This window comes from Apteryx mantelli, chromosome 19 (genome assembly GCF_036417845.1).
Source record: "Apteryx mantelli isolate bAptMan1 chromosome 19, bAptMan1.hap1, whole genome shotgun sequence".
NCBI lineage: Eukaryota > Metazoa > Chordata > Aves > Apterygiformes > Apterygidae > Apteryx > Apteryx mantelli.
In genome coordinates this window covers 11016853-11305210 of record NC_089996.1, presented here as the reverse complement: position 1 = coordinate 11305210, position 288358 = coordinate 11016853, and the positions used below count along the sequence as shown (strand labels likewise).

General features: G+C 39.3%; 1 protein-coding gene across 5 annotated transcripts; it reads left to right on the top strand.

Moving 5' to 3' along the window:
* Positions 1 to 67100: 67100 nt before the first annotated feature.
* On the top strand, positions 67101 to 279166 carry CA10 (carbonic anhydrase 10). Of its 5 annotated transcripts, XM_067308145.1 has the most exons (11): positions 67101 to 67267; positions 67922 to 68076; positions 68335 to 68422; positions 106574 to 106648; positions 152712 to 152854; positions 231594 to 231779; positions 264294 to 264389; positions 266636 to 266708; positions 274364 to 274518; positions 276921 to 277095; positions 277941 to 279166. In XM_067308145.1, exons 3-11 carry the CDS (start codon positions 68362 to 68364, stop codon positions 277961 to 277963), a joined length of 987 nt encoding a protein of 328 aa, XP_067164246.1. In that variant the 5' UTR covers positions 67101 to 67267; positions 67922 to 68076; positions 68335 to 68361; the 3' UTR covers positions 277964 to 279166. The 5 variants fall into 5 exon arrangements, with proteins under 5 accessions (XP_067164246.1, XP_067164248.1, XP_067164244.1 ...); XM_067308147.1 differs by lacking the exon at positions 152712 to 152854; XM_067308143.1 differs by having other exon boundaries at positions 67922 to 68422.
* The last annotated feature ends 9192 nt before the right edge of the window (positions 279167 to 288358 follow it).

The following is a 288358-nucleotide window of genomic DNA, read 5'->3' as shown; positions in this document are numbered from 1 at the left end:
AAAAGGAACAAAGGGTCCAGTTTTCAGAAGAAGCGAACACACAGGATTCCTCCTGGAGCCAAGTGTAGCTGTGGGCACTCCCTGTCTCTTGAAACAAAACATATCATGCTCAGCCATGGTCCACAGTGTTTTGCCTATTTATGCATGAACAACAAAGAAGAAGGGCTTTCCCATAGGATAGCCTAGTTGGTTTTTTTTAAATAAAGGAGAATGTTCAGTTTTTTAATTATTTTGTGTGAAAGATGGGTGCTTTGCCAAATTCCACAAAAAAGTCAAAATTCCCTTGAGTAATATTTAGCTGAAAGAAAGCTGGAAAAAAAAAAAAAAAAAAAAAACCACTTCATTCTCTGCCTCTGCCCTTAACACTGGGTAATAAAAATCACTCTGCAGAGCTCCGAGAAAGTCCTTGTTACAGCTATTGTCTCAGTCCACGCTTGGGATTGAGCTACGGACCTTCAAAGCTGCACTCCAGAGGCTGAGCTGAGCCGCCAGCCTTTGCAGCTAGCCCCAAAACACTTATCTTTCCTGTCAGTAAAGCACAGATGGACATACGTACTATTCACTATCTTACCAGATCAGACAGCAAATCATGAGTACTATTACTGCAATTTACCTCCTTTTTTTAAAGTATAGCTAAAGCCAAGTTAGTTTTCTGAGGTCCACATATTCTCCAAAAGAGTGTCTAAGCAAGGCAATGGTTTTTCTTAAGTATCCCTGCAGCATCAAGGATCATTTCAGGAATGACATTAGTAATTCCAGGTGTGTCACACATTAATTGGAAGAGGAGAATTAATGCAAGAGTGCTACATTTTTAGGGCTGTTAATCTTTATCAAGCAGTATATGTTCCTGCAGGGTTGAGTAAAACAGAAGATTTGGATCTTAGATTAAGTAGCCAGACAGAATCACTAATAACAGACTTAATATCCAGTTGGATCAGTGACTATTTCTTGAAAACACACCCAAAAAATACGAAAAAAAATCCGGTAGTTTAAAAAATAATAATCAACTGGAATAATTTATGAAATGTTTTAAAGATGAATTGGCAAACATGATCTGTATTCATGCTCAGCTATTTCAAAATGTGAAGATGCTGCTTTATTTTTCTAGAAGAATACAACATGATCTATTTGCTGTGGTGGGGGAGGAGGGAAATATGAAAACTCCCCTACTGCTAAAGGGTAGTGCCCTACCTAAGCATAAAGAAAGGAACCGAGCAAATGGTAACTAGGACCCGCACGTACAACTGGGAAAGCCAGCTCTCTATCATTAATTGGACCATGTTTCTCCAAGGCTGTGAACTAGCCAAAAGCAAAAACTCACTTCCAGGAACTCTGAAGGCAAACTGCTCACCAGCAAAATACCCAAGAAAAAAAGAATAGAAAGGAAGGGAGTTTTGACCAACTGTTTTGATAATCCCCAGCTTTGCATCTTTCTCTTTGCGCCAATCATTAGCTTAGGGTTTGAGGTTTTAGGTTTATTTTTAAAGGAAAACTGTTTCAGGACTGTCTAAGAGTTCCTCTGTCCCCCTATTCCTCCGAGCTAAAGACTGAGCTATGGATTCATTAGCATCTTTAGGTAGTCAAACTTCAGTAGCAAACACAGTTATCCTATTTATAGCACATACAACAAGACTTTATAGGTGATCAGAAAAGAAAAAAAAAATGTGCTGAACATGTTTTGAATTGTGCTGCAAAATGGATGTTTCAGTGACATCCTCTTATCTAAATGATAAGATTATCAGCTTTGAATAACTAATGCCCTGCCCCTGCCCCCTTCCCACTGAATAGGAGGTCTTCTGCAGCAGGGACTTTTAAGAGTATTGTCGAGGTGGGATAGGGGAAGGTATCATGAACCAAGGAAGAGATAAGGGGAGAGACTAGACAACTCGCAAAGAGGAGCAAGAGGAGTCTCTGCCCATGTTTCCTTTCCTTGCCCACCTTTCTTTGCTCACCAACTCACAGGAGTGCATACTTAGTGCCCAGCAAAACGTTGAGGCAATTCTTCAAATTGATTCTGGCATCACTCCAGATTGGCAGCAGGGAACAATGGACTCTTCCTGAAGATTTATTTGTTCAGTTGGCATAAAATGATGATATAAAGCTAAAAATAAATGAGTTGAGAGAGCTGGACATGAAGACCGCAGTTAGTGTTCTGCTGCAAGCCCCTCGGCTGGTTGAGGGTGCCTAGGGAACAGGTCCGATCGCTGCTTTCCTCTCAGCACCACGCTGCACAGTGTTACTCACCAGGAGAAGAAAACAGGGAGACGAGGAGTGAAAGCCCATCTTCCTCGCTGCCATGCCAAGACCGCACAAATTAGACAACACTTTTGCAGCATTACTGCCATGATCTTCGAGTAACAGTTTATACAATAAATAAACAAAACAGTCAGCAAAACAGAGGTGACAGTATAAGTTAAATGACACTTTTTATAGCTCTGTTTTTGATGGTGTGCACTGTTGTACATGATATTCAAATGTTGGGTGGATACCAAAATGGAGATGGAAGAGAAAAACACAGCTTCCAGTCTCCAGCTGCATTGTAAGCCCCTTAGTAAGTTATCATTAGCATCCAATCTAGGGAAAGTCAGCAATTTTTTTTTCATAGAACACTTAAAATAGGAAAAAAAACCCACCTTTCATATATGCTGGATCCATCACATTGCAACAGATAGTAAACAGTTTTAAACAGCAAACAATGTTGCAGTGAAAGGCTTAAAGGAAAACATTCCTTGCTTGAAGTGTGAATGGAAGATACTACAACATCATAATTTGTTATTGTCATAATTGCACTTCCTTTTAGGACCTCAAAATTTAAGTAATCTTGAGATCTAAAAGAAAGGATACACCAGTAAAAAAAAAAAGTTTGAAAAATACTGTTTTCATAAAAATTCTATAGATTCCTTCTTACTGAAAAATTATCTCCAAAATCTTCTAATGTTCCCTAAGCCAAATTGTTCAAAAATAGAAGCCCAAATCTAGGCCAAGGTTTTATTTCAACAGCTGTCTAATTTTCAAGAGCTTTTGCAAAGATTATTAGATTTTTCCACTTCCAGACACCTATTGCCACTTATCACTAACAGACTTGTTGCATTCCCACTCTGGATAAAGGAGTGCCTAAATCTAAGTATAGGAATATCTGATCACCCATTTTGGGGCAGAGATTTAACGTAGCAAGCCATTCACCTTAACTTATGGAGAACAACCAGTAAGCCCAACAGATTACTAAAAACAGAAAATGTTTTATCAGACATTTGTTACACATTTCCTGAAGGATCTGGGTCAGTAAGTATTAACCATTAACATGGAGGTGGGTGTGAAAGACAAGTTGGAAATCAAAATTTTATTAAAACTAGAGAGAAACATGCAACTCAGCCAGTACTTGTTTTGCATGGTATTCCTAGTGCATTATTAAATTAGTTTAGTTTATTTTCACTTTCCATCTTTACACAACATAAATATTAAGTCAGTTTTAAATCTTTTTTTTTCCGGAATCCCAAAGTCTGACTGATTGAAGCTTGTGAAACATGTTTTTTATTGTTATTAGTGTGGGTGAGGACTTTCTGTCCACCAAACTGGAAGGTGTCATCCTCTGCTGATCGCTTGGCTTCTGTAACCACTACAGTGTCCACTAGCCATCTTTCACACAGCTATCGGGTGAGAGAGGAGGCTACATTCAGAAAGCCTTAGGCCTTTGCAAGGCACGAGGAAACTAAGCAAAAGTGATACTTGCACAGAAGCCCTTGTAAAGGAAACCCTTGATTTCAGAGCCAGAGGTTAGTTCACATAATATGAAGCAATGTTAACTGTCACCTCAGTATATTTTCTCCCATTATTTGCTTTTCTTTTATAATGGAAAACTTTTTTTTGCAGTATCAGCATCAAGTATCTCTTCTTGAGAGTGATGGTGTCTCCTTTTGCATGCTAATGAACTTGATAAGCTAAGTCTAATAACTGCACTTATTCAGAAATGTGGAAAAGTAACAAGAAAGGTCAGATTCTACATAGGACGCTGGCAAAGCAAGCTCAAGCTGTAGGCGTGTTTGATAGGGGCGAGATGCAGTATACACTGCCCGTATGGGAACTTGGTGCGTGCCGACAGCAGCCGCCGCAGGGGCATGGACAGCTTCGCCACGCTGCCCCGGGAATCCCTTCTTCTCAAGCCAGACCCTGCCATCTAACAGCTTGCGCTATGTCTGTGTGCAAACAGCAATTTCAGGAGCTATTTACTGGAACTTTGAGAACACAGATGACAGGGTTTATATCTGGTAAACTGAGCTTTGCATTTTGTTAAACCCTTGCTTGGAGCACAGGTGATTTTCAATGATTAATAACTATTGCAATGATTTCTACAGTATGGCATTTGCTAAGAGACTAGGGAGTAAACACCTAGCGTGTGCTGCATAGGAACTGGAAAGAGGTGCTGGGAGTGACAAGTCATCACTTACACCTTGAGTGCTCCCTACGCAACAGGTACCAGTGCTTTCAGCAATGATGCAGGTAGTGGCCGTAATTTTGTCACGCTGTGACATTAGTGAAGCTGTAATTTTATCATGCCACATATGCAAAGACTTGCAGAATTTGATTTTCAAAGGAGCTGAGGTGGAAGTCAACTGACATTCACTTAAAAGGCCTGATTATGAACATTTCTGTTGTGTCTTATTGAGATAGATGCTAATTTAGTAGACTCAGGGATCAGTGGTTCAGAGGCCTGTTAGTACTTAAAACTACAGTTGTGCTGAACATTTCTGTTGTATCTGAAAAAGTCAGTGTGGTCTTGCTGGCAAGGGCCATGCTGGCTTTAAATTGATTTTTCAGATAGATGACCTTCTCAGCTAATTTATGTTTTCTGCTTGGTTTGCTTAGGGGCTTTCATTCCGTTACCGTGCCGCACGCTCCAGAAGCGTACTGTTTGAGGCTATACAACTGCATCATGTTGGGGAGATGATATTGTCTCCAGTTCCCTGCTCTGCTAGGAGCTGTTTTACACTGTAAGTACCACAAGCTCTCTCTGCTTTGCTCATGGGCTGTTTAGTACATTAAACCCACCTGCTAGGTACTGCGGAAGAGCCAAGGAGTCATAGGGATTAATTGGATAAGCTGTACGAAGTTAAACCTTGCTTAGTCAACTGCCAACTCCTGCCCTCAGACAGATTTCCCCCCTTCCATCCCATTTCTCCCTGAAGTCCTACAAATCCTGGTCATAAATTGTGATCATTACTTCAGCTGTTTGCTTCTGGGGAGGTTGGTTCACTCTGGCTTTCTAATCTAGTTGAAAGAGCCAAGCTAATCTCCTGGTCTGGCACAGGGAGATTCCCACAGACAGACAAGACTACCCAATTTTTTGGAGTTTCAGGTATTAGAGACTGAACAGCTTTTTCTTTTCAAGTTCAACCTGTAGGATAGAGAGATATGTATGGACACTTTCAGAAAAAAACATTGTACTATGTCTACCTGCTCACCTAAATTGTTTGCCATTAAAAAAAAAAAGAAAAAGACAGTCTTCTATGATGGTTGTGTTACAATCGCACAGCAGCTCCTGTAGGTAAATGTCAGTATTTCCATTAGCGACCCAGAGGAACTGCTGATGTGAAATTAGCCAACTTCTGCTCACGGAGCCAGCTGGTATCCCTCGCTCTCCAGCATCAGAGGTCTCAGCAAATGCACAGTGGACCAAATGGATTTAACGATTTGCCTTTAACTCCCAGCCTGAGAAGGGCTCAAAGCCCAGACAGCCTGCGGGAAGCACCCACTGCCTGCCCAACCGCCTGAGCACGGCTTGCTAGAGGGACTTCAGTATCCAGAAATAGCACACCAAGCTGTTTGACAAGTCCTGACTTTGCACTTCAAGTATTATCAATATTTGGCAGCAAACTTCACCATTTAATTAACAATCTCTTACTTTAAAAGCAGATATATTCTTTTAATGAAACAACAGTCCTGCTGCTTTGAAGAATTCAGAGCAAGATGAAGCTGGCACCTAATGATAATGCTAAGAAGCTTCATTGCACCTTCTTGGCAAAGCTGTTCAAAAGCCCTGTTTCATTCTACACTGATCACTGCATTGCATGCTGCTTTCAAGCTGTAATACACATTTTGCTTTTTGATGATGCAATGAAGAAGTTGATGTAAATAAACAAAAGGTGATGTCTTTAGAAACCAGACTTTTAGAAAAGGGGGGACTCTACGATCACTTTGTAGGAAACTGTTTGGAAAGTCTTTAAACTATATCACAGCACAGTTTCACAACAGAATCTAAGACATATAAAGTGTCAGAGATTAAGATTTTAAAGTTTTTAAAAAAATACTCAATTGGATTAGTAAAAAATGTTTGAGAGAGATTATGCAGCAATGTTGTTCTTTCCTTTTTTTTTTTTTTTTTTTTTAAACTCTCATTTAATTCGTCCTTAAAATGTAAAAAAATTCTTCCTTATTCTATTCATCAGCATCTCCAGTATGGCAGGAACCTTGAAAGAGAAAGCTCACAGGTTTTAGATGTAATGAAAAAAAATTATGAAATAAAAAGCCAAAACAGTAGCTACCATCAGAGAAATAAAACAAGTTTGTGCTTAAGAAATCCAACTCATGAAATGCTGGTAGCTGAGATGTGCTTACTGCTTTCTAACACTGGTCTACCAATATTGATGCAAATTCATTAAAGAGTCTAACCTTTTTAGCAAATCAAATTATCACAGGTTTCTCTCATAATCAGTGTAGCAGATGGCATGTCTTCCCAGCTAGATGACAGCATCAGAACATTGCAAGAGAGTCATACATTGAAGCACATAAGTCTCCAGCCCTCTTTATTCTAAAGGACTTGATTTCCTTTACTAGCTGCCAATAACTTCTTCACGAAATTACAGAAATTGGTTATTAGCTACCGTTCCCTAAAGGCAAGTTTCTGAAGCTAATTATCAACAGTTTGTAATTCCACTTTGACCAACGTTTAAAGTTCAAGCTTCATATTGACTTCTCTCAGGCTCCACATGCAGTATTCATGTTCAAAAAATTCAATTCATTAAGAAGTGTTTCTTTTGTAACGACATTAAAGTGGCTTAAGTCCACAACACCTCTCCACAAAACTTTGCCCATACCATAAATAGTTATAGTTTTTATAAAACAGTCATGCGAGGTATTTTCTCACCCTCCCTTTGGAATAAACAAATAACAGTTTGAAATCATGCTAAGTCAAACCCCATCCAAACTCCTCTGAATCCATCTGTAACAGTCCACTTCCCAACCAGTTATGGCAAATACGAGCAATTACATTCTGAAACGGTGCCTCTCCCCCACTGTAGCCTCAAGAGCTATAATAGATATTCAGTGTACACAAAGCTGATGTAGTTCTGGATTCATCCTACCACTAGAAGAGGACACAGACCATCAATCTGTGCTCAGAGAGGCAGATTCCCATTCACAAACAAGCTCATTTCAGTCCACTTCCATTAGCACAGACAGGATTATGGGTGGAGCTGCCTCTCCTTTTCAGTTATCTGATGTTGCACTAATACGTAAAGGCAAATGCCCCCTTATTCAGCCTCACAAGTTCAGAGGCGCAGCTCTGCCATGCAAAGGATTATGAAGGAAAGGGGTTGGGGAGAGGGAAGGAAAAGGGTGAACTAGCATCCTGTCAGTCCACCCGGGAATTTGAAACAAACTGATTTTCATTTCCACCAGTGAGAGATTCTCAGTTATAGCAGTACCAGGATTTGCCTAGAAGACAATTCTATGATAGGAGAGTTTAATTTTCAGCTTTTACTAACAAACCTGCTAATTCACCATATTTTCTTCTCATGGGTATTTACTTTATAGTTCAATAATGTCAGGTCACAGGTCAGTCACTAGTGCTCTGCAGAACATTTACCAAGAGACTACTAATTAAATTAAACAATTTAGGGAATCTCACTTCCCAGTTCTCTACCTGAGCACAAAGGCAAAACAAAGAGAAGGAAATTAACTTCAAAACAAATGCCTCATAATTAAAGTTTAATTTTCATAAACATGAAGAAAATTAACAGCATTCACTACCCCACATAAAGAAGTCAGCCTACGCCCTTCATGCACACCACCCCCAACCATTAAAGTTTAATGTTAATGCAATGCTAGCAGTTCTCATATGCAAGGACTCTACTCTTGACTCCAAGAATCATCTTTTCCAGCACGATCCCCTCTGTGGACATTCAGCAAGGCTTGTATGTGCTTTTACACTTGACCAGTTGAGGAGAGCAGGGAAGAAAGAAAAATCTAACAGGGTTCAGTTGAAGGGAGATAAAAGCACACCATTATTTTCAAACATTAACTCAAATTAAGAGCCAGCCTGCTTCAACAACATTGATTTACATTGCTTGCATACTGCAAACAGTTTTGTAAGCAGAGAGATTAAGCTACTTACAGAAAATTTACTGAGTGACAGAAACAGGAAAGCATCTCTCCAGCCCACAAGACTATAATGTAAAACGCAGGAAGGTTCCCATGGTCTTGGATGGCAAACACTGCCTATGTAAATATGGGGGCTGCCAGTGCGGGATGTCCTTGCGATCAAAACACAACCCTGAAAGGACTGCACAACTCCTTGGTTCAGGTAAAAGACTGGAGTATTACCCAATTAATCAACCAGGTCACGATAGGACAAAAGCCAGAGTAAATCCACCAAACGCCTTTTCCAGCAGGACACCTGGACTAATATGTTCACCCTCAGTAACTTTCCAAGTCAATACAGCAGCCAGACATAAAGCTTTTGTCGCAGCTAGAGACTCGCCTTCCAGGTCAGAGCCATGGGCATGGCAGAGAAGTGAACTACCAAGAAGTAAAGGAGAGATGAAGTTCTGCAGAAACATATACATTTCAGTACAAGCAGACAAGGCTATTTGAGTAAGGAAAGCCATATTTGATTGAGCCACAACTTTTCTCTCCCTCAGGTTCCAATTCTTTAAGAATGGACCAGCAATAAGCCCAACTCCTTCATGGGGCGGCAGCGTAATGACTACACAAGGGTTTCTTTGAAATCCTCGGTGGATTCCTACATCAATACCAAATTGGGTAATGGAATATAAAGGATGGTTAACAAAAACCAAAAAACCCCAACAACAACAAACCTTTAACTGTTTTACTTAGTTTTGGTTTTGAATGGAGCTAGGAGGCAAACTAAGAACTGCCTTATTTTTGTACATGGTCTGAGCCTCAGAATCATCGATCACTGCTGATGGCATGAACATCAGGCTGCCTAGAGACTCACCAGGAATCAAACCCCATACCCCTTTCTCTAAACTCTTTAATCTTCATGTCACGAACTGTTGAAGTCATCCATCTGTGTTATTTGAAAAGGAAAATCTTATTCTGCTGAAACAAAAAATTATTTTCTCCCCTCCCCCTGTGGAAGACAATAATATAATTTCAGATCAAAATGAGAGAATTTAGTGTTTTGGTTGTTATTTTTCTTTATAAAAGAGATTAGGAAAATGTCCCCCTACTAAAGAAAAAATTATTTCAAGCCAAAACACCGTAACACATTTCCATTAGAAAAAGTTGGAACAAACACTGAAACACTTTCAGTTTCAAATGGTTTGAGGTTTTTGTTCAAGAACAATAAACCAAGTAATTCAACAAAACTTGACATAAAATTTACTTATCTCAATGACTCATGGCTTCAGTTTTTCTTTCCTGTTCAATCCATTTACACCAGTGGAAAATGTAAGCCCATGTTCTGCCCTTTGGGTATGCAGTTATGTATGAGAAAATTATACTGTAATGGTCTCTACTGTAGGCTTTTGGTGCAGCAGTCAGCCTTTTTGTTGCACTTTATCTTTAGCATAACTACAGCTCCTAATAGAATTCTGCATAAGTCCCAGTTAAAAAATAGTGGTAATAAAGATTTTTTTTCCCCCCAAAACACAGGTAGGAATTCAGAGTCAGCTGTTTTAAAATTTATGAAAAGAAGTGGTAATTTAAACGTGAGTTGGGAGCAATTTTATTCCCATTTCAACTAACGCTAATGTTCAGATTTTAGTTATTAAAATTAATTTGCTTCAATTATATTAAAACCGGTGGAATTGTGTGCCACCGTATTGATGGATAATAACAGTAAGCTCTAAGTACGATGTCTAAGACTGGTACCCACTGTAAGCAGGAAGCATAAACACAGCCACAAAGGCAAAAATACAAAAAGAAAAGTTGTTGCTTTCATAAAAGAAAGTGGAAAGCCACACACACAAAACAGTGATCCAAAAAATAAACTTCTGTCCTCATTTCAGGTGGATCATGTCCTTTGAAACTGATCTCATATTCTGGGACTTACTGAAGCCTGGCCAGCTCTAAAACTTCATCTCCTGCTAAGTTCTCTGGTGTTCACCTTAAGACACAGAGTTTATCAAATTCTAGTTTGCACTTCTTTTACATAAGGTAAAGCCAAAAAGTCTGTATTTTCCACCTGTCACTCGAGGAGAAGCATCTACAGCCACTGCAAGACTGCAGAGACATAACTTCTCAGCAAAATATATGGGTAGGGCTACAGAGCAACAAAAGGCTCACGTGGATCTACTTTAGTTAAGGCTGGGAAGGATGCAACAGGAGACCATAAGGCTAATGAAGGTAAAATTCTTCAATATTGTGATCAATTACAAGCTACCTTACATTTATCACAAGTGACTGTTTCTCTTTGAGTTGATTCAAAGCCCTTTATCTTCCAGATTTTCCTTCTTCCCTTTTTTTTTTTTTTAATAGTTTATGAAATAATTAGAAAGCCTTCAACAGAACACAGAAAAGAAATGAGCTGATAAAGTACCTGTGCATTCAGGCAAACCTTTACTAGCATTTCCAACCTACAACCAAATCCTCCTCAGAGATGCAGAGATCCTTTTCAGTTATGATGTGCAAAAACCGAATACATAGGAAGGACCTACCACAGGCCTAATAGTCCTGAGAAGAAACCTCATTCAGTGAGCGCTAGAATACAACAACAGGCACAGACTGTGCAAGGAGGAGAATATTATGGGTCAAGTAGTCACTTCATCTGGATCGTTTCCTCTTGCTATCTTTCGAGCAGGCGCATCCAGAGAGATCACATTACTGTGGTATAGGAGCAGACCCCTAGCACTTTGCTGGAAAAATGCTCACAGACCTTATTAAAATACTTGCAATGTAGCTGTTGAACAGATTTTATATGACTTGGAAGATCTCAGCTCTAGAGTCTCAAGATGCTACACCAAAGGCAGGGCCATGGTTATATGCATCTCCATGGCCTCTCAGCCAGCCAGCCAGAGCAGTAATTTCTCGGCCTTCCAACACTCCAGGTCGCAGCAGTTCACTGAGCAATGTGGCCCTTCATAATTTACTTTGTGTAACATGAAGAATAAAACCCGGGATCTTTGGATTCAAAGGCAGGAACGTTTACTATCTACAGCTGAAGAGACTCCTGAGTTGGAGAGAGTCAGAACCAAACCATGACAGTTCAATTTACCCAATTACTTACGTAGCCTTGAAAGTATGCACAGTACTTAAAATAAATACACAAGGTATGACATGAATCAAACTTTTCACTGTAAGACAAACAAAACAGGAAACAACTTACTGAACAGTTGAGAACTTGCTCTTGTTTGCAAGCATATGAAACCATACAAGGACAGCCTTCGGACAAGGTAACAATCCAGAAAGGAAAGCGTCAGAGCTTAGCATTCATTAACTGAATTACAATGTTTTAATTTAGAACAGTGTTTAAATATGCAGGTTGTTCCTAAGCAACATTAGTCCCTTTAGTCCCCAAAGCTGAGAAAAGATCTGCCAGAATGTAAGTGTCCCCTTTGAAATGATTGGTTTTTTGCACTAGGGTTATCAGACATGATAAATTATTCCAGCCCTTAAGTCCACATTTACTTCTGCATTTTTTGCTGCCCTTTACTTATTCATGGTAGCCTTAGAAGAGTTCTATTTAGAGTTATGGTATTATATTATGAACTAATCTAGGCCTTTGCTAGTATTTTCATTTATTTCCAGTGTGAGTTATGGACCTCTTCAATGATATCTAATGGCCAAAAGATATGGGGTCAAAAGGAGTTTTCCAAAAAGCTAACACTTATCATATGCTAGACTGCATATGAAACTCAATTGCTATCATCCTTCCACCCTATTTTTTTTTTTTTATCTTCTACCTTTGGAGAGGACAAGACAGTCAATAATACTGTGGGGGATTCATCACACAATAGGCAGGCCTTTTTCAGGCAAGGAGCCTGCTAATGAAAGTATTGTAGAATGATCTGTACATTTTAATGGACCTTGAACAAAGATTTTAGCTTTTTTTTTTTTTTTTTTAAACACTACATGAATTTTTATTAGTATATTACTCCAGACTTGTTTTGAATACTTGGGGGTCACCTTCTTTATTGGAGCCAGCAGAATGGCAGAGAGGGCAAAGTGGAGTGGAATGAATAAATAAGGAAAAATTACATTGTAACTTTCAAGGACAGGAGCTACAAATACAGGTTTTTTTCCCTCGTTTTGAGCTTTTTAAAAACTTGTCAACACCTCATGCACTATTATTCATGGAAAACATCTGTCATACTTTGGGATTGGCATTTCATTTATCTTTTATACAAGATTACAGTTTGTTGTCAACCATAAACAGTCTTGGTAATTCAAGCTCTAAATTAAGTTTGCCTACGGGTACCAAATAAGAGCTAATGACAACTTAATTACAGATGTCATTAAACATTTAACCTTATTGCATAAAGTAAAGCCTATCCCAAGTTCTTCTGTTCAGCTGGTAGCAGTCAGCTAGGGCAAACTCCACTCCTTGAGCGTAAAATCTAATATATCCTATGAGAATAAGGGTTTTGTGCAAAAGAAATCAAGCTATATCATTGATACAGGCCACCAATGAGCATATAACCCTCTTTGCTCTGATTAGCTGATCTAAAACTCTCTAAAACTGAGGACCCCCAGCTATCACCGGGGGGTGTGTTGATTAAGATCCACATCAGCCTCCAAAATGAATTCTGGAGGCCACCGGCAGGTAAGATTTAGAGCTAAGGGATGATGTGTGCCGAGACTTAAAAATTCCTTCAATAGAAAGAAATATTAAAATAGGCAATTCAATTTCAAGAGCACATTGCACTTTCAGAGCCTGATGGGATCTCGGGATCAGGGGAGAAGGAGGAAGCCCACAAGGAAGTGGTTTGGCTTTTTAAATAATAAACCAGATCACTAACATCCCAGCTGTCTCCATGACAACTGAGCTGGATTGCTTTCGAATGCAATTGTGGATTGCCAGTTTTCAACCCTCATGAATAAAAGGGCATTGGAGGAACCTACTTACATAAGATTTCCAATTCGGTTTTCAGTGAGCAAGTGATTTAACATCTAGGTACGCTTTACAAAATAATATAAAAGTTAATTTATTTTTTTATTTTCTTATTTTTTAATTTATTTTTTTTTAAATTTTTTAGCACCAATAAGTGCAGAAGAGTTACTCCCCCAAAAGCCGAAACAGAGCATTTTTCTGCAGAACAACCAGTGTGAGAATGTAAAAATCCAAGACAGTAATGTGGGCTTAATTGTACCTTTTCTATCTGTTTTTAGGAAGTCATTTTGCAGCCACCTGCAAAACAACAATTGCCCAGGAATTAAATTCCATTATATAAAATTCACATAGTAGGCACAAACAACATAGAAGATACCAATTGCACAAGGGTTGAACTATACCACATTTGCTATATAGCCACGTACAGTTCCAAGCTAGCCACACCAGTTTGTGTCAGCAGGCTCATTACAACAATGTTGTGTCCTAGTGAGGACTGGAACTCAATAAAGAGTGGTCCATGTTTATGCAAATATCCACCTGTTTGCATCAGATTAAAGCATCAAAGTCACCCAGTCCACAGCACTGAGGGATCTTCTTCAGCCCTTAAGGTCCTAGTGAAGAATGGGAGAAAAAACAGCAAGGGACCCCCCCACCCCTCCGGAGCATTGCAGACAAGAGACAGCTTTGGCTAGGTGCCGTCTTGTCTTTGAAGCCTGAATCAAACTCAATATTTCTCCAAGTGCACATAGCCATCTCAGGAGGTGAAGGCAAACAGAGGTGTAACAAAAATGTAAAACGAATACAGAGAGGGCAAGGAGAAAGCGCTTGCCTGACATACAGCATCGGGTGAGCATGTTAGGCAAGTCGACATCACGAGAAGCAGCAGTGAACTCCAGGCACGGCTGCCTGCTTGCACTGCGAGAAGGACTTGCTTTCTCAAACAGCGCAATCCTTCATCACTCCTTGCGGCTGCCCAGTAAACCACCAGGCTAAACCTCACGGCTCATGGATTGACTAACACCGTATTGAGCAAAGATCCACAACATCACAGACCCATCCATAGAGCGCAGAAATAGAAAGCTGGTCCGGATGAAGCATCCCTTACTATAAAACACTGCTTAATAAAAATAATCTGCACAAATTACTGAGAATAGTGCTATTAGATCATGTCACAATAAAGAATCATTTCTATGTTTGTTTACTTGACAGCAATTTAAAAAATATATATATATTCTATTGATTCAATCTCCAGGACATTTCCTCAAGTCATCACTCATTTTAAATGTATGAATTTTAGTTTAGTTTTTCCATTATTTGTAAACACCAATAGGGAACCTGATTTCTGTCCTATGCCATTTTTATTCCAGTATTGCTCAACTGAGTTCAGGAGTTTTATCATTAATTTACATTAGTATAAATTGAAGGATAATCAAGCCTGGAAGACTGATATGAACAAATATGATGTGCAGCTGTGGTTCTTAAGATAATGTTTTCTGAATTACAAAAGACATTATGATGGTACAGGGTAAATGGGCTCTCTCACTCTGGCTATGTTAATACATTCCCTTGATTATACTATACATTTCAAAATGTGGAATACTGTAATAGAAGAGAATAAAATGCATAGTCATGAAAAGGCCCAGAAACTTCAAATAGTATAACTGTATTTTTAGATATAATATTTGTTTGGGGGGAGGGGAGTTAATAATCAGAGACATATTACTGATTTTAAGCTACAAATGATGGGCACCACAAATACCATTAAACAGAAAAAAAACCCTCCAAGACTGCATAATGCAGACTCTTGAAGCTGAAGAGCACATTTTACTGTTTGTTTTTTTTAAGTATGTTTTCAGAGATTTTAATAAATTCAGGTCAAACGCTGAAAATTTCTGAGCATATCTGATGAAATTTTCCTCAGTCATCAGAACATCTAACTGAAGAAGGTAGTAGATTCCTCATGAGTGGAAGACATTAAATAAGATTAGAGTTAGATTTGATGGAATTCCCTGGTGTTACATGCTGCCTACAGAGGTAGATGTAATCCTTCTTCTGTTCAGAGCCAGGATGGCAGAGGATAATATTTGACAGGGTTTTTGTTTGTTTTAAGTTTGTTTTACACATAACACTATTTCCTGATTGCATATATACACGTGCAAATATAGTCAGGCAGAGCAAAACAATCCACATTCCTTCATCTAAACCAAAATCTACCAACTCTGCCGTTACGTTTGCAGCTCTCACTTTAGTGGCTAATCTAATACATTTCTAAATATCTGGTGGCCAGAAGGGCGAGACTGCTAAAACCACGCTTCTTGTGGCAAGGAGAGAGCAGGCACGTGTGTGCGGCAGAACCCGCTCACAGGTCACAGTTGGGATTTTTCTGACGCAGGAACATAATCAACATTTACAGCTCTCCGTGGTCCTGACGTTGATGGGGATTGCCTGACTTTACTCCACTGAGTCAACATTTCCGCAGCTATGTAAAATCAGGTAAGGATCTGCCCTCCGCTTTTCCCCTAGAACGCTTCAGTAGCGTAGGCACTCTCAGCAAGGAGTTCATTATTTCACATCATAATGTATAAATTCATCAATATAAAAGGCCACAAAAAACCCATCGAACATGATGTGGGCTGTGGTACATGTCAATGCTGCAGTAATTCTGTCATAATTATTTATTTTAAGTGCATATTAGCATCAGCCAAGTTTGTCTCAGACAATCATTTGGGGCGATGGGGGTTTATGCAACAAAAACAAAAACATACCTAACACAGGCGTCTTGTCAACCCTAAGAAACTATGATTAGCCAAATTGCCTTTCTAGTCTCGGAGGTGTCAGAATTTATGCGTTGTCCAGACACACTGCTGTTAAAACACCACCATCGCCACATGGCAGCCTCTCATTTTAGACCACTTAGAAGCCAAACATCCTTTGGCCCACGCTCAGGGATGAGCGGCTGTCAGGGTTTGTGCTCCTCTTGCATCTCTCCAAAACTTCACAGAAAATCTCTCCCTATTAAAAGATTTTTAAAATTAAGCCCATTTTATTTTCCCAAATGAATTAGCCTGAAAAAAAACCCCTTCTATTAAAAATAATTGAAGATGCCACACAGAATTATTTAAAATTTCATCTCTCTTCTAATTACATTTGGTAGATTTGCCTTATATGACACCTACGGACAACACTAAAAGCCTTCATTTTCATCAAGTATCACCTGAACGTAGACAGAGCCTAACTGAAACCCGTGGCACTACAAATGACATAGTACTTATCCTAGGAGTAGGAAAGTATGAGCCTAAGCCTACGAAAGGGCTGTCCGTACAGAACTGCCAGAACAGCTCACGCTTCTTTTAGGCTGCAGCGACATGGCTGGCTCACAGCTGTTAGATTCATCTGTCTTAGTTCAGGCAATTTTGCATATTAATTTATAGTATCGACTGTACAGAGCACTGGGGTGTGTAAGGGTTAGTTCTGAAAGTGAAATCCATTGAAAATATTTTAGCAATACCTGTCACTTTTTAAACTTACATTGAACTGTCCAGGGTTCTTGCTTATAATATTGATTATTCTGTTAAGTTCTATTATGACTTACTCTTAGAGGTGTCTTAGCCATAAAATAGTTTAACATTTCATCTGTGCCTCACACAGCTGCTTCGTAAAGTCTGCCTTCTATTCCTGCTCAGCAGGAATTACAGAGCTCAGGTAAGCCCTCATGTAAAATGTCATCCCCCATTCTTTATTTGTTTTTAAGTGTGTTTTAATTAAACATTGAGGTGTGAAAAATGTCAAAACCACCTCTTCATAGATCCCTGTATGCAGTTGTGATTAAACTGACAACTATCTATTTATTTAAAATTTAATCAACAGCATAAACTCCTGAGAGCTGAAGCAGGAAGCAACGCACGAGGCACACACTGAAGCCAGCTGCATCCTTTGCAGGTGGCTCAAGGAGGCCACCGACGGTCCCTGCTGCTGCTGAAGAACAAACAGACCGAGCCATAGAGAACTGGAAGTCAGCAGCTGAAATGGGCCGAGGCTGCCGGCACTTTGTTCTCCAGAAACTCAGATTTAATATAAATTTCATGTAATAGCTAGCATCTGCAGAAACATGTCAAACAAAACATTGGCCCATCACTGCTCGAGTCTGCTAGCAGCCTGAAACAGCTGAGGTGCAAAGTCACCCATCCGTCATAATGGTATATTAAGTTTAATTGAACATGCACACAGGACAGCGTTACCTGATGTTTTGTCCTGTTATCGATGGGTTATCATTTGCAGTCCTGCACCCCAATAATCTAGACAATTCTTCAGACGCAGCTCCCCCCCCCCATTCCACTCACCGTACTATAAAAGACACTACACCAAAGAGCAATCAGTTCAGTCACTTTTGTTTCATCTATACAAAATATAATATTGCAGCTTGGGCACAGACATGCTCAAATTCTAGTTCTGTAACATTTTGCTTTAATCCTATGATCAGTTCTAAACCACTATGAAATTCTCGACAACATGAGCTCTACTCCAATAAATCTATTAATGCTACCTATATGAACGGCAGAGGTATTAATAGTGATTAGCTGCTGATTGTTTTGCCTATCATGTTCATTTTGTTAACAGGCAAAACAATAGGCCTTATTAAAGGATGTTTCTGAGTCTCCAACTTCAGTCAGTAAATCAATATATTGTATTTTCCTAGGATCAAGGGGCCTATGAATAGTACCACACCATTCTTGTGCAAGCAAACCAAGTGTAAATAAGCTACTAAAGCAGACTATCAATTAGAGATATGAAAAAAGTCCTATATTAGCCCCAGTTTTCATATTCTTTGCTTCACTAGAATCCTAATAAACAAGGCAGCTGATCAACAACTCCATTTAACTCACCCTAGTGCCATCCTCTTGCAATTATGCTCCCCCACAAATAAAGCAAACATACCTGGAGGTGGATCAGACAAAGGAAATGGTGTTCAAAAGCACAACTTTGATACTCAGAAATGAATTCATGTTCCCACAGTGCTTTAGAAAGCATCCCGCAAATACTCTTAAAATCAGTTGAGCTCTGTTTGTACACAACAAGCACAACACTGTGCATGTGGTAAAATCACCACTACCCATTCCAACTAGAACAACTGTAATTAAAAAAGTGTTAAAAGCAATCAACATCCAGTTCAGGATTAAATCCAACCTTACACCATCATTAAAGACTGTAAGTTAAATAGAAAACGGCTTCCCACCTGTAAGAATTACACTGCTACTTGTTCCCTGATTCATTTGAATAAAGGATCTCATTTAATACAAGTTGATTGCAAATACCCTGAAATCCCTTTCACCAGGTATTTTCTGTAGCCAGAGCATTGCTCTGTGCTAGAATAACAGATGCCAGCATATTCCAGCGTTACACACAGCCTCCCACATTCTCTAACCTATATCAAAATAGTCCAATAACTTGCACAAATAGCAGTTAGGGCAGTTAATAGCTATCCTGCACCCGAGGCAAAGGACAAAGACAGCTGTCATTTTTACTGGGAAAATAAGATAAGGTCAAAATAAACATGAGTAATTCAATTTACAGGAGGTCAGACTAGCCAATCTGAATGGTCCTTCTTGGCCTTATGATCTATAAATTTTCTAATGGCCGGATTCAGTTTCCTCTGGCCTGTATTCAAGCTTGCTTTGTAAGTGGGTTTTTATAGTGCCAGTGATAACACTGATAAATGGATATGGTGCACAGGATAAGGTCTGAAGCATCTTTATCTGCAAAAGTCAGTAAGATTTGAGTTTACAGCCCAAAGGGCCAGAACTGGTCCAAGATGCATAGTAATTCTCTACTCACTTTCTTCTTTTCTTCAAACACAAGGATAGTGTCAGAGATCCTTGTGCAGTCAAATAGAGCATAGGTGCCTTCAGGTGCCTAATCTTTGACTACCCCTCTTTGAGAGCCCAGCAACCCCGTTCTCCAGCTTGGCCCTCAATTCTTAAGATGATGTCATGAAATTTTAAGCCAAATAGAAGCAGCCAAAGAGAAAGAACAACAATCATTCTGAAGCCAGACCTTTGTGTCAACATTAGAGCTTTGTACTGAAAAAGCAAATGAGCTTAGGGTCTTTTACTGAAGTGCGTGCCTCCTCTGAAAGATCTGTCAGGCACTAGTTTATCCTACAGATCCATGATGGATGCAAGAGGGGGTGGAGGAGGAAGACATTTACTGAACCAAGGCAGCTGGCAAAATTATGATATCGTCCTTTCTTCTAACTCAGCTTTATAATTTTGTCTCTATGAGGAGTACCCTAATCTTCAGAGCACACTAGCCAGACCAATTAAAACTCCATAAACATCACTCTGAAAAGGAGATGGTCTCCCCAGTAAACATCTACTCTAATACGATCATATTTCAATGAAAAGACAGAGGGATGAAACAGGGGAATGCCTATGTTCAATACATTTATAATTTTAAGTTTTAAAGAACCCAGCATAAAAGGATGTAGCTCTACAAAGAACTTCAGCAGTAGGGAACAAGCTGATGTAGAAAACCTTTCATCACTGCATAGCTAGGGGTCATTAACACAGAGGCCTCAGGCTAGGGCATTAATTTCCCTAGCTGTCTAAAAGTGAGGATGTACAAAATAAGCTTTGCATTGCATGTTTGAACAATTTTAAAGTCTGCTCTGGGTGTATTTTTTTTTAAATAGTCTACTCGTTTTAAGCCGCTGGAACATGTCCTGCATTCCAAGAAGCTCTCTGGGTCTGACAAATGGCACAGCTGGATTTGTTGTTGCTGTTGACAATAATTGAGCTAGGAATTTACTCAACAGAAGTGCAAAATGTACTCCTTCTAGCTAGATATAAAGCTATAAAAGCATGCATGGTACTTCATAGCCATGGGACTTCAGGTTATCACTCTAACTCACGCCTCTGGCAAGCAGTGCCTACAGTTCTACACTCTTTATACAACTGTTGCTCATCACTATGATATATGCAAACTGCTACAGGAAGACACTTCTGCTTTCTTTCCATTTATACTATAGCAACAATCCTAACTCCAAAAAGTTAAGTTCATTGTTCTGCTAGGAGTGATCATTTTTAAAACTACCTTTCAAAGTTTATTTTCTTCCATAGTTCAATGTTCCTACTTCTTCCTACCTATATTCCACTGAGATTTTGGATAGGCAGGATTTAAAGCTGTCTGAGTGATAGCTTTAATGTCTGATATCTTGCAAATCCTAAGAGATAGACAAGGTTTCCAGATGCCACTGAAAAGGAAGGATTACCTTGCTTTTCAGCAGATTCACTCAGCATTGAACTTGATTCCTAGAAGGTTTAAAGGTATTAGATCTTAAAACTGTAACATCATTAGGTATAGAACAGCTAATTTTAAGGTTTACTAGCAGTTATTGATTACCTTCCCCTCCTTCTCAGGAATATAAAGTCGAGCTCATTACTCGTGCTGCTTAGACAAATTCATTTGAAGCATTAGAGGACAGGTCAACATGGAGTTTACTGTGGGCCCAACACTGATGTCAGAGAGGGTGTTGCCTCAGCAAGGACTGCCAGAAAGCCCACTTTATACACTGTAGTACAGCATGAAATGAATTAAATTCACTATTGATAGAAATAACCTAATTTACATTCTAAAGTGTAAATCTAAGCATTTAATGAGTGTAATTGAGCTAATGGGAGGTGGCTGGAAGGAAATGGGAATAATCACAGAGTCATTTAAAAATAGCTGCCAGCAGTACTGTGAAGAAAACAATAGTTTTCTACTAGGATACGTAACTGAGACAGCAGAACAAGAGACTATGAAAATTAATGATTAGTTGATGTGATTTCCAGCAATGCCACTTGAACAGTATTTTCTTCATATCCTAGTCTAACTTCCCTTAAAGTACTTCCTTCTGAAGATGTCAAATGAGGTCAACAAAATACAAAGGTTAGAGCTTTGTTTTTAGGAAACTGGAGTTGGAGCAGGAATAGTGCCCAGTAGGATTTGTCACATTGTCAGTGGGACCAAAGATGCTGTCCTCCTCCTTGATTCACTAGACTTCTGAGACTTCAAAGAAATCAGATAATCAGATAAACTTTGACGGGCTGCGATGTGAAAACCTAAATAGAAAGGGCAGCAAATAGAAAGAGCAACTTCAGCAAACTCTGGATTGGAAATCTGGGTAGAAACAAGTACTAGAGTCAGGCACCAGCTTTCCTAGGTTTGGCAAAGAAGGAATCATTTGGTTAAAAAGAAACACCCACTGCGGTCCTGGCACACGTGCAATCACACAGCCTTAGCAGGACATCCTATAGGGACAGCATAAAGAGCAGACTGGAAATGGACTTTGGAGAACTTCTACAACATTAGAGCTTAGAATTTTCTAGGACCTCAATCAGCAGAGATACTTTCATGGCCGCAAGAGTCTTTTCACAAGTTTCATCAGCTTCTATCTCATTCAAAAGCAATCACAGGAAAAGTAGTAGAAATAAGACACAAAGAACATTTTTTTTAAAATGCATTGGTGCATGGAGATGCAAAGAAGCCAGTCAAGCTGTAAGCAAGAACAGTGCTAAGCAAGAACAAGGGAAAGAAAGACATTTTTACATTGCTGGAATTGTACCAAACCAAACCTTCAAACCAACACTTCCAGGTTGCCTATCATTTAAGGAACTTTAAGGATGACATATGCTCCAATAGCTTATTCCTTTATCACCCTTGCCTTTGTTAATTCTTCAGAAATACTCTCTAAGAAAGGTGGTGGTCAGATGGGCCAAAAAATACTGGCAGTCAGACAGCTCTGTGCTGCAAGCAATTTGCATTTCCACTGCTGTCCATTCTGAATTTGCCCCACAAAAAGCACACAAACTGGGGGCACAGCCAGTCACATCATGTAAATGCAGACATTAGCATTTCTTGCATATTGTAGACAAGGGAAGGAACAAAATATCTGAGCACAAGCACTAGTACAGCTGCCTCTGCGTGCTAGACCACCCATACCCAAATAAATATGCCACAGTCTTGAGTCATTGCCTTTCAGACTACTTGGCTGAACTAATTCAATATCAGAGTATCATCATCTATTTGGGTACCTAATAAATTACAGATTTTATGAAAGTTACCATACATCTACACTTCCTACTGAAGTGCATTTTTGGTCCAAGAAAGTGAAATGTAGAGAAATCATTTACAGTCTGAATAGGAAACAATTTATGGGCAATTTTACCAAGCTTAAATCTCTCTCTCTCTCTTTTTTTTTTTAAAGATCCTCTGAGAAATAAGTTGCAGCGATATTTTGAATATGTTGGCCAACTGAGTGGGTTAGCAAAATACAGACAGATGGCAACGGATTACCCAAATGTTGCTTTGTGGGAAGTCAACCATTTGCTATGCCTCCAACATGGTTGTTTCAGAGATGGTACCTGCTCCATTCCCCTACAGCTCCCATGCCACCTGGTGCCCTATGAGGGTTTATCAGCAATGAAGAACAGTGGTCACCTGTGACACTTCTCTATCAGTTATGGGAACAGAAGGGGATTACATGGGAAATCCTATACCTATGGTCTTCAGGATGATGCATAATTAAAAGCTGTGAAGTCCCCTTTGCTTTGAAGTTACTGGAAGTTGATGTCTCCTTTGCTTTGAAATCACCAATTCAAAGAGATTCTCAGTTTCTCAGAGCCCTGGGTGATACCTGAACTTTTCTAAGCACAGGCAAATCAGGTAAATGGCTATTCAGAAATGTCGGCAGTCCCCAGTGTTACTGATTCTCCACTCACAGAGCAATGCCAGCCTGAAGCCACATTGAAAGGAGAGTGTAAAACTACAGCCCATGCCCAGCTAACACAGAGGAGTGTAAAATACAGCAGTAATGAAACTAGCTGTCCAGGAGGTCCACCACTCAACAGGCAGCTTATGCATCCACTGTCTGGGAGGAGAAACTCCCCTGGCAGTGCCATTTCAGGAACCAAAATTCTTGTTGTTGCTCTAAAGCAGCCTCTTTAAACAAAAGTATTTTCAAAAATAATAAATATTGGAACATCAGTTCACACACTTGGTTCACTTCCACTGCGGCACCAAAGACAGAGGTTCATGTCCATGACTGACTGATGATAACCTCACTCAGCTAAAGCTTTGAAGTGGACTTGTTCTTCCAATACCTCTTTCCTTTGAAGTAGACAGACCAAAAGGCAACAAAAGTTTCCAGTCTCTAAAGTCACTTTTCTTATAAAATATAAAAATAATCAAGTAGAAGGTAAGCTCTTAAATGTAAAGAAGTCTCAGATCTGCTGAGGGAGGCAAAGTAAATAAAAGGCTCAGAAACAAAAGCCTCTGAGTGCGCTGGCTAGGATGATAGGTCCTGCCAGTCTTGCTTTCCAGCACGACTTTCCTCCTCCAGGTATTGCTCCAGGTTGGCTTCTGATGCAAACTGATGCCCCTGCCCATCCCAGGAGCCGCAGTCTCCGCTGCACCCTCTTTAACAGGGCACATAGGGCATAGCAAGCAGTGAGGCAACAGCTGTACCACCAGTCCCAGACAGACTTATAAATGCTGCTGCAAGAAAACAACATAAACGGACTTCTTTCCCTTCTCTTCAAGGCTGCAACTCACACGCCCCCTTACATCTTTACCTGCTTGATTTCCCCCACTTTTCACACATAGCCTTATGTTACCAACTCACTGCAAGCCTGGCAGCCACCCTGTGCGCTGCCGATGCTGCTGCGGTCAGCATCAAGCTCTGTGCGCACCGCGTTTGTGCATAGCTCCTGCTGCAGAGTTCTGCCTCACATATGGCTCTTGACATGATCAGGACAGAGACAACACTTTAATTTTAGACTGCAAAGGTCATTCCTCATCCACTATCTATAACCATAGTAAGCAACACTGAGGCATGCTCATTTTTTGTCCTATAGCACTGAACAGTTCACTTATTACATGATGCACAATACCGGGCCTACGAAAAGGTTTTTTGTCTGAGCCGTTCACAAACTACACAGGACATCGACCTACATGTCCCTGTCCTTTGCCATCTCCAAGTTACAGCAATCAACTGTCAACGAGCGCAGGAGGAAGTTCAGGGAAGGAGGTGGTATTGCTCTACAAGTCAGGGTTGCATCATCCAACAGAGCTTCATGAAAAACGTCTTTATTCTAATTTTGTATCTGTTTGCACAGATAAGCTTGGTCATTCTGCATCTTCTTTACAGTACTGGCACTTCTACACTGAAAAATATGCAGTATCAGCTTGGCACAAAATTCACAGACTGGTACCTCATTTTCCTCCTTCTTTTTCTTCACATATAATAATTAAGATATTGTAGAGGGAGGAGAAAAGGAAGAAAAATCTCCTTCTCAAATGCAATAGGAAATCAGGGAAACAGCTTTACATTTCAATTACTTTATCATTAGGATGGCTTTGCAAACCTCTCCCTTGCAACTTCAGGAAACCATTTAAACCATCACCTTCCAAGAGCACTAACTCAGACACTCCTACAGCCAGGTATCCCCAGTGTGACTATCTTTGCATTAAACACCTGAAACCCTGAGTGATGAATTCAGAGCAGCCAAGCTATAAATCTGTTGTTGTGTTAAGGGATTTCCTATTAAAAATTAAGAGACTTGTTTATCTCTTTTGCAGTATGACTGAGCACTGGAATCCTTTAATCTAGATAATTAAAATACCAGTATAAATCTATTTTTTTGCCAGTTAGTTTCACTCATGAACCCTGTAACACACTATAATGATTAAGAAATCTCAGAATAAAACTATCAGTCAATTCAAGCAGAATTTTAGGGAGTTACAGAACAATAAGGGGATTATAAAATGTTTCTCTCTCTTTAAGTTCTGAATGTGCAAACATTATTAAAAAAACAGATGTGCAGCTATTTTATGCAACGTATAAAACATTTTGCCTTTGACAAGATTAGTGCAAGGGCTGAGACTTTCATACAAGCAAGACCAAAAAGCCTTGCTTATAAAAATGTCAGATCTGCTGCAATAACAACCTAACACCTGAAATGTCCTGTCTTCAGGAAGATGACCAGAACTAAGTCCAAGGTACTGAGTATTAGCCATTGCCACTTTTAACGAGATGGGGGAAATGGCACATCTCTCCTATGGTGCTTCAAATATCTCTGGATTGTGCCCGATACTCTTCAGTCATATAGGCAACCATCCACATTCAACTCCTTTGACTTTTTTCAATGGTATCAAAAGCCACATTACTATATTTTTACCCATTCTGCAGTTAATCAGATGAAATGAAGAGGCTCATTAGGTTAATTAGGAGAACAAGGCTCACTGATTGTAATAAGCAACAGATTGCACAGAGTAGACTACAGTGGATAAAATACAGCGGCATCTGTTGGCACTGAGGATGCATGGTTAATTCAGCCTCAGCTGAAGGAAGAAAGAATAAAGTCCAGTCCAGCAAAGCACATAGCCCAAAGACAGCCAGACAGCCATCCTGACCTCAATACTCACATGCTAAAGCCAAAACACTGGCCTAAAGGGAATTCTTGAAGAAGACCATGAATGACAACCTTGCTCTGCAAACATCTTCACAACTTGGAGATGCTTCCATTAAACCTCATATTCAAACTTCACAGTCTGAAGTTATCTCAAGGAGAAACTAAAAGTTGCTTAATTTACCACGTGCAGCTCAGCTTTGACTCAGACTCTATTCTTGATCATCACATTATGCAAACTACTTCATAAAGCTCCATAATCCCCTTAATGCAGCCCACACTGGTTTAAAAATTAAAAATCGCTATTGTTTCCATTATCCTTTTAATTGGACGTGGCATGACTAATATACAATATAAAAGTCAACTATTTAATCACACAATCATCCTGTTTCACATTTTATTCAGGCCAGGTATTTCTAAATTCAGATGTTATATTGTCAATTAACATACAACATACAGCTTACAGCTTTTCAGACACACATTACCTCTGAATCAATAAAATATTGAAGCATTATTGAAATGCACAGTAGAAATGTACTGTGTATAAATAAATAATTGCATGCCAGACACTGGATGCTCTAAATGTTTAGCATCAGATTGTTGTGATTTGCGCGTTTGTGCGAGACCGAACATGAGGAGCATTTGCCCTAATAACAAGGCTTGCTGCACTGGGGCCAGCTGCAACACAGCTGGGAAACCACGAAAATCCTTTCTGCTTCTCTGCAAAAGGATGAAGGAAAACAAGACCATCTATTCAGGAGCACATAAGCACCTGCCTACCTAAGCGATTTGACGAGCCGATTCCTGCACTAAATTGAGCGCTGTATACTGTTCTAGAAAAAAAAAAAAAGCATCAGAAATTCCTCTAGCGATGTTTTCTCTCTTCAAGAGAAATTCTTTATGGCTGAAGCAATTCCCCACGTAATATTACACTGCTTCTGTAAAGACATCGTCTAATATTTTGTTTTTTATAGTATTTAAGTCATTGACTACATAAATTATTTGGTTAGAGGAAGAACTGCACATGCATTATAGTAGATGATACCAAAAAATATCCAAGATTAAGATCTTTTTGTGTAAATGGTTTTGTGATTTTTGTTCTGATTAATTTTCTGTTCTTGAAAAACAAAACAAAAGAAAACCCGAACCCAAAAGCTTTAGGTTGCTGAAAAGTCATGTTTTGACATTTAATAACATGTATTTCTTCATTTAGACTTCAAAATTGTAGGGTATTTTTAATCTTGCTCTAAATGTAAAAGGTCATTATCTCAATAAAATATTTTGATTAACCTAGCGCATACTTTTCTGGATTCAGTTCACAAACCATTCAAAGGTTTGAACCTTACATCCCTGCTCTGAGAAGAGAAATTGTTCCAGAAAGCTTGGATGTTCATTAGACAGAAAAGCTTTTATTTCTCCTTCTAGTCCCAACCTATCTTCATATTTCCCCTTTAAAGATCAACTTGAATATTTTCTTCATGGTGAAATATTCATGGCTTGTAATTTATGCAGAGGTAGTTTAAACAGAATGCTTCAAAGTTATAAAATAGGGTAAAGTATTTGAGTGCCAGAAAGAACACTAAACCCACAGAGAACTCATTTCTTTGGGATCCCAACATATGAAACATCTGACACTCAAGTATTTAATAAGAGGATGTTGAGTTTCAGGTAATTGAATACAGCCGGTAGGGGGAAGGTAATATTTTTCATAATAAAGTAAAAATGCATTACATGCAATTTAAATTGTAAAGCTATTACATAAAGCAGTAGTTACTAATGCCTATATAATACAGTTATTAGAAATCACTAGTAATTGAGCTGTAAAATTCCAGAGTAGTCAGATGAAGTCAGTCTTCTCCTAAATTAAACAGCTGCCACCTAAAAAAACATAAGAAACCACCTCAGTTGTGTAGAATCGAAGTGTAATCTTAAGCAAAACAGGAGGAGGAAAACCAAAACACAGTCAAGAAAATGAGACTGCTGCAAGACCAGGGGAAATGCAATTTCTGGAGGAGTTAGAAGAGCCCCAAGAGGATCAGAACCACCATTTCACAGGAAACATACACAAAAACAAGCAAAGCTTAGACAGCACCAAAACTAAAAGAAAAGAATCAACTGCATAGACAGAGCTGCCGTTTAACAACATTTTAAAGCCTTGATTGGTTAAGGTTAAAAGCAAATAAATAAAATAAAAAACACACACACCCCACATGGGGAAAAAAACAAAAAAAACCACACCAAAACAAAGAAACCCCCCCAAACAACAACCCCCCTTATTTCTAAGGGAGGTGGTATGATTGTTGTTGCATGTGGCTCATTTCTGAAAGGTTTTGAACAGTTAGGACAGAACTGCCTTGTGAAGTAGCAGTTCATCCCTCATACGTAAGATGCTGTAGTTAAAATCCAGCAATAGCTCTTGCAGGAGTTATGAAGTTTGTTGTTCTTTTTATGCTCCAGTTCAGCTGGAAGTTATAGGCTTGTTCCAAGAATCACTACATGAAATCTATGGCCTGTGTTAGGCAGGAGGTCAGACAAGATGACTGTAGTGGTCCCTTTGGTCATTAAAGCCTATGAGTAGAGGGAAACGGCAAAAGCTAACGAGCTGCTAAAGTTCAGATTTTACTCCGACACAAATATGTAATGCAGTCTATTCTCATACCTCTGTATGGGTCCAACATATTGCAGCCCACATTCTGATAACAAAAAGGAGTGCTCATAGAAGGGAGCTGTATACCCGTACTACACCAGCGTGGCTTACGACAGACCCACATGCTGCGATTCTCCTTTCCGCCTTCGATCCCAGTGCAGAAGGCTTCAGTCATAAGTGGACACAGAAAAGCCCAGATCAGGCGCTCTGGCTATGAGGTCATGTCACAGCGCCCAAGCAGAGCTTCCCATCGCACAGAGGCTGCAAACGAGCAACTTTCCAACCTAATTCTGCCCTACCTTCAAGAGGCTGAAGCAAGAGAAGAAAAAAGAAGTTTTGTGGATGCTACTGTCAGGATTCACTTACTTTATCTTCAGCCTGGTGCAATCCCTGCTCCCCACGTTCCCTATCGGCTGCTTTCATCATCTCTCTTCAAAGGGAGGTGAAATAATTGAACTTTTGAGCTTCAGCACAGATCAACTGCTGAACAACCCCTGAGCAATGTCCTCATCAGCATAAAGGCAAAATAGCAGCCTCAAAGTAGAAAAAGCCCCTGCAGCAATGAGGGCCATATCTGACTGTCAGGGGTTCCCGTGCTGAAGGCAAGTGGCATAAGCTTGAGTGAATATTGTGACAGAGTTCAGCAAAGGAATAAAAACCCTCCAAAGTCTGAAACAAATTAATGTCAGCACCACCAAGGTATGAAAGAACACACAGTTCTTTCCTCTTTTTCCTGTTCTTTCAAGGGGGCAGGAGCTGGCCTTCGGCAACCTTAAGTGCCCTTGTACACAGCTTGCGTTTGCTCATTTGGTTTATGGGTATGGTGTTTTTTAAGGTTCTATTGTGTTTTGTAAATAAAATAAATCTAAATAAGTATTCATAAAGACTTCTGTTTCCCCAGGATTACTCTTTTACATGCCTGCATGATCTCTGCCACAATCATTTTACCTTAATTACTATCTTCTGTACAATGCTACCACATGGTGTTTTTTAAGAACTACATATATCATTGATTCTTCCCATCTAAAATAAGAGGAATAAAATCAGTATAGGATCACCCATTTCAGATCACAGCTGGCTAAAAGTGGTTGGCATTAAAAAGACAAAATTTTCCCCCACAAGTTTCAGAAATTTAGTATATTTTTTAATTTAACAATAGAAACAGATCAAGCTTCAAGTTTCAGACATTGTTTGCGTGTTTGGTAGGCATTGCTTTTGTTTTGTCAAGAGCAATTCAAAGGTTTTCTTTGTTGTTTTTGTTTTTGTTTTTTTACAGCTTACATAGAAGTTTGGGGTTTTGCCTTTTAATTTTGCAAAGTCTGTTGAAATGAATAATTGAACTGTTTCCAGTAAGATTTAATTCAGGGAAAAATAATGTAGAATAACACAAACAGTTACAGAAAAACAGACCCAAACACACTTTGAGTTTGGTAAACAAGCACTGATATCAAGTCTGGCTCAGCATGAAAAATACATGCAACTTTTTAAAACAGAAAAGAACTTAGATCTCCCTTTTTGTATAATATAAAGGTAGTGCCAAGCAGAAAAAGAAGTTGATACCATTTCAACAGGAATCAATGTCAGACGTGATACCAGCAAACAGGGACCTCTCTCCTGGTTCACATTTCAAGCGCTGTAGTGCCCCTGTAGGGTGCTGAACGGGTGTCGCTCGGAGAGCGATGCTGCATTAGCACTCCTGCTGGGAATAGCATCCACAGCCTACAGGAGACAGCTGAAAAGCCAGCTAGCAAGCACATCAGCAATAGGGATAAAAAAGGAATTTGGGCTTGTCTTTGCCCAGGGTGCTCCCTGTAATCTTGACAAGTTATTTTGGTTTGGTCTCAGGTTTTGCATAAAAGTGTTCTGCGTCCCACGCTTCTCTCCTCAGCCTGGAGCAGAGGCTTCTACACGCCGGTGCCCCAGCACCACCCTCTCTCTTGGATTATTCGAGGACCCTAACACACAGCAAATATTTGCACCTGTTTAAGACACAGTAATGCAGATTAACGCAATTGATTATCCTGTCCAGCATCAGTAAATACATTTGTCTGCTTTGTATCACTCTGCCTTGCTAGCTGCCTGGATGCTCTTGCATTCACAAAGATGCCATAGATGTTCACAAGTCTGTTTTAATTGCTACAGAGAAATCTCATCTCTTTATGCCTACTTCTAAAAATTTAATTTCACCAGCAACTTTTGGCAATCTTTCCCATAGTGCAACAGGAGCACATCAAAGCAAGTAAGTGTGAAATGAAGGTTTTTAGTACCGGCTTCTACGGATAATCTTTGTGAATGCCATTAAAACACAAACAGAAAAGGCAAAGTTTCCTAAGTAGGTACATGCCAAGGGAGTGCTTCTGTTTCTAGCAGACAGGAAGGAAGGGAGAAACAAAGCACCCACCTTTTTCAGACTGATATTTTCAGAGGTGCCTTTCTGCAACTGAAAGCAGATGTCTCCTTTGAAAAGGGCAGCTTTTGAAATTAATGTTTGAGCTTTCAGAGCAATAAGGGTTAATATTTTTATTGATTTTTCAAGTCAGACTGTGGGTGTTTCACGTATTCAGGATGAAGATAATGGTAGAAATAGATAATATTGTTAATCAAGCTTATTAGAGTCATATTTAAGGGCCAGACATGAATAGACACCACTGTGCTAGGCACACAGGTTAGTGAAGTATTCTTGCCCTGAAGAGCTTCTGTTCAGTAAAGAAAAAAAAATTACAAACATTGCAACACTGACAAGCATCAGGGCTTTTTTTTCTTGGGTGCAAAGAGGAGTTAGTAAAGATCAGCTAAAGGTCCCCCAGCTACGCTCTGGCTGGCTCTCCTCCAGACCACAAAAAAAAAGCAGTGAAAGAAGCAGAAAGCAGCTTCCTATCCTGGGCAGATATTACTCAGTTTAGCCTCAGGAATCATAAAATATATATACATGATGAAAACACCATTCATGGTCTTGTTTTGTTTTATAAACTATCTATACTTGTCAGGCACTCAGAGTAGCATGAGCAGGTTTCAAAGCAATGGCTTGGCTGGCTTCCCTACAGAACCACAGTTGCCCAAGTGTTCCTTCATCTAAATAGAGAAAGGAATCCTACCACCTTTCCAGTCACAGTTAGAAACAAATAATTGAAAAATATACATATTATATGAATTAAAACTATCCTTCTTTTGGTAGATCCCTCAAGCACCTGTACACCAAGTACACAAACCTCTCTATATTCCAAAGGTAAATGCATTTGCAGGCAGGTGAGTTTTCAGCAGCTTGCTAATGCAGTTAATCACGGAGTAGAAAAATGAGGGTGACAACATCCTACTGTAACAGCAGGCACACAAAATGTAGGTAAACAGTTTAATTACCCAAACGTTTTCAGCTCCACAGAGGAATTGATGAAAGATTTTAAATTCCCTTTTTAATCCCCTTGTATTTGCCTCATGCAAACATTTTCCTCCCCAAAGTACATCTCTATTACTAAGTTAGATAAACACAAATATGGCCTGACCCCTCAGCTCCACTGCTCTTGGAATCAACCTTGCAACATCTCTAGGTCTTTCCCTTATTCTTTCAGATGAGGAAATATGTTTGAAGTAATTATAATTTACTTTTTCCAGTACCAAGATAAGTTGGTGGGGGGGGGGGGGGGGAGGAAATCACTTTCTGTGCAAGCTCTTTGCACCTTGTAGATGCGAGTATGAGGTTTAAAGCTTAAAATAATTATACACTCCCCAACAATGCAAAAGAAGTGCCACACGACCTACAGCAGCCACCGGTTTGGTTTGGCTTCTGTTATAATGGTACCGGCAAGACCTCCAGTGACTTTGTCTTGAACACGATTAGCTCCAACATTCCCAGCCCCCCAGGTACCGCAGCCTCTGAGAGGCCTGTCCCGTGCACATCCTGCCATTCCCTATATTCATTTTCCAGTGGCTCCTATCAAACGGCAGCAGGTTGCGTGCTATAAGCAAGCTAAGCCAATTGTTCAGAAGAAGCAAGGCTTATGGCAAAGTTTCTACCAAGCTGCAGAAGGCTATTTTACTCTGCAAAAGGTAATTGTGGCAATCTTTAAAACAAGTTGTTGACAAGCTTTAGGCAAGGTAAAAAACAGACAGAGGAAAGCAATTAATTTGTTATTTTCCCTGTAAAGAACAGTGTATAGGTAATGGCCCATTGTAAGTGTGAATAATACTGAAGCTGCAAGCAACATGGTATAATTTTAACATTCTACAGCCTTTTTCAATCAATCTTATTGATGTTCCTCACAACCATAAAGTATGAAAGAATAGGTTTACTAAACTTAAGGAAAATATAAGATCTCATTTTGTGCCTTTCAGTTTCTTCATTATGTTGCCATAATGTCATCAGTGTAATATATTCCACTCTTTCACCTCTGTTTTAACATTCATTTTCTGATTCCACTATGATCATATCTGCTGCTTTGAAGCGGTGAGGGATGAATTATGAGTACTGCTTTAACTCCACTACCACATCTGGAAAAGGAACATGATGTGCTGTGAGGAAAAAAATATCTGCTATAAGACTGGGAAGTTAACACTAACAAGAGCAATATCTTATTAACTAAGAACCAGCCTAAAGTAGCCATGGAACATTAAAAGTGAGAGCAACAGCCAGGACTGGCAGAAATGGATCAGATCTATGCAGGTCTGCAAGAAGAGTTTAGCCGAATGTTTGTCAATTTAGCAAGAGGCTACACTCTACTAAAGTCTGCAGTATAAAATGAGATCCTAAGAACTGCGCTATCTTTAGGACAAAGAGGTCAAAGAACCCATTATATCTGCACAACAAAAACACCAAGGCCCAGCGGACAGAGCTATTAACAGCCACATACAGCTGGGCCCATAACAGTGTCACAAGCCTGCTGATTCTCTCTGGACAAAGACGACAAGACAAAGTTTAAGTCAGCTCCTCCACAGGGGATGTCCAGTGTTGTTGTCGGGAAGGATAGGGCAGGTCAACCAGCTGTGATGGTCCGGACCAGCACCAGACAGCTTCCTTCCATAGAGAGCTACCTGGTGCATTAAGTACTTCAGCCAAAGGTCCCTCTGATGAAGAAGAATGCGGTGGGGGGAAGAGGCATTTTTTCTGTGTATCTTTCTATAGCAGTCTCTCACAATTCGGGGGCATCTTTGGAAGCTCTCTGCTCTGACCACGGTTCCCCACAACTTACTGGTAAGTATGCCTCTACCAGTGAGGTCATGAGGTGCAATTGATTGTTTTTCTCTCCCAAACTGGACATTTAAGAGACAAGGACCAGATCCATTAAGGTCTTACCTAGTTCCAACTTCCAGGTTCTGAACTACTCCATCACTTTAACTCTGAGAGTCTTCTGCTTAATCTGCAAATACAAGGTCTCCATTGCGATACTCCAAAATACAGCCTGACACTCTAGCCAACTTGTAAAGCAATGACTAAGTGCCTTAAATCTCCAGCAACAACTGTGCTCCAGTGTGCGACACCGAGCAGGTGTCTTACTTTTAAGTAGTACAACCAGCATGTTACTCCTGGTAGGAAAGAGGCAACAGATCTTACTAACACTGAAGATGGCTGTACAGATTGCATCATCTCATTCTTAATATCCTGAGGCAAGTCAGACAGTCGTACATTAAATCAACCACTTATACCTTGCTAGGCATGTTCTGCCAGCAGAAGCCCTAGCAGGACCAACGGCTGTTTTCAGTCAATGCTTTGAGAAGGATCGCTGCAACGGAAATTGGTATTTAACAGGTACTCTTTTGAAAAGAGGACCAAAAGTTTTTTTTCTTTGAAGGAAACACATACTGAGTTTCCATTCCATTCAAGTCATTCTTTCGAATCCAAATTCCTACCCTGAACCAGATAAAGAAAATCTGAACCTGGGTCTCTCAAACCATTATATTTTAGGCAGGCTGCTCCTTACTGTCCTCTAGCCCAGTAGCATACGAGTCTCAACTTTAAATTCCTGTTCTGCCTGATTTGGGGCAGGGATTTGGCCTCAGAACATTTAAAAATATATAAATATCTAAATGCCTCCACTGATGCTGTTCTGCCTTGAATAATTTAGTTAACAATAATAAAATAGTCAACTACAGAGTGAGACGCTGGCTCAGATGACTGTGTAGCTATTTATGCATAAGGGGAAGCATGCTGAAGCACAGTGAGCCCACAGACACCAATGACCAACTACTCGGACTATCCTGCATCTTCTGCAAGTGCTCCAAGCCAAAGGGCTAGCTAGTGGAAGACAATAATTCTTCTTTATTAAGAATGAAGAACCTAGATGAGCAAAATGCTCTCCAAGGAGAAACTATGGGATCAACTTGAGTTTCAGAACAGGTGAAGCTCAGTGTGCAGTAGACATACTACTCAACAAGCAAGTTTGTGACCAATTCCATTCATGAATGATCCAGATACTTTTATTTAAAATTTTTTTATATATATATATATATATAAAAATATTAAAAAAAAATATATATATATATATATGGGACTATTTTGTTTACCATGAGGAATGTATTACCAATGTCATAGAAGAGCCTTTACTTAAGTCTTGAAAAGTCATTAAAAAAACCATCAAAACCCGCACACAGAAGTTACAGATGCGCTAAGAACTTTGGCAAAGTGTCTTTCAAAGCCAGGTAGAGCAACAATAATGAACACAAGAGGCTGCTTATCATTCTAGGGCTCTTCCCATGTTCTTAAGTTTTCTTTTCTGAGACCAGAGAGGAATATTCAAGTATTTGAATGCCACCTTCCCCTCCCAAAACCAAAAGAAATCATTGCACAAGATCTGAGAAGATTTAGTTACAAAAATAAACAATTTGATTTCAGAACAGAAATATATTGAATTTCAAAGTTTTCTGCATGAACAGAATATCAGAATCATTTTAGACTTTCCCTGCAATAGATAGAATAACAAGCGGAAAGAAACAAAATGAACATACACATAGGCACACAGGGAATTTTTGATGTGATTGTTTGTGTTTTACTTGAAAAGTTTGTGTTTTACCTGTAAAGTTTTCAAAGTCATCACTGAACAACTGAAATGAAATTATTCAGAAGTTGTTTGTTACCACATGCTTGCCTTCAACCTGCCTCATCTCAGTTTGTAATTCCTTGGGGAGAATGACACTTTTCAAAAAAGAGCAGAAAACAATGACTTGGAATCTTGCCATTTTCTTATTAAAAATGAGAATCTACGCCCAACCAGTTGGGCGCAGACAAAAAAAAAAAGTCTGAACACAATTTCAAGCACAACGGCATGCAAATGGTATTCAACAATTCATCTTTCTTAAGAAGGAAAACAAGCCTAAGGAAAAAGGCACACTAAACAAAAAGTGTGTGAAGCATTCCAAATGCATCCTGCTATGTTTGCAGTGATCACTTAGAAGAAAAACAGGGAAAAGGATGAAAATTAGATTACCCATTTCATAATTATGTTGCAAAACAGTGATGCATGGCAACAACGCCACAGTTAGATGTTCAGCAGCAACGCTGGAACAGCAGCTGCCCTACCCACCACTTGTTGCAGGGCCCCGTATTGCGCCAGCACATTAATTTGTGTGGGCCCATCATGAAAGGAAGGAACGAGCACCTTGGGGAAGGAAAGAAGAGGCAGGACTGTTTAGTCCAGCCAAAAAAGTCCACATGTAGCTATAGTCAAAGAAGATATAGTTATCTAACAAACTACAGATAAAATATCAAACTCCTAAATGCACATTTGGATACTTTAGGTGGTCCAGATCTTCAGGTTAACTTAAAGAAACACCATAAGTTTTGAATTTTTATTTTCTTTGCTAGATCAAGTACATAGTCAATTTTTGGATAGCCAATTTAGTGAAATCTATAGAATTACAAGCCTTCCATATTAGGCAATTAACAGTTTTATAAATTAGCCTTCTTTGTCACAGAAACTCACACGCATAGTTCAGTGCCTTTAGCATGACATATGTTTATTAAAAACAAAACAAAAAAACCACACAAACAAACAGAAAACCCCACACAACACAGACAATTCCGAATCGGTAAGTGCCAGCACCACTGCCTGTCAAAGCTCAATTAGAAAACCCCTGCCGATTTCAATAAGCTTTAGATCCAGCCTTAATAGGAGAGGTTGTTCTATGCACTGCTCAGGCTTATTACTTGCACTCAGGAATCCAATTGCTGCATAACCATAATTGCTGCTTACCTTTCCTAAGTAAGCAGGTAGGTCCTTGGAAGCCTAAGCACTAGTGTTTAAGTGTGTGCTGCATCCAGACTCGCATAACCGAGAAGGAAATCAGTAACCGAAGTCAGATAACTCCTACCACTTTCTACTGTAGCTGATATTATGGTATTGAAATGTTCCTGAAACTTCAAAGAAACTGTTCTCATTTAATCAAAATGCATTACAGCTCCCAAGGCTTAAGCATTCAACATTCGTTTTCAAGAAATCGTCCTTATTTAAGGCAGATGTTTGTAAGAAGGTTTTACATTTGGATAAAGGTCATTAGCTACAGCTGGACAGGTCATTCTGTGACACACAGCAAATTGTTTCTTTGACTCCAAAAGAGATTTAATATCCTGTGAATCAAAGCGGAACATGCTTTTTGTTTGCTTACAAAGAGCTTTATCACAAGCACACACCAGTGATTACTAGTAGAACAGACCATAACTACAGATGGACAGACAAACCTCTTTGTCCTAAGAGCTCAAGGCTGTGGGTCTGATAACAGGCAGCATCTGCTTAGTAGCCATAGCATAAGGGCTTGTTTCTTGCAGAGCAGTTTACAAAAGAAAAGGGGTAGGATTTTGGCTGTAGAGTAAGAATCCTCCTCTTTGGGGCTTATAACATCACTTCTGCTATGGCCCTGCAGGTCTTTTCCCACTTCCCAGTCTCAGTGACCAGAAGTACACAATTGCTGGGGTATAGGCTCATTTTAGCCACCACTTTCCCTTCATTCTCCAATGTTTTCACCATTCAGTGGCTCTAACCAAAAACAGTGCTCATAATCGCAATGGGATCGGGATAGCTGGGTCTGCCCGTGCCACAGGCAGGGTAGCTAGACATGAGATCCTCCTTGCTTGTGTTATGACCTCCATGTACCAGTTTAGTTGGCCCTAAGGGCCATAGAGGCATGATAAGTTAGTTCCATAAAATGAAAACAGGTTTCATGTGCACCTGGGAATTTTCCAGTCTGAAAATAGGATAAAATGTGCATTTAATCCTCCACAAGAAACACTGTTCTCTGATTTTTAGCCCTTGGACCACACTGGAAGACTGACTGCCCACACAGGAGAAACTGTGCTGCACATCACTGTAGTTGAATTGCCTCCCCTATGATGTTCCAATACTATCATCTGTTTCCATGAATCTATTTTGACAGTTCTTATCCTTATTAAATGATTGCACAGAGGGCAAGACATTTCCCTCCCACATCCTTACCCTATCAATTTCAAATGTATTAATCTGAACAGCATCAAGTGCATAAGTAAAGGCTGTGGCAGTGACATTTGCAGTGTCAGAGGAAGCACACAGGACATCAGAGCTTGATCTAACATCTTCCAACACTTGTGGCTGATTAAATGCTTAACCTCTGCATTTTAATTTCATTCACAGCTGATGCAAAAGAAACTTGAGAATCTTGCTAACAAAGCCAAAAGAGATAACTCATCTTCAGCTATTGCATATGAAGTACAAGGATTTAAGCTTCCATGAGAGTTTACCACCATTTCTCTCCTGCCTCAGTCTTCCACAGCCAGCAAGAACCTCTGTGCTGTCAGCGCAGCTTGTGAAAACTTCCAGGAAAACACTGCAGCAGAGGCAGCTGGCCCTGTCCATACAGAAAAGCCACGACCTCAGACATGGTCTTCGAGGTATTATCAAGCCCATTATCAAAATGTATTAACCTTCAGGTCAGTTTTCAGTAGGAAAAACTGAAATATAACAGAAAGCTTTCTAAGAATTGCCAGATAAATACAGCAGGCCCTTTTTATCAGCAGCTATGAACCCTGCACATGTAGCTGCATCTCCCACTACACTTCATTTTAAAGCCCAGAACTCTGAACACCAAATGCCTGTTGTAAAGTTGAAGACGCAGAGGTCTTCATGAGAAGAAAGCTGACAGACACCTCCTTTGAGTACTGCTAAGTGCAATAGAGCCGAAAACCCCTACAGAGCACAAACAAAGAAATGGTTTATAGCAGGATGGCACACAGAGGTTCAGGAGCTAATTGGCCATAAATCATTTAATCATAGGAAACACCAGGACAGTAGAATAGAGTCATAGTTTGGAACAATTTTGCGAAGGAGAATAATGGCTCTATTATTTCATTAGCAGTGTTCTTTAATGAACTTGTATTCAATTTCAAGGTCTTGCATTCACAAAGTAGTCTAGAAAACTCAGCTACACTCAGTCGTCAGACATTTTATCTCAGTCCTTGTATGAGCAAGGACTGATGTAAATTCCACCTGGGTTATTCTTCACAGCATAACCTGCTTACAAGGTATCAAAATATTAGATATAGTACAACAAATACTGGTATTTAATTCTGTTAGATAAAATATTTTCCTCTCCATTCAAAAGATAATGCAGATAGCAATTATGATAATATTGCAGATTATACACTACAACACCCATAATTTACCTGCTACAATTATACTTAGGCAAGCATTCTATAAGTCTCCATACTGCATGTCTAATTGCAAGTTCACTATTTGACCTGCTCTGTCTGGTGTTAAATGTATTCATACATATTCAAAAGAAAAAAGAGAAAAGTAAGTATCTGACCATAACTGTCTGTTAGAATGCATGTCTCACATTCAAGATATTAACAGTGGGCTTTTGGTTATTAATATTACTAGGGCACTACTGAAAAGAGCAGCGTTGCTAACCTCACTGTCCTGGCCAGGATCCAAAGCTGGTAATTAACTTTCTGCATACTAGAATCATCTCTGCATTTAGAGGCAAGACCTTGAGTTCCCAAACACCGTAAACTAAAGGTGGCTTCTCACCAGCTCACTGGAGGGACTACCATGTGTTAAATGACTTATTATATTCCAACAGAAAGTAGTGGCACAAGACACTGTAGCATATATTGCAGAGATCAGAAGCCTCTGAGCACAATTTAGAGGTGGCAGTTTGCAATAGATTTCTAGAAGGAAAAAAAGAAAGCACCTTCAGGTCTCAAAAACATCTGTCCTTAAAATTGGTGCTACTTACACTGTAGCTGCAGTGTTGAACCTACAATTAAAGCAGAAGGACACCCACAGAGGAAAACGGCTTGGAAAAAAAAAAAAAGCACACTATCCTTAATGCCTCACTGGACACTCACCATATCGGTTTGTTGATTTGTGCTCTTGATTAGCTTAGTCTTAGCATGGATGAAGTAGCCTAAAAGAAAAGAGAAAAACAAAGATTTCACACTTCTCTTTCAAGCTCTCCTTTTAATCTTGGGGCTTTTTTTTTTTTTTGCACCTCAATTTTAAGAAACTAAGAACAAAGAAAATATCCTTACTCCATGTAGCTGTGTAGGCACCAGATTCTGTCAAAGTAATGTGCCTCTAGGATTTGTTACAAAAGTTGGCATTTCAGCAGGTTTTTACATTTTAAATAAAATAAGCTGGAAGTGGATGAAGAGAACGTAAGGAACACCCCTCAGATAGATGAATGAGAGCAGCAACACTAAAGCTTCTAGAAGAACTTAGTTTCATTTGAGCTAAACATCCCACATATCATTTCTTCAAGACAAGGAAAATTTACTACTCTGAAAGGGAAAACTTCATTAGGTTCTTTACAGCAGACCATCCAACCCATCCATTTGTCAAGGTAGGATGGCTCTATATAGTACATCTTGTCCAGTCTTATCCTAAAAGTCTGGTCACTTTTTCCTTAGAAAGAGAAAATTTCACCATAGCTTAATATACCTAAAGAAGTCCCATCGTTAAGCCTCTCTTGGATTCATGTGTATTCTTAAATAATCTTTTTTTCTCTGGCATTTGCCAAAATATCTTTACTATTTTTACTTTTTCTTTTAAAATATCTTAGAGTTCACGAGTTCCCTTTCATTGACCCACTGGGTCAACATGAGACTCATCTTGCGTAGGTATGTGGCATTAGCCCAGCAGAGTACCATGCTGACCTCTCTGTTCAGCTTACTTCGCTGGCCTCAGAAGAAGTAAATCAAAAGAAGGGAACTCAGTGGAGGGGGAGGGGGGATTATCCATTTTGTTTCTGGGAGAAAAGGAATGATAGAGAAGATCAACATTTTCTGTCAATTTTTTCCTCAGAAAGAACCCCCCCCCCCCAAAGAAAGAAGTATCATGACCTTGTGAATGACAACTGTAAATGGAGGGGGGGGGAGAGGAGCCTCCAAGAATTTACTTCGGAATCAATGTAAAACTTGACAATCGGTTTTTAATGCCTAATATTTCCAAAATGAGTTTAGGGGTGTGCAGACTGCATTTTTGAGTAGCACCAGTGTCAGAAGGCAGGGGTGGCGGGGGGAAAATCAAGCCTCTTTCAGACTGTATATTCAAGTATTTGCAGCCACTTTGAAAAACTAGGCTTAGCAGTACCAATTTTGGGGAGGTGTGGTGCAGTAAGGGAAGTTCAGCTGTGTTCTCTAGCTAGACTCTTGGCTACCTGGAACTACTCCTATGAGTAAGGATGGAAGGAATTTACCTAATATTTGGTCATATATGACATGATTCAGTATATACACCTCCATAAACTAAGCTAAAAACACATCCCCTCTATTACAGTAAGAATTATTGATTTTTCCCTGCTTTGTTTCATTTTCTTCCAACTTTATCAAAGCAAGCTATTATCCAACCAAGACAGCTACTGCTCAGAGCGGTGACTGGAAAGAACTGTCTAATACGGTACTTGGGAGCAGAACAGTCACTGTACAGCCCATCGCGCAAAGGGCAAGGGTGGGCATGCTGCGGGAGGGCAGAAAATGCACATACTCACTGATGGCCAAAATGGAACATCAGAGCAGAAGCCTGCCATCACCAAAGCAGGAATGATGTAAGGCAGCAGTGCACAACTTTCATTAAGCTCTTAGCTTCATGAGATTGGAAGACACAAGAGCTTTTTGTAAATGTGTGTATACATAAATGTATATAAAAATATACATACATACACACACACACACAAATATTAAAGCTCACTTATTCACTCTTCTGAGCAAGTCTTTGCAGCTCTCTCAACCTTACCTCTCTCTCTACCTGCCTCAAAGTTTTCCTCCTTTTTTATTTTCCTAATTTCCTCATTCAGGTAGAACAAGCTCTCCACAGAGCAAGCAGAGCACTTACAATTTTTCAAATTGTAAACATATACAGAAGAGACCACATTTAATGGAACATTACAACCATTAAGACACTTTTCTTGTAAAATAGCATTGTCTCCAGCCCTGAATAGGAATTTCTGAAACATCTATAACAATAAAACATTAAGGAAACCATGCACTAGTGAACACCACTCCTCCCAGTAAAAAACCCTGCTTAACAGCTTGTGTTCTTTAACCATTAATTCACTTACCATTTTTGATTATCTATAAAGCAATTCAAAAGCAGAGTAGTAAGAATTCATTCCAGGACAACAACAGAAAGGAATTTAAAAAGAAATATAATACATACAGTACAAAAAGTTTTCAACAAAGATTTAAAGAAGCCATAAAGCCAAACTTTTCTCAGTATCTGCCATCTGCTCATCCACTGACTTCCTGCAGCACCCAGGACCCACCTGAATCCAGTCAAAGTTTTTACACAGCCACCCAATGCCTGGTCTCTGAGTAGTCTCTGCTAGGTTTCCACCTGGGGAAACACTGGCCCAGAAAATTACCTCTGTAACTGTCAAGCTACTTATAACTGATACTCCTGGATCTTGTTTTAGGAGAGTTTTACAGATCCCTGTGACAATAGCTATTACGTGTATTTTGTTTTAATAATGTTGCTAAGCAGAAAAAAAAGAACTCACTGCAATCGATACACTCTTCCACATATGAAGGTAATTGTCAAACTACTGCCTTACAAATTTTAAATATCTGAAGAAACCGAATTTTCTTCCACCCTTCCAAAAGAGACCTATTTCATAAAAGATAAATCAAAGATGGGTCTTTTAGTTTTCCTTCTGAAAATGCAGAGATTGGACTATTCTGATTCATTCTGGGAGCAGTTTTTACACTAGTGATAAGACAGTGACAAACCGTACAGTCAGGTCTCTGTTTTTATGCCTCATAAGACAGTCAAAAATGCAATTTTCCAAGAAAAAACATCAGTTGAGGGGTGCGTGGTGAGATGGATGATTACAGAGCTTACAATAGATCCACAAGGTACACAGAAAATCAAATCTGAATTTATAGCTATTGATTTGGGCCTCTTCTGCGGGACTTGTTATACATACACCAATAAAGTGTTGAGTAGCCAGGCGCTGTTTCAGCCACACATCAAAACTGAAACCTTTTCATAGCAGCATATGCTAAGCAAAGGCCCAACCTACCATCACTCAACTATTCCACTGTTGTTACAGTCATCCACAGAGTTGCTGCCATGGAGCAGCTCCCCTCCATCAGGAACAACAGCTTCCTCAACTTTCATGGTATCCGGGAGCCCGCCAACTTGCTCGGCATTCATGGTACTGAAAGAATCTCCATCTGAGGAACCAGTTAAGATGCTTTTCTTTAATAGCAACCTAATTCAGCAGTGAAATGGGACTAATATGCAGAAGCATATAGAGCAAGTCAACAATGAAATCCTTTTACCTCTGGAAGGAGTCCGGACTGGATGCTGGGTTACAAGAATGCTGGTAAATGGAGCTGGTGCTCTTATGAACTGGAAAGAAACGAGAGCAAAGCTTCAGTAACAGCTCACCCTCAAACTTCATATTGCAAAATGTTTGAAAAAAACTAATAAGGCAGGGAGGTCTATATTGTAGAATGGCTTTGCAGCATTTTTTAAAAAAATTGTTTTGTATCTTTAAGCATTGCAAATGGTGAACTTACAGCTTTGACTGCCAAAGAAAATTTCCCACCTAAGGATGTAGGTGGCATTCCCTTGGGAGTGATGAAAACACCCAAGCAGGCTAGATGCCTGACTCCAATGAGAGCAGATTCCCAGCATATTTATGCAAATTGCATAAGGTGCCTGTCTTCATCTTTTGGTGGTTTATAGATGCCTCAGTGTATTTAGCCTTGGGTACAGTGCAGAAAAAAAACCCCAACCCAAAACAAAAAACAAAGCCAATTAAAATAGTGCTTCCAAGTGGTGTTTTAATTTTCTTTCTTTTCACATAAAAGTGGAAGATATAATGCTTTACCCTCCTCAGATGAATGTATCGTGGAAGGGCGAAGCACTGTAGCCTATGCTTTTATTGCATTGGATCTCAGAACACTCTCCAACAATAATTAATGAACATCGCCTCACTGCTCCTCCTTAATCGAGATAAGCATCAGCAATATTTTACACAGCAGGGAACAGGGGAACACAGGTGTTAAGTGGCTTGCCCAAGGTCACACAGCAAGGCTGTACCACAGCTAGGAATGAAATCAGTTCTCCTTTACCAGACACCCGTGCATAGCCTTTACAAAATACTGCTGAGGTAATGCTGCTCCTCTTAAATTACAAAGCCTTGTAAGTGTCTACATGCAGTCTGTGAACATCTTTAAAATCATTCTGAAGAGAAGACCCTCCATTTACATGTCATGCTCACCTCAGGTGGGATGAAGAGCTAAGGAGAAGGGGGAGGGCTTAACACTTCCACCACAAGGCTGTACCATCCCGCTCCTGCATCTAACTGAGCATTTGCTCTGGCCCAGAAGCTGGGCATGCAAAGGAAGATAGACCAGAGGAAAATGAGTGTGCTAAAGTATGATATATCACACCATCCAGTAATCCTTCAAAAAATAAGAATTCAGGACTATATTCATTTTCTATCATACAGTCCTGTTAGTGAAACTCCTTTCTTAAATGTAATATTAATGGCCAAAGAGCAGTTAAGGGCCACTGGAAGCCCTGAGGAAATAATGGCAGGTTCGGGAGCTTCCTTCTTGTTTCTACTTCAGGCAAATGTGAGAACTACCTACACCAAAAAAAAAAAAAATACTCCCACAAAAATCCCCAGCTGTCTGTGATATTTCCTCTCTCCTAGACAGCTTCATGATCTATATTGCTAATATAATGACATGCTTGTTCCATCCTTCAATTGCTTGTCACCTGAACTTGGCAGGCTTCAGAGGGCCAACGACAGAGAGAAGGCAGCCAGCAATTATCAGACCCAACCCACTATCCTACTGGTAGGAGAGGTAGAAAACACAAATTATCAAATATCTATCTATCTCTGTATATTTAGCTAAAGAAAAGGGCTACAGACTAATGATAATATGCTTCTGCTATTATGTCACATCAAAAGTTACCATGGCCACCAGTGTTAATCAATTATTTTTCAGACAACAGGAAGGAAAATATGCATACTCCTCATGATCTTTCGGTCACATTTTTTGTTAGCTGTACTGTGTCTGTTACCCGAATAGTGCTATATTGATATTGGGTGTGTAGGGCAAATTGAATGAAAGCATTTCGTTTTACAAAGATAAAGCTTTTATCTGCTTCCCAGCTCCTGAATAGTTTCTGGTACCCACGTTTATCCTTCTTTAGCAGTTGTATGATATCTTTCCACAGTTCCTTAACAACTAGCAAGACTAATTAAGCATCACTTTTAAACTTATAATCTCCTAAGGTGAGAAATGTTTCTGAATATCATGGAATTATTTAGTTTTCCATGTTGGGCCAGATAGCGATGTCAGCTAATAGTGCTGGTAACTACTTTTTTCCTGACCACAGTCTGACAGGGGACTGAATTTTCAGCTCATTTGAGCTGCTGTAGCTCAAACCAGATTGTAGCTGTTGGTATTATTGACCACTATTTACCACAAGCTAAAACTTTACTCACAAGAATGTTTCTTTATAAATACAAGTAAAGATGTCAAAAAGTTAGATTAATACCCTATTGACTGTAAGTGGACTCTTTATGAATAAGGATTACTCGCAAGAGCAGAAGGTGCCCAAGGAGACCACTAAATCAAAACACAGATTCAAAAATAAAAAGGAACATATTACAACAAGAAAAGTAGGAGAAAAGTAAACAGGACAGACATTTGGAGCTGGAGAAGGGTGCTAACAGAGAGTAAACTGCATCTCTCACATTCTCAATTGTCTGCAAGGAAACAGCTTTACCTGTTGCTGGCAGAGAGCTGGGAAAACCAGATTTTTGCTCTATTAGGAGTATCCTGTGCCCTTCTGCCTTATCTCTTAAGTCCTCCACACACCAGCTATCTTCTTACCTCCATGTTAGAAGTAGCTGAAAGAGTGGGTGCAAACAGCAAAAGAGCTACTTTCAACAGCTTTCTGATGGCAAAAATTTTCTTTATATCAGGAGAATTCCCCAGTACACATCCTTGGTCTCTTTAAATGGACTTTACACTGTGACACACATGACATTAAATGTCACGAGACTTAAAATGTACCTAGTAAATTTAAGAATTTGTTGCTGTAGTATGAAAGGATGTGAATCATCAAAATGCAATGCTAAATAGCCCTATAGGTATAGAAGACAATAAAAATTTAGCTTGCCTAATCAAAAAGCTCCACAGATGTTGTATCAGTCTATGTGACTTGGCAAAATTCATAGAGGATAAGTCTAGCAGGTGCTGGAAATGTAGCTTGTAACAGGATGTTTTTTGACAAATTGTAAGGGGATTAGAATAAGAAAAGTGAGGTTAGGGGAGGTGCATTTTAGTCCTTTGTAGTTTTGTTGAAAGTAGAAGTGTGCAAACTGCAGCTGTAGTTCGATTACTGGGACACGTACTAAATCTATTTGTCACAGGAGGTGAAAATAATTACTGACAAAGTCATCAAATGAGATATAATGTTCTCAGAATGTTTTTTACAGAGGTTTTTACTCATTATCAAGATGGAAGATGGATTACACCTAAACTGAAGGACATGGAAGTTATAAGATGTTCCCAGGTCCTTCAGTTTAGGATAATATACTACAGCTAAGGATAATATACTATAGATCACAAGCATTAAAGAGTGCATGTATAACTTATGTCTGATAAAATATTTAATATGACTGTACTAGCAGCCCTAATTAGGTCTGGAGAGTTTAAAGCGAACAGTCCAGATTGGATAGTGACAATTAACCAGCTGTGACTAGGAACAAAGAGAAAATAGCCTCTACTGAGGAAGAAACAGCAATGGCATTTGCATAATTTACACACATTCTGATTATTTGTGAATCAGGAATTGGAAGTAACAGAGCTATTAGCTCCAAATAGCAACACTGGGCATTCGCATTTATAGCCAACACTTAATTCTAAAGCTATATACATTGGCATAGGTGGGAATGAAAGTCATTCAGAACTTAAGGAACTGGATATCATAAAAACTAAGGAAAAGAACCTTTTATTTACAAAATTAAAACTCCCTCTTCAAACTCTATCTACATAGACACAATCGCTTGTTTTGGCTATATGTGAAAGCATTGTATATTGATACTTAGCATTTCCTGAGCAGATTTTTAAATGAATAGTATCTCAACTTCTTGATTATTTCTCATTTGGATAGTTCAGAGAATCACTGTTAATAAGAGCATACTAACCTTTGTCTGAAAGGATAATCAGAGAGGAACCATTTACCCATGTTTTTTACCTATATTGACTGACCAATGTTTGATTTGAAGCAGATTTTTTTCTTCAAATTCATTTGCAAAATATAATTGGAAAGATCAATAGAAGCATTTTATTTTTTCTTATTCCTACGGAAAATTTCAGCCTTCACACCACCTTCAAATACAGCATCATATTCCTTTTATCAATTCATAATTCAAACAGGGCACCTGTTACTCTCTATAGACTTACACTGCGACAATAGACATTAGTTAGAGATGTCAATGTGTGTTTTATTACAAAAGGCAAACTAGGCTTTATCCATAAGTTTCTAAATCTCATTAAAGGTTCTTCATATTCCAGCTAGGAGAAAGTAGCACTTTTAACTTTGTAAATCTATTTCCGCCAGTACAGGGAATCTATTGCCATCTGTAGTTACAGTATATGACAAAGGAATGCCTTGGGGTGAGTCTGTTCAAATGCAGATAAGGTGGCCCGCAATGAATCACTGTCCTCTGTAAGTGATTAGCTTGTTAATAAAAGGTCAGAGATCATAGCATCACTATTTCTCCTATTTCTCCAGCAGAAATAGAAGCCGTGGCTGGATTTTCTGTCTCACTTTCTTTTTTACCTCCTCACTGAAGAACTCTCAAGTAGCTGTTCTTGTTCCTACTGTCTTTGTTTTGCAGATGAGCAATGCCTTTTGAGACACCACAACTGCATAGTATATTTCTAACTAGGTAGGACTACTATAGAACTGAACTGTATAGAGTTCAAGGTTCTCTGCAGGATATGATTCAATTTAACTTTTGTTATTAAGAACATTACATACATTCCTCAGTAGCACAAAACCTCCTTTTTTAAAATTAGGCTAATACCAAAAGATGTGCCTTGGAGGACATTTCTAATCAGGGATTATCCTCTAGGCCTCTCACTGATGGGAGGTTCATTCCTGCTAACTAATTCCACTGTATCTTCTGAATGAAAATATAATCATGAAAGTCCCTCTGTATAACTTAAAATTTATAAGTGGCAGTCAAGGTTATGTTTTCATTTAACTCTTGCTTAGTCTTGGTCCCGATTCAGCGAAGAACTTAAGATCATGACTAAGCCATGCAGAACTAGCATTTTGGCGGGCACATCTTGGCTCAGCAGTCATTTCACAAGCTAAATTTTCATAAGCACTTATCAGAAATAGCTAGCTCTTTTCGTATAAGTTTGTATTTGGTCAGAAGTCTGGGGATGCCCCAAATCCTCAGATGCATTTTTATCACGATAATTTATCTAGTGAAGTTTGCAGTTAAAGAATCTACAGTAGCCATTCATGCATTTAGTCTGATAGGAGACTAAGGCTTTAAGAGCTCTAGCTATCCAGGAAATATTTCCCAAGAATATAGTATATAACTGGCATAACACTGTTTAAATTCATCATATACACCCAAGGGAGACTATTCCCAGAATAAAACCATCCAAAACAGATTGACAATCAGTTCCCAGAAATATTCCTCATTATTGTATTTTAGAGCTTTTTTTTTTCTGAAGGGATTCAAAAGCAGCAGGTCTACAGAAGACAACCTGATAAATAGAAACCTCTCTCTTAGAAACCCTGTTACTGACAGATGGGAGAGAAGGGGAGATATAGCAGTTCTGGGATTTCAAATGAAGCAGCTAGTCACTGCTTAATGGATTTTATCAAGAGTGGAGGATTAGGTTTCATTAACCCATACAGGCACAGTAGAAACAAGTCACCTGAGCAGAGCAGTACATTTTATACTATAGCAGGCTTACAAGATTGTCAGACTGTTGTATGGGTCTTGTCCTGATATGAATTTCAGTGAAGAAAGGGAAATAATAAAGGAGAAGCTTGAAAGACAGTTTCTCCCACCTGTTTTCAATTTCCCTGTTGGAAACTTATATTACATCCCAGCTCCTCTGACCTCATCCTACCCCTAGAGAAATCTTATGATTTTAAAAGCATCTTTCTAGTCTGGCCATCTATTTATTATGTAAGTAGAGAACATAGTCCATGCAGTATTTGATGCTTCTGATACCTAAGAAGTGCTGCCACAGAAGGCCAGCTTTTCAGTCTTGGACGGAATAGTAGAAAGAGAGAATCTCTTAAGAAAGGATCCTTTGCTCACAGTATAACTGTTGGATGAATCAACTGGAATGGTAGCCATATACCCTTTGTAAGAAAAAAAGGGTTAACTTACTCTTTTGGGACTATTTTTCTCCTTTTTTTGCTCAGTTTCCTCTAGAGTCTTGGGACATTCCTCTGACTTGATTTACATCGTGTAAGGTATTACCGTTTGAGTATCTTTTCCAGTCGCAGCTTAAAAAAGCTGGTGCAAAATTCTAACACTCTGATTTTGGAGCTTTTTAATCACCTTTGCCTAGACTTCCATAACTGTATGAGGGGCAAAGACATACGGTGAGGTCCAATGAAATTCTCCTATGTACAACATAGTAACTCTGTAATACATGTATTTTCCATGGAGGGAAATATTCCTGCCCCTTTTCTATTTAAAATTTTAGAATGCATTTGGAATTGAGAGGAACATGCAATCTAATCCACACTGAACTCAATTCTCATTTATACAGTGCTCCATTTATACCAGTCTGTCAGCTCAAAGGACCTTTGGAGTAGGAGTAATTACAGTTATGCACACTTCATGGCCCCATTATTCTGACAAAGTGGCGTAAGGAAGCTCCAATGCAGAAGAAAATCAGGTCTACTTATTTTTAATACAGTGACTTTAATATGGTTGTGTTTTATATTCTGTTCTGCCTATATATCTCAGTCCTCTTCTGTGCTTTTGTGTGTTATTTCTATTGCTTGATACTATACTCAGTCTTCCTGTAGTATTGCCTCTTCAATAAAATATGAGAACATTAGGGGTGAAGAGTAAGCTGTTAATTCAAGTCACATACTAAGTGATAGGGGAATGAAGGCCTATGTGTTTTGAACTTATGCCTTTTTCATCCTTTCAGATCTGTTTGTGGTTCTGCTCTGACTACAGACCTGTTCTCTCCATACTCACTACATAGTGGTGATGTTATTAACACAGCTTCTGTGACATCTCATATTTTTGAACCTATTTGATGCTCTTTTCTGGCAGAATTCCCCCCTTTCTCTCTCCCCAGTTTTTGTAACTACTAAAGAAAAACATTCATTTTCATCTTTTAATATTCTGTCTCACGTAAACCAGTTACAAGGTTCATCCTTGTACTTTATGGGAAATCTTTGGAGTCTTTTTAAGCCTTTGGGGCCTTTTTAATTCCTCTGTACTGCATTTTTGGAAGGTCCCCTAAAACTGTAAGATGAGATGTTGGTGTCATGGGAATGATTGTAGTAATTGTACCAAGGGATCTAGATATCATGTGAGTGGTTCTAGGTAGCCATCTCTGCTCCTAGAAAGATTCTAGGTTAGTGAAATCCTAGAAAAGGTCTACAGCTAGGAATTAATAGAAAGTTCTGGGGAAATGCTAGAAAGGTTCTAGACTGAGGGATTCCAAGAAAACACTGGGGAATTGAAAGAAAGCAGGAGGAATTCCTAGAGGGGTCCTAGACTGAAGAACTCCTAGAATGCATCAGGGAGTATTGGAAAGCAGAGGGGAACTCCTGGAAAGGTTCTGGACCAAGGGATTCCAAAAAAGCAGTGGGAAATTCCCATAAAGGTTCTAGAAGAAGACATTTCTAAAAAGCAGCAAGGGGTTCCTAGAAAGCATAAGTATGAATTCCCAGAAATGTTCAAGATTAGAGAATTCCTAGAATGCAGCAGGGAATTCATTGAAAGATTCTAAATCAATGAATTCCTAGAAAACATAAGAGGCATTGCTAGCAAGCAAAAGTGTTAATTCCCAGAAAACATAAGGTTGAATGTCTGGAAAGCACAGGGATTGATTCCTAGAAAGTATAAAGGGGGAGGGGTGTCTCAGTGCTTTCATTTCATTTGGTATTTTTACATTGTTCTCCGTAGCTAAGAGAAAAGATGATACTTTTTGTGATCAATAAATGAAAACATTTGACATTCATCTAAAAACTCCACAGACTTTTTCTTTTCATTATTTTTACTAACTCTCTTTGATAAAATGTTTAATCACTAATAAATTGTCTGGAAAAAACATTCAGATATATCTGAATGCCTTTGATTCAGAATATTTCATCCACAAGGTAGGGTAGATGCACATTCCAATTCTGTTACGTGTTGTTCATTTCCTGTATTACTTGCAGACTTGGTGACAATATGTATACTCTTCAACACAATCATATCTATATATCTATATCCTTAGCTACAGTTTTATCTCTAACAGGCTGCACTTATATTCCACTACTATTCTCTGACCTACTACATGTTTTAAAACACATCCAATAGAAAAAAGCAAGATAAATGGAAGACCAAAGATTTACTGGAAAAATTGGAATATATATTTAAATTTTTCAGGGACCATTTCTCTCTCTAACTCTTCATTAGGTTAGGGGAAATATTTTAATAAGTACAGCAGCACATATTTCCATTATGCCTTCCACTGATAGATCTCAAAATGTTTTTGAAGAGTCTTTTGATGTTCAAACCATCCTTGACTTTTTTTATGTTTCAGGGGTTACTAAACTATGGCTGCCATTAAATGATTTCCTCTGGTTCATAGTATGACATTCTTAGATAGTAGATGAAAATACTAGAGTACTTGATACTTGGTGCTGTTCTGATCATGATACCTTTCACACTCATAGATTGCTGTCACCACTGCAGAGATGGTGAATCTGGATTACAGCTAAATACATTTTTGCCTTCTCAAGTAATGCTGTGTCATCTGAGTGTTTGTTATGATTAATCACTGTAAGTTAATGGCTTAAAGGTCTACATTGCACCATGCATATTTGAAACATCACCTTATTTAGATAAGAAGCATCCTGTCTCTAAGAGCTTAAGGTCACAGGCAGATCCTGCCTCAAGTCGTCCATCTTACCCCTCTGCCAAAGGTTACAGTCTGACTTACATATTAAAAACTGTCAATTTGCACTAATGTCTTGGGCTGTAAACTATGACAGCTCAGGAGCAGATATGCATCCTCTTCAACTGTCCCTTCTATGGGGGCAGCAGAGGTTAAGACAAGATGGAGAAGGGCAGGACTGCTTCAGGCCCAGCAAGATCCACACATTAATGTGATTCTGTGAATTTTCGCATTTGTATGTTGGGACTGAGCTATTCATTTTGCGAGTACAATTAATCAGCCTCACTATTCTTGAGTCATACTCCCTCCATAAATATCTCCAACGATCTCAGATGGACTGCTTGAGGTTGACAGAAACAACCCAATGAAATCATAAGTACAGTCTGATAGGCAGAAATAACTATAAAAGTCTTTTATAGCAATTCAGTGTCCCAGTATAATCTGTTTCATACAGGGCCTGTTGCTTATTGAGAATCTGTATAGACCTAGCATAACAGTATTCTGACTATATTGAGGGGTCTAGGCGGTACCAGAATGTAGTTAAGAAATATTACTATAATTCAAGTAGCTAGGCAGGTAAGTCCTCCAAACTGCACTTGCACATATTTTGAATACCTTACGGGAATCTCTTTTGTATCTTCTGGAACACCATACAAAGCCATATCTGGTAAGTCTAAAGGAAAGGGAAGAGTCATACAGCAATGAAACACAATGGGTAAAAGGGGGCAGATGGGTATAAAGAAATGAGAATAGTGACCAGATTAGCTGAAGCCTTCTTCACTTTCATAAGAGGACCACATTAGCTGCAATCATTTTATGGCCCCTTTCCAGGATGCTCATTTTTCCTCACCACAAAAATCCCCTTTCTGTGTTGCTGTATCTACTAATGCTGCTTTCCAGCCTCTTTGGTGGAAGCACATTGTGATGAGATGAGCTACTAAATCTGACAAAAGTGTGAAGGGCAGCTTGGAAGCACTCTAATTGCCAAGTCTTTCATTTGCATCATCACTGTGTCATGTCTAATTCTTGATGAATACTGGTGGAAGTGCTGTATAACTACTACACTTTATGCTTTATGAAGTATTGTAACAGCCTTGGCAATGCTGTGGCCAGTAAAAAATCTTTTTCAAGAACTGTGCAGATGAAAGAAACTTGGCTATTGTGAAATCAGAGGGAGAAAGACCCTGCTTGCTGAATCTGAGTTGGCAGCATAAACTATTTTAAAAATAAAAACATGTAAGTGAAAAGTGTCTTAGAGAAAGGATCAAGAGGGAGTTAAGCCAAGAGAAGCAGGTGTTTTGACTAGTCTTGAGTCGTAGCAGGCTATATCTCAATGCAGACTTTAAAGTTTCAGGAAGCTGACTGATATTGAGTCAGCCCCTCAGCATGACATGCCTCAAAGATTTAAGCAATGACAAGGAGTACATCTCCTGGTGTATGGCAAAGGACAATTTAAGGATAAGCATCTCTAGGAGAGAATAAATTTCCCCTAGCTGGGGTCCAGCACACCTCCACCAGGTAGTAGAAAGATGATTCACAAATTGCAGCGTGCCCTGTTATCACACTCTTCTGTGTACACACATTTCAGTGTATATCACATTCCTTCCTGGATATTCATATAAAGAAGTCCATACAAACAAAGCTTATGTCTATTTTCACAAGAAAAGTCCATGAGCAAGAGTTAATGCTGCCAGAAGACAGAACATAAACCAGGTATTTGTCAGGGACATACAGGTCAAAGGAATGGGACTTACAATTTCAGCAGTGGCAGCTGTATTTCTTAAAGCCGTGTCAGATGATAGCAACCATGTTGGTTTTGTACATCAGAGCCCATCACCCAGAGAGACTTTGATGTAAGCAGAAGAAACAAAGCATACTTTAATAAAGGACTGCTACACACAGACAGAGCAAAAAAGGCCATGATAGGAAAAATCAGGATGGTTCTGCAAAGCAGGGTTATTTGATAAAAAAAATTCAGAGTTCTTTCCCGTCCTATTTGCCTTTGCATTCTAAGGGAGAATAAGACCCTGTGCTAGAAGCCTATTAGTAGTAACTGTGTTTTAAATATCTATAGGCAACAGGATCCAGATTCAAGTGTGAAGAACATGAATTCTACAAGGCATAGTCATAGAAACATATTTTTGTGATGCAAATATAATACTTGTGAAAGCTTTGCTCCCTGAAGCATCTAAGGCCTCATATCTGACAATTCTGCTAAAGAACAAGGCAATTAATTATCGTGCTAGGAAATATTGTAAGGATGCTTCTCTTCTGCAGTTTCTGTACGTGGGCAGTTCCACACCCGTTGTTCCAGTTGTCCCTACGCAATATTTGGCCTTTTGAAAGTGGCCTCCCAAACATTAATGAATATTTGAGATTAAAATTAAAAGCTGAAGAGAAGTATATTGTTGAATGGCCACTGTTTAAAAGAGACTTCAGGATAAAATGGAGTATTAAGGTAAAGCTCATACCATACAAAGAGATAAAAATCTTTTTCCTGTCTCCCAGTTCACTGTGAGTTCCCTTTTCCAAAGCTTGCTTTCTACATTCTGGGAACAAATTTCCTCTGCACTTGGTAGTTGTTCTTTTGTTAGATGTAGCTGCCCACATAACTGAAGTTAAGAAGGCACAATATTTTTAGAGGGAGATTTCTGATAACGTGTATATATATTCCATTTTATGACTAAACAATCAGATCTGGGCTATTGCAGCTTCACCGAAATATCTCTCTTTTCCAGGTGTTGGTAGTTTTTTATTCTGACTGGCCATAGGTCTCACAGTGCATTAAAGTATGCATATGCCATATGCTTTGTATATACAGCTTTTATTACTACACCATCCATGAAGCATGTCCATGAAGTAATCTAGTGAGGAACAGCTAGCAATAAAAAAAAAAAATCTGAAAAAATAACAATTCTATTCAGATTTAACTCTGTTCAAATAACATATAATTTGTATTCATACTAAGGTGTATTTGAGAATTATGTTTTAGATGGGTAATGAAAAAACACCCTCTTTTGCATATCCATTTTGTGTGTCCAAGGCTGCATATACACAGGCAAAAAATAATGGACCCAGCTGCATACTTTGCACAAGGAGAATTTTGCTAATTTCACAGTTACTGGTATTTATAAAACCTGAAAGACACACGTTAAGATTCACAGACTAAAGTGCATTATAATGTGTATTAGACCATCTAGTCCAAGGTAGGACGATGATACATTTGATACAGGTTTGTATTTCTGAAAATCTGGGGTTTGATGATAAACAAAAAATGGGTGTGAGCTTTAGTAGTCACAGCCAGCCAGCTCCTTGACCCAGTAAGAATTAAGTGCCTAAAACGTCTACGTGGATCAGGTCTGTGGTGTGTGATGAACACTATCTTCACATCTAAACTGTTTCTCCGTACAGAAAAATCAACAACAACCACCTTGACTGTAGACATTTCAGTACGAGTTTGAACTCTCGGTCACTCTGTAGGCAAAATTCCTTCTGAGGCTAACAGGAATCTGCAAGTAGTACATTAACTGTGGAATTTCTTAGTCTTCTGTAGAGATCTGCCACCTTGAACAACTTTTCTAGAGTCAAAGGGTCTAGCACTCTACAGTGCTATACTATAGCAGACATTTATCAGCGTTAAGTCAGGACTTAGGTCCAAAGATTTGCTACATGGTTCAAGTCTTCACAACAAATTTAGTAACAAAAAAATATGTCACCAATTCTCTTTCAGAAGGCAGTCTGCAAGGATGACTTCGCGGTTTGCTGAATCACTCCATGCATGAAACATTTAATATACAGGACAAAATGAAAACAGGAGTGCTGAATCAGAAGCAAAAGATTTGGATGCATGACTCACTCAGAAATGTTCCCATTATGGTTACTAAATCCTCTGCTTCCTTTCTTTTTTTCCCTGTAACAGGCTAAATATAGAAATGTTTCATTTACTATACTATTAATACGTCTGGCTAGTAGAGGAACAAGTTACTTCCTCTTCTTGCTCTTCTGTTTGCCCCCTTCCTTACCAATTTTTGTCACTACAGCTCAGTTCAATTGTTACACAGCCTTCCCCATAATACTATGATTTCAAAGTAATGCCTTACTATATCCATAAACCACCAACCACTGCACATGCTCCCGGATCTCTGGGGAAAATTCACTTGCGAGATTATGTAATAAGGCTTTGCACAGAGGAAAATCACTGAAACAAATAGATGCAGCTTAAACTTGTTGGTCAATTCCTTTTTGTTTTATGTGTCTGAACTGTTCAGTTCAGACAGAACAGCAGTTTGCAGGCAGAATTTTCAAGGAGATCTCACTGCTGGACCTCTTAAAGATACCTCTCCTAACCTTGAAGTTTGCTTTTGGATGGGCATTTTTATTGACAAAGGGACTTGTCTAGTGATCAAGGTTCTAAAACAGATGATTTCTGCATAATATGCAAGTAATGCAAGATACATTATATATGGTATTTCATGTAACAATACTGCCATATAAACATAGTCTCTGTGCTGCATTGGCTTATTGAGCACCTTGAGAACAATATTCCTGTTAGTTTTATGGTGCATTAAGTTTCTTTTTGGAATAAACTGTTTCTATATAATTGGGATTGGTTATTTCCAAATAGAAGAGTAAACAAAACTTAATAGCTGAAAGCAGATAAAGGGGAGAGATGGGGGAGGAACTTAAATCTTTAGTCTAATGGAGATAAGGTGTCAGAACAAAAGGTGCATCAGTATCCCAGGGAAGGCGGTTGTAATAAATGTGGGAGCAGCACACAGAATATCAGGATAAAGAATGATGGCTTTAAAGGTGGAGAAAAGAAGAGAAAACAAGAGGTTGTATTTAGTCCTCCTTGTTCACAGTATTACATAAGCATGTACTTAAATTCCACTGAAATCAATGGGACACATATGCATGCTTAAACACGTACTCAAGCACCACCCTGAATAAGGTGGATATCTGTACATTATGAAGTGGCTTCCTTGACGGTGGCAAATGCTGTCTCAGGAAGAAAGAAATCCAAACAATGGCAAGATCATAATGCCAGGGAATTCCTAATGGGCGTACAGTAAGCAGAAGAAACAGAAGAGAAAATCCGGGAAATAAATACAAAGATAAAATTATTGCAATGATGACAGATTGAATGAAATGCGCTGGAAATTGCAACAAATTGGGAAATAAATATTGAACTTCCGTGCTGTTCAGATCAGGATGACTAATATTTATAAATTGGGAATGTCTGTAACTCAGGTTAGCTAGCATAAAATAAAATCCTAAGGAAGACAAGGCCGTTAGTAATCTCTTTACTAGTTATCACATCATTGTGACCCTTGAGATGTCTGCAAACCTTTTAACTTGATCCACTAACTCTTGGACTGCTTTGCCTTAGGATTTTACTTCATGTTACATTTTCCTGAAGAGGTAAAATAGGCAAAGGTAAGAACATAAACATTGAAGAAACAGAGTTTAATAAGCTTTCACTATATGAATACAGTAATTTTAATAAACTCATTTATAAATAATTGTCTGTAATGCTGCTGTACAATGCATAAAGAAATCTAATTAACCATAGTGAGTCTAGCAGCACTTCCACTGTCAGTCAACAGAGCTGCAATATATAATGAAATTATTATGTGTGCTATTTGCTCTATACACAAATTAATTGACATTTTGGACGGATGCTACCATGATCCTTTTACAGGCTGCACTTGAAATAAAGTAAAATACATACCAAATGGAATTAAATCTAATTGAATAATTTAATACTAGCCTCAGTCCATTTCCCTCCAATCAAAGATGTAATAGGTTTTGTAATACTAATTATTAATGACTTGCAATTTGTAGAACAGATTTTTAACAGTTGAGCTAGGCTACCCACCAGCCTGTAATTTTCAAATTATCTTTTAATTTATTGGGATTACAGATTTTAATAGGTGAAGTTTCTTTCCAAAAACCTAACGCACTTTATTAAATTTTGGCAATGCACAGTTCCTGTATTCTGCACCTGCAAATCTATTGAAAGATGATTATTTTGTTTCTATTCAGTAACAGGTCACTTAAATATTATAAACATCTCTAAACTCAAAGAAAAGTCCAATGGTTCTGCCAAAACCACAGGAACATACAAGTCTGAGCAAACTGCACAAGCAGGGGGGATTGGCAGCTCCTGTTTTTGGTAAAGATGGGTGTAGAAGAGATGGCTGAGATGAAGAAGACAGACAAAACCCTGAACTAGTGCAGATAGATAGATTTAAAAAATAACTTTATCATGCCCCCCATGGTCTAGGGAATGCATCTGACTTGCCTGATCAGGCAGAAAAGCAAGCAGCACGTTCTCCATGTCGCCTGGTGAGTGACTGCGTGTGGCAGCATGCTGCAGCCTGGGGCTGACCGCGGTTGGTTGTACCAGAAGATGGCAAACCTAAAGCAGTTAAACCTCTGAGCCCTCCAGCTCCCCACAAGGGCCTGACCCTGCAATCAAGAATGTCACAGGAATGTTAGAAATTGTTCCCAGTCAGATGGAAGACAGAAGCAGATCCAAAAGTGATCACAGGATCAGGGCCTAACAGGTCGAAATCCATCCTGACTTACCTGCTGCTCTTAAGAGTGTCACTTGCCTTTCATTCAGTAAAGTCTTCTATTGCATGCTGAGCTGAGCCAGGATGCTTTCAAACAAATGTTTAATTTTAACCATATGCTTAAGTGCTTTGCTGAATCATGGTCTATACTGGGGCACAAGTTAGTATCAGAGATCTAAGGACTAAGTTTAGCATGCCACTTATTACCACTTTTATTGTTTTAACGAAGAGGAAAGATTTCATACTATTGCTAATAAAGTGATCTATGATATTATGCCTGTTTTTTTCCAAATACTTTCCAAGTATTTTTTCTCTGTGCGGAGTAGAATGGGAATGCTAGGCTGTATCTGCAACTGAATCATGTTAAATGAGGTTTTTTGTTTTAGTGATGCTAAACACAAGGACAGAAAGCAACTTGTGGGACACAATAGCTAGTTCATGAAGGAGTTAAAGTATTCATCAACAGGAGTACCTGGAAGATACAGGAACTGTGATCCATCACTTAGCTGTAGGCTTATGTGACATTTACAACAAGCATGTATATTTTGAGATAGTTGACAATGACATCTTTATGTTTTTGTTATCAAAGCTTCCATCTTACAATCCCCTTTGGTCCTGAGTATTGTTAAAAATGTGCCAGGGTTATGGCTGTTCATACCTTTCCTCTTCTAAGTGGTACAATGATCAGAGAAGAGCAAAGTTTTATGATCCCTTCAAGGTATTTGAAAATGACACTAAATGACGTTTATAAAGATTTCTAAAAGTCAGAAGAGCTTTATTTTCTTTTTGAGGGCTTGTTCTCACCTTTTGAATTGTGTTTGATGCCAATTCCCCCACTCTCTTTCTAGAAAAACACAATGCATAAGTTTCACAGGTCCCATAACTCTACTGATAGCACTTGCAGATCAGCCAGCATGGACTTTTTTTGTGTAACAGCTATTCTTAGGACTTAGCAGGTACTTATCTTCAAAGCTTACTGCCAGCATTAACTGTTACATTTTTGCATCCTCACGAGGATTATCCCCATTTTACAGAGGAAACCTACAGGACACAAAACCAATTTAAAAAACAAGGAATTCAGCTCAAGTAATTCTTCCTGGAACTTGGGAGATTTCAGGGAAGGAGTTAGGAAGGGGATATTTTTGTCTGAACTGTTGAGTGGGAAGCACAGGTGCAAAGGAACACAAAAGCTTGGTTCATGCTGTAGCTGAGGAAGCATCATTCAGACTGCAGCTATTCCAGGCCATTGACTATAAACTGTCGTTGTGCTGTACGAGATGCTGTGCCTCAGGATGCCTCCTATAAAAAACTTGAGTGCATGGTCTGTTTTAAGCACATGAATAATTCCATTTGCTGAATTAATTTTGCGATGAAAGTTAACCAGCTGGCGAAAGCCTGAATTGGGGCTTAATTCCAAAGGAAATCTGTTAAAAATCAAAGGGTGAAACTTCCATTCACTTTAATGGGAACAAGCTCAGGCCCATAATGGATGCTTTACGGACATTCTCAACATGTGAAAAATAGCAGGAAACAACATACAATGAGAAGATGAGTGTATTAATCTCTGTTTTCAGAATACTCATATTAACTGATTTTGCCTAAAAAATACTGCAGAAGTGACGTATTTTCTTGCAGAACAAAGGTCTGTTTAAAGAAAACCTTGATTATGAAATGTAAAAAATCTAGAGAGAGACAAGAATGATGCTAACTACTAAATGTGTTTCCTCTTCCTTCTTAACTGCTATTAATAGTTTCAGAAATATATGGCAATGTATTCCCCAGAAAAAACAAAATGGTTCATACATTGATACAGAAAAATAGTGAATAGAAAAAGACAGCAATTTTAATAGGATTGTGTCTCATCGTTTGTGTGCACACAAACCGAAACAATATCCACGCACAAAGAAGTCAGGGAACATGACTTCTCTCCTCAACATACATCCATTAAGTTCAAGCACAAAGCTCAGGAGAGAACAACTCCTACTGAGCTCCAGCTCTTCTCGCTGGGCAGTCATGTGGGAAATGATGTACACTCAGAGTTGACCTCTTTCCTACCAAATGCAGTGGTGGAAAATATTAGCACAATGGGAAAAGTCCCCCATGAGTGGATACCTGTTACTTCTGAGTGGGAGCACGAGTTCTCACTCCAATCCACTCCAAGGGTAGCACAGCCTGAAAATTAAAAAGGTAGCTACCTTGGCTCACACGCATATATATTATCAATCTGATACTGCAATTACCATTACTCTATCTGGCATAAGAAATTACATTAAATAGGCACCAGGTGACAATTGACTGTCAAAATCTGTAATAAGCAACCAGTAAGACCCATATCAGAATCATTTTCAAGATGTGTTCTTTGCTTTTAGTTTGAGATGACTAAGAATCCTCAATATCAAAAAAATGTATATTGCTTTTGATCTTTTAATTAATTCAAACTTGCAAGAGAAAAGGATGGAGGCAGGAAAAGAGAAAGTGAGAATTTCTCTTTCTTGCTTTGCAGCTACGGCAGGTAGCTTTAGAAATAGTCAGAAACACCCGATGACATGCTGAGGTGCACGAGGGCAGCTTCACATTCCTTTTCCCAGACAAGGTTGCTTTGGATGTGGCAGAACCGGTCTTGTATGACTTCTGTGGCAACACATAACTACAAGCTGTGGTCTGAACCATCCCACCTGGGGCGGCTAGGCCAAGTGCGCAGCTAAACGAGAGGGGACACAGAAGAGGCATCGGTGTAGCCCGAACACCCCTGCTTGCCAGAACGACCCTGCTGGACCACTGGGAGGTGGCACAACTTACAGCAGCCCATAGTGCCTTTGCTTTTTCGCAAATCCAAGCGCTGCAGTAAAAGAATGTCCCTTGTCATCATCCACCACTCTTGGACTACCCTGCAGTCTGCTATTCCAGTAACACTGGAAATCCTGTTCGTTTATCTTTTTAATTATTGTTAACAGGCACGTTCAATGATACACTCCCCAGCTGTGGGAGATGTGAATATTACAAGGACTGTAATCGCTGCACCACCCAAAGTCAGTTTTATCTGGAGATGCTGACACTAGCAAAAACCCAGCTTGCCCACTCTGCGCGGCTACTCAGAAAAACCTGCTCCAGTGGGCGTGAAGCAGCCAAGGCTCCCGAAGAACCTGCCGAGGCTTAGTGAGGAACTGCAAGATAACACAGTGTTTTAAACACTTTTGTGACTAATTTCTCACTTCCAGAAAAATGAAATGACTGCAGTTTATATCTGTCTTTTGAATTAAAATAATGTTATTTCACAAATACTTGATGTCTGAATACTATCTGCTGGAGTTCAGACATGAAAAAGGGATTTCAACTGAAAATAAGTCTTTATGATAATTAATAGACTGACTCACAGAAAAAAAACCCACATTATTGACTTAATAGTTAACTGGCAATCATTTTCCTTGTTCCTTTGTTGGGGATGTTTTTAACTTTAAATACATTGCATCATTATCTTTAACAGTAAAATGTAAAATCCATCTCAGTTTTGATAAAGACTATCAATACAGGAAAAGAATTACCTTAACATCCTTAGCACTGATAGATTCTAAGAAGCTGCATTTTTATGATGATGATGGTATGTTAAATTTTTTATCAGTTTCCTTAGTGAGCTCAGCACTATTTATAAACACTAAAGATATTCTCAGAAAATATAAGAAAGCATGGAAGTAACAATATGTGAACCAGAATCACTAGAAATTAAACGGCAATATTATTTCTCAGTATTTGCAGTTACACTCTCAGCAACTCACCCGTTGCTAGTGGCTTTCCAACAATAACTTGCTTAGCCCCTGAATCAAGAAAGCACTTAAGCATATTTGTCATTTAAGTGGGGCTAGCTAAATGCTTAAAATGAGACACGTGTCTGTGAGGACTGAGCTCGGGCACAGACAGGTAGGGAATTGCCACGGGCAGCAGACTGCTGATGAGGATGAAACCCCGGCACTGCAAAAATGGCTCCTTTGGGCCCCATCCTCCGTGGCTGCCTCGGACCCCCACGGCAGCAGGCCGGGCCCCCGACACAGCGGAGAGGCTTGGGCAATTCTGAGCTGTTTTCTTCTTACTCTTGAGGTGGTAAAAGTCATTAGTGTGTTTCTTAGTGGCAGTAAGAAATTATTTAACCTCGTTTTACTGCGTTACTTGTGGAATTGAGGGCTATTCTAGAAATGCAAGAAAATGAGATACAGGGAGCTTGTTCAAAGCCATAGAGCTGGTATAATCAGGTCTATAAATTCTTTTCTAATCCAATACTTATTCCCTGAGATTAGAGTACTTCATACAGGTGATAAATAGTTACCAAAGACTTAAGTAGACAGATTTTGATTATCTAATTTTAAAAGAAATAGGTATGCATTTCTTTATCATAGCTTTCAAACGTTTGATAGAATGCACACAATATTTCTGGTAGGTTTTTGCAATTCATTATGATATTTTACTGCCTTGTTGGCAATTTACTTGGAACTTGCACTGCAAGACGTTCAAATATACAATCTAAACACAGAATTCCTTTTTGTCTTACTTCTAAAAACAATTCAGTTAATTGTAATAAAAAACTACTAGTGCAAGTTCAACCTTGAACATAAGCTTGATTATAGAATAAACTTTAGACAAGAAGTGGCAGTGTCACATTCATGTGACATCTGACGGCAAGTTCAATGCTATCACTGTGATGGTTTATTCCAAGCAACCACTTTCATTTCAGTGGCGATTAGGGCCCAGTTCTGGTTAAGTTTCCTGAACTGGACACTAAGAGACTGCTGATTTCGATGATCTGCAAATCCTCATTTGGACCTGGAGACCCTAGAGCTTTCTTTGGCCTGAGCAAACTGCAGCGCTGACCCTTTCTTTGATTTTGATTTAACATCGATTCTGGTTTGTGCTTACATCCTAGCCTGTTCCCAGGGGCAATTCGGAAGCTGACTTGCACCTTCTTCCGTCGTCCCTGCCATGGGTTCAGCAACCTCTGGGGCAGGAGGAAGCAGTAAGAGCCGTAGCTGTTCCAGCTCTGCCAGCTTAATTGTGGGAAACATGCCAGAAGCTTCAGACAGCTTAAATAGCAGGTCTTTGCAAATCTGACTTATTTTGACAGAAATGGGCTAGGGAGCACATGGGCAAGCTGCTCTGCCAGACCAGTGGGAACCTTCAGCAGCGCAGCAGTGACGAGTGGCAGCAACCTCTTCATCAACACAGCACGAGCCCCGTTCAAACCCTTTTTGCTCAGAAGTTGCCCAGCTCAAAACAATTTCTGCAATGATCTTTTCTGATCCAAGCTCATTTTGAGTAAAATGAGTCAAAATGCCAGTCTGCTGGCTCCTCTGAGAAGGTGCAAGCTTTTATTTCCTTTAGTGATTTGGAATATGTTATTATGTAAGTGCTTTTTGAACTTTCTTGGCATAGCTAAAACACAAAGTCTTTCTCTGTAGCTCTGGCCTCAAGAAATTGAGTGTCCAGCATGTAATTAATATAAGTTAGGTACTCTTAAGCTCTGGTGGAAATCCCAGACACAGCTTCTAGACAGTAAAATCTTCACAATTAAAATACATGAATATGCTTCAGAGACCTATCTAAAAACGCTTTGAACTCATTTTTAACTCTAGGCACATGAGTAGTCCATTGACTTCAGTACAGCTTAAAGGTTGGCAAGATTAGGTTTGAGAAGTTTAGCCAACTGTACAAATATGAATTGAAATCAAATAAATGCAGTAAATATCAAAACCCTTCATTTTAGTGAGTTATAGAAGGAGTTTTGAATGGAAGCTCATTTAATAAAAGATTGATGCAGCAGCCAGTATTTTTTGTCTATTTTTGAACTTAAAATTACACCAATGTACACAAGAGAGTTCTGTTCTGCTTTATAGCACCTTTAGCTTCTATTCCAAATATGCCATATTATATTAAACCATTTCCCCTGGGACCAAATATATTGTGCTAAATTCTGCAGTAAGAGCCTGATCCAAAACTCACTGAAGTCCACAGAAACATTCCAATTGATTTCACTGGGCTTTGGAATAGGTCCATATTGACATCCATTCAACTTGATTGAACCAAGCTTTCCTGTGGAGCTGCAGCAGCCAATGTGGCTGTAATGACTTCAAAACCAAACTTTAAGGTCACTGACAGTCAGATAGCATGACAGCAAGTACATGACAGCAGAATGAAATCATTATTACTTATCTAGATTAAAAAAAAATGTATATTTTCTGAGCTTACCAGTGTATTTTCCAGGTAAGAAAAACTTTCAGCTTTCCTTTGATCCCTGATAAATTTGGCAGACTGACTCACAAACTACTTACTTATCCCAGCATAAGGGTTGCATGAGTAGGACAAACAGACCAGACCAAAATGATGCACAAATATTAATACATGTGGGATTTTTGGCTACCTGCTAGCAGCCAACATCAACTGCCTGACTTTCCCTGGTATGTAATTTCTGTTTTCAGCTGGACCATGCACATCCTATTTTAACAAATAAAAAGATGCACTGTATGTCTACTGATTTAATCACTTAGACACTAAGTAAGCAATCTTATTCAGCACAATCTCTTGAGTATATTCCTGCTGTTAAACTCATACTAAGGCTCCACTGACATCAATAGGAATCAAACATGCGCTTTCTGCACTGGATTTGGCAGTCTCTCTTGCCACCAATCTGATTCCTGGCTGGCTTAACGGACAACACACCCTTTTTTCAACACATCATTTCAGTATAGACATTGGGAGAAAGGCTAGTCTTTCACATCTGCTGCTTGATCCTGCATGTTTCCTATTTGCTTGCAACATTCATTTCCCAAATGTAATGCCATAATTTTAAGGAGACTAGTTCAGGAACAAGGATGTCTCTGTAAATATGAGCATAAAGAGAAGGACCTTCATGGGTTTGTTGTGTTCTGGATTGGGATGTTATTTTAAGAAATGAGTTGGGAAAGCCCCAAAGAGAATTTACAGCCAAATCCTTGGAAAATGTTTGGCTATTTGAGTAAAGGAATTTAGTAAACATCAATGGGAACATTTACTGAGCATTCCCCTAACACTTAAACATGTCTAGACTACAGATAGAAGATAGCACTCATTCCTTTTATAATCCAAAAGTAGGAATTATTAACCTGGTTTTAAAAAAGGCATAAAGATGAAAGTTGAATATGCTATTTTTCATGATTCTGAAAACACAGAACATTCAACAAACAAGGTCTCGGGTTCAACAGTAATTATTCCTTCTGCTGATTTGAGGCTTCATTTGATAACATGATCCTAAAGGAATGATTTGGAAGGGCTCCCTGCAGTTCTTATTTCATTAACTTTTCATGAACCAGATGCAAATCATATTTCAGCCTCTTTAAAAATCTACGCTAGTTTGGTGCTTCTGGACAACTCATTCGGTGCCCAGAGGCATATCTACATAACGGCCTACCAGATTAGTGACTGCTTGCCCAGAGGCTGCCTTAGTTCCCCAAATCTTATGTATCTTCATTTTGCCAATAAGCGGTAATTCTCAAATGCTTAAACTTATGCATTCAAACTACACCCAGCATCCTGCAATTCCATTAAGGAATGAAATCCCTCTCGCTTCACAGTGCCACTGTTTACTGAAAATCCACCAAAAATTACTGGAATTCTTTAAGCCAGGTCCTTTGTCCCTAAAGGCCTGAATGAGGGTGTCTCTTGCACAGTTCCACTTCACTGCTCGCATTGGGCAGACAATGGCAATTAGGTTGTTAAAATCATGAGTCTCTTTATAAACTGTCACAAGGGATAGAGTAAACACGAGCAGAGCCTGCTGCAGTGCAAGGAGCACTTCCACTACCCAGAGAACCAGCAAAATGAATGCAGGAAATCACATTGACTAACGAGTGCCTGCAGTCCAGTTCGTCCTTTCAAGTCCCATCCAGTCGCTTTGAAGCACTCAAGAAACCTGATCTACCGCAATTAAACACCGTCAGGATCACTCGAAACCTATCACTCCTACACATTTCTCAGAGCCGATGCAAATAACAGCCTAGCCTGCGGTTTGTTCTCGCAAAGATCCTCTCCTTCCCCATCCAGAGATCCCCGCGTCCTCATTTTGCTAGGATCCAGGCAAAGGTGCATTTCACCAGCCTGCCCCGGGCTGGAGCCCTGTATAGACCTGCCCGGGCTCAGTCCGCCCCGCACGCACCGCAGCCGGAGTACGCGCAGCGCGACCTCTGAGCAGCCGCGCAGCTGCGATGCGCCCCCTCCGCCCGAGGCGGCGGCAGCGGAAAGAAAGAAAGAACGGGAGGCTGCACCCCCGAAACGGAGGGAGAACCGGCTGCTGGAGGCGCCCAAGCGCCCGGACACCGGGGGGGGGCAGCGCGGCCGGGAATCCCCCCTCCCCGCCCGCCCAGGCGCCGCCTCCGCGGCGCAGCGCCCGCCCGCCCCGCGCCCCCCCGCGCCCCTGCGCGCCGCCGTGCTCGGCGCTGCCGCCCGCCGCCGGCTCGCGGCACCCCGCAGCAGAGGCGCCTCCGCGGGGGGGTGGCGGAATAGGCGCAGCTAGGGGAGGGGGCGGGGGGGGAGCCGAGGAGCTATGAGACCTCCTTACACTTAGGGGGGTGGTAGGCGGCTGCGGCGAGCTGCGCGGAGCTTGACCTCGATTTGTTTTGGGGGACTGCAGGCAGGAGTGGCCAATCCGATGAGCTGAAAAAAAAAAAAGGAAAAAAAAGGCAGGAGGAATTTGGGGTAAGTAGGAGCTTGCCCCGAAGCAGAGACGGCTTGTTTAGCCGGGGGGAGGGGCTGGTCGCTGCAGAAGTACGGTGGATTCGGGAATGCAATTAGGCATGCATCGCAATGCAAGTACTTCGCTAACTCTTGGCTGCACCATTTTGCTGCCCTTCCTGCCACCAAACCTGCGAGAAGTTTTTTTTTGTTTTTCCCCTCGTTGTTTAAATAAGTTCTAGATACGATCGCGCCTCAGCACCCTTAGCAAACCGCCCGCTGCTTGCAAACTCTGGACTTCTGCAGTCCGGCTTTTGGGGGGGGGGGGCGGGCGACGAGAGCCTGTTTGATGCCGCACGGCGGCCGGGGCGTTTGCGCGCAGCGAGTGCGGCGGGGCCGGGCGGCGCGGTGCGGTGCGGCGCGGTGCGGCGCGGGGGGCGGCGGCGGCGGCGGCGGGGCCATCCCGGCCGGGGAAGGGCGGCTCGGTGCGCGGGGCAAGGACGACCCCTGCAGTCGCCTGGCGGAAAGCCGGCTCGGCTCGCCGGGGATTGCAGAGAGCCCGGCAGGGCTGGAGAGAGCTGGCTGCTACGTGCTGCGCTCAGCGCCGCGGAGGTGCGGGGCCGCGCGGGGGGCCGGGGCGCTGCGGCGGGTGTTAATCTCCTTCCGCTCGTTTTGCAGCAGCAGCAGCAGCAGCAGCAGCAGAGGAGCCCCCTCCCGCCGCCGCCGCCTCCCCCCGGGCACGCTGGCGCGGCCCCGCTGAGCCGGGCAGAGTTTGGGGTTAACTTGCATCTGGCCGCCCTGGAATAGAGACTCTCCGGACCGGATCGGTTGGGGTTTGTTGTCTATGTCTTGTTGGGAAATCTGGTGGATTTTTTTCTCACTGGTGGAGGAAGAGCCCGGTGCTGGCGGTTGGCTTCGTGGTCTTTTTCGGAGGGCGAAGGAAGGGAAGGGATCTCGCTTGAGCCGTGCAGAGAGAGCGCTCGGACATGTGTTGTCGGCACATCTGGGGAATACAGTCTGCAAGTCCGAAAGGAAATTTGCTGGGATCGTTCAAACTGCGATATTGATCTTTGTTATTTTTTTTCGCCGAGGGATGCACTTGGCATGAGAATCGGAGGATGGAAATTGTTTGGGAGGTGCTTTTCCTTCTGCAAGCGAATTTCATCGTCTGCATTTCAGGTACGCAGCTAGCACAGAAAGGGCGGGCGAAGGGGAGAAATACCGTACCGGGTCTCCAGGCTTCCCTTTAGCAGGGGAGTAAGAGGTACAGGTAAACCCGAATCAAAATAGTAGTTGAAAAATGTATGCATAATGATATTGTGAGTGGGTCGTGACTGACTGTAAGAGCCATCAGTTCCCCCTCCCACCCCACTTTTATTCTAGTACCCGTTTAGTAATTATGATACATTGGTTGCAATAAATAACCACAGGGTACTGATTAAGCAGATGCTTATAATTCCTAATGTACTCTGATTGTGATAATTAATCCCAGCATTGCAGTAATCCCAGCGTTTTGTGGCTCCTAAAGTTCTTAAACTCGGTTGATCTGTGGGTCTTAAAAGGGTTGCGGTTCACTGGATGAGTTGTCATGTTCTGGTGCCACATTTCAGGGACTGCAAAGAGACGAATGACAGCATCCTCTAAAGACCATGCCTCTGCTTTTAAAAGGAGATTTACTGGGGCTGTGCTCTGAAAATGAATTTAAAAAAAAAGCCCCATCCAAAGAACTCCGTGGTGGCTGGGATTCCGGCTTCAGGCTTTTCATTTTAAGGTTGCAAAGATCTCTCTCCCCTCCAGTATGTAGAAGTCAGGTAATTTCACTTGTCACCAGAGTTTGTCCAATTAATGAATAGGCATGGCCGGGTGTCTAGCATAAAGGATTGGAACAATTTATTCTTGGGGAAAACACTCCTTTCTACTGCACAAGCCCTGGCTGCCTTGTTAATTTGTCATGTCAGTCATGCTGGAATAATTACGTTGCAGGAGCAGTAGCGGGGAGGTGGCCAGTTTTCTAGTTTGGGACACTTCAGGAAGCCCCACGGGGATCCAGGCTGCCTGCATCTCCTACCGCTCCACTTCTCTGCAGGCTGCTTCTGCCCTCGCGGAGTTGCATAAGTGTAGAAACGGGAACGCAAGCAGCACCAGGCATGGCTCTGCGGCGGGTGCGAGATCCTGGGGGCTCCTCGGCTCGGGTGCGCTTGGGGAGAGCGAGCTGCTAAGCTCCCTTGGGACCAGGCAGAGCTTGGCCTGAGCCAGCCCCTCAGCACCCAGCTAGCAGCACCTGCAGTGTCTCGTGCTGGCAGTGCCTGCCCCCGCTGCGCTTTCTGCAGCAGTTCCCTACTGATCCACCCTTGCAACCTTTGCACTGGCGACACTTGTACTGACATTTGGGGTGGCAGCATCTACGTCGATTTGCGTTGTCCACACCTGCCCCCAAACTTTTCATATTCCTGAGCTGCTAGTGTTGGTGCCAGCCCACTGAGCGTGTCAGCCCTTCTTTTATCCCCATGAACTGGTACCATCTGCCAGCAGGCACCAGGGTGATGCTGGCAGCACCCCAAGCTGACCTTCCACTCGTGCCCATTGGTACCACCAGAATAATTCATTCTCTTTAGAACAGCAAAACCTGCTGCCTCTTGTCATTTAAATCTCACACTTATCTGTTTAGCTCAGTGTGATATGCCATCTGTCCAGCTCTCTTCAAATTAGGCACTTCTCTAAGTACCACAGTGAGAATGGAAAAATGAAGCCCATTGTTTTCTTGGCTATTCTGACAGTAATATCTTGAGACAGAAAGAAGCTGTCCCATTCTGTTCAGGTCCTTCTGCCATGTATTTAGCTGCCAGTGTTTCCTAATCTTTCCCCCTTCTTTCCTCCTCTTCAGAAATTAGAACCCAGGCGTCTGAAACCGATAGAGGGATCAGTCCTGCAGGGGCTCTCTTGGCTCGCCGTCTCCCTCTAGCACTAAGAACAGCCTGATACCAATCTCCTTTTCTTTTTCTTTTTTTTTTTTTTTAATAAAGCGAATAAGTGAATGGCGGGATGCTTCTGCTGCATGGTTAAAGCTGTGGTTTTAAATAACTTGTTTTAACCACATAGCGGATTTGGTTTCTTTTTTCTTTCTTTCCTCCTAGGGATCTTTATTTTTTCAGGAATTGTTAGTCATCTTGGTAAAAGGGATTTAGATCTGTAGATATCTGACTGGCACTAATGCTTTGTATCTTTTCTCTGTCATCCTTTTTACACTATGTTTTGTAGCATATTATCTAGCTGTGATGTCTGGGTAACAGTTGAAGTATGAGAAGATATAATGAAGCCTGTTAAGGTTTGCTTCAACTTAACACTGAATTCCAGAAATTGCATATTTTTTGCACTTTAGCACTGGTCATTCATTCAACATGTTGCTTAAAAAAAGACACTAATTGAGGCACATTACTGCAGATTACAGAAAAGTGAATTAAGGAATGAAGTAATATTCCTTTTTTTTCTTTTTTGGTAAGTCATTTGTTTCAGCAATGAAGATGCCAGACTCTGCTTTTCTGTGCATGGATCTTTCCTGAACATTAGCAAAGACGTGATTCAGTGTGTATTTAAATCTGTGATGGTCTTCCCACTAATTTCAGTGGGCATTGGATTAGGGCCTTCTTAGGGCTGCTGTTCAAAGGATGATGTCAGTCACTGAATTGAATAGACTATTAACTAGATGCTTATGACTGGATCATCACTGTTAGCAAACTTATTTATTAAAGATGGATTCAATATTATGTTACACCGTCCTTTGCTATGCATCCACATGACATGTTTAAATATAGATTGTACTGATATAGATCTTCATTCACTTATGCTGCATTTCTTGCTGATTGGAATAATGAAGTTCTAACATATAATTGGCTTTTTGGTATATCTTACATGCATGAATTTTTGTGACATGTAATGTTAATTTTGATAACATCTTAAGAGTGCTTAGTATGGAAAGTAATTTCATCTATGAAAAGAGGCATATATAGTTAATAAATTATTTTATACCTAGCATTTTGCATTGGCCAGTTACCTGTGTATATGTTAGATTGCTTGGTTTGGAAGAAATGGTACTGAGATACAGGACTAATTTTTTAATTACTGGCCCATGTGTTTGGAAAATAATTTCTATTTCTTTCTGTGTGAACTTTGTAAACTGAATATTTTTGTCTTCTTGGCATACTGAATGAAGGCTTTTGCTACTTGAAATGGTTGGTTTGAAAGGAGAATCTAGTTTCCTTGTACAAATGCAGATGAGAAATAAGAACAGACTGAAGGACCAAGAAAACAATTTCTGCCCTTCAGAGAGAAATGAAAGCCCTCTTTTTCCTACTAAGTCATGGTGCATATTGAGTTATAGTCTCTGAGGAAAAACAGTCATGATTTATATTATGATTTTAGAAATTTTGTTTCTGTTCATGTTACTACAGCACAGAAGGAACACAGGGAAGTGGAAGTGAAGATGTCCTATAGATAGGATGCTAAAATAAGATCCCTCTGGTTATTGTTTCTTTGACGATGCATATAATCATGACAAGGGGCTTATTGTGTTGTACAGAAAGAGGATTATACTTGTTGGTGTGATGTCCAAAATTTCCTTTCTGGGTAAGAATACCACCAAAAATTAATTAGCATCAATGTTCTCAGCTGTAGATGGGATGTTGTTGATCCCATAATGGCTGCCACATTTGCTTGCATAGACATTTGTATAAGCTGTATGTTATTCTTTTTGTGATTTTAGATATTAGCAATCAATTTCAAGAAAAAAATCAAGATGTTCTTTTCAAACTCTTTCTAGATGCTTCATTTAAATAAGGAAATGCTGCTGCCGTATGCATTCATTGATTAAGAAGGTTTCTACGTACATTTTCTGTTAATCCATCAACAAAATGATTTATAGAACCTGCATATTCAGCATCCTTGTGGCTTCCTATGAATTGATATATTACCTCTTACTGTTTTGGCTTATGGGAACTAATGTGGCTGAGATTCATGGAAGCCCTGCAGAACTCTTAGTATTTGAAAGTACGCTCATCCTTTGCCATTGTCCTCAAGTCATGTAGGGCCATATCCTGCTTATGATGCAACTTCTTTGGTCTATTTGGCTGCACACAGAGGTCATAAATCATGTATCATGAACAACAGTATAAAGAGATAGTGAGGTGGTATCAAGAAACTCATGCATATCAAGGAATTCTTGTGTATTGAAGATGTGATGTAGCATCTCCTGGCATTAAGGACTAGGGTTGTATGTGGAGCATGGCTGCGCTTCATTTTCTGTCTTGCTGCTTCTGCAGTTTCTGAGCTCTTATTACCTGGCATAACACAGAGATGTCCTATAGGAACTCTAAATTATGCCAAAGCTTGAATTAGCTGTTGAATCATGATCTGTAAGGTCTGATAACTCTTCTTCTTCTCTTAACCATTAGTACAATCTGAGGTAATTCAAGCTAGTATAAGTAATCTTGTAGAAAAGAAGAATATGAATGTCCATTAGTAACTATCACTGAATGGTTCATTGTATTTTTGGAAAAAAATGTTGAAATCAAGTTAATTATTCTCAAATAATGTCACAGAAATGGCTTTTTCTGGTAGTTTTGTTAAGTAAGGAATGTAATATCCTAGGGGAAAGAATTATTCATAGCACAGCTGTATCAGAGAAAAGTAATCACTAGGAACATAGGAAGGTAAAACATGTAGCCTGGTGAACTTGGTGACTAAGAGCTTCTGGCAGCCAATCCATTATAGTATTCTTTTTTTTCCTGGTCCCGTCCCTACAGCTTCATGTGTGTGGGCAAACCTTCATGCAAGTATGGAGTTTGTTGATGTTACTGAAAATCCACGTGGACTCAATCCTCCTGCTCACAGTCAAACACAGGATGGAGGCCATATGCTGGATCCAAAGACTCTCAGTTTCTTAGCACTTGAAAGTTTTCTCACTTGAGAGATGTTGCCGCCTTTTCAGAAGGTGTGAAGATGTTTCTGCTCTAAAATTTTATGGAAATAGTCTCGTAGTCTCCTATAAATGTCTACTTTACTTTTTTTTGTGTCCTGTATTTTTCATCATTCTATTTTTATTGGTAGTTTTATAGCTACAGCATGACCAGATAGGCACTAAAGTGACAAAACAACAAACATATTTTTAGCTTACGTAAAGGTAGTAGAAGGGAATATTTATGAATAGTTTTGCTCATATTATGCTGAGGTATTTTCCATCCAATAAACCTAGGGGAAGAAACTCATAATCATCTCTATTGTTTTGCAAATCTCAATGATGAAGATAGCCAATTTTCAAAGAGACTTCTTTGCCTTGTTGTGTTGCCTCGTTGTTAATGCAATTGGACTAGATACCAAACCTCCAAGACTGAATTATTTTTAAAATGACTAAAACTCCAACCAGCCATCCCAATTTAAAAGTATTTTTGAAGTCTTTGAAATGCAACTGATGTTATAGACAAGTTTTGCCCTTCAAATTCCAGGAAGAGTTTCAGTTTAAAACCTACAGCAGCTAGATTTTAAATTCAGCAAGGATTGAAATGACTGTCCCTTTGAATTATGGATATATTCCTTGCATACAAATGAACGAGGAATGCTTGCTTACCATAAAAGGCTGTTTTGCATATCTGTTGCTATTGATCAAAGTACTGCTTTCTTACTTGGCTGAAAGTTGTAATTTAGCTGAGGAGAGAGCTTTTGTTTTCACCATTGCTGATTGTTTATGCCTAAACTTACATGGCAAAGACTGAACTGGATGATTCACCCATCTGTGGTTTAAATGGAAAGTACAAAGTGTTTTTCTGAAAGGAAAGCAGTGAACAGACACTATATATATATACAGCAAGAGAGTATTTTTCTGTTCAGCAAGATAATAACCTGAATAAATTCTCTTTGGTTTTCCCAGAGAAGCCCTGTTTTGCATATTGTGTTGTAACCAAAGTTGTACTTCCCTTTGTTTTCTGCTAATAATCGCTAATGGTTCTACAAGCGTGGTGATGTACAAGCTTAATAGTGTCTTTTGAAACTGGGCTGTTAGCAAAAAACTATATAAAACTGTTTTATCGTAGTCTTACCAGCAGCTCGTGCAGCAGACAAAAGTAGGTGACAGTTAGTTATGAACAACTCTTGGACATATTGTGATAAGTGTTATTTTGCTCTTGTTTTTATCCTAACTATACATCATGTTGGGAGGAATAGAAAATTGGGGATAGAGTTTTAAATGACTTGTTCAGAGTCAACGTTGTATCATGTGACTACATTTCTGTTGTAGCGCCATCAGAAAGTACAAAAGTGCCTGTCAATGCAGTTGAGAATTTCAGTTAGCACACACAATTCTATTGGGATAGATAAATTGAAACAGTAATGATAAATAAATAGGAAATAAATTCTAGAAAAGGATAATATTCTGGCATTCAGGAGAATTTATGGCCCTTACTACTTACAGGTGAAGTCAAATTATAGACTATTTTATTGCTGGCTTGACCATTAATGATTAAAAAGCTGTCAAGTGGCTTTCAGTGGAATTTTCTAAGGATATAACAGCAAGCTATTATTGTCATAAAAACAGAGGACTGAGAAACATTTTAGACCTATGTTCTGCATAGTCTAGTAGCGTCTCTATTGATGTAGGCCAGTAGTGCCTGGGTGCCTCACAGGCAGAGTAAACTTCTTACTTGTCAATAAGGGAAACTTCTTCATGCAGTGCTTAGTGGTTGACATTTGGGGTAGGAAGGCATAAGAAAATGTGTATTTACACCCACTTTAAAAGAACTTGGAACTCTGAGAATATTATAAATGGCTTTTTAGTGTTAATGGGATTTGGGCCTTATTAATTGTAAAAACTTAAAGCCTGACAGTGAGAAAGGCTTTAGACAGCAGGTCTCTGTACTCCTAATGAGTGCGCTGGGGTGCCATGTACAGCTCTATCCAGGATTAGAGCCCTGATATATTTCATTTTCTTTTTATTCTATTCAGCTTGAAAAATTAAAGGAGATCAGTTCTAACATATGTAGAGTACCAAAAGCAATGCTCAGAACTAAACAAAAGAAATGCTGTCATTGTTCGGTATATTTTCCATATGAAAACATTTGATTTGGATTTGTGGACATGTAACACTTATGTTTTTGTAGTAAAATTAATATTAAACTCAAATGCCAGGTTTGTAATGCCTTTTGTAATATTTCTGACAGAAAAATATCAGAGCAGCTGTAATTTACAAATAACTAATTAGAATGTATTTTTAGCAAGATATTAAAATAAGTATAAAGATAGATATTATCCATTATGTACTCTATTCATTTTGACATTCCTTCTTCCTCCCTGTATGATTCATGCTTAACTCGATCAAGCTCCAAATACTGTATATTTGTCATGAGCCTTTTAAGTATGGAACAGATAGAATTGTGCACTGACTGGTCCAAGGTGGCTGTAAAGCACATGCAGAAAAGAGGAAGCTAAGCAGCATTATACTTTTTTCTCTCTAAACGAGTTGACATATATAGCTGCTGGAAATAATTTTTGAGTATGGGGAATGGTAGATGGAGTTAGGGGAAAATACATATTTTGCAAAATCATCTTCATGTCAGTTCTGTGGGTTGTTTCAAATTTAAGTCTTTCCCATTATTAACTACCATAATGCCCTGTTCTGCTTCAAGAATAGCCCTCAGAATAGAGTTTTTCTGTTCTGCCATGGATAGAAGGACCGGCACAGCAGGACTCTTGCAGAATTTGCCTTATTAATGCTAATAGAAAAAGATACTGAGTAATAATATGGAAAGGTCTTTTGCTATGTTTGACTACGGAAAACTGCATCATTTGAAGTGATGTTGGAATGACCATGGCTTCTGGTGAACCCTGCCTGATAGCTGTAATCCCAGGAGCAAGTCAGTTGGGCAACTCAAGGAGTGAGTCAGGAAGGATCACTGCTGCCACCACTAAATTTTGCTTGGCAAGGTGACATACTTGAGCCACTAGAAAGAGCATTATTTTGCATTTGCCATCAGAGAAAAAAACCCTGAATATTACCTTCTCTTCAGGAAGAAGGCAGGACTGAAGATTATTTGCACATGCTGGCAGAAAAGGATAACAACACTATACTATAGTGTCCCCTGAAAATTAAATTTTATTGAGAATAAGCCATTTGTTCATACATGGGTGGAAAGCTATGCCATTTGCAAGTGAGGTTTGTGATTTCCCATATGAGAAGCTGCAGTTATGGAAGGGAAAGGCTACTGTTGCTGGAAATAAAAAGTTTTTGATTGACTCCATGCTGGTCCTAATCCTGCGGGTTGGGAACATCTTGGGCAGCTGTTGGTTTATACACGACTTTTGTCTGAATGCGACTGTGCAATCTGGCTTTTTCCTACAACCCAAGTTATGAATGGGGAAGGCTTTGCATTATGCTCTTAAATCAAAAAGGAAAAACAGTGATGCTTTTCCTTGGTAGATCTCAAAACAGTTTGCAGCGAGTAAGCAGTGTTGGTCGCACTTATGGATGGAGAAACTGAGGTAAAATGGTAAAACTGAGGTAAAAAAATGCTACAGGTCACCCGCCAGTAATCTAAATATTTAACTACAGCCCATTATCACTCTCACTGCTGCCTCGCAGCCCTAAGATTACACTTAAACGTTTTTATGATCATGGTAAGACACCAAAACACCTCATGGAAATGAGGGAGGCCTCAGCCGCTGCCGGAGCCGAAGCCGGAGCCGGAGCTGGGCCTGGAGGGAAGGTGGCGATGGGGCCTGGGGTGAAGCAAGGGGCTCTGCAGCCTTGTCCCCATCCCCGGCCGCCGCTGCCCGTGTCCCGGTCAGCTCTGACTTGGGTCAGGCTGCTGAGGAAAGAGCTGCGAGGAGCCATGTCGGGGCGGCCCCTCCGCGGCCCCTCGCCCACCCTCCCCCCCCAGCCTCGCCATGGCACCGTGCTTCCCCTCACCTCGCTTCGCCGACCGGGCTGCACGAGTAGCCAGAAAATAAAACCATTTTTAAGCCTCCAGAACTTGAAGCCCAGCGGGGCAGCAAGATCGTGGTCGTCTCGTGCTCGTCTCCTGTGGGCCCCGGCTGTTTACCTCAGCGAGGGGCAGCGTCGGCGTGGACGCCGCCTCCCCTGGGGTGAATAATCCCAGAATCGGGCCTGGTCCTCTCAGAAACTGGATCCCTCCTATCTCTTCCTGGCTGTTACAAGGTGTTTTTTTCTCTTCATAGTAATAGCAGTGACGTTTTTCTGGGGTATTTTTGTGGTATACTGAAGAACTACGTCAAGTACTGTTTAACTTAAATTGTTTTGTTTGAGAGCCATGACTTAATGTGCTAGTAAGGTAGAATTCAGACCTATGCGAGGTTCCTCCATAAACATATGCTATTTAAGTTATTTAAATTCTGCTTAAATTATTCACTTTCATTCAGTTGATTTCTTCATATTTTTACTGTGACTGTGAGTAAAGAACGATTCCTCTGAGCGCGGCACCTAAGCGCATGCCTCGCGTTTTACGTCCACTTTGCGCTGGTGTAGGTGACAACTTAAAGTTAAGGGCACCAGAGATTCTGGCCTTAAATTCTATCTTTTGGAGTTGTTTTCTCAGCAGAGCAACAGGTTCCTTTACTTACTGTTGCAATTATGGGATATGGTGCGGACACATATGTGAATTTATTTTGTGGGGTGAAATCCTGGCCCCGGGGGATTTTGCCTGTGATGTCTGTAACTCCCACTTTTTATTTTCCAGTATATTCACCTGGCTTCACCATTTGAATATATGTATTTTTAACATTCATACTTCATAAGCGGTATCTTATTATTTTAGTTTGTTTTTGTCCCTGCTGGAAAACAAAGTAATCTGCAAGGACTCCGCAGTCTCCTGTAGTTTGCCCAGATGCTCCTGAGGGTACCGTGTGGCAGTTAGTAATTGCAAGTGGGATATAAAGTTATCTGCAGATGCATAATTTCTATCTTCACTACCCCCCCGGCACTGTCTCCAAGTTGTTAATGATTCGTCTTTGCCAGTCTGTAATTGTGCCTTTGCCCTAGAGTCACAGGTATTTAACTCATGGTGGAATAGGATGCAAAATAGAGCAATAAATAACATGATTTATTTTCAATAGGTAGCATAAGTATGTTTTGATACTTGTGAGCTAAAAACATAGCCATCCTCTTTAGGTTTTATTGTGATTCACACAGATTCAAGAGAATGCAGAACTTAAAGACTTGCTTAAGTGTTTGCTGTATCTGAATCTTAGTATGTAATTGTATAAAACAATACAGATATGTATGTAGACGGATGTAGATTAAGGATGTGCTTCAGTGCTTTGCTGAAGGAAGGACTAGCACTGGTATAATACATGAATAATTCAAAATCTTTGGGAGTGCCCAGCTGAGATGAGTGGAAATTTTTATAATCTCTGATTAAATTATGCAATTGTGTAGAAAATGTGGTCTAAGTAAAATCATGTAAATTCTTGGTGTGGTAAAGCGACGATACAGACTATTCTAGTAAGAATAGAACAGCAAGAGAAAGTGTGCAATCAAAATTAAAATAATTTAGGTTGTAATTTGTTATTCTGACTTTATGGATGCCATGAATGAAATAGGCACCATTTTTCTCCATAGTAAACAGCTTTCCTCTAGACTACAGAAAACAAAAACAAAAAAGTAGGAGGTGTAATACCGAGACCTGACTGATTACCCACAACAATGGGAATTCATACGTGAATTTGTTTCACGTTTTTTTCTTCCAGCACAAACTGTACAGATAAAATTTAAAGCGATACCAGCTACTGAGTAACCTGCAAAACTTATTTTGGTGAAACCTCAAGTCCCTAAGTAACCAGGGCTCTCAAGGGGTGAGTAGATGGTGCCCTGTGTAGGGAGCGGGGCTGCCGGCCGGCGCTGCGTGAGCGTGGTGGGCCGGCTGTGCAGCAGTGCTGCGGGACACGGAGGGCCTGCTCGACCCGGCACTGCCAATAGTTGCGCTTGGGGAAACCTCATGCCAGTTTTGGGCTAGCAGCTGGCACAGTCTAGATCGCATAAGCATGGTTTAGTGAGACTCAGGTAAATTTTGCTCTTAACTCTTCCTTTTTTATTCTTTGTGTAACTTGGATTTTCTGTCCCTATGTTTTCATGTTTTAAAATACTTTTTTACCTCATGGTGACAAAGGAGTGTATCTGACAAGGTAGTCAGCATCCTTCTTTAAATGCTCCTGAAAAAAGAACCTGTGACTCAGATTTCAGAACAGAGCAAATAACAGTTGAATGTAAATCCTTTTTGAAAGGTCTCCCTTTCAATAGCTGCTTAACTAAAGTCCAGGTAATTACTCTGGATGACCAAAAGGTGAAGTATGTCTTGTTCACATGATATCATCACATCATCATCTGATGAATAATTTTGTGTCCTCTGTCTGCACCCCGTGATAGTATGGGTGAGTATGGGTGGACTTTGCACAGTTGAAATAGAGATTCCTTTCTTTCCACTGGTCCCCTGAAAATTGATTCTAGCCATTGAATCGTCCAGAACTTAATATCTTTACAATGGAGTGTTCTTATATATAAAAAAGGCCAAAGAAATTAAAAATCCTTCCCTTCCTCATGATAATTAAAGGGGCATAAAACAGTGCACATAACATACTACTACATTTAAAACAAATTCTAAGTATTTTCAGTATAACTTTCACTCATATTATATAAACTGTACAGAAATAATTTCCTGGCATTTGCTTGGAATGACACTCATCAATTCCTACACATTTATTTAAAATCTCATGTAGACACAAAAAATAATTTATTTTACATAAATGTGTTTTGGATATTTTGCCAGGGCAAAAACTAAGCTTTGTTGACTGAAATAAAGTGCAAAATAAAATCTTCAAAGCAGTTCTTAGTTCATAGAGATAGTTGAAACTATGTAGTGGAATTACTCTGCCAAGAATTGTTGGCATTGAGTTTAGCTAAGTATTAAGCAGAGGTCTCTTGGTAAATAGTCCCTTAAAAAACATGGTGTGACCTCTGCTGCTGGGATTCAGGTATGTGAAAACCATGCTTAGAAGCTTTACTAGTCATGTGGGTAGAATGATTTTCAATCACTTTGGTCATCGCTGAATTAAAATTGAGGCTGCAGAGATTAATGGTCTGTTGTTACTAATCCACTAAACCCCTGTTCCTAGATCTTTTAAATTGACTGAACCTATAGATTGTTAAGTTACAGAGAGAGATGGATTTGTAATGTTTTTAACTATCTTTCTTGATGTTCAGTGTTGGCAGTGTCCTGTTATTTATAGCTCTTTGTGACAGTGGTTTCTGTGCTATTTTTGAATATTCTTGAATGCAAGTGAACTTCATTTTTGTACTTTTTCTATTTATACTATTCTATAGCCACAGGAAAAGGGTGTATCATTTTAAACCAATGTGGAAGAAGAAGGGTTTGCTGTGTTCAGACATGAGCTGGTATTAGTACTGGCTTAGATGAGAATGATAAAAACAAGATTAATTGATTAATTAATTAATTTCTATTTTCTTGATACAAATGTTGGTCACTATTTCTAATCATCAAAACAGCCACTATCTGCTTTCTGCCTCTCTGCCAGTAACAATGGTGGTTATCCCCCTGAGTGGTTTTCCTTGACATTTGAAGATATGGCCAAAAGCAAAATAGCTGTTCCAGGTTTTGGGAAATTATGTATTTTGAATTAGTACAGTATTTAGAGTATCAGGGCTCAGGACTGTTTGCAGTACTCTAACATGATTAGACCTCCATACTTAATTTCTGTGCACATGTAAGAAATTTTCCGCAGATGAAAAGCAGTATTCAAAAAACAAAGGAAATAAATGAGGAAACCATTCATCTATCTACTGAGACGAGGAAACTTAGGGCACAAACAAAGCAGTGGATTGAAATTCAGTAGGGATCTATAAACAAAGATGCATTAAGAGAATTTTACTAGGTCAGTAAGATAAGGAGGAGACTGGAGCTAGGAGAGGGAATAGCATATTGGAGAAATCAGACTCTTTGATTGTGGCTCGGAGAGTTCTGGGAGCATTTAATCTGACTGCATAGATTAGGCAAGTAGAGTGATGGAGCCCTCAGGTATGCTTTTTGGGTGCTATTTACTACATCTGTGCTTAAGGTTGCAAATGGGAATTTTTGGTTTTCTGCTCTTGGCAATTTTGTAAAATACTCCATTCTAAAAGTGTAATTAAAAAAAAGAAAAGCTTGATTTTGGGTTATAGAGGAGTGTAAATTATATTCCTTTAAAAAGGGTGTTTTTTGATGAAAAGAGTTGAGTACCTGGTTGCTGCCAGATCGGTGTAGACATCTGCAATGTTGAGGAATATAGAAAAAGAAATTGGCTTTGATGGGATAAATAATGACAACAACCCAGCTTTAAACAACTAGGTTCTCATGTTTTTTTAAAGCGCAATGTGGTTAAAAATGTCTTTAAGAGAAACCATGCATAAATTATCATCTAATTATGTCTTTGTGATCTTGGTGATACTTTGAATATATTTTTGATTCTTATCCTTATAGGCTGAAAACAGGCAGAAAATTTTTGCATTCACTACAGAATATGTGGAAAAGTTGTAGGAAAGTTTGCTTTTGCACTCTAACTACAGCTGCAGTAATCTGCTTGGCAAAGTGAAATAATCTTAGTTGTGTGTATTAATAACCCATTTAAATCATTAAAGAAAATGTATTTCTGATTTGAAGGATCAGTATTTCATAAAATCTTATGTTTATTTACTTACTACAAATACATACAACAGGTATATAATAGCATACAGCAAGGTGACATGTTTTAATCTTATAATTGACTTACAGTTCTGTCAGGGAGTTTTAGTGACTTAAATAAACCTTTTATTTCTTGCAACCATCTCTGTTTCTCAACCCTGGTAACTTGGCTTAATCTTTGCCTTCTGGTTATCTCAGTAATAGTATGTCTTGATTAAGGAATACAAAGAGTTTTTACATCTGTTCTTGTCACAAAGCTGTGCAGGGTAAACTAAGCCAAAGATAATTCATCATGCAAACTATGGACCTTCAGTTATTTCTTTCCCTACAGGTTTAATAGTGTGTTCAAAGAAAACTGGGACTGTGGAAAAAAACCAAAGCATTTAAATAGATTTTTGACAATTTCTCAAAACTCTCCTAGGGAAGAGAAAATATTAATGTAAGACTGAAATGTATATATATGACTGAAAAAGGTGAGTTCTTGCCCTAAGAAGTTGTTACACTGCCAGCTATTAGGAAATGCAGTCCTTACCCTCTAGGAAACCAGAGGTCACTACCTAAAGGAAAACAACAGTTTTACTTATTGAGGCGGATAGATCAATGAGAATAGTTATGGTGAGAATGAATGAAAAAGGGACCTCTTAAAACAGAAATACCAGATACCAGCTACGCGTGGGAACTGTGCTCAGGCCATGTACAATGGAAGACTAATTTGTGAGAAGTAGGCACTAATTAGGCTCTCAACATAGGGGAGTTTAGTAATGTTTGCAACTTCATAGACAGCCTTGGAAGCTTCAGGCACATGTTGCATGTGATGATGCTTTTATGACAGTATTTTCCAAAAGTAAAAGATGTGTTTTGAGGGAGCATAGATTGGTAGAATTTGAAGTGATTCAATATGCAATGGATGAGAGTTTCACCTGAGGTTGAAATCTCATCATATGAAGTAGATACATGAAATAGATGAGATATTTCATGTTCTAATTTCAATATGAAAGAGATGAGAGCAGGTTTGCAGACAGACACCTGACAGACTTATGGACATGGACAGTGAAATGCTAGATGTTTAAGAGCCACACTCCTAAAAGCTTATATGCCTGTTGCTTTAGGTGGGGAGTTTCAGGTACTCTTTTTTGGATTTAAATGCCTAAATTCCACCTGAGTCCTAATTGCTTTTTAGGTCTGGGCCTAAATTACTGGTCCAAAGTAGGGCAGAGAACAGTATCCTGATCTTTGGCTAACCACTGAACAGTTCTTCCTCCCTAAGCATGTTCACATTACAAACAAATGGGGCATTTCACAGAATCACAGAATGGTTGAGGTTGGAAGGGACCTCTGGAGATCATCTAGTCCAACCCCCCTGCTCAAGCAGGGTCACCTAGAGCACGTTGCACAGGATTGCGTCCAGGCAGGTTTTGAATATCTCCAGAGAAGGAGATATTGTTGAATGGAGAGATACCAGTAGTTCCTCTGGCTCTCTGTTACGTGTTTATGACTATCTACTGAATGGTTTTGTTGGATTAAGTTGAATTGCTGTAGTTAGTAGCTGAAGATGTATTGTGCTGTCAGCCTTAGCTTTCTCTCCCTTTAGGGACCAGGGGCTTGACTGTCCACTATCTAGCATCCAAAGTAGTTATTTACAACCACATTGAGTGAGAAATACTACTCTGTTAAAATGATAGCAGTTTTTATCCACTTGGCATGATTGTAAAATAACAAGGGGCCAGATCCTGTACTTAAGTAAATCAGCATGACTCAAAAGATCTGTTCTAATTTCTAACAGTAGGGAGCTAGTCCAAAGCATGTGTACTGCAAGATCAGGTCCTGGGATGTGTCATTTTGGTGAACTTGGCTTTTGATCAGAAGTAGTATGCCCACTGGCCCTGTTAGGCCAAATGTTTATACCACTGTTCTAATCCTGATTTAAGACTGACTTAAATATTTTAGCAGTTGCCAAATAAACATGTAGTCTGCTCATTTTTTAAATTTGTTTTTACAGTTATCATACAAAGAGAACCCTATTATTGATGGTCCAGTTTTTTAAAGCTTCTGCCATCTCTTGCACTCTTGGTATTGTTGTTTTTTTCTCAGTTGCTCTTAAAGGCAATATTAGCAGATGGTATGCATTGCTCATTAAATCTGCATCTACACCTCTCCAAGGACTGCAAAGATGTTGGGAAACAGACCATGTTACTGCAGTGAGTGCCTGGAAGCTTGAAACTTACTGTGCTGTTCATGAGCTGTTTTCAATATCAGTGTTTTTCAAGTGCTGTAGCAGTAGAGTTACAAATACGCTGGTAGATTATTTCTAATTTGGCAAAGCCTAGGTACATGCCACTTTCTCATGGACTGGGTGAGATGTCCATGTTCCTTTCACACTTGCCATACTTGCTCTTTGGTAGTGATGCAGGAGACAGCCCTTCCTTTCTATACAAATTTGGGTCTTAATGCCAGATGTTAAAACTGGACATCTGTAACACTTATTTTCCCACTTCCATTTACATGTGTCACCAGAGTTACATTTGCTTTTCCTTGAGATCACTTCCTCTGTGATGTTTTGCTCTTCTTTTTGTCCTGTCTACAGCCATGATACTCTTTAAGTAGATTAGATATATAGATGTTACTTTTAGGCATTCTGAACTGAATGTGTTTTTGTCAGAAGAGGCAGTGGTTTGCTGTGTGAGTCGAAAGGGCATTGTGCCAGTGTGGAATTCATGTTCAGTATGTTTCAAATTGGTGGTGAGAGATGCAGAAATCCAACTAGCAGATAAGAAATCTCATTTCAGCTGCTCTGTTACTCTGATTTGGAACTGATGGGATCTGACTAGCAATCCCAACACATCAATATACCCAGAAATAGGGTGCTCCCATCTTGTTTCGCTTAAGCTTTTCTTGTCTTTAGTAAGTGTTGGATCAGAAAGGTTAAGTTGTTGTTGATTTCATGGTTCATGGAATGTTAGGATTTAGTTCACATTTCTTTTATAGTTGACCTATGTTAGGGATAAGGAAGCTAAAATGGGGATGGTACATTAAGTGGAAATATCTGCTCCTACCATTTCTAGAGAAAAAAGTATTTCAACCCTTCTGTGTTTTAGCTGGTCCAGGTGGGTACAATGAGTAAAGGGCTACAAAAGCCATATGGGCAGTCTTGAGTTGAAATGAACCTGGTTTATATTGATTTAGCTTCTTAATTGGGAAGAGGTTTAAAGTGAACCTAGTAAACCTGGTTTAAATTTGTCTGGTACACTTTGTGAGTATAGACAAGAAGACTGCCTGCCTTACATGCATATTTTGTCCTTGTGATTTACAAGAAGCAAATGCTATACTCCCGGAGATTTGCAAAATGAAGAGTCCATCTAAAGTGGCATCAGCAAAATGAGAGATTCTTTAAATTCCCAGCTTAACAAAGTAAAATGTAACACAATCATATGAGTGGGACAAAATGCTGCATTATGTACAGTTAACAGAAGTGCTACCAGTAAGTAAGAAGATAAGTCGTTCTGCTAATTATCACTGTGCCAGTGATGCTATGTATGTCAGTAGCAAAGTCAAGTCTGTTGGACTCTTGAATAATATTGCTGAATGTTACAATGATGGGTGCTGTACAGGAGGTTGAATACTGCTTTTCTTCTGAGTGGAATAGTAAACTCCTGCCTTATGAGTTGCTGGATACTTGGAGTATAGGTGCCCTGTCTGGTTTAAAGCTTTGTAATGTAAAAGATAAGAGAGCTTATTTACCAATGTTTACTAAAGAAATTTTCAATTCTCACTTTAAATACAATTTCCTTTCTTGTTATGCAAGAGTGAAAGTGGCAAAAATTTCTATTTTTCTATCTATACGATACCTTATGAGCAAATGAAGTCAATAAGCAAATCATGATACATTACTTTCTCTAAAAATTCCAAAATTCCAACCTATTTTTAAACAGCAATTTAATTCAAGTGTTTTAAAATCCTTACAAATACTGTAAACCAGCAATAACTGTCTAACTATGCATGAGCCATCTTCACTAGATCTCCAAGATTGCTGTGCAAGTGCCTTCTTCATTCCCTCTCTGTCCCCCTTACATTACAACATTCCTGTTGAAAGCATTCTTTTACAGAGTGAAGCTTTCTTTCTAAATATTGAGAACTGAATACTGCTACTTAGCAGCAATTTTCATGTAGGACAGGAAAACACTTTTGATAGAGTGATCAGTCTTTCACTTTCTGCTGACTTTATGTTATCTTGAAAGTTGGTATTGTCAGAGTTGGATGAGATACTGGGACTTAGTCATGCAGGTGAATGAAACAGCAGATCAGATCCTGACCTCACATAGGTGCAAGGCTATAGTAAATTTACCGGAGTCACAGATTTTAAAGCGGTGCAAATCAGAACCAAAGCTGCTTCACTGAGCAACTGTCTGAAAGGTTGAAGCTGTGCTTAATTCTGCCAGGAGTCTTGTTTCTGTTCCCATTAAAATTGCTGAATGTTTTGCTGCTAACTTTCACTGAACCAAAATTGAACTGCAGGGACAACAAGTGACTTTTACCTAAGATATTTCAAAGCTTAGGCAGCATGAGGTCATGCACTTGCCTTCTTAAGCATAATTTTCTTCTCCTCTTCACCCACTGTCATCTCTCACACTCATTCTTTGGTACTTAGTCAGCTGAGAAAAAGGACAGGAGTAGGCCAGTGTGGAGGAGAAAGAACATTTGGTTGTGACGGGTGGAATAAGACAAGAACAGAGGGACAGATGAAAAGAGGAGGATATCGACCAAAAGGGAGAATGCTGGCAATGTAAGATTGCTCTGAGATGGGTGTTTCATAGTGCACTTTGCCAGAAACAAATGAGAAATAGCATTTATGATAGTCCACTTTCCTAATTCCTTTTGGTTCTGATCCTAAATATATAGGAATCTGGCTGGTGGCTTCCATCGGAACAAGACAGAATCTTCTTGTCTGAACTGTTAGAGGTAGAAATATGGAGAGCTCGACTCTTCAGTTATCAAATCTTGATTTTGTTTTAAAGCTTTTAACTTAGAGCAGAGAAATTGTCAGAATCCTTGAAAGACAAAATTGTTAATAACTTAAATGCTCTAAAGCTCTTCACTGTGGAACTATTGACCTTTGAGGAGTCTGACTGCTAACTGAGATTATTTCATTAGTATTTGCACATTGACTTCCTGCCAAAAAGTCAATCTGCTTTTCCTTTGCATGGTTTTGTTATTTTGAAAGTCTTCAGCTGTGGAATAAAGTCCGCTATGTAACAAGGAGCAAGTATAATTGGAAGCTTTCCAGCAAAAGCCTTCCCAGGTTGAACTCTGGTGATGTTGAAACATAACAACTGTTTTATGTGGCCTCCTTTCCCTTGTGCCTTACCTAACAGAGCAGTTCCTGAAAGAAGGGCGACAGTTAGTTGTAGTTCCTACTACCCCGAGAAAATGTTCCATTTGTTATTTACAAGATGGAGTTTATACATCATTTGAACTTGGGACTTGGGCTTTGGTTTTTTTTCTTAATCAAGCTAAAAACAGTTTTAAAAAAATGTTTACGATGAGCTTAGTGATCTCTCTAATAGAGTTGATTAGTTATGATGTAAATGGCAGTATGGATCTCTTGTATCATATTTAAGTGCTTAGCACTTCTGCATTGTTGAACTCACTTATCCAAACTATCTAAAACCACATGTAAATAACACAATGGAAAATAACAGAATGAAAGGCTGTGTCAGAAATGGCTGGCTGAAGAGCAGATCAGCAGTCAGCAGGCCACCAGGAAAATGTCAATTCCCATCTAATGCAGGATAAAAAAGGATGAAAACAGATGTACACTATCTCTGCTTTTTCTCCTCTTCCCCTGTTCCCTCCCCAAAAGGAGAAGAAGGTCAGAATGTCATCTGAAATAGCTGGATGGAGCTAGCACCATTCTACAGGCAGGTAAAGATGCCTGAACTATGAACATTCTATTTATTGAGCCTACAGGGCTGAGATCTAATTTTTTATGAAGGACAGGAACTGATGAGCCTGTAAAATACTTAGGGCCTGAAGGATGAAGGTCTGTTTTGCACCTTAGACTTTGAGTTCTATCCTTTGGTCTATTGGCAAGGCCCACATTTCACAAGACTAAAGTCATTCTCATGTTCCAGTCCACTGGAGTGAACAAACAGCTACATTCTGCGAATGTTGCAGATCCTGGATCATTTTCAAGGAGAGCTGGGCTAGAAGTATAGGAAGGTAGCCTAGCCTGCCTCCTGCAACAGGGCACGTGTGACTGAAGGTGATCATCTAGCGCCTGGCAGTATGGAAATCTGCTCCATGTTGGAGCTTCTGGGGGATCTGATTTTTGAAGCTGATCTGATCTGCTATTGTTCTTATCTTCATATAAAGCACATGCACATCTATTATGGTTGCAAATATTATGCATACACGTACACAGACATATACCACATCACACATGTATTTGTATATAGAAATGTGATAAAAACAGAGTCAGCATATGAGAGAAACAGATTTTCTTGATAAGCTTTAAATAAAAAGTGTGCATCTTTGTAAATGAAGTGCTTTAGGCTGGATTTTGGTATTTGTTATAACTGGGACTGGCTGGCTGGGTGCAGACAGCTGTACTAGGTGCTGGGGTGGGAGGACAAGAAGACAGTTGGTGTGGAGGAGACTGCGACTGAATGAGGTGCTGTGGAATGAGGGAGGGAGAAAGAGAGAGAGAGGAAAAAATTGGGTCTGAGAGCCAGTTAGATAGGAGAAGAAGAGGAAAGACCCAACCTTGTAAATCACTTGGGTAGATAAAAAGTGATGCCATTTGGCAGAATTTTTTTTAGTTGTATTAAAAATAAAGGTGGGGGAGAAAAATGAGGAATTTATATAAACAATCTAAAGTTATCTTAACATTTAGAAATTATGAAATAACAGAAGTGTAGTTGCCTGTGCAAGGTTGTGTGGGAAAAGACACTAATTTAGCACTTTCTCATTTAATTGCAGAGGTTGTGGCACATGCAGTGAATAAAGGAGTGGACTGTAGGAAGAGGAAAAGCTAGTCACATAGGAATTTACGGCTTCTCTAGAGAACAGAATTTTATCCCTGCCTCTGCCGGAATTTGTGTTGCTAGGCAGTTCGCTTTAATCAGACTTTTCAAGGGTGGTCACTAATTATATGTTTCTTATTTCCCCCTGAGGCCTGATTTGCAGAAGTGCTGAGCAGCTAGAGCTGAAACAGATCAATGGGAGATACGCTTTGTACGTCTCAAATGCCCCACAAGTCTAAGTAGTGTAAAAGTTGTACACTAGGGCCTCAAATTGGCTGATCACATGTAGAAAATAGCTTTCTCAGCCTCTGGCCTTTGATTCCATATTTGTAGAAGGGGGACACCACCGCTCCACAAATCCTCAGGAATCAAATATTTTTGGAGGTTGAAGCATGGGTGCTAAATAAATCGTGATACTTTTACCTTGAAAGGTTAGAAAGACTGTGTCTAAAGTGGCCTGTTATGGCACTGCCAGGTTGGTTTCAGTTAATGAGCCTCTGAAGGTTTTCTTCTGCAGTCCAGTGCTGAAGGTCCAACCAGCAGCCCCTCTCTCTGTCTCCTTCCCAAGAGTTAGGCTGAGAGAAATAAATAGTCATGCTAAGGGAAGCATAAAGCAAAACCAGTTGCCTCCTTCTGGTCAGCTTTATCCATTCAAGGATCAGCCCCTTGAATTTCTATTAACTTAAGGCTTCGTCAGGTTCTTACATAACTGCTAGGTGCATGTCTGGGACTGGATCTTGTTCTGTTGAAGTCACTGAGCAATCTGAACAGACTGCAGTGGAGGAGGAAGAGAATTAAACCCTGAAAAAGACAGCTTTTGCTCTCTGTGTAAAAGGAAGCAGTGCCCTGAGCTACCACAGCTTTGTGTTGATAGCATTCCTCTTGTCTGCTGTGGTTTAGGCTGAAGTTTGGAAAACGTTTCCATCTGAAAGGCCAGACCGGTCTTTCTGACATCTTTATGAGGGAAAAAAACATACATTAAAATTCATCTTATTTTTGTCATGTTATTGCAGGGCAACATTAACGTGACTGTGGGGCATATGAAATGAGGTGGCTGGCTTCATCCAGCCCCAGAAGTGCTCCTTAATCTGTGTATTGATGATAATAGAATATCTCTTGTAATATATGGAGGACTATTAAAGAATTTCTAAATTAGCCTTTTATAAAAAGATACTGGTTGTGTAGAGAGTAAGTAAAACATGTCAGGTTTAATCCATTAGAAGTGACTGCGATTCTTAATTCAAAGCCTAGAGAAGTGTAATTTATTTGAACAGTACTTTGTATTTCTATAGTACCTTTTACTCAAGTGTCTCAAAATGTTTTAGACTAATTGTTATACAGAAATAAAGAGCTGCTGCTGCTGCTGCTCAGTGGGTAGAACTCTCTTTGGCTAGGTCAAAGAGGCTTGTTTCTGTCACTGCTGTAAGTGTACTGAAAATCAGAATAGTGGGGTTTTGCACCGTATTGCTGAGAGATATTTGCCTAGGCAAACTGCAAAGCAATGAAAAAGCTGCCTTGAGGGTCTTGAGGCTTCCAGGTCCAAATCTTGTATCATCCTTAATGCAGATCTATGTGAGATAAAGCTGCTCAGGCCCAGTTGACACTCAGCTGAAGTGGTATAAATGATGCCATTTTCATATGTTAGTTTATATGTTGTTTATATCTTAGTTAAATCCAGTGCAAATGTCTGGGCATTTTAAATGGATTCTGACCGGTTAATGTTCATTTAAGAGTGAAGCTGTGATCACAGTTGGGTGCTAACCTAACTAGTACTGTACTTTTTTCTATCAACTGACTTCAGATGAGTTGATGGGCCCTCTGCGTTAGCAGGCAAACCTGTGACTTCTGTGGGAAACAGTGCCAAGTAGAAGGGGGATTAAAAGATGAAGAAGCAGCTTTAATGCAAAATGCCTGTACAGGGTGATATTTGTCCTAACGATAGAGGCCAGTGTATGTCCCTCATGTCATTCTCTAGTCTCAAACCCCATTTCACGACAGCACTTATGCACATTACGCCCCACCGAATTCAAGAATGTGGCTGAACAGAGATGGAAGAAAAGTGGTGCTGTGTAAGCAGGTGTTTGGACTCCAGGCTGTAATGGTTTCCTCAGATAGTCTATCTTTAGTATTTCTTCGTCATTTTTTTTTAAACCTGGGAGGAATGAAAAGTTGGGGGAGGAGGGGGAAGAGAGAGATTTGCATGTGAGATCAGAGCCAGCATGATTTTAGATCTTTGTGCTTTTTGTGATGGTTAAAATTTGCTAAGCTTCTGAATCACCTTGACACTTATTCCAAGTACAGCAGCATTATCTGTGGATTATCATTGTGTTTAATAGCAACAGAATAGTTATGGCCTAACATTTTAATGTCTACTTAGTCTTTGATCTGTGACAAGACTGTAATTATGTATTGAAAATCCTTTAACAATGTATGTTGAAAGGTGATTAATGATCACTTCTAGATTATTGACTGAATTTCCAAACTGAAATGCCTAGTCTTTTGGGGTTTTTTTTGTTTTTTATACTCAGTAATGCAGCTTGATAGTCCAAAAAGCTGCATACATTTTTCCTCTCCTGTTTAGAATAGCAATAGCAGAATTATTATTAATAGCAGAATAGAATAGCAGAAGAGTTAAAAGACAGAAAATATTGAGGTCCTTAAGTGATAAAGCTATAATTTGCCAAATTGCTATTTTACTCATGTCAAATTCACTAAAAAGTTTTGCAGTTATATTAATTAAATATCCTCCAAATGAGAAAATTTGTTCTTTTACTATGAGCTATTTCTAGGGCAGGGGAGAGGGAAAGGTGTAGATCTCCTTTCAGCTCAAAATCAATGTGATGCTGTCCCTACAAAGACTGTTAGAATAAATATTGACCTACAAAAACCGTTAGGATAAATATTGAGAATTCTTGGATTATCTTTGAAGAAAGGCATATTTTAAGAAAGTATATAGTCAAAAAAATTGATTATTTATTGATTATTTCTGTTTGAGTAGTTTTGGGGAGTAAACTGACCTTGCTTACTTCCTTAATATCAGAGGTTGTTGTTTTGTTTACTGAACTGAATTCAGTAATACACTGAATACACTCAGGCTGCTTTCTAATGGCAGAAAATAATGAAAAGAAATGGTGAGTTTTCGTAAAGTAAATATATCGCTGTTGGGTAAAACTGCTGATGGCATAGCCCCATACCTAACCAGCTGAGCCCAGTGCCACATTCTTCATTTCTGCCTTGGGTTGAAGTTGGAGAAATCACAATTTGTGAAATCCTTAATCAAAAAGAAGGATCATAATAGAAGGGTCACAAGCAAATTTGTATTTGTTGTAGAACTGTATTCAGGGCATATTGAAGTCATCAAAATCGTTCCTGACAGTTTAAAAGGTTTCGAATGGACCTGCTATGCATTAGCTGCTAGGAGAGCACCGTTTATCGCAGCCTCATGATCTGCTGACTCCTGGGCCAGTCTTGTTAACTCTTAGTAATCTTCATTTGTACATAAAATCCCATCGAATTACATCAAGTGCTTGGACTACTAAGAGTTATAGACTTAACCTCCTTATGATGATGTACCACCAGGAAGACCATAAAGGTGCGTGAATTTGAGAACCAGTAGGTGAAGGCAGGACACAGTCAAATATTGCAAAATTGGATATTCACATAGAAAGGATTTGGCCCAGGGTTTGAAAGTCGCTAGAATAGAGTTTAAAGCTGGTGCTGCCATGTTTTAAACTGTTTGTCCTCCAGCTAAATAATTGGTTCTCTTAACTTCTTGAATAGAGTGGCTTTCTCCCATGTTTTGTGCTGTTTCTAGCGTATGACCTCCACAACTTTTTGGCTGCTTTTATAGTACAAAAGATAAATAAGAGCAATCTTATCAACGTATTGCTGCACAAAGTTGTGTTGGGGAAAAAACAAACAGATGCCATATACACAGTACCATAAGGATTTAAGAAAACACATGATTCCTTTTAGGTATGTGGCTGGATCAACTCCAAGTGTGTATGGAAGGGTGGAGATCAGTCTGACTAACTGTAAAATAAGTTGGCATCTTCTGGTACTGTAGCTCTGTTTTCTGCATGACTGACTGAAAACCTGGCATTGTAACATGCCGGTTGCAGTGAACCTGGCTCTAGTATGAGCTTGAGAGCTGGATAAGGGACAATGGTGTAAGGTCCTTTCCCGGTATCCAGTTTTGTTATCCAATTTTGACCCTAAGCATCTGTTTAACAGAGCTCAAAATCAAGTTTATGGAGTCAGTAGTATTGTTTATTGCATAAATATATGGTCACCCTGCCAGATATAATGGACTTTGATTTGTGTGCATTATTCATCAGCCCTCCCTGTGCTTCCCTGGAGGTTAGTGCAGAGCCTCATGAACAGCTAGACAGGCTTTGTGTGACAGGGAGAACTAAAATGTGCAGAAATCAGTCAGGTTCTCCTGGCTCTTACAGGGACATTTTAACTTTTAAGAGACTAATGTCAAACAGGTTTTCTTTTGTTTGCTAGGGATTTAATTTTACAATTCCAAATATTTTTGAAAAAAACTGTTAATCTCCTGAATAGTTTACCTAACATTCAGGAAGTTGTTTCAAGTGGACTTAGGATTTAATGAGTGGTTGGGATGTTATGCATAAAATATGGTAAGTTCCAGTGGATAGATCAAAAGACCAGAAGTAACTGACTTCCAGTAGAATCTGGTTACTGTCTGTAGCTCTGACACTGACTTCTATATGCATTTCCACCCAAACAGACCTGGACCGTATAGGCTTGCGCTCCTCACTGCCCAGACACAAACCAGATCTGATCCTGCAGCCACAGAGCCAAGTTAGCCTGGTACTGTGTACTGTGGTTAATACGACCTGCAGAAAGACAGAGCAGTCTACATTGGCTTGCATAGATATGCCAGGTATGACTTTAGGCAAATCATAGTAAAGGAAATTGAGTCAGAGTCAGTTGTCAGCAGAATGGGGGCAATACTTTTCTTTTCAAACTCCACATGCTTTGAAGTGGGCACTCTGGGTGGCCATGGCTGTTTCATCTGTACCTGCAACCCTTTTTGCATACATAAATCAAAGGCTTAAGTGACAAAGTAAATGCTGAAATATAGGGAAGGAGGCAGGTCAGGACAGGAGGACATGATTTCTGTCAGATGCCATGTTCATGCAATAGATCTCTAGTTCTGCATATCCCACTGTTCCCTGTGCCCATCTACAGTGCTCAGCATATGTGGAAAACCCCACAGACATTTACTGGTGCATTATCAGGTATGGGTGGGGGTGTCTCCAGGGTATGTAGTGTGTTCTGTAGGCAGCTGCATAGCAATGAGTTTGCCAGATTTATCCTCAATAGTTTTTTGAAGCACTCACTGATAAATGATGAATATAATAGGGATCTTAACTGAAAGAAACAAAGCTTCTCTGACTTGGCCCAAATTTGAGGACTTTTCTCCCTACCTCTGTTATTTCGAAAGCTGGTGTTCTGGGGCTCTTGGGCTTATTGCTATTGGAGTATCTTACTTTGTACTATTGCACTGTGGTTGTGTTTAGATAGTGATTTGGTTGTATTTTGTAAATTTAATATCTAAATGTATCAGTACTGCTGTTTAGAATTTTTATAAATTATGTAGGCAATACGTATGATATCGATGGACAGGTTTTTCTGTATTGGTGTCAGTATTGAGTAGTTCAGTGTTCAGTTCATGGAAAGCTGATTCTTATTACTTTATGGCTAAGCTACTGGAACGATCCCTTCTGCATTTTGCCACCAGAATCTCTGTCCCTTAGAGTATGCAGTAGGCAGAGCTTTCATAGCTCTCAATTTTTTTTTTTTTAAGTCTAAAGATGGAACCTAGGGCAATAAAAAGGGTTCTACTGTAAGAATAGAAATAAACATAAATAAAATGTGGAAGAAACTTGGATAACAGGTTCAATGCTGTCTGATTTTTCAAAGCACATTGGAAACTGCCAGGCATCTCTGCTTTAGAAATATCAGGCAGGTAAGAAGGGAAACATATAATATACATTTAAAAATGACGGATTCCATTTCCAGACCTGAGCTGTTTTTGCCCTCACTGAAGTTCTTTCCTTCTGCTACAGGCAAGTATAATAGACTGTCCGAAACTCCTGTGAATTCTGACTTGGAAGAAACAGGGCCATGCAGATGAAAAGAAGGAAAGCTAGGAAATCCCTCATGAAATCTGTGTAGTGACGTATTTCTCCATACAGTTCCCTTGAACTAAATACATTTTAAATTCTTACCATCTTAACTTCAAAATTAAAAGAGAGGAAAGCAGCATATCACTGGTTTTGAGTAACTGCTGAAGGAGTGACTAAACAGGATGAATATGGAAACACCTTTGCAAAAACTGTAGGGAGATGGACAAGCCAAGAAATTCAGTAAAGTTCAGAAAGATAAGCTGCTCTCTGTAGTCAACCAAGGTAGACAGAGCTGCATCGTTTTCAGCCAAGAGTGTTTTAGGTTGGGGATGTGGTTGTTTCTGAAAATGCGTTCTTAAATAACAGAGTAGCAGCAGAGTGCCAGAATAACACTGCTGTCTCAGGAAACAGTCCAGATAGGGGGAAGGGTATAACTTCTTCCAGGCTCAGTGAATAAACACAACTATGGACAGATGGATGATAGAAGTAATCTCTGAGGGATATTCCAGAGAACTGCAGGGAAGAAAAAATGGTGGGGGAAGGCAGGGAGAGTGACTTATCGCTTTTCAAGCATTGGGAGCGTGACAAAGTTAAAAAACAAACAAACAAACAAAAAAAACCTCTTCTCAACTCTTCCCCATCTTCACCAGACAAGTGAGATAAGCGTAGAATCCTTTCAACCCAGGAAAACTGTTAGGGAAGTCTGCTGTGTTGACGATAATCCGAAATAAACTAGCCAAAGCTCTAAGTTAAAGAATTTGTATGGCCATCATCACTGTAATATCTAAGCAATAAGTAATAAATTGGAATGTCTATATAACATATCATGGCTGGCACCTGAGATTAATAAGACATGGTCTTTTCTTGTCTGTCTTGTCCGATCCTGGCAGCTGATCTAACCAGAATGATTTTTCCCCCTTGCTGCTGCTCTGGTCTTCCTATTGCAGTTCAACTTTTACCAAATTATTTCCTGTCTCTAATTTTAGAACTCTGAAAAAGCTGCTTTTCTTCACTTTCTCTAAATTTGGATAGTATTTCTCCTTGACAGTGATGGTTCTTTAGGATAAACAGGTAGTAGTGAAATTATGCACTCTGTTATGTACCTGGGGGGTTGGCTCTCCATCATCTGGGTCACAAGGAGTTAGTCTTGGTGATCGGTGATCGAGGCTTTGATGAGAATGCTTCATTTTCTTGTCTACTTTCCTTAGCTGCCTCTTGTGTCTTAATTTTGATTTATGCAAAGTAAGTTAATGCTGCTGATACAGAATGGTCATGTTTGTCTTGTGGCCGGTTTAATACTTATGGGATTCTGAGCTATGCACTTCCTTTCCCTTAAACGTATGGGGGTTTGTTAATGACCTAGTGGGTAGGTATATTGTCACTTTGCGACCTTGGAGAGCTTTTTATGATGCTGGGCCAGAGTCTCTGCTTGCTTTTGGGGGACTCTAAGAATCCGTTCTTGTTGGGAGTTACTCTAACCTGCCACAACTATCTCACAAGCAGATTTCCTTCTATGGTCCCTTTTCTTGCTTCAGGAAAAATGTACTCTGTTTTTCCACAGTTTTTCTAAGAATGTGAGCAAAGGAAACCCATATAAAAGCACTGTATTGTTCACAAGGGCCTTGAAATTTTTGGCAAGGCAACCAACCCACGGTATTTCATTGTTTGTGCACACAAGCAAACACCCAGTGATCCTAACCTTTGGGGGCATTTTAAAGGGAATTTAATATGAATCCATTGATGTTTAAGGTTCTTCTACACTTGCCATGTGTAGTAATGGGATATGCATAAACTGGGCTCTTCTGAAAGTCTGAATGATATAAAAACTATTCTGAGCAAGCTGAATCTGCTTTAGTTAGAAACAATACTTCATGCTGAAAAATACTTCACAATCTTATTAGCATCACTGAAGGTATTCACGATATAATCTACTACTCCCAGGAAGAAAGGCTGTCACTTATTAACTCAGAGAAATTAGCTAAAGAGGTATTTTTTACCATTCTGTTAAGAAATGTCCAGTAACCAAGAACCAACTGTTGCTAAAAAACTAATGAACTGCAGGGCGACCGTGAAGAGTAATTGCAAAAAACGTCACATTGTGATGGGTTCAATTTTCTGTCTTGATACCACTGCCTGGAATGGATCCATGTCTTGGCTTATCCTCTGACATAAGATTTCTTCTTGATGCTGGCAAAGCTGTTATTACATGGTCAGAAAAACATTTTTTGACTTTGTGATCCCCAAAAGTGCTGGAACATAAGGTTTAAGTGCTGAGGATTTAGGTAGTCTAGTGAGCTGTGAGATGATCTGGATTAGTGCCCTGACTGTCAACCCCAGGATGACTAGAAATCTGGGTCTGTGAATCCAGTTCAGTAAAAGCAAAATAGTTTTGCCTCCCCTCTGCCTTGCTCTGCTCTCTTTTGAATGCCTTTGTGTTGTCTGTTGAGGTTGTTCACCAGCAGCTTTGTTAGCCAGCGCAAGGTGACTCCTCCTGTCTCAGGAAAGTGCATCATTTTGTATTAACTGGAGCTAGAGTAACATATGCACAACACCTGCAGGTTGTCATTCCTAGTTTTGTTGCGTCTTCAGGAAGACTGAGGCCAGCCTTTATTTTTCTCAGGTATGTTCTTTTTGTTAAGATTGTGCAAAATATTTGTGATAGTATTACTTAAGGATTATTAGTTCTCTGCGTATCACAGAGCCCTGCAGAACGCTTCCATATCACAGTCTGGACCAGAGGTCTCTGTGACTGCAGAATTCAGTGGGATTTGAGGCTGCTGTGCATCTTTTGTAGGATCAAGCACCTAATATTGATGCGGTGACATTAAACTTGAGGTTAATTGGAAGACCTTTATTTCTTCCCCTTGAGTTTGCCTAGGCAGCAATGAATACTTAAATTCCGGGCACAGCTACCTCATGGGAAGACTGCTGAAGAAATCATTTCTCTTTCCTATGGCCTAAGGTTTGGAAAAGGAAAAAAACCTCTGTCCATGGCAGCTAATAGGGCAGTCTGCTACTGTTTGGACTATTGCTGATTGGTAACTTTGTGTTTAGAGAGACCAGAGAGCAAGCAGGGTCACAAATCTGATGAGATGTCAATATAATACCTGCCTTCTGAGGAAGGAACTTAGCGGTTTCCTTTTAAAGGAAGCCCTATTAATTTAGCATTAATAATGTATTGAACTTTAAAGGCTCAAGGATATTGAGGCCATTTCTTTGAAGCTGCTGAGTGTCCCCAAACCACATTGAAATTAATGGGAGTGGAGGGCATGTAGCACAATGTAAAGTCCAAGCCTTTTGGAAGTTAATATCACAAGATGTCTTGCTGCTTCTTACTGCGTTATTTTGCAGAGCTCTTCAAACTTTATATCTAGGCATGATTAAACAACTCATCAGGCAGGAACTGCCCCATCTAACACAGCACAGAGTAGCTACTATATATGCTGTCGCTCCCATCACAGACTCCGGAAAACAGTGAGATAACCAAATTGTGTTAATGTGGTTTAGGACCCATGAATCCTTAAGCACACCATCAGTGACTATTTTGAGATGAAAGGTGCTGAGTCTTTCTGGCATTACACTTCAAACTTCCCACACTGCTTGCAATCAGGATTTTGTGCTAGTTGTTCCAATATAACTAGGTGTATTTCTCCTCCATTAATTTAGTTGCTTTGATTTTTTTACAGTAGTTCAGTTCTGATGCAATTGTGCCAGAGAATGAAAAGAACTGTATCTTTTTCAAAAGTAATGTGAATCAAACAGATATTATGGGTTCTGTGGAAGGAGAGGGTCACATCCCTAGCTGATAGTAATTTGTAGGTAGAACTTTGTCCATTCTTGCATATCAAATAAAGCTGCTCAGGTTTCCCAGCCAGTGTGGAGAGCTATGTAAAAGTTGTTTGTTTCTTAAGCCTTTCAGAAATTAAATTTTGGTGAGGGAAAAATATACTAAAAGAGTTGCTTTTAAAAAATTGAAGCAAGTAATATTAAGTGTAACACTGAGCATTCTAGCCCTGTTAGCCAAAAGCTGCTTGGAGGTGTAAGCATCCTATAGTTTACATTACGTGGACCTACTAATGCTCATGTGTATTAGTCACATTAAAAGGACAGCAGCTTTACAGGGACATTTGATGTTCTATAAATGGAGTTAGAAACAGTAGCAGGATTTCGTGTTAAATTGGGTGCGGTGACATAAAATAATTCACCCTGCATTGCAATTCATCATTTGCATTGGTGTGCTTTGGCGCTTACAGAAGAGTGAGTCAGAGTGGTTTTAACTTTTTCGACTAAAAGCTTTAGATACAGCCTGTGTTTTTTTTCATTTATATGAGAACTTAAATAAGAGTTACATGACCGGGCATATATCTTTTATGTAAAAGTGCATATTACAAGTTGGGACCCACCATCCAAAAAGCATATATTTATACATCTTTCTTTCAACAGCATGATGTAGCATGCATTTATCTACCATGTCCATCTCATGTTCTTCATAAACAATACTGGGAATGATTCCTGTTTGCACAAAAGCTTAAACTGCTTTGACAGTGTGCAGAGGTCAGAAAGCAGGTAGGTTGCTAATTGTTGCTTTCCTACATTATATTTCTACTGCTGAGTGAAGGATGCTTAACATAACTAAGGGCCTAATGAACACAGTTTTGTGGGATCCCTTTGACTAAATTTTTTCATTCCCATTCTTGAACACAATGGGGTGATAACTGGTATTGCCACGCAGTTGGTATAGGCAGATAAATGAAAGTGCACAGTCACGTGCAAGATGAATAGCAGAGGAGTCCTGTCTGTCAGTTCTGTACAGTGGCCTTTAGACTGGTTCTCCTTTACCTTTGCCCTTTTCTTCCCATTTTAAAATTCAGTTTATAATTGTTTGAAATTCTTTAGTAAATAGATTCACAAATGTATTTCACCAGAAAGGATGAGAACGATATCTGCACAAGACCCTGCTCCCTGCAGAGCAGAGCTGGGCCTTATACACACTTTTCATTTCCTGCAAACTGAGCTATCGCTAGATGCTACAGAAGTCTTTGGCCCAGATTTTTAATTGGAGTCATAGCAGAACACAAAATTATGATAAATAGAAAATACAGAGAATAGTCAAGTCTTTGTGCCACAGCAGAGTTCCCATGATAGTGCCTTACTTTTGCCCTCAAAAGTGATAAAACCAGGTCACGTCCGTTTTGCTTGTGTGGAATACTGTTTGGAATTCACAGCAGCAGTGAGAGCTTTTACACACGGGGACGGTGGAGGAAGGATTTATGGAACTGGAAAGTATTAACTTCACAAAAGAGCATTTGCATGTTTTCTGAGCAAAACGTTATCCAGAAGAAAAAAAAATCTGGCATAGCTGATGAAAGTATTTTATTTATTGATCCCTTTATAATCCTTTGTTTTCTTTTTCCTCCCTCTTCGTATGGTGAGGCATACAGTGTAGGCTGTAGTAATATTCATAAGCAGGCTAACCTTTCTTGGCTTGTAAGTGTTCACGTATAAATGATGCTTTATATAGCGCCTAAAGTGTGTGGGTTTTTTTAATATAAAAAGGCTGCATAAAAACATCTCAGATAATAGCTCCAATTACGTAGAGGTTTGTTTTAAACAAACTGAACATTAATTATAGAAGGCTGCATCTTCAGCTAATTACATCTGCTTAGCTCCCCTGTTGTCAGGTCCACTTTATACATGTGTATTCCATTTGCTGTAAGAGGTACTTGTTGGTATGAGCCAAAAGCTGATACTTTTGTGATTCAGGATGTAGAAACTGATTGCTTAGAATAAGTGAATGTGTTCATTCCTAAGTTTTGACAGCCCATCCTTGGGTTTAACAGTGTACAGAAGATCCATATAAAATATAGTAATTAAAACTATTAATTTAAAATAATTACAAACTAAGTACATTACCTAAGATTCTTTAAATGGATTTTAGCAAAAAAATTAAACTTTTTTTTCTAGCTTTTCGTGTTCTTTTTAAAGCATGCTGCGCTGTTCTCTGTAGGAATAATTTTCTATTAGATGACATGATCTTCCCAGACAGCACAGAAAAATTCCATTACTTTTAATTTCTTCCATAAGGCACAACCATCTTGGATTACCTGCTTGTCAGTGACGGAGGGAGGTACCCTGAGGGCTGTTAAAATACCATGGGGTGAACTATGGAACTCTGATTGAAACCTCATAACGCCTGTAAAGCCAATAGTCTGTGGAATACAAAGGGTAAATATAAGTGAAGATCATAGAGTCATCTAATATTTTGTAAATAGATCTTTCATTTTCTGTGTTAAGCTTTAGAGCAGCAGCTTTGAGGATTTATTTTTCTTGTACTATGCCATTTTTCTCTAGGTTTCATATGAAAGCATTAGCAATGAATTAATGCCTTACGCTAAGTTTATTAATTATGAAATTATATGGCTCATAGTTGCAGCTGGTTTTCTTTAATCGTGTAAATATGCAAAAAGGGTAACAGCAATAAAAACATTCTTGTCTTTAATGCCAGGCCAATACTAGCCAGGTCATCAGAGCAAGACTCTTAGGATGTAAGATGAGGAGAGAGAAGCATACAGAATGGTTAATGTAGCAAACAGAAGAGCTCAGATCAATAAAATTCAAATAAAAAAGTTTTTTCTAACCTCTGTAATCCTGATTCTCCACAGTCTTGCATTTTTTGTCTGTGTGAAATGACTGTAAAGTGAATGGAGGATTCTGATCTGGCAGGATTCTACTCTTGGCTTATGCTCAGATGTGAATGACGTAAGTGACAGCATCAGATACAAGGCTGTCTGTCCATTTAAGCATAGAAAGTAAATGATTGTTTAATATCTTGCAAATAGGCATATTTACTGAGGGGCGTTTTGTATTAATTATTGCAATCCATGTTATGGTAGCATTAGCCTTCCAACAACATGAAGAGCTCTTTGTGCTAGAGTTGTATGCAAATATTTCAGCATCAGAATCATGGTACCTGGTATCTGATATAATGTTAACTGGTGATTTTAGAATAGTTTTAATGAATTACAGTATTTTCCAGCTTCTCTTTTAACCATAATTCTACCCATTTTAACATAGTTAACTGATAACTTTATGCAGCTTTGGCATCTTTTGCTGTTTGCAGTTACTTTATGTTTTTCTGTTCCTGTGTAATGCTGTTTCCCCGTACGTGGAAGTTACTAGGAAATGAAAAGGCATAGCATCTTGCAGAACTTAGCCTTTAATTTTATGCTCCACAATGAGACATACCTATAATTATTTGACAAAAATGAAAGCAATACATATCATATCTGAATAAATATCCTGTCTCCCCTACAGCAGCTGCATGAAAGAGATCTGACAAAATGGTGTTATATCACATAGCTACTAAGCTCAGATACTAGTGATAGCAATGCAGAGGGAGAGAACACTGTAACAAATGAAGGTCATTGCAATATCCTCTAGCACTGTGGACAAACGTGGCGTTTTGGACTGTCCCTGCTAATGGCAGAATAGAGTGCTGATGCTAATGTTGTTGTAGAGCTACTTGTACACTTAATCTGCTCCTAGCAGCAAAGAGTCTGTTCAGATGTGTTTGAGTATTTTGGTGTCTTGCAGAAGCAGCGATGCTTCTTGGAAGCAAAAGGCATGTAAAGGTTCTATACAATTTCCTGCCCTGGGTCTTTTGAAATTAGTCTTAAAATCAGAGGTCTTTGAGGTTTCAGAAATGAAATGTTTTTTAGAACTTAACCCTTTCCAGAAATAGAGCGTTGCTTTCTAAACCTTTTCATTTCCTTTTCTTTCCTTTCCTCAACCTGAAGCCCCTTCAGTATTCTTGTGTGACAGGTCATGGCAAAACAAGGAGCTGCCATGACAGTAGAAATATAGGAATATCTGAATCCACAAACCAAGCATGTGTATCTCTTTGTGGCCTTCAAGTGGCAGAACTTGAAGTGGCAGTGTTTTTCCTGTAATTGAAATAAGAAGGATGCTGAGAGAATTATGCTATTTTCAGTGTCATGAGGTGGCACATATGAAGAATCCTATTCCTTGGCAACAATTCCCAGGCCATACGGTTGAACCTGTTTACCCAGGCACAAGGCCATCCTGTCAGATGGGCATCGATACAACAATTGTAGAGACCCTGTATTGTAAGTGCATCAGGTGTAAGTGGCCTAGATAGGATTCCCAGCAAGCATTGTCCGTACGTCTGTTCATTCTGGTTTTATATTGCCTTGTTCCACTACTCATCCAGGTATGGGGTGGATTAAATTTCAAAAATAAAGAACAGCTGCTTTGCTCCTGTAGTAAGACTTCTTGCCCATTGGTATGATGGTTTAGGAGAAGGTTTTGGAACATACACACTCCTCCCTGGTCTTGCCAGTCCCCTCTCCTTCTGCATTCAGACAAATGAGAGCTTTATAAATCTTTTTCCTTGCTATGCGGAGTCCCTATAGGATCTGTCAGAGTAAATCTCTGGCACCAAACTGGATTTCAGATGCACAGCAGAGTGGAAATCCATGTTCAGTGACTCTCTGCACTGTTTTTGCAGGATGTTTTGCCTGAGCTGGTATAAAACATTGAGGCTTCAGGGTTTAAGAAAGAGCATGGCGCTAGGGATCGTCCCTCTAGCTGTTCTCTCACAGCAGCAACCTGCCTTTCCTCTCGATTTCCTCAGTGGCCTCAGTTTGCTGTAAATCAGCAGTTGCCCCAGCAATGCTCTTGCCCTACCTTAGATATTTTAAATGCCTGTGATACAGCATCTTATTTTGCTTCTTGTACTCCTATTTAAGTGTTTCATTTTCATGCGTATTGAAGAGATAAGGATCTGATGTCTGTGCAATGTGCAGAATGATGCCAGGTCATGCTCTTCTCTCATAGCTGAAACAATTGCACAGGCATCCAATTATTTAGTACAAAGCTTCGATAATCTAATTTTCTTGCTCATCTCACACAGTCTTTTTTTCCATATTAATGCAGAAGATCTGAAAAATATGGCAAAAACCTTAGGTTTCCTGATATTCCTTCTGGAATTAGCTTACTAAGTGTTGGGGCAACACACTGCAACAGAACTGCAGAGCTGGTATCTTTTGATTATGGTTTAATTTAAACTCTGAATAATGATTTTTTTTTTTATTTCTAGACATGAAATGTATCATTTAGATTGGTCAGAGTGGGTAAAATTGATAGATTTTCTGTTCTATGAATGCTGACAGTAAACAGTTGCATTTGAGAACATCCATCCTCCCCACAGTCTTTGTAAGGTGCCTCTATCCACGTACGTACCTTTTCACTCACTCTAAAATTCAGCTGCCTCTGGTTGGCTGAACCAGCTTGAGCTGTGTATATTACTACAAGGTCGATTTTAACACAATTAAATTTTCTGGGGAGTTTAAGCGGCAGAATGGTTGCTGTGTTTAGTTGGCATTCACTTATTAATATCCTCTCCTACTTCTGAAGTATCCTGAAATCTTTAAGGACTTCTCTTGCAGAGCATATAGGTGGAAAAACAACCTGCATGAACCAGTGCTGAGATCTGAGCGATCACAGTTCGGGCTAGATAGCTGCTGTTCAGATATTTTGATTGTGGGTTGGGATTTGTCATTTTCCAAATGTTTGTATAGTTTAGTCTAGCACAACAGAGCCGTACACAGTTTGAGTTCTCTAGGCAATGGTATAAAGGTTAAAAAATGAAGATAATGTCATCTGCAACCTGTAAAGAGGGCGCAGTGGAATAATCCGTTCAGTTCAACATGTCATCATTCACTCAATGCAGCGAGCATCAGCGCTGCAAGGAGAATTCTGCCCCCACACACATCCCATCCCATTAGTGCGTGTTTGGATTTCTGGTAAGCGGAAAGTGTTGGTCCTTCTGTCAGTATATTTAATTAACTTCAGCTTCACTTTGTTTCTGCAATTTACAGTCAGTTAAATCATAAATATTGTTTTGTTACTGATAGAACAGTATGTAATGGTCCTCGTTTTGTATCCTTTTTAGTTTGAATGTCACATCCTCTTTGTAATTTTTAATGACAACAACAATTTTTATTAGATTGCTGGAGCTTTTCCCAGGGTAATTGTGTCTTTTGTATATAATATCTGACCAGAAATGAAACTGCAGTAGAAAGCTGCTAAATTCAGCATTTTTTGTAGCTATGTGTTTATGTTTAAAAAAAAAAAAAAAAAGGCTATTAGACCTAGTGCAGGGGATTAAAAGTACCTTATAAAAACAATTTTTAAGCTAAAGATAAACTAGATAGCTGAGATTTCTATAGCTCAGTGAGAGAGTTTCTTTAAGCATGACAATATCAAGCATAATGAAAGTGAAGGTGGAACATATTTATATATTGGCTCTGTTCTTCTAGCCTATCTTCTGGAAATCAATTGTAAGTTTATCTTGCTGGGTATCTGTGTGCCCTTTGAATGTTTGATTTTCTATTAACAAAGATTTTACATTTTGGCCATAAAATTTGGTCCAGTTCCAATTTCCTTCAAGATGAAGACAAATAATGACCTTATGACTAGTGAACTGACTGACCGTGGCCTTTCTGCTCTTGGCTTTTCAGGAATTCAGAGAAGTCATTTAAGAACAGTTTCACCAGGAGCAGACCTTCTCCGAAGTTTAGACTGTTATGGTTATAGCCCTCAGAATACTGGTGAAGAAAAGCCTTTCCGTGTGTAACTGCACTGCGCTCTCAGAGTGCTGCATGTCACACACGTGTAACGGGAACGAGTACCTTGCCTAGCTGCCAGGAGGACTGTGGTGGGGATAAGCAGTGGCTGCTAGACTGCAGGCGGAGAAGATAATAGAAAGATCTTATCTCCCTGCCTGAGCAAAACAGCATAAACCAATAATTTGTGAAGCTGTGGGCTATACTTTTGGGTTCTGTTTTTGGAACTCAGAGGACATGGGATGAGAGGAAAAGCAGACAGGGACACATCTGTTGCCTACGATTCGTTCTGTCACTTCTTCCCATTCAACGTGAGAGATTACTGGAGAAGGATTGTCCTTTTCCTTGGGAGAGGAAGGGGAGAACTTGCCTCTCAATGCACAAACTTGGACTCGGATATTGACTACTGTATACGGGCACACTCTTCTTCTCTGCATTTTTATTTCATATTGAATTTATGGCTGGCACAGAAACCATCAATAGTGCTAGAGATCTTCACTTTCTACCTGAATTTTTAAATTTAGTGATGAGTTCTTTGGAAGTTGAGTATGATTTGCTGTCTGAAAAACAGGCACAAGCTGTGACTTTACTGCAAGGTACAGACACTTAGCACAATTCAATAAACTGAATAAATATCACTTGGGAAGTTGAGAGATGGCTCTTTTGTAGAAAATAATAAATTATTAAATAATAATTTTAGGGCTATCAAAGTTCTTTCAATTAAATATTTCCTATGCATTGCCTTAATTTTATTATTTCTTTGATTATTTCTTTCTAGCTCAACAAAATTCACCAAAAATCCATGAGGGCTGGTGGGCTTATAAGGAGGTGGTCCAGGGAAGCTTTGTTCCAGGTAAGTACAAGTCTAAAATCTTAGTTTTTATTAAATATTTTTTCACTGGATTTAGTATAGCTTTTTTTTAATTCATTGCAAAACTGGGAAGTACACATAAGTACTGAACAGCACGTTATACAGAACAGTACAAGGGTTTTGTCAATATGTCCTGCAAAGACCATGGCCATCTTCAGGAAAAGACGGATTGCTTTGATGACGTTCTGGTTTTCTCTCAGTTAAAAATAACCTTATGCTTCTTTATGAAAGTGTGTGTTCTGTGTATAGAAAAAAGAAAGGGAGAACTGAAAGGCAGTATTACTACTGGATGAATTTCTTATCTGATGTGGGAGTTCTGGACAATGCCATTTCTACAAATTTAAGAGTGTATTAAGAAAGAAAAAACAATGAAACGTAAACCTAGCTTGCAAGTTGCCATTGATTTTTGTTTTGGAAACAAGAAACGAGGGTGGGGAGGGGGAAGAAAAGATGAAACCTTAACTTAGCTATCTCCTTCTGTCAGCCATTGCTCTCTGTTCGTCTCCCTTCATTTTTTCCAAGACTCTAATAGTTCTTAGTCTGGTAATTTTTTATTTTGTTTTTGACCTAGAATTGCCACCTGATCTTTCTGTGCTCCCATTCTGTAAATTCCCTTATTCCTCCCTTCAAACAGAATGACTTTGTTAGGCCTTTCCTGTTTCATTTGACTAGCTGTTTCCACCAGAAAGGGAGTCAGGAAGTTTTAGCAGCTTCCACTGCCTGTTCAGAAACCCTCCATTCAGTGATCCCCTGAGACATTCAGTGATGATTTTAAGTTTAGTATGTTTTCAGTGCAATTGAGATGAACATGCATTCATTTATTTTACAGCTAAAATAGTGCTCCGAGTTCTACCATGAATGCACCATGAAAATTGCTATTTGATCATTATTTCCTCAATGCTCTAGAAAATATCATTTTGTGTAGCGTAAGCTATTCCTAAGAATTTGTAGATTTGATCTATCATCAGATTTTATCCCTGTTGTGGCAACAGCTACAATCTGACAGTCATAGAGACTATATCCAAGATGTTCGTTATCTTGATAGGAATACTAGTGCAAAGGAGATGAAATATTATAACCTAGAAGTTTCTGGCACTGAAATTCATGTGAAAAGCATAGAATCACAGAATCACAGAATCACTGAGGTTGGAAGGGACCTCTGGAGATCATCTAGTCCAACCCCCCTGCTCCACCAGGGTCACCTAGAGCACATTGCACAGGATTGCATCCAGGCGGCTTTTGAATATCTCCAGAGAAGGAGACTCCACCACCTCTCGGGGCAACCTGTTCCAGTGCTCTGTCACCCTCACAGTGAAAAAGTTTTTCCTCATGTTAAGATGGAAGTGTCTGTGTTTCAGTTTGTGCCCATTGCCTCGCGTCCTGTCGCTGGGCACCACTGAAAAGAGTCTGGCCCCATCCTCTCGACACCCTCCCTTCAGATACTTATACACATTGATAAGATCTCCTCTCAGCCTTCTCTTCTCCAATGATCACTATGTGACAACATCCACAGGCCTGAAGCTTAGTTATATGCTGACGTAAAATAAAGCAACTTTTCAGATTTACTTGAGATTGGTCTGGGCTGCCAAAGACACTACAGTTTATTGTTATGCATGTTTAGTTCCTAATGTCAATAGAGGGGGAAAAAAAACCCTGAACATTGTAATAACCTGTTTTTGAGAAGAAACTTCAGCTTGCCTGATTGGCATGACTCAGCTAGATGCTCAGTAGATGGGAAGTGAAAAAAATATTTACTTGTCTGACCTAATTATTTCAGCTGAAAGTTAATGAGAAAAATAAATTTGATTGCCAGCAAACCAGTTCATGTAAAGAAACATACTTGATCATGTGGCCAAGTAATTCTGATGGTGTTCTACTCATAATATCTTGAGAAATTTGGTCTTGGGAACATGCTGAACATCCTTAGTAAAACAAGAAGGAAATGGTGTTGACTGAAACTTTCAAGAGGGAAAACCTTTCAGACCAGTGTTGAGAGAAACCTGCTTTTTGAGAGAACCCTGGATTACCCACACCGTATTGAACTAACCTAGCACACATCATCAGGAATTGGTCCGGGAGGGCAATTATGAAGGGCTCACTGAAGCAAGGGTAATTTGAGGGCATCTTTCTTTCAGACTGTCACATTTCTTTCAAATTCAACTCTACAGCCTTACAGTGAGTCCCAGCAGAAGGGAGAAGACCCATGAATTTTTACGGAACAAACAACACATTTTTTCAGTAACACCTAGATTCTGGAGTCTTTGAAACATTTCAAGGATGTATTTTATAGTTATGATCTCAGACTAACACATCACAAAAGATATGTTAGTGCATATTAAGCTTATCCATAATGTTAGCTGTTGGATATCAGATCTCGCAGGAGATACTAATTAACACTGGAGAGGTGATAGCCGAAAGGCCATCTGAGGAGCTGTAGCTGAAGGTTCTGACTGATGTGCACTGAAGCAAACAGCTCTAGCCATCTGCTAAGATGTTACCTTTCTCCAGCTGTTCGTTCTGTCCCTGGGCTGGAAGTTGCCACCTCCAAAGATATTAGAAAGCCATATTTGTCCGAGTCTCTGTCACTGCAGTACAAAACTGACATCTTGTCAGTTTAAGCTAATATGATTGACGTGAATATGGCTTTTTAGCTGCTCAGTGTGGCTAACCACAGGCAGAGAGATGACTAATCGGGGGTAATAATATTATAAAACACTCCAGCAGGAGTTGCCAGAGTTTGTCTGTCACAGCCTTGCCTGTGTGAGTACTTTTTGCCTACGTCAGAGCAAATTCAGTGTCTTATTTTGAACTATCAAGTCCTGTTTCATGTGTTGTTGTCTAAATATGCATTCAAGAGTATATCACAATGTGCCCAGGTTAGAATATTCCATCAATAGATTTTTTCAGTTTAATACTCTGGTTTGGATATGTTTAAGTCCTGACTAATGCTCTGGATCCTGCCCAGATTTGTGTCTGAGCATTTTATAAAGTCAAACCATACTTTACTATATATCCCCAAATCTCAGACTCCTTATATTCAGTTATTGGTTTTAGGAAAATAATTTTAAATACCCTTCTAATGTAATATTTTCAGCAGGTTGTGATGAGACAGCATTTTTCCCAGATCTTGGATTCACAGTTTAAAATAAATGTTGTAAACCAGCGGCTCACACTCACTGATGTGTAGTACCTGACAGGTAGGAGAGGACATAGGTAGAGGCAACTCTCTCTTCCCCAACTTTCCTTTTTGCACTGCTCACCAGAGAAGCAGCGAGCGATGGTAACTATGTCAGGTCAGGCCTTCCCGCTTCAGTGACAGTGGCTCAGATCTGTCTTAGTGCCAAGCCTTGTAAGTGCGGGTTCAAAGTTGCAGTGCAGGAAGGAGAGTGCACCAGTGGCCAGGCTGCAGCTCTGCATATCCCAGGGATGCATAAAATACTCTCCCATCCCTTAACGGCTTCTAAAAGCAAAGAGTTGCTTTTTGGAAAAGGTAGGTAGTGCTTTAAAATGTTAATTGAATGCAAATTAGGTTCCAAATTAAACTTCAGGGAATGTTCAAGGAAGAAGAATGGATACTTTTATTTATGCATGGTGATTTGCATAATAACCAAATAATCTATATTACTACATACTTTCACTACACAGACTTTTTCTGATATGGAATATAAAAGTAGTTTGTGATGGATTAAAAATACACAAAAATAATCTTTTTTATATATCTTTTGTTTGGCTGAGTTTTGCTGACTTTATGAACGCGTTCCGTCTCACTGACACAGTAGCACAGGCATTTTGAGAGTTGCAAAGGCAATAATATTTCAGTCCTATTTTGCACCATTCCTTTTACTTCAAATACATGCTCATAACCTTTGATATTGTTGTGTGTCTGACTGTGTTGATTCTGTACATCCTGCTCTTGTTTGTTTTTGTCATATCATCGGAAAAGTGGGCTTTGGTAAGCATAAAATATAAAAGTGGTTAAATCTAATTTGTGTTTATGGAATCCACTTGTCAGAAGTCCATCCAGATACTGAAACTTTGTGTACATTTGCAGGAGCACATGAGTGTTTACTTTCCCTGGGAAAATTCTGTCTTCATGATCCTTACTGAATCATACTGAGTCTGAAGTTGTGTGGGAGTGTGGGGAGTGTGATACATTAGCTTGATTTGGTATGATGATTTAAAGAGGAAGTCCATTGGTACCAAATAATGAGTGAACTTTGCTGAAGGCGCAGAAAATGTTCTTTTCCTTCCCTACAGTAATGGTAGTAAAATAACTGTAAGTCCAGATACAGATTCAAATCCAGTATGGCTCATTACTGGTTACAGATTACCAGATCAGACAGGTACCCATTTCCCTGAAACTCTGAGATGAGAAACCCCCTCTTCATAGTTACTTTCACAACCCGTTTTACTATAAGAAGGAAAAACCTGCTACAGATTAATGCTTCTCCTGCCTTTTCCTAGGATGATGTTGATGGGATTAGGCCCTAACATAGACCAGCTGGCAAAGCTACACTGACCTAAAAGGAATCACAGTAGTGTTTGTGAAGCACTGTGATTCTCCAAGGAGAAAATGCATGAATTTGATAACAATTTACAAGGAAAAAGAAGCTTGAAACAAATGGCAGTAATGATCATGAGTGTCAGAACCTTATTTGTAAACTTCCTGCTATCCCCCCATGCTTTTGTTATGGCCCAGGCAGGCAGTTCAAGTGTCCCCAGTTTCTCCTGTGTGGACTTTAAGGTTTCTTTTTCATTGCCAATTTCTTTATATACATGTCCAAAAATGACCCCTAATTTGCAAGTCACTGTTAGAACCAGAAACTGTTTGTCCATGGCCTAAAACTCAGAGACAGAAAGCTTTAGATCCAAATACATCTCAGACTTTCGAAAAAACTCATATACTATGCTGTCCTCCAGTCACATAAAGGCCTATTTCATACATTGAGACCAAAGCGCTTAGTTAGGCTGCCTACATAACACAAAACGTAAGCCTACTGATTGCTTCTCCGGCATAGCTCCCTTTGTACTTAACGATAGCATTTTTTTCTAGTCTTATTTGGAGCCTTCAGGAGGCTGCAGTATTGCTCACCGTCTGGTGCATTTTCCTTGTCAGTGAAAACATGGTGCTGTCTGAGCCACAATAGTGTTTTAAACAGTCTGCACACACTCTTCAAAATCATTCAGTCTGGTGCCAACTCTGAAGAATTAACCAGCCGTATATAATTATTTATTGGAACAATAATGGTAGTTTTTCTTTTTTAAACCAATATATTGGAACACTTCATTTCTGCAGGGTGATAGAGCATAGATTCTGGAAATCATTCACTTATTGATTGAAACAGTGTAGTATGTATAATATTTCAGTTTTGCTTCTCAGTTAAGGATAGCTTGAAAGAAGTAAATATTTTGCACCAAATTTTTTTCATGATTTCTTACTTCCCTTAGTGATTTTGCAAAACCTGACTGTTTACAAATCATGCAACTAGAGAGGAAACTAGTATTTTTTGTATTTTTGCGTGGGACTTAAATATGATTATAAATGAAAAAACAGTCTCACTTTTGAATCAATTATTGATACAGTCCATAATTTTAGGGTAGCAAGGAACAGGTGAGTTGACTGCTTTTAACCTGGAAGAAAAAAAAAGGAAAACCCTTGAGGGGAGACATTTGATGGGCTTAGTTCTAATACAGGTATGGCAAAATTTGCTCATCTTATGAATTCTAACCGAATTATAACATTGAGATTTCAATTGAGACACCAGTTCTGTTGCCCTTTCTCACTTGACTAGCACCATTGTAGTTACTGAAACTATCAGAATGAGTCTGTAAGTTGGAATCTTCCATAAAAATGTAAAGAGGCTGTTTGGAGAGTGACTAGCACCTCAAAGGTTTGATTTGTCCCTGAACTTAAATATGAGAAATGGTTAAATTTGATATATTAAGACCTGTTTATGGCTCTACATAATACTGTTCCTTCACAAGCAGGTACAATTCCGTGTGATACAACCTGGACCCAAGGTTTTGCCAACATTTAGTCTTTTTGAAAGTGAGTTATGGGTACTGCATCTGAGTTAAATGAGTTTTCCAGATTAATGCTTTTGTAGGTTGGATTTTTCAGACAAAGCCTCTTGTTATGCAGATACTTGCGTTTTACTGGGTGATGAAATGTTCCTTGGCAAGTCAGTGATATTACTGATAGAACTATGCCATGCTTCTTTATAATCAGAAGTATATTTAACAATCTTAATCTATGTCTCTGAACTTCAGATCACACAGAACTTTAAGAAAATGTAAATATTTGCAGTCGTTCCATGTGTTTACCTGTTTTTTAATATAAATCTGAATTTGCTTGCTTTCATGAATAGATGGAGAAATAACACGAGATACTCTGTTTGAGTGGTGATTTGTAGTGTTCTCTTTCAATAGCAAGTCACAGCAATGGTGGAAATATCAAAGTTGATATAAATGCTAAGCTGCATATGTGAGAAATGGGATTTCTTTAATTCATTCAAGAAATTGCTGCAAGTGGCTGCTGAACAAAAGTGCCAATTTAATGACATTCTAGGATGTGCGGCAGGGCTGTGCTGGTTGTCTCATGGGCATGTTCTTACCAAGTACAGGTAAGAACACACAAGGTGTTTGTTCATCTGGCTGTAGTCCAGCTGTCTTTGTCCAGTAACTCTTAGTAATTAAGCAGGATTAAGGATTAGGTAATTAAGCAGGCTTTTTTTTAAAAGCTTTTTAGCAGTCCTTCCCTAGAGTTGCCAGCCAAGCTGAATCCTGAACTCTCATCATCATGCAAGAAGTACAAAACAAGCTTCAAAGGCATAAACCACTCTGGCTGATAGCATAGCCCATTTACTGCCAGTTCTGATGGGCCATTTTTGTGGGCAGTGACTAGCCCTTAAAAAGAGATGCCAACAAAGATGGCTGCATTAACTAGGAATATGCTGATTTTGGTGGGGGGTTTTTTGTTTGTTTGGGGGGGTTTTAAGCTACATCCAGCTTCTGCAAATGCTTCGCAATCTGTGCAGGAAATTTTCTTCTAATTTGTTCCCAGTTTCTAGCTAGCTTTGTATTACCTAGGAGTCTCTCTAGAAGCTTTCTGAGACAGCTTCAGAAGCTTTCTGTTTCCTGAATTAATAACTACAGTCAGTCTCAGGCCAGGAAGAAAAACTGTGGCTACAGCTTTGTAAGTGGTGTTTTATCCAGAGATGCAAAGGGTGATGGGCAAAGGGAAATTTTTAGAAACTGGTGGGAGTAAAAACAGGAGATTGATGGGTAAATGTGTGTTAGTCACATTATCTTGTTCAAACTGTGTTTTAAAAGTTGTAATAGATGATGTTAGATGTAGTCATATCAGACTCCTCTCTATTTATGGCATGTGCACCTTTGAGGTTGCAGTGGTGGGGAGTTTAAATTCATGCTTAACAGGCAGGGTCAAAGAGAACCTACTGTCTCTGTATGCTTCATGCTTAATAATAGCAGGTAACATGTTTCTTAATCAGAAAGAAATAACCTGCACTCTTTGTCAGCATAGATTGCTGAGACACTTCCTCCATTAGTTCTATTTAGCATTGAAAAAAACCTACAAAATTCTAAGGCAATGGAGAGGAGGATGTAGAGAACCTCAGGACGTTACATGCACTGTTCTCCAGGGCAGTCTGACTGTGGATGATGTGTCCTGGCAGAAAGCCTCCAGGGAATACACTCAGAGGAGCAGCAGCTCTCTCCACCTGCCGTAACATGGGCCTTCTCTCCTTCGCAACATCCGATACAGCTGAAGGCACTGAGATTTGACTCCCGTAGCCCCCTTGTGACTTGACTGGGAAACCTAGGATTGGGGATTATCCTTTTACAGGAGCTTTTGTTACATGCGTGGAAGACAACAGGTCATTATCTTCACTGCTTACTACTCCTTTGAACACTCGTCTGCACAGACCCTGTATAAGAGCCTTTATGTTGAGACTAAATACTTCTGAATAGAATCAATGACAGTCTTACATATGCCCTGTGGCTGCAACCATTTTGCAAACACACCTCTGAATACTTGTTTTCCTAAACTTCTTTCATATCTTTCACTCCTTCAACAAAATAAATAAGTACATTGCAGAGGGCATACTGAAGAACTCTGAAAATCTCAGATTTTAAACCTTGCCAAAGTTGTGGTTGGCCCACAGTTCTTTGCTAACATGGCCTTGAATCCCTCTTCCCCTCCTAACCTAATTACCTTTCTTGTTTTTTTTTTTCCCCTCTTAAGTTACAGTTGCTATCCAGAGAAGAAAAATTGCAAGTAACAGATGTATCTGGGACTCTACTTTATTATACTGACGGGACCAAATGATTCATGTTGTCTCCCTGTCTATTTCTAGCCACAGCCAGGCACTGCAAAGGTCAAGCCTTCCCTTAATAACAAATAACTGCATTGGATAGCATGATGCATCTTGCTGTGTTACCAGCTGTCTAGTACCTCTCTTGCTGAACATGCAGGCTCCTCCTGCTAGGACAAAAGCAATATCCTTTTTCTGCTTCAGAAATGTGCTAATATGGAAGACCTTCAAGGCAGTAATCTGCAGATCCTTGTCAAGTATTGTACCTCACACTTCGCTGTTAGGTCAGATGCCAATTTGGGAACAGCAGTATTCCAATTACTATTTGATTGATGAAGCTGAAGTGCCTCTTTCCCACTAGTCTGAAGTGGTTACGCTTACTAGATACCTCACAGTGACACTAGTGTGGGTTATAAGAAGGAACAATTAAGTTGCACTGATTCTTTGAGACAGCTGTAGTTTGTAGGGCTACCACAATCTGCGTGGCAACCATAGCTTTTAGTTGGGAGGAAGTTTAAGAGATGATGGTTGCCATTTTGTCATTAATGCCCTCCAATAGGAACATAGGGAGCAGTATCCAAAACATCTGCTGTCCTACTTGCTGTGGGTTCTCCAAGGACTGCAGAATCTTGAAGACTTACAGTTACTGTTGGTTAAGTAACTGTTCTTTCTGCAAATTAAACCTTTTTTTTTCCTGAAATATTATTCCAGCCCTTTGAACTTGTTAGAAGTGAAAAGCTAGCAAGTCCTCCTCTGTGGTCTTTCAGGGGTTCATCATACCAAGATGAGTGTATCCTCTTCAGTTTTGCTTAGAAAAGGAACATTCCTGTGTGGGATGTCAGAGTTATCATCAAAAGTTTAGGGTTTTGCACTAAAAAAATAAGACTAATATCAGGAATCTTTCTTTTCTTAGGTTCCACACTGTGACCTAAAAGCAAAGGAAGGAATTTCCAAGTATAGGTGAATACATATGAAAAGGTTTATCTTGTTCTTGACAGTCTACTAAATATAAAAGCAGTTGAAACAGTGGTCCGTGACCAACTCATTAGTAACTGAAGGCTTGTATGCCTTTACTTGGAAGGACTATTAAAGATAGTTTTAAGTGCCAGTCAGCAAGGCTCCTGAGTGTATGTATGGTATAGTCAAGGAAAAGTTTCTTATCTTATGCCTTGATAAGCTACTCTTCACACTGAATCTTAGTAGTTCACATCACCCTTTGGAAGTAGAGGTTTTGATGGTATCCATGTCTTAGAGAACTAGAAGCACAAGGAAATCTGGAAACCTGATAGAAGAATCAGTGGCTGTTCTGTTCAAGACCCAGACTTTTCCAAACTAATAATCCAGATTCAAAGTCAGTAATGATATCTGCCATGGTTGTTTATGTAGGATGTGACTTGGATTCTTAGCTTTTATATATTAATTACCTCAGATTAGCAGTCATTCTTTTTATGTGTTTTTGCACAGGCAAAACATGGTAGCAGTCATTGTTTCCTATGTTAAAGGATACCTTTCTGTATACTTTTTCATTGTATAGCATAACTTAAGTCTCAGTGTCCCTTGGAGAAAGAAATCGCTGAGAAACAATACCAAGGAATAACATTTTTCTGTGCTAAATGTTCTTCTGTGATGGCCTGTGGTGACTGGACTTAATCAGATAAGGGGTACAGTGCTTCATCTTATGCTTGCTTAGCTACTTCTCCCGTAAGTCTACGTGGGATGAGATGAGGGATCACAGTTTAGCATGGAAACAAAGCTAATGGGTGACACTGAGCAGGTTGCCTCCCCACTCTTCGTGTCATTTTCTCACTTGTAAAACTACTTTTGTAAAGTGCTTTGATGAAGAGAAGTGTAGTGTAAGTGTACTATGATTAAAGTTTGTGACTATCAGTTAGGAATCCATGAGGCTGTTTACATCAGGGCATTGCAGTGACTTCAGGGGGACTTCTCCTGACCCTTACGGAGGTGATGAACCCAGCCTGCAGTTTTCAACTCTTACATCCCATTAATACAATTTACTGTCATTAGGGTAGAATTTGCCAAGTCATGCATAGGAAATTATGGTCACTGCAGCTACACTCTTGTCTATGATTAAAATAAACTTCTGAGAAATAAGATCACCCCACTACTCCAATTATGGCTACTTGTTATTTGTTGTCAGTGAAAGATTTACTGTTACTTACAAAGAAATACCCTGTCAAATCCAGCTACCTGCCTAATGGAGGAATAGATCAAAAAGAGAAGGAAATCAGGCTGTTACCTGAAGGTAGATAAGTCATATACTATGCAAGTATTTTCCTTGTAGATGGCTATGATTTAAATTAGAAATATGGAATGAGGATTGTTATTAATATTTATTCAGTAGCCTGCAAGAGCTTTAGTTCTGAAAGCACTGTATTTGTGTACGTGTAGGATTACTTTAGACTCTTCAATTATGGGATTGCTATCGACTTGATGGCCTGAAACCACTCATTTGTACTCAGTGAAAATTTCCTCCTCTTGTAACACCTCTCTAAAAAGGTCAGTTGTGAATCCACTGAACCGTGAATCCGTTGAACACATTCGGAAGCAAAATCCATGCTCATCATTTGCCATGTCTGCCTGCCTGAGAATAAGTGGAATGATTATCTGAAGAAACTTTACTGTTGTTACACACATTAAAATACAGCTACTGTATAACTTCACCTCACCACATATTTCTGGGCACATGCTGTTTGTGGTCACTGAGAGATTTACTATCTCTCACAAAAAAAACTCACCGTAAAATACAGTCACCTACTTAATGCATTTCTGGCTACCTGCTGACCCTGCTCAGAGCTGTAAATCGCATTATAGTTAACCATTCTTGCCAAAAAAGGAAGCTTCCTGAACGTTATTGATTGTTTTTTCCACTAGTGAAAATATTACTTAAAAATGTCACTTTTTCCTTCCCGAATAGAATGTGGTTTTATATTTCGGCACTTTTTCATTTTGTATTTATAAAATGTACAAAAATGCATTAGTGTTTCCAAACCAAGCAGTCACCAACTTTATAGTCAGGACATAAACCCTGAAAATAACAGCATAACATCATAATGGGAAACCTGACAGGTCGTTAACTACAGCTGTGCAAATGGCACCGCTATCATTCGCAAGTGCGTGGCGACAAGCCCACAGCCTGCAGCCTCGCAGTGTCTGTTCGGAAGAGAAAAATATTGAAGCACGCAGCACAAAATAACCGGGTCACGCTGCGAGTTGTTCGCTTGGACACCAGAGCATCATGCTGATAGATGTCCCCTCCCTCCCCCCACATTTGTAGGACCTGTTTTAGGCCCTCCCTCTAATTTACTGTTTGTATGTTTTTAGTAGCCAGGAGCTTCAGTTGTGGGGGTCACTTGAAAAATGAAGATCTTTACACAGAGAGGTCATTTTACAAATATTAAGATGGATTTGCAGAGCTCAAGGTAACTGTACGGAGGCTGGGGGAGAATTAACCAACCAGTGTAGGTACCCATGTCATCAGGCAGTCTGCCTAGGGTCCCTGGGCTGCTGTTTGAAAAAGAAAAAGATGCCCCTGCAGGTCCTTTCATTTGGCAGAAACCCAGGTCTTTTGCTGCTGAAAATGAAGCCAGATGACTACCCCACAAAGAAGGAACCCTCGCCGACAGGACAGGCACGCTGCTCTTAGCATACCTACTTCATGTGCATTACCAGATTTTTCATTTCAAAGGCTGATGAGATGGCATTGTCACCTGTCTACCTCAAAACTGAATGAAAATATGAACAGTCATCCCTCGCTGTATGCACTGTCCATATGTGCGTGCATTGTAATAGAGCTGAAGAAAGTTATGTGATTATTTTCAGTGGCATTTTGGCATTATCTCATAGTATCTGTTGTGATTTCAGCAGTGTTGAGGAAGAAGAGGAAGGAGGGTCGTGTGTGCAGGGCAAGCAATAGCCTATTGCCTAGCCACTATGTTTCGATTTAAAAACAAACCCCAAGGTTGAAACCTAGCATTTAAACCGTGACATTTCAGTAAAAATGATCAGATGGTGAGAAGATGAAATTGTTCTACCTTGTTTACAAGGGATACTGTGGTCACATTCAGTTTAGTAATGTCTCTGAAATCCAGGGGTTATTTTGTTTTTACACTAGAATAATTTGAAAGTAAGTCTGGTTGGAGTAGTTTGTACAAAAGCCTATTTCTGCAAGTTTTTAAAAATCCTGGGGTATTATTTTCGTCTGAAAAAAGGTCCCAGTGAAACCAGTGGGATTTGCTTGCTAATTCAAGTGCTGTGTCCCTTCAATAAAGGCATCAGAAGCTGGCTCTTTAAAAAAAATCAGCAGTATTTACAAGATCGCGTTCCTCTTGTGATGTTTTTATATAAAGCATATCTCTCCAACTTTGTTACTCTGAGTGAAATTACATACTTACGCAGCTGTGTGGTGTAGCCCACATCACTTTTCTTCTAGAGTATTTACACTGCTATTGCATTAATAATGTGCTTTTTCTGTGTATCACATTTTATTAGTGTATCTTTTGTTTCTCATGGGGAGGAGGGGCTGAACGGAAGGAATAGACCTATTTCTAGCTCGAATCCACTAACAGGGAATAGGATGAATAGGATTTTCTGTTCTGAGGGAGGAACTGCTCCTTTGAATCATCAGTCAGATGCAGTTAAAGCCATATCATGGGCCAGCTGCCCTTCTACAACATGCAAATAGGAAGGATTGTTAATTCCCAGCTTTATTCTCAATTAGAACAGCAATAACTGTATGACTTGGAGAATATAACATAGGAGAAAGCATCCTGGACAATGTAGTCAACCTTTCTGAGCCTGTATTTTTAGATTAAACTGTACTGTCTATGGCTGCAGAGTATCTATTCAGTATTGCATATCAGGCCATTTCTCAGAAGTGAGTTTTGATTCCATTTAATTTTTCCTATCCAGCAGCTGGGCATCTTCAAATAGCTCTTCTTCCTACTTTTAAATTAGGCTTTCTTAAAATAAAGAGGAAATAAGTGCCTGAAGTGTAATAGTAGATGGCTGAAACACTTATATTGCATGCCCTCACCAGGTTCTATTATGCAGATACTGACATCTTTAGAATTACCCAGTATTTTAATGTACATTTTAAATTGGTTAACAGGAGTATAAATCAAAGTAATAGAGAAACTAGTCTCTCAAGATTTTATTGCTCATTGTAATTTAACTTTCATGGGCATATTGCTTTGAGGCAGGACTTGTGGCTTTATAATTCTAGAGACTGGTGGCAAGAAGCTGGTGCCTCACTCCAGAGTCTGCTGAAATCAGTGGAAGTCCTTCCACTGACTTGAACAGGAGGCAGCACAGGGCCATAGTCATGGTATTCTCGCTGCTCTTGACTGCTTAGATATGGTTTCCCAGTTTAGAATGCTGTCCAGTACAAATTCATTTTTAGATAGAGACTTTTAAACAGTGTATCCCAACATGTTTTACAATATTTTTCATGCAACTCCTACGCCTAATTTAAGCAAAATAATAGCTAAGAGGAAAAAAATTAAGATGATAATGAAGGTTATGTATGTGACTGAGATATGAAATAAAAGTTATGAGCAGAAATAGGGTCTTTCTTCCTACACTTCTAAAACAGTGTAATTGCAAAGGTAGAAGTTTGGAGAGGACCAAAGAAAGATCCGGGGTAAAGTGGCAGAATTAGATTGAATTGAAAGAAGTGAAGCTTTTCTTCTGTATTAATGAAGCTGAGGTTTCCAGTTGCCTTAGCATTTTCTCCTTCCTTGCTGGTTTCTATAACTACTCTTTTTACAGCCTTCTTTCAATTAACAGTACATTCAGTCAGGCACCAATACACACTTAAGCAAGAATATAGAGCTACATGTAATATTTGTAGGTAATACAGATGTTCCCCCAGTTAGTCACATCAAGTCATGAGTATTTGTATCTATTAATTATAGTAAGTACTTAACATATGTGTAAGTTGCGTGTCCAAAGTCAACCTAAAACACTACTAGATTGTAAAGAAAGAGACTTAAAGCAGCTCCAGAACATGAATATTTTAAAATATTGGAGAGAAAAATTGCTCATTTTTATAAACAATGTCTCTTGATTCAGAAAGTCCAGTTGAAACACATGGAATAAATTTTTCTAACAGTTTCCACTTCCAGAACTGGTTTAACAGTCTAAGTCCCAGTGGCTTTTTAAGATTGACGGCCGGATCTACAAACTGCGTTTAAGTGCTTTAAAATGTAAATGACTGGCCAAGGAAAAGGAGCTAAGTTGGTAAGATGCACAATTCCCTCCAAAAGGGTCTGGGATTTAGGCATCCAACATGCTTAGGCAAGAAGATAAGATCCCAGTAGGCACAAACTGATCATTAGTGCCTAAAAGACCATTATAATTCTGGCTGTAAAGTTCCAAAGCATCTAAATAATTCTTTAAATGAGAGCTTTCGCCCTTGGAAGAGTGTTCTCTGTTGCTTTAGGGGTTGAGAGAGGGGCAAATAGCTAAAATACGAGTTAACTCATAACCCTACCTCCCCAAAGCCAGCACCTATTAAATGGAAATCCAGAGGAAGTTAAATGACGTTAAAGCAGTATAAGCAGAAGAAATGAGTTCAAGAGAAAGGTCTTATTGCTTCTTGCCTCCTTCTGGAAAGATTTCTGGTAAACTGTTTCTAATGTGCCCTTCAGGAAGCCGTTACTGAGATTCTGGCATTTAATTTTCAATTTCTTGCTTGACCTTGTTCTGCAACATGAGCTTGCATTGGTGTGCACACATAATGTACATAAAGACACGTTACACTGGTTAATACATGCTACTGTTGCTGGGCCATATATTTAGAGCAAGAGTTTTGTGGAGCATACTGTTCATAATCAGAGGAGAGGGCTCTTAAATGCAAAGCTGCTGGAATAATGTCAGCTGGCTTTAATAAGGAAATATTTTCACAAGTGTTTTAAAGATGTATTTTGGCTTACCAGTCACACAGCTACAGTCACATTTCCCAAACTGTATTAAACTACAGTATATTACCCTCTGTGTTACTTCTGCCTCCGTAGAGAAATACTGCGCTAAATCTTGTAACATTATGCGTTGGCAGGACTGGGGAGTAAAAGGGGGCACCAGTTCCTTGTGTTCTGTGTGAGCGCAGTGCTTTTACAGACGGAAGAGCTGTCAGAAGCCCTGCCATTGCTGTCCCTGGATAGGGACAGTAAATGAACATTTTAGTCATGCTTTTCTGTACTAAAGGCAAAAGGAGTGGCATAAGAGCTTCTATCTTGATTTTGTGTCAGTAGAGGAAAGCCACACTTCCCCTCCCGATGGCCTCTTCTTTGGCTTGATGCATTTGCTTTTATAGGCAAAATCCACTATCAGGAACCATAGTGCACGAAGCAGCTTAGCACAGTACATATAGTCTTATATTATTATGAGATATACAGGTTTTACTAATGTGACTTCTAGAACTGTCTTGAACGGCACAGGGTTCGCCATTAAAAATGCAGGGAAATTCACATTTTAGTGAAGTGCTTTTCTTTTACAGCACAGCAGGAGTGTAACAAATAGAACCAGATTTCAGTGTCCTGTTTGGAGAATCTTTAAATTTGGTATGTGTTTTCACTCCCTAACTTGCCTCTTTGCTTCCTGATAGATATTTGCAGTGACCCCAAGATGACACCGTGCCTCAATCCCAAATGGCTGTTGGTAATCTCACACTGCCACTGTTTTATATTTTCTCCCTGGCATACTTTGCATGGAAGTGACTGTTAAATATATAGAGAATTTCATATTGTGAATGGACATATTCCCAAATTTATGTGCATCTGCTCATGGGGTGTCTGAGTTAATGCCCAAATTTATTCCGTGTCTAAACTCTGCATTCACTGTAAGCTTAAAAGAAATGATCAAAGTTTAGCCTAACATTTTCCTAAGCTCAGCTGAGTTTTTCATCCTGAACCTTTGTTAGTGCCCACTGCTTCAGGAGAAACATTCAGCTGCCTGGTGGAGCTCACAAACACACCTAGTCCAATGAATAAGCAGAAATAACTATCTTTAGACATTGCACAAGTAGGTCAAATTCTGTTTCGTGTATTTCCTCACTCTAAAACAACCCAAACCCCCCAAACAGATGCAGCTACTGTGTAGTGCAAACCAAAATACCAAAGCCCAGAGGAGAAGATCACAATATGAAATTTCACTAGCCTCTTAACATCTTAATTTTTCTATTTATACTAGTATTGATGTTAAGCTTTTGGGCTTTATTTTTTCCAAAGTTACATCTCAGAAGTACCTACTTTACTATGTGACTCTGTAGTTGGGGTGTTGCACGTGCTCGCGCATGTGTGTATTTTTATATAGATATATTTTTTCTTATATGCATATTTATAGAATTCAAACATTTCTAACATTTAACACTCAGGTGTTTGATATGCAAGACAGTTATCCATAGGGCTCCTTATGTAAGACTTACAGCTATGTAACAATAGCAGGAAATAATACACCTATGATAGAAATTTAATCTGGTAGTTGGAGAACATATGTAAGTTATACTACAAGAGAAAGCTTAATTCAGTGAATTTTTATGATGTGTAGAGATGGATAAATTGCTCCTTGAATGGTAAGTGGCATTTTTGCATGAAGATACATAAATAAATGATCATTTTTTAAAAATATCTTTTAAGAATTGGAAGGACTGTTGAGATACACATCTTTTTCCAGCACTGTCTTGTCAAGAGACAGTCACCTTATTTATGCATTCCTTTATTATTTATTTATTTATTAAGTTTTATGTTTTCATGTGAATATTTTCCTGAAAGGATTTGGGCTTTTAGAAGTTAGTTTTCTAGAAATAAGCCACAGGTAAACAGGATGATACAATAATGTGGTGCGTGTATATAATTCTGCTTGAACATCAGCCAACCAATAATTGGCAAAAACCTACTGTCGTATTTATAAAGGCAAAAGGATGGGTCATCTTGGAAACCTCTAATGCCTTGTCTGCACTTTTAGACTGTATGTTTCTCATTATTTCTAAACAATTCCTACTCTGATGAGTTTTTGGCAGTGTCATCACTCTTTGGCACCAGGCTGCATATGTTGCACAGCCGTAGTTATCTACCTTCAGACTACTCTCATTATTATTCTAAAATAGTTTGTATACTGCAATGTAGAAATGATCAAGAGCATTGTATCCAAAACATTGTTTTCAGTGATAGTTGAAATTGGGTATTTGGGCTGCTTTTGAATTTCAAACACAATATGAAGCTTTGAACCCTCAAAGAAAAAAAAGCCCACTTCTACATTCACCTACGAAAATTCATGCCAAACTCTAGAGGCGTGAGCTATGAGAAACTTGGTGTATATTCCTAGTGAGAGCAGAGATCAAACAGATCTCTCAGTTGCTGTCAATTTATGAGTCTGGCTTCGAGGTCATGAGTGAAATACTGTATTCTGTAATTGAAGTTAGCTGACTAAAAATAAATACTTTTATTCATTTGAAATTAAAAATGTTTTTTAGCAGCAGAAAATCCCCTTGGTGACGCTAAATAAGGGCTCACTGAAAAATTTTTAAGATAGTAAATGCGAGTGTTCTGTATTGCATGGATGTGGACTTGAGAGACTTCTCAGAGGAAGATGACAGTGACATAGATGAAAGGAATGGCTTTTTAATTTGATAATAAATGAGGAAGAAGAAGAAAAGATCATTAGAGTGAGGGAAGATGGCAGTACACTTTAATTTTTAAAGGTTATCATCTCTGGGATTTTGTGGTAGACAAAATTCCCAGGGACGGATGTTGAAAGAGTAGTACCGTGAGTAGTTCATGTGATACAAATAGCCAAGTTCCTATGATCTTTTCTCTCTCATTTATAACCTCACCAGCGTTGCACAGTGTTCCTGTGCGGGCAGAATGAAGAGCAATAGGGCTAATCAGAAAAGGGGGAATAGGATGTTTTGGATAGAGGAACAGCATATCCATATTGTGCAAAAGATATCAAAGGAAAGGAAGAGAATTACCTATTTTCACTCTGACTTAGCAGTGCATGTTAGCATGCACTTAACTCAAACATACATGGTAGCCCTTTCCAGCCGCTGTATCTAAAGTTAGGAATGTGCTTGTAGGAGGGCCAGCAACCCACAAAAAAGCACAAGAATGTCATGATTGCTAGGTCCATGAGCAACAGTTTTATGCAAAATTGGTTTTTGCTTTGACTGAAATAAATGGAAATTGTATTTAGTGAAAACAGTAAGACCAGAATTTTAACTTTCACAAAATTGGCAGCTAAATCCAAGAGCATATGTCCAATTTACTGTGTGGGCAAGGCATTTCTACAGATCTCTAAAAATAAGCTGTGTGTATGTTTTCTGAAGGTGGGAGTGACCTTCTGGAGATACTTGAGCTTTTAGGAATCATCTTCAACAGGAAATGAATCACCTACTGAGTTCACCGTGTTCTGTAGGTATTTCTCTTTCTAAATTTAGAGTCTGTGGGACGAAGTCTCTTCTCACAATTTTAACTTCAGATTTACCCTATTACAAAGGGTGTGGGGGAATCAGGGCTTTGGGTTTGGTAATTGCTTTTGGATTCCACCACAATCAAAATAATTGTAATATGAGATACAAAAACAAAATTGATTAGTAAAAATGACTACTCTTTTATTTGTATGTGCACTTTATGGATAAATAGGTAAGACTGGTATGTACCTTCAATCTAGTCTCCATTTTCCAGCTGAATATAAATACCTAAATAAAATAAAAATCCACACAACAACAGGAAGATACAGTATTGAAAGTACTTAAGGAATGATCAGGTACTTGAGGTACCACTGATGGATGCCTGCATATATTTCATGTCATTGTAATTAAATTCTCAGTAGTGCTTTTGCACTGTCATGGCCTTATCACAGAAGATATTACAGTTCTTAATGTCTAGTTTCTTGCCATTCAGCTGCTGAACAGAGTATTGTTGATGCTAATGTATAGACACTGCAGCTATTCAACTGGTTCAAGCTTAGCTGCTTACACCAGGGCCCTCTGCTGGTTTAGTCTACGGAGCCTTTTCCAGTAACTGTTTCTTTAAAGCACAGAAAGGAGAAAAAACATATTCAGCTTAGATATAAGGCAGCTCATCTCTAGTTAGTTCAGTGAGAATTCAGCAGTGTTAAATGTGGCTATAAGAATAGAAAATAGATAGTCAGCTTCAAGATTCACTTCTCTCTTTGAAGAAACAGGTTCCATTTCTCTCTACAGTCTTATTTGATTGAAACGAAGGAAAGATAACAGTCAGGCTGAGAAACCATCACCTGTCGCCCACAGTCCTGAAGGGATTCCAGGATCTGCTTGGGCATGGTGCAGAGATGCATCCCAGCCCTCTAAGAATCATCTGGGAAAAAGGGTAAATCGTTAGATATACTACAGCCATCATCTTTGACACGGGTCACGTGGAAGTATTCATGATAGGCAAGCCAAAAAGATTGGAGAAAAGGCACCAGGCCCTTGGTAAGGAATTTGGGTACTACTGTCAACAACTCTCCTCTGACTCTCCCTGCCATATCCCTAACAAAACCAGTCAAACCAGCAAGCCCAGCCAGCAAGATTAAACAAAGTCCACAAGCCACAGTGAAAGACCTAAAAGGCTGAGCTTCTTTGGAAAGAAAAGCTGCTTTTCATCAAGCTTTCAGAGTGAAGAATTATTAAGCGGTACTTGTTTTGGGATATATGCTATGATTTCATGGGCAAGCTTCCCAGAGATTGTTTGATGGAACAGAGAAGCCTCGTGGCAGCACGCCAGCTGGCAACCTCAACAGCACTTCATGATCTTTGGAACCCATAAGAAACAAGCAAAGCTTCCTCCACAGATGGCTATCTGCCTCCTCCTCATCCGTTCCTCAGTCTGTGACTCTGAAATCAATATTTTCATGGGCAGTTCAAAATTCCAGCTGAGTCTTCTATGGACATGCACTCTTCTAGCCTCTATTGGTAAGCATTTCTTCCATTTCTACAAGGGTTTAACCCATGGTTCTTGGTGTTGAAGGTCCTCACGCCTAAGCAACACAGATTGCCTTTTCCATGGCAAAATTATTGCATCACCTTGTCTCTTTTGTCTTCAGGGAACCCTGCTCTCCCATAAACTTCTACTAAAGTAAAATAAATAAACTTCATGTACTTGGCAATGACTCAGTCATATTCTCATTCTAGTTTCTGTACATTTGCCTTTGGTCCCTGTTCTGGGTTCCTTCAATCCATCCAATCATTGATGGTTTGGGAGAGGGACCTCTTATCATCTGTTAAATATGATATTTTGGTTTTCACAGTGCTGTGAAAGCTGAATTTTCACTTTTTAATAGGCTATGACAGCACCATATTTGAGGAGAGAAAGAATGAAGATTAATACTATCCGGTAATTAGCTAGTGTTATGGATGTCCCTCTGGTTTTTGAAAGACTTGCACAAAGTGTCACTGTGATTGTTACCTGAGCTTCACAGTGAATTAGGAGAAATCTGACCCTTAACTCAGATCAGATTTAACTGGGTTTTCCTCCCCCACCTCAATCCTGCCAAGTCTCATAACACAAGCTAAGCCTCACCCCCATATAAGAAAGGACTTGTTTGAAACTAGCATATCAGTTAAGTGCATTTAGGCTGCAAATTATACATGACTTCTGTGAATAGAAAGGAACTCAAATTTTCTGGTTCCGGGTGTTCAGTACCTAGTCCACAGACGATTTCCATTATTCATAATTGTACATGCAGATCATTTGTTATCATTTTAGTTCCTTTGGAAAAAACATCAATGCATCATGAAACTGGGTTTCAAATGCAATATTTGCATTCTCAAAATTTTCTTTTAGAACATTGCAATTAAAAGAATACCAAGGGAAAGATGGTGTCAAAACAACAAATAGCCTTAATTAGAGGCCTTGCTGTTGGTATCTGATCCTAATTGTTGGTTTTCTTGCAGTTTGGATCAAGAAGTATCTGAATCACTGTAATTAAATAACACTTTATAAGTTTTCCATAACTGTTTCTAGTTATAACAGCTACTTAATTTAATTATAAAAAAATTATTTTGCTGGGGACACACAAAACTGTAAGCACTGGAAATAAAAAAATATAATCCATCTATATAAATATAATTCCTCCGGGCTTTGTTATGTAAAGACACTTTTAAAATAGTGTTCCTCGGTTGTGAAATATTAAATAAATGAAAAATGAAGTAATATGGAATAGTGAAAAATACTGCAGTTCTGTGTTTTGAAATGTTAACGTTCATCCTTTTTTTTTTCTACTATTCAAAAATATTTTCTCTATTCTTTCAGTTCCTTGTGCACTGCAGTGTTATTATAGATTTCATTTCACTGAAACCCTTTTACATGTGGCCAGAAATAGGACCGTTACCAGAAGGCTTGTTCCAAGAACATTTCAAGCCTGATCCTGAAAGGGCTGTGCATCTTCTGCTTTGAAAATAATGTTTTTTGTCAGACCTTCAACATTACATATTTTAGAATTGCTTATCATTATTTGTAACTATGGAAGCTTGTGACTTTCTACACTTTGCACATTACATTCCATATTTTTTTAATATGTGTTTGTACCAAATTTCACAGTGAACATAATTTCAATGTCTTGCCCACTCATAGCATCTCTTTGCAAAGGATGAAAGAGAACACTGAGATCTGGCCATCTGACAACCAAGTCCAGGAATGACTCCTGTCTTGACAATGTTGAGGTGGTTGTTGTTGTTGTTGTTGTTTTTAAACCACTGCCACGTTCCTAATTAGCTTTTGCCATGTTGTCTTTGAAGAGCTAAATAACTGAGATCTCTTTCAGGTGTCTTGTCTTTGAGATTAATTGTAAACATCTGCCAGCTGGTGAAGACAGTAATTCTTGTAGTTATGGCATTCAGTAGAGTACCTTAGAAATGTTAGTTCATTTTCTGAAAGCCTGCTTTACAGTGTCTGTGTGACTTCTGATTCTGTTTCTGGATAATATAGTAGTGCTTCATTTCTTTCTCTTATCAACAGTGTGTCCTGGTTTTATATGCAATACTTTAAAACAGTAGAAATAAGTGAAATCAGCAAAATAGTAAAACAAAAATTCTTGGTTAATGTTACATTTCATTCATAAGATGGCATCAGTTGTAAATGTATGTTTTTATGTAATTTGTAGAATCATTTTTTGTTGTCACTGGAAAACAAAAAAAGAAAAGAAAAAGTCCCACTAAAGCCTTCCTATAAGGGAATAAAAGTTTTCCACTATTACACAGGCATGTGGGAAAAACAGAAGTAGTTCTTTCAAAAGCCAGTGCAAGTCGAATATGATAGGAATAGCTAGTGATACATAAGCAAACTGAACAGATGGTTAAAAAAAATCAAAATGGATGGCTGAGAAAAGGTCCCTCTGACATTCACTATTAGAGACAACAGTGGCTCTTAATAAAGCAGAGTTAATTCTATAGCAAGGAGTGAAATATTATTTAATCAGCAGTACTTCATACATAATTCAATTAACTGCCTTCGCTCATCAGTATTAACTAGAGCTGGAGCTTGGATTAATGTGCTTGAGCTTATAATGGCACTCCCAGTCTACTTAAATGCTGCCAAAACTTAATAAAGCACTGCCAATCAAATTACAGTATCTGAGCCCTGTGCATCAATGTGCTGATATTACAAATCATCCCATGCTCACATCATTGTTTGCTAATTCATTGTTTATGCTGATCTCTGCACTAAACAGTTTAATTAGAGTACAATGGTAGAACAAGTTAAATTTCTTACCACTTTCTTGATTATGTCTGTAGGATCATCCAAGTCTTTGAGTAAGAGCTATAAATAGTGTATCCATGTGTTCTCAAATACATAATTTTTAAAATATTAACTTTAATCAGATGCATAGGCTGCCACAAAGGACTATCTGTTCATCAGAAAAATGAGGCTGCTAAATTAATTTTTGCTTTTGTTATAAAGAACAATTCTGTTGTGGCCTGTGCTTTTCTAGGTGTAGCAAGGATCTCGCTCTCAGTTACAATGAACTTAACCCTGATTGCGCCATTTGCTGCTGCTGGTACTCCTTGTACTTTCTCTCATTTCAGGAAGAGGGAAGGGACAACGAAGGTTCCCAAAATATTTTGCAGCTTTCTCCCTGCCACTGAGGAGTTTAGATTCTCAGAAGCCGGCATGAGGCTGCCTCGGTAGAAGCTGAGAGGATGGCACCCGGAGAATATGTCACTGCCAATGCAACCTGCTGCCAACCTCAGCTAGGAAACTGCAGAAGAGCTAAGCCCAGCCTTACAGAACTGCTGAAGGTGGAGGCAGCCTGATGCTGCTTATTCCCCCTTTACCAAACTAAATCTCTGCTGCTATTCCAAATGCTTGCCCATGCTTCCGCTGGGGTGAATTGAAGCCAGAACATGGCACTCCCCAAAAGATTGAACTGCTGAAGGGTTCTTTGAAAAGTAAGCTCTGGAAGCATTACAAGCTGTCAGGGGAATCAGAATAAAATAAATGACATTATAGAGAAAATTTAGAAAACCCTGCAATTTCTTATATATTTCTTTTTAATCTTAAGAGAAGGGAAGGAATGAGGATGTCAGAGGAACCCATTTTTGTGTATAGCAAGGGACTGCCTAGTAGCGTAAGGAGCCTGCAACACAAGTTTGAGGGAAATTTTGTTAAAAAGGAGCATGGAACTGTAGATCATTCAGAAACTTAGTTTTAGGGACATATAATGGCATGTGCATGTCACACCTGCCTTTCAAAAGTGATTTCTGTCACCTGGAGGGCATGAAATCCAAGGAAAGAAAGGGTGCCATAACCATTCAGTTCCTCAGTTTACAAGCTGAAATACCAGCTGAGGCTGAATTTGAAGTGAGCTGAATTTGGGAACTCTAGCATTGAATTTGGCATCAGGTCTGTTGGGGACCTGAAAGTTCAGCACAATACATAAAAACAGGAGACAGCAACCAGAATTCTGCAATAACTGAGAAACTGGATTTATTAAGTACTAAGGAGGAAGAATATTTATGCTATAGGGTCACCAGATAGTACCATCTGCAGATTTGGCAATTCATCCAAAAATATTAGACGGTTAAGGCTAAGTTAGATGCATTTTAAAAACAGAAAGAAAATAGTGTAAACTCAAACCCTCACTTTGTATAAGTCGGCACAACTCTATTAGTTTCTTTAGAGTCTGACCAGTTTAGGGTCTTTTTCATAATGTTAGTGTTTGCGCCTTTGCTATGCTTTTGATAGGAGTTTTAACACCCGAAAATGGAATGCTAGGTTGACAGCAGGAATTCTCTGATCTGCTCTCATATTTGGAATCCAGATAAGGGCGTCAGATTCTCAGGGATCAGCACTCTGCAAATGCCCCAGTAGATGTTAACCTCTGTTAAAGAAGCCTAAACAAAGAGGTAGGTCCACTTTTTTTTTTTTTTGGGGGGGGGGAACTAGTTTGCATCTGCTGATAAAGTTTAAATCATACTTTTACTATTCTGGCATCTGTTTAAAATATAAGAAAAAAGAAAAAGTACAGTGTCTAAACAAAACTTAGTTTAGACTAACAAAAAGGCACTCGAACTTTGAGTCATTTTAAGCATTAAACTCAATAGCAAAAGAAGCACTTTCTAATTCAATTTCTAAGTTTTAGGCACTTTTGATGACATTCAAAATAAACTGACCAGAAAAATCAGCAGACGATACATGATGTGTGTTACAGTTCAGAACTTGAGAAAAAAATGAAAAGTGTTAAAAGCAAATAGTATTTCCAGATGGAAACAGAAGATGGTTATGAATGGACTACATCAGGATGTTTTTCAATAGTGGTTACGTTTGCTGATATAAAAGCTGGCAGCAAATACAGCGCTATTGAATTATGAATGATCTGGATATATTCAGCTTAAAAACTACAGAAAAAGTAGCTCTTGCAGTTCGCTGTAGCAAAACGGAATACGCAGCTTGGAAGGAGAGGAAACTACTTGGAATGAGTAGAAAACTACTTTCAAGAGTAAAGATGGGGAAATGAGGTAATGGGGATAATGGCAAAACACCCTGCAGCATGTCAGGAGTTTTAATAATTACTGAGGGAAAAAAATCGAGGACTAGATCCTCCTGCCAATGTTTACTGGTGAAACTAAACTCTACTGAATGACACTATTGGCCATAGCTCCTAAGTCAGTTGTAAATTCACAGATCTCAAGGCAGAAGATGCTGCTAGATAATGGGTATGGATTTTCTGTACATCATGACTGTGTGCCATCCACCTACCACCTGTACTGAACCTAATAATTTCTCTGAATAAGCAGCACTCCATAAACTTTACTGCTGAGCAAACAACATACTGTTGGCAACATCATAGTTTGCTCTCCCTTTCAGCTCATCAGAAGATGACTCGATTACCATTTTAAAGTTTATACTGCCTATGAAGTCAAGGACTGTAGACTCAGTAGTCAGCTTGAACGTGTTTTGAAAAGAGTAAGTGTATCTAATATGAAGAGCTGACAGGCTTGCATGCAAGTGTTAAAGGATATGCTGCAAGCCAATTTTTAGTGTTAATTTTAATTAGTGTTATATATATAAAGTAAATAATGGGCAGATGAAAATGACAGCTTCTTCCAACATTTTAGAGGGAGTGATCATTTTGGTAATGAGAAAACCACTTGGAATAAGCCCGCATTGTTTATGCAGTTGCCCAGATTCAGATATTCAAAATGAAAGAAAAACAGTTTTTGGTTCCTACTTTGCATTGCAATTTCCTTTCCTTCTGGAAAAGTCAAGGCAAAAGGTAAAATCAGTAATTAGAAACATGCTTGTGAAGGTTTGAGCATTTTGCCTTCTTAAGAGCTGTGCCAAGTATTTGGGTCTAAGGAGCTTTTCCTTTATGGCAAAATTTCAGGGAAGCTGCCTTAATTTTATATCTAGTTTAATGTTGAGCCTCTGACTGAAGTGTTAATATCTTTACGGTTGAAGGAGTGAAAAGAAGCTTACATAATTTAAAATTTATTTATTGTGCCCAGTGCCACCTGCTCCTGTACAGCCAGAGCAGTTATTGCCAAATTCAGGTCCTGTGGAATTTCTTCCCTTATGCAGAATTCAACAGGGTTTCTTTATAATTCAGAAACGCTGATGTACATGTGGTAACAGGAACTAGGAAAAGGACAGACAGAAGAAAGAAGGGAAAAGTAAAATGAAGAATTTAAAAACCCTTTTTGACAAGCCTGGGGATTTCAGTTAACTTAATTAAGCCTCATTAATCACAAAATAGGTGGATAGTTGTGCAGATGAAGTTAAATGAATTTATGAATTTCCACACTTCCATCTCAAGATATTTTTTTCTAGTGATAGTGTTATTAAGTGTTAACCACAGAACATCCTGTCTGATACTGCTCAACTTTAAAGAAATAAATGTTCAAAGACCCTTTTAGGGAGGTTTAGATAGGACAGCTTAGAGTTAGGGAAGAGATGAGGATTAGAGAGGAGAGATAAAAATCTGCATTCATCTGTCTAATCAATGTGATGCACCAAAGTTGCCTAGTAGATGGTCTACTACAATCAAATTGTGATGTGCTTTAGAATATAAAACTAGACCTAAATATAGACTATCCTGTGTATCTTGAAGCAAGTTTTTTTGTTTACAGACTGGAAAGTTGCAAGAATCATCCTAGCCTTGATGCTGTATGTTACTTAAAAGCACATTAGGAAAGGCACCTAATGGGAATTCAGGTCAGATCTCAGCAATGGAAATTATCTTCTCTAGGTTTGTCGTTGGGGGGGGGGGGGGGGGGGTCCATTTGCTTTGCAATAGCCAAGCAAGTTTTTTTGAGTTTGCAAGGCCTCAGATTTAACACCTGATTGGTCTTACATGAGCATTAATGAAATTTGGGGCAGAGAATTTGGGGAGAAGCACTTTCTCCTCCATTATAGGGGAGCCAGCCCTGATTTTACCAGGAAGTACCTCTTATAACTAATCATGGATTGCACATCGGTAACATGTGTGTGAAGGAGCCACCTCTGAAGTACACATAATGAATGGTTCCCAGAAGGAAGCCCGAGTCCATCAAAATTTGTTGTTGTTTTTTTTTTTTAATATACTGTTAACACCTGTTTTAAATGTGAGCTTAATGCAGTTTCAGCCTATGGAGAATAGCAATTGCCTCTGAAGTAATATGTTTGTTTTGACTGCAGAAAATGATGTTCATCTGCTTAATGAGCTATAGAGTGATTTAAGACTTTGAAAGAGTTTTAGGAAAGCATTACCTCAATGGAAAAATGATCTTGATGAAGCCTCACTAGGCTGCAAAAACTGTGCTTCCTACTTTTTCAAAGAAACTTCTAGAACTGGAGACTTTGTAATTGCTGGAAACTTTGGAGCTACACAGGCAGGTTAGTGAAGGCTGTTGTGGACTTGTACATTAGGCAGTCCATCTGAACTGCTTTATCCAGACAACATTTCTGAGAACTTTTGATTTAAAATGCATCAAAATCCTTCAACCAATGATAGTAGTGGGAACCTTCAGATGGGATGAGAGAAGCTACTTCCTGGAGGTTACACTTTATGGAGATTCTTATCCTGCAAATTAGTGTATTTTTTAGAGAGAGGAACAGAAAGGACAAGCTGAATTGTGTGAACAAAAAGAGAACTCTTTCTTCAGCCATCTGCAAATATCCCCTCGCTTAAAAGGCTGCGTCCACTGATTTTATGCACTACATAGCAAAAATAGAACCTGCATGAAACATGTCAAGAAGTGCAAATTAAAAGGGGAATTTCAGGGATTGGAAAAGACAGCAAGCATGAATTTGGAATTAGATGTGGATAATTCATTTAGTATCTTTTGGCAAGTGATGTGCATTCGAAAAAAAATCTATAGTTTAGGGAAGCACTTAATTGCAAACACTAATTGTAATTGAATAAAAAAGTCTTGCCAGAAAAGGGAGGGATAGTTTGATACCTGTGGCTTTCCTGAAGCAAACAGTGTTGAAGAACATTTAGCTGAGGAACTGATCAGAATTTTTGAAAGATGCACGAGAGAAGAGAGAACTTGAGATAACCTAAAATGGGATGTTCTTCCACCAAAAAACCTGGAAGGCATCCATTTTGAATCATCATGATTAAGACTGTTTTCTGTAAAGCCAGATCAGTTAATATTTTTAGCTATTCCTTCTTTCTTGTTAGAAAATAGCCAACATTCAAATTGTTTCCTTTTGATGCTGTTAAAATTTTCGAACTTAAGAAACATTGCCACTGAAATGAGTGAGGTGTCAAAAGAGCGATTATTTCTCAAAATCACAATCGTGACGAATCACTAATTACAAGAACACCAGCCATTGTCACATTATGGAAGTATCTCACTTGTTTAAATGAGAAGGTAGCAAAAGCTATTACTTCACATCCTAAGACAGAGGCAAATCACTGGACCAAGTCCCAAGAAATGATGTATAGTGGCCGTTCTCTTAAGAAATTGGCCACAGTTAATGCTACAGAAAATAAATTAATACTCCTCTTGTACATTAGGTAGTAGGCTGGTGATAAGTGGTCCAGGGATTGTCATTATAGGGCTCTGCTGGTTTCCTTCAGCAGCGTAATGGATATATCAGCTACCCGAGCTGACAACAGCTAATAGCGCAGAGCGGGGACGAAGCGTCACGGGCAGCGTAGGTGAAGCCACCGATGACAATTGCCTCACTACGAGCCTCAGTTAAACAGCCAAGGTTATCCGAGTAGTATGATGGAGACTTTAGGAAGACAGTGTTGCTAACGTTAGCCATGGGATTTTTTTTGTTATGGTTTTACAATTCGTGTTCAGCTTGTACTTAGATAGAAAATGTTCCTGAAATAAGCACCTTTCCTCTCATTTTCCCTCGTAATGTACTCGGTCTTTTCTATTAGTTAAATAAAGGCATACAGACTGGAGTAAATTTAGCCACTACAACAACTTATGGTTAAGCCACTATTGGTTTTCTGATGTTAAATGCAAGCCAAAAGGAATAAGTGGGATTTTTACTTTGACATGCACCACTACAGTTCAACAAAATTTCCACAGCTGTTTGAAAATCAGACTAGGCACCAAATGGTTTTGATTCTTGAATTGCCTTTCTTAAAGCTCAGGCAGAAGAGTCATTGTCTGTGTTACTGTGAGAGAGCAAGATAGAAAGCTCTTTTTAAAAGAAAAAAAACTATTTGTCCTGTCAAGTTAAAAACAAAATGAAGAAAAAAAATCATGCCATTTCCTGTCTGTCTGGGACAGCGCAGAAGCTCCATTAAGTGAACAGAAAAGAAAGTTTTGATTGTAAGCCTGGTGTTTGCTTTTCTTTATCTGGTCAGATCATCCTGGAAAGACTTATGGAGAGTAGACTTCATATATAGTGAATGGGTATTTGTAGTTGGTGATTTTAATAGGATTTAATATGATTACTGACTTAGCTTTGGTAGCTTTGTATTACAGAAAGTTTAAACAGCAGCAAGGACACTAAAGATAACTGGTCTGTACTTACTAAGCCTTCTGAATATTACTTCTACTAAAAACGCGTACTTAATACTAAAGCACATTGCCATGTATCTGAAATACACAAGGTTTGTTACAAAAAAAAAGTTATTAATTGGTGCTTGAATTTTTCTTCAAAACTTCTAGTAGAAATCAAGTAAGAGATGTTAAGATCTGCTAGTTCCAAAGACTTGGGAATTATAACCAAGCAGTTCAGTTACTCCCTAAAGCAATTCTCTTCGTGAATTGATGTGTTTTGATAAAATTATCTTTTTAAGCTTATCCGAAAGGATATTCTTTTTCATTAGCTGAATTCTAACTTCCCACCAAATGCAGTTGGACACAGACCATAAGTAAAATTTAATTCCTTTTAATGAAGAAAAATTGCTATTCATCCTTTTCAAATGAAATGTAAAAGCTAAAAATCTAGTAAGTGTGTAGAGGCAGAAGTCCTCCTGCTTACCAAAAAAATGTTTGTAAGTCTTGTAGTAAAGACCCAAAGAAGTTTTCACAATCCCAATTTTTCTAGGTGGGGGTTTCTGTAGTTGGCTGTCTTCCGTCACATTTCCAGGGTTAACATGTTTGTATTTGTATTTCTAGAACTAGTAGCAAGCCTGTGACAGAGGTCAAATTAAACTTGGTTTTGGTAATTATGAGGCTACAGTTTATGCCCGTAGGTGATGTTTTGTTGAATTACCCAGTAGTTATTTGATAACTGTATTCGTAATAAATCTGAAGGTGATTTAGGAGCTTGGGTCCAGTAGAAGGTACTTTTTTAAACATTGCTCATCTTTGCAGCCTTTTCCCTGTGCATGGCCATAAATTTTATATTCCATTTGGATGTAATAATTTAATACTTTTCTTCCTAATCCTCTTTCTCAGGGAGGGTGTGATTTTATTCTTACACTGCTAGAAAGGCCATCAAATGCTGTATCCACAGGCTGGAATAATTCAGAAAATAAGATGTATTCGGTTCTGTTTGAAGGTCACAAGTAATAAAGCCTCCAAGGCACTATCTTCCGGTGAATCTTTGCTGCCAAAAAGGCAACATACATTATCTTTTACACATCTCCCCTGGAAGCAATTGATGCTTATTCCATCTGAGCTGTTACAGTCTCTGGCAGAGAGAAATAGGCTGTCGGGACTGTTCTAGAGCTACGGGCCCTCTGCTCTCCCTGTGCAAAACACCGCAGTAGATTACGGACTTGGTGCCTTTGAGAGATTTTTCGATTGTAGATTCTATGCGCTGCATCCCTAAGCAGGCTCTCCATGGCTTTGCTAAGCAGTCGTGGATGCTGCTGTGAGGCTCTTCCAGGTGAAGCAGTTGCCTTGCAGATTGGTTGATGCTCACACACTGCTTTCTTTTTCACCAAAATAGCGTGTTTGCTACTGTCATTTTTCACATGCTGAAATAAGTCATTACAAGCCATGGAAAGAAAGTGTCACATGGTTATTGCCTTACAGAGTTGTGCCACCCGTCAGCACTGGTGAGATGAGCAGTGTTTTCGGTAGTGTTGGGAGACCAACACTGGTATGAGTGCGTACACCCCTGCAGCATAAGGAAGCATAGCTAGCTAAGGAAAGCTTCTAGAAAGCTTCCTGCTGTGCTAAACAGCTCCTCAGCCATATCTTGTGGACTGGCTAGCTGGAAATCATCTAGCCGCTGCAAGGAGAGTCCTTTGCTTGGTCTAGCCTTCAGCACATGCCTGACATTCACAACTGAGTTACTGCTGTGGCTGCCTGCATTGCCATTGCCATGCACTGATGGCAGCATTGCAGCACCTCCCCGAGCGCCGTCTCGTATCAAGAGGGAGCAGCCACTGCTTGTTACCTGCATCAATTCTTGCTGACACATTCAGAACAAATTTGATCTTATGATTCGGTTGCTAGATTGAGTTGTGTGTTTGCCAGAAGCTTCTAAAGGGATTTTGGGGAAGTCACTCTATCTTGCATGCGTTAGTGAGATCCAGCACGATCAGATTAAAAAAGCAACAGCAGTATATCAGAGTCACACAAGGGTATGATAGTGTTGCCCTACACTGCTGTCTAAGGGGAGATAGCTCCTTTAGCACAGCCGCAGCGTTCTGACACTTTGGCTCTCACTAGCAGTCTCCGAGCCGTTTGCAGGTAATGCTCTCGGAGCAGGCTGTCCTGGGAGGCTGCTCCCCGACCTGCTGCTCCATCCTATAGCTACCAGCCTCCTGCCAGCAGCTAGGAGGCTGCTGCACTGCCCAGCTCTGCTTTATTACACAGCTGCCGCGCTTGGCCTTCTCCAGCTCGTCTGTGTAATCCCCGTCCTGCTCTCCCCATCCATCCAGAGACCCACTTACAGGGAGATTGAAGACACCGTGCTTGGGGAAGCACTAATCATGCCCTGCCTGTTTCAGATCCCTGGCACAACACACAAACCCTTCACGAACACATGATCTGCCCTCTGGTGGCTAATTTTGGATGAAATAATTACAATAATACCTTGGCATGATTTAACTTAGCACTTCTGATTTAGTGATTCATTGTAGCATTCAAGAGTGCCTTTTCCTAGACTAGAAGAAATCCAGTATTAGTCATTCATGTCCTGGTCTGATATACTTTGATTTCTTAGCATCATATCTAAATATGATACATGATTTTTGCAGAGAGTTGATTGAAAACTTAAACAGTAAAAGGATGCAGTAGTTGGGATCAAAATCTTCTCTGCTAAGCTCCACAAATTTCAGCCCCTGCAGGCTGAATCTGTAGCTGTTGAAACTTCCAGGCTATCTTTTTTTTTTTTAAATATGTAGGAAGTGGAATGGCAGTGGATCTGTGTATGCCCTGCCTCACCTTCTTACTGCCCCCAAACTCTACTTCATGCTCCCCTGCACTGTTTCATAGAGTCCAGCTATTCTCTCCTTAGAGTTAATCCCCTTCTCCCCTGCAAAACAATGGCAAGTATTTATTAGCTTTTTTCCTCCCTTTTTTTGGGTTGTGAAAACCTTCCCAGTTAGCCTGTCTGATGGGAGTCCTGCAGAACATTCTCCTGTATTTGACTACAAATACAGAAATTTCAAAGTAAATGAGAAAGTGCTTAACTGGTATCATTAAATACACCTTCAGGTGAGTATTTAAGAACCTTCATAGCCATGTGAAAACCAATATATTTGCAAAATGTTTCCTTACTGACAGCAAAACTCAGCAGTTCCATTTGCTATCCAAAAGTGGCCTCAGCAACATCAGCAAGGCTGTTTGGAAGCTCAGATTCATGGCAGAGTTCAAAACATACTCAGTGCATTTGCAGACAGAAAGGTTTGAAATATGACCCTGTCATTAACAAAGTTGCAATACACTTGAGCAACATACATGGCAATTAATGTAAGGCTAGAGGAGTTCCTAATAGCAGGAAGCTCATAAGGGATATTAAAAGCAGGAAGCTTGTTTGAATGGTAGGTATGCAAAAACTTGTTTGAGTAAACAAGTAGCATTTTTCTTGCATTTGCTACAAAAGCCAATAGGACCATGGACTAACCCACCTGCATGGCATTAAAAAACAAATACGCAGGTGTTCAATTTGAAGAGGGAGGCTCTGTATGTAACATGAGATGCTCTCCAGCTATTTGCTGCAGTTTAGCCATTTGGTGAGGATGAGTAATTTCATTTCTCCTCCAGTCTTCAGGGAATTTGCAGGCAGACTTGTACTGCTGCAGTTTCTTTCCTTTTTAAACAGTTGTGCAGTTCCTTTTTAAGCATTTAATGGTATTGTTCTTGTTTGTTACAGGATTATTTATGTTTACAGGATTATTAGGGACTGAACACCCCACTGATATATAATCAGGAAATTCTAAAAGTGGCCCAGTTTTTCCAAGGAAAAGTGACCTTTCACATCTTCCATTGGTCACCTGACTTCAGAGAATCTGGAAAATGCATTTCAGCATTTCTGAAAGTTAGGCCAGTTATGACCAGCCTTACACTCTCACTGGTTACCACTTGCCATTCAGTGGATTGATGATGCAGGGATTTGTTGGGTAGAAAACTGTTACATTTTCTGTGCAGCCTATCTGTCCCTTGGTGTGCATACAGAACACAGAAATCAGATAATGCGGCATCAACTAAAAGAATTCCCTTGCTCTCAACTATCTCTTTATATCTCAGACAGTAGTTCCTGTGCAGAGAGTTTTACCTAATGTTGTAGAGCTCAGTAAGATACCAGTACGGTTACTGTGGAGGAAAGGAGAAGATGCTAGTAAGCCTGACCTCTGTAGAAGATCTGTAGTTATTTAAGCTCCCATGCAACCAGAGGAATCACTTCTGCCTCTTGCACACACAGGATAGTAGAGACATTCCAGGAATATTTGAGCTGAATTACTCACTACAAGAGAGTCAGGTTTTCTCTGAACACGCAGGTTTTCCTAGGTAACTCTTAATTGCACACAGCAGCAGAAGCCAATCTGCAGAGCCTGCGTGCAGCATGCTACATGTATGAAATGTTATCAAGGAAGCAGCAACTAGGTTTTCCTCTAACACGTATCAGATCTTAGAGTGTAACTGCAGCTAGGACAAGCAGTAGTAGATCAGTCAGTAGAAGATGATCAGCAGAAAGCAAATGGCAGAGTAGCCTGCTGTGGCCAAGGTTTCCTTTCCATCCCAAAGCACTTTGCATTAAGGCCTCTGCTGAGAACGGAGGCTTGGCAGCACTGCGTTGGACTGAGATCAGCATCACCCAGACAGCTTTTGTTCTGTGAATAAGCAGATCTAGCCAGCCGTCCTAAGGAGCTCTGACATTTCCGAGAACCATTTGAGTTACCAGAGTTTTGGTAATCTTGCTGTGGAAGCAGCATCCCCAGGCAGGTCGGAGCCCTTCAGGAGAGGGTCAGAGAAATCCTATTACTCCAGAGAACACCAGAATGCAGAACGGTGCTTCTGTCTTGAACTGTCATTACAGATGTGAACTGCAGCACTCAGTGGTGAACCCTGTGCTTGCTCCTCACTTGCCTTTGCAAGTCAGCAGAGCCAGGACGTTTCTGCTTTGCTTGCTGTCATTAGCTGTAAGGGTCTTGTGGGAAACGAAAATAGTAGGTAGCTACCGGTAATTCCAGAGCACCGTCAAAGACATGAGCCTTCTGGAGAAAGGGACTGGTTAGCCCTCACCGGATGCTCCTGCTACATCCCACCTAACTCCGTGCCAGCCTTCCCCAGACTGAACCCTTAATACCCCCATCCTATCTGAACATGCTGCTCATCACATTCATGCTAACGAACGGCACTAATTAACAGACACAGGCACATATTGACTTTGAGCAACAAATAGTTAACTCCTGACTTCCTACCTGACAGTTATGTTTTGTTTTTTATTGACACAGTTGCTAGGCTGTGAAGCACTGGGGTATCCAAGCTCCAGAAAGAGCACTTTTGGTAGAATAAATATGCTGTTTTGTAGTGTTTTATGTTCCTTCTTTCACTTGCATTTTTCAGCAAAAGGATCAATAATATCCCAAAGACATTAAAATAAAGCTGAATCTACAGAACAGAGCTCAAGTTATCTGCTAGATAAGCAGTCTTTCCCCTTTCCTTAAAACAATAAAAGTTTCAAATTACTTTTCTCTAAACAACTTTCTCTCATTCTTCACATTTCTCACATTTCTCCATTCTCTTTCTTCACATTTCTTCCGCATCTTCTATAAAACCCTGGGTCTCACTTGCCCTGCCTCAGAACAGTCGCTCATTTAATAGTAACGGCCAGAGTCTCAAGTTCCCAATTTTACAGATTGAGCACCACCACAAACAAAAATGACAAAAGATGAAGCATGAGGAGAAAAGGTTCCTTTTAAAGATCATATAGCTCAAAACCCAGGTTCTTAAGTTTCAGTGCAAAGTCTTATTTACAGGACAGAGCTACTGTTTTCTGCATTTCACCTTTTCCCCTTCTACTCTATTTAAATCCAGGCCAAACTCTCCTTCCTTTCCACCCCGCAAAATTGCAGCGAGGGTCAGGCAAACTCACTTGGCTGCGATTGCCGGCTTGTTCTTTGCCTGCGCCCAGGGGAATCGGTTGAACCCTGTTGGTGACCAGACCTGATTAGCAACTGCCGACCAAGTGGCAAGTAACTGCTGCAGCTAGTTCCTCATACAAGCGTCCCCGGCGCTGGCAGGCGTACCAAGGGACTGAACGGCAGCCAGCGGCACCGGCCCAGTGCCCGTGTGTACACGGTGTCTGGTGGAGAGGAAGGGACAGTCGCCCCCCGCCGCAGCTCGTTAACCAAGACGGGTTTCCTTTACCCAGGACTGACACTGAGCAGCAAGCCGCACCAGCTCCACCAAACCACCCTGTTTCTTTTTAGCCTTGAACCAAACTGCTTCCATCAGGAGTTTCATCATTTCCATTTCTGGATGTAGTTACGCTAAATCTTTCAGCCGTTGAGCTTTGCTAAGGTTACACGGAAAGACTGTTTTCCCCAAGGTTATATATCCTTTGATTGAAGTGAGTGAGTGAGAGAGAGAGAGAGAGAGAGAGAAGTACATTAAAACTTTCAAATTAGTAGTAACAGTGGCCCTGAAAAATGCCTGCTGAGGTTGCTTAGTCTTGGACCTGCATATACCTCTGCCTATAGATACTCCCCCCATTTATCGGTACCACCCTAATCCTGCTGTAACGCAAAAAGAGATACATTAGGAAAAGCCTCTATAAGTATTATCTAAGCTGCTGACCTAAATTTGAGGGAAACAATAATATTTGACTGTATGGTTTAGTATATGGGTTAACTGACCACATTGTGGTAGAGAATCTAATTACATACTGTTATATAACTGGTCTTTACCCTATAATTAATATATCAAGGGATATTAGCCTGTTTTAATCAGTGTTATAAAAAATGGTGTTTTTTTCTACGCTGGTGTCCCAAACATGTAGGTGAAAATAAACAAAAGCTTTGCAAGGTTAGAGGTCACTAACTGTGATTGCTAAATACTTTTTTCCCAGGTAATACTCTAAAGAAATTAAGTTATAGCTGTTAATTTCTGCATAATTAAAAGGTAAATTGAAAAGAGTATTGCAGGGTGTTTATAGACATAGCAGAAAATACATTTTTAAAGGTATATTTCCAGAATCTTAACTCCTCCTTTCCCCATTTCCCCCTTTTCTAGCTTTCTGTTTTCTCTCATTTAGCCAGTGCAGTTGAATTTTTCCTGTCATTGAGAATCCTTCATGCAGAGGGAAGATGACATTTGAACAGACCACTATGAAACTAGCAGTATGCAATATGATGCAGTTACAGTTCTGCACTATTTTCACTTTTTGGTATGCTGCAAGATTTACTGGCAAAAAAGGTTTAATATTTTATCATCTTTTGAATGGTAATTCATATTACTGTCTTTCTCTTGGGAATATATTTCAGCTATCAACTTTTCATTTGTTAAAAGGAAATCAGAATACTTTAAGTTCTCAAATTTGAGGCCATTGTGATCCTGTCTAATATTACTGCAACCTAAAGATTTCTGTGACCAATTACTTACATGAATGCCACTCTATATGCTGTCATTTCTTTGGTGTTCCTGATTTATCTCTCCAAGCCTTTGACTTTACATCTGGCTTTTATGTAGAAGCAGAGCAGGTCATGTGGTTATCCAGAGGCATTAGTATGGTAATTTTCTTCAAGTTGAGTAGGTGGAAATAATTAATGGACTGCTTTATTGATGTACATAGATAGCTTCTTCTCTCTGTGGTTTCAATTCCCAGCTTCAATAAAGTAGCCTGAGATTTTATCTGAGGGGCCAGTAATTACACAGGGCAAGAATAATTGCTGCACAAATACAATCTGATTGTGTTTTATGCTGTTGCCCAGGCTGATGTTAAAGCTTAAATATATAAACAAGGATCTGCTGTATGAATAAGCTGCCTTTTATTTCAGCCCATGAACTCAGAGTAACTTAAATCCAGAAAAATCTGTGCTCTTGAAAGTTGACCAAACTTCAAAGAGGAAGTTAACAGTCTTAGAACAAGAACAACTTTACTGTCTTGTCTAGCCCTCTCTCATTTTTTAGTGTTGTCTTTTCTTATACCTTCTTTACCTACAGTCATCCTTTCTGCCTTCCTCTGCATCTTTTCTGGAGTATCGTATCTGAGATGAAACAATCAGAACTGAAAACAGAATTCAGGATACTGGTATGCTGTGAATCTAGACAGTGGCACATGGCTATTTTCTGTCTTTTTCTTTATCCCTGTCCCAATAATTTCTAGCATTCTCTTTTTTGACCTGTTAAACACAGTTCTCTGGGAGGGAAGGGTGGGAAATCAGCTCTACCCAGTGAGTCCAGGATCTCTTTCCCCAGCTGATAACTATTAAAGTCCATAGTCGCATATGTACAATTTGGGCCTACACTTTACTGCGCATTTTTCAGTACTGAATTTCCTTTGCTGTTTTATTGCCATGAGATATCTCTGCAACTCTGCAGTTAGTTTTAGCATGATTACTCTGAAAACTTGTCATCTGTGTGCTTTATCACTTTTTGAACCCTCTTTTCTGGATGATGATCAATGGGAACATGTAGGTCCTCAAACAGGTCCTTGTGGGATTCTGCTGGTAGCCTTGTCTCCAGTGTGGGGCCAGGCCAGGTGTTCCTCACCCTTTGCTTTGCCTTTAGCAGGTGGTTCTTCTCACCTCTCTCAAGACACCTTTGTGGATCTGTCAGAAGTTTTTGGAAATCCCAGGAGACTGTCAGTCAGTTCACCTTTAATTCACATGCTTGGTGACTTTTTCCAAAGGAATCTAATATTTTTGAAACATGACTTTTCTTAAAAAAAAAATATATATATATATATCTGTGTTGACCCTTTCCCCTTGATTTCATATTTGTTCAAGGGTCTACTAATTCTTATTATACTTTCAGCAAAATGTCTATACTATATAGATTATGATCTGTTGTTCCCTGGAGCACTCTTTAAGGCTCTTTAAAAATTGGATCATATTTCTATCTCTGAGATTGATACAGATTCTAAGTGATGATTTTGGCAATTGAAGTTACTGTAATATTCGTCCAAGAGTTGTTACTCATCCTGATGAATTTTTGTGTTACCCATTTATACTAAAAATCTGTTTTCTGATGCTTAAGTTTAAGACAGTTTCTCAGATTCATTCCCCATAAAGAAGCTCCTGTGTGGAAACCTCCCTCAATACCGTTGTAAGCATTAAGGAAAAAGAATTGATTTAGCTTCGCTGCTACAACAGTGGCTCTTACGTGCTCCTTTTACAGCTTGATCAATCAGCTGACTGCATGGATACTGACAGGATGCTTGTCTCCCCTACATTTGAAAAGAGTTATTAGTAGTTTTAGTAGTTTTTATGAATTTAGAAAGTTGTTCCTCAGCATCTTTTGCCTGTCTTATTACAGTTTTGCATTTAATTTGTCAGAGTTTATCATCTTCTCTATTTTTCTCATTTGGACACCATTTTTTGAAGGATGCTCTTTTACTTCTAGTGGCCTCTTTTATTGAAACTTGCTGTTTTTTCCTTGACCCTTTTTAAACAGAGGCTCAGAATAAATACATAGCGCCTAACTTAGCCTAGATTCCAACAGCCTCAATGTCCATTTTAGCATTTAGTCTTCTTTTTAAACAAGCTTCATTTTTAGGTAGTTCTTTTGGTTACACAAAAATCTACTACATCATACAGGTTTTCATTCATGAAGATGCTAAATTCAATGTATTATGATATCTGTTATATAGAGTGTTTCTGCTATGGTTCATTCTTAAACAAGGTTCTTTGCAGTACTCAGAACTAAATCAGAGGTTTTTCCTCCTCTTGTAAATTCTCCATTTATTCTAAGAAGTTATCAGTGTAATGTTTACAAGCTTTGTTTCTGCTTATCATCTTATAAAAAGTAATCCTTATTTTGAAGGGGAAAAGTTAACAGCCACTACTTTAGATGTGTTAGTTGTCTCCTATTTTAAAGGTCAAATGTATTCTTGTTATCTGCTATGCTGAAGGCCACAATCCCATGTAAAGCTGGTCCAGGAGTTCTAAGTACACAATGATGCATGATGCAAGTTCACACATTTTTTAGGAATTATGTTTGTATAAGAAGCTATGTAGCAAAACTTTGCTTTTTAAACACAGGCTTAGGCTGACCTGGCTGAATGAGGACTTCTCCCAGTAGGGATTTATTTGCCACTTTGGAGTTGTTATTGGCTCTTTATACTCCTGAGTTCTACCTTATGAAACCAATTTGGTTTGCCTGCCAGAATGAGATAGAATAGTTTTGTGCCTTCATGATAAGATATAATACCAAATTACAATTGCTAATAAGAGTTTGATGAATGATTTACAATCTCTGATCGAGGAATTGATACAATATTCCCTGAGTTATTAAAAATCTAACAGGCCAAATTCTAGTGTGTCTTGAACCAAATACAAGAGAGATTGTGTGAACGTATAGTGAGGACTAAAAGTTATTTCTTGATGTGTAGTTGTAGACTGGACAACAGGATTAAAAAGGAAAAAGTATGATGCCTTGTGACCAGTTTGAATTTTCTTGGTAGAGAGAAGACTAATGTCCTCCTTCCTCAACAGCAGCAAGGCAGTGGAGACAGGGAAATATGCAGCAACTCTGGATGCTAATAATTCCTGGGTACTATGAAGTTTTGCAGTGATAGGGAGAAATCATTTGCCCACCGTGCATAACACATGGAACCTGCTGGCCTTCCTTTTGCTGCTGTTCCCAGAACAGTCATGTATCATGTAGACAGTGTTCCTGACTTTTTACGTATATTTTTTAGAAGGAGCATGTGTGTGTTGCCAAGGTAATCATGCACACTGACAGAATTAAAAATAAACTGAGCTGAGGCTAAAAGTATGAGCAGGAGAGTGGAACCTGGAGAGAGGGAAACTTAAGATTCTTTTAAAACTTTGAATAAGTTAAGAATGGCTCCTACCAGTGATTAATCATGGCACAGAATGGAGATCAGAGCCTTAAATCAGGAGCTGGGAGAAGAAAAGCAGGAAGAAAGATGGGATTTTTATTTTAAGTAAATTCTCATGTTTTATTGCTTAGAAGGAAAGATTGTTTTTGGTGTAGAAGCCTTGCAGAGCCACATCTCCACAGCTGTAGGCATATTTCAAAGTAACTGCAAGAAGCTTTAAGGACTCCCTGGATTGCAAGGTTGAGCACTGATGGGGTAACACTTCATTAGGCATGGCATGGCCTTCTGGTCTTTCACAGTAAGTTCAGAATGCAAAACACAGCCAGGACTTCAATGCAGCAGCCAGATGCAGCCCAGGGAAGCATCGCTGCGGGATGAACCAACCCCGAGGAGCACTCTGCCCCCCGCAGAGCCAGGAGTGCCGCTAAGTACAGCGTTTCCACCTCCAAGTGTTGCACCCGTTTTCTTCTAAACTAGACTAAACTATTTCAGTCAGTGAATCTCTGGGACTATTCAGATATTGCCTCGGATAAATTCTAGCTACACACAATGATTTTGCTGTAAGAGCAAGATACAGAAGTGGAGCATGGGTAGAACTCAGAAGAAAACTCTTTATACATGAGCCCTCCACAGCCAGAGAAATGATACAGGAGACTGTAGTTAACTGTCCACAATCCATTCATCACCAAGACCATTGAGTACAGCACTTTTTTTTTTTTTAAATCAAGTAATATTTAATACCTTGCTACAGAGCATGCATCTCTGACCCCGTACTGGAAAAACCATTGCTTCCCCTCACAGCATGGATGCAGACTGCTACATGTCCATCAACACACTCTGCATACGGTACCAGTATGCTTATCTGAGAGTCTGCAGTACCTACAGAAGGTCATCCTTATTGGACACTGTTCATTCAGTGCTTTTCCCAGGAGATGGGAGGCCTGTTTTTATTTATGCAGATCATCTGTGCTCATCACTAGGAGAATAGCAATCAACCCTTGCTTTATTGTTCTAGCTGTTCTTATTTCACTGTTATGCATAGGTTTGGTAAAAGCCATCAGAATCCCTCATTCTATTGTGTCATGCTGATGACAGAGTATCTTCATATATCTTAATGTAACTTGTTCCCAGTAAATTGAAAAGATAGCAGCTGCAATAAGATACAGGCCATGAATAAGGGCATCACTGATTTTTGCCTAGATAGATAAAAGATAAGTAGTAATCCTCACTTCTTCCAGTGTAACACACAAAAAGCCACTGTTGTCCATGGCATGCTAGTATACAAAACAAATCAACTTCAAATTTATCCCTTTTCCTTTCTGTTCTGAGAAGGTCAAATGCAGGACGTCGGTCAGGTAAAAACTTATCACCTTATGTATGTGTAACATTCATGGTAAACCACCTCTCAGGCAGTATGAGTTTATAGGAATACGTAGGCAATGGCAGAGATGACTTGATCAGTGTACAGAAACTTTGGCAGAATGACCAATAGCTAGAGAACCTTGTTAAATGAGATTGTAAGCCAGTGCATGGGCTGCCTGCAAATTAGTTTATAAGAGTAGGTCCTATACAGCACTGGCTAAAATACTTCAAAGGTCCACACAAAGATGTAGAATATTCCCATTGATAGGTGACTAGTTTTTCATGGAAATACAATGCAGGTAGTTGTGGGGAAGAAAATACTATTTCATTAATGGTTTAACCCTGATAGAACCTTGTCTTTTAGTGAGTCTGGAATTAGAAAATAATGAATAGTTTCCCATTTCTCCTAGCTTCAACTACTGATTTCTTCAGAATAATCAGTTAGTTTGGTACTTGTGTTTGATTTAAGCCTTTGTTTTTCTACATGAAGCCTCCTTAGATTTTTTCCATTATGGTTCTGAATACTTTTCTATTACTTTGAACATCTAGGCAGCAACACTAATTACCTTAATTACATGTAATCAGACATTAATATTGCATAATATCCCCATCCACTAATTAACTGAGGTGTGCAGTCTTAGGTCAGTCTTCCTTAATTAACCTTCAGCTGGAGCATAAGCAGAGTCTTTCTGATCACAGGGGAAGTTTGCCATTGCTGCACTTTTTTGTCCAATCATATGCTTGGTGCTAGCTCTGTTGTATATATTGGAGACATTCTCATGAGTGAATTACCCAGCCATTTAGAAAGAAATCAAAGATTACAGCAGACTTACCTGTCAGGGTGACAAGTCTGACCTTTGCGGTGCAATATCATGATGTTAGAGCTCCACCTTCTTGACTTCCCGGCGGTGGGCTGCTGTGACAGGTAGCATGCAGCATGCAAGGTCGCCCTGTCAAAACCAGAAAAAACATTATAAAACATCCATTCATAGCAGCTGTTTACCAGTGCACCTTTGCTGGGACAATCCCAGTTACATCATAAACTCTAAGTAATACGAATTTGAAGGCAGTTGACTGCCATTTGTTTGGCTTGCCATTTTATTGCATTTACCATTTCTAATTTATTTTTATAAAGCTTGCTAAAAAATTCTATATGTTTGTATCAATACCTAGAATATTTGTGCTCAGGAAGCTTTTAGTAGTACTAAACCACTCAAGTAAAAGACTTCCCTTTGAATATTTTCCCTCTTGAACCTACAGCTCTACAGTTTCATCATAAATATTAATCTTTTTTAAAAACAACACAGTGGGATCTATCGAGGGAAACCTGGCTATCTCAGTTAAGCTAAACTTGTATACTGTAGGCTTGTGCATAAGAGGCATTTTTCTCTCTGACAAACAGAAGTGCTGTAATGAGATTTACAGTACTTCAAGAACAAGAAGTACATGCACATACTCAAGTAACTAAACATAACTCTGTGCCTTACATTGCATTACACTACATTTATTTATTTTTAAAGCATCAACATTTAGTATAAGTTTGGGAACTTGTAACATCACATAAGCGTCCAGTGGAAGTGGGAGTTGACTGATAGTGTGGACAGAGGAGCTAAAAAAATTGTAGAACCATACCTCCTTTTCATTTTTTTTAATCGCACCAGGCTTCCCCTGTTTTAAGGGCCTTCCTTCTGACCTTCCAGGTGAGTTTATAATTCAAATAAAGACTAGTGACTTAATTTGATGTGGGCATCTGCCCACATTTTCTAGCAATCCTGAGTGCTGTTCCTTGCTTTTCGCTTACCCAGAGCGATATGGCATTATACTATGATCCCTCCTTCCAGATTTCACGCAGTGCCTAGTAAACATAGCTCCCTGTTTTGGTCATTGCATGCCAGCAATTCAACTGTTAATGTCAGGTGTAAAGAAAAAAGAAAAGGGGGGGGGGGGGCAATGGAATTCCATCAGTGAATATAGTATATTCACATGCTCATTTAAAAACCGAGCGACTAGAGGATGCTAGGAAACTTTAGATTTGTTTATCACTGTTGCATGGGTTATTGCTTAATTATGTTAACAAAATCCTTTTACTAACTTCTAGCAGCAGCCTCCCACAAAAGCCTTTAAGACCCAGGGGTATCCAGTAGCTTGAGATAAGGGCAGTGCGACTTGGACCCCTTCAGGGCTGTTTGAGCTCACATGCTTATGGAGCATCTGGAGACACACAGACAGTCAGAGACTCAGACCAAAAAAGAAAAAAAGCTTCAGCTGAAAATTTGAGTTTTCAGTTGTTATATAAAAAGTAACATCTGTGGATGATAGCTTGTGAACTGCTGGAACAGGCAGATGCTCAACATTTGCAAAACATTTTCCATCAGTGCTCTGTAGATACTTGTGCTGCAGTTTTGCTGTGCAAGCAACAGTCTAAAGAAACTTAAAGATGATTTTTACTTTTGTAGGAAAGCTTATACATGAAGCTTTGTATTAACCCAAAGTTTTACATCTAAGCGCACTTAAACTTTGAGGACAAGAAGAACTGAGCAGTTCTACAGGGTTTTAGGAAAGCACTCACCAAGATAGGGGCTTTCCCTGAGGCAACACTGCTCAGAAGATATTTTTCTTCAAGGAACATTCTCAATGAGTTGAGCCTGCTACAAACGCGAGGGTCAAGTCAAAGCAACAACCCATGTGGCTCCCACTAGAGCAGCCAAAGACTTCACTCAGAAGAAAGCACTCACAGTGCAGTACCCTGCTTACAACTGCCCTTGGCATCTGCAAGGCTTCTTATAAGCTGCTGATGGGTTATTTTCATCTCCACCCTTTAGGCAAAACACCTGTGCTCCTGCCCTGTGAGCTCAGCCTTGTGCTCCTTCATCCAGCCTGGGTTTGTAGACTTTATCACACACAGTTTGGAGATTAGAAAAATGCTGTGAGGCGCAAAGGTTATGAAAAATTAAAACGAAATCTAAAAAAAAAAATAAATCCTCCCAAAAGGTCATCAATGTTAGCACCTGTAAATTTCCACCTGCTACACAAGACTGCACAGAATAATCATGGTAAAGCCAAAGTTGCCTCATCATAAATTTCAGTAGGGGCAAAGAGTGCACATAAAAATTTGTCTGTCCTTCATACGTCTTGTGAGTTGCTCTTCAGTCATTTAGTCAGAAATTTTCTGATCATCCAAAGAGAGGTTCAGGTTGATCTTGTCTAAATTTTGAAATTGCAGATTAGATGCAATATGACCCTTCAGCCTGCAGGTATCTGATGAGAAGCAGTATATACTTACTCACGTAACATTCTTCTTCCTTTGCCAATTAGACCACAAAATCTTTTAAAGTGACTCAACTTGTGAAAAATCAGGGGTTCCTCCATGTTCCAAGCCATTGAGGATACAGGGAAGGAATTACTGTTTTTCACCACCAAAGTATGGCTTTTCCAACAATAATTTTTTAAAATCCAACCCTTGACTAAAAGGGGTGTGGGTGAATGGAAAAGAAATGAATAGACCCTGTCTAGAGAGTGACCTGTTCTTTGGAATCACAATATGTGAGTTTCACATATAATAATCTTTTATTTTCAAAAGAATTTTACTAAACATGAAGACTTGTTAAAAGTTGAATAGAAATGGGATGTTTCCAATCCAAGGATATATTGTATGCATGTAAAGATAGCATAAGGACAAATGTGCCACATACCAATTGCTAAGTAAATATTCTGTGATACTAATAATAAAGGAGCTTTTTATAATTGAATCTTGTATTATATCTAGGTACCTTCAAGAGAGCAAAAAATACGCTGATATGAGAATATATGAAATAATATGTTTTGGTCTTTGTGTATAAGATTTTACATTTCAGGTGCTTGATTAACATATCTGTGTTTTCAGTTTCAGTGAGCATGGAGACAGTATGACAAGTTTAATTAATCCTTGCATATATTTCTCTTACTCTTTCCAGACTTTTCTCAATTTTGCTTTTTTTTTTTTTTTTTTTTTTTTTTTTTTTTTGTATTTTGCAGTTCCCTCCTTTTGGGGTTTGGTGAACTCAGCTTGGAATCTTTGCTCTGTTGGGAAAAGACAGTCACCTGTCAATATTGAAACCAGCCATATGATTTTTGATCCCTTCCTAACTCCACTTCGCATAAACACAGGGGGAAGAAAGGTATGTGTTCTATCATGCTCTGGTATAAAAGCAAGAAGTTAAGACTTACAAACATTTTGCTATATTTTACATTTCTGAAGCATTAACACTTTTATCTCAGTCACCTTTGAGGCAGAATAACAACAATGTAATCCTGTGCAAATCCCAGTTTCATCACTGGTGGAGAGATAGCAACCATACATTTTTAGATGTCTTCTAGCACATACTTACATTTTCATTTGACTTGTTTGTTACTTGAAACTCTTCTGTCTAGAAGAATAGAATCTACTTTATAAAAACTGCATATTAATTAAATTTGGTGTTCATCCTGAGCGGGATTTTAAAGCTGCTGTTCTAAAAATGTAGTTTAAGATGGCCAAAACCTTCTTTTATTCATCTAAATCAGGACGACCTTGTTTTAAGGGGCAGGGAGGGATGAATAAGCTTCTTCATACTATGAAATAAAGGGAGCTGTGTGATTCATACCTGAGCATAGGACAGGCAGACAGGTGTGTTCAAAAAGTCATTTAGTTTCTGTGTTATTTAGAGAATATTGGCACTTAGTGTCTTAAGAACAAAAGTTTTATTGGGCACCTCCTGACCTGTATTAATTATAAAACAAAATGACAACATTTATTTTAATAGGTCATAAGTACATCTCCAAGTATATTGGATATGATGGAAATGATAGGTTAGCAAAGACTACCTTATACAGCTAAAATCAACACGATCATTTCATGTTGAAAAGTGAGTAGAATATCTGCCACAGCTGACTAGTTTATTAACCTCTCTTTCTGCATTTTTAAATGATGTTTATGGAAATCTAATCAGATGAACCAGATTTAGAAAGTATACTGAGGTATGAAACCAGAGTCATTTTAGGTTAGCTGATGTGTCCAGCTGTGGCTCAGGAACCTAAACTTCTAGGCTAGTACATGTGGACTAAAGGTGGAGGCAGAAAACTATCTTGACAAAATGATGGTCTGCAAACAGATGGAGATTGTTGTCTGAGGTATGTATACCTACAGAAATACTAGTGATATATGCTAATCAGTCATCGTATCCTCCCTTTTTTACACACTATCTATCTAAGTTATGTTCAGTGCTAAAATTTTCGCAAATCCCTAAATTGTCTTTTGAGAAGTGATCTAAGTATGTAGAAGCTGAAGGGCCTTGATTCTGGTAAGTCTTGCTGAACTGTTTTTCTAATTTGTCATCCTCAGATCTCCACTCTTTCCCCCATCAGAGGTTACCATCTCCACAGCAGAGCTGGGAGAAGGAAATTTAGCCTTCACTGGCAGTTTAAACTAACCTGACAGAGTAAAAAGCTTAAGATTATGGCCTCAAGGAGGTGGTTCCACCTTGCTTATTTTTTTAATTGTAGTAAAAAGTACAAATTCAGTAAATGTTTCTACAAGTTGTTACACCTCTGATATTGCAGCATTGTGCTACTGCATGCATATAAGGCAAAATAATTGACCAGAAATTATTTATGGCTATGAATTTGAAAAACACTCAAGCATGTGCATTTGTGCTGCTGACTCAGAGCTCATAAGCTAAATTGAAACTACTCTATGTCAGTGCATGCAATGAAAAAATTGCAGGAAGTTAACATATCTAAGGAAGGAAAACATATTTAGATCCCAGGCATGTTTCACTTTTAATGATCTCATGTGATATTAATAGCATAGGGGACATTTTACATACATGATTGTTAAATTGATTTTCCACACTGCGGAGCTTAAGCACTAATTCATTCTTTCCATTTATATTTATTAAAAACATTATAATGAATATACTTACTAAATATAAGGAGTAGAGACAAATTCTAGAATTCAACAACAAAATAATCAGCCGTGTTCACTTCTGAGAAATACTTTCTTCCAAAATTGCCATTCAAAGAGAGGTAGTAATTTGAAAGCATTTCAAATTCAAACATCCTAATGGTTATGCCTAATGATTTTTTTTTCACTAAAGAATGCATTCACAGTATGGAAGTTTAGGAACAATCAATCACAAATAACCAAGGTATCAATTCTGTTTATCCAGCTGGAGGGTTGATATTTTTCAATTCTAAAATTATTTTATAAATAAAATAACTTGAACCTGGTGGAGTTTGTTAGCGCTCTTGGAAATAGTCATTAGCTCATAATGGGTTTTGTGTTGTTTACCTTATTTGGGGATACCTAAAAAGGTATTTTAAATATTTTGTTGCTTAGTCTGTGTAGGCAGATCTCTTCTTTTATTCAGTCTTCTGTAATACAGAACAATACAGATGAAAAAGCATTGTAACTTACAGAATAACCAGTATCAGAACAAGCAAAGGCTCTAACAAAAGGTTATTCCAAAATGATTTATCTTCTCCTGGCGTCTTGACAAATGAGATTTCTTCTGGAAACAACATGAGATGTTGGGAATTTGCTCTGTAGTTCCCACTGAGGTTCTGGTGGTTCATGTGCACATACATCAGAATTGATGTGAGCTTCATAACAGACATGATAAAATGGTGATATCGTTACTTACTGAAGGACAGTAGTGCTTCCAACTCTGGTCCAAATTTCAAAGGAACATGTACCTTTTCCTTTTTAAACAGAAATGCTTTGAGGTTTTTGATTTTGATACCAAAGAAAGAGTACTGATTCTGCTATTTATGTAAAGTGAAATATTTCAGATTATTTATAAATTATGCTATGACATAATATGAAAGTCAAGAACAAAATTACATGGAGATTGTCAGTGACTTGAAGCCAGGAGTTTTAGAATATTTAATATCTTTAACAATTCTAAGAATTTAACTGTTTTTGTGCCAGCTCAGTATGAAGCAAATGTCTGATTATTAATAAAACACTGGAAGTACTGAGGGCCTGGGAGATGTTATATCAGTAATGAGGTGTTCTTTTCGCACTCAGAAATGGTATCCTGCTGATGTCAAACAGTGATGGTCTTCTGTCAAGTTATGAGAACAGGATTTGTTCTAGTTGTACTTTAGTCTGTTTTAGAGAGATTTCTAAAATAGTTGATGAAAATTCTCCTTTGAGCAACAGATTGCAATTTGATGCTTTAAAAAAAAATAATTCTTTGTTAAGGCTTCAGTGAGGATTCGATTTTGCAGGAAGTATATTTGCATTCACCTTTTTTGGTACTGTTTTCTTATATGTTCAAAATGGAGATGTGTTTCATATAGGCTGAAGCACTTCAGTTTTCAGGGCAATGAACCAATTGATATAGCAGACAGGGAATTTTTTAGGCAAGACTTAACTGTGATTATGCTGTACACTGAAGGATTTTATGGAACTGATTCTAAGAAAATGATGAGCAAATAAAAAAGGGATTTGCTATGGTTTCAAACCACAGTTATAACAAGCTAGCTTGGATGCATAGTGAACAAGAGTCAAAATTATACACATCTTTTAAAAAGGGTGTTGGGAGGGGAGTCAAGACTTAAGAGAGCAGATAGATGTAAGGAAGCTTTCAATAAAGTTATTCTTGGAAGAGTAACTTCAAATTTTTAACAAAGGTTTTTGCTGTTAAAGTAGAAATCAGTTTTACTTGAGTTCTGATTTTTGAAAACATTTCTACTCTGTGCTTCACTTTTTAAATTAACTTCAGTAGGAACAGAAGAGGTTCACCCACGGGAACAGAATGCAAGCCCACGTCTAGAGCGATTCCAATAACACAACTGGAGAACATGCTCACAGGCTTAGAGTATTTCCTCTTAGCTCTTCTGTTCCTTAGCACTGGTTTCTCCTCTTCATTCATTTGTGCAGGGGTGGGGGGGAGCATTGCTTAATTTCTCTAAACTAGTTACCTGTGTTGGTCTGTATTTCTACAACATCAGACCAAAACCATTCCAAACCATTTCCTTTATATAATTTATCTGGACTGAGGTTTCCACCTTCACACTAGCAGTTACTTTTCTAGTCTCTTTTGTCAGAGAGCTTCTCTTATTTCAGTACTAATATTGGAAGGCATTCTAGTAAACCATATTGAGATTTTCTTCCAAGTTTTTAGACCAGCTGGGAATAAAAAAAAGTATTTTCTTGTTCCTAAAGAAAAGGAATGGTCTGAAAACAGAGGATAGAGGAACAACATCATTGTCTTCCTACCCAGCAGCCTGCAAGGAGAAAAGAGTACAATCTGTGGCCTGTTATATAGCAGGTGACTTAATAGTGACTTCTGGCCTTTATATGTCTGAATTAATGAAAGACAGGCTGAAAAGAAACTTCTTCCCGTTCCATTCGGGAGCAAATGGGATGGCAGTGCAGTTTGCCTTATTTATACCACTTCAAACCAGTTTTCAAAATAAAGTTCAGTGAGCAATAATATATTGCTTTATGTGATGTCCAACCATTGCAGTGCCATATCAGATCATGCAATTTACATCTTCAGGTGTTAATTCTGAGTTGTGCTGTTATTTTGTATGTTTGTGCATCTCCATTTTCTGAGAAAGTGGCTTTTCAGGTCCTCAAGGCTGAATATCATTGATACAGATAATTGGATTTCAAGATCCAGAATTTCAGCACAAGGTTCTTAATGAGTTTACATGCAGATAAATTCCCCAGAAGAAATGCTGCTGTTGAGTAAACTCCCCATGTTTCAGTTCTCTCTCAATCCCAGCTTTGTCTCTTGATTATCCATTTTAGTGAATTTAAAACACAGCCCTTTTCAAATAAACAGTTCTTTTTAATAAACAATGCGAACCCTTATTAACATACAAATCACACCTCTCCACTCTGTCACAAAGAAAAATACAGTTTTGCTTGCTTTACTTTTTTTTCTTTGGGTTCACATAAGCACCAAGGCAATGAGAACTGGACAACAAAATAGTTTTATGGAGGAGCTAGTGCTGTCTAGTGGTATTTCGACAGAAAACACTATGGAGTCCAATCTCCAAGGCAGGGGTTTCCAGCCTGTGGTCTACATACTGCTCATGGTACACAAACCACCTCACAGTAGTATGTGACTTCACACTGAGCTAGGACCTCCTTTGCTGGGACCTGTTTCTTCTTTCACCAGTGTTGGCAGTATCTCTTCTCCAAGAACATCTTTGCCTCTGTTCCCCCGAAACTTTCCCCCTTCCTCCCTGCAAACCATCTGCCTTTGGTCTCCTAGTTCTCTGTGGACTTGTTTTCAAGGATCCTATTGCCAAGATTTTTAAGATTGAATTACCTGAAGCTCAGGTTAGCTGAGAAGCAGTTATATGTGTGCAAATGCAGTACTATATTTTTTAGTTTAGGGAGAAACACATACTAGGAAAACAAGTGTCTGAAGCAAAACCACAAAGGAAAGGTTTGCTGCTGTCTTGGCCTCTGTTCTACTGTCTATGGGGGATATTTTGTTTACAGACCTTCTCAAATTTTGAGGAAACCTTAGATTTTTTCTGTGGAAATTTGTAAGAAATACTTTGTTAAAACACAAAAGTCCTTGGGGACATTCTAAATGAAATAAAGACTTTGAAAGATATCAGCAGATGTCACTTGTAGTTGTAGAGGCTGCATCTGTGCTGAGCTATATGTGGTTTTAAGTGCTTGAATACCATCGGGAATACCAGTCCTGGTGCCTTTGCTTAGACAGTATCAGCTGGAGAAGAAGACGAGTGTGGCGTGAGCGGGGTGGTGGTTCCAGTGGGTGGCCCAAACACTTGCACATTCACCTCCAAATGATGTGCAGCCACTTCTGCCCTTAGGTTGCTTAGTACTTGGCACCAGGGCCCAAAGTACCTCTTTGGTGGGATGTTAAGATCCCTTCAGGAATTTTGTTACCATGTAGCATAAGCATTGGTTTTTTTACCGGTTCTTTGCCATAGTTATTTTTTCCTCCTAATAATGTGTTAAATAACAACATTTGCTTTAGACACAAAGTGAATCCCTGCCAGTTAATTAAACCTTGTCACGTTAGTGATGCAATGTGTTACTTATCATTTTAGTCATGCTCAAGGACTTAAACTGTGTTTTAAAGCATGTAAAGTTCTGTTTAAAATTTCTTTAGGACACGAAAGACCATTCTACCCCACGTTAATCTCTGGGGAAATGAACAAATCAGTGTCTGCTGGCCAAGGGCTGTTACATACAATCTCTAGTTTAGTACACCTAAATGAAAGTTATTCACTACTAGCCATACAGGACATTAATGAATGCAATCACATATTATTTAAATTAATATCTTTATAAATAATTGGCTCATTCTACGCATCAAAAAATAATGGCAACATTTAGCAGTTTCTAAACTAAAATAGGGTGGGGGAACAGACAGAATTAGGAATTGAAATCAGTTAAGTGGTTTCTCTGCCAGGTAGTTCTGATTCCATGCTGTTTAATCAATTCAGAATATTACTAGCATTTTTCTCAAGAGTACAATATATGACAACTGCCGAGCTTTGCTTTGGTGATTACTAAAAGGACAGATACTGGTGTGAACCATATTTCAGCACTGCAGGAATATAAAAAATGAATTGTTAGAAATGGTCCAGGAGGAATGAATAGCAATAAGACATCAATGTCATCTGTAAACTGATTTGTGGTGAATTTTCAGAGGGCTTAAGAATACGATGTTTTGATTTAGAGTGGCTCCAGAAAGTCAGAAGTCTGATGCAAACATCAAAAACTTAAATGAATAAAAAATGAATAATTGTGTAACATTTCTGTTACTCCTACAGTACTGTGTGTTCTCAGATATATTAGTAAGTGAATATAAAATGAAACCAGCAGGTTAAAGTAAATGTTGTTAATCAGTCCTAGCCATTGGCTATTCAGAAGAACAGGAAAACTTGCCAAGTATTATTTCTGAGGTACCTGCAAATTTTGTTCTTAGTAGACCATATATAGGGGGGAACATGTATTCAGGGACCAGATCTGGATCTATACCAGGGGTTCTGTCTTTTTATCACTTCAGTGATCCTTACTTGAGACTGAATCAAGATAAGAGTATTTGGTGACTCAGCTGTGCACCTTGCTGTGTTCTCTAAATTCCTGAACGTCCATGGTGGGGAAGCACCACTGAAATCATAAAGGTGTCCTCAGTGGGCACAAAGATGCGTTTCTACAGTTCCGTTATAGGATCAAGATTTTTGTTGCTCCAGTGCAACTACTGTGTTTGACATTGAATCCTGGCCAGTGTCATCAAACAAGGTGACTTGTCCGCCATGGGAACTTCCTAGGAAATCCTAGAAATGGCGGAAGAAGTGATTCAGTGGCCAGCCCTCTTCCTCCGCAAGCCGCAGTGTACCCTGCGTTAGAGCTCCGGGTATGCGCCTGTTGTGGCAGCAGCATCTTTCAGGCAGTAGGTTAAACTATGTCTCAGCTGCAGCTCTGCAGTAATCAGAAGCAACCGACGGCACTCTTGCAGAGGCAGGTGTGCTGGAAATGTATCCGAAGCTGAGTAATTAGAATGGCTCAGTAGCACTTCTGTAGATCAACTGGATAAAATATTGCCAACATTCTCTCCCAAAATGGAGGTAAGTAGTTGCTGCTCCCCATGCCATTGACAGGAAAAAGCTATTTCTCCGTATGCCAGTGGAGGGCCAAATCTGCCCTCTCGTGCACACTCCTGAAAACCTGCACTAACTTAACTGAACTGATTTAGTCTGGATGGACAGATACAGGGCTCGTGTTTCGTAGTTAGTTTGCAGCATTCACAAGATGTTTGAGACTATTTGATGAAAGACTGCGGATAAAGTTTTGGATGTTATTTGAAACTTCAGGAATATGTTGACTGTGGCCATGGTTCTGCACCAGTTGAAGCTGGTGGTGGGACTCTGACTGTTAGCAGATCAGCCTTTATAACCTGTGTCCATCAAATATGTATTTATAATCAAGGCATTTTTCCTGGAAATGATTTACAAATTGTTCTGGAGTGCTGTAATGTGGGGTAGATTAAGGAACCAGGTTATATGTGGAGAGAGGAGACTTGCACATTAGGTGTCTGCTGTCCATCTAGGCAGGAGATACCTTTTGGCCAAAGATCTATATTTGGGAAAGTTGTTAAGGCAGCTTTCCAAATGGTTATGCAGGCAGGGGGTGTACAGAGTGCTTGTGGCCTGCTGGTTGCAGCTGTTAATTGTAAAGCTGTAAGAGACCCGTTTCCTGACAAGCTGGATTTGGGCTCTTAGGGAAGCTGAGGAAAAGGTTCTCGCACTTTTTTTTTTTTTTTTAAAAAACATAACTCTCATCCAGAAAGGGGGTAGTAGGGTTGAAGCTGCAAACTGGTGCTTGGTGTTGCTGGATTGCAGCAATCTCAAACAAGTGGAAATAATAAAGAAATAAACTAAAATCCACACCGATTTGTTATCAGTTCATTCCCATATAAATTAAGAAAGTTGAGGCTAAGTAAACTTGCTTTATGGCTAGGGCATTAAGCACAAAATATTTGTAAGTCTTGTGCTTAAGAAACTGCTTTTGGTTTCATCTCTCCAGCACGACAGATAGCAGTTCTCTTAGTCACATATCCTTACATCATTTTGCTCTGAATGTGACCAAGAAACCACCTTATTTCCACCAGCGATTTCTGCCTGTCTTGCAGAATAGCTACTTTATAATGGCACATTCGTTGTTTGCCCTCCTGGTACTGTTAATTACTGATTGTAGAGAAGTGAAGTAGACATGGTTTGCTTATAGATAGGCAAATTAAACTATGTATTTTAGGAGCAGATGACAGAAAGGGGCTTAAGGGGAAAACTGAAGCAGTGATCAGCGAACTGTTTCTAACAATCAAAAACAGGTCTGTGGATAAGCAGCTCCATCAAAGTGGACTCTGGATGGTAAAGCAGTGGGGCTACGTAAGCTGCATGCCACCCAACAGGCTGAGGAAAACCATCAGTAGATGATTCTGGAGCAGAGGAAGAAAATGTGCATAAATTGGGGCTAAGAAACTGTTCTTAATATAAGGGACAGTGTATATTACAGGAGGTTGCAGGCCTTGCAAGGAATTTGGAAAGAGAAAATAATGCGTTTGCACTTGCCTTTTTTATTTGGGATATGTTTTTCCTGTAGAAAAAGTGACAGAAAGTCTTAGCTCATAGTAGTATTGATTAGATGTACAGCAGCTCTCTGTGTCACGTATGCAAGCGTCTTAATTTATAACTATAGTTCAACCATACAACTATTGCTTTCATAGTTTTACCCCCACTTCTTTATCAAGTTGTTACTTAAGTCCCTGAAAGAGAAGCAGTCCTGTAGTTTGGGTCTGACAATGGAAATTTTGTCTTTGAAAGCAAGTGCCTGAGGGGACATAAAAAAGAAGGAAGTTAAACTAAACTCCCAAAAATCATTCAGGAGTCTGTTTTAACTGGCAATGGTGAACAAGATGAATAAAATAAAGAAACATTTTTAGATGCTTGCTTTACTAAACTTGGATAAAAGAAAAAAAAAATGTAAAATTTCGGTACATGAGTAGAAAATGCCAAATACATAACAGTCCCATTTTTACAAGTCTTCTCTAGGATCCAGTTCCTTTCTCAGTCTTTCTCATCTCAATTTACAACATTTGTCTTCTAGGAAAAATAAGTGTGTTTGTGTGTATGCTTTTGTGTGTATGTGTGTGTGACTCTCAGCTTACCTCTTTTTGCAAAAGCTTTATCCTCTCATTCATCATTCTGGGAGTCAAGTAAAGGAGAACAAGCATATGAGATTTCTTCTGCAGTTTTCTATTTTCCAGAAGTTTTCGGAATCCATAAACTCCATATAAGATATTTGATTAAAGCAGCAATCTGAAGAAACAGCATAATTTGTATGGCAAGTCAATAAACTGTTGATTTTTGCAATTTAGGTTTTGTCTGTGTTGCATCAGCCCCAGCTCAGAATAATGCTGTAAATAAGTAAGGAGATGGCTTCTGTGAAGTTATCTTGGACTTAAATCTGCATAACTTGCACCATAACTTACTACCATCTGAAGGAAGTTCATATGGGTGCTTACATACCCTGAGGGGGTTGTTTCATGAGACAATTGGAGAGCTGAAAAAATTATCCAGTTTTTTCAAGAAAGATGACTCTTTCAGTGTTGCTGTTACGAATTCACAAGGTCTCACTACCTCAAAGCAGCTTTGGGAATCAAGGTGAAAACATATACATCATAAATATAACTAGTGCTAACATCCAGGCTGTGACACCATGCTAAAAAAAAGTAGTAATAAAACTGTACTCTTACTGACTTATTTTTGATAACAGCTCAGTGCCACCCGTCTCAGGGAAGCTGTACAACAGCAGAGGATGTTCATAGAAAACTCTAACTTAGACGACATGTTGACACATAGGTTCATTTGAGATTTATAATGGGGTTGGGGCAGGAGGAAGTGGGAGGAGAAGCGTGGGCAAGGGTTAAGAAGATTAAATCATGTTTCTTGACTTCCTTTGGCTCAGTGGATGTGTAGGAAAAAGGAATGGATATACCCTTTACTCCCATCTTCCTTCCAGTGTGCCCCAGCCAGCAGCTGGAGGCAGCGTATCAACATCATAGTTTGCTACTGATAGTAGTAAAACCATATAGTTTCATTTTGCATTCCTCCCTTCCCTGACACACAAACAGTGTAAAAATTGCGTCTTAGAGATGAGTTTAAATCATAGCATCTTCCAGGGCAATGCCAAGGGCAGCACAGCTGGGCTGAGGTGGCACTTAAAAGCTCCTTTGAAGATGCTTTGCCCTAGCTAAGAATTTAGCCTTAACTATTTCACCTAGTCCTGTTTCATCTAGGACTATTGAAGACCTCTACCCAAAACAGTGTTCAAAGGTGCTGTTTCCAAGAACTTGGTGGGGGGGAGGGGGAAGGTTTAAAATGTGCATTATTTTTAATCACATAAATGTCCTGTTCCTTTTGATATCATCACAACCCTTCCATATAAATGTATTTTTGTGTTTAGTTTTGTAAAGCATATTATTTATTTGATGGACATTAATAGCTACTTTTGAGTGACTTCACCTTTTGATGCAAATATACATTCACAATCTTTTCTTCAAGTGTATTATTAAAAATGACAGGCTGCCATGGTTTCAGTAGCCTGAAGACGAACTGGGATGTGAATCCCTGTTTGACACATTTTAGGACCATTTACCAGGTGTTGCTCAATTAGAAGTACAGAAACATTGTTAAACAGGGCTCCAGGTACGATGTTGCCCAGGGACAGATTTGAATGTTGGAGAGCAAAATTGTGCACCCAAAACCTCGCTACCAAGGTGGATTTGGCTTAGATAGAAGGCACTGATATCTGAGATATTTTCAGATTCGTTGGCCACCCAACAGTAAATCCATGCCTGCAAATCTAAACTTTAGGCTTAAAGCTTTTCAGATCATTTTGGCACTTTATCTTGAAATCTTCTCAATGTAAACCACCATCTACCCATAACCAGATGGATGCTGTATCCAGGCTTTTTACAGTGCTTACACTGAATTCCTGTGTGTAAACATACATATTTACACTAGGATATTGTATGGAAGCACAGAGATGTATGCCAATATCTATGATCAAATTCCAAACAGAATGGTCCTCTATTATTGTGCAAAATTTTGTGCCATCCACTTACCCGTTTATCATCACCCGAATGACCTCAGGCCTTGAGACGGCTACATTTTGGTGGTAAACGATTTTTGTATCTAGTTTGATATTTTCTAGGGCCTTCTTGGGGTGAGAAGTTGTGCAGGTCTTCTGTTAACCCAAAGCGTTCCATAAACAGCGGAAATGATGAAGCCTAGTTTCCTACAGCGTTGCAGTCTAGCTTCCTTATCCCCTCCGGGCCCCCACTGCCACCCTCTGCTGCTTCACAGAGCCCCTCCATTAGAAGGCGAAGGCAGCCAGCGCTGCGGCTAATTCCAGGCACCCTTGTGCCGACCAGCCTGCCAATGCACCGCTGGTTGCCCAGCTGACTGCTGCTACCAGCCATCTGCCGTACCCGAGTTTCACTCGCCTTTTCCTCAGTGCAACCTTGGCTTGGTTCTTTCTTCTACCCAGTTTTCACAAAACACTGAGATATCTTCATTGTCAAAGTTGCTTGAAATTGGCTAGCACATACTGGAGTTACTGGAGGGAAAGTAGGAAACAGGTTAACAACAAGCCTGTTACTATTATAATGAATTATTTGTAGTACCTTTTGTCATAGGCAGCTATGCAATGTGTCTCTATGAAGGCAGGAGCTATAGAAGCTAGGGACTTTTGTACCAAACAAGGAATTGCACAGGTAGATGTATATTAAAGAAAGAAATTGTATTTCCTGTAGATTGCAGCTGTTAATACTGCAGTTCTGCACGTCAGTGTTTGGCTGCTATTTTCTCCAGCAGAAATGCATCGTATTCGGTATCTTTCAGGGAGACTAGCACTGAGAACTCAGTATCATAAGCAAAATAAACTCTGTAAACTAATAAGAATGTAACATTGCTTGTATGACCATTTTAAGAATGTACAAGAGACCCGTGTCTCAGCAAAGAAGTTTTCATTCTTTTAGAAAACCTTTTTTTAGAAGATCTAGCAGCATTTGAACATAAATTATCTGCCACCCTCTTACTATTGTGATAAATTCAAGTTACGGACCTAAACATCACAAAGCCCTCTGAGGACCTTTGCAAACTGCAACACAAGCACATGTGTAAGGGCTACTACAACTTAAAATGCAAAATAATTATATTTTGCAAGGTCACAGCTGAAATTCTCTTACAGCTATGTGAGTGAGTCTCAAGGCCAAAGGTGCACTACAAGGGGGTCTGCTGAAAAATACACAAGCTAGCTCAGAGCAGAACACGCAGAGATATCAGCTCAAAGTAGGAAAACAGGGCATCTGAGTTGGCACTGCACAGCCGGTCTGCAGCTCAAACAGCCATGGTGGGCATCTCTGCTTTGGTCTCCATGCTTTGGAGGAGACTTCTGCCTAAACAACGTGGAGTATTTGAATGGACTGATATTTTTCCAAATGTCATCTTCTTTAAACGCTGTTTGAAGCGGAAGGTTTGCTCAATTCCCCTTAGACTATCACTGCAAATATCACCAAGATGTTTATATGCGTCCAGCTGCTTTATCACTTCCTGTTCCTGCTCTCCCAAAATAGTGCCAGGGAAGAGGAAAAATTATCTAGCAGGAAGAAGCCTTAGGCCAATTTTGTGACAGATGTTCTCCACTGGAAGTGAAGGCCTGAATTCCTTATGGAGGGACCAACCCTTTATTCTCCACAACTATTTTTTGTATTTAGGATTTATACTTTTGTATACTAGTTTTTGTATTTCTGCCTGGACTGCTAGCAATTCCCTACAAACAAACAGAAACACAGTTGAGAATTTATTCAGGCCTGCGCTAATGAGAACCTGTACAAGGTACTTGCTAAGAATCCAGAAATCATAAGTGAGAGAGTATTTAACTTTCATTTACGTCATTCTTGGGGTAAAAACCTGTTTCATCTCAACATTTTTGATAATGCTGTTCATAGGGGCGTATTCTCAATGCATTCTCTTTCCTCAGCTAGTTCCAGGCTCTCTTTCTTGTTTGAAGGATTAGGTATGATCTTGGCCAACAGGTTTTGCTAGTATCCTCTCTTCTTGCCTAGACTCATTTTTCCTGAAAGCATTTTAGCTATAAATGGCACACTCCATCCATTCCAGCATCTAAAATCCTTTGCCTGACAATGTTTGTCCTCTTCTTAGTGTGCCATTATGCCCTGCATAAATAAACATACGACTAAAGGGATGTATGCTGAACTGCTAAAGAGATTCCTGAAGAGAGGAACCGCTGGGAAGAGCAAGATGCGTACTACTTCGGCTGCACTTGCTTTTCTTCCTGCCTCTCCCAGATACCATCTGCTCTCTCCAGAGGGTTGGGACTGCTGTTTTCCGGTGAGCAGCGCAGAGGTGATCACTGGAGAGCGAGCTGCACCACTGAGTTGAACGCCAGGGCCACGCAGTGTGCAAGCACACGGCAGCCTCAGCTGAACACTCCATACATAAATGAGGGACAGTATTACAGCATCTGTTGTATATAATGGGAGAATGAAACAGCTGTGCTGGATGTAATACCGAGTCTGTCAAATAATTACAACAAACTTTATAAATATTACTGTTAGTCTTGCTGCAATTGTTTAATAGCATGTGAAGGCAGAAAGAAGAGTTCTGTACATCAAAATGTTATGGAAAAGAGTGATAAAACACTTGAGTCAGGATTTGCTTAGAAGATAGGTCTCTTGAGATGTGACAGTGTCCTGTCCAGCAAAAGTATCAATCAGTGACACTGGCACAGTGGTAAAACAATGTATAAGATAGAACACATGATTTTTCTGTGACCGTTCGTGTTTGATTACAGAGGGAGTTTTGGTAACAAGTCCTTTATTATAATCCTTTCAGATAGGAAGGTTATTTAGTTCTCTAGAGAAAACTGGCTTTTCCACAGACCCATCACAGACATCAGACAGTTTTAGGTAGCAGTTCAGGAGAGGATTTAACTGGTCTCCTTACTCAGAAGTTATATGAAACAGATGGTTCCTTAGAGATTTGTAAAAATGAATTAGCAGGTAGAACAGAATATTATCATGGCATTCTTGGTGAAACAAAGAAATATAACATTTCTATGACTTTTGTGGAAAGAGGAAAATTATAAGGGACTAATGTGCACCAGCTTTGGATCAATAGATCATCACCCACTTCTCTTTCTAAAATTTTTAAGAGGGGATTGTCAAGGCTCTGTAGGAAGAACTTATGTTGTTGTCTTGTAGAATTTGAATCTATACAAATAGTAAATTTATCTTTAAAAGCTTCTAAGTTGTAGGACTGTTTTTTCATAGTTGCCGTCATCTTTCTAAGCCAAACATTAACGTATAGTGCATGAGGACCAGAATCCCGTTAGAGCAGACAAACTGGCTGCAAACAAGACAGAAACTGGAACAACAGTCCCAGGACAAGGAGGATAGTTCCACTTTTCCCTGCCTCCCGCATTGCGGAGGTCAATCTGAACTTCAAGGTACAGAACTGATCCCAGTTTTGTGCTGTCATTATACTGCTGACTTAAGATCACGGGACATTGCACAGTTGTATGGAAACGAGCTATAACATCTACACCAGTAAATTATACAGTGCCAGCACATAGGCCCAGGCACAATCCTTTTTTCATCTATGTTATTAAATTGTTAACATGATCTCTGGCACAGATTTGGCCTGTGCTAGCTAGCTTTTCCAAATCACTCCTGGGAATGACTCAAGGTTTAGCATAGGCCGTGGGACACTCCCAGTTTGATATGACTGCCATGCTTTGGAGCATATAAGAATTTAGCCATTTGGCTGTGAGCAGCACTAAAGCACTTAGCCTCAAGGCCAAAGAATAAGTGCAGTTCATTTTACTTACCAGGAAAGACAAAGTCAGCATCTGGGTTGATTAGAGTTAGTTGAACATTTATGATTTTTCCAGATCTGCCACAGTAGCAAAAGCCCACAGGGCATTATAGAGATATATTTTGCATTTTTTTGCAAAACAAAAATTACATTTCATTAGCTTTTTCAGGTATTTTGATCCCCAGTCAATAAGCTTTAGTACCTGCATCCTCCATTGGCTCATTGCAGCTAACTGGGCTATCAGCTTTCTGTCTTGATGCACTGTAGATGGGCAATCACACTTTATTTAATGACTACAACGGATACCTTTGGTGATAACTGATTCTTCCATGAGATACATAATTGTTCCTGGCTTATTCAGCTTTTATTGAATTAGTATTGAAAACATAATTTCATGCTCTGGTTAAGTGGTAAATTTAATTCATTTGCTAGCAAGATACAGTAACAAATATGACTTTACCAGTATTATTTACAAGAAAGAAGAGTAAGTTCTGTATAGCTAACCAACAAATATAAATTAGCTAAGCATTTATTGGTTAGCTATTCTACATTCACTGTGGATGGATTTTAATAGCTCAGGAAAAACCTGCTCAGTCTAAAGTAGGTCAGTTGTGACCAAAAGCTGTCACTTGGCTATAATATAGGGAGAGGGTCTTGTGGGTACATTTTGATCCTAATTACTTTTGGTTACCTGGAATTGCCATAAGTCCTGCTTTTTGGTGGCCTTAGGACACAGATGAGTGATTGAATTGGCAAAGGAGACAAAACTTAAGGTCTTCAGTTGAACTTCAGCCGCCTGTTACACCAAGACCTGTATTGCCCGACTTGTGACTGCCACAATTAATCACAGTTACAAATTTGGTGTCTTCCTTCATGTGCAGATGTGTGCGCATATATGCAGTACCTTTACAAATGCAGGCAAAAGTCACAGCAAAAAGGTAAGGACCATCCTTTGCTAAACTGAAGTCAGGGAGACTTGTCTGAATAAGGACTAAGCATGGGATGTCAGCGCTACTTCCCAATGCCCTCTTCCCCTGAGGAACAAAATCCCTGAGGAAGGCTTGGCTGGACAAAGCCGCAGCTGACCTGACCTAGCATCGTCAAGAGTCCCACTTTGAGGAGGAGGTTGGACTAGCAACTTCCAGACCTCTCTGTCAGCCAACGCTTCTGGGATTCTGTCTCTGTTGAACAGCTTTCTAACTCCGGCTGCTTTACTCCTAACTTTTCTCCAGAAACCTTAACTAGCATTCCTCTCCATTAACACAGGCATCTAAAAATACCCTGAGGAAATGACTGTTTTTCTTGGTAAGGAAAACCTACCTTTTAGATGGCTGCAGTTAAATGAAATTAATTTTCCCCCACATTTCTTTGATATAAAAAAGTTCAGACTGTATTTGACACCTCAGAGTAAATGCATTGTAAGTGAAAGGTAGCTGGATAAAATTTCAGTCAGTTTGATGAGGGGGGAATGCATGGGCATTCACAAGGAGTATATTTTTTCATAATAGGTTGGAATTTGTGGAAACCCTTACTGAATCCGCAATTACATCAGTTTAGTATTTGCAACAGTACTTGCTTCAAATGTCATCATTTTTAGCTTACTGATTCAACTGATCCTCTTATAAGCACAGTGAAACTGCACTGAATATACTTAAAATCATTTTTTCTTAAAAAACAAGTTGATTTAATTATTTTTGCAACATTGCACAATATAAACATGTATTACAAGGTTTATGGCTTTGATTCTTACAGGCTGAGCTAGCATAATTTAATTTAAAAGCCCAAGTCGCTTCATGTAGGTGAAGAACCAGAATTAGACACTGAAATCCATGGTGCATCCCTAAATGTCAATAACACATTGTGATGATTAATTTTTTTATGCCAAAATTGTCTAAATTATTTTCCTCTAAAGGAGCCATGCTATCTACAATGTGTTTCATCATTTTTCCACAAAGAATCTGTGCTGATATTTTTACTTTAAATGTGAAGACGTAGTCTTTTTGCTTTCTCTTTGCCTGACTTCTTGAACTACCACTGATTCTGTAAAAGCCAGAATGATTTTATCCTGGCTAGCTGGTCTTTGCAAGCAAGTCAGAATTCATGATGGAGCCCAAAGGGTCCATTTTGTATTGGTCCGAGTTTCTTCACCACTTTTTGAAGTCAAAGGTCCCACACCTCATTGGCCTAAACTGTAATCTATATTGACTAGTCAAATTTTGCTTAGTTTACTTTAACATAGAGTCCCATTGCTTTCAATGGGCTCGCTTTTGGCAATCAAAGGGGACTCCTTGGGAAGGACCAGCAAGCTATAGCTGGTCCTAGCTGAGAAATCAATTCATGTGTACCATCATACAAATACTGCAAGCTATAGCAAGCTATATTTGGTCCCAGCTGAGATATCCGTTCATATGTACACCAGCACAAATACTACTAGGGAAAAACTGATTTTGCCAAATAAATTCATTCAAAATAGGAAATAGCTTGAAGCACAAAAAGGAGTATAACGTTAGCAAAACTGTACGGTTAACTATTGAATCTGTGTTTCTTCACTAGGACTCACTGAGGTGGGCTTTAGGAGTAACAAGGAAGCTAGAAAGTGAATATTGGGATGACTACTAGTGTTTGATAAATTAGGTAGAAAAGCAATTTGAGAAATACAAAAAGTGGAACAAAAGCATGGTAAAAAATAAGATACGAGTTAGAATGTTCCTGGCATGGAAAAGCCACTTAAAAGCCAAGTTGTAAATAAAAGGAAAACTAAAATTTTTAAAACCATACAGTGGAGGAGTAAATTCATAAATCTTTCTGAAAAAGAGTTGGCAAACTGCTTGTCAAATGCTTGTCAAAGCTGTAAAATGCCTTCTGTTTGGGACTATTTGAGGATATCGAAGACAAGGAAAGGGCATTTGGCCCAAAGTTTTTTTCTCTAGTTTACAATTTATTTCAAGTTTAGCTTCTCATTTTCTTACTACACTGTTTTGTCCTTCCTTCTGTGTAAAATGGCTGCACAGAAGTCAAGAATTTTAGTGAGATTAGACTTTTTTGAAATAGGGAGCAATGTCATTGCTTCCTTTGATGTTATGCTAGCCACCACTTTGTACCTTTGGTATCAAATTCAGTAGCAGCACAGTTGCTGGAAGCCTTGTTTTTTGTTAGATTCTTAATCAAAGTAAAAAAAAAAACTGCCAAAAACTTTAAAGAAATCTGAACTGAATTCAGCGATCTTTGTCTCTGCCTTTCTCAGGAGAGAGAGGGGAGGAAAAACAAAAAAAACAAAAAACTTGTTCTCATTTGTTTTATATTTTTGTAAATGGTCTTTTCTTAGTTGTCCCGGTGTTGATTTCCTTTTGGAAGAAGGTTCTTTACCAGCGTACGTAGTCCTTCTCTATCAGTAAAGGAAATGCTCTATATAGTATCACATTTCCTAATTTAAATACTCTGTGTTATGCTTTAAGTTTGCAGTTGTTATAAAACACCTGGGCTCAAGCCATCAGACATACAAGTACATACAGCTGCCTTTTATTTATTAGCCTTTCTGACTTTGTCTATCATGAGCCTTTTTTTTTTTTTTTTTTTTTTAGATACATATATCTTTCTTTGATAGTTGCATTTGAGATTGCCAGTGTGGCTCTAACCAAACAAGGGGGAATTTTAAAGGATAAGCAGAGGGCCTGCGAAACCATTGCACTGCATTACTATAGCTTATCTTTCTGCTTTCACGGTCTGTAGTCCTCATACGGATTTATTTCATCTGAGCTTGCACGTAGCTTTGATAGCGCCTTATACCCGTACATCATTTGGCCTGCTTACACTCGCCATAAAGCCTAATACTTAAAGGATAATGTTCATGATGGGGGGAAGTATACAAGGCAATAAACAGCTTTTGCAGGTGATTAAACACACTGAAGCAAAGCTGAGGCATTTGAAAGCCCCCAAAGCTGTTTATTGTAAGCAAGGCTCCACGTCACAGAAGCTGTGCTCAACAAGCCACGACATTAAATAAAAGCTTTTCCTTGCCCCCTCTTGCAAGGACCAGGAGGTCTCGCAGGGCTGCCGTCATTTAACTGAATACATCTTTCCCTCTCGTATTTAACAGTGTGGGTGGTTTGCGCTGTGTCACGTACGGGAGAGCAGGAGATAGTTCCAGTGTAATTGCCCAGGGTACAAGCAGCAAAATCCTTTCCCTTGAATTGCTATGGAGGTTTGGTGACAGTCCTTTCATTCCCCCACCACCACCCCACAAGTGACCCCTTTATTCCCAACTCTGGTTTTTCACTCTTGCTACTATCCCCTTTGTTTCATGCTTTGCCTTTTTTTCTTCTTTTTTTTGCCTTTTCAGTTGCACCTTCACCTCTACTTTTCCCAGCACTTCAAACTTTCCCTAGCAAAAATGCTTGAGCCTGAAACATTTAGTCTCTTAAAAGAGGAGGATAAAAGCAGGAATATTATGAGGCACAATATTTTTAATGTTAAGGAATCTCAGTGATACAAATAGTACTGCTTTTGGAATGATGAGTTTTCTGCAGCTGAACAGCATTTTTAAGCAATTTTAATTTACCTGAAACACATGCTTATCAAGAGTATTTTCTTTAAAGAAAGAGTATTTTTTATTTAAAATATCATGAATTGCCTTCCCCCCCCAATTGAGGGCCAGTTGATAAACTCTTGCAGATTGCTGTGGGGCTCCCTATCGAATGCAGTGAATATAACTGCACTTGCAGCTTTTTACCCCCAACTTCATGGCGCACACTTAGCTATCAGCATGGCTATTCATGCAAGTTAGACACTTAGTGATACTAAAGATAACTACCGGCACAAAACATACAACAGAAAATAACTCATAGGTTGAGAGCCCTCCAATAACCAGATTATAATTTCCTACCGATATGAATAATATTTCCTTAGATTGTAAGCTTTCATTTAATATTTTGCAGTGCTTCACAAATACGGAGTATTTTTGCTGTTTATCTCTGAGAATTACAGCATAGTATTTCTCATTTATAAATTAATCCTTGCGGTAGTATCTTCTATCAAGGGCAAATATGAAAGAAATAAAAAAGGTTTGGTATCTAGTCTAAATTCAAGCCATATGCTGTAAAACAGATTTCATCAAATAAAGTGATAGTGAGAAAAGGAAAAAAAACGAGTTAGAAATTCCTAATTGCAGTTGGCTGAGTTTTCTTCTTTCATCTTGTCCTTTAATCATTTTTACAGCAGCAGCATGTTTTATGGAAACTAATACTCATTTATGCATATGAAAACGTTCCAGTAGTATTGCAGAAAAACCCTGAGTATGTTACACTCTTGTCTAAGATAAGCAAACACAAATCCAGTGTAAATCTGGATTTACACCAGTATTACTGAAACAAAAAAAAAATCTATCCTTGAATATCTTTATCCATCGTGCCCTGTTAAGTTTAGCTATAAGGCCAAATCCTGAACCATTAAAATTGTGGTTAAATATGGAGATACGGCATTCCTTGGCCTCTCTGGGAGCCAGGAGGAGCACTTGCATCCTGACCACCCTGGAGCGTCTGCAAGGACCAGTTACGTGGGAACTGCAGGCACCCCAACACGCGACTCGGACGGCTCCTTGGGAAGGCAAACTCTGAGCAGATACCGCTATCGTAAGGACACACACAGGAAGACTGTGTTTCATCTACAGTTGCTGGAACCCATTCAAAGGTAACTGCTCATCCACAGCCTGTGCTGTAGCGTTTCTGGAAAGCAGGCACATGTTGTGTCTGCGCAGGGCAGAAAAGATGAAGTGCAGAAAGAGAAAACAGTCACTGAACATGGAAAAAAATACAACTGCCAGAGGTACTTGCGTGGATGTTCTGGGAAGGAGGTGTCATTTGAAGATGTGCTGAGGGTTTCAACTGTAACGGGGAACACTTGGAACAGGGATTAAGACTAACGAGAGTAAACATAATGACTTTCTGTTAGAAATCTCATTTCCCTCTAGAAGCAACATGAGTTGTTTGGTCCCAACTCAGGTTCGGAAGGAAGCTCTCACAGACTGACTTGGATTTTTTCTCACAAAGGTTAATCCTCAAACTCTAGTCTCCATCTACTGTTGCCTTGACAATCTCTGTAATGAATATGAAGTAAACATACTCAGGTAGCTTTTTTATATTTATTGTATACTTTCAAATATACTTAGAATAATATAGGGAACTCGTCTGGGGGAAACAGAATAAGATGCTCATATTTCATGATTATTAAACTGTTTTGAGTTACCCAAATGTGTTTTTGTAAATGGATTTTCTCTTTTTTGCCAAAGGTGTAACATTTTTCATGCATGAAAATTTGAATAAATTTTGTGTGCCCCGGGCTTATTTCAAGAGGTGCTTCAGACTGCAAAACTAAAAACTTGCACAATCATAAACAGTGAATTTTTCTGTATAAAAGAACCTAGCAAAGCACAAATAGCTGTTGAAACAATTATTAAGTCTTACCTGATTATTATTGATGTAATTTTGCCCCAATGACTAACAAATTTCATTTCTGCTGATATTAAATGAAAGTTAGTTTTTTAATGCTATGCTAATTTTATTTCTACTAGTAAACAATATGGCATTCAAAACAAAAATGCAACAGGAGAAAATAAAAGCCTTAATAATTAAATAATCAGCTATATTAGTAAGGGATAGTATACAAAGAACATCATACAGATGAAGTATGTATAATTAGAGTTTTTAAAAGTCATTTTTACAACTGTTTTAACCCAGTTATCTACCTCCTATCATAAACACTAAAACAATTATCATATTGTCAGGCAACAGCTCAAAAGTAGGTTACGGTAACAGAGCAGGGGGAAACTGTTTTTGACAATTTCTCTAAATACAGCCTCTTAGATGGATCTAGAAAAGAGATTAAAATGATCACAACAGCATATGGAAATGAAACTCTGCTTAAAGGAAGAAATAGGAAGTCCATCTGGAACCTACTGAGGAAAGGCAACGGATTCAAATTACTCATCACAATTAATCCAAAAATCATTTTTTGCAACCAGCCTAATCCTTTATGGAAAGTCATGAAAGAGCCTCAAGACCCTCTACTAAAAAGAATTGTCATAAGTTTTTTGGTTATTTGCCAAAAAGAGAGTGAAACTTGGGTTTTTCTAAATTTTGCCTATGTCTCCAATCATAGAGTAGATTCAAAAGTCTTGCAACAAGCTGCCCATGTAGCTCCTTAGCCCAGCCTCATCTATCAACCTCCCGTTCCCACACCAGCTATTAGCAGTTTCCATGCAGTAGTCTTGATGGGGAAATAACAATAGTACAGTTGCTGATATGTGCTCAAAATGTCTTAAAGTGAAGATCTGGAAAACATTGTTTTAAGAGCGGTATTTCGTATCTGAATGCCGGTCTTTGCTTTTTTACCTTTCCTCATAGAAAGCATGAGTGGTTCCCTAGAGAATCCATAACTCCTTAAAAACTATTTGCCAAAATACTATGAAATTCAGTTTGATACATAGACCTGGGCATCGCCATTTCTTTTTACTTACAACGACTAAAGTTTTATACATTGTGTATATGTATATACATTTGTCTGAGGTCAGTTTAGGCATGCAAAAATATTCACAGAGAGGACTTAAAATGCTGAATTTTATTCACCGAGTTTTTCATATTCTGAATATAAATAATTGTGGATACTGTAAAATAAGAAAAAAACCTCAACTTTGAGTTTAAAGTTAATGCTATTCTAAAAATAACATGCATTTGACTAGTGGCTTATCAAGCAACATAGGCCTAAAAGAGTGTCTTTCTGATGAGTAGTCAGAAAACCCAGATGCTTTGCAGGGGAGGTTTTTTGGTTGAAATACATTTGGTAGGGTTTTTTACCCCCATTGCCATTTCCATCAAAACATTTGTTCTTGATTTTAATTAAAACCATGAATTCTGAAAGGCAGGTATTTTATCTATTATTTTCTGCAGTAAAGAGACAAACACCACAGCAAGAAAGTTTCAAGAGAAGTAAAGCTATTCCATTAAAACTTGTCTTTTGGAAACATAAAGCCATTTGCATCAAAGAAAATTTTCAAAGGAAAAGTTTGGATGGGTTCTGGGACCATATTTTTTAATGTATTTAGGTACCTAATGAGGTTTTACAAGTGTTCTGAGCCCCATTTTCGTCAACAGCAGTTAAGTGTCAGAACGAGTCTTGTGTCTTTCAAAATCGCTTTAAGTGCCTATTTGCATCTTAAAGACTGAATTACTTTTAAAACTCTGACCCTTAGATTTCTGTGAAGTAAATGAGCACTTAAGGCAGTGTTGTCCTCCAGTAGATTACATAAAGTTCTAATATTGTATCTGCTTCTGAATATATTTTCACTTCAGCCACAGTTAATTTGAAATATACTGCATTTTGTATTTGATGCATGAAAGGAAGATTGATTTATTTCAGGTAGTTTATAGGCTATTTTATTATTCACATCAAGATCTCATCTATTCCCGCTGCATTCATATTTTACAGCAGTTTAACTCATTGATTTGATTTGACCCAACACTTTTGATGGCATCTTTGCCATGGAGGGTGCACACATATAACACAAATCATTTACTTGATTCATTTCAAAACTATTTATCTTACCCCTGGGTCATTTTGTGAACTTCTGGCCTTTTGGCTATGATCAGATTAACCAGGCGCTTGCAGATCAAACACAAGTCCCTAGTCCCCAGGGATGGATGCCTAGTTCACTAACTTGAAAACATCTTATTTACAGTGCTAGTACAATCTGACTGTATTCAGCTCAGCTCAGCAAAGGCTTCAGAGCTTAGGCCTGTAGTTGTCCAATTCCAGAGGCAACTTTTGGAGTGGTTCCCCACCGCCCCCATCTCCTCTTTCGGGCTGCTAAGAAAAAATCAGGTCTGGCACTGGAGTCAAAGGAATGGTGTCAGCTCTCACCCATGTCTGAATTTGCCCATTTTGTGCAGCAGAAAGAGCAGATAAATTTTTATTCCCCAAAGCCTGGTGGCTGATCTGTCGTATCTGAGGCAATGATGGTGGGGAGGCAGAAACACAACCTGGAGCTCTGCTCCCGCAAGCAAGCATTCTGCATTAGCTGCCATACTGAAAATATTACAAACCCCTGAAACGCTGCTCAGAAATGCAGACGTATGCAGAAATATAGCCTGGATATAAATTCTTCCAAAAAAGGCATTTCAATTATTTTTAGAGAAAAACAGTAAAATAAATCTGGGGATATTTGATGATGTTTCTTTCCCTTAATCTGTTTTGTTTTCTTTTCTCCACGCTCCTGCAACCATTTAGACACACAGAGGAAGAGAGCTTTGGCATACCTGAGTGTTAGCAGAGGATTTGGTCCTCCTGGCAGTAAAGTTCCTGCTACTTTTCACAGCATGGCTTGTTCCCTTGTTGGAAGCATAGGTCATACAGAATTTTTTGCAAAATAAACTTACTCAAGAATAATCTGATTTCTGTCATACAAACTACTTCCTGTGTGCCATCTGCAATGCAGCTGCCAGCCCCTGTCTAAAGCGTGTTAAGTGTTACTGCGCTAGGCCATAGCACACCACCACCTAAAGTGAAACTTCCAAAGGGGGAAGTTAGGGGGACGTGTGGGTCAGAAACCTAACTTTATGGGCTTTCATGGAAAGACTAGCACCTGTGCTCCACACCTGAGCTCCCATCAGGGACCCTGCTTACTTGCACTGCAATGCTAATGTACTACAAAAATAAGTACTAGCGGAGTTCTTTAATAGAAATTACTGTTATTTTCAAATGTATCCTAAGCTTATAAAGAAATCATATGATTAACCTCAATTTGAAGATAAAACTCCTATCTCTGTATTGTTAACACTTTCAAGCTGTTAATTTACATGCTTAATTCTAGGTTGATGTTGTAAGTATTGAGCAGGATTGCTACCGCAAACTGTTACTTTATGATTCTCTTTCAAGATTTTTTTTTTTTAATCTAAGTGCTGGAGTACATTCTCCAGCCAAAATCTTTAAATCACAAAGCTGAAAAACTGATAATGACTGTGTGTTTTTTTAAGTGACTTCTTTCTTTACAAATCTTATTTTATGTTTAATCTCTCATTTCACTTTGGTTTACAAACATACTAAAACTATCCTAAATCTCAGTAGAAAATAAAATAAAGTTCCTAAATAATAGGTTGTAAGTTCTCAGCCTTTTTGTGGTGGATGTGCTGATGGTGGATGCCTTATTTCTCTTGGACTGGAATGCTTTCAGCATCTGGCTTTTGCAAACAACAAAGGCCGTTCCGAAATGATTGTATCTGGGCTATGACCGAAGCTATGCGGCTGTTATATTTACAGTACAGTAGATGTCAAATAACAGTCAAAGTAATTTGGGCATCACGGGAAATAATAGGAGTGATTCTAGTGCTTTCTGTGAAAACCTTCAAATTCCCATTTCATTAAAAATTCCACTCTGCAGCTGGCAGCAGAGATTACTAGGTTTCACCATCTGTGCAGATTAATGTTTCCTAAAGGAGAATGAATGCAACAGATGAGATGGCTGGCTTTTCAGATAAAACAAAAACCCAAAGTAGAAGCTCTTTTCCCAACTCTTGCATCTTACACCTGTTTCATTCTAATCACATGACCGAATCGTTTCGAACAAACAATTCCAGCTTTCCTTAAAGCTGATTAATTTTAAGACTGCAGATCATCAAGATGTTTGTGGGCTTGTAGCTACGTAGAATTAGTGATGGGAAGAGGTAGATTTTCTTAGGAATGGGCTGAACACCTCCTTTCAGATGTTATTGCGCTCATCTCCAAGGAACATTTCTTCACCCAAATGTCCACAGCGAAGGGCATCACCAGATGTGCTCCAGGCTGGATTCTAAGCAACCGGCCGGCACAGGGAAGCTCGGCTGCTTCAGCCCACATCCCTGTTGTCGGCAGTTTTACCTCTTTCTTTTCTACTGGCCATTACTAATCTTTCCAGGGGGGCAAGCATGTGATTCATCCCAATTGCATTTTTAATCAATCCTATGTCACTACATATCTTCTAGTGTTATAATTTTCAAATTACATTAGCTTCACTGCACACCAAATACTGAAATAAATTCTTGGCAGTGATCACTGTATTAGGATGAATCACGAAAATTAATAGAGTTTCTGGGTTTGCCAGGAAATGGGATCATTAATTTGATTATTTCTTGAGGGCAAAAAAGAAAAGCACAATAGGCAATTACAGCGACCTTGAAACGTTCGGCGTGCGTACCAACCTGGTGTCAGTCCCTGCCTGAGCCTTCCCGGCACAGAGGCTCCCCAGCGCCTTCCCCGGCGTAAAGATGCTTCGCTCTGTTCTGAAACGCGCTGGCCGACAGGCTGCCGCCGGCATCGGCGACCAGGCCAGTCGTGCCATAGCGGGGGCAGCAGCCTCCCCGAGGGCGGCCGGCCGCAGGAGCGGGCGCGAGGCCCCAGCGTGGTGGGGGACGGCAGGGGACGCGGCGGGAGCCACTGCCTCGCCGGAGGCAGGCTTTGCCGGAGCCTTTGCCAGCCTGTCTCAGGAACCGAAGAGCTGGAGCTTCCTAAGAAAGTCGCCCAAGCACGAGGAGCAGCAGCCATGCAGGGTATTACCATCCATATGGATTAAACATTAAAAAAACCCAACACCCCAGAAACCAATTACTAATATAAACATGAAAGTGGATAATTAAACTCACTGGCAACATTGGTCCTTGCTCTCCCTTGCTTTTTTTTCGGTGAAACCCAGCTGTTCTTTGCCTGTTGCCAAGGGTAACCAGCAGTGACATTCAAGGTCATTGATGAAAAGCAGCCTGCTTCCCATGGATATTTTCCACCTTCTCAGAAACTTGCATCTTAGAATTAATTACTTTAAAACAACATCTTGCACTCGGCGTAGCCCCCTCTTGTTTTGCCTTTGGTTTTATTTCCATTCCCTGTGCTTCTTTGGTCAGACTGTTACTGCTCTTCCGTGCTAATTGTAATAAGCAACATCCCCAATTGCTCATCTCACCCATTTCTGAAGAGCTGTATAAAATTCAATAAACAATTCAGGGTATTGTTTGACTAATGTCTCATAAACACGTATTATAGCCTCGCCAGAGCCGCTCTGCTGTCCTTTATGACAGATCGGTGACTCCAGAGAAGTGTCCTTGCGAAGGAAGCGGTTCGGAGCCGCAGCCCTGCCGTAGGGCTCTGCTCCCGCAGCCCTGGTCGCGCTGCTGTGGGCTGCTCCTGAGCAGCAGCGAGCCTCTTCATTTGCCTATTTTGCATGTGTTATAATTTTCTTTTTCTATTTCTATATAGTTGGTGGTTTATTTTTATATAGTTTTCTGCCAAGCAAGTAGTTTATAGAGTTCATTAAAGCCCGTTCGGAGAAATAAAGTCAGAGTTTCATGGGAAGATAGGGAAAAAAATCCATTCTTTTAATGTGAATTCTGTGATGATTCATCTTGCACATCTCCCGTATACGACTTCGAAGTGGTTAGGAGTATGTTGTATGGTTAAAAAGTTTTTTATCTTGCCTTTTAACTTGTTTTTGTCCATTACTCATTTTACACTTTTTATGTAAATCAGCTGCCTGATTATGACTAGAGAGAAATTAATATTTTTAGATGTTTCATGTTGACTGTAAGTTCTTCATTAATTTTTATTATTCTGTCAGTTTTCTATGCCAGTGTTTTTTCTCCAAAAAGATGTTGCTTAAATATCAGTATTTGGGGATGGAGGGCCAAATTATGGCTTGGCTTAGGTGAGCCTAACTCCTTTTGATGCGAGTTGGAGTTCCACCTGCTTATGTGGTGCTTAATTTGGAAAAGTGCACTTTACATGTAGTTTGACCCAGATTTTCCTATGCAGTATTTGGAAAATGGAAAGAACTAGCACAGCAGACATCAGAGTGTGTATTAAGTACCTACCCTGACCTGAGAGAAAAATTTCACAGCCAGCAGCTCCCAGGGGAAAGGCTGCCTGCCTGCCTGCCTGCCCCGGCGGCAATTCTCTCTTCCCAGGTCCGTGAGTCTCTCCTTCCTCAGCACAGCTTTTGCAGAGCTGCTTAGTTAGCATGTAAAAACCCTGGAAGGGGTTTAGTCTGGATTATGAGAAGTGAGAATGACAGTACTTACCTATTTTACAAGCAGATTACTATGAGTAACCATTAATTGCTTGCAGTATAGGTAGATATGTTTTAAAACTCACCAGAGGACTTTACAGCTTTCCTGTGAAGCCTCCTCGAAGGATAAATGTCAGGCAGACCCCATCTCGGTGGCACGACTGTCACTGTCAAAACGTCGCCGGATGCTGGTGTGACCGCGGCCGTCGCGGCAGCATGCCTGGCGGGGACTGGGGACCGGCGGCTTGGACCGAAAGCAGGAGCTGCGGTGGCAGCAGCCTGCAGCCTCCCGGCACTGGGACACGCAGGAGAGACGCCGCTGGCATCCCGCCTGGGCAGCTGGCAGGAAAGGGCTTGCGCACAGCCCAGCGTCCCACGGCGAGAGCGTAAGGTGCGTTGGACTGTCATACTGTGTAGAAAATACCATCATTATGTATTGTATGGACATTCACGTTCACAGCATTCGCTCTGTGCTAGGGACTGAACGGTGCCGCTAAAGTGTACGGCCTGCGTTTTGAAAAGAGGATGCAGGGGAATTTAGCTGAAGTCCAGTGTAGCTTTCAGGGATGTTACAGAAATTCAGAGTGGACAGCTAAGTGGAGGAGTGTTTGTGCTTGACTGCAGGAGTCACGGCTGCTCTTCTCTTTTGTTTTATCTTCGCTCTTCTCTTCGTCTAAATAACTGCTGTGGAATTCAGAGTTAATGTGCATCCTGCACAAGGTAAATGGCAGAAACTATTTCTTACCTTACTGCATTAGAACTGACCGTAGCAGGTTTTGCAAGGAAATCTTGCATTTGATGATCGGGGTAACAATTCCTGTGTGTCAATTCTTGAAATTTCTGGAAAATATTGGCATATTCTGTTCTGTTTTGCTTATGTTTTTCCCCCTACTTGGCATCAGTGGTATTATATGTTAGAACTGCTCCTGTGAGGAGGTTTTCAAAGGGTGGACCCAACATTAATATAAACTCTATTAACTTTAGCATATTTTGATTTGCAGAAGATTAATGGAAGCATGTAAGGCCAAATCATGTTTATCTTCCTTATACAGATAATTGCATTTACTTCAATGAGTTATTCAAATGAGAAATGAAATAGCAGGACATGGCCCAGAAACATCTTAGAGTTAGCTGTGAATACAATTTAATCAAACCCTTTGTTCAGTATTACAGACTTTCAGTAGCACTGAAATTTTTCTGCAATGCATCCACAGATAATTTGACACAAACTAAGTGTCTTTGCTGACTCCTGAAACAAGATGTTTCCACAAATCATGCCTTCTGTGCCACTACACCCTTTTTAACAGGATTAAGAAATCAATAGCTGTGCTGACAAGAGAGTGTAAATATTTCAAAAGATATTATGTGATATTTCTGGCTGGTACTTTATTCAGAAACTGAATATATGAATCTGATGATTATACTTCAGGTTCTTAATCAGTTGGAACCATTTCACATGTCCAAGGTTCAGAGAACTGTTTAAAATACAGGATGTATACAGCTAATTCCATACATGAGGGAGACTGTTTGAAGTCTCTAAGGTATAGGCACTCTACTGATGTGAACCCAGAGATACACGACTAGTTTTACTCTGACACTATTAGTTTACATTATACTAATACAATGTTAAAAAATTCCCAGTGCAGATAGGTTTAGAAATTTGTTTGGGCTAAGTACTGAGTTGACACTGAACATTCACTAAACCAAACCTATTTGCTAACAGCTGTCTCCAATGCCAGAAATCCAGGTTTTAGGGTGTTCGTATAAGAACCTGTTCCGCTTCTCTGTTCCTTTTACCACTGGCTAGATTGTTTTATGCTCAGCTTCTTTTTAGTAGACAATTCACCAATTAGCTCATCAGAGAGACTGTTACAGACAGGTCTTCTGGGAACCATGGGCATTCGCAGAACAGCAAATTCTGTCCTTTTCATGCTTTTCCCTAATATTCTAGTCCAAAGTTGGTGACCCTGATCTATTGGGGCAGTTCCCAAGTATCCACTTGGCATTTGAAAATAGCCATGCTGTTCTGGAGAACTCATAACAAGACAGATGCGGAACTTGCTGTTGCACTGAATGAGGTGAAAGTTATGTCAGTAATAAATATGTCATTCAAGAAGAGACACGTTCTGGAGAGAAGAAAGAGGAACCATAAAAGAAAGAGAATTTCAAGGGAGTGTTTCCAGTTCATATGGGTAGGTTATGAAGAAATATAGATAACAGGCATCATTCAGGGAAATACAGAGAAACAGAAAAAATAGGTTTTCAGAGAATTGCTGAGAAACCTGGTTTAAGTGGCCATTCACAGTGACAAAAGCATGAGTGCTTAATGGAAGCGGTCTGCTGGCTGTGTGGGGAACTGTACTCGCGCATTCGCAGCTGTCTCTCGAGACAAGCTCGACTACAGGAGCAGTCTCTTACACAACCCGTGTGTGCATCGTGCTCCACCTGCGCTTGGATGCAGCCTTTGCAGAAAGTTATCGTTGTGTAATCCAAAATCGCTTCGGTGCTTACAAGGGTGGACTCTATGCCAGGTGCAGTGAAATACACGTTAAACATTCGCTGTGGGGGCTGTTTCTGCCGTCTTCATCTTGGATCAAGGTTAAAGACACAATACAAATCTGCAAAAATGCAAACTGCTCCCTAATCAGCAATTTGACTTTTAAAACTCTGGCCTCAAAAGCAGGGAAATATAAAAGAGACGTTATATGAAAAATGGAGGGGAAATTTTGGGAAAGCAGCCGCAGACAGATAGCTTTGGGAAAATGGGGCTGTTATTCACCCTTCAGCCATCATTCAGGCTGCACTGGGGCTGCATCTTTGTCTGCTATGTGAAGAAGCACCAGGAAAAGCTGGAGAGTAAAACCCTCTGCAGAATTACTGTCCTTTCTTTGCTTCACTTCATCCATTTTCAGTGAACCTTACAGACCCAGCATCAACAGTTTACAAGTAAGGAGCTTACCCTTATCTCCATTCCTTCTGAGAACTGGAAGTCACAACTGTTATTCCCTTAAGGGGAATATAACTTCCTCCTGCCAGAACAGAACACCACAGTTCCTGGTAAATAAGTTAGTGAGCACACCCTACCTTGCATGTAAACCTTACATCCAGTTCTCAGTCCCTGGAAACATGTCCACATTGGAAATTACCAGTTCTCACACTTGAGAATCCAGTGCGAAACAAGAGAGCACAGTGCTAATAGCACTTTTCCCAGCTTAACAGGTGGAAATCTTCTAGTCAAGACACATTTCTTATTGCCACTGTCTTCTCAAGTACTTCTCAGACATGTTGCCAGAGCAGCTTGAGCCCATTGTGATCAACTGTAAGAACTGTCCTGCAGAAAGGATCCCCTCTCACTTGCATGATCTTGTTCTTATATCCAACCAAGCCAACATGGCTCCTTATGTTTCTACGTGTAAGGGAAGATGCCACTGTCGTAACTGCAAAGCCAAGGGCATGCTGCTGAGACTCTAGTGGCAAATCACTGCCTCCTTGAGCAGATTTGTCCTGCCAGGCCTATAAGAAAATCATCAGAAACAAGCTTTTGTGCATGTTCACAGAGTGCCCAAAATAAAAACCCATTTAAAGAAAAGTTGAACTAAACAACAATCTCAGTTCTTGCAGTGCTGTAAAGTCACAACAGCCTCATTAGCAGCACTGCTGAGATCAGCGTCTGAGCTGCTCTGTTCAAGAAGCAAAGGGGAGCAGAGCTGAGTACCAAAGCACTGAAGGGTCAAATCATAAGTGCATCAGTGCATCCAGTGAAGACATTAAGGTTACTTCAGGTTTAGACTAGTACAACTAAAAGCAAGATTTTCAGTTCTGTGGGCCAGCTCGCTGTCTACTTTTCTTTGTGCTGATCTATATGCCACTACCATTCCTTAAAGAAGTCTCAAGCATCACTTTTGAGTAATACATTTTCAGAGTGAGTTGAGATGGCAAACAGCTACAGGAAGGGTTTTAACAGTTGTTTAAAAAAAGGATAACGGAAGCAGTCTCTTTGGGAACTAGCCTTACATATTTCATAGCACCTGGCTCAGTAGCAGTGATGGCCAATCTATTTTAGCAGTCCCTAGACACAATAGAAATACAAATAGTGAGCAGCTGCTTTGTGGAGACCACAAACACATCATCAAAAATTAAAAAAGGGTTCAGGGATTATATAATGGAAATTAACAGAAGTACAACAATATTGAGACAGTTTTCTCAAATACCCCTGCAGTCAGGCTCCTCAGATTTGCTTCTTCTTGTCCTAGTTTGACTCCCATAACTTATTTCTGCACAAAGCAAAAGAACACCTAGATGTTTCAGCTAGATATTCCGGGAGGATTGTCATCTGAAAACAACAGGAACATACCCTGGCAAGGCGGAATGGAAACGAAGGGTCACATTGTCTCGTCTGGAGTCATGGCTAAAAAAGGGAAATCCATGAGAAAAAAACAAAACTGTTTTCACATAATTTTCCCAAATCCATCTCACAAGTAATGAGCACAGCGCCTGGCCTTCAATCCCTTTTGAACCTGAAACTTTAGGAATGACTGGGCTTTTTTCTAGAATGACCTTCTGAGATGCTCATTTTGGATATGTCTCACAAACCCCTAAACTGGGGTAATCTACCTTCTTATGAGGGTTTAATTAGAGTCAAATATTTCTCAACTCAGCCTGCTCCTTCTGTTTCATCCTGCATCTTGAGATAACAAAACTGCAAACCAGCAAGTGCTTTACCTTTTCCAGATAAAGCAGCATTGTTTCCCGGTTGCAGCTGCTCCACTGAGTTGTAAAATATAAGCAGCAAAGCAATAATACTGTTTATTGCACTGAAGCATGGGGGTGCCCGATGCAGGCGCTTTCCCATGGGGAGACAGGGAGAGGGAAGACGATGCATCAGTAGGAGCGCGCTGCCCGCGAGGGATGCACGCGCCTGGCTTTGGCTTGCCTGGCCGACATCCTCGGAGCCGGCAGTAAAGTTTTATGGTGGAGCCTAACTGCAGCATTGGGAAGACTCAGTAGGAAATAAACTGCTGATGAAGCACATCGATTAGGAGCTTGGAAAGCGGCATGAGAATATTTTATCTCGATGAATCCTTATATTTTTCTCTTCCAGACTTCTACCATGAGTTAGAAATTGGCCCCAACCCAAATCTTCTGATCCAAACGTGCCAAACTCTAAATGGGTTAAAATCAAATTTTGTCTAGCATTAATATGCAAAAAAGTATAGCTCATCTTCACTGAAATTTTCCTTTGCTTTTATTTTAACAAGAACTGGATTTTTATGGGATTTTTTTTAACTTGGCTCTGTTCTTTGCTTTTTAGTATGGCTGAGTAAAGAATACTTGAAACATGCATTGGAACGTATTAAACTTTAACAAATAAAGTGCTGGAGTACCACAGGTTTAATGTTAAGCTAAAAAGGTTATGTCTGAAAAGAGCAGACCAGATTTCCATTTTTATTTACTAATACAAACACTAGCATCAATAATTAACCTAGGATTCTATTAGGGAATACTCTGTTATTCACGGAAAGGATAAAATTGTGCGGCATGCACGAAGGGTCAGTGAGACAAATGCTGCACGGCAGAGAGTTGCTTAGTCACCAGTGAAACCAGCTAGTGAAAATGTATTCCTGATAATGCAGAAATCCAGAAAATTGTATTAGCTTTGCAAAAGAATCACTCCTGCCATTTGTTCACTTTTAATGCCTTACATACCTTGCCAGCAGAATGAATAATTACTACCATTCTGCTCTTGTTTGTATTTCCTTATAGTTCAACATATTCTGCAACATCAAGATGAGATTCAAACACCAATAATAAATTAAAGTGGCTGCCGGAGCACCTTTATTGTTCTGTAGATTGCATCTGTTGACACTAGACGGATGATACAAGATAAGGAGAAATGCACACATTAAAAACCATGAGGGGGGATTTAAAACTTTCTGAGCACCTGAGTTTGACTCAAATGCTGATTCAGGTTTAAATCAAATTAAAATGTTACTTTTATGCTCTAAACCATCACAATACATCCAAGTACTGCTGCTTAGCGGCTTTGTTTCTACCACATTCACCCACAGCTCTGAAAGGGGGAACCAGAGCCCAATTTAGCCCTAGATGTGTATTATAACAAAAAATTCTTGCTACCCATGGGCAGAGTTATAGAGGCGAGATAGTAGCTCCTGTGCCTATCAGTCTATCCTTACTCGGAGGAGTGATATATAAAAGGTTTTCTTGCCTCAGGTAACGATCCCAAGGCATTGAACTGTCTTGTCTTTTCAGATAGGCAACTTGAGAATCCCCTCAGAGAATTCTGCAGGTTGTTAATTATAAAAAGGCAGTAAAATTGTAAAAGGAAAGACCAAGACTGTGATCCTGGATTACACTACTGGGCTGTAAGGGCCATATAACTAGAGTTATGGGAAGAAATTAATGGAAAATTGAAGGTGAATATCAGGAAAAACTTTCCAACAGTAGGAGCTACTAGACTGTGAAAAAGTCTCCCAAGTGAAACGGTAGATACTTTTCTTGCTTGATAGTCTCAAAACACAGCTGGGCAAAGTGTCCTATAAGGAACCATCCTGAAGAAGCCTTGCATTACTGATCTGTGTGCGGATGCACCCAAAGCACTCGGGGAGAATACGAAAGACACTGAAGCCTTGACACGAAGCCCCCGTCCCTTTGCTTCCTTGTCAGTGATGCTACTTTACTTTGTTATTATGTGATGCTAAAAATATTCAGAGAAAATACTTAATTCCTCTCTCATTATCTCAATCAATGGTTGCTTCAGGAAGAGAAGCATTCATAAACATGCTGGTACACGTTGCTGCCCTTCATACCCAGCAGAATACTTCATATGTGTTGAACTTAACCTAAAATATTTAAGTGGGCTCTATAACATTTATCAGAGCAATATTTTTTACTAATGACATTCCAAAAACTACCATCTGCATGCATTTCCTCCAAGTCTGTTTTTGTGGGTCTAGCCTTCACACCACAGGATGGGATGGCTTCTTTCTGGTTTTCTTTTCATTGCTGAATAAAAATGTGGAGCTTGTCTGTGAATATTACTGCTGCCCTGCAGCTCTGGTAGCTTTTTATGCTGTCTTTTTAATGATCATGTGTAGTTTTTCTTCTAAATGCTTTTTCTACTGTTTACTGGAGTTGTGAAGTATTCACCAACTTCATGAGATGTGACCAGTCCATAAGGAGGAAAGGGGATTTGATTATTTAAATTGCATGGAAAAATATGCATACTGTCAAAACAAAGAAATGCGTAGGACTGTATCCTCACTTACACTAGTACCAATCAGGAGTAACTGCACTGAAACTAGTGCAGTGAAACCGCTGCAAACCCAATTTAAATGTCAGTAAAATTGGTCTACCAATTCCATATACTAGAATGCTATAGTTTTAAAGATTTCATTCTGAAAATTGTTTACCCTTTACCTACTTTGCTGTCAGTAAAGTTGAAAGTAATTATAACTGGCATAAAGATATATTCAAAATTGTGGTTACTTTTTTCTTTGACAACATTTTTTGCAATCAGTTTCTCTCATTTTTTTGTGGATTTTTTTGCAGTAATGAGAGCATTTTAATTTATTTTTATTATGAATGTGAAACTGCACAAATTGACTAGGATCTCAGAAAATGTTTTCATATCAAAACTGGTCTTAAACTTTTCTCATTAAGCTGTATATTTTAAGTTGATGGAAGTGTACTAAGGTTTGGATTGGCTTGGGTCACACAACACAAATCTAGTGACACAGTTCAAATTACTCTAGATTTATACTAGCAAAACTGAGTTAATGATTTGATTCCACAAGTGGGATTCATCTCCCTTAACTTTAACCATCCAGTTTCATTTAGGTGTCTTTAGTGGAGAGAGATGGGCATTTCCAGAAGTAATTTATCCTACTCTAAAATAGTCATCAGAGGTAGGGGAATGAACTATACTCTGTAGGCATCCGTCTCTCTCCATTGAATATAGGGGGAGCAAAGACAAAGAGCTTAAAAAAAGGCAAGCATTAGGTGGCAAAAATTATGCAAGATGACTCTGGGCCCTAACAGCTAAATAAACTATAAAAACAAAGGAGACAAACTGAAGAACAGTTTTCTCAGAAAAAAATCTTTTAAACTTCATTTTTTTGATATTTGTGTAACCGCATACAAGGTAATTGCTGCAAACGGGTCTCGCTGCTGTGCCCCCTCCCAGCCTTCGGGCCTGACTGGCTACGTACACGACGGTGCCGCACGGCACATGGTCATGTTAGCTGACGTCTCCCCGAGCGGCACACGTGTGCTGGGAGGTGCTGGTGTTACTGTGCAGCATTTCTTTTGAAATCCTAACGTAGAAACATCTCTGAAACATTATGTAACTGGGAGAAAGGACTTACGCTGATTCAGGTTGCTTTTTAAAATGATCCAGGCTTTGCTTATTAATAATTCGACATCACAGCGGAGGTGCAGTGCAGCTCATAATAAGACCAACTGTTTACGTTTTCTCGCAGTTATCTCAAGCAAAGGAAAGATAGCATTGAGGCTCATCTGACTATATTATACCTCTGTAGCTTAAAAGATTTTCTAATTTTATCTATTTATAAAATTACTTGAAGCTGAGGATTAAAGAGAAAGGTTTAAAGCAGAAAAGCTGATTTAAGACTGAAGATCTTTCTTAGCAGCATCCATTTAAAGTTAATCTTTGATCATCTGTGAAGCTGATTACCTAACATATAAAACCTATAAAAATTATCCTCTCTTTTATTATGCAACAAAAATATTGTATTCTTTCAAATTCAGTTGATCACAGAATGATATTCAGAAAATCTGTTAACAAAGTCTTCATAAATGCTACAGAGAGATACAAGCAGGCCACGAAGGAAGGAGGCAGGAGGATGCTGGAAAGCTTTGTCACTGTCACTTGCAGCAATGAAATACAGTGGTGGGATCTTGGAGGGGGCTTGTAAGGTGAAGATATACTTCTCTCAAGATAGTCAAGGGTTTAATATTTAAATATACTTGATAGAGAACATATGGTCCATGGTATACACTTATAATCTGCCTTTTGATTTCACATGCTCTTCTGCCCGGATATTAAAGACTCTAGATACTCCTGCACACATCATTGCCAAACTAAAAATGAAAAAGTATGTCCAGCTTGCCAAATTTTCTCTTCGGGCCTCCTAAATACTTGCTTCTTGCATTCACCGCAGTAACTATTTGATGCCAGTTAATTCAGCGGTTTAGGTCTGTGAATACCAATATCCACCAAAGGCAAAGACTATCCATGCAATCTCTTCATAACAGAGTTCTTGCAACTGCTATGCTTCAGCTGACCATTTCTGCCTCCTGGAAATTCATTTAATTGAGGATTTTTATACAGCAAGTAGAAAAATTTTTCCCGAGTTTTCACGTCCTCAGACTTATTGTAAAAGGAGGATTTTTCATATCTTCTACTTTATTCCCACAAACCAGGCCAAGCGGTGGGGCTTGGAGATGGGAACTGAGGACAACGCTACTGACATCAGAATCTGGGCAGAAATTAAGCAACTTAAGATTCATTTCTCAGCTCATAAATCACTTTGTGTCCATCTCCCTACTTGCATGTTACACGAGTTTGTTTTTCAATGAAGTAAGAGTAATATAGCCTTAAAATCTTCTCTGCTCCCATCCTATTTTTATTCCAAAGGTTCAGTTAACAATGCACAATGCCAGCTATAAATAAGTCCAGAATAGTCTTGGACAGTTAGGAAAGCACTGGTGCATCTTTTTTTCTATACCTTGAGTGCTTACCTGTTGTTTCTATATACAAAACGAAACAATGCATAAAATTATAGTTTAGGCTTATAGTTACTTTAGCTGGAAAAAAAAATCTTACTTGTCACAAATCAAGATTTGGCATAATCTAGATAGGAAACCTTTTCATCTGATTATAAGCATGTCTGTATTAAACTGTGATAAGGAGTTTATTATGCCTTCTGTCACACAAACCCATTACACATAAGATTTGTCTTTTGTTTCTATTATGTGCCCCCTACCTTGAAATTAAGGGCAGGCTTAGTTAGTTTTATATTTGAGCAAGCACTGGATACCTTTTGTGAAAAAAACAGTAATCTGTGTTCAACATCTAATTTGGAGGACAAAATAAGACTAGGTGTAGGATATTGCTGGGTAAAACGTGTCACTGGCAGATTAGTAATAGCACTTGCAAAGTGTTTTCACGTAGTCTGGGATTGCAGCTGTTGAGCTGATTCCAGATAAACCACTTTGCTCATTAAATGTGGCTTCAGGGGCACAAAAACCTGTTCTGTGCAGGAGTGCGTTTTCTGAGCTCGGCTAGAATTAACGAGGTTGCGCCGGTGCAAGGATCCAGCCGAGGGAACCTGGCGGCAGGACTGGCTGGTAGCGTGCTGCTTACAGTACTTAATCCACTGTAAACACCGAAGAGGCACGGTTTCCAAGTAGTGCTTAGTGTTTTAAGACCTGAATGCTTCATAGCAGTAAGTCACTGCTGCTATTTGTTCATGCTTGATCTTTGTTTCTTTACAGTTTTAGGAGGCTTGGTATCAGTGAGCATTAAATTAAATTTCACAGGTTTTGTAAGAATTATTTTCTCAGGAAAATGCTACTCAGTGCATCAAGGTACTGGCACATCAAGAACAATGACGTACTTCTGTTGAAAATAAATCTCTCTGCTTTCAAAATGACTAGGACTGTTTAAGGAGGTCACATTTTAAATAGCCCAGGTAATACTGTTTACTTGCTTAGAGCAATAAAATCAAATTTACAATAATTAAAACACATTAACCTGATTAAAAATTAGCTCCATCATTCTATTTTTAATAGCAGCTGGCGGCTTTGTTGCTGAGACTGGTTTAAACTGAGAAGGCGCTGCTATCAAATAGGCATATTCAGTAGCAAATAAAACAGAGGGGCTTGGAGAAGGTGCAAGTGAAAAGGGAGGCGTTAATTTTAGAAATGGTTATTTCTTTTTTTCTCCTGAACACTAGTAGGAACTGCTGGAGCAGAATCACTGCCATGCTCCACCACCGCGATGCCTGCGCTCCCGTGTTGCTCTTTCCAGAGGACCCAGTTCTGCCTATTTCAGCCTCGCAGTAACCGTACAAAATCCGAGGCATTACAGATATCTGAGTGGAATTCAATCTACCGTCTAATAAGGTTGTTAAAATCTTTTTGGAGGAGAGACAGCAAATAAGCTGAAGATATTTTTAATATCTATAGTTAGCTGCTAACTGTATAACTCATGGTTCATGTTTCAAATAAATGTAAATTGTGCATTTTGAGTGATTTTGGAGTTCATTAGTTAGGAAACAATATGCAGTTTCCCAAAGTCATAGATGCTATGAAATATAGATTGTATAATCAGATGTATAACCCTATAGGTAACTACTTTTTCTAGGCTTTGGTTTACAGTGAGTAAAAAAGAAAGTGCAGTGTACCATTATACCTTATAAAGCTGAAGTGTATTAAATATAAATCATTCTCATGCATCATATGCTACTTTTTAAAGGAAAAATATGCATTAAAAAGATTTGTTCAATCTTAAGTCTGCCTTCTAGCATCAAAGATCAATGTGCAGTCTGATTAAGTTGTGCTCTATAGATTTCTCCAGTCAAGTTCATCAAAGAACCCATTTCTCTTCCTCTAATGATGCTTGAACCTAAAGTTCTTCTCTGAAGTACTTTAATTTTCACTTGGTCATTACAAGTAGACAGTGACTTAATGAACTGCAAATAGGAGAAGAAAGTAACATAAATCATTTTTGCATCCTTTTTTGTGGTATTAGCATATCTCTTCTTTCATCATTGAAATGCCTCCAGTGATTTCTCCAAATATGATGGTGAAAATTAAATTATACTGCATTTTATGCAATCCAGTGCACCAATAAAAATACAAAATCATTAGAATAATCAAGATAAATTAATGTCGGCAAAATGTAATATCATTTTACATTGTGCCACAGTAACAGTTACAGCAAGATTCCTGCTAAGATAATAGTCACTAAACATTTATCATAAATAATCAGGATAAAATTTGTAAACTGTTCTTCTCTGAAAGAGCTTACTCTTGTCAAGCGTCTGTCTTTTCCACCCTCTGTAAGACACATTCCAAAAATATAAGCAAATGCTTTCTTGCCTTAAAAATGCTTCTTACTGAAGGTAACATTCAGAACTCAGAAGTGAGATAGTAATTAAGATATGTTTTCTGTCTGGCCTTATGTTTCTGGCTTTTCACTGTCTGTAATTTTGTATAATTTTTTAAATCATGTTACCAGTATATTTTACTAAAATAGAAGAATAAATCAATGACAAAAAAAAAAAAATCCTGAAGATGCAAAAACAAAATGAAAGCATGAATCACATCAAAACATTGTAATAAATGGACCAAAATGGCAGAAATAATTACTAGTGGAATTTTTCCCAGTTTAGTTCACTAATGCCGGTCTTGAGTACGTTCCATGTTATGTTCAGTTTGGAGCCACCAGGAAGTGAGGCTACTAGAGGATTTGCCTGAGACCAGCCTGATACGAGACGCTTAGCAAAGCGATGGGGAGCAGTCAGAAACGTGAGCAGGTCCTCGGCCTTTTTTGGTAATTGTGTCTGCACTGGCTGCACATACCTCCTGTGCGGTTTTGAGAAAGAGTCTTTGTTTCTAAGTCATCACAACACTTCTGAAAATGTTACTCTTCGATTTTGTGGCATTTTCTGTTCTCCATACATGGAGACAGTCTGCGGTAAAGCAGATGGAGCGAGGAAATGCCCACACTCTAGGAGAGCGCTGCTAAAGAGTTAATCCGGCTTCAAAATAGTTTTAAGGAGTGTCAAGCAGCTGCTACTCATGCAAAGGGAGATCTTGCACAGAGATGGGACTTCCACAGAGATGAGGAAAGTACCCAAAAGGTAACGTACTTCTTGGATTTGCATGAGATTTTGGCCTGTCCCGAGTTACACGGTTGGTTCAGTGAGCCCCTGAGCCAGAGAGCCCTTCCGTCCTCGGCTGTGCGCGGCCAGCCCTTGGGAAATGGGTAGATTTTCTTTATTTTCTCTGAGATTTTCTCAGTTAGCTGAAGCCTAACTCCTGCTGGCAGGCCAGGCCGTTTGAACTTCTAGTGCTGACTGGAGTTTTTGCAGGTTTTTGACATTTATATCAAGAATAACTCCCACGGTGCTCAGCAGTGGCTGGATGAAGCTCAGAGAGGAGTGCAGAGCAGTCCCTTTGCGTGGGCCTGGATTTTATATTTAGTACAAAGAGTGCTGCACGTACTGAGGGGAGCGAAAGGTAACCTAAACATCTGAAAAGTGGAAAGGAAAGGCAGGCTCAAAAAAAGCATCAGGCAGCCATTTACAGCGGGTAAGAGTACAGGAGAGGCCGCGGGCAGCGCAGAGCTGTCCTCAGGCGGCTGTGGTGGCATCTCAGGTCACCTTCCTTCCTTTCCTCCCTCTCCAGCCTTCTCATCCCCTTCAGGCACTTAAACCAAAGGTGAACTTTTTTCTGCCCTCTTTATATTCATTTCTACTATTACACTAATGTCCTTAATTTGGCTTTCTTATTTTTGTTCCCACAATCTGCCTTCCTTTCATAAAAAAAAAAAAAAGACTCAGGAAGACGTTCTCGGTGCCGGTGCAGTTCTGGCGTGCTGTGCACGCATGGTGGTGGGCTCCTTGCGCTTGCCGTGTTCTGGCAAGGCTCTGATATCCTGATGTATATATATAATGAATGTTTATAGTCTCTGAGGCCGATTAAGCTTTTAAAACACTTCCAACTTTTAAACGATTAAAATTAAAAGCTTGAATGAATTGCAAATGAATGGTCCAAATTTGTCATACACATTTTTGGAATATGACTGTTTTCAAACTGTAAATATTTTCAACATAAGCACTCAGTTGATGAAATCTGAAATCACTGGCCAAGAAAGGGATTATATTTAGTTTTCTGAAAATAAGAGTTTTCTTAACTTGGCAGTGCTATACTTCAGTGTATCTGGGCAGCGTGTTCTTCCAGCCCCGAAGCTGCACTAAAGCCAGGAGGGGGTAAATATCACTGCAGGAGCTGTGCAAATAGATCCCCCGGCGGGTTTAGGCATTCATTATTAAACACACGGTGACACTTACGCTACTGAGCAACTTTAAAATGAAGGGATAAATCTTAAGTGCTTGGCTGATCATCCGTTCGACTAATATGCCAACAATAGGAATTGTATATCTTAATATGTGTTAATGTATTTTGTGCTTTTTTCTTCATTTATTTTAGAAAATTATCAACAGTAGCGCCAATGGGAGTTATGGTACAGTATTAGGCAGCAGCAGCAGTTTAGTCCTACTAACACACCTTTAAATATCCAGTGGTATTTTTGAACAAACACAAAACTATTAGAGATTTCAGTTTAGCTTTATGAAGCTCTGTAGTGAATACAGGATAAAGCAGTTCTTTATTAGACCTCTCAGTTACAAAGAGCCAAATGCTGCTACTCTTGCAACCAAATGGGATTTGCTCTAATCACCAGCAGTGAAGGCAAAGATCTTTTTCGTTTTAATTACACACAGTCCCAAATCACTGGCATTACCTAACTGTATTTAAGAGTGGAATTTAATCCTAAAATATAATTTCCATCATTAGAAAATCATCACTATTCTTTTGTGAATTTCATGAGAGGGAAATTTTTCATTTAACTTTAAAACTTCAATATTAGAAATATAAGCCCATGTGTAACTTTGTAATGAAAGTGATATTATTTTATTCAGTGGTCAGTGTTAACCTTAAAAAGAAGAATTTAAGACATCTTACTCCTTTATGTCAGTCTATACTTATTTTAAAGTGTTTCATTTCTGAAATGCAATTTCAAGTGGTGTGGGATTAGTCCAGATTTAACTGTATCTTACTGATTCTGTATCAGCTTTAATTACAACACCAATACAAAGATTTAGTTTTCCCAAGGAGCTGTTCTGGACCAGGCTCTTGGGACAGCTGAGACAGGTGCCCTGACTCCTTGTATGTGAAATGACCCGCAGACGCTGCTGTAGGCTGTGTGCAATCGGCTCCTATGCCATCCTGCTGAGCAGCTCTAACAATATCTGGCAGTAACTCAAGATATAATCTAAAGAAAATATGTTTGTTTATGTGTAATGGAAGATGCAGCTTGTCCAGCCATATCTGTAGCATTTGTAGTCATATGGAAGTGGCAAAATTCAGTTGGGGTCTTGGATCCTATTTAATGTTCATGGCTTCTGCTTATTAAAATATTGTTTTACTTGCAAACTGAGATGACGGCAGTAAAATGCAAGAAGGTAGAAACCCAAAATTTCTAATGCAATTACTCTGTTATGTTTGCTGTGTTGCATAAACTGAAATAAATTAAATGTTGCCACTTTTATTGCTTCACTGCACAACTGTCAGTACTGCAATGTACAGCCCTGCCAGGGCGCGTGAGCAGTGCTCAAAGAACTGTTTAGAAAATACCTAGCTAGGATCTACAGGGAAGGGAAAAAATTTCTCCTCATGCTCTCATGTCTCTCTTGCACCCTCATCAGACAAGCTGACAAAATTTTTGAGCAAATGCAAGCCTCTCACTTATTTTCTCCCCCTCCTCCCTGAGAAAAAATCTCAACCTCTCCTCTCCGGGGAATAGAGTTTGCATTAATTGCTGCTTCAAACAGCATACACTTAGACATGGAAATTCAGTCTGAGATGAGACAGTAATGGAAATCTTGCCCTCAAAAAAGGCAACAACTTTTCTCATAAGGATTCCAGTGTAAAAGAAAAGAAACAGAGAAAATGTGCTACAGGGCACACACAGAATTGATTCCAACGAAAATGTGTTTCAGAGATTTCCCACAAGGCACCAGCAGCTTCTTAATGCAGTTCATTCACAAATCCCTTCGGGGAGCTCAGTGAATCACAGCAGCTGATTCCACCTCTCTGCAGGTCCGTGTAAAGGAGCACATTAAAAGGTACTCTAAGACTCAGAGAGGTGCTTAGGGCATGTAGAGCAGCTGATAAGCAGTTGACCACTTGTTGACTTTGGTCCTAACAATTTACGCTGAGTTGGGTCAAAAGTCCCCCGTGGAGCTGGGTACCATTTTTTAATTGAAATTCAATGGCAGCTGAGTGCCTTGCTCCCTTGAATGTCCCAGTCTTGGGTTAATGATGGCTGAATGAACAAAAACAATTTGGATAGCACAGTACTCTATTTGTAGCTATAGAGCCACCCATCACGCTAGTGTCTAACCATATCCATCTAAACTCAAGGCAGTAACCCTTGCAGAAACCCTAATGGATTTCAAGGACTCTCCTGCAGCACCTCTCCTTTTCCACAACCAAAGCTAAACTGTAAGCTGTAACTTAGATTTTGACAAATTGTTTTTCTGTTTTCTTTTCTTTGTGCTTATTAATTTGTTGGGGAGTTTTAAAGAGAAATTATATAGGCATAACTGTGAATGAGAAGGACCAGAGAAACCCTGAATCCAACTAGATCAAACATGAAATTCTTTCTCTAAGAAATGGCTATCTGCTTTGAACTGTTGAGCAGAAAATACTTGATTTGGCAAGATCATTCACAGTAACTTAACAAACAGAATGGAATATAAGGAAAAATATACCTTTGATAAACATCCTAACTTAAAAACCCAAGAGATCTTTCCAAATCCTCTGTTCTGTGAGTTTCCCAACAAATGTAAAACTTGCCCTAACCTAGTTAAAAGAGAATACATTACAATGTAAAACAGCTCCTGAACTTGAGAAGTACTAACAGAAAATCCATACAAATTCAAAACATACGATCATTCCAGACTCTTGCATTAGAAGCTTGATCACCCACACGCATCTCCTTAAATCTCTTAAGGTTTTGGGCTAGAGACTGTTGAGGCTATTTTTATTGCCACTAGCCTACTATACAGGGAAAAAAAGGTTAGTATTTTGGCAAATAATATCTATATACACATGAACATAATGTATATACCTTTTTTTGCATAACAGTAGAGGGGTGGTAGCAATGCCAAGCAAGGGTCACTGGGGGAAGAAAACTAATGATCATTTGCAAGTGATTGGAAGGGTATAATGTTATTCACCGCACACTGTGCAGGTTTTTTCTCATGGGAAGAAGGCGAATGTATCAATATGAAAAAATAGTTTTTGTGAATTAGATGTAAAAAAGAAAAAAAAACAAAATGAGAAAATACTGGAGGGAACACCGTGATGTTGGGAATCTTCTTTACAGTTTATGGAACATCCACTGAAGTTACCAGGTCTGTCCTAGATAGTTTGATGCATCTAGGATATCCTAAAATTCTATTTTAGGATAAAAGAGATGCCTCTATTTCTCAAGCTTTCTGAGTCACAACAATGCATATGTTTAGGCTAGATTTTCAAAAAACCAGGGGCCCAGTCCCTACTGAAGTTCAACGATGTCTAACTTCCTCAGGCTCCTCTGAAAACCTCAATTTTGATATCTGTAAAACTGGTTAATAGCTCTAAAACCATAGAGAGCTAAAAGCAACAGAAGACATATTTCTTAGGTTAACACTGACCACTTCATATGCTCTATCCCTTCCTGAAAAAAAATCACTTGCTGATAATGCAATATTCAGCATAAAGCCTGCTACAATCTCCTACGGTGTTCACAGAAGACCTTCTTTCATGCCTAGGTTTGGTAAATAATAAGTTGCCCACAGTTTTGTTTGCCTTTAACAGTGTTTAAATAACAGAGACTAGTGGTTCCCTAGCAAAGCCGTACCCGCATCCCAGAGGCGATGCTCATTCACAGCGCGAGGTGCTGCTTTACTGGGACACTGGTCACAAACAGCCAAGACCACAGATTGGTGGTAGTGCACATAAACCTGCAAAAGTCCTCTTCTGACTAGGAAACTTCTCTGCGCTGGCAGACTGCAGCCTGATTCTGCATGAAACCAGCTCTGACTTGATGAAATCCCTGCGCCAAAGTCACAGGCAGACGCTGGACAGTCTCGTTGCATCTGGCTGCCAAAAACCATTCTGTGGTGCTGCTGGAGCTGGGTGACCAGCTGTGAGACATGGATTCAAATGGCCTGGAAGGGAAATCTGGCTGCACTGACATCAACAGCAGAAATCTCTTTTTCTTCAGTGAAGCCAGGGTTTCCCTCCTGACAGTTGCAGAGGTTCTGTTTGAACTGAATTGGTTTCCTGTTGTCAGGTGTTGTTAAAAACTGTGAGTGACTTTTAGGATGGGACGGGGTGCCAGTTTGTATTGTTGTTTCTGTAGCCGAACCATGATATAGAGAATTTACCTCCAACAAACCACTTTTCCTTTTAATTTTCAAAGGAAACTTTTCTTGGCTAGTGTCGAGGAAACCAGTCTTCTTTTTTACCAGAAAACCTAAACGTGGATATAATTTTATGAGCCAAAATATGACATTCATAATGAGGGCTGCACAAATGGGAGAAATTATAAAGTTGTGGGCTGAGCCCTAGGCAAAAAAGAAAGGGCTTGCATCCAAATTGCAGAGAAGCCAGTGGTCAGTTGGATCACACTCTTGTTAACCCAAATCCTACCTTCTGATGGAGTTATTAATGCAGAGACGGCACTGGATGTTGAAAGCTCGCAGCGTGCAGCTCTACGCCCTGGTCATTAGACTCTTCCGCAGCTGCAGGCTGCTGTGTACGTGGTATCTCAGTGCCTGGTTCGTGCTCAGTTTGGTTGCTGCTGGCTGCCTTGTTCTTACACGCGCTGAGATGAGTGTCTGGGTTGAACAAGCGAGATTCTGATTGTTTCCATCCCTCCTCCAGCCGGCCTGCGAGGCAAAGATAAGCAGACCCCAAACGTGAGGAGGCAGGTAGGTATGTTTTGCAACTACATGGAAAACAGCTAAATATTAAGAATAAAATCCTGTTTTCTGTGTTAGTGAGAAGAGAAGACAAAAGAGTCTATTCTCCCTGCATGACAGCAGATTGCAGTCTTGCACCTGGCTCTCTAGGCATGGGGAGGAGCTGCAACTCCAACTAGATTACAGCAGAGATTTTCCAAAGCCACAAGGAGGAATTACATTCCTGAGGACCCTTTGAAAGAATTTGGCATTGAACTGTCATGTTTGCCTGCTGGAAAAACTCCTTCTACTTGTCAAACTGCCATTCAGACTTGGTGGCCAAGACCTGCTTTTGTACCACCAGTGCAGGTGCTGCACAGTTGGTAGTTCAGCCATAATCATCCTTCATGTCCCTCACTCCCTGGTATTGACCTCTTAGCCCGTCAGAATAGCTGCCATTCAAGTTTAAACTCTGGGTGATCTTCTGTGATGCCATTTTTTAATTGTTTCAATTGGGCACAGAAGAATCACTATGCTGTTGGAAGAGGTTAAAAGAATAATAAATGTTTTTGACTTCTGTTTTGAATTCTTCACAGTGATATGGTATAAGTTGTCTCCATCAAAGCAGCACCTGATGTACAGTAACATCACAGAGAACAGAATTTCAGTGCAAATTCTACAGCATGGGGCACATGCTTGTACCAGCGTGTTTTAGAAACATGTTGCATATTTTGAAAAACACATGACAGTTGCTTTGGTCCTATCAGTGTGGCTAGGTGTGACCTAAGAAATTAGGTGCTGAAACAGGAAGCACAATTCTTTACCTACAGCGTATATAGATACAAGCTCTAATCACTCCTACAGTTGAAAGAAGGTGTAAAGCTCAAGGGACATAAAGCAGAATTACGAGGATTTTGCTCACAGCATGCCCAGGCAGCCTGACTTTGCATGTCCATAGTCATCATTCTGTGATAACTGACACCTCCTCATCAAAGACTAGTTTGGCAAATGTTCAATGTCTAAATCATGGACTGGATGATGCACATTAGATCTGTGTAGTAACCCAAACGATAGATATTTGGAGGCATCAGAACTTACTTTTCCAGATCACCTTTTTTGTATCCCAGTATTTAGTGACTCAAACAACTATTGACTATTAGAAAGCATTTTATCTGCTTAACTCATGACTAGTTCCTCATTCGCCATGGGGACTAAGCCTGCATCCCTACGTACAGACAACTCTTTCTGGCAATACCAGGGGGGCAGGGAGTACGTGACAGGGAAGCAAAGTTAATATATACTTTATGCTACTTTAGTGAATATTAGGTTATCTCCAGCATTAAACACTGAAATTCATAATTCTAGCATACAGCAGGCTGAAATGCAGTTTCCTGAACAATGAACAGAAATCTCTTAAAAAAACCTTTTAATTCTGTAGACTTTTTTGTAGACTTTTCGTCATTTTATTTTGGATATACTACTTTTTTGTATTTGAGTTTAATCTTGCAAATATGCAGGCTATTTGAATAAACAGGGCACTTCCTTCTTTAGGTTCCTAGTTTGTAGTTCAGCTGTGCAGTTTCATATTTGCATGCAACAATTCACAAGAAGGACACTGATATGAATACTTGTTATACCTAACAAACAGGACATTTACTTCTGGAGAGAGTTACACAAACCTAGCAGACACTGTATCAGACTAAATCACCAGGACTGGCTTTACTTTTATTAGTGTATTAACCTCTGAGCTTTCCATACACCATGTCATTCTTGCTGACAATACAAAGGAGAGTTTCAGCCTGTACCTTCTTTATTTAGTTGTACCTACACTGTATTTTACAAGAATGTGTTTGCTACTGAATGCAGTAACAAATCTTCAAATTTATCGAACAACTTAGGACAACAACCACTCTGCGAGGAAAATAGCCCTCTCTTGAAAAGTAAAGTAAAAGTCTAGATCATGTGAGCAAACCAGTTGATTGCAGTACTTTAATACTTTGGTTATCATAGGAATAGTACTTATAATTCTAATAAAATTGAAAATTATTTTAAAAGCCTTTAAAAATTATTAAACTGGTGGAGCCCACCCTACCAGTGAATTATATGGTCATATTGTTTTGACATACTATATATGAACCGAGTCTAGCACTGTTCACTTGTGTTGGCCGTTATTTCCCTTACTTATGTGCATATTTGCATAAGAGTTGGAGACCAGTGCTGCTTGTTTGGAACTGAAATTTATTGTTCACTTAGCTCCTGAAAAATAATCTAATTTTTCAAGGCAACAGAAAATTGTGTGAATTATTCACCTTGGTTCATTATTATGAAATATTTTATGGTGACACCACAGAAGTCATTATTTATAACGTATGGGATCATCTTTTACCAAATGTTTTCTCCTTTATCCTCTTGTAAATGTCTTTAAACTATGAAGTAAATCTCGAATCATCCAGTAGAAAGTGCCAAACAGTGATAAATAGTCACATTACGTGCACAGGATTGCAACTGTAATGTTTCTCCCCAAACTGTGTATTAGCTTTTACTTCTGAGAAACAAGACTTTTGATATGAATTTTTCCTTAAGTGCTTCACTTAATCATAACGTTGAATGTCTTCCCTACAGCTTAGATGTAGATGGAACAAAAATTAGGGTTAGGGAGACTGTAGCCTTTGGGTTTTGAAAGACAGTGAACTAAAAATAAAACATTGAGTTAAGTGTGAAGGAAAACCTATTACTTGCCAGAAATGAGCCAGCTGGAGTAGAGTGCGCGCACGCACGTGTGTGTGTGTGTGTGTGTGTGTGTGAGAAAGAGAGAAAGACAAATTGTGGGAGGGAGTTTAACAGCAGTCAGACTTCAGCAGATTAATTCAACATAGAGAAGGTGACTTTTAAAATACCAAACCAGAATTTTTCTTCTAGAATTATGGCCACAGCATGAGCAACGATACCGTGACACTGAGCTGGAGAGCTCATTTTGTTTAAAGAGAAAAATGCTCACCCCACATATTGCAGATGTGGTCAAACCATAAGAAAGATGGTTAAAATTTGGTAAAATCTGCTGCTTGTTTAATTTTGTTTGTAATCCTGATTCAGGTGATATTAGAAGTACCTTTCCTATCATTTCATAGTTCACATATGCGTTTTATAAGGGCTTGAAAACAGTCTGCAGCACACCATGCATTCTGCCTATTCAGATACAGCTCCAACTACGTCTGCTGGAACTGTGCTTGCGGCAGATCAGGAGATGAACAGCTCCTGACCCAAAGCTTAAACTACAACAGGCTTCTGGTTCAAACCCTGAAAAAGATGTGCTGGCCAAAATTAAGCTCTTTTTCATTTTATATTGTATCATCACGTGTTCTTTCTGCCTTTAAAACCCTTGAGTGAAATCAGTAAGGATTTTGTACTTATTTTAAGTGAAACTGGGATGCTATTCTTAGACCTTTCTGCCTTTGTATCATGACCCAAAGTAATTGCTCTTACTTTTTCCTGCCCATTTGACCAGAATGTTTTTTTCAGTACCAACAAAGAAAGAGAAGAGGGGCAATTAAAATATTTACCAAAAGCTTTTCTGCTCTTTAAGCCGAATTGCATAGGCAGGTCAGGCGGCGCAGTAGCCAGTATTAAGGGAGGCAGCAAGGGCCCAGCAGAAACAGCGGTGACTTCTGAGAGCCACCCACCGCTCCACGGCACTGTTTGTGCGGTGCTAACGGCGGGAAGAGCTTTGGGAGAAAGACCGTCATTTTGTTCGGTTACTTCTCTCTCACAGATTCATCATTATCATTGTGAGTTGTATTCAAGCTAGTGTAAATATATTCTTTGTCTAGACGTAAAGCATTATTATTAAGAATGCTGAACTTTTCAAAGTGTCAGTTTTGCTTTGAAGTTGGGGATTTATATGTTTTCATTGCCAATATAGAGTCTACATTTACACTGGTATGTCTCATGGAAGGTGAAATTATTACCGTTTTTCTAGTTTCTTTTAAAGACAGGAGTAGAACAATACATTTAAATTACATTTTCAGTACATAAGAAGTTGTTTAAAGTACCCTCGATTGACACTGAAAACTGTTTAAACAGGCCCAGTGCTCTCATGTGAACGTCGTCAGCCTGAAGCCTGAGGAAATCCTTGAAAAAAGCTGTCACATTCTATACCAAGAAATTATTATTATTGATGCCATAATATCAGATGGAAGAATCAAAAAAAAAAGAAAAAGGAAAGCCAGGTATTTCTATAATGTGAAACAATAAGACCAGTTTCCTCAGTCTTCCTCCATCCAGCATTGGCCACGTTCACATGGGCTTGAACAGCGTTGACTGTCGGTGTGATGAAGCACTTTTAGTAGTGAACAGAGTGTGTTGTGCGCTCTGCATACTCACGGGCAAAGTACATAACGCTCCGTGCCTCGCAGCGGGGCGGCGAGCAAACGCTGTCCTTGTTCACACGTGGAGAAATCCGGACCACCGCTGTTTAAACCAGTGTCGCTGCTCCCTTACTGGGAGCAGAATCGGGCTCAGCAGCGAGGTTCCCGCTGCACCTGTGCGGAGGGTTCGGGACACAAGAGCAGCAGGGCATAAATTAGATCAGGATTTAGTTAAGATTCGACAAACGATTTTTGTTGCAGTAAATTATGAGCTGATGTCTTGTTGATTTAAGTCCCGGAGGAACGCCGAAATTGTAACTTTATGTACTGTACTGACAGGCTCATGTAAAATTCAGCGCGCCTGCTACCCCGGCGGCGGCCACCGCGGCCTCGCCTCGCTGCTCCCGCAGTCGCCTCCTTCACAGGCGGCCGGGCGGGCGCTCCAACACCCTTGTCAAACAGACAGGCAGCTGTTCGGGGCGGAAAGGCCTTCCCGCCGGTACGAAAGCTGGCAGCTGTTTTCAGTGTTCCTTGCGAAACAGTGACAGTTTAACCGAAAGGAAAAGGCTGCGCAGCGAGCAGCGAAACGCGCTCCCAGCACCGCTGCAGCGACCTCGGAGGCCTGCGGAGCTGCCTTCCGTCAGCGTCGTGTGCACGGAGCAGGCTGCAAAATCAGGGCTCCTCAGGGAGCAGAGGGAAACCTCCAAAGCACTGGCCAGCCCGTTTTTACAGCTATTAGCTATATATTCCTATTTACTGATTAAACTCCGAGGTGTGAATAGAGCATGCAGAAAAACAAGACATTTATATGTTGTTTAGTTTTTCTCCCTAGGGACTAAAAAAGCTTTACTTCTGAAATATTTTTTTAAGATGGACTAAAAATACCTGCCTATTCCAGTTACCTTCCAGAAATCAATAGGCAGGAAAGCAAATTACTGCTCCTTTCTGTTACGTCTGTGCTATTATGGTTTCAGTGGAATGAAATTACTCTACAGTTAATTAGATTTTTAAAAAATATAGGATGGCTTCTGCATAATTCCCTTGGTGTTTCTGTGCCACCCAGCTTCTTAAATCCATTTGCAGGAGATGAGGCATTGATTTGGAAGAGATTTAATAACCCACTGGTGAACCATATAATCACCTGTAGCTGCCATGCTAATATTGCTCAGACTTTTTAATAGCTGTAAGCAGCAGGTCAATACTTTCAGCAAAAATATGCATCTGTTTTAACATCCTGGTCCTATAAAAGTTGTGCGGTGTTTTCAAAAGGTGAATCTACTTCGGTGCTTTAGTTAGCTCAGGGGCAGGCTTTTGAAGGAAATCTGCTCATCTCCACGTCCTGAGCTTCAGTTCACATCTCTGGTGCTTTCCTGCACACTAGAGGCTCTGGGGACAAAACTAAACCTGGGCACGGCGGAAGCACATCCCCTGCGGAGCAGCCGCTGCTGGGTATTCGGAGGCCCAAGCCAAGCCTCCGAAGCCGTTATGGGGGCACAGCAGGTCCTCAGCACCATCGTGCTCTCCAGCCCCACTCCTTTCACACTGCGCTACGTACTAATATGGACCTAATTGTTCCAAACAATGTTTTTTACACACTCTTACAGGTAAACCTGTCTGTGGAACCACCCAACATGACAGCAAAAATAAGAAAATCTTACACCACAGTTTAATGCAGGGGTGGCAGCATGGATGGGGGGGGGGATGCAGGGCATTTCAAAGACCTCTCTGAAAGACCTGAGTCCGATAGCGAGCTTCTCCCTCCAGTAATCCCCAGCAATATTTGGGACACCGCATCTTCTCACCCGAGGTCTTACAGTTAGGAAAAGCTATTCTAGAGCTAGAAACAATTTTAGAGGCATTCTGAGAAAGAGACCATATATATTTTTTAAGTATTTGGATTTCTCATTTTCAATCATCCTAAATCTATTGCTGACATTTTGTCTGGGTTGCTTAGGTCGGTGCTTTGCCTTGGATTTTAACCTTATCCTACAGATAAAATTTACACTGAAACAAAATTTAAAAATAGCCCTCACACGGAGATCCTCGCTGCCGTGGCTGGAGCATTCTCAGTAGCCAGCTTCTCCGACGGCTCTGCACGATGCTGTAGTTTGTAGTTCAGATGTGCCCTCCCTTTCAATCTGCCGTTACTTCAGCCACTTTCCTTTGGAGCTTGAGCTCAGCTCCGGCAGTCGGTAGCACGCAGCCACACGAAGAAGTGGCAGGCACTTAGCGCGTGCTGCAAGCATTCCTCCAAATACGAGCATTAAACTAGGTGTTGCACGATTTGAAACAAATAGGCGGAAAACTGTGACTTCCAAGGGTGACTTCAGAGACCACCCTTGAAAACACCTTCCAAATACCTGCCATCTTGTGCAATTTCATGCATTTCGTAGCAAAATATTTGGTCTTCAGAAATCCCTTTGTAGGTACCAGAGAGAAGTCTTTAGCTGCTTAGCAGAGCAGCATCTGGAGCATCAGAAACCCCATCAGCATCGGGGAAATCATCCTAATCTTCCCTTCTGTTTGGTGCTGAAGTTTTTATAGGGGTTCTCCTTTTAGCACATCATTGGCTGAGCTTGCAAGAGCATAATCAGCTCAGTGGGAATCACCACTAATAGATTACAGCCAAATTGCACTTGCAGTTACGGCAGTCTGAATCTACCCTTAGTCCATAATTGTGTTGCAGTTCCTCTATATTTACCTTGGGGTAAAAGGGATCAGAATCCATGAATATTCGCATTTGCGAGACAGCATGATATTTATAAGCCTCAGCTAATAACTGCTAATTGAATTTCATTGTTTGACGATAGGTTGTTTTCCCCTGAAGAGCTACCCATTATCATTAATTAACACTACTTAATCAAGATTTTACTTTCCTTCTGTTTTTTTAAGACATTCGCATTTACACTGCATAATTTCAAAATGTAATTTTGTATCTTTGTGCTAAACCTCAAATGTTACAGTTTATTACTACTTTTTCCTTCAATCTTTAAATTACTTTTCATGAGCAGTTAATTTAGTTTTGGTGTACTTGGTTCTTTAAGTGAGAAAATGGAGCAGTGCTCGCATTTAAATGTTTTTTCCTCACTTTGCTGATTATACTTATTGTAATTGTGGTTTGAATACCAAGAGTTATTATTCACATCGTCTATCAGATTTTTATTATAAATTTACGTGCTATCTTATGAGTACACTTTCCTAATAATAACTGGAGTACAGACTGGAACTGTTCTTTTAGTGATTTCTCCCCCCGTGTACGAGCCTGATTTTCAGCGAGCGCTGGTAGCAGTGCTTCCCAGTTCCATGCACTTGTCATGCAGCAAGTCTTGCAATTTGGAGGAACTGATCTAAGAATTGTTTGTATACAAAATGAAACTTTTGTTATTTTAAAAGAAGTGCTTATTCCCAATGGATGTGGGATAAAAAATGAAAATATAACACGACAGTGAAAGTCACATAAAAATCACTCCAAATATTTCTTAAGCCGCTGCCATTATTTCAGGGTCTTAACTTGGGAGTTACTGAATAACTTAGACTGGCCAAAAATGAGGAGAATCTGTGGTAACTGTTTAAATGTGTCTTATTCTGCATTAAGTTTGTGTGTAGGTGAGCCCTTTGAATTTCTGAGTGCTTATTAACAGTCATACTTAACAGGTAATACCAAATACTGCTTCTTATGGTGTATTTGGGGTTTTTGATCAAATTTTCAAAATAGTTCAGTTCCCACTTAGCAAATATGGTAAATGAATCTTCATGCTTTTGAACCCAAGTAGCTTCTGTTGTTCTCAGTTTGAGTTCCTGGATGCAAAATACTTCTGAAAATATGACCCTCATTTTATATCTTTGAGAACTGAACAAGTAATGAACAGGTAATGTCCAATTACTGAAAAAAAACCCCAACCTTAACTGGAGTATGCCGTGCCGTCAGGTGAGTACAATAAGGCGAATTTAAAGCTCCAGCATCTGAACTCTATCACATAAAGCAGTCTGAGCGATAGATCTCAAGTCCGCTCTCTCTTGCAAACTTGTTCAAGACTTCCAGGCTGCCATTGCTTACAATAAAATAACAAACTAAGAGCATTCAAAAATCTGTCCCTCTCTGTCAGGCTTGTGACTAGAAGGATGCCTAGGTCTGAGCATGTTCGGAGGCAGATGGAAGCACAGCGGGTGGATAACCCACCTCCAGTGAACGCACACAAGGAAAGGTCAGCAATGAGACTGCGAGAAACGAACACACAAATACCAAAGAGCACGTGTCTAATGACACTGTGGAGGACGAAACTGTCTTTTCTCTGCAAATACTCTGTTTGCATATAATAATTTAGCTATCAATGCTTATTCAGTTTTTGTACTGTTTTAATACTGACTGATATTTCTTTTTAAGTTGTAACTCGTGCAATTTAATGATAACCTTCAATTTTCATCCATCCTCATAATGTAATGGAAAACAATAAAAGCAGGCAGAACTAAATTGCAGACTTTAGAAATACGTCTTACCAAAAAAATGTAAAAGAGTGTGTTCATGCACTGTTGTGGCTGAGACTTTTAATGCATGATGGCTCTAGTCATCTTATTTTCTCACAGTAATCGTTCTTTGGCATTGTATGTGCGTGCGTAATATTTTTATTATTGTATAGAGTAAGATCTCTTCTACCCTAGAGTGATGACCTAGTTTTTAGGAACATTAAGAATTTTCACGTCCCATTGACTAGTGGCCACTAAAATTTCTGAACTTTTTTTTTTTAAAGATCAAACTGTATATTAGTAACCTTCATATATGGCCCATTTACGCATTTACTTATCTGTCCACAGAAAATAAGGTTCCCCTGTCTAGTCATTTGTTCCTCTGTTCCCTGCTCTCACAACCTACCAAGCTCACGTGCGTGTTTCCATCCTTTTACCTAAACTGCTGAATTAAGAAGTCTGTATACATAAATAGCAGGATGTTTCGGCTGGGTTCACAGAAGCAGTCACTTAATGCAGGCTCATCTTTCATGCCCTGAAGAGACTGTTCACGTGCATGTCGCCATGCGGACACGTGTGTGTGCTGGGGTGACCAGGAGGTTAGAAAATCAGCCAGCAATATGAAGATACCCCATATGAACTGATACTTTTTAGCCTGCAGTTATGTTATGGCTTGTCTTATTTTCCTATACACACAAGTTTAATTAACAGCTATCACTCAATTTGTTCTGGATTTCATCATAATTAACAATATGCTTAAGTAATGATTTTGCTTATGTCTAGTAAGTGAAGCTAAACTTGTCAAACTATTGCTCCATTAATTTAATTCTTCCTCTCAATTTAGGAAAATTAAATTACTCTAATGCAGTTAGAGTTCTTTCAGTTTTCTTGTGTTGCTTAGATACTTCCACAGTATTTTCTGGATTATTATAATTTGCTGCCTAGGGAATCTGTAAGCAAAAAAGGATATCTTTATAAATTATCAGATGTACCTGGCTATTCTGTACAAGTCCTGTATCATAAAAGGCATTAGCTTGGTTTTGATTTTAAATAATCTGGCAAGCTGCTGTTCCTTTACAATATTATTTTACAAATAGGGGGAGAAAATGATTCAAATAACTGTCGTGATCGACAGTCTTATCTGTTACTGCCAGGCCAGCACACATTAATTGGCCATGTTGCAGGATGAGCTGGGGATGGGCAGGAAGGGCAGTTCACCTCCAGGAGCAGAAGAGAAGCGACCTTCCGCCTCTTCTCCCTGCACAGGAGCTGGGTGGTGAACCTCAACAGCCGAGGCTCCGGCGGACATGGGCCCAAAAAGCTACAGGTTGGGGCACTGGGTGATCTTACAGACTTCAGCTCTGCACTGTGCGAAGAAGTGTGCTTCCTTAAAATCCTTTTATTCTGCCCCACGCAGCTGCTATTAAACGCGTTCTTACTTGACTATTTTAAATGTATGTTTATTCAAGTTTTTAACCATATGAACCTTGCTAAAATCATGGAATTGCAATTATTATTTTTAGTTTCTATGAAGACATTGCTCCATATAGTAACTACTTACTGTTTTGTCACACTATTGCTTTCGGCCACGATTTTGTCAGACACTGGATATCACAAAGCTAAACAGAGTTAACCATAACAAATGCACAAGAAAGACTATCTGGACATACCCTATTGCTTACAGAAAGTAGTATGTACTACTGAGATCATCAGTGAACTCTTCCCCCACATTAGTTGGAGGGGAGTCTTTCAAACATGGAGTATGTCAACCTAACTTATTAATATGCTTGAAGATACAATGGCTTGTTATATATTCTGGTTACTGAAATCATTGGAGTGTTTAGGAACAGAGACAGGATCCACGAGGTCCCTGAGACCACAGCATGTGCTATGCTGGTTGGCTAATGCCATTCAGTTGCTACTAAAGTTATGTTTTGTTGACTGTTTTTTCAGCCATTTTCCTCTGTTCAGCTGCCTGGAACAAGGCACGGCAGAGATGCGGTTATGATGTCCCTCAGGACTTGAAAAGATGGCCCAGTAGCACTATCTGCATTTGATGCAGAGATAGCTGTCTTGTGAATATTGCTGGCATTTAAGTCTCCAGCAGTTCCAAATATATACTGACTAAGAGAACGGGTAGGAAAGTACCTTGTGGGACTCCAAACACAAATGTTCTGCCTTAGAGAGCAGCTTCGTGTTAGCTGCCAGCTTTTGAAAGGGTTGTGGTCATGTGGGGGGAATCTTCAGCCACCTATACAACGACTCTCCAGGAGCTCAGTGAAGGCTCCTTTTACTCGGTACAGCTGAGGACAAGGGCCTGTGTTTTCTGAGTGATCAGGCCTCTTAAAATCCCCCTTGATAAATAAAATAAACAATATGTGCCTCTGCTGTCATCATTTTAGTGAAAAGGATCAGGGTTGAAATTTCTTCAGGTCCCACTGATACTAGTAGGACTCTAAACCTGTGGGTCCTCTCTATACCGCAATTTGTACCAGTTTATTTAACAGTAGATCAGTTTTGTAACATTGATATAGCCTCTCTAACGCCACAATACATCTGCTTTGTATTTATTTTACAACGATTACCTATTGATTAAATATAAATCCATGTAAACTATGACATAGTTTCCAGATAAAGACTTGTACCAATTTAATTAAATTGATTTAAAAGTAACCAAGTATTTCATATATGTATATATTTTTTTATATGTTATGTGTTAGGAATTTAAATAGGGTGGGAGCTCACAAGAAACAAAGCAAAACAAAAAAGGAAGGTATTTTTAGGAGTTCTGAATCTGGGAGGGTTCATGAGGCAGAGGAGTGTTAGGCAAGGGAAATCAAGCTGAAAAAGATTGCTGTGCAGAGAGGTTTGATTACATGATGCCTGACTGGGTCATTTCCCCTCAATACCTCACCCCACCTGGTTCACCCTGCCTTCTTGTTCTAGATTTCTCCCAACCTGAAGCTAACTTAACCATACAGCTCTGTTCATACAGACAGTTAAGTAAAATGATACTTCTTAAGCTAGTATGCACCATAGCTGCATTATATCTTCCCTTTCACATAAACTTATTCATACATACGTTACTTTCTCAAACTCTAAACTTAAGGATCTAGCATGCAAACATAATTTCTGTCCAGACCCCGTCAGCTAGGCAACAGGCTGAAGCCTGTCATCATCCTAGATATTCAAAAAAAGGTACATTGAGGGCATTAAGGTGTGTGTTTTGCGATGTCCTTCAAAGAGCACTTTATCCAGACCCGTGCTGATATATCATGTTACCCACAAATTGGATGGCACAAGAAGCGTCACTGCTAGTTGCTGTATCTGGCATTTTGTTACTGAGACGACATGATGTCACTTCAATCTAAGGTAAGAGGTCTTTGTGTCAAAACCAAGTAAGGTCATTTCATGAATGCAATGTGGATTGGACAAAGAACTGAGAAAGGAATTACCACCTTTTGGGGGAAATATTACCTATTCTGCTCAATAAGTCAATGGACTAGTTTCCGACATTCAAGTGTCATAGTGCCACTTCTGGAAAGCACACAGCACCTATTTCACAGCTCTTAAGATATCATCTAGTGTCCCTTTTCCCGCTGAAATTGCTGTCTTCCAACTCTGCGTGGCCCTGTGCATCACTGAAACTTTTTCACCAAGCTGCCTTTGACACAACACAGCACAGTTCTGCTTCACAGAAAATACACATCTGTTCACACTGCAATCTAGTTTTCTTAAATCATAGTCAACTCTAGTGCAACTTGGAAAAACAGGAAGAACCAGGCCTATAATTTCCTAAATATTTCTTGCCTGACAATTCCATTTTTTTACTTAGAAATCAAATCTGAAGTGTATAATGCAGATTCTCTCAAAAAAAATCCTTTTTATCTCTAAATGCTGTCTTATAAATACAGTTTGATTCAACTTAATATATTTATAAGAATACAGCAATTGACAATTTTTAAATGTTATCTTTGTTTTCCTACAACAGTTCACTTTTCATTCATTTCTTTCCCTGTTTTTTTCAGAAACAGATCCTGGGAAACTTTCCCTTTGTCAGTGAATGTTTCTGAGCTGTGCAGCCCTCCTTTTTTAACCTTTGCTTGTAGACAGATAATTCACAAGCAGTTGGGGCAGGGCAGTGCCTCTCTCCCCAGTAGGAACAGTCTCATTCCAGCTGATCTTGCTCTAGTTTTAAGTCCAAACCTGGATTATTTATTTCAGGATGACCTGCATGCTAATTAGCTTGCTAACATTGCATAGATCTGTAAAATTCACTGTTTACCAATAATTCTCAGATCTCCTATCCTGCCAGGAACCAGTTTGTCATTTCATCTAAAAAAATCACCAAAGAGTTTTGAGTATTAAAGAAAATCAAAATATTTAGTCACAATGAGGTATTTTATTTCAAATAAAACTCCAGATATATGGACCAAATCTCCAGAAGGCATCCATAGTGTTTAGGCAAAAGCATTTACCTAAATTGCTATCTTGTGCGTGCGTATGCCAACATCGCATGAGAAGCCGCTCAACTTGTACAAGTAAATGTGCCCACAGCTTTTCAGCCGTGTTAGTTCAGGCAGCTTGAAAATTTACCCTAAACCTGATTTAATATCTCATAAGCCTGATTTATACACGATCTGCCATAAATGATCATTGACTGAGTATTCAAAGCAGAAAACCAAGTCAACTATACATAAAGAATGACTACTTATCTTTGCAAGGCATCTTTCCCTGTGCATATTGAATACTTTATCTTTTCAATGGTCACTTAAAAATTCTTGGCTATAAACTCTAGATCTGATTCTCCTCTTACAACAGTGTAAATCAGAAGTAGCTATACTGAAGCCAGTGGATTAATACTACAGTAAATCCAAGGTGATAGGAGAATCACTCAGTCTCCATTGACATCGATAAAAAGAACACTAGACTCCATGTAAATAAATGGCAAGAAGCTTCCTCAAGTCCGTTCCAGTTGGCAAAAGTTATTTGATAAATACATTTTAATGAGGCCCTTTTAAGTTGTGTTATATTTCACCTGATGTTTATACTGTAATTCTTAGAAACTGGTTTACTGCATGAAATATAAGATACTTTGATGGAGTCATCTATAAGTATATGTAAGAACAGGAGGTTGGGAGTGCCACATATGGAAAAAATGTACAGTTCAGGGTTCCCAAATGGCATCTTTACATAATTGTAAAAAGACTTAGAGGAGCTAAATAGCTGGATGATGGTAGAAAAAGAAAGAGAAACATAAAACTAATGGTAAATAAATATTTGTGCGCACACAAAAACCACACAGCAATTACTAATTTAATGTCAGAAGACAAGGAGGAAACAGCTGCTAGCTGTATTTTCCATAGTAAATAAGGTCATTTGAATGTGATAGCGATACCATTTGAATCACTTCCTGTATTTCAAACACAATATTGCCGGTATTATTAAATATTCCCTGAAGTTATCCTTTCTCATATATTTTTAGTAGTAAGGAAATGTACTCCTTTTAAAAAGAATGCAGATTCTATGAAATGACAGATTTTGCTTCAAATAGGGCTTTGCTTTAAAAACATGAAAGGGGAAATTTACTCGTTTTAATCCAGTGTATTGAGCAGATTGCAAATACTTCATATATAGGGGCTCTCAGCAATAGTACATAATTTGACAGTAGTTTCAGAACAGACCTCTTGTGTGGCAGAGACAGTTTGAGTCCATGGCTGCACAGGTTGCAGCAAAGCAAGACGCTTCTTCACCTGCCTCCTGCCATTAGCTTGCCAAGGGCAATTAGCTGCCAGTGTGGTCTTGCTGCTCCTGCCCTGGAGCTACCTCTGTCCTTCTCTGCTTTGAGCTCCATCACGCAGCGTGGACATGCTCCCCATTCATCTGATTTTGTTTCACTGAAATACTACTATTTAAATGGAAGCAGAGTAAATCCAGTTCCGCTATCTTATGAAAACCCAGCCTGACGCCTTCAGGGTGCTGGTTCAGAGACAGAGACAGTGGGCTGCATCCATTAGTGACAGCGGGTTAAGCAGAGGGAAGAAAGAAGGTGGCCTTGGGGGATCAGATGAATGTGTCAGTATGGAGCAAAAGAAGTGGTATCCCGTTTTATCCCCCAAACATTGTGACAGCAAAGTTAGAATAGAAGAAATTTTCAGTTCTGCTAAACCAGCCCACAGCAATATGCAGATGTTGTAACCTGCAGCTGAAAATGGAAATTTAAACAACTCGTGAGATGCATAGAAGAGTGGGTAGGCTCCTCCTGTGAATATGTCCTGGAAAAGGGAATATAGTAAATCCTGTAGGGCTGAGCATGGGAACAGCCTCAAATTACTCATTTGTTAAAACATTGCAAGAAGAAGCAAATGCTTTGATTTTTCTCTCAATACATGTTGAATCATGTTGTTTCCAGTAATAATAATCAATAGCAATTTTCAGAGACCATTAATATTTTTAGAAGCACCTAGGTATGTAATATTTGCGACTTCTTTTTTGGTTCTTCTCGTACATCAATGTCACGAGTTTGGGGGCTTTGGGGGGTACTGTCTGTGCTAGAATACACATCGTCGGTGAAAAGCTTTCTGCTTCACAAGTCAGTTGCTCCCTGCTCATTTCCAGGTTTTTCATTTGAAGCCAAACTGTCGAATCTTTCTCAAAAAATTGTTTACTGTTCTTTTATCACCACTTGCTTTCATAAATACTGTCAGTGCATATGATACCCTCTCCACTTCAGAACCTGCTCATAGCTGTATACTCACAAAGGTGATAAAACACATTTGATTTGCACTGAAACAAGCTTGCAGGCCCTGCTTATAGGATACCTTATACAGTCATGCAGTGTTAATGCCATTTGTGTGCAAGTTAAGCTGTGAATTCCAAACCAAATAATAGTAGTTCTGCCTCAGTAGGGTGAAGGCTGAATTTTGGAGTATAACAAGTTCAGGAGAATGGAAACACCTCACATTATCAGTGAGAAAATGGTGGCATAGTAAATAGCAGAATTAATTATTATTAACCAGAATTAATCAATCAGAATTAGTTCTTTGCTGGTGCATACTCTTAACCTGTGGTGGAGCACGTATGGACCACCACTTCCAGTGGGCACACTACACAGCTCGAATGAAACTTCCTGGGACGTAATGTTTTTCATGTTAGTGTCTAACTTCTTGTCGTTGTATGATGTATCCCTAAATATTCCCACAGCTGTCTTGTTCACGAGGTGGAAGCCAGGATTAATTTTGCTTAACTTTGAAAAACTAAAGACCCTACATCGGCCAGAGAGGAGCTCAAGCCCCACAACTGTTTCATCAGTGAATTCATCGTTCTGACCATTTTCCGTCCGCTGAGTTGGGGTTATTTCAGAGCTTTATTGCCTCCTTGGAAAGATGCCTTAGCAGTTCCCTGTTGGAGCCCTGAAATGGTGCAACAGCCCACGCGTCTGCCTACTGCAGAAAGGCTGCTTGCCGGTGGCAGTGCCAGCCCTGCCAAGGGATGCTCCTAGCTGAGCTCGGAGTCTGCAGCTCTCCCACTGATCACTGCAATAGATGTGAAAGTGTGGAACTGCAAATAAACCCCCAGCAACCAAGCAGTGCAGCTCTTCCTAGAGCCTAACGATAATCCTCTGCAGCGGTCCTGGTCTGAATGATCGCTAACAACTGCATCAGTAGCAGAGAGCCTGAAGATAGGCTGGTTACAGATCAGAAGGATATCAGGAAACACAAAGAAGCTCCTTAATTAATTTCTAATCCTTTTTCAGCCTTAATCTTCTTTTTCATAGTAAGATCTGGCATTACACATTTTTGGCACACAAGCTTTCTAGATGATGTAGATTAAGTCTTAGGTCTCCGATTTGCTACAACAGCATGTCAGTAGGTTAGCTGCTACTGCAGCCTCATACTGGAATACTGCGGGATTATTCTGTCCGGGTGATATATCCAGCTGAAATATTAATTAAAACTATGTGAAGGTGATTCAGTCATCTAGGTTTCTAATCCATGCCCTGTTCTGTGCTTCACAAGGGTTTGTTCAATCTCTTTGCCCTAACTGATGCTGTTTTATTTGTACGTTTGTTCCAGACTACGACTTTGCATATAGACATGTTTTGGGGGGCTTCTGAATACCTTACAGCTAGGGTAGGGGGTACATTTCAGGAAGAAGAAAAGAACAGAAACTATCCCTGTTGTCTGTACTGCAGACACTATTTTGAGTATATATTGGTTATCCAAATAAAATCAAAAGTTTTTTTTACCCATACTGTCTTCTAATTTATGACATGAATATAAAAAAATAAATAGATAGGCCTCTTCTATTCATATAACAAATATAGGTGCAAGACAGATAGTCAGCACTGCATGCTGCATGGTGAAGTCCTATCGATTTTACAAGGAAAGTATTAGTCTTTCCTACCAGACTTTTTTAAAACCCTGTACAGGTATTCTGTAGCAGAATCTGAAGTCTCTATTGGATGTTTAAACATGTATGTTAGAGAATTCTGTCCCCAGAAAATTCTGTAGCAAAATAGTCCCACAGTCCTATAGCAGGAGCATAATAGGCTTTTTACAGTACTTTTATAGAGCCTTCTACATTTCCTTACAGTTAAATAGGACTTTTCCATAAAGGCAGGGTTTATTTTAAGGGATTAGACAAATTTAGAACTATCTGGACAACCATTACCTGATCCTGCTTCTGCTGATTTCAGTAGGAGAATATCAGGCTGCAGCTATGGTATAGATAGAGAACGATACGTTCATCCTTTTAAACTCAGAAATGAAGGTAGGTCGGTGCTGACAGTGTCCCTGAATTGTCCCTGTGTGATATGCTTTTATAGCACTACCAGATCCACATTCAGATAAGGCGAAAATTTATTATCTGCCCTGCAGTCTGGATCAGGAGAGAGACGTGTTCGCTAGCGTGGACGAAGTGCTGCACTATGGAAATGAAAGGCTGACTTACTGAGCATTTTTACCTGGGTAAAACACGTTCCCATGCTACGTGCCTTTGTCAGAATTTAGTTATCTTTCAGGCAGCAAATGGCGGAAAGTATTCAGAAATTCTTCTGCAAACCTCGCAGAGTACCGACACAGAACAGCTAACAGTGTTACCCAGAAGAGCAGAAGACACTAGGGACCTCACCACACGCATTTAACTTGCCTCAGCGGCACATAGGGACAGGTACTATAGGAAACCAGGCTTACTATTGTAACTGTGCTGACTACTCATATATGTAGGACAGTAAAAAAGAAACCAAACTAACCAAATCATGTAAAAAAATAGCATTGGTATTACACAATTACAGATGAAAACATGAGGATTAATGTTTTTCTAATGGCCTAAGGAACATACTTAGGAATTTCCTAATAGATTAAGAATGACTTCTCTATTGAAGTGTTACAATTTACCGAATTCGGTTTCCTCAGAACTCCTGAGAATCAGGTCACGTCTACTAAGGTGCTTAAACATGAAAAAGTTGTCCTAGATCAGTATTTCTCAGACATGCGTGGACCAGTCCTGGTCCACCATGTGTCTGCAGGTGCCTACAGGGACTGCACTGCCTGGGATTCAGCTGCTGCCGGCTTTTGAAGGAAGTTAGCGGTCCAGTGTCCAGGGGGAATTAAGTTACTGACATCTGTCACTTTGTGCCTCCATTTGAATGGGATGGCATCGGGGCCCAGAGTTTGAGCAACACTGATCTAGGGTGTAGGATTTTTATTTTAGAAGTCACTGGCTGGATTTTGCTTTGCTTTTGCGTGACAGGACATGCAAGGAATGAGAGGCAGGGATTTAGAAGTATTAAATCTTTTTTTAATACATAAATGAAAAAGACAACAAGCAACAGTATTTAAACCAGAAACCTGAAATCCCTGAAAGGTGATTTGGCCATAACATTTTTATTCAGGTTTTTACTCAATACCCGTTACTATGTTGTCAATTGTCAGCTTGTAGATGTCACATTTTGTTTGGTAATCCCTTGGTGGGTCTGTTATGCTTTATCCCCTACAAATTTATTTAGTCCCAGAATGGATTGGTACATGTATAAACACACAGTTTGGATATAGCAGTTACGCTCGCTCCTGTGGTGGAAGTTAGCATATCAAAACCATTTCTCTATTCCAAATTGAACATTTTATATTGTTTGTCCCTACTTGTATTTCATTATAGTCTAATATGTGTGCAAGAAATTTGGATTGTTTCCATTTTATATGTTTGCTTTACTAACAGACATGCTATCATGATATAAACCGCCTGCCCATTTTAACCAAAGAATAATCTAAATAGTCATTCAAGTACTGTTTTCCTTTTTCAGTAAGTAAACTGAGCAGATGGTGCTTGAAGACACCATAATATTCCTTAGCATGTGCAAAGCTTTCATACATTCAGCAAAAAGCAAAATCAGTTCTAACACTGGTTGAAAAATACTTCTGAAATAACAGACAACTTTTTCAATGTTACATCTTGACCCAGCCACTGGGTTTCCGTCACCTTTCCTCTCTGAGTAATGCCATAAGATTAACTTAAAATATTGCGTGTACTATTCCCTCTAGCAAAATGATCTAGACCAGAAGTAAAAATGTGTCTGTTATGTGGTGCAGAGGCTTAAGTTATTCTCCTATATGTGAAGAAAACAGTTGTTGGAAACGGTTTGCAACTGAGGGAAACACATGCTCCTTCCCTTGCCGTCGTGGTTACCCTCTGCGCTATGAACCTAGGAACCCCCTTTCGCCACCTTGCTGTCTCGTGTCCCCTGCAGCACTGGGGATCGCCTCGACGCTCGTGCCCGCTCGCTGTTCATGCGAAGCAGAGCTCCTCTCGCGCAGCTCGAGCCCTGCGCTCAGCGAGCAACGTGCCTGTACTTCGGGTGGGAATGGTCAGTGAAGCTACCTATATCCATAACTCAGTTTGGTGACTTAAGACATGGCTGGAGGGATATGTTAATATTTATTCCTAAACAGAGGAAAGCTACCAGAGGAGCTTTTAATTAACTGTGCCAGTCCGTTTTTTAATTGAAGTGACCAGGAGTTCTGCAAAATCATATGCAGCAGATGTGTCCCAGCGTCCTCACTGCAAATGAATGTCATCAACAAAAGGATAATGAATTACAGTTCTAGCAAAAACTTACCTTAAAAATTCAGCCATTTGCCAAGTCAGTTGATGCCCTACTTTCAAGATTGTCATGGCAAGCAATTCTGAACAGTGTCTGCTTATTAAAAATGGAGTACTAAAATCAATATAGCAATATCTTGTTGGAGAAAATTCAATTTATCAACAGGTTTGTCATTTTAAAGATGATTAAATGACTTATTAGGCATCATCTAGACTTTAGAAATAGTTGATATGAAAATAATAAGTCATGAGCCACAACAGACTTACAAATCTTTCAGTTACATCAGGGAGTGGCTATTTTCCATAAATGAAGACCTGCAAGATCTTTCTATCTTTACTTTAGACTAAATCGGTCACTGATTACATATTAAAGACTGGTACTGCTCACATAGATTTTAGTAGCTCAGGGTCAGGCCCAGTATTCAGCATCTATGTGCATCTAAATTGTTAAAAATAGCAAGTTTGTTGAAATTTTCATTAATGTCCTGTAAGAAATACTTGTTCTGATCTCAAGAGTTCATTTTGAAAGCTACAATTCAACTTAGGCCTAAGTCCTATTTAGTTAGTAAGAATATAAGCACCTTTAAAACATTTTCCTATAGTGCAGGCAGAATAACAAATCAGAGTTTGAGAATGAACTCAAAACCACATCTTCATCGAGAATAAAGAGAGCAAAACTGCCTTTACATTATAAATGAGATGTTCAGTACCTTGCAGCTCCTCAGCTCTAATTCATCCCAAATGGGAATGTGTATACACAAGTGCATGTGCAAACACCCAGGGATGGGAAAGATTTAGAGGGATTTGGGAGCTTTTTCAGCTACTGGTTTGCATACTACTGAGAAAGGAAAAGGCATAAAAAATAAGAGGAGAAGTTGCTAATATATGCAATGCTGATTCATAACTGAATACTAACTGCTATTTTATAAGATTCTTCCTGAGAAGATATTAAAGATGAACTTGTCAACATTATTGTTTTAACAGATTAAACATACTTGAACCTTTTAGAATACACATGATAAAACACGGCTTAAAAATGAACTTGTCTTTTATGTCTGGAAAGCTAAGTTCATATCTAGTCTGAATCACATCCCAAGTGGAAAACTATTTAGTCATATTCTGATTCCTAGTTAACCTTATCCCATAATGCCTTCCTCTTTTCCTTATGGAATATTTTGCAAAGCCAGAAAAATCTGTATTTGGTAAGAACAGCAGCAAGTAAGAGGGAAATGGACAGTAAATTGGCATGATACAGAACCTGCTTTTCTTGTGGACTTTTTCAGAATGATCCCTCACCATTTCTTTATTATTTGAGCTAGTTGAAAAGTGTCTTTCACTCTGTACAGAGTAAGACATAGTTGGGAATGAGGTAAGGAGGAAAAAATTGCTTCTAGGTAGTCTGGGCTTTGTGGCATTTTGATTACTTGTAAAAATACTAATTTACACAACTCCAGTATACCTGGAGCTATACAGAAGTTTAAAATACTGAACAAACAACCAGCTCTTCCCCCATGACTGGGCAATCTGAAAGCCCAGCAGGTAATGCGAAAAAGAGAAAAAACCCAATAAAATAAACACAAACTCTCTTGAGCAGGTTTTAGCAGAATAGTGAGCATAGCTGGAGTCTTGGGAAGCTTTCAGATTGAGCAGGTTTGGTATATAGAGCCGTGAGAACGGCGATGCACACGCATTTCACCACGTCCGGAAGCATCTGAGGTGCTAAGGTCCATCACCGTACTGGCATTTAGCTTGAGCTCAGATTCATGCTGCAGCCCAAATTGCCCAGTCTCCCACCCAGCTGGCACAGGACCTGCCTCTTGATTCGAACCCCGCGGGTCGGGTCAGGACCAGCAAAGGGCTGTCTCGCGCTGGAGCTCCAAAGCCCAAACTTGCTAGCCAGTCATTTAAGCAAGGAAGGAAAACCTCAGATATCGTTTTTCTCTTTTTTTCCCTGGAATCATGATAGAGACAATATTCCACAGAAAAGAAGAAGCCAGATGCATGAAGATGTGTTTGTATTAATGCAAGTTAACTAACGCAGGAGATCACAAAGGATGTATGTAACAGCTGTGGAGGACTCCAACAAGGCATAGAAAATATAGTAAGAAACGCAAAAAGGAATGAAAAATATAAAAGCAAATCAATACAAACTTCTTGAAAAGAGAAGGGAAAGGGCTGCCTGTAGCAATGACAGATTTCAATTAGAGGCATATTGAAACAGACTGAAGACTCTTCCAGTTAAGCTGGAGTTGATAATTTTTGGCTTTAGGGAGATCCATTTCAATAAAATGATTTTTTTTAAATGTATCATCAGAGAAAACCTGACGAGTTTGCAATAGAGCGAAATGCCAGGAAAAGCAAAAGTAAGTTCAGTATAGGATTTGTTTGTTTGTTTTTCTTTTCTTTCTACCTCTAGTTTAGTTCCACTATTTTCTCATCATAAAAAGGTACACAAATGCTTTTGAAGCAGATAAAATGAGAAAAATAGAACAGTCCTCTATTAAGCAGGAACAAAAAATATTTGTCACTGTGAAGGCTAAGTTATTCACCTTCTTTAAAGAACTAGAAAAAGCAGGCCAGCTCTTTTCTGCAGCTCAAAAACACTGAAATACACTACTAGGCAGAAAAGCTCATGATTTTTGCATGCCACAAAGGATTTGCCTTGACACATAATGAGTTTTATTGAGGTCAAATTTCAAGCTATCTAAATACTAGTTTACCTCCAGAGATAAAGCGCTCAGGAAATTATTTTGCATTAACTATGCATTTTTTCCTTGACAGTGTCATGGGAAGCAGCTTGATACTGTGAGATATACTGCTTTCAAAAACTTGTCACAGTTTTGCTAAGAAAGGTAATAAAACTTTTGTCCCCCTTCACAGCTAAAAAGCTGAGCTTTATAGATTTTTCTTTTCATTTCCACTGATTTATACCTTCAGTAAAGCATTACCATGCTTCTCCAGCTCCACCGCAGCTCAGACACCGCAATTTCCCTTAAGCAGGGTTCAGTACATGGCACCTCCTTGGAGCTTCGTGGCTAGAGCAGTCGGACGATTTCAGAGAGCAGCAGCAGTGGTCACATTATTTTAGAGGGTTTATGAAAACTTAATAGGCACAGAAATTTAGAACCTCCTGGCACGAAAAGAACCACAGAAATAAAGAACAACAACGAATGGGGTTTTCTGGCTCTTGTAAAATTCTATCATTAACCTTAATAATGGTAGGTTCTGACTTCAAAGTAAAGCAGGTGAACTCTGTATGCACATCTCATTTGTTTGTTCAGTGGGGAAATTTCTTCCAAAAGCTGTATTACAAAAGGAAGCACTGAAGAGAAGGTACAAGTAATGTAAAGATATTTAGGAAGCTTGAATAAATTTATCAAAACACAATCAAATGAGTTATTCAGCATCTAATGTCTATCTTGCTATATGAATAAACATGAGGCAAGTGAAACACAAGTCAAAATCACTGATTTCAGTACATATCCTATTGGTTTCTGTTTGATCTGGGTTCCACTGAAAACCTCTAGCACTTCCACCAAAGAGCTCTCTGAAGGAAGGACTCTGAAATCTGCACAGCTGCTGAAGGTCAGAGCAGCTCCAGATCACTCAATAAAAAGTGACTCAATTAGACCTCAGGATTTTAATTAACATATTCAGTTTTACACTTTAAACCCCCAGATAAAATAGAAAAAGTGATTTTAAAGCTGTTTTTCATTTGTCTGGATTTCTCACAACTTTGTAGGCTTCTGTACCATTTTACAACCTTCTAAAAATTTAAATTTTAAAAAGACAGCTCTGATATCCTTTCATCCAAGACAAAAATTATTCTTAACACATTTTTAATGCAGCTTCTTTAAACTCATATCTTGTGACACATTGCTAGACTAAATTGGGGTAATGAGTTTTCCAAGCCCCGGTTATTCTCTCAATTATTGACTTCGCCCTAATTCTAAACTAAGGTTAATGAACTAAAAGGAGCAGACAAATGTATTTTTTCCCACTTTCTGTTTCATGCAATGCTTATAACTGTGTCACAGCAAAGCATGAGCCTTGTCACCAACAGTAAAAAGGTGGCTACGGACACGCAGGCCTGTGAATCACTGAGTCTCGTTGTACAGTCCAGCCTAGTCTAGGATGCCTCCAAACCGTCTCTTTTGAATACTACAGCATGACACAGGCACCACGGACTCCACAAGCAATGGGAGCTCTCCAGCGTCACGCTAGACCGTACCGCAGTAAAGACACCTCCGTCTGCTGCTGAAGCACCAACAGGTATTTGTTACTGCAACTGTCAGCGATCTCAGGACGCAGTCAGTGCCCCGTCCTACAAACGACTAGATATAACCTGGAATTCGACATGACCCCTTTACCCCTTCACCTGGCTGAAAGGATGGTGGATGATTCTTGCTCTGTGCGCTAGAAAACGGCTTGCTGCTTACCCTGATACTGTACAATTCTTCCACCTGTAAAGACGTCTGTCAAGGTCACATTGTTACGGAATTTATTTTCACACATTCCTCTTCCATACTTAAGTTTGCCTGCAAATATTCAGGTTAAGTTTCAAGATACTACACAGCAGATGATGATGGACATTGAGATTCCCTGTCCTTTCCTACAGCAAAACATTTCTAACGCTTTCTTTTTTCACCCCAAACGGCCCGTAGCGGATCCCCCGTTCGGGAAGGTCCCAGCCTGGAGGCGCTGCCCTGCAGACACTTGCCGGTGCCGCAGGGAGCCCGCTGTCCTCATGGAAGCAGCTCCTTCGCCCAGCTACAAAAGCCATTTTGATAGCCTATTTTGATAACACAATTTTAAAAAAAGCATCAACACACAAGGCACTAAATTAATGCTAGACACTGTAAGTTTTACCGCATCTGCTTTAGCCTTCATAGTTACTAACAAGCAAGAATAGTTGTATTAATGTAGTCGTGGAAATATAATAAAGCGCTTTATTATCCCTAAAAGGCAGCATGTGGCATATAGACTCTGTGGGGTATTACCATATACTAGGAGCAGTTTCATGCCTTTACGTCCTGTGGCATATAATTATCTCGGGCTAAGCAGGTCCTCTATTAGGATTATACTTTTGTTACAGAGTTGTGTATACATTATTGAAGCACATTATTTTGATCACTGAAATTTGACATATTGTGCTCATTAGCCAGCAAGCTTGAATATTTAATTTATGAAGTCGCCACCAAGTTTCTTACAGATCAGTCACTAAGGAATTAAACAGACAAAATTGTAGAGTAATGAATGGGAAAGATTCTTACTTAAAATGGTGCTTTCAAAAAGAAGAAATTATGTCATACCATATGCTGAAACATGACACATTACATTAGGCAGGTAAATGGATTAATTGTACTCATTAACATCATTTCCTTTTTAAAACTTTTCAGCTAACAAGATGAAAAGATTATTTTAATCCTTACACTTATCTCTTACACTTTACATTTTTCACACAGGCCTGTTTTAATCAAATATTGATGATGATGCCTGCTGTTCTTCAAAGCTCAGCAATTATATTGCAGCTCCCTCCCAGGAAGTTGCACAGTATCATAACTCTGGAATTTTCTTTTATTCAGTTTTCTTTTTCTTTCTTTTTTCTTTTTTTTACACAACATAAGATCCATTGAATTCTTGCCAGAAAAGGCACTCCAGATATATTGCTTCTCTGCTGGCCTTGGGGCAACCCGCTGAGCCTGCACCCTCCAGACACGCACTTGTAGACTAGGAACCTGCTTGACTTATGAGCCAGGCTTCCCAGTTCCTTCCCATCACTGAAACCACCACTTCAGAAACTGAAGCCACGGACTGCAGTCGTGTCGCTTACAGAAAAAGCTCAGTTTTAATTTTCCTCCTGGCGGTGGAAGGAACCATGGGGTAGAGGTGATGGGAGGATGGGATGGGTCAACAGTGCTCTCTGCTGGCAGCAACGAAAAGTTGCCGGTAGCAGGTCTGAAATTTACCTTAAATGTGGAGTAAAGCCTGAAATAATTTGAATATGTCTGTTCCTATCTGTGCCTAAGGCCCCCAGACATATCTAGGCAAATCAATGGAAGATCGTGGTTTACAAGGTTCAGAGCATGCTGTTTATTACAGAGATAATTTAGAAAATGATGCGTTTCCTCTGTTTCCTTATATATTGTTGCATATGATAATTAGGCTTAAAGATGAAAGCAGGAAGAAGTATGAAAAATAACTATTAAAATGTACAAAGACTCACTAAATGAACTTAAATAAAATTGAATCATAAGTAAAAAAATGTTTAAAAGCAATAAAAAGAATAAAACCTGTGTGCGTGTGTACACACATACAGAAGTACTGAAGGCAAGGACAGAGCTCTCAAATATTCTATGATAGTCTGGAAAATCTATAGAGCAGTTTTCTCATATTTAATTATATCAATCTCTTCCCCCAGGGAAGACTTTAAAACACAATTATGCCCTTCTTTAACAACTGCTAAATACCTTAGAAGAATAATGCTGAAACATCCTTTTATTTTCCAGCTTAGGTCTCCTGTTAACAACTGCTAGGAAATAAAGACAGCATCATAAAAGTACTTCTAAAACTAACAGGATGCCATAAGCACAATATTAAGAAAATGTATGTTCTTGTACAGCCATTGCTGTGAACTAGGGGAGTGTAATTCTGCTGCAGAGAACGAAGCAGTGCGCCTGACCGGGTTATATTTAAAATTCTAGTTTGGTGCCATGCTTAGTCACCGTCCCTAAAGTCGGATTTCAAATCACAGACTTGCCCTGAAGTCTGCGTACGCTCTATTTGCAAACCCTGAAGCAGTCTCTGCTTTGCACAAGAGAGAGATAAGTGACTTACTACAGTACAATCAATTCAAATCAATGAGGACATTACTTTATATCACAGAATATGGTTTGGTCAAGAGACTATGAACAGAAAAAAAAACATTAAATGAAAGGAACATGCTTGGGGGAACTCATAAAACCCTGATTCAGTTTGCCACTGTATCCACGAGTTCATGTTCAGGTGACCTGAGTCACAGAGTGAAATTTTGCACAGGACGAGCCTGGCCAAGTGTCAGGAAGGAAACAAAACGACCCTGGCATTAACGGCTGCCCACCTCAGTGGGAGAAAAGGCAGTCGCAGATTTATTTGCACATTTGTGAAGCAGTTTGAGACCCCTGGATGGCAGATGCTAGGAACAGTTTAATATTAGTATTAATATTTTAGTGTTTCCATGGAGCACTGGCCCTTCCACGAACCTCCCCGGGCCACCAGTTGAGCAGAAAACCAATGACACGTTAAAGGTCACTTACGATCCATGCTGCAATCAGTTGGCAACCTGCTGCTCTTGCTACATTGATACAGATTGGCAGAAACCAAAGTTAATGACAATGTAAGTGGCATTAATAGCTCGGGTGCTGTTAACCGGGGGAAAAGCTCACCGCTGCCTGAGCTTGCAGAGCCACTTCCTGGTTCTCCTGGAATCCATGACTCAAAGCAAAAAATGTGGAAGCCAGGTGGCAGCCGATAGAAACTTGGTTATTTCAGGAGGTAAAACTGGGGCATTATGACACCTTTAAAACACTCTTCAGTCCTTGGTGATTTGCTTCCCTATGCAGTGCTAGGCCTGCTTTGGACTGTATCTATTTTCATCTTAAAGAAAGAAACATCTAATACCGCAGATAAGATCCAAGGACACCGCAGCAGGCAGCCACACGCAATTGATTTTCTTGGTCCTTACATTCAGTGCTGCTCCACTGGCAGGTACTGATACAAGTTAAAAAATGTTCTTGGAACTGATCCTCAGACCTCTCTTACCAGAATAAATCTGAAATGCTAACTGAGACACTATTTCACTATTTTGTAAAGGCCCCTAGGAAGCAGCGAGCCCGCGCTACACCAGGGAACTGCTAAAATAGGCTGAATTGAGCGACAAAGCGTCTGTCTCCGCTCGCTCTCTCCTTTCGTTATTAGCACGGCTTTGCCGCCAAACGGATTTTTTTTTCTGCCACTTTCCCAGCTAAGATTTTTGAAAGCTAATTTAACATAGACTATAAAGTTGAACTTTTTTGTGATCACAGGACCAGCAAGTTATACTCAGATACAGCGCAAGCGATCAGATCTTCCTTAGAAATGTAGTATCCAATATATCAGCAGCTTGTGCTTGTGTGGCTGTCTTGCATCAAGATAAAGAGAGAGTAATGCTGCTGGGGAATTGTGTGCACAAAGGTCTGTGAAGCAAGAATTAAAATGAATGAGATTAAATAGAAAATAACTACATCAGGAATACATTAATAATTTAATTAAAACCTGCCAAAGCTGAAATATTCCGCAATTAAGGTTGAAGCCCCTCAACATGCTTTATTCTACCTGGGGATTTTGACATATGTAAAATTACCTATTTGGAAACACTTCCCAATATATGAGGAAAATGAGGTCAACTAAGAAAGTGGTATGGCTGTTAAGTTAGAAGATGTTGGACTTTGCTATTTTCTCAGACAGGCTCTTACTGTTGTTTTAAACATTTTTTCCTTTATTGCAGTCTTATTTCTAGTGCATAAGATACAGTGAATATTGATCCTTTTGAGAAAGAGGATGAGATTTAGTGCTCTTTTTTCCCCAAGCTTGTTTACTTACTATGTTTTCATCTTTATGTAACTTCCAAGTCAAACGGGAACAGAGAACAAAAAGCTCACTTGCTAGGAGAGCAAGCAGCAACTCAATGGCCATAACTGTGAAGGACTTAACGCCAAAGATTAGTTTGACACTTTAAGGAAATAGTTATATAGATTTTAATAGATCTTTTATATTATCCTTCTAAACCACCCTATAACATTTTATCCAATCCACAGAGCAGTATAAAAATTAAACACTACGTTTACTGGACTAGAAGATACTGTTGACTACATCAGGCAGAGTCAACATCTTTCCCATAAGGTACCTCATCTTATGTTGTGCATCTTATAGAAGAATATACAAAATACAGAAAATATCTCCTTAATTGACTTCTGTGCCTGAGCCCTTTTACAAGACCACATGCAACTTTACTTTCCATAAACCCAATTCAGTCTGATGTTCTAAAATGAGTTTGTACCATCACTTTAACTGGCTCAGTACCATAAAATATGGAAAAATCCTTCTTTAATCAATAGCTTCACATAGTGAATAGGATCAGAACCTACTTTTTCTCCAGTCACAATAAAAACTGTACATACTGAAATAATAGCACATTGCTTTCTGCTGAAAACAATGCAAGACCGACTTCTGTTTTCTTGTATTGTTTTTGTATGCAACTTTCCCACTGAGTATAATGAGTCTCAAAGCAGATTTGGAACTTGCAAACAGAAGGTGATTGTACTTACGTGATACTACGGCTGTCCTACAGCTGTAAATGGCTATACCTGAAATGTATGCTTTTAAAGGTTGTGAGATGTTGGGTTTGTATATAAAGCAGACGATATCCTGAAGCGGAATAAAGAATTTCACACAGTGATATGGCGGCAATTTCCATAATCGAGCACAGGCTACTGTACAAACTCAGTGAGTCAGAACTTCTCTGGAATCAAAAACTGGTTCCTAACTTTTCGAGCTTTCATTCTGATGTAATCTGAGCAAATGCAAATAGAAGACACCTCTGTTCTCTTGCTAGTAAGCAAATGCCCATAGAAGAAGTGCCCATTAAAAGTTGCTAGCACTGGTAGCGTATGTTGACACTCTCAAGAAAAGAAATGGGCATGGATGTGTCAGGACCAGTCTGGTCCAGTATCTAGACTGGTATTTGAGGTTACTCTTTCCTCAAGTACCTGCTCTCAGCAGGAAAACTAGTTCTTCACTTAAACCTAAAAAGGCAATTAAAGTGGCTAGACCTTGCGTTTTGCTATTGAAGGTCTTGGATTTTGTCCTTCCTGGCTCCAAGTCTGTGTGTCCCCGCAGGAGGCTGTTCGTAGTCTCCCTTCTGGTGTTCATCCCTCCCTGCAGGTCAGAAGTGAGGCATGATGAGTCCTTCACTGCATTACCGAACTCTTTATCTGCACTTACATAGGGAAATTCTGCTTTAAAACACTCGATACAATTCTATTACAAGCACTGCATTTTTATGAGGGTGAAAATGAGAAAGACTAATGTTAATACTGTTCATGAATCTGCCTCTTTTCATTTCCCACATTTACTCTACAGAGAGTTATTTGAGTCATATTAGGGGTTATTTGGGTCACTTTTACCTTGAGAGAAAAAATAATGGCAACCTAATTTGAGGTTTGTACCAATTTGAGTAAGAAAATGGATTCTGAATATTTTGCACTGTTGCTAAATTTAACTGAGTGTTCAGTGAAGCACGAGTTTCCCAATGTGAATAAGAGGCTTTTAACCATTTTCCCCTATTTGTTTTTAGATTACATTTGTTAGGTACGATTAGCAATTTTATGTCATTCACATGCAGTGTACTGAGACTGAAATCAATAAAATGACCTTCTTCCACCTATTAAACTAAACTTGGTATTTAATTACTATGGAAGCAAAGTCAAGCAGAAAACTAAGAAACATTTATAAGATCATTGTGTTTTATTTGAAATGAATAGTAATATTTATGTTTATTGCTTTTCATAAGCAATTTATTACTGCTTATTTTAAATTGGAATAAACAAAAAAATAGAACATCTGTATCAAAGTTAAAAAATTCCACAACAATCGCAAAAACTATTTAATCTCATCCATTTAGTTCTATTGCACAGTCTGTGCAGTGTAACTTTTTACAACATACTGTGCAACAAAACAGGTCATTTAAACTCAGTAATTAGTATTACAGATAAAATGACACTGCAGCAATGTTAATTACTATCGTACTGATGCAGTATAGGATATAATACATAACAGTCATGTCTTTAATTTTAAATTGAAGTGCAACTAAGCATATTATTTCTACATTTCCTCTTCTTAAAGTAAATTAATGTTATTCAAGTTTACCATTTGTATCCATGCAGAATGTTTTTAAATAAACCACAATTTTTTTTTAAACTCAAACTGGCATATTTCACTTTATAATGGCATAAATTAAGGACCCTCTTGCTATAGGAGCTTTTCCTATGACAGTGGAAAAATATGACAGAATTATATTCTATATGAAAAAATTCCACCTTTATTTTCTTTTTCATTATAGCAACTGCTATAAATCAGTTTTATCAGTTTTACCAGCAGCTCCAGTAGTAGAAGGGATCCCTATTTATGAATAATTATCTCTCTGCTTTTGCAGCACCTTCATTTCTGGATAACTTTGTTAAAAATATTACAAGAAGAAAAAAAAGAATTAAATTTCAGGTTTGTTAAAGCGTACTTAAATAATTTATGTTAGCTGAAATGTTCCCATTTTCAGTGCAGAAATTTTGTAATGACGCCATTATTCAGATCTTGCATAAAGAATATTCTAAAAGCCTACTTATTTAGAAGTATAATAATTCCATTTATTGTGTTAACTATGTGCCCCTGGCTAAGATATGTACATACAAATTTAGCAAATATCTGAATATACAGTATAAAATTCAAAGCAGAATTTGAAGTATAACCTCAGGTTGTGTATTTCATCTCACCACAATGAGATGCATTGCTACATTTCAGTGAAGGTACATAAGGAGCAAAAGCTTGAGGTATGCATAACTAGGTCCTAGGACTTACAATGATTTTGAAAAAATGCCTTTTTCCCCATTTTGTTTAGGTCAGTGGGACAATGTATAATACGGGGAGACATGTTTCTCTACGACTAGACAAAGAGCATTTGGTCAACATCTCCGGAGGGCCAATGACATATAGTCACCGCTTAGAAGAAATCCGGCTACACTTTGGAAGTGAAGACAGCCAGGGATCAGAGCACCTGCTCAACGGACAGGCTTTCTCTGGGGAGGTACGTCACCATGTTCGGAGTTACAAATTAACCAGTATGAAACACTCGCTTTCCATTTCTGTCTGAAGGCATTTGCAAACTAATTTGTACTCATAAAAATTGTTTCCCTTTATCCATTCTGAAAAGCCTGAAACTCCTTTTTGCATTGCTAAACGTATAAGCATGTCATACATCTAAGAATGAAGCTGTTGTATTTATTGTACTGTACAGGTAGACACCGTGTATTCACACACGGGCTACTTACAAACTAAGCAAGTACCATTTGATTGGTCTTTTATATGCCCAGTAAACACAAATACAAAATTAACCACAAGGTGATACTGAAGGTGCCTCCAGTTCTTACAAAGGTGCTACTTTCACTGCTCACTCGTAGCACTTCACATCATGATGCCTTTGCTTTGTGCAGAGACAAGGTGAGACTTCAGGGATGGTTCCGCAGAAGTCTGTGAGACTGCTGAAGTAATAAAGTTAATTCTAAAAGTAAACCTCTGCAGGATCAGTACCTGTTTTGTATTTTAAATACATATTTATAATCATACCAGAAAAGACAAAAAATTAATGATCCTTACAGCTACTGTGGGACTGCCCATTACTTTTGTTGGATAAATATTTTAGCCTCATATATATATGGAATACTCTTTCTAGATCTTTGGTGAAGTTGGCAGACTTTCTGGTAGGCAAAGCAGAATCTTTCCGTTCTTTTTTTGTAGAAACATTTGTATGTAGAAGGAATGCATGAGTTCTGTTGTACCCCATCCTCCATCAGCTTGTGTCATGCCTGTGAACTATCGAGTACGCTCCACAAATCTTAGCAAATGAAATAATGCTTCAGAAGAACTGTATATTACTGTGGGGATTATTTTCAAGATACTCTAGGTATCTTGTTACTATTCTTTTAGAAGACCAAAACGAACAGTCTTCTGTAAGAAAGCACTTCTTTATTTTGTTGGGGATGAATAATCACATTACTATCTGTACCATCTATCAGAGACTGCTGATGACTCAGTTAATGCATGGCGTTTTCTTTGGCATTGTGCAACAACAGTTATCAAAGAGTAGCAAATTAATTGCAGAGTTGTCAAATGATGTTACTATAATTGATGATAATCATTTGCTTTGTTTTATAAGCTACATAGATGTATAATATAGCCAGTGGCAGCTTTTTCACGAAATTATTCATGTCTTACGCAACTGACATCTGGTTGCCTTGCTTAAATTCTGTGATAAGTGGACACACAACATGTTATTCCTTTAAGAGAGGAAAGTTAACTGTGCTTTAATAAGCAAGGGCTCTGCTTTCCTCATCAGATTTACAAAAGAGCAATATTCAATAGAAAGTAGTGTGGCTGAACAAGAAAGCAAAAATATGGTTGAAACATGCATTTGCACTCGATTTGACACATCAGCATGGTTTCAGATTTTATAAAGAGTCAATGAATTAGAAAGTCATCAGTCATAGACTATAACAAAGGGTAAAAATGTAGAGCATTGTTTTGCAGTACTTCAAGTTTTACAGAAGGAAAAAGTGAAGACTTTGCTTTTGATGAAGGAAGAGCAGTGCAAAATAGAACAGAATATATTTTCTTATTTACGTTTCTCAAGTTTAAAACTAGACTCTTCCATTTTTGAAAGTGAGCATTTTGAAGTACAGTAATAAATGTAGCTGGCACTGGAGGCCTTTACTTTCTTCTCTGGAGACTATACACTGCAGCTTATAACATTTTAATTCTATTTCAGCTGTTTTTCCTGTAGCCAGCATAGCACTTACTTAAGCAGCATCCCTATAGCCACAATAAATTTTGATTCCTGAAACAATCAGATATGAAGCAAGTCTAGCTGAGTCCCTGTCCTGTTACCCTTGAAATACCACGGACTGGTTTAAAGAATGTCCACACCAAAGTACCAAATGAATTAGTGAGACTTCAGCAGTCTAGAGGTGTGTGAGGGCTTCTCCGATTCGGAGCCGACACGTTTTGACTGAAGGGCAGGATACGGCAGCTGCTGGTGCCGGCCACCTGCCCACGGAGGGGGTCCAAACGTGGGCCAGCCGCTGGAATTCGCAGCACCATGTCTGATGAAATCAGTGATGATATATCTTAAATGAGGCCTGGTTAAGCTGCTCACTTGCCAGTTGGAGCCCTATTTTAAATGCCCTGAATCTTTCTCAGGCAATGCCTGTTTCCGTCTACTAATTAGTGAGCTAAGTCAGCTTCCTAACTTCGTTTCCTAGCGTAAACACACAGGGTGATTAGCTCCCACTGTCCTCAATTTTCCCTCATGATTTTCTACACTAGAATCACCGCCTATTATTTCTAACAGCAATAATACATTTTATTACTATTAATATTTGGCATTATTTTCTAACAGAGACCTCAAGTTTTTATTAGCAAAAGCAAAAATCCCCAGCTAAGTGGAGGCCACTGTCAGTCAGTCAGTCAGTCAGTCATGCACAGCCGGCTGCACAGTGTGTGCAGGATTCATCCAGTTATCCAGGTTCTTCCTGCAGTGGATGGCAAGAGGCTGGCATCCTCAGAGGATGATCCTTCCTGATGGCCACAGACACGTCACTTTGGATAGGACAGATTGCTCTGCGGAAGTGCCTCTCCTGCAGCTGCGGAGCAGAGACGCCGGGCTCCTCGCGCAGCCCAGGCCTGGTGCCTCCGGTTCAGATGGTGAGATGGAAGTTTCAAACAGCTGTTTTGGGCAGCTGAAAGTTAAGTTCCAATAAGGTCAAGTATTAATGACTGATCTGAACCTGTGTCTGCACAGCTAAGTCTTATTCATACAACCCAGACTGTTTGCAAAGTACAAGCACAAAGTCAGATCAATCATGCCGAATAGCCTGGGTGCAACCTCTCGGTGAAGGACAGCAGCTGACGGTGTTCTTAGGATAAACATCCACCCATAGCAGTGCTGACTTTAGAAATAAGTGATTTTCGATAAGTTCTCAGCATTGGAAGATATAATGTTTACAGCTCCTAGCAGCTATAATAAGGAAACTATAGACAAGTTAGCTGACTTTATGATAGAGTACATGACTTTATAAGGCAACATATGCTTTCAAGAGTGTTGCTGCTTGTTGCTGTTACTTCTGCACCGGGTAATACTGTCAAAGGAGATGGGATAAAGAAAAATAAAATATAGCCATGTACTTATTTGTGCTCAGACAGTTTGGGATTATATCCAGATTTCACTAACATTAGCAGAGCTAAACCTGTGTTAGCAAAGCTGGGAAAGATTTACACACGTTCTCTAGACTACAAAAATCCCGACAGACAAAGAGCTGATTTGCAGAGCTGTTTCTCATTTTTTGTGTTTTACGCTAACAGTAGACTAAGACTTCCTTGTCAAGGCAGAGAAGTCCCTGTATCAATTTTGCTTTATTTTTCTCAGGAAATTATACTGAGAAAAGTACTCCTGCTAGTATAATCTTGATTTTTTTAAGAAGTACATTCTAATAGAATTGTTTAAATTTGCCTTCACTCATCAAAGTAAAAGTGCAATCACAGTATACGCTAACATAGCTGTTAGTGAAAAACCGTTAGAGGACTACACTGATTGCTAATTGCACGCTGAAGCCCACAACACTGCATTAATAATGCTCTTCTTACTTTTGTTAGATAAAACCAGCATGGGGTTTAGTGAAACCTCTGTTCTGCTGTGAAAACAATCCCCCAGCATGAGGTTACCCAGTAAGGGTGGTCCACTCCAGCAGGTCCCGACCAGCTCGTTCCGCCTGCCCTCCTCCTGCCCTCCCATCCATTTCTGCTCTCTCTCTTTTACTGGTACTGAGGTCTCCAATGCATTTTAAAGCCAGCGCAGTGGAGAGGCAAAGAGGACCTAAGGGGAGGTAGGGAGAGAGAGCAGTCCTTCTCCTTTACAGCATGGGCGAACCATTAGATGAGCTCAAACAGACCTCAGTTAAATCCACGTGCAAAGAGGGCAGAAGTTGTTAAACAGCTCTGAAATATTTTACATCAGCTACAGAGTTCTTTACACATCTGGAAATCCACCCTAACATCCATACTAAGCAAGAGGTGTGTTCTTAGGCTCCCTTTTTATGTCTCGTGAAGATGTTCCACAAGTCAGTGGATACTCAGAGCAAGCTAGAGAGCACTGCAGTGGTACCAAGCATGAAAAAACAAGCTAGAAATAGCAAATTGTTTCAAAATAGATTGTGGTCTGAATAATTCTGAGACTTGTAATTTCCAGCCTTTAACATTTAACTAGGTGTTAAAGGCTGTCAAGAGAGATCCCTACAATAATCTAGTTACCTTTAAGCTCCTAATTATCACTTTAGCAGCCAGAATAACTGAGAACTAATGCTTAAAGAGTTTGAATGTAAGGGCTTTAAAAATATGTATCAGATTATTCTGTCATCAGTATGTTTGGCACTGTTAACACGGAAAGAGAGGAAGAGTTTGGAATGTTTAAATAAATAAATGGAGCCTTTGCTTGTCTCTGATATGTACTTGAGTGTGTTCAATTCTCCACTCGTTGCATAAGCATCCTACTGTATTATGACAATTAAAAAAAATCTTGGATCAAGCAAAGTCCCCAACTAAGACACCAGTCATTTGTGCCTGTTGCTTAATGTCTCTAAGCAAAACTGTTTCTAAGGCTTCAGAGTCCGTATCATTTAATGAAAAAGACTGTCTTCCTTCCAGACAGAAGCAGCACAAAATACAGCAGAATTTACCACAGTGCTGTTTTTCAGGAACTCCATCCACCTTGTTAAAATAAAGGTACCTGAACCTCCAAAAGGTTCATGTTGAAAATGGGGCCCTTTCTCTTTACCATGTGGTAAAGCCATAAAAATCTGTACCATTTTGGGTTTTTTAGCAACAAAATGAAAAACCTGCTGCAGCAGAGCTCAAACCTGCTTTATGGCTGTGCACTGTAGTAGCCTTATCTATAGAGACGCAGAAAATCGCAGAGCTTAATTATTTGGAGTTAGGCTTTTCACAGACTCAACAGCTGCAAACTCTCAAACAAGAGGCTGCAGTCCAGAAAGTGTAAAAAGATGATACTTTGCTCTGTTCGCTAAAGCCACCCTTTGAAAATCCATTGACAGATATTATAAACACACAATGATTTCCTCCTCTACATAAGGAGGAACGGTATCTATATAAATAAACATATATTGCAAGCTATGCACATTGTTTGAAACTGAGATTTACTTTGGCTACTACTAAAAGGCACAAAAAAAGTGGAGTAAAATAGAAGAAAATGGGGGGATGAAGGCCTGGCAAATTCTGAAATATCAGCCTTCTCCCCACTGTTGAGATTTCTTTCAGTGCGGACATATTCTGTGCAAGCGGGGAACTTCTAGTGATAGTAAAGGATTACTTATCAGAGAGATCAGTGTTGCAAATCCAGCTTCTGGTATTTTTAGAGGCAAGACTGTCAGATATGCAAGCTATGAGAAGCATCAGGCCAACTGGAATAAATTAATCCAGCCTGCTGAAGAATTAGAAATACAAGCCTATTCTGAATTTTTAAATCAGAAACAACAACTGTGCCGCTGAGACCTTCTGTACACTCATGACTTGACTGTGTGGCTCTAAATAGCTCCCCCTCCACCACCACCCATTCTTCTGTTGGTATTATTTATACCAAGCAAGAAAACTTCACCAGAATAAACTGCAGCGTAACTGAGTATGTACTATGACTTCAGTTATGTTGGCAAAACAAAATGACTTATGCCCCCTTAGCATGCCAGCAAAAACGGTGAAGTGCAGGCCAACACTGAATTGCACTGCCTTTTACAAGCCGTCTTCATCTCCTTTTATTGGCAAGATCTCCATCTTCTTGCAAAGCACTGCATCACCTAGAAGGCAAGTGTTCAGCCAGGCCCCCACGTGACATTTGACGCTGTGCTCTGCCTGCATTTCGTTCAGCACAAAAGCGCCTGTTTTCTCCACGCAATCTCCTGCACTTGCCCCTATTTAGGTTCCTCTCCCAGGCCTGTTTTTCTGTTTTGTTCCCTACGTGAGGATTGATGTGAGGATTTTGGATTCCAGCATAGCTCATCACCTAAAATGTGGCAGTCCAGAGTCCTTTCTCTTCCTTAAGAATGAAGTAATAAATCAGTGTGTCACCGAGCACAGAGGACAGGGATATCTCACTTTTTCATAACTGCATTCATACAGGTGATTAAAATATTGAAGCAGAGCCAGCTTTACCCCTGCCCCTACCACACCGCTCAACGCTGGCAGTCCTGCCCGCGAACACCTTGCAGCAGCAAGTTTGAAATGCAGATCCGTCAGTCGCCACAGGCCATCTGTATTACATTTCGGAGACTTTATTGAAAACGATACGGGTCATTTTTAAGTATTTCAGCCAGAAGATAAGTTTACTGTACTCCAGTGCTTATTAATGTTGAAAAATAAGCCTCTGAGGAAAGCACCAGATGAGGGAACACATGTCTAATGGAAGGGTGGTTTAGTAAAATCTCTATAACCTTCAGATTAATGTTCAGCTTCAGAGGAGAAAGTCAATAGGATAATGAATTAAATTGCTATAGGAATAGAATACAAATCAGGAAGAGGTGGAGGTACTGTCATCCCTACAGTATAAGGAGACTATTCGCAAGAATAATTCAAAATTAGTGGGAGAGGAACATGTGCATGAGGTGCAAGAATGCACCCCTGCCCATGCTGAATAGTACAGGTGGATTTCAGCTGAAATATTATAATATATTGATATACATAAAAAGCAGAGTTACAGTCCAAAAGATACCTGTTCATCAACACATGCCTATTCTGTTTTTCTGAACCAAAATCAATTCTATATTTTCAGTTAAATGGGTTTTTACTGCTGATTAATATAACAGAAAATAGTATTGCTGAGGGCTATTCACGCCTGACTGTGGCCTGCTAATTCACGTGGTCTCAGTCAATCCCTGGCAATTCCTTTCTGTCCTCTATCGACTTTATAAGGAAATTAGGCTCTTTAATAGAGGTGCATTTTAGTAGCAGACTGCTCGGTCTGTCTCCCCTCTAACACTATGAGGAGACCATGTGGTGCTCTCTCTCTGGACAGCAGAGTCCTTAGGATTTAAAAGTATGGTCCAGGGAAGAGCATTACTCAGATGACCTAGGCAGTGAGGCTTCCTATTGGAAAACTGTTCATTTTATAAAGTAAAACTCACTAAAAACATTTTAAATGTTCCCAAAATAGTTTTCAAAGAAAAAATGAGATGATACATCAAGTTGCTAAGCAATTGTTGACTAAAGAGTTATCAAGGTGCTAAGGCTAATGCATTTACTGTATCCAAAACTGGAAATAAAACGGTAGGAGACAACAGTACAGTAGAAATTGAAAAGGAAGATAAAAAGTAATGTTTAAACTTATGTGTATTTTTCTATCAGATATGAGTCATATTGTTCCAGAATCACTGCATGAAGTAATCCACCATAATTAACCAGGCTCTGCTTTTACAAAACTGGGGGAAGTATTTAGAGTGTGCAGCCTGTTGACCTGTCAGACGGTGGCCTCACTCCCAGGACCACAGCTGAGACCGAGCAAAAGCTGAAGGGGCAGAGCAAAGCGCTCTGAGACTTTCCTCCCGTGCACAGCAGAAACCCGAGCATCCCTCACGCTCAGTGCCAAAGCACACCGCGTAGGCAGGCCACGCACGTGGCTACAAATGTGCCATAGGCACCTGCTGCGGAGCCCCGTCAGGCGCGCGAGCCTGCCGCGCTCCCGCTCTCCTGCAAGGCAGTTCGGCACCAGCCTCTTGCCTCAACTTGGACGGTTTCAAGGGACGTGAAGGAGACAAACGTTTGGGGCACGGAGCAAGTGAACTAGTAAACTTACCTCCTAAACAGGCTAAACAGGAATACAGAAAGGAATGCATAAACTACAAAATATAAAATATCTACGGGTTTCATGAGATACAACAAGTAATTCCCCAGCAAATCTAACATTAAAAGTCTGAAGGGTAGGTTTTATTTCCCAGATTTTCATAGTATTTTGTTCTGACACATCTGTGTAGTTTTTCACATCGATCGGTTCAAAGCTCCTGAGTGGCACACATCCAATCGTGACTTTGCTGATGGATAATAAAGAGATCTGCAGATTAAATACAAACTAATTACTGTACCCAATTTCTATTTACTGGATTTCATGTTCCATTAAATTTTGATGCTATTTTTTGTCGGAGGTTTTCAGAGTTACATGGACTTTTAGGAACTATGTGCAGGGTTGTGGGGAGAGGAGATGCCAGAGACCTTCCTTGAAACCAAAAGACAAAAATGAGTGACAAGCTGGGCAAAAAGCAAACTGTCGACGCATCCACGGCTATGAGACAGGAAGAACAATTTTAAAGCGCAAGTCAGAATAATGTGCTGACATCCAAATATCCTGCACGCAGCGAATGGGCTGCGTTTTTTTCATTTAAAATGAAAGACGTAGTCAGGGTTTCTTATTGAGGAAAGTTCTCCTTTTGAACTTATTATATTGGAAACCACAAGAAAGCCAACTTTCCAGGAATATGGAACAGAAAATTTTCTGGTGCATTTTAAATAAAAATATGGTAAACTTTCTACACTGGCTATTTACTAAAAAATGCAGCTTAATCTTTAATAACCTACAAAACAGTTTCATCTTTAACACTTTTGAAGTGAAATAGCTGAATTTTAACTTATGTTCCTTCCTGTATTTTTTTTTGGCTACGCAGCCATCTTCAAATCATGGGTAATAAATTCCTAATTAAATAACATATCCCAACATTTAGTAGCCAGGAGAAGTTATAGAATCAAGTGAAAGTGTGGCAACTATAAATCACTGATTATAAATATAAATAAATAAAGAGAAATACACAGCAAGTAAAAGTCTTCTATACAAATGGCTGCAATTGCTAGGCAGTGCCATATACTCCTGCAGTCAAGGTCTTATGCTTAATGCTGTTGTAGTCATACTGCCATTTTAAAGGGAAAATGAGATTCTATAAATAGCCTGTTTTATGCTTCCCTTAGGGGAAAAACCTAATTACACAAATCAAGTCATGTAATGTCCAAACTTTATATCAGTGTTAAAAAATTCTACTTCATGTATAATCAGCTTCTGATATCATAAATGCTATTTTTCCCCTTTCTAAAATGTGATTAACTTGGGAAAAACAAATGAGGTTTTTGACTAATTCTTTGCAAGGGGAAGAATTTAGGGTTCATACCATAGGTCTAAGTGTGCACTTTATAATAGCAAAGATAAAACTGGAAAAGTTTTATGTTTTTTGTTGAAGCAAGTGGAAATAACATGATTCTCTCAGTGTTTCATATAAATATAGCTATAAACCACAGAAGTTTAGTTATTGCACAAGCAGGGAACCAGGATTGGACCTAGATGCAGTTATGGCTTTTTGTAGACTACAAAATAAGAAAAAGACACGGGGGGAGAATTAGATTTACTTCTTTTAACAGAAGGACTAATGATAACATAGAATTGAAAGGAACAGTCATCTAATTTTATAATCTCAAACAATCACTAGATAGCATCTGGAGTTTGAAGGATGCTTTAGAACAACAAGTGTTTAACCACTTAAAAATTTGAGACTAAATTTCAGGTAACCAAAAGGGATTTTGAACTTTGTTTTAGGTTTGCACTTTTGCATTTTATCAGACTACTAAGATATCTTTATAGTCAACACAGGTGAGAATTTACAGCGCACTGTCATACCAAACAAATGAAGGTCCCTCTCAGAAGCATTTACCTATGTCCTCATATTGATTTTTTAGACCTGGTAAAATTGCCCAAAAGAAATTGCATCCAGTCTTTTTGGAATAATTGAATAGGTTAACACTAGCAACAATACTGAGATCACCCGCTTTCTGCAGATTATTAACTGATTTATAAAAAATATGTGCCTATGTATTGCTCTATGTGTAACTATTTGAAAAGTCTGTATACAAGGTTTAAAGGAGTTATTCCTAAAACAACGAGTGAAAGTCTGTTGAAGTCAGGGGACCAGCTGCTACATGGTGTTGAAGTTCTCTTCATGATTTCCACTGATGTGCAATAAGACTTCTACTTTCAAGTCAGTTATGGCAAGAACTAGAAATGTTCCCTTAAACATTTGCTTGTCCGTCACCTAACTCTGCGAGCACCCAAGTTCCCTAGCTCTCTCGGTGCTTTCCTGAAGCATGTTATTCCTCTTGGATTCTATATAGGAAATTCTAAGCACTTGATACAAGGAGCTCCATTTCTTGGGCCAGGTATTTTTACTTCTGTATATTGCTTTTTGGAGAACTTGTGATACAAGCTCCACAGATACTGCTATGTATTGAAACTTTTAAAAAAGTACATACAGATTTTTAGAATGGTATTTTTTCTTCTTTTCCATTACTTACACATATATGGGTGTTCCTTGCCATAAAACTTTTCTTCTCTACAAAACTACTTGTCCAAATCTTATGGACTATCCATCCATAGCAGAATTGGAAGAACTGGCCAAATAAATTGGAAAGCTCTGTGACAGGGTCAGCATTGTAGTAATGCAGCATGTGACACGGCAAAATATCTGCTGCATGGAAAAATGAATGTTCAGTTTCTTAGACACTCAGTGAAACAGATCCCTTTCGTAATAAATATATTTTTGCACATGTTTACTTTTCAGTTACCAACTGTTCTCTTTTTGGGGGGAGGGAGAAGTGGAAGGGAGTGTCAAAGTACTGCGAGCACAGTCTGTCACAGACTATAATCTAAATCCCTTCGGTGCCTCAATTTTAAAATGCAGCATCATAAAGCAATAAGGTGGAGTTTTTCTGCTTAGAGTAGCAGCTGTAGGATTTGCTCTTTTAAACCACTGGGACATTACAACATTCAGCGCTCTAAACCTCCAGTGTCACTTATGAAGTATTCATTTTGCCTCATTCCAAATTATTTTAATTTGCTTGGGGTGACTTTACTTGCTATGGGATGATGATTCTTTAATTAAAGAGCAATTTACCTCCACAGCCAAAAAACTCTGATCATTTTGCAGTGGGTTTTATGTTTCTTGGTAATGATTTTTCCATTATACTTCTTGTAAATTTTAACTTTTTCCCAAAATATATTTAATGTAACATGCCAGAGAAAGGAGGAACCTGAGTAACTTATCACACAAAAGTCCTTGCAGCTACTATGGACAGCCACAAAAGAAAACAAAAAGCAAGAGCATGTGAGTTTTTATCATCTTTGCAATTTACCAAAAGAAAAAAAAAACAGCCAACAATTACTGTAATCATTTTCCTAGACAAAACCCTCATGAAGGCAACGGGATTCTGTTGGAGGTAAAACATCATGGTTGTTATTTATACACTAACCATTGACCTCATACTGCAAAAAACCTGTGAAACTGTTGCTTTCAACTGACCCTGCCGCGGGCTGTAGGATGAATGCTGGCAACCAAATCATTAACAGGAGAATCCAGACTTAAATACTAGATGACACCCAACACCTTGGAGAACACTGATCCACGCCCCTGAACGCCGCGAGGTTTCCCAGGCCCTCGCAGCGAGGTGCCGGGCAGCCGCACAGCCCTCCACGTCTTCGGAGTGCTGAGTTGCTCAGTGCTTCCCTAAGTGCAGTCAAAAACTTAACCGAGCTACGTCCAGGGGCCAGAGCAAGCAGGAATCGCCCTCGTAGCCTGGACACTAGGGATTTACTTTGGACGCTCTCTTCTTCAATACATTTTTACAATGCTTGGGACAAAATGGAACGGCTCCAGGCGGCGAATGCGACCCGACTCCTGCACGGTTTAGTCTTGGGGGTTAGGCCCCCTCGCGGGAGGCAGGAATTCCTCCTGGCTCATAGCTGTGTCCAAACCGGGCAAAGGAGGTGGCCAGGACGGGGTGGCAGGTCCACCACATCCTACGGGAACGCTCTGGCCTTGAGCACATGGGATCTGCGTGGCGGAGGGACAGATCCTCCTAGGACTGACTTAGCACCAGTATCTATCTCCGGGGAGGAGCAGCAGCCCAGAAGCTTCTTTCCTCCCCGATTAGAAGTGTTATTTTGTAATGCCCAGCAGCGGCTGTGAACCCTCACCATTAACTCTCTAACCTTCAGTTTATTTCTGTAGCTTCAGCTACTCCTTTGTTAGGTCTTTGTTCCTTACCTTGTTTAATAGTTCCTTATAAGGCATTTTATTATCTTAGTAAAAAAGCCAACTAAATCATGTCAATTCTAACTGCCTTTTTATTACTTTTTCAGGGAACCCTGTGAGGTTGCAGAGTTACAGTTTTCATTTAGCATACTAGCTTGACCTTCCACCATCACTGCAGACCTTTCCTTAATTAAAAGCACACAGACATACACTGCATCCCAGAAAGTCAAAATACTTTAACTTTGAGGTATTTTATTTTAACAGTCCAGTTTATGGATATTTTCAATAAAGACTGAGAAGGAAATACCTTTAAATGTTGTTTTCTCTGGCCAAAATTGTGATAGCAGAGATAAGGTAATGGATTAGGATATTTTACAAACAATAAAGGGAAGCAAACATGAGTTTATAGCGTGCAGGCATTAGAGCGATAACACTGCATGAAAATTATAATTGCCTAGGTTAAACCACATTTCTTGCCAGTCCATTTTCTTTCCATTTATCTTTTAATATCTCACCTTTATCTGTCTGCATTCTTATCTTGCTATAAACTGCTGGACATTAATGCAAACATGTGCCAAGATTTGCTGGATTAAAACTCAGCACAAACGAATGGAATGAGAAAGTTACTAAAACTCAGCAGAAGTGAATGGAATGAGAAAGCTGCTTTTGAGTAGTTTTTTTTTTTTTTTTCTAATCTAATTGCCATGAAAACATTTTCTAACCCATGATTTGCCACAGGCACATTAGAGAAGCATCGTATACCTGTTATTACTTTGGAAGTTCTATCAAAGGCAAACAGAATTCCAGATTTCAGCGAGAAAGGGCAAGTCCATCACTGTCCATCTCTTTCCACCATCTCGATTTTTATTTACTCTTTCTTATCAAAATATGAACATGCCACAGCCATCTAGTCCCAGGAAACTCTGCTAATAACAGAATCAGTCAGTGCCACAGTCCTAATCTGATTAACCTTTGGTATAGGGCTAGTCAGAAACAGCTGTAATATTCTCTCGAATGAATAATTCCTATAAAAATTTGGTATTTTTTATTTTTCAAGTCATATTCAATGTGAACATTATACACTGGGCATATTTTGTTATGCTAATTTTGCTCTTTTCACCTTTAGTAATTTCTTTCCCAGTTTCTTGGATCCTCTGACAATCTAAGCACAAAGTGATTACAATTGATTAGTTCTATACATTATTTCCAGCCCAGCCAGGTCCCTTGAAGTGTACAACCAAAGCAAAGTATGTGGATAGGGCCTTGAGAGGCCCATCATTTTTCATGCTTATTCAGGACTTAATCTTATGGCATCCCTGTGTATGGGAGCTCAGCCACCCAAATTTCATCGTCTGCTGCTTCTTCCCCTCTTTCCAGCTAAGTTTGAAATAAGGTGGTGAGGTTATTTCAAACCTGAACCTGAGCTTATTTTCAAACCTGGTGTGGAGGAGCATTTTTTCACCGCACTAGAATTCCTTAGATAAAGAGTAGATGGGCATGGCTTTCAAATTCTGGTTCTGCTAAGATTCTCTAGAACAAGCAAGAAACAAACCCTTATCCTTCTCTTCTTTCTGGAGAAAACAAAAAGGCTTATGGCAATATGTATAAACGATGATTGGCACACTTTTCTGAAATAAGGAAAACTGATTTAGAAAAGAATAAAAGGCTTAGTACCAAGTATATTCCAACTGCCAAGTCGTTTGAGAGAAGACAGGTTAGTGTTCAATCTTGCTCTTTGCACATTAAAAAAGCAGGGAAGAGTTAATGAAATATTATAAAAATATTTTACCAATAAAAGCATAATTAAAGTATTTGCAGAACAACCCATTGCAGCTGAAACTTAAAACTCTATACCACATTCTCCTTTAGCAGGACATGCCCATGGTTCAAACACAGAAACAAATAATCAAAGAGACAGTCGGAGCTGTAGCCCCAGTTCCTAGTTTTGTAAAACTATTTTGTGGCTTTTGGATTTGTGGACTGTGTCTAGAGTATTGTGGCGTTGATTTGTGGAGCCAGTTTTACATGAAATGCATATTACTGCAGCAAAATTGCTCCGGTTAAAACTAGATATTGGCACATTTGCAGTACATGTCTACCTTTAAAGCAGTGGCTGCATGACGTGTTTCCAGTGAGGTGAACCAACAAATGACTGCAAGGGTGATGAAGGCTTTGGGTGTCTAGGCCCTCGACTAATTCGCTAGAAAGGCCAGCAGGAAATCAGGGAGACTACTGATAGCCTCCGTTTGTGTTTCAGAAAAAGTCCTTTGAAACCAGGTTCCCTCCACGAGGTACTTTGGTTTTAAGACGTAAGCATTTTCCAGCAAAACCCTGTCTCAGCAAAAAAATCCCAACTAGTTCTGCTCGTGATTACTGCAAGGCCTTATTGTATCTGAAGCCCAAGGGTGTGTTCAGTTAAGAGGATTTTCACTATTTGATTTGTAGCTTAGAGCCTCTATATCTACTGTTCCTGAGTCACAAAAGGCACAACAGAGGAGCTGTGCTCCTACCAACTGGTAGAGCTATTCCCTGGGGCAGGTGATTAGAAAAAAATCACCCGTACTCTCCCAGATCCTAACGAATGTCTCTGTTTCATTCTCATAGGATTTACTTTTAGGAATCCAGGAAATGATGAAATGAAAAATGGTAGGGTAGAAAAAAATCAGTATCTGAAGTTCCAAAAGCCTTTTTCCTGTGGCCTATTTGAAAAAATATATATGATTATTTGACATACTCAGTGCTGGAGATGAATACTTCAGAGAAAATTTGAAACCTTTTGATGGAATTCTAAGCTTCCAGGCAGCTAGTTTGGGGTCTATTCCCACAAATCTTTATATACTTTAATAGACCTAGTGAAAAAAGTGAAACCCTGGACATACCAACAAATATAAGGAAAGCTTGGGCATGAATTCCCAATGCTGTTGTTACTGTCGGGAACACAATACAACGAATGCAGGATGCATGACCTGGGATTTAACATGTTAAAGTCAATGAGTTAGATACATCTAAACTTAAAACCTTTTAGCTCCATTGTGATCTTACATGTGAACTTCACATTCATTTTTTCTTCACTGGCTCTGAGAGACTGATTTCCTCAATCACAGCTTAAGGTATTAGTTAACAATAATAATAGTATCAGGGAAGTTCTAGGTACTTTAAAAATGACTGAGTTTTCAGACTGAAAACACAACGCATGATTTGCTGCCTCTTCTTCCCCAGGCTTCTCGTAGGGCGTCAGCCAGCACTGCTTTCGGTGCGCTTGCAGTACTTTGGGCACAACTAAGCATCATGAATGCCGCTAGAAGAGTATTTTTTTAAAACCTATGACCCCAAACAATTTAAGTTTTCTAAAATCGAATGACAACACCAATTGAAGAGAAAAAGAAGGAAGGGGAAAAACACCATACCATTCCTCATTTTTAGACAAATTCCCACGATTAAAATGAAACAGACTTCTTTGTTAGCATTGAAGAACAGATCAGTTTTGTGATGCCATCCGTCTTTCAAATGATCTTGTAAGCTCATCAATATTTTGCTTGTGATCATCAAACAATCTTTGGGTAGCTTGATGTAGATCGATCTTTCTGGTTTATGGCTAGATGATATTTCTTATTTTGTGGTCTAAAAGTGGCAGCTTATAACTCAAAGTGAATGCCCATGATTAAATTTTAAAAACTACATTGTTTAAAATAAAAAATAAAAATTCAGGAATGTCAGTTGCCCAGAAACCAGCAGAATTACTGAGCTGTATCATCTTATATCAGCTGAAAATCTGTCCTTTAATGTTTGTGAAGAGGAAAATAAAAGTGCAATATAGAGCTGGAAGGGACCATCTGTCTCCTTTTAATTTGCTGTTTTGTTTAGAGTTGGGCCTGAACCAAAAACCTAATTCAGATATGTCCAGTGTTTGGAAGTGATCACATCTTGGTCTCCGTGGATATTCAGAACTGCTGATAACCGCTCACAACAGACACTAATGATAGCCCTTGTAATGCTTTTTGTCAAATGCTTTATGGTCATAAACACGTTCCCCATTAACTATCAGTTACCTTGCAGTGTAATTATTTTGCCCATTTTACAAATGGGTGGACTGATACAGAGAGGTTGAGTCAACTGCAGTCATGACAACAGACCAGAACACAGATCGCTTAAGTCCGGGAAATTCTGCCCACCTGATTTCTCAAAATGCATTCATAGGGCTACATGAATATCTATGACCCAGTACACACCGTGCTGTGCAGACCGCCAATGTCCAACTATATTAAGGGACAATTATATGAATTTCCCATCACATGTGGACAATATTCTGCTTTCCAGAAAACTTCTGTCATCTATACCTGAATCTGTCTCATACCAAGTACTTTTAAAGTTCCAAACTTGTCATGTAAATATAGCAAAAGAGGCAGATAAAAATGCTACCAAATAGTGAAGTCTGCAGTATAATAAATATGCCAAGCTAAGTAAATCTCAAAATACTTTCTTTTGAATAGCAGTAGGGTTGTAAGAGTTGACAATATTAAAGTCAATGAAGCAGTGAGGATAATTTACAAAGATGCATCTCAAAAGTTCACAGAATACTGATATGGTAAATATCTTTAAAAATGTCTCTAAATATATAGTAACTTTTGTTCAAAAGTAGAGTCTCAGATTTACTGAGCCATTTAGTTATCCTGACTGTGTTCAAACTTTGATTAATTGACTGATTCTAATCAGTAGATCTGTAACCAAAGAACCTTTCTGTCAAATCACTGTTAATGAAGGAAATAAAGCCATCTATCCTTAATATGAGCACATCTCATTTGTATACATTATTTATACCGTTCTTCTCTGTGGAAAGTGGAGCTATAGCAGTTTCTGTAAACAAACTGCACTATGATAACAACACCAAAATGACAATAATCTTCCCTTGCAATTTTCATTCATATGAGAAATCTGATTTACAGCAATAGCACTGTGTACATAAATAAAAAAAAAACAAGTATGGCTGTGTGAACACCTCCAAGTGCAGACAGTGAAACTATTGCCACTGATTTGAGAGAGACCATCACAGCCACCATAACCCGAAGTTCTGAGTAGGTGCCCTGCTGCGATGCATCAGATTTCAAGTTTTTGGGCCAAGTTTTCCAGAGTGGTCAATCCAGTGAGAGCTACAAGCTATATCCTAAGGAGATAAAAATAGCAGCAAGTGAGTGCTGAGCTGGTTTAGATAAGTGATCCAATATTAAGAGTTGGCTAGGGGAAAATATTTTGATGTATTGTTCAAGAAGCTTTCCTAGGAACTTTGATTCATGGAAAATTTTCCTCCTTCTATTCTGAAGCAATCTGAGAAACCTCTTGCTGTAAACAGAATATACTGTGGAATTGCTAAAGGCTCTTCAGCTTTCAGTGTTGTCGGTAGTTTGACCCTTTTCCCCATTTGTTGCCACCAGTGGGCGAACCACGAGGAAACTAGTGTCTGAGGAGGTGACAGAACCGCAGCTGCTGCCTGCCTTCTGCGCCCTGTTCGGCTCAGCGACTGCAAATGAGTTTGCCACGGCTGCATCATCCTCGTTCTGATCTTTGCTTTGAAGTTCTGCCTGTAGTGAGATTAGAGCTTGGTTTTGCAGCATAGATGGAACTATATGGTCAAAGGTACTTTTAAACAGAGTTCCTGGAAAGTACAGACAGATATTGCAGAAGTCATTGACAACAGAGCAATGCAATAACATCACTCACATAAAATTCAGTCTCATCTACTCTGCAACAGTGACCTGTGACTGAACCTCAGCGAGAGGGACCACAGTATTTTATATGGGTCTTTTTAAGTAGTAGGCATTACAGTGCAAGATAGCGTCAAAGTAGATCTATTTTTATCCATTATGAAATTGTTTATTCACCAGACTTCCCTCGGCTGAGGATAGCATAAGTATGATGAGTGAATAAAATTGCACAGAGCTGTGACCAAGCTACTGCTGACCTCCTAGGCCTCAAAACAACTTGTCACTGTTCCACCCACGAACCCCCCTGAACGCTGTCAGGGGCTATGTCTGCTGGCTGCTGCCAGGCTCCGACTCCAAGATACTCCTCTGCTACTGGGTATTGAATACGTCACTTGTAAAGTGCAGCAGGAGCATGAAAGATGCCAAAAAACTAGGTTTTGTTCCACCGTTCCTTGCTAAAACCCTAGAGGTTTTAGCAAAGATGATAAGGACATCAAATCATTAATCAATGTTACTAATCAAAATGTTTTTTTCAGAGTATGACTAGCTTATGTCCATTCTCCCAGCTATGCTCTCTGCTAAAGGCAGCTCCTGTGTCACTCTTTGCCTTTTTTTAAATACAAAGAGCATATGTACTTTGTGGCGCTTCAGATAACACACAGTAAACGTTGTTGAAAGATTATACAATGTCAGCTGCATGCTCCACAGTTAGGAAACGGGAGCATGAAACATGCTTGCCCATCCAGCCTCTTTCACCTCTCTCTCACTTTCTCATCTGATCTCTCTTTTTCCTTTATTCTGCCACAAAGAGGGATCAAACAGAGGGAATCAAATAAGAAAATTCAGTAGTTATTTTTGCAACTACAGCATCAATTCTGCTGAATTGCAACATCAATCTGTACATTTAGGTTGTACATTAATGTTGCCCTGCTAATATAATAAAAATCTAGAAAATAGTATTTTTAAAACACAGTTAAGTTAATGTTACACTTGGGATCTTTTGCATTTCTGACCTTTAGTGACTCCAGTTATGCAGTATCAAAGCTAGAAAATAGAATGCAAAGACAGTTTGGCAGTACAAAGAGGAGGTGCAATACCGTAACCCTGCCTAAGCGTCTGAATTTATTTTTCTGTGCTGTCAGAAATGCTCACGAGAGCAGCCGGTGCCATCCTCAGACTGATGCAGAAAACAGGGAAGAGCGCTGGCCTTCCCCACTGCGCTGGCCCTCTTGAAAAGGCAGCACTTTGTAGATATATTCACCAGCCTCTGAACACCACTGCAAAAGGAAACTAGGGGCTTTTTAAGGACCATTCGGCTTCTCTAGGAAGGGCATAGTGAGGAATGACACAGCTGGATGGCTGTGTTAGCATCAGGAAAATGACAGCTTTTAAGTGATAGAAAAGGCCAGGGGAGAGGTTTGGTGTACATAAAAGCAGGGGAATATATGGGTCTGAATATGGGCAAGGAACAGATCATGGATTTAGGCGGCACAGGCTGCATTACAGGAAAGTCTGCTAAAGAGCATGGCTCAAAAGGAATCCAGTCCTTGATGGGCACATTCACCCACTGGCATGTTTTTGATTTCATCTTTTCATCTGCTGGCAATAACCAAAGTTGGCTGGGGCTATTAGTGCAAAACTTAAGGCTATTAAATGAATGGGGACGCTCTCAGTTTTGCACAGAAATACAGAGACTTGATAAAACAGCTGGTTTTAGTTGAAATTACAGGGAGAAAAGTAGACAAATTGAAATTTTGACTGGAGCACAAGAGCCAACAGCAGCTTCATACAATGGGTATGAGATACGTAATGCACTGAAGTAGTAACAAATGCCTTTTTACATCTCAGCTTGAGAGTTTTACAGATTCTGTCTGGGAATGTCCTAAAAATCTCAACCCTGATGTTCAAGCTCACAATTATTTTGAGCAAACCTATTTCCCTGGTGAGTTGCCTCTTTTCTTCTGAGGCGAAATTCTTCTACTTGACTCTCACTTCTGCACAAAATGACTTATTAGAGAGATTGCTTTTTTTTTTCTTTCTGAAAGGTGTCAGTTTCTGAACTAGATCAAACAGCCTCCTGTTCTTCAGTACTGACTAATTTTAATTATTAAAACCTTTCCACCAGGAAAAACTCCTCATGCTGTTTGCTGAGAAACCAGCAATTTTTAACAGAATTCAGGACCTTCTTTTCTTGAGGAGATCAGGGTACACTGGAGACAGAATTCTGACTTTAAGCTGGGCTCACAATTCAATGGCAGTTCTTCTTTTTATGTGTCTCTCCCTTTAAATTTGCAATAAGGGGCTTTGTGAAGGCTAAAGTAATAGTAACACATAATTTTTATACAGTAAAACTTAATCATATCTATTTAAATGAAATAGAAAGCCAAATACATACTTTGCATGAATACTACACTAAAATCAGAAATCAATCTTTTGTTAGGTATCATTTTAGTGATATGCAGTTCCCATTGCCATAATTTTATATGGGATCCTTTCCTCACAACAGCATGGCAAATTGATATTGTTAAAGTGTCAATGCAGAAATAATAGCTACGCTCATATTATAGTTCATCCCATTCAAGTTCTCAGGTTTTTGCATCATTGACAAATAATTAGATGCTTTAGCAAGATAATGGGATAATTAAACTGTTGTTCCCTAACTCAAAATCTAAAGACAGCAATATCTGCATTTAAAGAATAATGCAACTGTACCTACAGTCATTATAAACCAGCATATCTTAACACAATCAAATACATGCTTAATGGTGTGAGCTTGACAAAGTAATACAAAGAGTTAATGCTATCTTCAACTAGGTGGCTACAGCGGTTGAGGAGTTCTTAGCATTACAGTTCTTAGAGCTGGACTTTTATCAGTTGCAATTTTCAGCTCCATTTCATCTGTGCACTAAGAGAAAGGTTCTCTTCTGCTGTACAAGAGCCGTGCTACACGCTAATGTGCATAACAAAGAAATTAAAGAAATTAAATAAAGGAAGAGGTGACAGGCAGTGTTATGACTAACTCAAGAAACTAACTAAAGCTGATCAAGTAATTAAACAATTATTTGTGAATAATAATGTCATGGGGGAAAAACATGACAAAATTCACAAGAGATATTGCTCACATTAAATGATCTTTTCTTGCACATCTGAAAAAGAACAGTATCATCCCAGTCACGGTACCCCAGCATCTGCAAATATTTGTGCAAATATGGTTTTATGGAATTGGCATGAATTCAAAGCTAACCGCAGCACTTAGCCTCAGCCCAGCACTACGGTCGGATAGTGAACACTCTGCTTCCTAATTATGCAGGGAAAGCAGGACCCATGATCACTCTTTAAAAGGATCATCCTCCCTGCTGTGCTTTGGCAGGTGGAGGTGGCTGCTGTTGGGGTTGGGAGAGCGACAGGCACCAGCTCTTTGCCTCTCCTCCTTCCTAACGCTGGGTAATGCCTCTAGTGGAAATGGTGCTCTGAGCAGGCAAGCTGAAAGCCTGTCTCTGCATTGCTGCAGTTCACAGTCCCTCCCATTCAGACATGATGTCCCTATGGAAGTGATACCATAGGTAACCATTCGTGTGATTCAAAGTTAGTATTTCAGGGCCCTGTAGCTCTTTCCTCTGTCTTCTGCTGATACAGGCTTTCAGTGAGGAGAAAACAGTTTATTGCGTGGACAGGTTTCACCTTTTCTAATTGCAGAAAGTCCAGCAGACTAGAGGCTTCTTCAGGAGTTCTGCATTTTGTAGCGCAGCACATCCTGTTGTTCTTTCATTAAGGGAAATACCTATCCAGCCTTTCAGGCATTTCCATGCCAGAATTTTCAGGATTTCAGCTATATGAATTATCCTGCAAATTAATCCAGACTGTGTTTTCTAAGGGGAAACAAGCTTTGACTTCTGTTGCCTGTCTCTAATGTGGGAAGCCTGCTGATACAAATTGCAAATGTGACTTTACTGCTTCACTACTTTATTTTACCACCCTCATAACCATGAGGCACATATTGAGTGCTAAAGCTACTCAGTACTCATCTGTGTGTTAAAGCAAAGCAAGTTCTGTGCTGCAGGTCTGCAGAGCTCTTTCTGCACTCAGCCTTTGCAGTCAAGAGTTGAATTACTGGTTAAAAGATTCCAGATAAATAACGTAACCGAGAGATTATATCATGAGAACTGAAGCATGGGATCCCCACGCCAGTCTGTGCTCAGGAACCTCCGTTCCACAAACCTCAAAACCCATTAGAAGATCTCCTTTTAAGGTTAGAGGGTGCAGCTATGGTTTGTTATCCATATGTTCATTCAGCCCTTGGACTTATTCCCAACTGAACTGCTCTTTACTCTTTTTTGATGTGACTGTCTGCATAACTGGCTTCTATTCTTTGCCCTTCTGCCTGGTTAGTCTTCACATCTCATCAGCATCCTTAAGCAGCCCACAAATGGAAACGTGGCAGGTAGCATATTGCTGCTGGAGATGCAATCAGTTTTCATTATCTTTCACTGACCTTCACTTCCTAAATATAAAAACTTGTGAATAAAAGTAATTTTAGGGCATATTCACAAAGGCTAACTCTCAGCTTTAGTACCTAGTGTTTTTATGCTATTTTCAGATGGTTTCTTGGTTCCATGCATTTATGTTATATACTCAAGACAATCTGTGAAGCAGAAGTCATTGGTGTTTAACTGGTCTGAGAAACAATTATCAATGAGTTAGCAAAAAGATTACTCTTGTGCTGAAGTACAGAATTAGCAGTTTCTGAGACAAATGGGAGAGGAGGGGTTCTCCTGCTGTCTGTACAGAGCTGAGACAGATTTATTTGCTGTGGGTGTAGAGAGGAAAAGTTCTGAGTGATGATATAAAACAGCAATTTGCAGAAAATACCTTTAACACAAAAACACTGCTAGATCCTTGAACTTCAACCAACTGCAGTATAATTAAAGCTACTGGAAAAGCTTCTGTGCTGATCTTCATCCTCTGTTTGTTTGTAAATGGGACCAATCCGCAGTTGTGTGACTGTACTGAACTGCTCTTACCATGTGGTAATTCTCAGTGCCCTTTACAAGGTACCCAGAAGAATGTGTTCTTACGATAAACAAATGCTGCTGTGTGTAATTTCATGCCCTTTTAATTTATGCTCTACTGCATTTGTTGAGTAGTGTGTGCCAATATCTTTCTTTCTTTCACCAAATCTGCAGATAGAGCTAAAAGGCTTACTTTAAGGAAGATAACTGGCTTAGAATATAGCTTCTAAGTGCCAATTATCTTTCCTAGTGAATATAATGCCACTCAATTCATTTAGCAACAAGATACTATATTAGAGTTGTCTGCCTTAAGCTATATTATCTCATATTCTTAGATAATTCATGTTTTCTTGTTTTGGATTGTGCTCATTTTTTCTCAACTTCAAACTTACCTTTTATACTACAAACGTAAAACTGTCTCGTATGCAATTTACACAAACAACAAAAGGCAGTTGTACTTTCTGTAGATTTAAAAGAAGCTTCCAAGATATTTCTTAAAGAATATCTTATTTTCTGCCTGCAGGACAGTTCTGTGCCATCTCTCAATCTTTGACTCTGCACCTTTAAACAGGAAACCCTGGTGTGAAATTTCTTCAAATGATTTCCAAAAATCTGACTCTGTAATATCTCATCTACCACAATATTAATATCTTAAAGGAATTTCAATAATTTAATAAAGCATTCATTCCAGAAATGCCTTTGGCTATTTTGAATCAAGCTGAGCTTCCTCAAACTTTTCTGTATTTGAGCCCTCAACTTACATTCAAAGATTTAATGCTAAGATCACTGACAATTATATCTTCTTCTCTTTTATCAGGCTTTAAATGTTTCCCTTTTATCACTGTTTAAGGTGATGAAAATCCAAATGTCCCACAGTTTCCTGCCAAAGCTATTTATGCTCTGAGTATCTTCTAAAAATCTCTTATGGGTGATGTGTTACAAATTGTCATGGATCAATAAGACAAATTGAACTTCATGATATTACATTCATTATCCACATGCTTTCTCTGACCCCATTAGTGTAACATCTGAGCATCTCACAACGTTGCTACTGGAGAAATGCAGCTATTCACATTTTAGAGATGGCAAGCTGGGCAGAAACAGTAGGAGGAATTTGCCTAATGCCGAGAAGGAATTGAACCTAGATTTCAGAAGTTATAGATTAGCAACCCAGTCTCTAACGAGTAAGTAGATTCTTGAAGCATGTGTCAAGAAGTCATTCAGAAAGATCTCATGAGGCCCTGTGTGTGCTTTTGCTGTCTGTGCCAGGCAGAGATCAGGCAGATTCAGGTAGGTAGCCAGGATGTGCTGCCCAAACAGGCTGCATGAGGAGTTGCAGGAACCCCAGATGGACAACACCGATGATGTGTTAAGGATGCATCTTCAGTGTCATTCTACGCTTTCCTCATACATACACTTCATTGTCATTTTAAATATATACAATCTTATGCTTTATTTTTGTCACTGGAAAATGTTATTCTTAGTTTAATAATATAGCTCTAACTTCAAGAGCAGCAAACAAAACTGGTGAATGTATTGCCTTGTTTCTGCTTCTGTTTTCTTTGGTTGTTAGTCAACACTGGGTATACTAAGCTTGACCATCTTTTCCCCACTGCATTGTAGGTTGAGGACGAAAAGGTTAAGACCTAGATCAACAACTAGGCTTTCACTAGCTCAAGTTCTATTAACAGGTTTTTTTGCTCAGTTTTTTATCCATAGATTTGTAATATTTCTATGTTTGTTCTTGCCCATCATGCTCGCCCTTTGAACAGGAATGTAGCTACAGATGGTATTTTGGTAAGGTAGACTGGCAGCTGTAGTGGCATCACATATTGTTAGAGGGGTTTGAAGAGCTGATGCATCTCTTTCACACAGTTCGGTGACCTTGCACAAGTGTCCTTCTGACACAATGTTTCAGGATAACACAACAAACAACCAAAATACAGTGGATCATCACTTCACCAAATTTTGACTTGCAGGAACCATTGTCTGCTGCTTTCTGGACTGCTTGCTAAAGAAGCACAGAATTCTCCCAGAAATTCAGAACATCATTATGTAACTGAATCTCCCAAACTGAGCGTTTATACTGAATTCATCATCCTGGTGTCTGAGCATCTGTTGTACTTAAAATGAGAAAACAATTTATGTGTAGTGTTTAGTCAGAAAATCCTGCACAAATCCAAGAACGATGATAAGCTCATCTAAGAGCCTTTTTTCCCACATTACCCCTATTCTCTCCTAAGATGCAACTTTTGTAGATGATGGATTGTGTGAATGCCAAATTACAGCTTGCACTGAAATTTTGCATTAGCTGAGACATAATCAACATTAAACATTTGAGGCTGAGGAAAACTTCATTTTGATCCTCACATAAAGTGAATTACAGAACAGTGTCATTTATTTATGTTTACCCAGCCTCTCGCTCATCTGCTAACAGCAAATGACAAGAGTAGCTGACTGGCAGGCCAGCCCAAAATACCCGTGTTTAGAATAAGGTCAGTTGAAGGGTTCAGTAATGACTGCCCTATCGAAAATTCTCCTGAAGTCACTCAGCAACCGGCACCACAGACACAGCTATACACCTCTGCGGCTCGACTTGGATTTTTCCTTCATCACGTTTCCTGCTATCTGGAAGAGAGTGCAAATGGCTGTGACACTTGCAGTGGTTCTGGCAGCATTTGGATGGCAGTAATCCATCGCCTTTTACATTTATTTCTTCAGTCTATTGTTTACTTAATTTTTTGGTGTTGGCTCACAGGTGAAAAGTCTGTATCAAAGGTATCCCAGCAGCAAACTCTGAGGCATTCACAGCTAATCTGACCTCTCAAGCTGGTGAAATTTTACTTTCTACTGTAGTCCACTGGATGCTTAATGAAACATCAAGTTTTAAATACTGTCTGAAACAGCTCTTTTTCCTGCTTGCAAATGAGTTAAAGTAAGACTTACAAAAGAAATAAGAACATATTAAAATCTTACATGCAAATACTTTTAAAGCTCCTACACTTCATTCACGGTCATTTTTTTTATTCTCTAGATACAGTGTTTGAGTATAAGCAAGCTACTGAACAGAGAGGTAGAAGGACTAAGTATATTTTACTCTTTTAGTAACCTTATCAATTTAAGATGCCAAGTCAGCAACCAAAATGGCTGTCCTATTTACTATCTGATTGTCACTGATCTCTTCTTGAAACACTATAAAACACCCAGCTCCTGTGTTTTAGAACAGATGCCCCAGAAAGCTTAAGTCTGAGACTCACCTTTCATTTATATGTCTGTAACCAGAGATAATTACTTTAAACCTAAAGCAGCAGATGTTACTTTTTTTAATGTCATAATATGCGCTGAAAATAACACACGGTGATAACTGCTTGGAGGGGAATCCTGGATAAAGTGCACTAGCTACCATTTGTTGACTAGAAGTATCAGAAGTTAGTTCCTGTTACCAACTGGTCATAATGAAGTGGTAGACACCATCTGCAGCTGAAGTTCTAATTCCTAGTGCATAATTATTTCTAGTAAAATAGATTTCACAGCCAGGTACAGTTAACTCTTGACTGCATTTCTGCTTTACTGCATAATGCATTAGTGCATTTCTCTGCAAATGCTTTTATACAGCTGCCTTCTCAACAGCAGGAGAAAAGAGTTCCTTTCTTTTGTTCTTAACCTTATTCTTTTAAACAAAAAAGAATTACAATATTTTTTATTTTTCTATGATAAAATTGCTGGCATATTGCTATAAATGTAGATGATGAGCCTTTCTATTAAACCAGTATTTTACAGGCATTTCTTTTAAATCAAGAAATAACTGTCAAAAGCAGTAAAAAAAATCCCCAAACATTTGCCAGCAACAGCCTGAAGAACTTGGTTTTTAATACAGTAAGAATGTTAAAGAGATTCAGAGATATAAAATTATTTAAAACAAATGTTTCTGGCATTTCTCCTTTGTTGTATAAAACTAAATTAATGTTTTTAACTGACTTTAATCTTAAAACCACAGTAGTCTGATAAAATGCTCTGTAAATTGCTGGAAGTCTAGGTGGTCATGTAGAATTTATTTTACCAATTTACCAACAGTGTAGGAGTACCTCACTGCTGTAGGCTTACACATATAACATAACAGACTGGTAGATGTATGGGTTAATTAATAAGTTTGTGGGTAATACCATCTTGGCTGATATTAACATTTCTTGATAGAGTATCTTGTGCATGAGAAAAAGATGTTTTAGTTCTGCAAAGACAATTACCATAAATTGTAATTTCTATCTTCCTAATGTGCATTAACAGCATTCTTCTGAACCCAGTAACAGCTCAGTTCTCCAGCTGCTGGTTTGGGTAGGCTCCCTAAAAGTAAACAAGGGATTGAGGATTGGACCAAAGAGCTTAAGTTCTTGCCCCACTTGAATTGTAATGCGTTGTGCCTTGAGCAGGCCAGAAGTATCCACCAGAATGGGATAATTAAAGACATTTAAATACAGTGTATTCTACTTGTGTACGGGTGAGTGTGTGTGTAAACACAGAAGGTTTGATTATTATAAGAATTCAGGAACAGACAACATTAATATCCAGCTCGAAATCCTAAACAGTTATGAAAAAACGATAATATCCTCCTTTTCTTTCTTAAATACTTACTATTATTGAGCAACATACTATAAAATTCTTTGCCACTTGCCAAAGATGGGAAATTCTCCATTGTGTCACTGCACATTTGTGGAGGGCCGATGGGTCTTGGTCTAATGAGACAAGATAAAGCAGGACCACTGGTTCTGCAAAGCCTGGTTTATGTTCTCACGGATGGTGCTATACCTTTCCATGAAGCAGGAAGTTCATTTAATTAAATTAAGAGAAATCTAAAAAAATTTTTTCATCCACACAGAATAGATATCCCAGCATCAGGAGACATTGTAAAAATATCTTTTCTTCCACAAAGTGAGGACGCCAAATCTCATACCTGTCCAGACTCACAAAATTAATGCCACAAATAACTCTTAGGTAATATGACATTACTGCTCTTCACGAATGCTTTTTAAAGAACTGTAACAGCATTTGTCTTTTAATATAGGACTATCAAATGTTGTTATTAATGGGTTTTAACTCATTAGAATTATTTTGCTTGTTGGACATCCCAACAGTTTATCAGGTAGCAGAGCCTCATAAAAATATTATAGATACAGACTAGCTGTTCTCTGCTGCCATTCGCTTCCTGCTTCCATCATTTACAAATCAAAATAGTTATGTACTCAATTATAATGCTTCCAGGTGAGAGAAGAAGGGTATTTCCACCAGTCCCAACAGCAGTAAGGGAGAAGTTCTGGGTAAAGTACTGCGGTATTTTGCGTTCCATCAGTTCCATAGTTCTCCATATCTCACTGCAGCATCTTGCAGTGATCTAGCATTTCTAAAAGAGTTATGCACGCACACCAGACTAGAGCTCTGCGATGCACAGAGGTTTTTGTCTAACTTAAAAAATTGCAAAAAGATTGCTGAGAAGAGTCTCTGGCATCTTTGACACATAAACCCAGCAAACTACCACCTTTTGCTTAGCCAAACAGCCTTGGCCACATGCCACACACAAAACCTCCTGCCACTAGCTCTGCCCAAAGGGACGCATTTCACCTGGGTGAAGGACCAAGGAAGACCAAGAACAGAAACCACTGCATAGGAGAACCAGCACGTGCCGTACAAACAGTACGGGTATGACGAGCACAGGCTGAGAGCAGGTTATTATCATTATGAACCCAAATACACACGTGTTGGAGAGACGAATCAGATGTGCTCCCACAGCAGCCAGTGTGAGCAATGGCACCAGCCCATATGATTTTGCCTCCTAGGCTGGGCAGCGCACGGCCCCTGGACTAGCCTTAATGCACTGCAGGCAGCTCGCGCTCGCGCTCCTAATGCTGCCAACCAGGCGCCTGGGAAGTGCTGCGTCTGCTCCCAGTCCAACGCACGTTCTTGAGTGATGAACAAGGGCCCGTTCTAGATTTTCATCGGCTAAAATGAGAGTAATTCATCTTAATTCTCTTATTTTTGCTGAAAAATAGAACTTCTGTTGCTTGAGGAAAACAGACCTATCAGTTGCTTTGTGGTGAATTAATCTGAAAGGGGGAATCTTCCAAAGAAAATCAATAGCTTATAACGAGATTCTATATTGTGTTTGAGCCCTGAAACTCAAACCAGGACCAAAAGAGATTTTTAGCGTTGCAAGTTGGCTCTCTTCTTTGTTTTTAATATAATGCAATCATTTGAAAAAGTGAAATTTTCACATATAAGCAAGTTTAGTTACCTTCATGGAAGACTCCAGTAATATTTAAAATGGATTATAAGATTACAGGTATTTCAGAAGGCTTTAAAGAAATTACTCTCAAAAGAAGGCATTTAATAGAGAATTATATTTTTAAACCTGCATGTAGTATATTGAACCTGAGACATCTTTATTCATTTATACCTTTCTAAATTAGTCTGTTCCATAAGAGAAACTTGGAAAATGATGTCTCCTTATGTGGTCAATCTTGCTTTAAAAATAATAATAAATGTAACCATGATGCCATGGAAACAGCTCCAAAGTGACGGGCGGAGAGGGGGGAGTATAATTTTAACACAGAGAAAGGTGACAGTTTTTAGAAGAAAAAGAACTTCAGTTGGCCCTGGGTCCTTTCAGAAGCAGTAACGCACAGCGCGGCGAGAGGATCTTCTCAAACTACAGTGAAAGCAGATTTCTCAGTCACACTCTCCAGGACGGTTCCTACCCAAACAGAGGCGCGATGGCAGGGAGCAGGGGGGAAGGCAGCAAACCTGCAGGAGTGGGGCACTGGGAAGGAAAACCGCTGGAACGCCCTGCTAAAGAGTGCCAAGGGTCTCAGGCAGGGAGTTTCACTATCACGACAGTACAATATGGGTTGGAGAGATCATTTATCCAGCAGCAAAGGAAATAACTATTCTAATTTGTGATCAGTTCAAAGTTGCGAAGTCCTTCCCATGCACAGCTGTCGAGCGCCCACAGGCTGGGTGGGAATTTTGTATAGCCTGGACGGTGTCTGTGTCCCGCAGCGAGAGAGGTCTCTGCCAGAGGCAGGACGCTGCTCAGTGCAGAGCCCCACCACCCCTTGCTGTTGCCATGTACTTGCTCCACCAGACCAACACTGCATAGGACACTGGGCCCATGCAGTGGCGCTGGGGCAAATATCCGATTTGTGGTCATATATACTTTAGGAGTCTTATTTCCGGAAGTCCTGTCAGTAAAAATGAGACTTTGACATTGACTTGGGGTTTCCATGGGTTGTCCTCAACTTGCACTTACAAAATGAGGGAGAATTTGGCCCTTGCTTTTAGCTTGTTCATTTTGACTAGTCCTGCACTTGCATTTTGGCTTGTTAGATCAGCTCAATTAGTCTAGTTCATTGTTATTCTGCAACTTTGTACAGAAGGAATTCTAGTCTAAAGCAGATTTCATTACTTATTTTCTTGTTAATTCACAAATTAATTCAGCTGCCAGACTGAATAGCTGTACATAAAAAGAAGAATATATGTTACTGAGCTTAAAAATTTCAGAGTGCAAAGTCCCAAGAAACAGGATGTTATCGAAGTTCAGCAGCATCACAAACTGCTGCCTAATGAGCCTACAGCCCCCGTGTGCTGGACAGCAAATGCTCCCATTAATTCTTTACAAGACCTTTAGAAAACATACTGCATTCATCCTGCTTCCTAGCTGTCAGAGCTTAGTAGATGACTTCACCGTCTACTTTGACATTTTTATTTTTTCGTTCCAGTTTGGTCTGCTTGCTTGCCTTAAAAAATGCCTACTGTGTGAACTGTAAAAAGGTCAACCAATAGTTCCCAATCCAGAGAGGAGAAAAGTAACCGAAATGAACACATTATAGCAGTAATTTTGACCCCTGCATTATTTTTTTTCTGTGAACTGTTAGCTGTAAATAGTAAAGCCGTATCCCCAAGATCTTCTAACCTCACCGATGCAAACGTTCGCTCTCCTTTCCGAGTTTCCACTGCCCCTTTTCACATCAATGTCCAAGCACTGAAACAACATCACTGAGGGATTTGGGGAGCATAGGGGAGGGCAAGGGTTGGGGGATTTGGGGATTTTATATTTGGAAAGCCTGTAAGATCCAATTCTGATTAATATACCATCCAGTATCAAGTTGTGATAGACTGAGGTAACGGTGTAGGTTACACATAATTTGGGGTGTTGTTACAACGCTGATCGCTCCTAGCATATTGATACATGCTGAAGATCATACATGTTTGGGGGGCAAAAGAAGACTTCATCTTTGTCTGAATGTGCACTGCAGATCATACAGGGAGGTAATTCTGGCATAGAAAATCTTGCAGCAAACATTGCATTCATCCAAAAGACAGCCACAAATGCCGTAAAATACACCCTATTTCAGTGAATTCTTTTTTTCCTGGTTATGAACATGAAAAGCCTAGTATGATGAAATTTCTTTGCTCGCAATATTAGTCTTTGGCCATTTCTATGGTTAAAGTGACCATTCGAACAGGAAAATAAATTTCACTTATTATTGTTAGCAAAATAAAATACAGCCATGGAGGCTTTGGGGATTTTGAACAGGAGTTAGAAAAAAACCCACACATTTCAAATTTGGTTTGGGTTCAGATTTAAAAAGGAATTCAGCCAGTATTAAGTGACATTAAAAATATAGATCAAATTAACACTTGTCTCATTAACACTGTATGAGTCCACTGATTTCAGTAGACTCACTTTATATTTATGGTGGTATGTGGAAGACACAGTGACCTGCTTTTTTGACTGAAGCCCAAGAATACATCAAAATTCCCATGTTAAACCATACTGCAGTTTTTCTGTTAATATGATAACCAGGAATCCAGATATTAAGATGTAAATACTCACTATGATCCTTTTCCACCTGCTGGTATAAGCTTAGCTAAATAAATTTACCTACAAAGCTCAAAATTTGAATTAGCAGGCCTAGTGTCCTCGAACTATAAAAAGCACCTGTGAAAAAAGTTTATCTGATTATGAGGAGATTCATTCGTCTAGTCCTTCATGAGTTATTCTTGACAAGTCCCATTTTCTCTGGTTTTGCAGTAGTGACAGAGATTTAGTCCTAAATGTAATTTAACCTTTATTACTATATTACTACATGACACTCAGTACTTGTCATAATACATCACACTGATTAGTGCACAATAAATCCCAGTAAATTCAATCAGGAAAATACAATTACTTGTATGCCATTAAAATGTTTTTTGCTGTTTTTTTCTTTTGTTTCTTTCCTTCTTCAATTGTTTGAATTTAAATAATTAGGCTGCCTGGTCTGTAAGGTTCAGAAAATGTGTTTCTTCAAATATTTCAACCCTTGACTCTTCTGTGTTTGGTTTGAGGCTGAAAAGTAGAGATTACTTGATGCCCATGACAAGCGCTGTTGCAATAGGTAAATGATGTCAACCCCTGCAGTGCAATTCATAACTTGATGTGGGTAAATTCACTTAGTGGCAGTTTAGAAGATGACCCACTGGTGCTGTGCCAGTTGGAGCCAGATGGTAATTGAAATTATTAAAATCATGCATGCTGCAGAACCTCTGAAAAATTGCACTGCTACAAAATATCCCAGGCATGGTTGGGATCCTAATACAAACCAATTGGTGTATATAGCATTTGTAAACAGTGTATGGTATGGTTTGCCACTGTTTACTTGTAATCTTTCCCTTCCCTGCTTTGTAGGTTCAGCTAATCCACTATAACCATGAGCTCTACACAAATGTCACAGAAGCTGCAAAGAGTCCTAATGGCTTGGTGGTAGTTTCCATATTTATGAAAGTAAGTATTTAATCATCATCAGTATCTAATGTATGGATGATGGACCTATTTTCCGATGAGCTGGAATTCTGTACTGCTCATTATAGCATTGCAGTGCCTAGAGGCTCTGACCTGGAATCCGGAGACAGCATGGTCCTGGGGACTGACACACAACCCCTGCTCCAAAGCATTTACAGTGTAATGTAAGGAACACGAAAAGGGATATGGGAGGGAAATAAATAAATAAATAGAAACACACCTTATAATCATAAACAGTATTCAACACTTTAACAGCTTTGATAGAAGTTATTAATTTTGCAGAGGCAAAAGCTCCACAATTACATTTGGTAATCCTTTTTTCTCATCCTTTCTGAAAAATGCATTACCTCCCAAAATGATGTTTATGTTATGCAATTATGTATCTCTGTTTCATCACTTTAAAAAAGCGCATATTTCTGAAGAAGTGCTTCATCCTGAAGTAAATAGCTTTCATCATCAAAGCTTACATATTTAGTATCTTTTATTTCCCTGTAGTGCTCTTTAATTCCAGTTCCTAAGGTAAAGTTCCTGTCAAAACATTTACCTCAGAATTAAAATATGTATTTCATAGAGCATCTTGGAAGATTAGATATCGAAATTGCCTTTTGAACAGGTCCGACATTTCAGAAAGATATTTAGGTTACCTCTTTCATTCAATATGTATTGTATTACAACCAGCAACCTAGCTTGAATTCATGCAAAAGGATAAAAGGATAACGCATTCTTTCTATGTACTTCCCAAATTGCACACCTAACATAATCACAGAACGGTTGAGGGTGGAAGGGACCTCTGGAGATCACCTGGTCCGACCCCCCTGCTCAAGCAGGTCACCTGGAGCACGTTGCCCAGGATTGTGTCAAGATGGAGACTCCACAACCTCTCTGGACAACCAGCTCGAGTGCTCTGTTACCCTCACAGTAAAGAAGTTCTCCCTTATGTTCAGACAGAGCTTCCTGTGCTTCTGGTTGTGCCCGTTGCCTCTCACCCTATCGCTGAGCACCACTAAAAACAGTCTGGCCCCATCCTCTTGACACCCTCCCTTCAGATATTAATACCCACTGATAAGATCCCCCCTCAGTCTTCTCTTCTCCAGGCTGAATAATGAGCAACAAAATTTAGTATCTGCCTCACCATCTTCCTTCCCCAGGCCTCTCCCACCCACATGAAAAGACATGTTTTACTTCAAATATCCAAAGTGATTAGAAAAACTAGAAGAATTACAAGAATGATGCATTCAATATTAAGATTGACAAAATGATTGATGGATAACAAATGAAACATTTCAACTCAAAAATATTTTAGTAAATGTATAGTTAGGAAAAATTATACATTAAGAGCACTGGATCCATTTGTTACTAGGAAACATAGCAGATTCTGTTCCCAATATGACTATCAATCACTGATCTTCTGATTGCATGGATTCAGCATAACACCTCAAAAGAAAAGTGTTCTGCTTCTCCAGGAGAAAAAAATAATAATTTGGGGAAACAACTATTTAATTTCAGAGGCTTCCCTTCCACAAAATGGAAACTGAACTGAATTATCCTGAAGGCTACCCAGCAAACAGAGCTAGATTCTAGTTTATGCAATATCCCATTTACTTTTCTAAGTCTTAATTAAGCTTTTGAGAACTTTTCAAGTTTCAAAATAAATTGATTTCATTCTAGGCAAACGCTGGATGCGTAATAACAGCAACCAGTGTCTGATAAAAAGAAACACATTGCAGAATAATAGAAATGTCTCCATAAAAAAACGTAACTGATTTCGTTGCTAACCAATAGTGATATTGCTACTTGCAGTGCAATAAAATACATTGATAATGTATATACGACCCCGCACAAAAAATGATGCCTCTAAGTCTTCTGTTTGTCACTTTTCCTCTTAATCCTCCCCAGGTATGCCTGTCTTAATGTAGGCTGAAAATTACACTTTTTTTTTAATCTAGTCATTTCATTCCTGTATGCAAAACAAAGAGAAGACAGATTTTATTTGCAAGCTAAACAGTGTGCTGGAAGAAATTTCACCACTGAAAATATATTTCTCAATAAATAGAAAAAGAATAGAATACCATTTGTGAAAATCCTACATAATTATATTAACAAGCTGTGTGTGTGTGTGTGTGTGCGCGTGTGTGTACATGTACGTGCGTGTACACAGAACAGATACATTTTCCAGAAAGGAAATATTTGTGTGATGATTTTGACAATGAACATTTTCTCTTCTGTAGGTATCTGAATCATCAAATCCATTTCTAAATCGTATGCTTAACAGAGACACCATAACAAGAATAACATATAAAAGTAAGTTTCTTTTCATTTACTATGGCTAATAGCTGTATGTTTTTAGTATCAAATAACAGATTTAGTGAAATAAGAGGCACTTTATAATGGGCAAAAATTTCAAAGCTTGCATTGCCAGTAACTCTGCACAATAAATTTGGGGATTTGAAAAATCTAGTAAGAGCATCAATTCGTGCAATGAATTTTGAAGTTCAAAGCCTATTTCACATTTGAACAAACAATAAATTAATGAAATTATATTTAACAAATGCATGTGCTATACTCCTATGGAATACTCAGGAGAAACTGCTTAGTGTTAGCAACTAAGGTTACACGTGGAGCAGCCTGTATTATATCCTACCAAACTACATGAAGATGCTGCATCATTACCTGTTTTACCATGCAACTATGTATTTAGTATTAATTAACCATTTCTTTTTGTGCACAAAAAAAGATATGTCTATTCAACTATTGCTGCATTTAATAGAAATTACATAAAGAGGTCGTTAATACAGCACGTATATTTGTTGCACTCACATCTGGAATGCTTTTAACTGACAATGGTCAAAAATTCCACTTTGGTATATTGAACATGTGAAAACTGCAGCTTAAATGTCAGCTAAAATTAGGGTAATTTAGAGAAAGTCATGAAAAATACATAGATCTGAATGGATTAAATTAAACCTTTTCTCCTGAAAAATTATTCCCTTTGTCGACTATTCACTTGAATTCCAAGCAGCCATTAAGTTAATAAAATAAGCTAAACAATACTAGAATTTAATTTTTGAAATAAGTACACAGCAAACTGAAAAATTAAGGGAAATATCTTAAAACTCCACCTCCATTTGTTATTCTGTAAACAGTGTCTTAACATTTTTCAGGAATTTCATTAATTTTGCTTTTGTCTATGAAAGATGGGAGGAGTTGTTTTTGATAACTGGAATGAGACTTGGAGTGAGGACTCCGGGATTGGGTTCCCAATTCCATCAGCCTTTGCCCCAGTTTACCTCTCTGTAAACGAAATATATCGCACCATGTACCCTACAACAACATAGCGTTAATTTGAAAACTTAGCATCTGAAAATCCAGAGATCTCAAAAAAGTCTATTTAACTTTAACAAAAATTACTGAACTTTAGGTTTCTGATTAAAATGTTTGGAGAGGTTTCTGTACACATCTCCCTAAAGTATACAGTCTGATTTCTTTCCATGGACTCCACCTTTTTCTCTCCTTTCAAACCTAGAATTGTAAAAAGAAAAATTATGGATTTGAGATCTTAAAAAGGCTCTGATTTCCTACACAAACTCATGGCACAGAATTTTACCCACTAATTTCTGAACAAGAGAGTATTGGAAAGATTTTGAGTTGTGACATCCAGAATTTGAGCAATGGAGCCAATGCAGCCACATTCTGAGCTGGTTGTTCCATTCCTTGTCCTCTCCTAAAAATGCACAACTTCCTTACATTGATATTTCTCTAGTTTTACCTTACAGTCACCAAATCTTGTTACATCTTTGGTGAAAGTAAGAGGCCTCTATTATGACAAAACTCTTTGCTCCAAGGTACTTATAGAAAGGAAGGTGACAAAGGCTTCCCCTCAAACATTTTTTCCAGATTGCTCCCTCAGCGTGAAATGTTTTCTTCTCTGCATGGAAGAAGCAGGAGACCAGCCCAGTTTTTAGACTGCCTGTCCTCATTCCTTGCAGAAACACAGTAATGCTGCTCCTCTAAGAGCTTCCTGCCTACCAGTGCTGCTGCAGCATCCTGGGGACAGGGGAGATTATGGTTAAGGCTATGTGTGTTTCTTTTCAGGCTCTTTCACTCCCAAATCACATATTCCTGGCTTCCGTCTGGGGACCAGCCAAAAGATCCCTGACTGTACCATGGAGAAAGCTGCTTTTCCCACGTACGCACGCAAAGACCAGTCAGGTCTCACACACTGAATGGGAGAAGGCTCCTGTCTCACTTTTCCCATCACAGCACCTGGATCTCATGCATTTATATGAGTGTCACAGCTTTTCTGGTACTCCTTGGCCCTTCATGCTTCAATAGCTAGCCAGCAGAGCAAAGTCTGGGCAACCTGTGGTTGCTCAGAGCAGAGAAGAAGTCATGGTTATGGAAATGCTGCTCCACAGGGCTGGGAGGAACAGGCAGCATCTTTCCCCTGTTGCGCGAGTGAGCATGTAACCATCACCTACCCCAGCAGGCGCACATACATCCCCTGTAGTATCACACAGCACAGCAGGTCTCCTGCCTGGCCATCAGAAAGTTGCAAGGTTTGCATTACAAAGAGCATGGTCTGCCAGCGCAGAGCATTCCCAAGCTACAGTATTTTCTTTGCGCACTGCTTTGTGATGGTTTAGAACAGGGCACTCCTTCACCCTCGAGTTGACTGTGTCCTACAATCTTTCACTGATTGGTTTTCTTTTCAATTTTGTCTCTCTAGAAAGAAAGTGCAATTCCAGTCACACTGAATTTGGTTGTACTAAATGAAATTTGACACTGAGATGAACACATAACACAGGTTTCAAAATCAATGATTACTGGAACTGTTTTAATTTTAAACCATTGTTGTCGCTAACTAGTGTATCTGTTAAAATGAAAACCTTGGTAGATACAGTGCACACAATATTCTGCAGTACACTGGTTACTTACTCTAGTAACAAGTATCGACTGGGAATTTTTTAGTGCAAATTGGGAACGTGAAAATGTTATTGAAAGTAATTTTGTAGTTGTCTTGCATGATGGATTATAGCATCATTGCCGAAAACTAATTTTACTTCTTTTATTGCAAGGATTTCTATTCTGCCTGTAGCAGCTGGAGTTTTTTAGCTTGTGCTTCAGGGATGCGCTCCTGAAGTCAATACTCAGCATGCTCCTGACAAAAAGACCAGCGCCAGCATGCTCGATAGGAGTGTGGGGTGAATGATAAGTGGAGAACTGGCTTAGAGTCAGCACAGTTAGTAACACAACTAAAGTACTGGGCAACAATGTTAAAGGACAACAACAAGAAGAAGAACTATCTATGCTGCTATTCTATTTCTAACTATTTCACTGCATGAAATTTCCAAGGACAAAATGCAATGAGAGGGGGATATCTACTATTGAATATTAATGGTTACAGTGAGGTAAAGCAGACCCCAAGAAAATTTTACGAATATTTTCAATGCTTATTTTATTCTGTTATCATAGCACAAAGAATCCACTTTGAACTGGTAATGAAAAGTGATCTTTTAAACAAAGTTCATCCAGAAGTTATGTGAATATCTCTAAAGAAAAACTACTTTAATATTCCTCTTTCAGAAGGACAACTGATGAAATAAATTAGTTTTCTTTCACAACAGATGTGCTACCTTAGCTTTCAGTTTGGCCTCCAAAGAGGTCCAAGTGTTTGCCTAACACTGCAAAGAAGTGGCATTTGAGCTTCCCAAAGTTCCATATAGAAATCTGGGCTTGCCATTCTTCATCAAAATACTGCCAGGCACTCAGCCAGGCCAAAGCTAGGTAAAATTTTGAATTCCCCTCAATCTTTAGCTATTTTATAGATAATGTGCAAATGAATAGGGTATTCTAATTTTAACAGATTATTCTGAAAAAGTTTAAGATTCAGGCTTCTAGAAATAAAAGACTTCCAATTTCTCAGGGCTCACATTTCAGTGTTCCAGCCTGGGTTGTCTGAGGGACTGAGCTCTCCTAGCTCCTGTTACAGCAGTAAAAGAAAGCAGTGGAGAAACTCCGAGTCAGGATTAAAAAGCTGAGGATCTCTGCATTCCTTACCCTGTATTCTGCTTAGGCCTCCCCTTTTGGATTATGCTGTTATGAACTTCAAAATCTAATGGGGCTTCTTTCATTCAGTAAATAATATATTCCTTATAAACACTATTGTTTTAAAGAGAACACATGTAAAATCTGCTATAAAAGTAGACCCCACAAAGCTGTTACAAATCTAGGGATAAAAGAACACGATTTCCATCATTTGTTAAGAAAATTGTCAGAGTCAAGGCCTTTATGTAAATGAATGTGAAAGCTAATGAAATGTAATTTGTATAGAGAAGAGTTCACAAGTTCAGAAATCACCCCAAGGCTCAAGCTGATCAAGATAAACAGAATGTGGGCTGCAGACAGAAATGATGCTGAGAATCCAGTAAAGTCAGGATGGGTTTATTAAAGAAAGCTTAGTATTGACTAGAGATGCAGAGAAACACGCACACACGGTGATTTTGACCATTTTGAACTATATACCTGCAAGAAAAAGCACCAATAAAGACAACACATTGAAGTGTTGCAGTCTACTATTAGTGCAAATCTACCAGTTCTGTGACAGATCCAGAACAGGAAGGGAAAGAGTAGAGCTGCTCACGGGAAAAACTGATGACAACCAAACATATATTCTATAGCCTTTTCTCAGGCCATTCCTACTGGAGATGTCCGACTCCTCACATAAGGAATATGACCCTTATACAGGCATTAATGAATACTGCCTTTACTTGGCTAAACTCTTTTATTTCATTATTTCATTCACTCCTCTCTTTCCTTTTCTTGAGATACATTGAAATGATGAATTTTTCCTCCAGTAGCTTTCCCATTCATTACAGCTGATGGATTTTGACACTCAGCACCATTCAGTGTCTCTCCATAAACATTCTCCAAGTGAAAACAGGGGCAACGAAGCAGATTTGGAGCAGCTCCACTGTTCAGTGCTGGTGGGGGTGAGGGAGATGGGCAAAACTTTTAGCACATATCAGCCTAAATATCCACCCGGGCAAAGAGCGCTCATGACCGCAGAACGGCAGTCAAATATGATATCCACAGGATGTTTTGCAGGTCCCCAGTATGCAAACAAGGTAAGTCAGCAGTTGATCCAAAGCTCAGTCAGGCTAAGGAGAGTACTTCTGCTGATCTTCAGAGCACTGGCAGGCATCAGGGCTGCCCGCATGAGTAGGATGTCCCTGCACCCTGCTCCCATGCTGTTACACACCAAATTTGACCCCTGGAGCTCCATTATATTCTCAAAGTGACTAAACACTGTGAAGCCACAGACAAAGGTTAGAAGTTAACATCAAAATAATGAATTATATTCTCTATTAAGGCAATGTGAGGCAACTCCAAAGACTCCGTGGTTACCTGCACTAATACTGCAGCAAATCTGTTTCTGTATCTTCCAGTTGATAACTAGTTGTATTGTTAATAATCTGTGCACTGTTCTGAGTACAAAAGTGGTCAGTCAGAATGTGGCACACACAAAAAAACCTTATATCATCCATTTCCCTCATCTTCATTAATCTTTAGATAGCTTTCCATCTTCTAGTAGACATTTCAGGGCAAACTCTACCTTGTTTAAATCATTTCAGTCCCACTGAAGTCAATATGGATGTGACAAAGCAGATTTGGTCCCTAGAGTTTGAAACTATCAGTTTTGACTAACTCTGTGCCATTTGGAGCTAACATACCACTCTCCATGGTTCATAAATAATGAACAGGATGTTCATGTGGGAAAGGGAAAGATGTGTGATGATTCACTGAAAACAGGCACTAGCTTGAAAAAATGCATTCATTCTCTGTCTCATGTAATTCTAACAAAATTACTGTTGTGCTGCAAATAATGTTTTTAATTAATAGGACACAGGTGTATTCAGTCATCTCTAGCTGTTAAAATTTGACAGCATTTTGGCTCTGTATTACTATAGCAACGGTTTTGCACTTTTACCTGGAGAATTTTTGGTTTAGAAACAGATTCTTTGTCCCAGCCTGTGGGCCAGTGAAGGTTGAACATGTTAACCAAGGTGACAGATTCAGTTGCCTATGGGACAGTAACAGTACGGTCCCCTCTGCCTGAGGATCCAGCTATGACAGGACAATCACACCAGCTCCAAGTGCAAGACGGTGGCAGAGGGCTGTATTTCTAACAACTTGAAAGGACGTGCCAAAATTATCTTTCCTAAAATAACAAACATTTTAAACACAAAATAACTATAAGGCAATGGTCATTGTGCCCTGCTAGTCCACCTCTCCTTGCCAATCCACAGATGATATAAATGTTGCACTCTCACCTTGACACTTTAACTGATGCTGTAGCCACTGATGCTTTTACCCTTGGAAGCCCATAGTATGTTGACTGCACTCTGTCAAAATAAAAAAGTCCTCACATTTGCTTTGCCTGTGTCCTCTGACTTTCTGTTGCCCAAGACAGCAGTCTACAGTATGCACAGAGTCCTTGAGTCCTTTTTTTCTTTCATTACATGGTATGGGACAAGTATTTTGTTTGTCTAAGCCTTGCCCTTCAGCTATAGTGTGTTAAATTACAGAGTCAAAAGTTAATTTACTCTTTTCTTTTCTAGTTCTTACACACTTCCTTGATCATTCATATCTCTTTCTTTGGTTCCATTTACGATCATCATTTCTTAATGGCCAAGGAATTGTTTATTAGCTTTTTTTTTTTGCTTTTTTTTTTTAAACTGTTTAAGCTCACAGTGAATGGTACATGAAAAACATCAGAGAATTCAGCAGGAATGCCTAAGTTCCTGACACGGAATGAAAGATGTGCTTTCAACATTGTTCTTTATTCTGAGCAGGAATCATCTATTTTCTCTGCAGTTCTCCTGTTAAAATCAGCATCAGTTCCTCTCATGTACTGAAAGGGGAAACATGCTCAAATATGCAGCATTCCCTGCCCACATTTTAGCATTGACTCTGCAAACAAATTATATTGAACACACTACATGTGGATGAAAGCATACATAGAGATTTCACAACATTACTACTCCCAGCCAGCTCAGATTTCTCCGAGACGCATACCGGTAGCGTAGTTTAGTGTGTTTATCCCTGAGTATTTCCTATTAAGGAACTCCAACAGTCTAAGATTCTGCAGGGAAATCTGAGCTGCAGCTTTAACAGCACTGTCAAAAATACTATAGGGTCAGCACTACATAGGGACAGCAATGCACATAGCAGAGAGAAGGCTGAACAACTTTGATGACTTTTAAAAGAGATATCCATATCTCATTATATTTTGGTGCATGTCCACATGCTGAATTCTGTTGCAGAGGGATACCTCATTAACTCCCAGAGGCTTGCAATAAAAGCAGGGACCCTAGTAAAATGCTTTCCTGCATACTTTTCACCCTGATTTTAGCATTCTGAGTGAGCTTGCACTGCATCCACCCCCACGGTGCACATGAAAGGACAGCAGGCTTCATTGAGCAGCTTTATTATCATGCATTGACCTTAACTTCCTCCTGTGGTAGAAGGGCAATTAAGTTTTAACACTCTTAGCCTTCCCAAGGCTTTGTTGAGCAAAAATTATTAATCACTGCAAAATATGGTAAGTCGGCATTGTCCAAAATCTGCTGCATCTAAATCAATACTTTCAACTTCAAACAGCTTTTAACTCCAGTTCTTAAATGAGATTCAGATTTTCACTGTGAACGCTTGGGCTGAACTCCCACAGAAGCAGTGCATGAGCATCTAAGAGCAGAATTTAAGCCAAGCAGGATTACTGAATTCATGTTACTTGCTCATGTCTGAACTTCTGGAGCATTCAGAAATTTATGCACATTACACTTCATATTTCTGTAAAACTGGCAATGATAATCTTCTAGAATAACAACCGTGTGTAAAAATGTTTGTTTTGTGAGACTATTGCTTTATCTAGATTGTTTTCCTCCTCTACTCTCCAGATGATGCATACTTACTACAGGGGCTTAATATTGAGGAACTTTATCCAGAGACCTCTAGTTTCATTACGTATGACGGGTCAATGACAATTCCACCCTGCTATGAAACAGCAAGCTGGATAATAATGAACAAACCTGTCTACATAACAAGGATGCAGGTAAAAATAAAAAAGATTTACTAGATCCAGCATGTGTACAAAAGACGAATATTTTGAACATATATTTTTGTAGCTTTATATGTGAAATTAGATTAAACCCTTTGCTGCAGGGATCTCTGCTTGCAATTTATACAGCTTATGAAAGTCCTCCAGAATATTTCAGAAAAGTAAAAATACTAACTATTTAGAGCTATCTAAGTATCTACATACACACATACACACACACTTTGAAGTTGACCCTACTTTGACTGAGGGTTTGGACCAACTGATTTCCAAGAGCCTTTTCCAAACTAAATTATTCTATGATTCTGTGAATGAACGTATGGGGAGTCTAGAACAAATACAGCAGTGTTGTACAAAAGTAACTGAGGTTCAGAAGTGTAACTGGGACTTTTTTTAGGTCAGAAAAGAATAGGCAAATTGTGACTGTTGTGGCTGTTTAGGTACATGCTAGTTGCATGTTCATGTTGACAGAGATCCAATATATGGGGCCTGTTGGAAAAGCCTAGCCAATGTTTTCTGGTATAGAATGAGAGAATAAATATTGCAAATATCTTCTGAAAAGTCAGAAGACAGATGATGGATACATTGAGGCCTCCTATTAGAAAGAAGCAGGATAAATTATGCAAAAGAACAGGATTCATCCCATAGTCAAAATTATGCTGTTGAGGAAACACCAGTGGAAAAGCCATGAAGATTACATTTCTGTATGACTCATTTGCATTCAATCCAATGCCTAACTTCAGAAAGCCACAAATTTAACATCAACTGCACTCCTCCCTGGAGCTTCCATCAGCCAGTTGCCTACAGAGCTGTGAGCTGATCTAACCCAATTCTCTTGTGTACGAGAATCCTGAAGGAATACTTGAAACACCATCTGCCTGTCCCAAGCATGCAGCAGAAGCAATCTGGCCTGAAAAATGCAATGAGGAATTATAAAACAACCCCCAGTATTACTCTGGGATTTAAAGTCATATTAACATTGTAAATAAGATGCCTTTAGAAAGCCTGAGAGATATTTTATCTTTTTGCTATTCCTTCTGCCCAATTCTGTCTAGATGCAGAGAATGCCCTTTGCTTCTTCTCTAAATGGGCAGAGTAATTTAGGAGAACGGCACAGCTGAGCAAGGACGGCTGCACGCCGTACATTCTAAAGTCTTCATGCAAGCAACTCGAACATTTCCTACAAGAAACATTTTTTGTTACAACATTAATGTACAAAACAAGGATTAGAGTATTTCTGTAGCCTATGCTAGTACCTATGGGGTATAATCTCATGACACTTACTCTTTGTCATGCTTTACTGGTTAGTTACATCCTCCACTGTTAGTGCTGCAAATTGATTTCATGGAATACTTACTAATTATATGTGTACTCAGACTGAAAAACGAATGTACAGCTCAAGTTTTCCCTGGAAACTGTTAAAGATCTTCAGTATGCAAAGCCCAGCTATTGGATTTCCCAATTTAAGCATTATTTCAGCTAACAGCTAGAGGACAATATTAACTTACAGCCTCTTAAATGTTCAGATTGTACGTAGACATTTAGAATATTTTCTTTTTACATTTTTAAACAAAAATATTTTGAGGGTTTTTGGTTTACAGTTTGCAGCTATTTTTTTTTTAATTTCCTACACAAAGTTTGAAAGGTTTTGGTTGACTTGGACCAGTTAACATGCTTTTAGCCAAACACTTTCTACAGTTCTATAGTCATTAAAAGAATCATTGCTGTCTGCTTGGTGGTTTGCAGCCAGCCTCTCCTGGGTGCACTGGAAATCCTTGATGATCCAGTAATTCCTTCTTTGCTGATCTGTAAAACTGTCTCAAAGGAAGGTCTGAGTCTACTAGAACAGTATAGATACAGCACAGACAATATCAAGACAGCCCTGTCAGTGGAGAGAGGATTTCTGTTTTTAACACCATTTCATAACTTTCAGCGGCATGACTTTGTCAGTTATCCTTCCCATCCTGCCTGGCCATGCACCGCTCTTGAGTGCTGTCAGTCAGAATTGCGTCTTCTCAACAGGAAGCTATACTAATAGCTACACAACTTTTGGGGAATTATTTCTTCTCATTTATCAAGTTTGTTTTCTCTGCACCAGCTACTGCCATCTAGTACTCTGGATTCCACTTGTTTCCTGATCAGCCAAAGCTACCTCATATCATTTTCATTTACTCCATGCAAAACTAGTTATTTTTGTTTAAAAAGGGGCTTAGAAACAGAGGACCACAGAAGGAATGGTTTTACCTTTAGTTAAGTGTCTCTTTCAACCCACCTCCAACTTCAAATCATTCAAATTCCTTTTAACTTTCATTCATTAAGTAGTCTGTTAAATAGTTTCGTATGTTGTTTACTTACGGGAAAGACCAGCACTAACAATCCTTGTTTTGTATTTTGTATAGATGCATTCTTTACGACTGCTAAGCCAGAATCAGCCATCGCAGATATTTCTGAGCATGAGCGACAACTTCAGACCAGTCCAGCCTCTCAACAATCGATGTATCCGAACCAATATCAACTTTAGTTTACAGGGAAAAGATTGCCCAAACAATAGAGCACAGAAACTACAGTATAGAGGTACGTTCTACCTCCCGGATAATTGTTTCTATGCTTACACTGAGCTCTTTATGTTGAGAAATAATAAAATATACAAATAAAAATAAATGAAATTCCAGATCTGTGGGACCACTGGTATAAGTCAATCATTGCATATTTGAAATGGATGAGGAAATCTGCCCTGAAGCATCCAGGAAAAGCCATGACAAAAATCAGTCTGGGATGTCTAACATTTTTATACAGCAGACAGGACCAGCCTTCAACTTTCTAGCCCCATTTTAAAGTCTTCTCACCTTACAAAGTGCTTTTGCTCTATTTTATCCAACTTGGAAAGAAAAAGGGGGATAAGCTAGTTTTGATAATAGTTGATCTCAAACAAAAGAATAACTTTCAGTTTGGAGGTGCAACACCATAGCAACTGCCCAAACTGGAAAGTTCTGGATCACATAACCAACACTAAACAAATGGACCAACCCAGTCACCTGGTGGTAAAGTCTTACATTGCCCAGCTGGGGGCTCACAATTGAGCTGTAATGTGTCTCACACATCTTTTAGCCTATGTACATAGTTCTATTACATGCAATAATTGTGTAAAAGTGCCTTCTTACCAATAACATTATGGTTATGAAGAAGTAGTGCTGGAGGGCATAAAAGAGAGCACATTTCAATGACAAGGCTGATGACTGAGTTGCAACACTTCAAAGAAAGACACAGTCATTCAGACCCAATGCTTTTCCTGGAAAAGGAGGAAATTGAGCCTCCCGGCTTTTTAAAGATACATTAAATATAGTGTTAAATCCAGTCAGTTTCATATTTGGAGTTTATTAAAGCATAATTATTTTTGTTTCGTTTCTCTTTCCTTTCAGTAAATGAATGGCTCCTCAAGTAAGAAAGACAGAGCCGGCAGAACTCATAACCTCAGTGGAATGCAACTACTGTGAATTGACCTAATCTAGAATGCACCCAACCTCATTCGCTCTTTGGGTTCACGACAGCATGTGCGAACATGCTGTAAGAAATGAGCTGCCATGATGGAAACGCAACTAAAAATTCATTCATATGATCGGTGGTAATTAAAAAAAAAAAAAAGAAAAAAAAAAGAAAAAAGTAAAAAGACAGTATTACAGTAAATGTGATTACAATTTTGATACAGTTTTCCTGAACTAATTTAGCTTCACAAAGAAAGACTTTTCAGCCTTTGTACATATGAAATTCTTCCTCTTTTCCCCCTCTCCCTCAAATTAAAAAAAAAAAGAAAGAAAAAAGGTGGCTCGGTACAGCATCAAAGTGGAGTTGTGTTCTGTGTGCCAAGTAATCCTTGGAAAGCTCTCATTATTTCACTACCATTAATGGATACTGACAAGACAGAACAAGACGACTGTAGAGGATACTTATTTCTAGGTTATGATCCTTCTGTTCATTTAATTAAAAAAAAGGGGACAGACTTTGAGAGATAAGTATTGTAAATATATCACTGCAGAATATAAAGGAAATTGAAATATTTCCCTTTTTGTCACATATCTGTAGTAGGATTTGCCAAGATCAGAATTGATCCATTTTCTGTTTCTTGTTTTACAACAGGTCATGCGTTGTGTTGGTTACTACTAACAGCTCAATAAATGTGTTTAACATTAATTTAGTAAACTTGCTTTGGTTTATTTTTTCTTACTGAAATAATAAGCCTCTAGTACTCGTGGCTGCATTATTTGTGTTATTCTTTTTTTCCTTTTTTACTTAATTTATTTGTTTGCAGCCAATTTAGGCGACTTAATGGCAATTGGGAATACAGTTAACAAAGCTAGCATAACTTTAACTCCACTTTATGATTCATCATTAATAAGAATTGGTCTTCAGAAGCAGAATGCAGTTGAAACATATCTTAGTTTAAAATTGCCATTTTCCCTGTTGAATCCATTATCGTGATAAGCAAATTCAACCTTGTAAAAATTGGTGGTGGAAAGGGATATATTTTCTTTACAGATAAAGCAGGAGCTGACCAAGTAAAAGCGAATGCCTTTTTTTCTCGTTTATAATGGTCATTCACTGTGTTTGGTTACTGTCAAGAACTCAATAAATGTGTTTAACAAGTTCACGTAGCGCATGTTTGACCTTCTTGCACATTAAGGAATCCCGAATTGTGCGTTTCCCTGGGGAGGGGGCAGACCTCACGCTAACCAGTTCCTAACACCCGCTTTACAACACACCGCCACAGAGAAGATGTTGAAGTTCACAGAAAAGATGAAACTAGAAAGACCAAGCCTGAATTAAGGATTGCTCATACCAAATTGAAAAATATGCACTACAAGAAGCTTGAGGGGACTGAAACCCGGTAAAGAACTTTAGGCCCAAGCTATGTTGCGAACGACCTAGCCTTAGCATGACAAATACAATATTTCATCTTTGGCTGAATACAACAGCATAGGTAGTAAGTATTAGACTGGAAGCTGAGTGTATGTTGCAGACAGCAGTTTGGAAAGGTGGCGAAGCACCAGCTGGAGATTTTATGACTTCAGCTGTAACGTGAATGGGGAAGACATCAGGAAAGTGCAAACACACACGGTTTGGTGTTCAGAGGACTCTTAAAGTAGATACATGGGTGCAGGGGGAACCGGGAAGGAACCTGAAGCTGTCAGCAATCCAGATGCTCAATGGGAGGTGCAGAGAAATCACTGCTGAAAGAGCGAAGGTTGGCCTGGAGGGGATGCAACACACTGACGGCGCCTTTGTAGCAGGGTTCCCACCTGGTGGCCCCGGCACAGGATTCTGTTAGCACATATGTGGTGCCTGACTGCCAACTTAATTCAGTTTGAGCATTTCAAATGACTTTCACATAGTAGCTTCACACTGTGCAGCGATCTGGAAAAGCCACAACACAATCACAGAAATGCCACATTGAGTTGCTATTACACTGTAGATTAATATTGTCAAATTCTGCAGCTGAAATAAAGCAAGATTACCACTTTAGATTTATCTAGCTAATAAAAAAGGAAGTATAACACAAGTCACAGGTATCTAATATTTTTGAGATGTCACAAAGATCTTCAATTTAACTTTTAAATTTGTTGTGCTATTGGGATTGTTTCCACTACTTTTTTTTTTTTTTTTTTGGAAGCTTCTGCTGTAAAGTTACTGAAAGCACAAAGTCCACAATGTTTCAATCTATATTTTGGACAAATATCTGTCAGTTGTTGATCCAAATTTGTCAGTGACAGAAGGTAGGCAAGATAAGCCAGGCCTCCATTTTGAAACTTTTAATAAGTAATAAAACCTATTTGCTATTTCACTGAAAGCTGGTTGAAGGGATTTAAGAAGAGGCAGAGATATGATAGAAAAGGCTAGTCCCAGGAAGAAGTCATGCTGTGCTTTGGATTAGGTGAAGCTGAAATACAGAAGCCCTGCAAATAGCGAAATGCAGCAATCATTCCAGGCTGCTGCAAATACATGTGTCAACGTTTCCTGATCCATTTTGTGAACTAATGAACTCCATCTTGGTTTGGGTTTTTGTTTGAATAACAGATTACAGTAGAAATAAGCCAAACCAAGCTTAGAATTAAATATCTAGCACACTGCTCACATTTCAGGAGTGCTCAAATCTATACATCTAGATTCTGGTTTTTCAGCTCAGGCACATTTCTCAAACGTCAAGAGATAGGGGGCATTTGGAGAACGCCACACCTTACCGCAAACCCTTGGAGCAAAAAGATGAAGTGACAATATCAAACAGCTGGCACAGAGGCAAACTTCCCATGTTCACAAAGTCTACACAGCACGACAACACGCACACACTGATCCCTCTGACTCGAGTGCTTTCTGCCCATGTTGCTCGCTAGCAGTCTGGATGCACCCTGAGCTCAGAGCTCGCTACTTTGTAGTAAGAGCTGAATTGTGCTGCTTTGCCCTCAGTACCCTTCTCGCCTGAACCATTCAGATCATGAGTGAGATGCTTTGCTTGTGATAAGGCTCAGGCCATGCAGGAACAACCTGGCAGGGTACATGAACCTGGCAGCTGTGTTCAGTGAGCAATCAACGCCGCAGGCAGGCCGGTGCTGCCATGCCACGAATGATGACATTTAGAACATACATCCTAGAAGGGAATTCTCAGATTTGGTAAGAATATGATATCAAACCAGGTACCAAATTATCATGTCTATTTGATGATAAAAAGCGTGAGAAATTCAAATTTACAGTACTGTAAAGGCCTCTGTTTCAAACAGTATTCAAAAAAGTATAATAGTTAACCAAATTTGATAAGGTCATTTTTTTCCTTTAACTTAACCGAATGGAAAAGACTATGTCTGTACAGAAAATAACGACAGCTGAATAGGACCTGTGGGGTGAAGACAGAACGCAATGACCTTCACAGCATAATTTGTACCTAAAGATATCCTGCATTTCTGTCCTTCAACCATTCTATTCCAGCCATGAAAGCTGAAGTGGCAAGCAAATATCTCGGGTGCCTACCTGGAAGCTTGGATCTTTCATTATAAAACAAAATCCTAAGAACCTAAAAATCTCCTTTTCCATCATTTAAAACTTGGCACTTTTCTGTAAAGTATATACGCTAAAAGAAGAGGGGAGGAAGGAAATGGTATTGAAAACTGAGGCCTGAGATCAAGCCACCAGCAATGTCCAGCAAGGCCAGGAACAATTCCACTTGGCGGTATGCAAGGCAGTACTCCCCTGCACTCATCCAAAGACTTGATCAAAAAGGTAAGTTGGCCAGCAAAGGTGAGAAAAACTTAAAACTCACCCAAGTTCATGTCTTTATGAATAGCTCTACTTGCTCTGAGCATCAGTACAGTATTCCACATCCTGGCCTTAAGAAATTTCAATGGTAACTGTTACTCATATGAGATATGTTTGTCAAGCGCCTGAGATATAAGGTCTAGTGGAAACAGGCTGCCAACAGCCAACATCACTTTAAGGACTTTGCATCCAGTGGTGCTTCAATCCATAGGGCTTTTTAAAACACTTGTTATAAAAAAACGCTTAGGGTAATACTGCAAAATCCTTCCTGCTTCTGATAGACTCTGCCTTTACTCTCCCCACTTTGATTTCCTGGGGTTTCCCACCTTGCCACCTGAACGCAAGCTTTCCCTTTCAAAACTATAAACAGCACTGATCAGTGCAATAAAGGCTGACCCTACAGAGTCACGATACTGCCATAAAAAGACAAGAGTTGGCAAGTGTCTCAATATTTACTGTTGCTGGAATCAAGTGCTTTCCTTGCACAATTCAGCTGCCATAAAAAAAAAAAAAAAGAGCTGCTACCCCTCTCAGTGGTGAAAACAGGCTAGAAAGCGAGATAGGAGAGCACCCAACAGGCCAAGACCGGAAAGCAAATAAACATCCTCCAACATTTCAAGCATTCCTCATGATCTTTAATCATGGAGGGAGGGGGGTGTCTTGTTTGTTTGTTTGTTTAAATACTCAGGGTTAATAACACTGAAATTATGTCACAAACTGAAAATAAAGATGAAACTTTTCTTAGCAGCTGCTTTCAGGAACTGAACTTTCTCCAGAAGTCAAACGCTGGAGGGAAAACTAACTGGTGGGTATGTTTTATCACAAATATGGAAAACGCAGCAAAAAGGCAGATGTTTTGCATGTTCTGCTGTACATCTCAAAGCTTTAGTACTGAACACTGTCCAAAAGATCCCACATGTTTGGTTCCTATGGTCAAAACAGTATAAATTTTTCAGGGAGATCAGTCTTAACTGCTCCATGGCTTGTTTTTGTTTTTTTTTTAATTTTATCCCTGGATATAATGGCTGACAAAGCAAAGAGAGTTTGCTGCAGGAAAGGCTGATTTACTAGCAAATGGCTTACTGCAGTTCTCAATAGCATACTGTAAAATTATTCAAGGAGCCTGTTTGCATGGTAAAGAACAAGAACCATTTATAATGTGAAAACTAATGCAGGCAAACATCTTCTATTTCCTACAGTGTCAGGCTTCTATTCTAATAACTAAAGATGTGTCAAACACATAAACAGAGCAGAAAATGAAAAACAGGATAATAAATCTTATAAGGAGGGAGAAAGAACCCTTAACATTTAAACAGAGCAAAAAATTCTTACAAGAAATATTAAAAAGAATTAACACAGTCTGTGAATTTAGGCAGAAGCTCTCACCATGCAAGTGAAGAAAGAGCTAGAGTCAAAAGTAAATCCAAGTGGAATACAGTTACAGCTGCAAAATGAAGATTAAGGCCATGAACTTCAACCTTGGGTGGCTATTCCCAACAGGAAGAGACAGACATGGACACCTAGGAAAGAGGTCTGATTTTCCAAGACATTCAGCTATTTGCATCCAGGGCATATTTTCATAAACATATACATAGTATTTTTGCTTCATCAAGGGAAAGAAATGCTGAGTCTCATTCATACTGTTCTTCCCGATTCCTTGGCTCCATTCTGGATGTGCCTCCTGAACACCGTAGCCAGCAATTTTGTGACTCTTTATGCCCATGGCTCTGCAAAGAAATCACAGTCTGCCAGAAACACCTCATGCTGTTCTTCCTTTACTCTCGCTGCATACCTGTGCTTTATTCACGACTGTCCACAACATTCTGCAAAACTAACTTCCAAAGAGTAAAGTAGAACCCACCCTTACGTTGCAATGGCCGCAGGATTAGCTGGGGTAAAGAAAGTGCAATCAAAGCACAAATCATGAAGGATGACTAAATAAGTGACTTGGAGAAGTACCCAGATTAAACTTGCAAAATAGGTAAGTAATTGTAAACTACACGTGGTAAAGATGTGGTAATATGTCAACATGATGGAAAAACAGCATATTAATTATTCAGATATGTGTTAAAAATCTCGTGAAGACGTGTTAAGACAACACAGAAGGAGAGTCATAAGCATAACATCAGAAAACTGAATGTGGGAGAATGACAATGACAAAGGAAAGATCTTTTCTCTCTGGCCTGACTTTCTCCCTTAATGATACAATAATACAGCAGCAAGCTGATTTCAGCTTTCTGCCTCCTTTCAGGCATAATTTACAATTTGACAGCAATATGAATAATAATGACATTTTCAGACTTTCATGCCAAAGTTTTGCCATACTGAAGGTCCCGTTCATTAAACATTTATTTATGTCTGTGTTCTATGAGCTGCAAAAAAATTTACAGAAATGGAACTCCATTGACAAACATTTCACCCAAATGCTGTCCTCATTCCTCCAACACAGATGGCCAGCTGAAATGCTTGCATTAAAATCTAAATCACTGAATTTCTGCCATACCAAAAGCAGAAGGAAGAGGGATTGTTCTGTGTGGCCTCCCCTTAAGGAACAGGAACCAATTAGATTAAACATCTGATTTTGAGATCTGAAGTCGTCTAGTCCAAGCTACAGACCAACAGGACTTAGGCTCTTAAAAGCCTTGACACATCCAAGCCTTACTGCATAATCCAGAAAATACAAAATAAAGCAGGTACAGAATAATTTTAGCTTTCCCTACAGCAGACTTCAGGAGTAGACTCTTCCCCCACCTCCTTATCTATTGCTTGTCTTACAAACAGAGGGAACTTCTCTGTAGGGAACATACCTTCCCACGAGCATGGGAAATGCCAGAGGACACAGTTGTTACCCTAGGTAATATTTCTGTAGAGACTCTTTAAATGATCTGAACTGAAATGCTAATGCAGCTCTGCTTTTTGGTGTGCTGATACAGACAGGAAAAAAATGTAAAGCAAGGTGAAAATCATGCAGTCTTGTATTAAACGGGTTATTTCTCTTGACGAACTACCACCCAAATAGGCCCCTCTACTGCTTTACTGCACTGTGCCAGAAAGCCAATGCATGAAGGTTTCAAAGGCATTTGGGGTACAGCTTCAGCGTGAATTCCTGGTGCTGGCTTTCAGTTCAAAGCACATCTGTCTGCCTCCTTTCTCCCTCCATGGCATTCTTGTTCCAGCAGCTCCAACAGTTCTTCATTTTGAGCCTGTCTTTCAGATTCTTCTATTCCTATGCACTTTCCATAAACAGCAAGATAATTATTCCCAGAACAGGGATTGTTTTTCCCTGCCGGTCATTTAGAGCCTCATTTGCTCATCCTCTTTTTATAGAGTAATTAGTCCTATCTTTCAAAAACAAAAATTCTAAACTAGATGAAAGAGGTTGGCTCATAAAGCCGTTAGCACTGTCTGGATTTTCACTGCACATGCAAACGGTGGGTACCTTCAAGCAAAGGAAAAATCACAAGCTCGGTTCTCTGGGCAAGGACCGTATTGCCATTACATGGCAAGCCGCCAGCTGACTCTTGTGACTGGCATTCAGGAACGCTACGCTTTTCTATGAGTTACATGTCACAGGAGGCTCATCTGCACAGGCCAGTGCCTGAGGCTGCAAGGCTGAAAGCAAGCAAGTCTCCAGCAGTCCAGCTGCAGAGCCCCCAGAAACCTCAAAAAGCCGCTATATGGATGTGCTGGTGTGATTCACCACGTAGCCACAGTAAAAATCCAGCAAAGCAGAGACCACGCTCACTCCTACTACCTGGGCACAAGACTAGCAACACACGTTCCCGCTTTTGCTTCCCTGTGGATCCGTGCCTCAGTACATCCCTGCTGGCTTTCATCTAGGCATCACGGATAGCAACAGAGAGACACCTGGGAATTCCAGGGCCTGGCTCAAGCTTAAAGTAACTCAGTAATATCATAACCGTTTGTGCTCTATTTACATCTACCAATTTGAACTTGACACCACACTGTGATTTGGAAAGGACTATGTGATCCTACCACCACATATAATGGATAAAAGAAGAAATAACTACCTTTAAGGTAGGAATGAGGTTAGAATATTTAGACTATCACATCTTGCTTATTTTATGATATTGATTTGCATGGATAATGTGTATTTTTTGATGTTTTGTTACTTCTTCAATTTTAATATTTCAGAATAGTAGCGTGAAGTGCTTTTTTGTGCTATTTGTAATTTCTTTGCAGTTTTATAATAAACTTCCACAAGTTAACAAGAAAGTCACTTTCCTGGGCCAGGTAGGGAAGGAGTATCTCCTATGAAAATAATATTAAGGTTCCTTGTCAAAGCTAGAAACATCCAAAGAGACAAACATAAAACAAAATTTACAGCCTTAAAATATATTTTCTTTTAATAGAATTTACGGTTATTTGATTTACAAAATAGAGCACAGGAATAACGTTCACTGCAAGGAGCTACATAAATATTGCAAAACGACTAACAAGCAATTGAATCCAGTTGCCTTTACGGGCATGTCACAGTGAATCAGCAGGTGTCGTGAAAGGGTCGTAACGCTGGTGAGCGATTGTGACAGGTCCCCCTCCATTTCAGCAGTGGGCATCTTATCATGATGAAAAAAATTCAAAAAAGATTGACTTCAAATTGTTTCTCTTAATGAAGGTTTTCGAGTCAACAGTCATTTCAATGCTAATGTCAACATTTTTTGGAACAAGTAGTACCTTGTAACATTCATTAGGGATGTCATAAGCATCCCACAACATATGGTGTCTCAAATCCAATTACTTTTCTATTCAAACCATGACCTTGAATAGGTTTTTAAAAGAAGAAAGAAAACAGAAATTAAGCCCCTTTCACTTCTTGTATGGCTTAGTGGCATACTACTGAAATTCAGGGTTATGTTGAACTGGCTTTTTGTTTGTTCTGTTTTATATTTTTTTCTACTTTAAAAAAGTTATGCAAAGAAGTTTATTTCAAAAAGTACTGGTGACAACACCTACCTTCTAAGTCTATTTGCACTTAAGTGCACTACAGAAAAGGGTATTTTCAAATACTTATGCAAAGCATTGGCTGTATTTGGAACAAAGTTCCTCTATTCAGAAGGCTAATGTTAAAGATCCCTACATTACGCCTAGCCTGGAGCTGAAATTCCTCTCTGCACTGTGATAACCTTGTAACCCAGAGGTAAGAGAGGCTCCACCTGACCCAGTTTTCCTCACTGCAGCTGCCCACTTTGCATCATTTCTAAAGGTCTGTCTTTCTAGGTCAATCCATGCAAAGAAGGGCAGAAGAACAGGAAAGAATCTATTTCTAGGGCTACTACTTAGGCCCTGCAGCTGATTAATTCAGGAAAAAAAGGAATCCTTTTTTCTGTATTTCACCATTTGAAAGCACTAACGTCATACAACCATTAATTGGTAGTATTTGTTTCCTGGATGTATCTTTTCTTCCCTAGACAACTTCCCCTACATGATTCTAACAAAAGCTCCAGGAATATTTTGCTTATAATGAAGACCTTAAGATCTGACCTATTCCATGTCAAATATGTTGTGATTGCTTCCAGAAATATAAACATAAATGATATGTTATTAGAATTTTTCCACTTGCCACAAGGATAGGGATATCATTGAGCTAACAGCTACAAAAATATATATAAAAATAATACCGGTTACAGAGAGTTTACAGTTACTTGTTCTCTTTCTGCAAGCTTTTCCTAAAGCAGATTTGGGGGCTTACAATATAAACACCCCTGCCTTTAATGGCACAATTACATCCGGGGCAATTACTGTATACAGTTGCCATAGTTCTTCAGTGAGTTTTGCTTAAATGTGCAGTCAGTCATTCTTACATTTTAATGCATTAAAATATGTAATTATATTTGGCATATGTCCATTTATTATGCACAGTCACTGGAAATCAAGTTCACTGTGATTATATTTTCTAGCTGGTATTTAGAAACATTGGCACACAAAATAAATGCTGGAGCTATACTAGCACAGAGATAAATACACTGACATAAACCTCTGTTCCCATTTTTAATATGGGGGAGAATATTAATTCAAGACACTCATTCATGAAAATACTCATAATTTTCCTCTCAACTTTAAAATAAGCTAAAAGCTATGGAAAGATCAATGATGATTAATATTTTAGAAAAAGAACTCTTGATGAAAGAGAAATCCCCCAAAAAAGCAAAATATGCCCTGGGTATATACTGTGCAAAAATGAACAACTGAAAGAGCTGACTTGCCTCAATAGTCATCAGTATTTTTCATGGGAACGGAGCTCAACAGCAGAAGCCATCTTTTAAAATATTCAGCATTTAGAGTGTTATTTATAATACGAACTGAGCAAAATGTGAGGCTGACAGCACTGCAGTGGGAAATATGGTCATTCCAGAGAAGAAGTAATCAGCTTTCTGGGACTTCCCCACAAGCCTGGGGCTTGGGAGCCTATCCTGCCACCAGAAGCTGCACTTGCAGTCTGTTCACACCCGAAAGGTGGGACACAGCCTTAGCCCAGGAGGGAAGGGTTGATACGAGAACAACCACATAAACAGATTCA

Coding starts and splice junctions, on each gene's coding strand:
- CA10 (XM_067308145.1), top strand. CDS start 68,362: ATGGAAATTGTTTGGGAGGTGCTTTTCCTTCTGCAAGCGAATTTCATC. Junction 106,649..152,711: donor CCAGGGAAGCTTTGTTCCAG/GTAAGTACAAGT, acceptor TGTATTTTGCAG/TTCCCTCCTTTTGGGGTTTG. Junction 152,855..231,593: donor TAAACACAGGGGGAAGAAAG/GTATGTGTTCTA, acceptor CATTTTGTTTAG/GTCAGTGGGACAATGTATAA.